Source organism: Lissotriton helveticus, chromosome 2_1 (assembly GCF_964261635.1).
Source record: "Lissotriton helveticus chromosome 2_1, aLisHel1.1, whole genome shotgun sequence".
Lineage (NCBI taxonomy): Eukaryota > Metazoa > Chordata > Amphibia > Caudata > Salamandridae > Lissotriton > Lissotriton helveticus.
In genome coordinates this window covers 1,181,843,739-1,182,132,096 of record NC_136059.1, presented here as the reverse complement: position 1 = coordinate 1,182,132,096, position 288,358 = coordinate 1,181,843,739, and the positions used below count along the sequence as shown (strand labels likewise).

Sequence of the window (288,358 nt, the reverse complement as noted above, 5' to 3'; positions counted from 1 at the left end):
TGCAGGAAACATGGGTTTGTACAGAATTTACATATGAGAATTACTTTGTTTCTTCCTGTGTAGCACAACTGTTTGAAAAAGGGCATGTCCGTGGAGAAAACGCTATTTTACTGAGAAAATAACTTAAATTGGAAATCTAAGGTAGTTGTTCATCCCTCAATGGGAGTGGAGAGTTGTCATCTTTTCTGCTTGTAAATGTGTATATTCCCCCTTGTAAGCCTCAGGATAAGTTAGTTAACTCTATGTTTTTATTTGTAACCCTGGACGGTGAACAACTCTCCGTTTGCAGAGCTTTCCACACTCAGCACTCGTCAACGTCAAGTTGGTGAGCGCGGGCAAGGAAAATCCACCTTCTGGTAAGATTTTTCCTCGTTCGCGTTCGCCAAGGTCTCCACTTGCGTTGATAAGCCTTCCGTTTTGCGTTTAGAAAACTGCCATTCAAGTAGAAAATCTACTCGAGCAGCAGAAAAGAAGCTGCACCCTTTCGTGCTGCAGATGGTGCCTGTTAGAACTGGGGGTCTCTAGTTGGCAGAGGTAGGTACCACTGTCCAAATAGGAATGAATGAATGAATGAATGAATGAATGAATGAATGAATACAATTTTATTTGTGGTTACTCAAAACCATTAAAATAAGACAACAAACTAAAAAAAAAATAAAAAAAAATAAATGCAGTGTTATAAAATAAAAGGAGGGTTAAAATGGATAAGAAGTAGACTTATTTAAAACCTAAAATTCATTGGACCATTTGTACTTGTCCGTCAGTCTTGCCTGGTCACACTCAGAAGGGCTGGTGAGGCTTCATGGTATGCGAGTTGGTCAATGGCCTAGCTGTAGGTGACCATCAATTTCCGCCGGGACTGTTGGATGAATTTGCTGAACATAGCCATGTCTTTCACTGTTTCCATTGTAAATAGGTGATGAACAGCCTCGTTTATTGATCTAATCCCGCATATCTGTAAGATTGGCTTTAGGTAGAGGTTACGCTCAGAGGACAGCGCCGGGCAGCAAAATAAGATGTGAGCGAAGCTCTCATGTTTGTATTTACATAGCCGACACTCCGAATGCCTTGTCCGGGATGACCTCGAGGGGTAAAGTTCTTTGAGGGGGAGAGGATGTAGTCTGAGCGCTAAGATCCTATTTAACGCTTGTTTCCCCACCGCCTGGGTAAGGTGGAGTTTGGCATTCTGTACAGTATGTGGGAGTTTTAAAGACTTGTGGAAGCCTCTTGTTTCCAATGATTCCAGATCCGAGATGCGCAAGCAGAGGCGAACCTGTTTTTTTATCGCGCTTTTAATGGCGGCGTACTTTATCGACTCAGGGTCCCAGTTTTCCACTGCGAGCTTCAGGGTTTCTTTGGCAGCAGAGATGCTGTTTGACCAGGGATTGTCTGGTTCCAGAAAGATACTTTTTATGGTACCTTTCAGGGTGTTCTCTAATGCCGCAGTGACAAGGAAAAAGTATTTGCTCATTGACGCCAGCTCTTCATATTTTTGTTGGGTCAAATCGAATTCGAGCCGCACTAAGGTGTTTCTGGTGCAAGCGGGTAGATGGAACAACTTTTTATATGCCGAGCAGTGGATTTTTTCTAGCACACTGGGTAATTTGCCAGGGAAGGCCTGCTGTGCGTAGTTCAAAGATGGTATTAGCTTCGCCCTTAGCACTCTTTGAATTGCTGTTGTTGTTGGGCTGTGTAGGGTAGCATGCAACTTGCCGAGGGCATATGTAATGCTTTTCCCTTTTGCCCGTATTTTGTCAAGGTGTACTCCTGGGCGCCCTGTCTCGCTAAGCCAGACTCCCAGATAGTTATAATATTGTGTGCAGTCCAAGGACAGCTTTCCTATCCTCCATTTTATCAGCTTTTTTTCGTGTAAGGCCCAAAAATCATTATTTTTGATTTGGATGGATTTACGATCAGTTTGTTCTTGGCATTGTAATTACCCAGGGACGTTAGTGCCTTTTGTAGGCCGATTTTGGTATGGTCTAAAAGTACCAGGTCGTCGGCATATTGCAATAGTTGGATCTTGGTGTGTCCGAGCCGAGGTGTGGCTAATGATGCTCCAGTCAGGGCTTTGCCCAGGTCTGCGGTGTATAAATTAAACAGCATCGGCGCCAAGACGCAACCTTGCTTCAATCCGCGGTTGGTGTCTATTTTCTCCGAGGCTGCCGTATTTGAAAGTGTAATTCTAACCCAGGTGCTTGTGTATAGCGATTGAATGGCTTTTAGTAAAGGGGGGTCAATATTCCAGCTTTCCAATTTCTGCCAAAGGATGGAGCGGTCAACGCCATCAAAGGCCGCCGTATAGTCAATGAAGCAGGCAAAAATTGGGAGGGTTTTTCGCGCCACTGCCTTCTGAGATAGATATGAGAGAGCTACAATATTGTCCACTGTTGAGGCTCCTGGTCTGAACCCTGTTTGGTAAAAGGGCAGCAGGTCCTCCTCGCTAACCCACTTTGTGAGTTCCATTAATAGGGTGCTCGCGTAGGCCTTACCCTCGATGTCGAGCAGAGCGATCATGCGATAATTTTGAGGGTTAGATTTTGGCCCTTTCTTGTAAATCGGATGGAGTAGCGACCCTCTCCAAGAGTCAGGAACATTCCCCAACAGTCGACATTCAGCATATAGCGTGACCAGATTGTTTGTCCAGAAGTCTATATCTTGCCGGAAGAGAAAACCTGGCAGGCCATTAAGTCCAGGCGCTCCATTTGGTCTGATTTTTTTTAAGATTGTGTTAACTGTCTTTTTTTCCGGGAGGGTCAGCTGATTCGCAGTTTTTGTTTGATTAATAAAATTGGTTAATGGAGTCACATTGTCCAGGTCTATATTTAGTGGAGGTGAGCTGTCCTCTTTGTACAAGGTTTTCACGTGAGCTGCCCAGGTATCAGAGTCAATTGTGTTCTCCCTCTGGATACCATCTTGATTTAAGGTATTAAGGTATTGCCAAAACTCTTGCGATTTGCTGGGACTCAATAGACCGAAGATCTTTAGCCATTTCTCCTCGATGTAGCCCCGTTTTGCGGCCCAAACTTTCTTAGAGTGTGATTTTGTAGTTTCATGGAGTTGACTTTTATCGTAAGCTGAGCCAGTTTTCAGGTAGGCCCTTCGTTTAGTTCTTACTTGTCTCGCACTTTCTTTAATTGCAGGAATGTGCCCGAAGTTATACCTGGGATATAAAAAAGTTTTAAGTGTTATTCCTCCTTGTAGATGTAATACTAGGTTGTGGGCCAGCTCGTCCCATTCTTCTATTATGCCCCTTTTTGTTTCATATAATGGCTCATCGGCCCATACATTTTTCCATTCTTCGAACTTGTTAACAGGCACTGCGCCCCATTTAATCCTCCTCACCAGCGTAAAAAGTTCAGCACCGTTTGATGACCCTACGTGTTTTAACGTGTGGTGATTATCTGCTGTAGAGTTTAAGTTGATTATTAATGCAGCATGGTCGCTTTCCTGACGTTGTTCAACTTTGTAGCCTTTCATTAGCTTCTGTAGATGACTGCTTACTAGGATATAATCAATAGTAGTATGATTGTTATACGTGGGCGGGCATAGGGTACCTGGATTGTCCCTTAGGAATAGGGAGTGGGCTGATGCCAGCTGATAAGAGAGCATAAGGGAATTGAAGGCCTCTGTGGCTGAAGAGTTGTTACTTACAGATGACCTAACCCCAATGTTGTGAGTATTGAAGTCGCCGAGGATTATTGATTCCATGTGAGCAAACTCTAGGAGAAGGTTTTCTATGTGGCCTATTAGCTGGGAGAGTTTGTCCTTGGCTCCCGGACCATGCGGGTTGTAATAAACGTTAATTAAAAGTATTGAAAGTTGGCCCTTGCTTGTTGCGAAGCCTTTCAGTATGCCTGCCATGTACATATTTGATGATGTTTTTATTTCACTAAATTGTATTTTGCGGGAGAGCCTGATGTATATTGAGATGCCTCCTGAAGGTCTGCCAAACATGTTTTCCTTGACGGCTGGATTATGGTAGCCCGCGAATCCCCTTATTGCAACTGGTTTGGTGGCCCACGTCTCTTGGATGCAAATTACGTCCACCCCTTCAAGAAACGGGGGTATGGCCGGATGTTGTAGTAACTTTGCGATCCCAGCTACGTTCCAGGACAAAATAGTCGTGCTGTGACTACCGATTTTCTCGATTTTTTGTTTCTGGCTGATGGCTCCTCTTGCCAATACGGTAAGCCATTCTTAGTTGCAAAAGAGCAGGAGTTAGGAGTTATGATTTAAGGCCCTCTGCACCCAAGACCAGTCTTCGCTAGACGTGTTATGTATTGAGCAGCACCGGGTACCTTTACCCGGGTTTGTGGTGACTTTAATTAAACCATCCCTTGTTAATTTCATGTTTGTGCCGCTATTACTCCCGTGAAGAATGGACAGTGTTTTTGGAAGTAGCTGAGGTAATTCCAGAGATGAGGTCCTCCTTTGTGTGTCCGGGGTCCGAGAGGGTTTTAGTTGATTCAAATGGCAATGTTGCAGGGGCATAGGGTATTTTACTGCCGGACCGCTCGTGATTTTTATGCCCCAGTCTTCCAATTGTTTCCCATTTCTTTTTAATGCACGAGCCATATCTGGATTAGAGAAAAGCAATTCTGTGATTTCATTGCTGTCACCTGGTCCTTGGGTAAGGAAGGAAACACTTTTGATGTCTGTTGTTTTTATGGTTTCCAGACCTGGGATGTTGGCGCAGAGTTTTAGTATATTGCCACGATTGAGAATGTCCCACTTGCCCTGAGAGACGTATTGTGGTTGAAGAAATAATTTCAGGTCGTCCTGGGTGAAGGGGGTCAAATTCTCATATGATGTGGCTCCATGCGAGTCTTGGCAAGTTGAGTCATTTGAACATTTCTGTGTCAAGGCTTCGGCGTTGCCCTTTGCGGGGGTTATGATGGCTGGCGTCTGCTGATCAGTCTTGTTCGATTTTGCTGGCAGGAGCAGTGTATTCCTCGTTCTGCAAGAGTCTTCGTTCACCGCTTGCGTCTGCATGAGGCACCCTAAATAGGGTGCCTGGGATCCTAGCGGGGCGTGCCTGCCGTTGCAGGGAGTTTGTTCGTGTTGGTTGTTAGAGCACCCGACGGCTTTTACCTTGCTTGTGCCCACGGGTTTGGGCCATTGTGGGGTCTCTGATGTTCAGTTTAGGAGGTGCAGTGTCCCGGTTTCTGTCTTTAGGTCTTCAATTAAAGTGGTCATTATCCCTGGGAGCTTTTCCAAGTTGCGCAGCACAGGGCTGCATCCGCAGTCCTGCGGCTTGAGCATGACTGTTGTATTTTCCTGAGCCCGTAGGATCAACGAGTTCAAGGCTTCTAATTTAGAGTCTATGCCTGAGATCAGTCCAGCGACTGTGTGAAGAAGACTTATCTGGACGTCCAGTTTGTCGGCGTGCATTATTGCAGCGTTTACCATTGATGACATGACATCGTTAATTAGCACTAGATGATGATTCAGTGTAGCCGACTGCTGTTTCGTTGCGTTTTCCACCCCCTGTCCTTGTAGGCTAAGTTTTACACTTGTGTTGTCAGGTGCAGGACTGCCTAGGTTTGAAGAGACCGTTGATGTTGTTACAAAAGGATCCGCATATGCACTAAGTGCTGGAGCACTGATTGCACTGCCCCCCCTAGCATTAGTCTGCGCCGCTACCCAAGAAACTTCATTCTCTCTGTCGGTCGGAGCGCCCATTAGCGCATCATCATGTGGCTTTTGGGTAGCTAATTCAAAAGGACTGTTCTTACAGATGTTGTGGATCTGCAAATTTGATACCGTTGTTGCATGAGCTATTGAACCACCCGGCACCTTGATTATTTTTGGCGACAGTGGAAGTGGAATGGCCGGACTCTTAAGGGAGTTAGATCCTGATGGTGTAGTCGAGACAACTGTGGTTGGACTAGTTGTACCGTTCACTTGACCTGTGCCATGGCACGCGGAATTCGGCGTGTTGAGCAAAAAGTCTCTAATGTCTCTGTTGCTGGCAATATTTGTTGATGTTCACCTGTTACTATTGGAAATTGGGCACTTGTTAAGCATTGGCACCTGTGAAAAGATAACCTGTCCTTGATGGAGGTTGGGCGCCCGAAGCAGGATTGAGGGCAGGTCTCCTGTTTGGACCACTTCCACTTCCACCTCTGCCTCCGCCTCCACCTCCACGGATCCGTCCTTGTGGCATGCCCCTATGTTTGAGGCCCCTCTACCGGAAGGGTAGAGCATTTTTTCCTTTTGGCGTCTCGCTGACTTGTGGGGCCGGGGATTCTCTTGCCGCTGTAGAAGATTCGAGTTTCTTGTTCTCATTTTGTAATTCGTCCTGGGCCTGATTTTTGAGGGTAGTACGAGCCGATCAATGCATACAGCAACCCCCTCTTGCTCCTTGGCTCGCTACTCTCTGTGCTTGGGTCCCGGCCTTTTTCCTGGCCTCTGCCTGGACCTTCCCAGCCCAGGCCTTCTCTGATCTTGCTGGCCAGCCGCCCTATTCTCTCCTCTCTGCCTCACCCCCGCCTGGGCGGTTCAGCAACCATACGCCGACCCCCGTCTGGCGACCTTATCAGAGGCGGGAGCAGGATAGGGTAGGTAGGCCAGCTGAGGTGGAAGAGCCACCTGGAAAATCTCCTGGAAATTCCTTGGCTCCAGGCAACCCAAAAGCACAAGGGAAAAGGCGAGCCCACCGCCTGCGGGCTTTCCAGGCTCTCTCCGACCTCTCACCAGCTCCAGCTGTCAGCCCCACAATGGACACCGCAACGCCGCACTGCACCCCAGTCCGTGTGTCCCAATGCGCTGTAGGGTGCTCTGGTCCGTTAGGGAGCTGCTCCCATCCCTTGCTGCAGCTGTGAGCTCAACAGAGCTCGGGGGGGGCCCCAGGTCTGGAGGCACTCTGCACTTCGGCTCTCGGGTAAACCACGCGGGCTTAGCTTAGTTTGGCGGGGTGGGTAGGGGAGAGTGGGCTTACCGGGCATGCAGAGTCTCGGCTCCACCTCGGCTCCTGCTCCTGCTCCTGCTCCTGCTCCGGGCACCAGCACCTCTGCTCTTGTGCTGCGCTGCCACCGATTTCCCGGGCACAGCCGCCCCTCCTGCTGGCTCCTCTCTCGTCCCTCTCTCCTCGCTCCCGACTGGCCGCAGCGTGTTGCTCCTCCTCCGCTCAGGTGCGCGCAGAGCGCACAGGGCAGTGTGTGAGCAGACCCCGCACCGCCGCACCGCCGCCGCCACCAGAGTCAGCACAAAGGATGGTGATGGTGCTGGTACTCGTTGGATGCCGTCCGGTAATCGGCACCTTTTGGCACCCTTCGGGGGAGGAGGGGGCAGCTCGGCTCAGCCTTACGGTTCACGGCTAGGCTCGCGGCTCTGCAGCTCCGCGGCTCCTGCTTACTCCTCGCTCTGCCTGCTCGCGTCACGTGACCGGAGCAAAAACTCAATGAAATGACAGTAAATAGAGTACCATTTGTAAATAGGGACCCTTGCTTCTAGTCAGGGTAAGGAGGATACACTCTTTAGATAACCCCTGCTCACCTCCTTTGGTAGCTTGGCTCGAGCAGTCAAGGCTTATCAAAGGCAATGTGTAAAGTATTTGTACCAACACTCACAGTAACACAGTGAAAACACCACAAACTGACTCCACAACAGTTTAGAAAAATAAAGGTATGTAATCTAAACTACACAAGACTGAAACGACAACATACACAGTTCAAGAATATGGTTTCAAAAGTGTTTTTATGGTTGCGATAAAATATTCCACAGTTGCGTGAAAAGTTTACAGTTGCATCACGTTTAGCCAACAGTACCTTTAAATGCAACAAAGTTCCAAAACAGAAACTGGTGCGGTGGAAAACAAGCGATGCGTCACTCCTGAGACCCTGGGGAGGCGATGCGACAGCCCCGCTGGATGTAGCGGGCGTGGTGCGGTGACTCCGGTCTGTATGAAGAGGGATGCGATACTTTGTATGAATTCCGGTGCGGAGGTTCCGTAGTGAAAAAGCTTGCAAAGGCATGATGCGATGATCTTTGGGGCTGTAACGATCTCTGGGGCGACGATGCGCGGACCAGCGGTGATCTTCCTCTTGCAGCTGCTTGATGCAATGGCTCTGCGACGACACTCGCAGCCACGTGATGCGGTCCGCAAGCAAGTGGTGCGACGATCTCACCCAGCGGCGACAAGCTCTGCGACGACACTCGCAGCGATGGTAATCTTCCCGCCCCGGTCTTGTGCGTCCCGCAAACGAAGGATGCAACGACGCTGCAACCATCTCGGCCTTTGTAGCAGCGGGAATTTCCTCGCACTGACGGGGATGCGCTCCGCAAGTCAGCAATGTGACAAAACTTGCATAAAGTCTTTAAAAGCTTGGTTTCCAGCTTCCCAAAACAGGTACAACTTCCAGAGGAACCACAACTGGCCCAAGCACTCTAGGAAGGACAGAGCTCTCTCAGCAGAGTTCGGGGTAGCTGGGGGTGAAGTCCTTTTGTTCCTTGGACTTCTTAACAGGGAGCCAGCTCTTATCAGGCCCTTGGAGATTCCTTCAAGCAAGGGGACACAGCACCAAAAGCAAAGTCCTTCCCCTCTCCTTGGCAGCAAAGCAACAGCAGGTCAGTCCAGCAGAGCAACAGCAGGACAGTCTTCCTTCTTCAGTTTCAGCTTTCTCCTTGGCAGAGGTTCCTTCTGGATTCCAGGATGATCTAATTTTCTGTAGTCATGTGTCCTGTACTTATACCCCTAAAAGTCTTTCTTCCCTTTGTGCAGGAGGGCTCTGAGCCCGGTCCAAACCAGTTCTGGAGCACTCTGTTTATAGGACTCCTTCTTTCCTTTCACAGTGCAAAGCAGAAACATCAGACGCCCCACAGGAGCCAGCATTGTGGAGGGAAAGCGCAGCCCTAGACCACTTTGTTGACATGATTCATTCTCTCCTTTCACAGTGCAGGGCAGAGACATCAGACGCACCACAGGGGGTGGAGCCAGCACTGTGGGGGGCAGGCACAGTCCTATTCAGGTCCCAGGTGCAACTCCTTCCTTCCATCTAGATGCAGATCCCTCTATTCACCACTGGGCAGACTCATTCTGTCTCCTGGAATCCCCCAGCCCTGTCACCCACAAACCAGGCAGTCAATTCACAAACAGGCCAAGGCAAACAGAAAGGCCAGAAAGGCCAGAAAAGAGAACAGCCACTTTCTGAAAGTGCTGTTCTCAAACACAGGATTTAAAAAACACCTTTCCTAAAAGATGTGTTATTAAATTCTGAGTTCATGGTTACCAGACTTTTATGTCCTATCTTGCTCCTATGGGAAGATATGCAGGTAACCACTGTAGCCAGCATTCCCCATGATAGCCTATGGGCAAGATAGCCTTACAATAGTGAAAAAACGAAAATGTCTGTAATTCACTACCAGCGCATGTCACCTGCACTAGTACATGCTCTACCTTTCACATACACTCTACCCTGCCCAAGGGAGTACCTTGGGCATTCCATAGGGGGGACCAATGTGAACAGAAAGGGAAGGGTTAAGCCTGGTCAGTGGGGACACTGACCCGGAGGACATGGCAGTTCGCAGACTGCACACAGGCACTGCGGTGGCAGGCCTGAGACACCATTTTAGGGCTACTCATGTGGGTGGCACAATTTGTGCTGCAGACCCAGTAGCATTTGAATCACCAGCCCTGGCACACTCAGTGCACTTTACTAGGGACTTCTTGGTGATACAAATATGCCAATCATGGATAACCAATCACAATAACAATTTATACAGAAAGCAAATGCACTTTAGCACTTCTCAGCAGTGGTAAAGTGCCCAGAGTCCTATTGCCACGGGTCAGGAAAAATAATGGAGGAAGAAGCAAAAAGTTTGGGGATAACCCTGCAAAAAGGGCCATTTCCAACAGTGCCGTTCGCGATGATTTTATAGCGCAGGACAAATACCTGGTGCTCAAAATCACAGCGAACAGCATGACCCTAACGCACTCCGCTGCTCGCAGAACTCAGTTTTTTTGTTGCTTTGCGGAACTCCACAAACCCCGCCCAGCCTTACTTATTTGTTCGCAACATCAGTCTTTTGGAGGAATGCCTTTGGTTATAATCATAGGGGTCTTTTTTTAATTTTTTTTATTGATTTTTGATTTTACATTTTTATCTCCAGCAGTTAGAGTTAGAACATTATGCTACAACATGTAGCAACAACCTCTGCCATGTTTCTTGCATTAACAATGGTTATTACTTCACTATGTAGTAGGTATGGTGGTGTGTCAGGTCTTGTATGTTACAATTGTCTGACCACACCGCATATGTCCTATTAAATTATTCATCCTACAGATTTGCCACATAGTGAGTATCACGTTAAGTCTAGTTCAGCTTAGGTAAATCTGGTATATTATACATTTAATGAGAAAAGGGGGGAATAAGGCGATGGGGTATAAAACTTGGAAGTGAGCTGGAACAACCCCATGGGTCTGCCAGTTTTTGTGCGCATGTGTGGCTTAATGCACCCCGTCCATTGCCTTGATGGTTGGTGTCTGGTGTGTGTGTGAGCGTCGGATTGCCATTGCACGGCTAGGGACAACGGGTCTAGTGGATGTTGGACGCATGCGTGGAATTACTCCACTGGGTCAGGTGTTTGCCGGGGCTGATCAGGCTGGTCCGCGCTCTGCTGTAGCGCTGCCAGGATCGCTTCCCAACCTGTGGATATAGGTATTTTCCTGAGGCCCATGGTTTCCTCACGTCGAATTGCTATACCTTCGGCTCTGACAACATGCAAGACTAGAGCGCCTCCATGCTTGTATGTGCGGGGGATCAGGTGCCTTCCACCTTTTTGTGGTTAGCCTCTTGACTGTCACCATGCTCAGGTCTAGGAACCTGGAGGTGACTTTAGTGTTTCGTGTCCTACAGAATATGTGCAGTAGATATGTTGGCCAGTCAAAAGGTATCTCTCTCTCGGAGCAGGTGCGAAGCTTGTTCGCTACCCCACCCCAATACGCGCTCAGGCTGGCGCAACCCCAGAGCATGTGCACCAAGTCTGCATCTACAGCAGCAGATCTGGGGCAGGCTGAGTCGGTGCGGTGAAAGTATCTGTTGATGTTGGCTGGCGTGAGGTATGCCCTCTGTGTGATATAGTATTGGATCTGTCTAAATTTCGCTTTCCTGGGGATCTGAACTGGACTGGCCAGCGCCGGCTCCCATTCTTTGTCTGTGAATTGTCTGTGAATTGTCGGCCCAGATCGTGTTCCCATTTGTGTTTGAGGGGGTCTAGATTTACCCCTGCATGCTGTTGCAACAAGGCTGCAAACACCTGCATCAGGTGCCTACCTCGTCGCATGACATGTATGTATTGCACAGTGAGGTGCTTTTGGGGCTCAGTGGCAAGGTCTCCCCATTTCACTGAGAGTGTAGTCACTAATGACCAATGTAGGAGGAATTGCCCTGCAGGGAGTCCCTCGTCGTCCACTAATGTAATGTAGGGAATAAGCGAGCCTTCATGATAAAGATCTCCAAGGTTTTGTATACCCGCATAGTGCCAGTGTTGCAGTTCGGGAGCTGTACGTGTTGCCTGTTTCCTAGGGGCACCCTCCAAGGGAAGCATGGGGGCATAGGGTGTTGTGCCCCAGGTTAAGTAGAGGCTTCTGCGGTAGCACCTGTAATCCACGTTCAGGAATTGGGGCTCAGGAGGCCGCACCAGTGTGCTGGGGTGGAAGAGCGCAAGCATCTGGGGGGGCATGTGGTCGCCGTGTCATCGCGCTGAAGGTCTGCCATCCATCTGGCGATCCATTGAAGTTCAGCCGCCAGGTAGTAGTGCCCGAAGCAAGGCGCTGCCAGGCCTCCCTGGTTTGTGGGTAAATATAGTTTTTTAACCGCCACCCTATGTCAATTGAGGCCCCAGATGAAGTCTCTGGTCATCTTTTCCAGCATGGTAAAGAAGGAGGTGGCAGATTGGTGAAGTAATACAGGAATCTCAGCAGGGCCACCATTTTGACCTGCGCCACTCTACCTACAACTGCAAGCAGAAGTGTACTCCAGAATTGCATCTGGGATTTCACGGCCGTCAGCGCTCTGCCTAGGTTACTGTCGAAGAGGTCTAGCGGCTGGCGATACGCATGTATGCCTAGGTAGCGGAATGTATCAGCGCTCCACTGCACCCTCACGTCATGGAGTATAAGGCCTGGGTCACTGCACTCTTCTTTAAAGGCATATAGTTTAGATTTAGCAACATTTACTTTTAACCCTGATACAGCTTGTTGAATTTCCGGAGGATTTGGGCTAGTCATTCTGGTACTTGAGTGATGTCCCTTAGGTAGATTAACAGATTGTCTGCGTATAGTGACACTTTGTGCGTGCCATCGCCTAGCGGTATGCCATCATGTAGTTGTGTTCTTAGTGGCTCCATCGCCAGTGCAAAAAGGAGAAGGGACAATGGTCAGCCTTGTCTCGTCCATCGTCGCACTGGGATCACATCCAACACATACCGTCCCACCCTCAATCTCACACAGGGTTTGTGTAAAGTAGGTGGGTCAACTGTAAGATATTGGGGCCTAATTTGTACTTTTCAAGAGTTGCAAACATGTAGTTCCATTCGAGAGAATCAACTGCTTTCTCGAGGTCAAGTATGAGGCAGCCTGCTCTCGGCCATTCGCATATGGAGTAGGTTGCGATTTGAAAAAAGCAGCGCAGATAGAGTGAGGCATTTCGGGATGGCACAAAGCAGTTTTGGTCTGCGTGCACCAGGATGGGAACTGCCTGTGCTAATCTGTCAGCTACGATTGTCGCAAATATTTTGTAGTCAGTGTTTAAGCAGTACGAGGGGTCTGTATGAACCCATGTCTGTTGAGTCTCTGTCGGGTTTGGGTAGGGAAATCAGGTGTGAGCGTAGCGAGGGAAGGAGTAGTTTCTCATCCATACCGGCTGCGTAGAGGGTGTGCAGTCGTGGCACCAATGACACTTGATACACCTTGTAATATTCTGCCGGTAGTCCATCTGGCCCCGGAGTCTTCCCTGCAGCCAGGGACATAATTGTTTCCCTAATCTCATCTGGCGAAATCTGCGCATCTAGTATCTCATTGTATGCCCGCGTTGCCTCAGGCAGTTGCACCTGATCTAGGAAAGTTGGGAGGGGGTATGGTTCATAGTGACTTTGGGATTGGTGCAGCCGTTGATAGTGTTGCATCAAGGCCATGTGGATGTCCCATTGCATGTGCACTAGAAGCCCTGCACCATCTCATAGCACGCCTATTGTGGGCATGTTCTTGGCTCATCGGCCAGGCCAGAAGTTGGCTTGCACGATTAACAGTGGCATGAGTGCGGGCCGTGTGCGCTGTGTAGTTGTGACAGCCGAGGCGTTCCATCAACTCCGCATGCTCTGTGCGCAGTGTCTCCAGGCGGTACCTGTCCCTTCCTTCCACCTCATCCGCTGTCTTATATCGCAGCAGCTCCAGTTCTATTTTGCTCAGGTTGGAGGTGAGAGTCCTCCGTATGTTTATTTTTTTATTTTATTTTGAAAGTTTTATATAGCGCGAACAAGATCTTTGCAGATAACAGAGCGCTTTACAGAGGCAGGTGTAATCATCAACAAGATCATCACGTTCCATTACATAACAAAAGTATTAAGTATAGTACAGGTATGAGGTAGCCAGGCATAGTGGGAGCGTATGATAACAAAGACGCTGTGATTATACAGAGATGGATAGAAAAAAGAATAAGAAAAAGGATCTAAGCATTTCATACTAATATAGGTCATATCATCATCATCAAGATCATCACGCTCCAGTACATAGCAAAAAATTACGTATAGTACAGGTATGAGGTAGCCAGGCATAGTGGGAGCGTATGACAACAAAAACGCCGTGATTATACAAAGATGGAGAAAAAAGGATCTAAGCATTTCAGACTAATATAGGTCACAACACACGTGCAAAGGAATATAAGGCTATATCATAATAAAATGCTGGAGTACTGTTCGCAGTGTAAGTCAAACGCATTGTTCAAGTGTATTTAGCCATAAGGATACTTTTGACTTCTTTCTTAAAAAGAAGGGAGGAGGAGATGAGCCTCGTTTCAGGAGGGAGTGCGTTCCAGATCCTGGGCGCCATTCCAGAGAAGGAGCGTTTGTAAGTTTTTTCCTTCCGTAATCTTCGCGGTTTCAGCAGAAGATTGTTTGAGCTCCTGGTAGTTCTGGACCCCCCGGAAATTGTCAACTTCTGAGTGAGGTAGCTGGGTGATTTCAGGTGTATAGCCTTGTGCGTCATGCAGGCAATTTTCAGCTGTATTCTGGCTTCAAGAGGCAGCCAGTTCAAGGATTTGAAGTCCGGGGAGATATGTGAGTGTTTTTTTGATCCAGTGATGAGTCTCGCTGCCGCATTTAGTGACGCTCTGAGGGGTGCAGTTGTCGTTAGGGGGAGGCCGCAGAGGGCCACGCTGCCGTAGTCTATGCGAGGAATGACCAGAGCTTGTACTGCTATTTGGAAGTCTTTTGCTGGAAGGAAAGGTTTCAGTTTCCTCAAGGTATTTATTTGGAAGTTCGCCCCCTTGGTAGCCTTGCTGATATGCTGCTGCATGTTGAGGTTGGTGTCAAGTGTTATGCCTAAGGATTTTGCTGAGTCCACGATGGTCGGTTGGACATTGAGTGCTGTTAGGTGTTTAAGCCATGTTTGAGCGGAAGATATTTTCGAGGGAGGTGAGATTAGGAGGAACTCAGTCTTCATAGCATTGAGTTTGAGGTGGTTGTCGGCCAGCCAGGATTGGGTGCTTCTGATCGTTGAGTTCAGACTCAGGATGTCGTTGTGGGAATGTAACTTGAGATATATTTGAGTGTCATCGGCGTACATGTGAAAGTGTACATTTGATGTTTGTAGCAGGGTGGTGAGAGGCTCCATAACTAGGTTGAACAAAGTAGGGGATAGGCAGGATCCTTGAGGGACACCTAACGACACCGGAACTGGGGAAGACATCAGGTTTTTGCTCTTGAATTTTTGAGACCGGTTGTGTAGGAAGGAAGTGAACCAGCGAAGCACAGTCCCAGAGAAGCCCATTCTTGTCTTTAGGAGATCGAGTAAGTTCTCATGTTTCACTGTGTCAAATGCTGACGAAAGATCAAGAAGGATGAGGAGGCAGGTATTGTTTTGATCTAGGATTTGGATGGCATCGTCAATTATGTGAGTCATAGCCGTTTCAGTGCTGTGCCCTGCTCGGAAGCCTGATTGGTGTGGGTTGAGGAGATCAAACTGTTCCATGTGCTTTGTCAGTTGGAATTGGACGCATTTTTCTAAGAGTTTGGCGAGAGTGGGAATGTTGGTAATCGGACGGTAGTTGTTTAGATCAGTGGGGTCGGCTGTTGGTTTCTTCAGTAAAGGTGTAACTTGTCCAACTTTGAGGGAATCCGGGATGGCTCCTTGTAGAAGTGAGCTATTGATAATTTTAGTCCAGAGTGGGAGTAGCAGAGGAGTGAAGTCTTTTACGGCGTTAGCAGGGAGGGGGTCAGTGAGGTGATTGGATGGTTTTAGGGTGCTGAGTATTCTGTCAATTTCTACTTCCGAGTAAGTGTCAAAGGATGACCAGGTCGCATTGTTTTTTAGTTTATTGGGAGTTATGCAGTTGGGGATTGAGTAAAGGCTTGCATCATTGAGGAGGTCTCTCCTTATATTGTCAGTTTTTTCGTTAAAGAAGGATGAGAAATCTTCACAGGAAGGAGTAGTGCTCATAGTGTCGATAGCTGGGGGTTGTTCTTTAGATTGAGATCGGATTAGCTCGAACAGTTTACTTGGCCGGTTTTTTGCTTGGTCTAGCTGGACTCTGAAGAACTCTGACTTTGAGCGTTTAATTTTCCTGAAGTATGCATTTCTCTTTTTCCTCAGGGTTTTAAGATGCAGTGCCGAGGGGACTGATCTCCAGGTGCGCTCTGCCATTCTCATAGCCCGTCTCTCTTCATTGAGACTCCCGTTGTACCAGGGGTTGGATGTCTTAGTGGATGCTCTTTTCAGTTGCATTGGAGCGGCCTCATTGATTATTGAGGCCATGGAGTTGAGATAGTGGTCAGTCAGGTCCTGGACGTCAGTAACGTCGGTAGGGGGGAGTAGGAGATTACAGCTGCTAGGGGGTAGAGAGTTTGCATTGAGTTTCTTCATGTCTCTTTTCCAAACTTTGGGCATGGCGCGTTGCACCGGAATGAGTTTTACTTTTTCCTTGATGAGGAATGTGATAATGTGGTGGTCTGACCAGTCACAAGGTTGGATTGAATGAAGTTGAGTGGTGCCTTCTTTGGAGATGACCAGGTCGAGGATGGAGCCTTTGTCATGTGTTGGAGTGTTGCAAATTTGCGTGAGGTTAGAAGCGATGAGGAAACTTTTGAGGCTATTAACTACAGCGTCACTGCGATCATTCCAGTGGAGATTGTAGTCACCAAGGTAAATTTGTGTGTTTTGCCGTCCAGCGTTGATAGATATTGTGTCCATGAGTTGTTGGGAGAAGAGGAGGTTGTCCCCCGGGGGGTGGTACATGATGTGTAGAGAACATACAGGTTTGTTCTCACTGATGACATCCAGGCATAAGTATTCACAGGAGGTATGAGAAGGGGCGGAGACTTTGTTAATAGAGAGGTTGCTCTTGTAGATGCATGCGATTCCGCCGCCTGTCTTGTTGGGCCTGTCAAGTCTGGTGATACAGTAGTAGGGGGGGACTAGGATATCCATGATTGGATTGGAGGATTCAGTTAACCATGTCTCAGTTAGTATGGCTAAGTCAATGTTCCTGGACAAGATGAGGTCATCGACCTCCGTCGAGTGTTTTTGAGCCGATCTACAGTTGAGAAGTGTGCATTTGAGTCTGGGGGTGCACGGGGAGGTGGAGGGGTCCATAGTGAGAGGGACTTTAGTGAGGTTGTCGGGAACAGAGCCTCTGGTGCTATGCGAGGGGTGCCTAAAAGCGTTGGAGAGAATCGTAGGGATGGACATGTGCGTGATGGCTGAGCTGTTTTGGGTTGCCGGTGCATAAGTGCTGAGTAGGGTGTGTATATCGCTGTCCGAGAGTCTTGATTGCGCGCTGGGGGCGGTTGGCGGTATTGCGAGCGGGGATGGAGGTCCAATGTACAGCGCGATTAGAATGTGACTTGATGGTGCGCTTAGGCCTGTTGGAGATATTGCGAGGGGGAATAGAGGTCCCACGTATGGGGAGCCTGGGATGTGGGGGGGAGTTGACGATTCGTTGAGACGTGGTGGAGAGGGGTGTACGCTCGGTGTGCGTGAGGAGTGACTTTGTGAGTGTGTGGAGATCTTCTTTCACTTGGAGGAGGGTGGTCATGATTGCGTCCAGCGTGCCGTTGGGTATGGGGTTAGAGTTATTGGAAGGGTAGTCAATAACAGGTGGGGTGAGGCAAATGCGAGACGTGTGGAAAATGGTCGAAGCGGGGGGGCAATTGTAGTACTGGGGAGTGAGAGTGGGGGGGGCGATGTTGAGGGGGGAGTGGGTACCAGGAGTAGAGGGGGAGATAAGGGTGGGGAGTGACCTGTTGAGGGACGAGTGGAGGCTAGGAGTGAAGGGGGTGCATGGGGTGGGAGGGGAAATGTTGGGTGTTGGGTGTTGATCTGGAGTGCGTTGAGTGCCACAGAGGGGGGGGGGTGCTGTTGGGGGGGGAGTGAAGGCTAGGAGTGGCGGGAGTGCATGGAGTGCAGAGAGTGGGGAGGGAGGTGTTGAGGGAGGAGTGGGGGCCCAGAGGGGGGAGCATGGGGTGGGGGGAGAGTGGGCACCGTTGGAGGGGGAGCTAGGTGCGGCCGGGGTGTAGGGAGTGGGGGGGTGGTAATACTGATGGACGAGTGGAGGCTAGGAGTGGCGGGAGTGCATGGAGTGGGGGGGAGGTGATGAGGGAGGGGTGTATGTCAGGAGTTGTATGAGTGCAGAGAGTGAGGGGGGAGGTATTGAGGGAGGAGTGGGGGCCCGGAGGAGGGGAGCGGGGAGTGGGGGGAGGGTGGGCACCGTTGGAAGGGGAGCCAGGTGCGGCAGGAGTGTAGGGAGTGGGGCGGGTGGTGATATTGAGGGGGCATTTGGGATGGCATAGAGTCGGGTTGTGTGGGTCAGAGGCGGTGGGTCGTTCTGCGGTGTTAGTTGGAGGTGATGAGTTCTGGTTCAGTTGAATTGGGGTATGTGTGGAGGGCCAACCATTGGGGAGGTGCTCTATGAAAGTGGGGAACACGTTGTCAAGTAGTTCCAGGTTTCTGTCTGTGGATTGAATTAGAATAACCCCGTTATTGTAGATAGTAATGGCTGTGCTGCCGGGGAAGAGTTTAGATGGTGCGATGGAGAGAGTTAGACCATGAGCGGATTTCCTGGTGGTGGAGACGTTGAGTAGGGTGAAGAACGCTTTTTTCCATTGAGCTCTGCGAGCGGTGTGGAAGATGATATCAGTGTTCAAGGACCCATTTACCGGAGAGAAGTAAGTGTCGGCAAAGGGTGTTTCAGGGTGGGACCTCAGGAAGTTGTGTTTAAAGCGTTTAGCGGCTTTTTTTGTGAGCGCGGGTGGGTAGATTATTTTATACGTGTGCTTGCCGCAGTGTTCCATGTTAGGATGGCGTCAAGGCGAGTGTGGGGGAGTGCACAGAGTAGGTATACAAGAGCACAGGTAAATGCAGACAGTAAGATACATATAAATGCTAATAATATGTCACATGGGTGTAAATAATTAGGTGTAGGTAAAAGTACACAGGACAACGGTAGAAGTATAATACTGCAATAAAGGTCTACACTAAATGCCGATGAAATGTTCCATGGGTCAACCGGGATAAATGCCCACACTATGATCCATGGATCAAGAGAGGTACTAGGGGCAAATCAACATATATGTGTTAGCACCATGCTACCAGTAGTATAATACTGCAATAAGGGCATACACTAAATGCCAATAATCTGCTACATGGGTCAAAAGGGGTAGGTGTAAACACTATATTACATGGAACACATGCACACTTCACGCATATTCTATTGCTCAGCAAACTGTTCAAGATGTCTGCCGAAATAGTGACTAAGGCAGCAGTGTTAGTCCTTTGTCTGTTATTGTCTGTGTTCAGAGAGAACAGTTTCCCTTTCTACTGAGGGCAGGTTAGTCCTATTTCTATGTACATGCTTCCTGGTTGCTGCTTGGAGGGAAGAGGGAGACTTATCTCAGTTTAGGTGACCCTTGATCTGGTTGGAATGCATCCTCACGGTCAACTCGGGGCGTTGGTGGTGCAGGAGGGGATTATTTCTACAGTTTTATGGCGTCGACCATTTTGAACAAAGGAGATGTGCACCGGATGTGTTCCCGGTCACTCCCATACAGTGTCCCCTTGTCATAACTCTGAAAGCTTCCCATTCCACTAGCTTGTCTACTGCTTTGTCTTTGTTAAGTTCAAAGAATTCAAGATGGCCGTGCCCAAGGAGGAAAGAAATGGTGGGTATTCAAGTGCGGCTGTTTGGAGTCTCCACGTGGTGGCGGGGGATGTTCAGGTTCTCAGGTGAGTTGCAGTATTTGGGGATTGTAGTCAGAGTATGTCTAGCCTAGGTACTATATTCACGGACCAGAGGGAGCAGCGCGGGGGATCCCACTATTCTATCCAGGCATACATGTAGTCTGTGTACCGCTGAGTAGTGTGAGTAGATCCGAGCATCCGGATTGATGACGCGCCATATGTCTAATAGCGCCCAGTGTGCCAGCCAGTCTGTGAGAACCTGCGCATTGGACATTGCTGCGGTATTAGACAAGGGTGGGAACAATCTGTCCAAGCCTACGTTAAGAACAGAATTAAAGTCCCCTCCCAGGAGCCAGGGGACTCCGCTCCACCTTGCTAAAATCTTTGTGAGGCCTTTTAAAAATGTGGGCTGGCTGACATTCGGGGCATAGATGGACCCAAGGAGGATCGGTTGGCCATTGAGTTGTCCGCTCACAAGCGCATATCTGCCTTCAGGGTCGACCAGCGCCTCCTCACTTGTAAACGGGACCCCTGCTCTCCCCCACAGGAGGGCGCCTCGCTCGTGGGCTGAATAGCTGGTACCGTGTATTTGGCCTCTCCATCTGTGGCGGAGACGCCCCAGTTCCACGTGAGACATGTGCATTTCTTGGAGCAACGCTATGTCAGTGGCTCTGCGCATCAGATAGGCATAGATCGAGTATCTACGTGCCAGTGTGTGTAAACCGTGCACATTCCATGTGACTACGTTGACCTGTACCATGTTTCCTTTTTACATTGACCAGGTCAGCGTAGGGGAGGAAAGGCTATGCGACTCCTGACCCGTGGGGGTGCGCTCCAGCTCTGTGCTATTAAAAACAGGGTGCATGCGTGAACTGAACTATACATAACAATTAGGGTAAGTTATGAGTGGATATTTGTCCAAACTATATTGCCCAACTTAAGGCTAAAACTGTGTCAACGTGTGGCATGGGTTTATGTGGCGCGATGAATTTGTGGAAGCACCCACGCTCCACACAGTGTAATGCAAGGCAGCGACTTGCACTGCCTTTTGTTAACTAAATTTACCAAGGACCAGGCAGTATGGCATGGCGTGACTTGATAGATCTCATTGTAAGTTTTGCGTTGTCTTGTGTGGCACAGTGCAATGCAAAACCTATAGTAAATATGTCCCTCAATGTCTCTGGCCAAATTTCCTAAAGTCAGTTTGTGGGGAGGCTGCCAACCAACAGGATTCCTCAAGCAAGCAAAGTATAGGTGCCAGGTTCAATTGCCTTTGTCTTCCTGAAATAAGGAATTCAGACTAGGCAACTGCAATATGCTTTACTCCACACTAAGCCAATCCGTAAAGTAATGCAGTGTGTTTTATAGGGTTGAGAGCCACAGGTACAGTGGCCGCCACTACCTATGTAAAGGGGTATGGCGGGGTTGGGAGGAGAAGGGTGGGAGGAGATGGGGGGTGGGGTGGGGATAATAAAATTAAAATATTATAAAAAATACCTGCCGCCCTGCTCCCGCTGCTGGCCACCTCGTAGCTCCTCGTAATTTGATGTGCCTCAAAGCACAGGCTTCCCAACCAATTCAGATGTTGCTGTCATGCTATGAGAGCAGCACCAGGATTTGTCTGAGCGGCCTAATTTGCCACTCAGACAGTGCCTGGGAATCTGTGCTGTCAGCCAGCCAAACATTCATGCGCACTTATAAGTTCACACTACTCCTCCTCCAAGCCATGCCCGCCCGTTCTGCCCTATACTTTTAACGCAGCTCAGAACAGCAATAAATAAAATGATAATACAATTGTGTTATTCTCATTTACTTATTATCTACTGGCTCTGGGCAGTGGGGTGCTGCTCCTCCATTACGGAAGAGCTGCTCCTTTCACAGGTATGTCTATTAAAATATAGGCTCCCACACCATCCTCTCCATGAGAATGCATGTATTTTCTTGAGCTCTTTTTGTGCTGCTTCCCCTACCCTGTTACCCCCATTGTTTGACTTCATCTACCCCTACAGCTGCTTCTCCATTGCTACCCTCACCTGTCATGGGCCATATAAAAATGCTTTTGTTTGAATTATTTTTGATGGCACTGCAGCTGCCATTTGATGCCAGGCAATTCCTTACAAGGAGCGATTGTGTCCCCTGTACTTCCCCTCACCCTTTCTTCCACCACCGTTATGTTATGGCCCTTTAAATTTTGTTAAATAATGTTCTTGTGAATTGTCCAAAAGTTTCCATTTGCTGCTAAGTTGCTCCACCTTGCCAAAAGCACTCAAGCACTAGCAAAATTGCAGTTTGTATTGACTAATTCAGGTGGTGTCAGCCATCTTGGATCAGTAAATAAAAAAATTGCACGCACTCCATTCTGTAGGCACACGTATGAGTGAAGTAAGCCAGAACGTGGGTGCACATATTGAAGGGTGAGGCATCACCTTTTTTTTTTTTTGCTGATGCTGCTCAGCATTGACAAAAAACATTGCCAGAGTCAGTTGGTAAACAAAGTTTGAAATATTCTCTTTGCCAATGCTTGTATATGAGAGGGTGATTACACTATACTTTAAAGAAGTGGATTCAGTTCGTGGTACTCAAGAATAGTTACTAGCTATTGAAGCTGGATTATTGGTTGAGGGGGTGGTAACCAGAGTCAATTCCCTCCTGAAATACGATAGCCGCCATCCGAGGGGACTAAGGGACAACTTACCATTTGGGCAGTTCCTGCGCTTACGCAGGAACTGCTCAATGAAGACGCACTACATGATGGAGTCTCAGGAATTGACAGACCGCCTGCTAGAACGGGGTTACCCTTCAAGGCTTATCAAGTGACTCAACCTGTGAAAGGATGATCTGTGTGACAACCTTCTCTACCAGAAGTAACGCTATCAAAAAGATCATAAATAAATATTGGACTCTTATATCAGATGACCTAGAACAAAACTCGCTTCCCCTCCACTCATATAGAAGAGCGAAGAACATCAGGGACCAGGTAGTCCACTCCTTTCTTGATCCACCTGAGCCACCCACTGTGCTATCCTTGTGGAACCTTCCCCCTATTCTAGGGCACCACAGATGTGGATCATGCAATGCTTGTACCACGACGATACAGTCCAAAGAATTTACACACAACCAGCGCAAAGTTGTCCTTAAATCATACACGAATTGCAATACCATGAACGTTATATACATGATTTAATGTCCGTGTGACCTTGTATATGTAGGTCAGATGCAACAACAAGTCAAAACAATAATAATGAAACACTGTAGTCGGATACGTTGCGAGGTACCAGGCGCTCCGCTGGTGGAACACTGCAAAAGGTTGGGCCATAACCCTGACCGTCTGAAATGGAATGTCCTGGAAAAGGTAACTCTGGGACCTAGGGGCGCCGACATGAGCATGATTTTGAACATCCGTCAATCCAAATGGATTTCGCATTTTGACTCCATCAATAATGGACTGAACTAATTGGACAGTAGCCATGCCCAATTAGCAACACTATGCAGGTAGCACCCTGACACAACATTAAATGTCCATCTCGAATTTTCAGCTAGTATCCATAACCACGTATCAAACATATATTCACCTTTGGGATTTGCATCTATATGTGAGTACATTTTCAACTCGATGCACAAGGTGGCGGATAATTTTACCCTCGTGCCTGAGAGGTACTCGTCTGACCCTATGCACCGAAAATGGAGTATTATGGTCCCGAGTTTGTTTTTTACTTTTAATATACTAGTTGTTCTTTGAATATGTGGAGCGATGGTTGCTAAATAATTTGGGACTCAGGGGACGCCTTCATCCTCGTGCTAGAGAGGTTCGCGCCCCGCTAACTCAATAACTGTATTTTGGTACTGCACAACCCAGTTTGGGAGGTCTTTCTGTATATATGACAGACATTAAGCCATCTATGAGTCTGAGGTATTCCGTCAAGTATGTTTGAACCAAGGGACGCCTTCACCCTCGTGTCAGAGAGGTGTGCGCCCTGGTTACCTATTAGTCACAACTTGTAATTACACAACTAGAATTGTGACATCATATTATAGACATTTATCAATCTATGTGCCAGATTACCTACAATGTATATGACGCCTTCACCCTCGTGCCTGAGTGGTGCGTGTCATTAATGCTTTAATTACACATGGAATGGCCATGACTTCTACACAACTTCTATGCATTGTGGCCCTCTAAGTCTTTCTACTATGGCCTCATGCGCATTACGCGTTAGAAAAACGTACACACACGCGGCGTGCGCCTTAACTAGCATCATGGCTCGCCTCTCGGGTGATTGCTGATTCATCGGCACTCTTCCAGGACCCCCTAAGGAAACGTTGGTGCCCTCGATGTAGCGCTCTAGTGCTCCGAGGGTCTCGGCTGAGCCCCGGAAGCACTAGCACACATTGTAGCACTCTCTGGCCAGGCGTGGCCAGAGAGATATAAAATAAACGGGCGGAAGTGGCTCGGCACTTTCCGTCCAGACCAGTAACGTGTCTGCATGTCCCTTATGTGTATGAGTGTCCCGCGTACATATTGCGACCCCATAGCATACGGGGTCTCCGTCCCCACACTGGCGACGAGGGTGGGATCGGCGTGAATCCCGCCAAAGAAACAGCAGACGGAGACGCCGAATCTCGAAGCGGCCTAAACTGTCGGCCCAACACCTGCGCAAGGGACCCAGCGACGAGGAAAGAAAGAAATCGCCTACCGGTAAGCAGCGTATGCCAGAAGCTGCGTGGGGACCGGTACCGGCGACGCTCTGCAGCGGAGCGGGAGCGAACGCTGGAGAGAGGCCCGACCGGCCGACTGGGAAGTGCGCGCATGCGCAAACGAGTGAGGCCGACGCAAGCCTCAAGCCAGCATCGCGGGAGCACGCGAACAGCAGCAAAGCAGCACGCCGGCCCAGCAACGCCAGGCGCTGGAAGTAAGACGCCGACTGAGCGCACATGCAGCGGTCCAAAGGGACAACAAGCCACACGAAGGAGAACTAATAGAAACTTTGCAACAAGCACAAGTCGAACCAATTACCCTCACTAGCATAACCCCAACAAGCACAAGGCAAGCCAAACCTCCGACAAGACAGCAACTAAAGCATGTCACTAACTCAAGGAGGAGCCACAGGAGGAGCCACCGGAAGTGCCCCACAGGTGGCAGTGCCCCCTGTAGCTCAGGCCCCGGCACCCTCAGCGCACGCACAGTTACAGGCATTACCACCCTTCAGCGAGCTAATTGACCCGGGGACAGCAGCGCCCCGATGGGCAGTGTGGTTGGGGCAACTCAACAATTATTTTACAGCCACCCGAGAAAAAGACAATGAGGTGAAGCGATCATTACTTCTCCACTTCGGAGGCACAGAGCTATATAAGTTGTTTAGACACCTCCCCAACACAGGTGCCGCCAATGACTTTGATGCTGCCGTCAACGCACTTAATGCACATTTCGATCCCCAGCTAAACCCCCACTACGAGAGGTTCAAATTCAGACAAGCCAAACAACGTGAAGGAGAAACAATGGACGCCTTTCACGCTCGTCTACGAGATCTGATAAGCACGTGTACCGAGGACGACGAAAAGAAGGAAGTCACGGCACAACTCATCCAGGGCTGTCGAAACAAACATCTACGAACATTAATTCTAAGACAGCCGAGAATATCCCTCGACGAAATCCTGATCCTTGCTCGGTCCCATGAGCTGTCCGACGCCCGCGCCACCGCGATGGAGGCGGCCCTTAACCCTCACCATGAAGCGGGAGCTATGATCAAAACAGAACGAGTGGATGCCGTGCGCATGTCAAACCGAGGAAGCAGAGGTCGAGGGCCGGCGCGAGCACGACGCCAAACGCCGTGCGGTTACTGCGGCAGGGACGAACACACCCAAGATGGCTGCCCAGCACGTGGCAAGACATGTTCCAAATGCGGCACTCCCAACCACTTTGCCAGCGTGTGTAGAGGAGGACCCCGAGGACGGAACCCTTCGGGGAGGCGATCAGCAGCAGGAGCAGTCAAACAACTGTCACTAGATGAGCACTCAACGTCACGCTCCACTAAGTCACCCAGATCACGGCAGCCGCAGTACGACGACTCGTCCACAGATGATGAAGACGAGTGCTACTTCGTGTCCTTTGTCAAGGAGCTAAAGAGAAGCCGACGACCACAACCCAAGTGCCAGATACAGATCCACGGATCGCCAGCAATCGGAGTCATCGACACCGGAGCAACGGTGAATGTGATGGGAGTGCAACATTACAAAGCACTCAATCCAAAACCCGCACTCGTTCCCTCCAAAGCCAGGATCTTCACCTATGGCAGTCAGGATCCCCTCCCACTGCGAGGCAAAATGATCGTACAGGTCCGAGCAGAAGACCAGGAAGTCACTACCACGTTCCACGTGATCGACAAGGAGGCCGACCTGCTGGTTGGGAGCAACACGGCGGAGGACATAGGCCTCATTGCCTTCGCAAACGCCGTGCGGGCGCTGCAAGTTGAAGACATCCTTCTAATGTTCCCCAAACTCTTCACGGGCCTTGGCACCATCAAGCATCCACCCATCAAGCTCCACATAGACCCCACGGTGCAGCCAATCGCACTCCGACACCGGAGAGTGCCATTTCACCTGCGTGACGCAGTTGAACAAGAACTAAACCTGCTTGAAACACAAGGTGTGATCGAGAAAGTCTCCGGACCAACGCCATGGGTGTCCCCCATGGTCATAGCCGAGAAACCGAAGCAACCTGGAAAAATCCGGATTTGCATTGACATGAGGATCCCTAACAAAGCCATTCGCCGTGAACGACACCTCACACCTACAGTCGACGACATCCTGACTGACTTAAACGGCGCCCAGTGGTTTTCCAAACTGGACCTCAATGCCGGATATCACCAGCTGAGGCTAGCTGAGGAAAGCCGATACATCACAACATTCTCGACACACCTTGGGTTGAGACGATACAAGAGGCTGAACTTCGGGATCTCATCTGCAGCTGAGATCTTTCAGAACACTATCAAAGAAATCCTCTCTGGGCTGCATGGAGTGCTGAATGTCAGCGACGATATCCTGATCCATGCCAAGACGAGCGAAGAACACCACCACCGGCTGAAAGCGACGCTACACCGACTGGCACAATATGGCGTAACCCTTCACAAAGACAAGTGCCAATTTTTCAAAAAGTCAATCGAATTTTTCGGCTATGTGTTCGGATCTGAGGGAGTTGCCGTCGACCCACGCAAATCTGTGGCCATCAAGAATGCACCTGCACCTGCCACTGCGTCGGAAGTGCGCAGTTTCCTGGGAATGGCGCAATACTGTGCGAGATTCATCCCCAACTTAGCCACGATTGCGGAGCCACTTAGAAACCTCACGAAAAAGGAGAGCGCATGGCGATGGACAGAGATCGAAGCTAATGCATTCGATCAAATAAAAACTGCACTGCTAGACAGCACCACGATGGCCTACTTTGACACCTCCAAACCCACCGAAATAGTGGTGGACGCCAGCCCGGTTGGCCTAGGAGCTCTAATATCTCAAGAAACCGAGCCAGGCACATGGTCGCCGCTAGCATTTGCGAGCAAAGCACTGACCTCGACTGAATCGAGGTACTCACAGGTCGAGCGAGAGGCCCTGGCAGTAAAGTGGGCATGTGCCCATTTCCACTTGTACATCTCAGGACACCCATTCCGTATGGTAACAGACCACCAGCCGTTGCTACCCTTATTCAAAGGCACCGCTCCTCATCCACCACCAAGGATAGAACGCTGGGCAATCCAGGTGCAGCAGTACCAAATGGACCTCGCTTACCGCCCAGGGGCCAAGAACCCCGCAGACTTCTTGTCCAGGCATCCCGGACCGGAGGAAGGCCGACACGCGGAGGCGGAAGGCCCCACTGAAGAGTTTGTAGATATGCTGTCAGCTGCCTCATGCCCTCAGGCCCTCACAGCAGATGCCATAGTCCCAGAGTATGGGCGCGACGTGGTCGTTCAGCGGGTGGCGGATGCCATACAGTCGGGCTCCTGGGAAAACTTCCTGCGAAATGTCGGCACTTGGAGCGAGGAAGACCGTACACGCCTGTCACAATTCTGGAGAGTAAGGCATGACCTAAGTCAAGCAAACAATGGCCTCATCCTCAGGGGCCACCGGGTGATCATCCCCAAGTCGCTTCAGGAAAGGGCGACCATCTTAGCGCATGAGGGCCACCAGGGTACCCGCCGGATGAAGGCCAGGATGAGGGAGAAGGTCTGGTTCCCGAACCTCGAAGAAGCCGTTGATACCGTGGTGCGTCAGTGCCGAGCATGCCAGATTACCAGCTCCGCGGACACTCCCGCGCCCATCATCACAGAGGAACACGCCCCTTCACCATGGTCGTGGCTCAGCTTAGACTTTGGAAGCTTCCCGGATGGGAGAGTCACAGTCGTACTAATTGATAACTACACAAAGTACCCAATTGTAGACATTGCCACCTCAACCAGTTTTGCCAACATCCGACCACTTTTGAGCAAGTCCTTTGCTATGTTCGGAATTCCTCTTGTCATCAAGACGGACAATGGGCCCCCATTCCAGGGAAGCGAGTTCCGAGAGTTCCTCCACAGCCTGGGCATCCGGCACCACCGAATCACGCCCCAATGGCCCCAGGCAAACGGGGAGGTGGAACGGTTCATGAGGACAACCAACAAAATCCTGCGAATCGCCACCGCTGAGGGCAAAGACCCAGAGGAAGCGCTTCAACTGTTTCTACGGGAGTACAGAAGCACACCCCACAGCACCACGGAACAGTCACCGTGGGCCTTGATGTTTGCCGGACCAAGAAGGGACCTTCTTCCCATGGCAGACAACTGGACACCGACACCATACTCCCCTGGGCGCACTCAGGAACGGCGAAGACGAACGAACGAAAAAGCAAGCCACAAGAGACGTGCCCAGTCTCGTAATGTAATACCAGGTGAGACTGTACTTATCCGGACCAGAAGACCAGGAGGAAAATTCAACACAATGTTTGAACCTGAGCCGTGGGTTGTCAAGGAAACGCGGGGTACCGCGGTCACAGCTCGCCGTGACGGAGAGGAAGTAACGAGGAATGTCTCCTGGTTCAAGCAAATACCGGCTGCTCGACAGTGCAACCCTGACCGAGCAGAGCCAGCAGGAGACGAGTCTGGGAGCGGGGCTGGAATGGCCACTGATGAAACCACACCCCTGAACACTACAGACCAAGGCGAAGCAAGCATCTCAACATCCAGCCCGAGAGCTGATCAGGTACCAGCCCGAGGACGATGGAGGTATGATCTGAGACCTAACCCAAAGCCGAGCCAGCGGCTAGCTGACTTCAGGTGCTGAACTATATATACTTTTGTTTTCTATCCAAGTCTTCAAAAATCCAAGTTGGGAAGGGATGTAGCGCTCTAGTGCTCCGAGGGTCTCGGCTGAGCCCCGGAAGCACTAGCACACATTGTAGCACTCTCTGGCCAGGCGTGGCCAGAGAGATATAAAATAAACGGGCGGAAGTGGCTCGGCACTTTCCGTCCAGACCAGTAACGTGTCTGCATGTCCCTTATGTGTATGAGTGTCCCGCGTACATATTGCGACCCCATAGCATACGGGGTCTCCGTCCCCACACTCGGCACCAGGTATTCAGCCCTTCTGCCCCAATACGTTTCGGCAGACACAGTGTTGTTTGGCATTTTCTTGATGTAGGATTTACCGCGCACCTAATGCTGTGTGCCCCATTTGTTTGTTTTTTCAGACTCCGCCGATCTCGACAGTGGCTTTTACATCTCCCGATTTTGCTTCTGACGACATGGCTACCCTTTTGACCCAAGTGAGTGCTTAGGGCAGCTAAGATACATCTTTTTAAGCAGATTCCCCCAGGCTAGCATTTATGTTACTTCCTCCGTGTTTTGTCTACTTTTCCCTAGTAATCACTGACCTACGTGGCAGCCGGTCTTTGTGCCATGAACTAAACGTTTAGGATCACAATTTTGCCCTGATCCATGTGAGTGTACATTAACTACCACTATCTGTTTTACATATTAGTTGCTCTGCATAAGATAGGGTTTCTTTGGAGCTTAAACCTGCCCCCTATTGCTTATAATATCTTGCAGATTTACTTTTGATTCTCCCCGGATTGGAACCGCACGGCCCAACCTTTGATATCTCTCTCACGGTAAATGCCCTCAGGCACTCCCTGCATTTTGGCCTCCCCCCTTGGCTTAGGACGAGGCCAGAGGTACAGACGGACAGAGCGGGGCCTCCATTTCCTGAGCAGTGGCCAGGAGAGGTGAGGTTTACTCCCAAGCATTTTTGGGAAAGAATCCTTTAGAAATTCAGAAACCGGAACACCGACGCAGGAAGTATTCCGCGGACGGTAGGGTATCCGGTATCACTTGTTTAACAATCTCGAACAGTGTTCTTGTTATTTCTTTGCAGTAGTGTATATAAAGGTCCTGATGAAAGCCTGGTAGGGGAGACGCCCCTGCAATGGCAGAAACATGTTGACCGCAATACCATCTAGCCCTGGCAGTCATTATTTCAGACTGTCATACACTCTTTTTTAACGTTGACACCATGATTTCTCCCCAATATAGTTCCCCTATATCATGGTAGCCAATTTTAAGTTGCACATTTGATTTCCGTTCACACACATTTTTTCACTGCAATCAACTTCCCACACCATTACACCCACGTGACAACATCTTTGGGTCGGATCCATCACTGGAGGTCTTGGAGAATTGGAGAATTACACACAATACCAACAGGTGTGTCTCCTTATCTAGACCATTACCTAAAACAATCCCAGATGACGATGCTCCGCCATATGGGTGGGCTGATGGAATTCATTTCCAGTCTCTAACACACATATTGCACCTGACACATAGTTTCTTGCTTCTGTCTTTCTGCTCAGTATTTTCCTTAATATAGACCACTACTAGTCTTTTGTTTTGTTTCTACATGTAAAATGGGGGAGAAGACTGTGTTCTGTGGTCTCTAAATATTTATTCCCCTTTGACCCTTCTCAAATCTTTCGTGTTACACTCCCTGCATTTTAACTCACCATGCTGTTTAAGACTTGGCCATTCACTGTATTCCTTTTTCTAGGTTACCCTGCCCCCCCCCCCCACACCACCACTGTCCTGATGAAGACCCTGTTTTAAGGTTTCACGGATACCTAACGCTAAATTTGGGGTCGAAATGTCGACAACCTATCCCCTACCAGCTTGCGCCACCCATATTGAGGATATCTACATAAGGCGCATTGAGCATGGTCTTGCCAAAATGTGTTTTGAACATTGGTTGTTTTTCTTTTTTTTTGCTGTTTCTATGTTGAAGCTAGAGCCGATTAATCTATAAACTTTAAGCTAATGACCAACATTATTTACTTGTCAAAATCTCGCACAAACTTTCCTCTCACATTCACATTACTCTACTCTTTCACTTCCTGGGGCACTAATGTTATTTCAATAGGAAATGTAGTAGTTGTATGATATAATGTATCCCTATACACATTGTGATTAAATAACAGTGTGCTAACTAAGTAGATACTTCTGTGTATTTGTATATATATATGGCATATGTGTTTGTCTTGTTTTGATTCAATACTATGTACTGGGACCCCTCTCTTGTTGTACCATATTGCACCCAGGTCCCAGTGACTTTAATGGGTATACCCCTTTACTGTAACCTACAAGGGAAATAGTCAAGTGCCTATTTGCTCAGTTTTGCCACTGTTGCTGACATGGGGTTGATATCCCTCACCTACAACCTCTGTGCTCAGTCTGAGATTATGAGCAGATTTCTGTCATTGTTCCATGGCCTTGGAAAACTCAAGAAAATGAAAGTAGAGCTTCATTTCGATGAAGACATTCACCCTGTTGCTGAGTGGCACCGTGAAGTTGCTTTTCATCTGCAAGAAGTTGTAGAGAAAGAGTTGGAAGCACGTTTAAAACATAACATAATTCCCCTCTCTCCAGCGCAACTTGTGGCAAGTGCAACAAACAATACAGCAATATGTAATGGGGGAAGCCAAAGAGATTTGGGAGGCATCGCAACATCGGATATACCGATGAGACAATAAGTCAAGTAAAATGCTCCACAGGCTCTGCAAGGTAGACAAATCCCCCGCCGTGGTCCCTACCATACATGATGCTGACGGGGTCTTATGCTCATCGCCAGAACGTGTGGCCCGGGAATTTGCAAGGCATTTTTCCTCACTATACGAGCATCGCGAGCAGCTCTCAGGGGCCCAAATAGTGGAATTCCTAGTAGATATCCCACCTCGAAAGCTCACAGACCACATACGAGACCAACTGGAGCTTTCTATTACAATAGAAGAGCTGAGCGGGGCCTTGCATGCTCTACGCCCAGTGGGCCCCCGGACCCAATGGATTCCCTATGGAATTCCTGAGGACGAAAATGCAAATGTTAGGCCCCACTTATTAGCAGCCATACATGATGCCCAAGAACGCAGTATATTCCCCCAAGATTGGCGGCATGCGGAGAAAGTCTTATTCCTTAAACCGGGTCGCCCTCCAGAGCACCCTTCATCATACCGCCCTATCTCTCTCATCAATTTTGAGCCTAAACTACAAGGGGAGGTCCTGGCTGATTGCCTACCGACATGTTGGTCAGACCTAATTCAACCGAACCAATCGGGCTTTATGCCTCACTGGGCTACTCCCCCCCACATAGATAAAGCATTCAATTCGCTCAGCTGGGTCTACCTATTTCAATTACTTGAGGCAGTAAATTTTGGTCCTCGCTTTATAGCATATGTCCGTTTACTACACTAACTTAACAGCATCTGTTCGTATAGCCGGACATCACTCAGGCCCCTTACCAATTCACAGGGGCACGAGACCGGGCTGCCCCCTGTCCCCACATTTTTTTGCCCTAGCAGTGGAACCTTTGGCGGCATGGGTTCGAAGCGACCCGGTGCACCGTGGATTTGAATGGTCCCAGTCGAGATAAGACCGCATCTCGCTAAATGCGAATTATGTCCTTTTCTGTATGACGGACCCGTGGTTTTCGGGGCCCTGTATCTTACAAATCCTCAGAGTGTTTGGGAAATCTACTGGTCTGCACACCAACCCTGCTAAATCTGTGCTTTTCCCAGTATGAGGTAACCAGGGGTGGGGCACTTGGGTGACACAGCTGTCGCAAATGACGGGAGGTTTTAAATATTTGGGCATATTTGTGTCGCAATGCCCTAAGATCTCATGGGCAAATAATATCAGCTCATTGATTACGAGTCTAAATAGCGAAACGACAAAATGGTCCTCCCTTCCACTATCACTATATGGACGGTATGCCATCTTTAAGAGGGTTTCTCGAGCCAGAATTCTCTACAGACTACAAAACTTCCCCTACTAAATTCCGCGATCCTGGTTCGCACAAGTAAATGCCATACATAATAAATTTCTCTGGAACGGAGGGATAATCAGGGTAGCGCTACACACCTGCGCACAGTCCACGTACTATGGGGGTATTGCAGAGGCGGATATATATGCATACTATGTAGCCTCCCATAAACTGATAATAAACGAATGGTGGTATAACTCCCCAACCGACCTGGCGTTTGCGAGAGAACACGCTGCAATGGAGGGGGCTCCCCTTCTCCAGCTCCTCTATAGCACTAGCAACCTAGATATTTTACCCCGGCGAGTAGTGTAGGGATACAGCTCTGGCGCAATACGGTCCAACAGATGGAATGGTGCGGGTCGCTAACCCAAACAACTCCTTTGTGGCAATGTACATACCTCCGTCCAATGGTGGCTCTGAGGGGATTCCATGGGCGGGACTTAGTAGGGATATCGACCCTGGGGTATGTAATGCGGGGCGCTACATTGAAATCTTTTCAACAACTACAAGTAGAATTCCAACTACACAGGAAACAATTTTACAAATATCTCCAATTCGGCCATGCTTTGAGCCCCTTGATTCATGCCTTGGAGACCCTACCGAAATTTCACACTCTTGGGCGTTGAATACTGATGGGGGATTTGGGCTTACATAAAATCAGGCAAATATATCAAACATTGATGACTCATACACGGACATTACTTAATAAAACTAGAAGAGAGTGGCCAGAAGATATTCCTTATTTGACAGAGGAGGACTGGGCTGAGGCCATTGCCAGCCTCGGGGCACTGCTTAGTCCACACAATACTGACTTATACAGTTCAAGTTTTTACACTGTGCATACTACACACGGGCCAGACTCTGGAAGATGGGTGTTATCCAGTCCCCTACATGCTTACGATGTGAGAGGGAGGATGGGACATTTTTGCATACAGTCTGAAGCTGCACTGCATTGCATCCCTTTTAGCGCAAGGTATCTTCTTGTTTAAGTAAGGAATTATCATGGGAACTCCCACTTGACCCACGGTTTTTCCTCTTGCATAGTACCAACGAAATTGGGCGAAATAAGTACAAACAACATCTGCTATTCTTAGCCCTCACTATCGCCAAGCGTGATATTGCCCAGATGTGGAAGGGGACTATCCCCCAACTATAGGCGAATGGAAGCCCGAACTAGACAGATGTATGGGTGCGGAGATTGCTGTGTTTCTGGCCCGTGGCTGCCCCCAAAAACATAAGAACATTTGGACCTGTTGGGCGACGTATCATGCGATCGATCTTCCCCCCTACCCTCTTTAGACCCCTGACAGGAATTACTACCTATGCACACATCCACTGACCAAATCGTTCCATATTATGTAACAGCCCATCATTCTATGAATGTATCATTTGTACAATTACTAGAATCTACCACAGTCTGCATTTTGTTTATGTGGTTGTTGGACCTGCGATAGGCAAGCCCAGCACAAAGGGGGGTAGCTTGGCTTGAGTGACAAGGCGGTAGAAGGCTGTTGTGTTAAGCCGGCTATGACCAAATAATAACTCCCTGCACACCACACAAAAAGAAGGACACCACACCACTGTTATAGAAAAATACGTTTCGTTTATGTAAAAGTTCTCTGGGTTTGAAGGAAGTTCACTTAGGTAATCACATTCACATTTCTTACATGGGTTTGATTAGCTGTGTACTGGTTTCTCAGGAATAAATAGTTGGTCTCTAATAAATAAATATACTGGATAAATATCAGGATTCAATACATTGGAATAAATATCAGCAATGACTGGAATAAATATCAGCAATGACTGGAATAAATATCAGCAATGACTGGAATAAATATCAGCAATGACTGGAATAAATATCAGCAATGACTGGACAGTTTCCTAGCAGGTTAGATACTGATCGTTTCACGTAAATATCACAGGGTCATTCTGGTATCGCTGCCACCAATTAATCACTTTCAGGGTAAACACATTATGTTTGTCATTCAATGCGGAATGCGTGCTCTTACAGTTTTTGAAGTGTTCACGGGTTCGGGCTCTCTGGCACAAGATACGCGTGATAATCCCTTAGTTGCACTCACAACTCATTGCGCGTATATCTGGAAGATAAAGGCATAAAATGACTACGGCAATTACACTCCGCGGCCAGCCGGTTCAATGCTACTGCTGCCGGAGGAGTCTGTGCACTTCTGTCGGCGCAGGCGGGGTTTCCGAAGGCGGCTCCAGTTCACGAGTCTTGGGACCGTCGAACGGGCTGCCGGAGGGGCCAAAACACCTGCGCGCACAGTTCAAAATGAGACCGCATCACAGTTCCACAACAACGCGGCAACTTCAGGGGTAGAGACGGCCCACCTCACTTCGGCGGCGCCAGTAAGCGCTCCAGTCAGTATGGCACTTCTCCCAAGGACGAAGGGGGGTTCCGGGGGCTCCGCGATCCTCCCTCCGAGCTCACTCACGGGGGGGTTCCCGCCCACACACCAGCTCCCAAGTCACTCGGGCAGGGCATAGACAGTAATCTCGCCCAAATGAAGGCCAGCCTTTCCCCGCCCCAGCGCAGCACCTCACCTTCTATCCACAAACAGCGCGTCGACGGCGGTGGGTTCGGAGACGTCCGAACGCCCGCCAGGAGGCACTTAAGTTGAAGGTGGCACTTTTAAGAGTTGCAGTTGCGATCTCACCACTGGGGGGCGGGGAGGCTCTAACTATGGCCAAAGTCTCTGAGGGGCAATTGGGCACTCGCTGACCAGGCGCTGAAGGCTAGAGGTCACTGCTCACGCTTCTGACTGGAACACCAGTCAGGGTCCACGCCAGCAACCTCTGCTGCTCTTCTGCCTGCGCTATCAGCTGCCTCAGGGGGTTAACAGGGCAGGTGTCAATCTGGGGTCAAGTCCTCTTCTTCTGGTGTTCTTTGATCATTCTCTTCTATGGCCGCCAGGGACTGGGCCTTTTATAGCCCGTGCCCTAGGATGCCAGCACGAGCCAGAAGGTTCTAGAACCTTCCCTGGCTATATCAATGACATGGCCCTTTCAAGGTATCTTTTTGGTCATTAGGAGCCACCGTACTGGGCTTCCTAAGGCAGCCATTTTGTGTACTGGTAACTCCTGCGGGGATTCCTGTCAGGTTTGCAGGTTACACAAAGTGCGCCAAAACCTTCAAAGGGTCAGAGGTCAGAGGGGCTCCAATGGGAGTCACTCTCATAGGGGACAATGGTGTCCACCATTTTAGGGTTGACAACCCCAGTTGGTTATGCCACTGGTTCCGTCAGGCGCCTTGTACATAGGTGCCAGGAACTTGGTGAGCAACTGGGCATCAAAGAGCATCTAGCCCCATGGGACAACACCCAAAAAGGTCCTGGTAGACAAAGAAAAAGCGACAAATTTTAGGAGGCACGGGGGAACAAAATAAATCATAGTGTGAGGGGACTCTCAGAAGCAGACAGGTCTAACACGCGTCCCCCCCAGCTGAAAGTGGGGAGAGCTACCCAACCCCTTGGGAGTTCTCAACACTAAGGCGGAAATACCTGGAGAGACCGTCTGCATTGGCGTGGTCAGCTCCGGGCCGATGTTCCACCCGAGAGTCCATTCCCTGTAGGGAGATAGACCACCTCAACAGTTTTGGGTTTTCCCCCTTCATCTGCATGAGCCAACGGAGGGGTCGGTGGTCTGTCTGAACCAGGAAGTGCGAACCAAACAGGTATGGTCGCAGCTTCTTCAGTGCCCAGACCACCGCAAAGGCTTCCCGCTCAATGGTACTCCATCTCTGTTCCCGGGGAAGTAGTCTCCGTGACAGGAAGACCACGGGTTGATCCAGACCCTCTTCATTGAGTTGCGATAGCACCGCCCCAATGCCAATGTCGGATGCGTCTGTCTGGACAATGAATTCCTTTGAGAAATCTGGAGCCTTCAAAATTGGAGCGTTGCACAATGCTTGTTTCAGGGTGTCGAAGGCTCGTTGGCAAGCCTCGGTCCAGATGACTCTCCGGGGTTGCTTCTTGGCCGTGAGTTCAGTAAGGGGAGCCACGATAGTGCCATACCCCTTCACGAACCGTCTGTAGTAACCTGTGAGGCCCAGGAAGGCTCGGACCTCAGTCTGGGTCTTGGGGGGTTCCCAGGCCACGATTGCCTCAATCTTTGCCTGAAGGGGTTGCACCGTTGCCCGGCCCACCAAGTGACCTAAGTACACCACCGACCCCTGCCCAATCTGACACTTGCTGGCCTTGATCGTCAGACCAGCTTGTTCCAGGGCCTGGAGACCGTCTTGCAGGTGCTGCAAGTGATCCTCCAACCTGCTACTGAAGACGGCAATGTCGTCCAGGTAAGCAGCAGAGAAGGATTCCTTCCCAGTGAGGATCGTGTTCACCAGTCGCTGGAAAGACCCTGTTTTAAGGTTTTACGGATAACTAACGCTAAATTTGGGGTTGAAACGTCGACAACCTATCCCCTACCAGCTTACGCCACCCATATTGAGGATATCTACATAAGGCGCATTGAGCATGGTCTTGCCAAAATGTGTTTTGAACATTGGTTGTTTTTCTTTTTTTTTGCTGGTTCTATGTTGAAGCTAGCGTCGATTAATCTATAAACTTTCAGCAAATGACCAGCATTATTTACTTGTCAAAATCTCGCACGAACTTTCCTCTCACATTCACATTACTCTACTCTTTCACTTCCTGGGGCACTAATGTTATTTCAATGGGAAATGTAGTAGTTGTATGATATAATGTATCCCTATACACATTGTGATTAAATAACAGTGTGCTAACTAAGTAGATACTTCTGTGTATTTGTATATATATATGGCATATGTGTTTGTCTTATTTTGATTCAATACTATGTACTGGGACCCCTCTCTTATTGTACCATATTGCACCCAGGTCCCAGTGACTTTAATGGGTATACCCCTTTACTGTAACCTACAAGGGAAATAGTCAAGTGCCTATTTCATCAGTTTTGCCACTGTTGCTGACATGGGGTTGATATCCCTCAACTACAACCTCTGTGCTCAGTCTGAGATTATGAGCAGATTTCTGTCATTGTTCCATGGCCTTGGAAAACTCAAGAAAATGAAAGTAGAGCTTCATTTCGATGAAGACATTCACCCTGTTGCTGAGTGGCACCGTGAAGTTGCTTTTCATCTGCAAGAAGTTGTAGAGAAAGAGTTGGAAGCACGTTTAAAACATAACATCATTCCCCTCTCTCCAGCGCAACTTGTGGCAAGTGCAACAAACAATACAGCAATATGTAATGGGGGGAAGCCAAAGAGATTTGGGAGGCATCGCAACATCGGATATACCGATGAGACAATAAGTCAAGTAAAATGCTCCACAGGCTCTGCAAGGTAGACAAATCCCCCGCCGTGGTCCCTACCATACATGATGCTGACGGGGTCTTATGCTCATCGCCAGAACGTGTGGCCCGGGGAATTTGCAAGGCATTTTTCCTCACTATACGAGCATCGCGAGCAGCTCTCAGGGGCGCAAATAGTGGAATTCCTAGTAGATATCCCACCTCGAAAGCTCACAGACCACATACGAGACCAACTGGAGCTTTCTATTACAATAGAAGAGCTGAGCGGGGCCTTGCATGCTCTACGCCCAGTGGGCCCCCGGACCCAATGGATTCCCTATGGAATTCCTGAGGACGAAAATGCAAATGTTAGGCCCCACTTATTAGCAGCCATACATGATGCCCAAGAACGCAGTATATTCCCCCAAGATTGGCGGCATGCGGAGAAAGTCTTATTCCTTAAACCGGGTCGCCCTCCGGAGCACCCTTCATCATACCGCCCTATCTCTCTCATCAATTTTGAGCCTAAACTACAAGGGGAGGTCCTGGCTGATTGCCTACCGACATGTTGGTCAGACCTAATTCAACCGAACCAATCGGGCTTTATGCCTCACTGGGCTACTCGCCCCTACATAGATAAAGCATTCAATTCGCTCAGCTGGGTCTACCTATTTCAATTACTTGAGGCAGTAAATTTTGGTCCTCGCTTTATAGCATATGTCCGTTTACTACACTAACTTAACAGCATCTGTTCGTATAGCCGGACATCACTCAGGCCCCTTACCAATTCACAGGGGCACGAGACCGGGCTGCCCCCTGTCCCCACATTTTTTTGCCCTAGCAGTGGAACCTTTGGCGGCATGGGTTCGAAGCGACCCGGTGCACCGTGGATTTGAATGGTCCCAGTCGAGATAAGACCGCATCTCGCTAAATGCGAATTATGTCCTTTTCTTTATGACGGACCCGTGGTTTTCGGGGCCCTGTATCTTACAAATCCTCAGAGTGTTTGGGAAATCTACTGGTCTGCACACCAACCCTGCTAAATCTGTGCTTTTCCCAGTATGAGGTAACCAGGGGTGGGGCACTTGGGTGGCACAGCTGTCGCAAATGACGGGAGGTTTTAAATATTTGGGCATATTTGTGTCGCAATGCCCTAAGATCTCATGGGCAAATAATATCAGCTCATTGATTACGAGTCTAAATAGCGAAACGACAAAATGGTCCTCCCTTCCACTATCACTATATGGACGGTATGCCATCTTTAAGAGGGTTTCTCTAGCCAGAATTCTCTACAGACTACAAAACTTCCCCTACTAAATTCCGCGATCCTGGTTCGCACAAGTAAATGCCATACATAATAAATTTCTCTGGATCGGAGGGATAATCAGGGTAGCGCTACACACCTGTGCACAGTCCACGTACTCTGGGGGTATTGCAGAGGCGGATATATATGCATACTATGTAGCCTCCCATAAACTGATAATAAACGAATGGTGGTATAACTCCCCAACCGACCTGGCGTTTGCGAGAGAACACGCTGCAATGGAGGGGGCTCCCCTTCTCCAGCTCCTCTATAGCGCTAGCAACCTAGATATTTTACCCCGGCGAGTAGTGTAGGGATACAGCTCTGGCGCAATACGGTCCAACAGATGGAATGGTGCGGGTCGCTAACCCAAACAACTCCTTTGTGGCAATGTACATACCTCCGTCCAATGGTGGCTCTGAGGGGATTCCATGGGCGGGACTTAGTAGGGATATCGACCCTGGGGTATTTAATGCGGGGCGCTACATTGAAATCTTTTCAACAACTACAAGTAGAATTCCAACTACACAGGAAACAATTTACAAATATCTCCAATTCGGCCATGCTTTGAGCCCCTTGATTCATGCCTTGGAGACCCTACCGAAATTTCACCCTCTTGGGCGTCGAATACTGATGGGGGATTTGGGCTTACATAAAATCAGGCAAATATATCAAACATTGATGACTCATACACGGACATTACTTAATAAAACTAGAAGAGAGTGGCCAGAAGATATTCCTTATTTGACAGAGGAGGACTGGGCTGAGGCCATTGCCAGCCTCGGGGCACTGCTTAGTCCACACAATACTGACTTATACAGTTCAAGTTTTTACACTGTGCATACTACACACGGGCCAGACTCTGGAAGATGGGTGTTATCCAGTCCCCTACATGCTTACGATGTGAGAGGGAGGATGGGACATTTTTGCATACAGTCTGAAGCTGCACTGCATTGCATCCCTTTTAGCGCAAGGTATCTTCTTGTTTAAGTAAGGAATTATCATGGGAACTCCCACTTGACCCACGGTTTTTCCTCTTGCATAGTACCAACGAAATTGGGCGAAATAAGTACAAACAACATCTGCTATTCTTAGCCCTCACTATCGCCAAGCGTGATATTGCCCAGATGTGGAAGGGGACTATCCCCCAACTATAGGCGAATGGAAGCCCGAACTAGACAGATGTATGGGTGCGGAGATTGCTGTGTTTCTGGCCCGTGGCTGCCCCCAAAAACATAAGAACATTTGGACCTGTTGGGCGACGTATCATGCGATCGATCTTCCCCCCTACCCTCTTTAGACCCCTGACAGGAATTACTACCTATGCACACATCCACTGACCAAATCGTTCCATATTATGTAACAGCCCATCATTCTATGAATGTATCATTTGTACAATTACTAGAATCTACCACAGTCTGCATTTTGTTTATGTGGTTGTTGGACCTGCGATAGGCAAGCCCAGCACAAAGGGGGGTAGCTTGGCTTGAGTGACAAGGCGGTAGAAGGCTGTTGTGTTAAGCCGGCTATGACCAAATAATAACTCCCTGCACACCACACAAAAAGAAGGACACCACACCACTGTTATAGAAAAGTACGTTTCGTTTATGTAAAAGTTCTCTGGGTTTGAAGGAAGTTCACTTAGGTAATCACATTCACATTTCTTACGTGGGTTTGATTAGCTGTGTACTGGTTTCTCAGGAATAAATAGTTGGTCTCTAATAAATAAATATACTGGATAAATATCAGGATTCAATACATTAGAATAAATATCAGCAATGACTGTAATAAATATCAGCAATGACTGGAATAAATATCAGCAATGACTGGAATAAATATCAGCAATGACTGGACAGTTTCCTAGCAGGTTAGATACTGATCGTTTCACATAAATATCACAGGGTCATTCTGGTATCGCTGCCACCAATTAATCACTTTCAGGGTAAACACATTACGTTTGTCATTCAATGCGGAATGCGTGCTCTTACAGTTTTTGAAGTGTTCACGGGTTCGGGCTCTCTGGCACAAGATACGCGTGATAATCCCTTAGTTGCACTCACAACTCATTGTGCGTATATCTGGAAGATAAAGGCATAAAATGACTACGACAATTACACTCCGCGGCCAGCCGGTTCAATGCTACTGCTGCCGGAGGAGTCTGTGCGCTTCTGTCAGCGCAGGCGGGGTTTCCGAAGGCGGCTCCAGTTCACGAGTCTTGGGACCGTCGAACGGGCTGCCGGAGGGGCCAAAACACCTGCGCGCACAGTTCAAAATGAGACCGCATCACAGTTCCACAACAACGCGGCAACTTCAGGGGTAGAGACGGCCCACCTCACTTCGGCGGCGCCAGTAAGCGCTCCAGTCAGTATGGCACTTCTCCCAAGGACGAAGGGGGGTTCCGGGGGCTCCGCGATCCTCCCTCCGAGCTCACTCACGGGGGGGTTCCCGCCCAAACACCAGCTCCCAAGTCACTCGGGCAGGGCATAGACAGTAATCTCGCCCAAATGAAGGCCAGCCTTTCCCCGCCCCAGCGCAGCACCTCACCTTCTATCCACAAACAGCGCGTCGACGGTGGTGGGTTCGGAGACGTCCGAACGCCCGCCAGGAGGCACTTAAGTTGAAGGTGGCACTTTTAAGAGTTGCAGTTGCGATCTCACCACTGGGGGGCGGGGAGGCTCTAACTATGGCCAAAGTCTCTGAGGGGCAATTGGGCACTCGCTGACCAGGCGCTGAAGGCTAGAGGTCACTGCTCACGCTTCTGACTGGAACACCAGTCAGGGTCCACGCCAGCAACCTCTGCTGCTCTTCTGCCTGCGCTATCAGCTGCCTCAGGGGGTTAACAGGGCAGGTGTCAATCTGGGGTCAAGTCCTCTTCTTCTGGTGTTCTTTGATCATTCTCTTCTATGGCCGCCAGGGACTGGGCCTTTTATAGCCCGTGCCCTAGGATGCCAGCACGAGCCAGAAGGTTCTAGAACCTTCCCTGGCTATATCAATGACATGGCCCTTTCAAGGTATCTTTTTGGTCATTAGGAGCCACCGTACTGGGCTTCCTAAGGCAGCCATTTTGTGTACTGGTAACTCCTGAGGGGATTCCTGTCAGGTTTGCAGGTTACACAAAGTGCGCCAAAACCTTCAAAGGGTCAGAGGTCAGAGGGGCTCCAATGGGAGTCACTCTCATAGGGGACAATGGTGTCCACCATTTTAGGGTTGACAACCCCAGTTGGTTATGCCACTGGTTCCGTCAGGCGCCTTGTACATAGGTGCCAGGAACTTGGTGAGCAACTGGGCATCAAAGAGCATCTAGCCCCATGGGACAACACCCAAAAAGGTCCTGGTAGACAAAGAAAAAGCGACAAATTTTAGGAGGCACGGGGGAACAAAATAAATCATAGTGTGAGGGGACTCTCAGAAGCAGACAGGTCTAACACGCGTCCCCCCCAGCTGAAAGTGGGGAGAGCTACCCAACCCCTTGGGAGTTCTCAACACTAAGGCGGAAATACCTGGAGAGACCGTCTGCATTGGCGTGGTCAGCTCCGGGCCGATGTTCCACCCGAGAGTCCATTCCCTGTAGGGAGATGGACCACCTCAACAGTTTTGGGTTTTCCCCCTTCATCTGCATGAGCCAACGGAGGGGTCGGTGGTCTGTCTGAACCAGGAAGTGCGAACCAAACAGGTATGGTCGCAGCTTCTTCAGTGCCCAGACCACCGCAAAGGCTACCCGCTCAATGGTACTCCATCTCTGTTCCCGGGGAAGTAGTCTCCGTGACAGGAAGACCACGGGTTGATCCAGACCCTCTTCATTGAGTTGCGATAGCACCGCCCCAATGCCAATGTCGGATGCGTCTGTCTGGACAATGAATTCCTTTGAGAAATCTGGAGCCTTCAAAATTGGAGCGTTGCACAATGCTTGTTTCAGGGTGTCGAAGGCTCGTTGGCAAGCCTCGGTCCAGATGACTCTCCGGGGTTGCTTCTTGGCCGTGAGTTCAGTAAGGGGAGCCACGATAGTGCCATACCCCTTCACGAACCGTCTGTAGTAACCTGTGAGGCCCAGGAAGGCTCGGACCTCAGTCTGGGTCTTGGGGGGTTCCCAGGCCACGATTGCCTCAATCTGTGCCTGAAGGGGTTGCACCGTTCCCCGGCACACCAAGTGACCTAAGTACACCACCGACCCCTGCCCAATCTGACACTTGCTGGCCTTGATCGTCAGACCAGCTTGTTCCTGGGCCTGGAGAACGTCTTGCAGGTGCTGCAAGTGATCCTCCCACCTGCTACTGAAGACGGCAATGTCGTCCAGGTAAGCAGCAGAGAAGGATTCCTTCCCAGTGAGGATCGTGTTCACCAGTCGCTGGAATGTTGCAGGAGCGTTCTTGAGCCCAAAGGGCATCACACAGAACTGGTAGTGTCCATCAGGTGTGGAGAAGGCTGACCTTTCCTTTGCTCCATCAGTCATGGGAATCTGCCAGTACCCTGCTGTGAGGTCAATGGTACTCAGATATTGGGCAGCTCCCAACCGGTCAATTAGTTCATCCGCCCGAGGGATCGGATGAGCATCGGTCTTCGTGACCGAATTGAGTCCTCGATAGTCCACGCAGAATCGCAATTCTGGCGTGGTACCAGGTGGTGCAGCTTTGGGAACTAAAACCACCGGGCTAGACCAAGGGCTATTCGAAGGTTCAATGACTCCGAGCTCCAGCATCTTAGCTACTTCGCTTCGGATGCTGGCCTTCACCTTGTCCGACAGCCGGTAAGACTTAGACTTCACAGGTGGGCTGTCACCGGTGTCCATGTCATGAACACACAGATGGGTCTTACCCGGGACAAGGGAGAACAGAGGAGAGAATGACCCCAAGACCTGGCGACATTCCTCCTGCTGCTCCAGAGTTAGGGATGGTGAGAGTGTCACTCCCCCCACTGACCCATCCTTCTCTTGAGACGCAAACAGGTCGGGGAGAGGCTCAGTGTCCTCTTCCTCCGATCCATCAGTCACCATGATTAACATGACTTCGGGCCTCTCATAGTGGGGCTTGAGGCGATTGGCATGCAGCACCCTATGGGGATGCCGTGGGGTCTTGACGTCCACCAGGTAGGTAGACTTGCCCATCTTTTCCAATACCTCATAGGGGCCTGTCCAACGGTCCTGAAGAGCGCTCAGCTCTCCCGGCTCCATCACCCACACCTTCTGTCCAGGCTCCAGCTCCACTGGGTGAGCGTTGTGGTCGTACCACGCTTTCATCACTGCCTGGCTGGCTTCCAAGTTGTCAGAAGCTTGCTTCCACAACTTAGCCATTTGGCTCCGGAAGGCCAGCATGTAGCTCACCACATCCTGGGGAACTTTCCGGGGAGACTTTTCCCAGGAGTCCCTCACCAGGCTGAGAGGTCCACGTACAGGGTGCCCGTACAAAAGCTCGAAGGGGCTGAAGCCCACTCCCTTCTGCGGCACCTCCCTGTAAGAAAAAAGTAAACAGGGTAGGAGGACGTCCCATTTCCTCCGCAGGCTTTTGGGTGGACTTCTGATCATACCCTTCAACGTCTTGTTGAATCTTTCCACAAGGTCATTGGCCTGTGGGTGATAAGGAGTGGTGAACCAGTAGGTCACTCCACACTCCTTCCACATTGCCCGCATGTATGCTGACATGAAGTTGGTCCCCCTATCCGACACAACTTCCTTGGGGAAACCCACTCGGGTAAAGATCCCCATCAGGGCCTTTGCCACCACCGGTGCAGTGATGGTTCTCAGAGGAATTGCCTCTGGATATCTTGTGGCATGATCCACCAGTACCAGGATAAACCTGTGACCGGAGGTTGTCGGTGGATCTAGGGGCCCAGCAATGTCGATGCCCACCCTTTCAAAGGGGGTGCCAACGACGGGAAGTGGTTCCAGGGGAGCTTTCAGCTTCATCCCTGTTTTCCCACTGGCTTGGCATGACACACACGACCGACAGTATGCGTCGGACGCCACCCTCATTCGAGGCCAATAAAAGTGGGGGACAAGCCTGGCAAAGGTCTTGTCCTGACCCAAGTGTCCTGCCAAGGGAATCTCATGAGCCAACTCTAACAGGAAGGCTCGGTAACACTGTGGGACTACCAGGGCCCGTGACAATCCGTGCACTGGCGCCCTGGGTTCACTGTAGAGAAGGCCATCCTCCCAGTAAACATGATAGTTCCCAGACTCGTTACCCGCTGCTTGGGCTTCAGCCTGTTGCCTAAGACCCTCGAGGGAGGGACATTCCCTTTGTCCCTTGCTCAGTTCCTCCCTGGACGGACCTCCCTCCACTCGCCAATCAGCGGGGATAGGTAAGTTCTCCAACGGAACCATGTCCTCCTCCGTGGACTCCAGGTCCACCTCCGCAGGTGACCTATCCGCCTCACGGGGCACGAACGTCGAGGCAGGCTCCTCCTGTCCTCGACATGCTCCCTCATCAGCAGCTACGGGGCGGGCCATTGTTCCAGACTCCGACCCCTGCGACTTCTCCTCTCGAGCAGTCGCCGACCTGGTACTCACACAGGCCCAATCAGGTGTACCCAGCATCTCAGAATGAGTCCGGTATTCCACCTCCTTCCAAGCATTGTGCTCCATATCATTGCCCAGCAAACAATCGACTGGCACGGCGGGGCTTACGGCGACTCGAAGTGGACCTGCAACCCCTCCCCCTCTATGGCCATTGATGGTTATCCACTGGCCATACTTGGTAGTATTCGCGGGCACCTGGATCTTTGGAACCATCTCCCGGTCACCCAGGGACACTAAGGTGACTCCCGCCCACTCCCTTCCCTTACTTAAGGACATCTCCTCCCCGAGCGCTACACTAGCGACACCCGGGGACTTTCCTCCAGTGGGAGGGGGTGGTCTCTTTGGGCATTTCGGGTCTCCTTTGTAATGTCCAATACCACCGCACTCAAAGCAATGGACAACCCTTGGCTGCTGACTCTGGCCAGGGTTAGGGTTCTTCTGCGGGTTAGCCTTAGAGTTGGAAAAGGTGTTTTTCCCCTTAAAGTTATTTTGGGGACCTTTGGAGAACTCTTTCTTATTATCTCCCCCTCTTTCCTCTGGGGAGCGCCCTGTCCGGACTTCTGAGAATCTCCTCCAGTCCCCTTCGTGGACACTCGGGTACTCGCCCAAATGTCCGCCTCCTCAGCAAGCTTACGGGGGCAAGTAAGTTTGCTGTCTACCAGGTGTTGCCTCAGCAGCTCGGGAAGACATTTCTCGAGTAGATGCTCCTTGAGGATTAAGTCATACAACCCTTGATAGTCCTCCACCTCACTACCTTGGACCCACCCTTGCAGGGCTTTTTTGGCAAAATCCAGGAAGTCAACCCAATTTTGTGAGCTCAGCTTGTGGCTGCCCCTAAACCTTTGCCGGTATTTCTCGGGGGTCAACCCAAACTTCCTGATGAGCGCCACCTTCATGGCGGGGTAATTAACCTGTTCCTCCCGGTCTAGGGCCAATAGGGCATCCCTACCTGTCGGAGGCATGTACCGGTATAATCCACCACCCCAATGCTTCTCATGGATCCCATGGGCTCTTAAGGAGACCTCATAGGCTGCCAGCCACTTGGCTATGTCGTCTCCAGCGGTATAACTGGCGACTACGTCCTTGGGTAAATGGGGCCTGGGCTCCCTGGCAAATTCCTTTGACTCGACACCCTTCGGAGTGATGTTAGAGGCCTGGAACTCGAGTTCTCGTAGCTTGAACTCGTGTTCCATCCTTTTCCTTTCCATCTCCAGCTTGGACTCATGTTCCAATCTCCTCCCCTCCCTCCGTTCTTCCAACTCCATTTTTGCTATTTCCCACCTTAACAGTCTTTCCTCTCTCCTGTCAGCTAACTCGGTTTCTGACAACCCTCTCGATGACACACTGCTGCCCTCCTGCGAGGTTGCCTTGGGGCTGATTGACATCTCACCCACCCCTGGGGGGCATTCCGCAGTCCTATCAATGACATTACCTCTGTCCGATTCCTCCTCTTCCACCGTTCCCTCCGTGTGTGCTTCCACCCATGCTCGCAGACTAGTACGGAGCTCATCTCTTTTGGCCCCTCGCCTGACAAACACTCCCCTCTCCTGACAGAAATCCTTGAGCTGGGCCAGAGTATAGGTCTCCAGCTCTGACATTTCGAATTCCATCTTGTCAGTGAAAAGTGTGGACCACCACCCCGAAGTAGGTGACCAGGATAAGAACTTTGAGGGTCACTTCCACCCACCTCCAGGAAAGAATTTGGAAAAAGCAAAACGTTGAATTTGAGGGCCGCTAGGAGAAAACTCCGGGTGTGTACCTGTGGTGCACACTGAATTATTATGTGGTTCAAAACAAGCACGGCTCGCAATCCCACCCGCTGAGCACCAATTTTATGTTGGACCTGCGATAGGCAAGCCCAGCACAAAGGGGGGTAGCTTGGCTTGAGTGACAAGGCGGTAGAAGGCTGTTGTGTTAAGCCGGCTATGACCAAATAATAACTCCCTGCACACCACACAAAAAGAAGGACACCACACCACTGTTATAGAAAAATACGTTTCGTTTATGTAAAAGTTCTCTGGGTTTGAAGGAAGTTCACTTAGGTAATCACATTCACATTTCTTACATGGGTTTGATTAGCTGTGTACTGGTTTCTCAGGAATAAATAGTTGGTCTCTAATAAATAAATATACTGGATAAATATCAGGATTCAATACATTAGAATAAATATCAGCAATGACTGGAATAAATATCAGCAATGACTGGAATAAATATCAGCAATGACTGGAATAAATATCAGCAATGACTGGACAGTTTCCTAGCAGGTTAGATACTGATCGTTTCACATAAATATCACAGGGTCATTCTGGTATCGCTGCCACCAATTAATCACTTTCAGGGTAAACACATTACGTTTGTCATTCAATGCGGAATGCGTGCTCTTACAGTTTTTGAAGTATTCACGGGTTCGGGCTCTCTGGCACAAGATACGCGTGATAATCCCTTAGTTGCACTCACAACTCATTGCGCGTATATCTGGAAGATAAAGGCATAAAATGACTACGGCAATTACACTCCGCGGCCAGCCGGTTCAATGCTACTGCTGCCGGAGGAGTCTGTGCGCTTCTGTCAGCGCAGGCGGGGTTTCCGAAGGCGGCTCCAGTTCACGAGTCTTGGGACCGTCGAACGGGCTGCCGGAGGGGCCAAAACACCTGCGCGCACAGTTCAAAATGACACCGCATCACAGTTCCACAACAACGCGGCAACTTCAGGGGTAGAGACGGCCCACCTCACTTCGGCGGCGCCGGTAAGCGCTCCAGTCAGTATGGCACTTCTCCCAAGGGCGAAGGGGGGTTCCAGGGGCTCCACGATCCTCCCTCCGAGCTCACTCACGGGGGGGGTTCCCGCCCACACACCGGCTCCCAAGTCACTCGGGCAGGGCAGAGACAGTAATCTCGCCCAAATGAAGGCCAGCCTTTCCCCGCCCCAGCGCAGCACCTCACCTTCTATCCACAAACAGCGCGTCGATGGCGGTGGGTTCGGAGACGTCCGAAGGCCCGCCAGGAGGCACTTAAGTTGAAGGTGGCACTTTTAAGAGTTGCAGTTGCGATCTCACCACTGGGGGGCGGGGAGGCTCTAACTATGGCCAAAGTCTCTGAGGGGCAATTGGGCACTCGCTGACCAGGCGCTGAAGGCTAGAGGTCACTGCTCACGCTTCTGACTGGAACGCCAGTCAGGGTCCACGCCAGCAACCTCTGCTGCTCTTCTGCCTGCGCTATCAGCTGCCTCAGGGGGTTAACAGGGCAGGTGTCAATCTGGGGTCAAGTCCTCTTCTTCTGGTGTTCTTTGATCATTCTCTTCTATGGCCGCCAGGGACTGGGCCTTTTATAGCCCGTGCCCTAGGATGCCAGCACGAGCCAGAAGGTTCTAGAACCTTCCCTGGCTATATCAATGACATGGCCCTTTCAAGGTATCTTTTTGGTCATTAGGAGCCACCGTACTGGGCTTCCTAAGGAAGCCATTTTGTGTACTGGTAACTCCTGAGGGGATTCCTGTCAGGTTTGCAGGTTACACAAAGTGCGCCAAAACCTTCAAAGGGTCAGAGGTCAGAGGGGCTCCAATGGGAGTCACTCTCATAGGGGACAATGGTGTCTACCATTTTAGGGTTGACAACCCCAGTTGGTTATGCCACTGGTTCCGTCAGGCGCCTTGTACATAGGTGCCAGGAACTTGGTGAGCAACTGGGCATCAAAGAGCATCTAGCCCCATGGGACAACACCCAAAAAGGTCCTGGTAGACAAAGAAAAAGCGACAAATTTTAGGAGGCACGGGGGAACAAAATAAATCATAGTGTGAGGGGACTCTCAGAAGCAGACAGGTCTAACAGTGGTGTAACATGCATGTTTCGCAGGCATTGCAATTGTTTAAAAACGTTAGTACTCCTGATTTATCTTTTTTCTTACAGGTACTTGTTCGGCTACTGCCCAAATCTCAAGGGAATAACCAAATAAAATATAACATCATTGAACACTCAACAGTCTCCACGCCATGGGTTTCACCCATAGTAGTAGTACCAAAAAAGGACATTAGTGGAGCAGTGCGCATTTGCGTTGATATGCGCCAGGCAAACAAACCCTGGTCCACACATAGCGGACATGATCATGCAATTGAACGGAGCCAAAATGTTTTCCCGCCTTGACCTGAATAAGGGATACCATCAACTCAAGTTGAAGGAGAACTTCAGGTACATTACTACCTTTTCGCCTCATGTTGATTTATTCAGATACAAGAGACTAGGGGCCCGATGTAGGTCGGTCGGTAACGGCCGAAAATCGGTATTTTCGGCCGTTACCGACCGGTATTTCAGAAATAGTATGTAGGGCCCTTAATTTTACAGAATCGGTAAATTTACCGATCGGTAAATTTACCGATTCTGTAAAATACCGAATCGGTATTTTTACCGATTCGGTAAATTTGAGATGTAGGTGGGACTCTTCTGAGTCCCACAAGCCTTACAAAATCGGTATTTTACCATCAAATCCAATTTGATGGTAGAATACCGATTCCGGTGTGCATGCACATGTGTGCATGCACACCTCTGCCATATGACAGGCAGACCTGCCCTTGGGGCATGTCTGCCTGCCACATGCACCCGAGCCTGTTTTGGGGGGGCCAGAGGGTGTCAAAGTGACACCCCCTGCACCCTTGAGAAATTCGGTATTTACCGATTCGGTAAATACCGAATCGGTAATGCCCATTCATTCCTATGGGCTTCAAAGCCCATAGGAATGAATGGGCATAACCGATCGGTATTTACCGAATCGGTAAATACCGAATTTCTCCGATTCGGTATTCCAGCACATCTGGAATACCTACATACCCACCCCTCAGATTTACCGGTTCTTAATTACCGAATCGGTAAAATTCGGTAATTAAGAATCGGTAAATCAATCCTACCTACATCGGGCCCTGAGTTTGTGAGTATCTTCGGCTGCTGAGATATTTCAGATGGTATCCACGCAGTAATCCAACCTGTTACACATGCTGTTAATTACACTGATGACATACTGGTTTTTGGGAGAACACAGAATGAACATGACAAAGCCCATACCCAAGCATGCCAGTTACTTGCTGGTACAGGTCTCACTCTGAACGCTGCAAAGTGTGAGTTTCACAAAACCAACATTTTTTTTAGGCAAATATCTTCTGATGGGGGAATGTCTCCAGCCATGGAGCAAGCACTGTCATCCACTTGCCCCCAACAGGATGTTACCATGCTACGAACCTTTCTAGGCTAGGCCAGTTATTGCTAAAGATACATTTGCAACTGTGCTACAGTGAGTGCCCCGTTGAAAGACATGACAAAACAAAATGTACTGATTCAGTGGTCTCTGGAATGCGACCAGAGTTTCAGAAACATTAAACATGCAACTGAAATGGCCTACTTCGACCCCAAGACAGATACTGAAATAACAGTTGATGAAAGATCGGTAGGGCTAGCGGTGATTCTTGCTCAACACAATGGCCATCCAAATGCTCGGAGGCACCTTGTGTCCTATGGCAGTCGAAGCCTGTCTGAAACAGAATGTGCTATTCTCAGCCGGAGAAGGAGAGTCTGGCTATGGTGTGGGCCTGTGAATATTTTCATACATTCCTCTACAGAAAATGATACACTGTCATCACGGATCACCAGGCGTTGCTTACAATTTTTGGACACCTTAAGGCTAAGATGCCCCTACACATCGAGCGGTGGGGTTTAAGACTGCAAGATTAATACTATGACATTGTGTATAAGCCTGGGAAGGATCATAACCCAGCTGATACTTTTCACCAGTGCCACTACATCGTCACAGTTTGACATCCAAGACAGCTGAATTATATCTCAACCTTATTTTGAGATCAAGCATACTAGCAGCTCTGTCGGTGGAAAAATCATTGCTGCCACCAATGCAGAAAAAGACATGACCATAATCAGAAACACTTATTGCCATGCAATCATAGAAGAGAAGTAACCCAGCCCATTGCCGGAGATGTTGAATTCCAAAAGTTCAGAAATGTACAGGATGAGTTAGCCAAGAAGGTGTAATACTATGAGACTCATCATACCTGGATGCCTAAGACAGAGGATCATCGAACAGGACCATGAAGGACACCATGGTATCCTAGCTACAAAAGGCCCTTAAGAGATTGAGTATGGTTCCCTCGGATAAATGAGCAAGTCAGGGGCGCAACTAGAACCAAATTTCGGGGGGGGGGGGGCTAACACTTCAAAGCTGGAGGCGGAGCCAAATTCAGAGTCAGACTAAAAATTGCTGGTGGGTCATCCTGTCATTGTAGTGGTATAATGCATAGGGGTTATTTCTTTTGCCGATACATCACAGCTCAATTGAAAGCCCGCTGGGCTCTAACATTAATGTATTCATAATAGTATTTAACAAGTTTTGCAGGAAGTTTAGGACTTTCCTTCAAGGAATTCTAGTAAAACAAATATTAAATGTTGTATTTTGGTACACATTTAATGAGTTTACCTACTCTCACATGACATTTATTTTTATAATTACAGTTTTGCCAACGATTAGTGACATATGATGCACATTATAACACCTGAGGTGAATTGTATTGGCTTCAACTATTAGCCATTCAAAATACTTTTAGAAGATATTTGGGTTCCTCCATCGCCCTACCTTCCAGAGTGGTTCCAAAAATTGTGGCAAATAGTGCAGTTTAAGCACACTTCTATAGTTACTGTTCTACTGAATTATTGAAAATAAAATGTTAATTAATCCAAGATTTTTTGCTGAGTCAACCTCGAGTGGCCGATGGGTCCAGCTCCACCACCACCACCAATTTGAAGACCATATATATTCATTGAAGGTTCCCTAAAGATGAAGCCCTCTGTGTTGTCACAATTGAGTTTTGATTTGACTTGATCCAGGAGGCAACTGTGAAAAAGCAAGATCGTAAATTCTCTTGGGCAGCCCCAGATCATTGCCGAAGAAAATTATCCTATGATATCATCTGTGTAGGACATCACAGAGAAGCTAAAGGATTATATAAATAAAGCAAACTTAATAAGCTAAATAGTTAACAATGTAGGGCTCAGAGAAAAACCCTGTGGGATTCTGCAAGTGAGGGGTCTCGAACATGACTAAAATAAGGGGATGTGGACTGTTTATGCCCTCTAAGAAAGAAAGTAAGACACTCAGGGCAGTATCTTCAGTGCTACATTGCTCCAAATAGTTGGTTTTTTAATAAACATTTTATAAAGTTTAAAACAATAATGTTATTACAGTGCATATGAATATCACCTTAACGCACATACTTTGTTATTTTAAAATGTACTCTTTATGTGACATACCCTATTCTTCCTTAAGTGCAGACAATAAGATGTATACCTCAGTAAACAATACAAAAAAAACTGTGTTGGGGTCAGCTTTAACCTGTTTTTAATGGGTGATCACAACTATGCAATACCATAGGATACTGATTTGGACCCTGAGTAAACTGGGTCTCTCACTGATCGTGAGTCTATTAAACTCAACGGTGTATCTGCTCTTCCAGTGAGTAATGTGTGTCCATCCCTTGATTATCCTCTGCCTCTTATACAGTCTATATTTAATTGTTAACCACACAACGGTATAGTGTTTTATGCAGTTGGGAGGGCCAGGCATTGAGAGTGGCCTATAATCCGAAAGCCTTTCAGTTTTACAACATTATTGTTTCGCCCTATCTGTTCCATGTATGTGTATAACGGAGTTTCTCAATGTTGCACATTCTGCCTCCACCCATTTGTTTGTCTCCATCAAACTGTTTTTTTTTGTTAAGTGCTATTGATGCTCTTCATGACACAGCTATGCTACATGTTGCTGCCACTATGGTCAAATCTGCACACCTTAATAGTATTCCTTCTTTTGGCTCTAGGCATCAAGACCATCATGCTCACCCTCCGAGTACAGTCTATTCTTTCACCCACTACTTTTGCTGTTGTCTAAGTCATGTTTCCAGTAGTCTAACAGATTCCAGCACTCCTAAAGACAGACAGATGGTGATCAAATCTATCTTTAGACCCTTGCGTCTGAAAGACTAGTCTTTGATCTCCATATCTTTCTGAGCTTCCGTGGGTGAGATAGTTTTGATGAAGAAAATTAAATTGTATTAATTTGAAAAGGGCAATGATGCCACTGCTGGTACGTGTAAAACATCTAGAAGGGCTGCCATTGAGTAGACCACTCTCTTAGAGTTCAAGGAAGTTTAACTGTCCAAAATGAAGCCATTTGATCATGAGAGCAAGGGCAACAATCTATTTGCTAGCGCCTTCCCCAGGATTTTTTACTGTATAGTCATCATAGACAGTGGTTGCTTCAAAGTCCTATCAAAACAATCACAGTAAAAGTGCAGAATCACTACTAGAATCTCTGTAATTTGCGGAAGCATGAGTAAAGTTTGAGCCTGGTCATAGACATCCAAGAGCTGAAGAGCCATCAGTCTTTTGTATGTTGAGTAAAATTTGTTTGGCAGGCTATCCAACCCTGGGTTCTGGCCATTAGTTATCACTTCTATAGCTTGGATAGTTTAGCCAGGGGTGCCTCCAGAGCAAGTCTTTGATCTTGAGATGAAATGGAAAGAGCCTGGTGTCCTTAAATCTTCAGTAAATGTGCCCTGTATCTCACATGACAGCGCATCCAAGCAGATGAAGCAATTAAGAAAGCTTGCTAACAACCAGCCTTTTCTATCACCCTCTCAGAGTTGCTTGGCTGTGAATTCCTTGAAAGCAGGTGGTGTTAAATCTATGTTTGATCATCTTGTACCTTTCCCTACATGCTAGTAATCTATCATTGCTCTTAATGTCAACCCCAGTATCCCTCAGAGAAGTATGCATGGAAGTCTCTCTCTTGCATACTTCCCTCTCTAGCAGCACTCAAGCCCCAATTCCTATGCCGATACACACTATCTGAATCATTAGCTTTAACACTTATAATTCAGTCAGCACTCTCCCTAATGTACCTCCACTTTCCCTACAATAGTCCACATTAGCATCCCTCACAGCCCCCCAAAAAGTTGCATCTCACAGCGTTGCCACCTAAAGTTCTCATGAATGAATGCTAACAGGCAATATACTCCAGGTTAACTAAGAGCAGGCAGTGGGCCTTATTATTTTGCATACGTACTGAGCTTAAGCCATGAGTCCCATATTCAGGAAAGTTTCCGGGTCATCTGTGTTGCCACTAATCACCAATGTGCTGTCTCCTAACCCACTGGTAATAATTAAGCCCAGCGATTCATGGAGTGCCTCCACTGCTGCAGCAGCCCTCTCAGCTTGTGTAGAGTAGCAGATGGTCTGTCACCCTTTTGTGTTTTTCTCCTACGTTGTGGTCTGGATTTAAATCTGTTCTGGTATGACCAATAAATAGGGCTTCCCGAGTTTGTCAGAGCTTCAGCCCATTTCCATACTGCTAATGTATCAGTATAGATGTGAGATTTCCCATTGTACAAGACTTTCAGGTCCGCTGGGAATGAAAACATGTACTTGAGGTGTAATTCAGGGATTTGTTTCTTAACTTCCAGATATGCTCTCCTCTGTTGTTACACCATTGGGGTGTAATCTGGGAAAATCAGTACTTTTTTATCATCAATTGTGTATGGTCCATCCAGACCAGACTGGAGCTTTTGTGGTGCCCTGACCCAAAGAACCTGGCTATCTATAATGCCTAAACTGTGTGACCCTGGGCAATTGCTTTCCTTCACTGTGACTCCTTTTTTAGGATCATTATATTTTAAGGCAGCTTGAAATAATTGTTCAAGAGGCAAACTGCGCAGAAACCTCTCTTGTATATTGTTTAATGCACTATAATGTTGCTCAATATATAACAATAAAGGCCTTATATAGGAGGCTCTAAACACCTGCCCAGGCATGCTTGCCTACCACAACCTGTCAACTGGAAGCCACACTTTTGTCACAGCATGGACATGGTCTGTTTCATAGCATGACGGATTACAGTTAACCCTTCATCCTGTGAAAAATGCTGCACATCATGCCGACAGTCTCAATGATAGTGCCTTGCGTGGCCTCTTCAAGGAGCAGAACCTGAAGAAAAGTGCCTGCCTGCCAACTTTTTGGCAGGGCTGGGGTCATCTCACCTAGCACACTGCAAGATTATGTCGCTTTGACTGTGGTATAACATTTAGCTCTGTTGTGGCAAGTGAAATAAAGTCAAGCAAACTCTGTAGTTGCAGCAGGTTACATTATTATAGGCCTGGCTGGCCCTTTGGATGGAAGTAGTTATAATATGGGCCTGTGCCTGTTCAACTGAGAAGAATTTTGTCAGGTAATAGGTTGTAAGTGTTGTACTTAGTAACCCTTCAAAAAAACATTCAGTGCTATAGCCCTTTGTTTGTTCGGTGAGGCCCCCTATCTGAATGTTGGTCCTCATTGCTTTTCCTTCCTCATCTTTGGCCAAGTATTCAAGGAATGAGATTTGGTCTTGTACGTTTTTAAAGTGCTTCCCGAGCACTCAGATCTCGTGTCAGTTTTGCGTTGGCTTCTGATACTAAAACTGCCAGTTTCTTCTGATCAGAATTAATCCTACATCAAGCTCTAGAGTGTCAATCGTTACTACCAGAGCTGCAGGAGTATGCTTTATAGTGAGAAATATAGCTTCAATATGTCAGCAGTGTCGGCAGTTGCAGTTCAACCCTTACCTCCATGCCCTAATCTTCAACTGTCAGCTCTCCCCTGTCTCTTACCTTCTTCCATGCATGTCTACCCTGCCTCTTTCTTGCTGAGTGTTACTTTTTCTCACTGATTAGTTCCTTCATACACTTACCTTTCCCCCTGCTCCCTCCCTCACTCCTATAGCCTGTGGGTCTGTCCCACTTTCATCCATTGTTCCCTCCATGCTGTAATTTCCCATCGGATTGAGTCTGTTACCTAAATAGCGGATATTTTTAAGTAACAGCTGGAAAAAAAACTCTTGGAACTCAACAAAAGCTCATAGTTATTCTGGTTTGAAATACGACGTCCAAGCAGTTAACACAGGTATATATATATCCAGAGCCACTTGAGGGATGCAACTGTATGGCTGTGTTTTTTTCTCGCATAGTTGAATACTTGCTGCATTTGCCACAAACTATCATCTGCCTCACAATCTGCAGATGTTAACAGAAAAAAAAAGGTTTTAGCTTAAACGTTCAAAAGTTACTAAAAATGCTGCAACATTTTGCCATGCAGTGAAATGACCTTTGCAAATGGTGACTGGTCACCTCTCTGTTGATTATTTCAGTATTTTAGTTTTAAACTGGTATTAATGAGATGCAACCAATGTTTAGACAGTGTTAAAATGTGACAAAATTACAAATTAATATAGTAATGCTATAACAAAATGTGCAGCATTATGCCACATAATTTACTCAACCTTGCTGCATAATTTGGCTCTCCCCTGCTGCATAATTTCAGGGGCCCTGCATATATCACATCAAAATTATTACCAAGCAACATACATAATTCTTAAATTATTATTAAAGCTAACAGAGTCTTACTCTTCACTGTTCAATATTTGTCTCTAAACATTTTTGATGACCTGACTTTATGACTTTGATACTCAGTTGTTAAATACAATAAGAAAACAAGTTACTTACCTGTAACTTTGGTTGCCCAGTATTGGTAACTTTCATAGATTCCCATGCTTTGTATCATTCCCCGTCGTCGGAATGGGAGTCTCGGTAACAAAAATACCATAGCTGTAGGTACAAAAGACCAGGAAAAAGGCCTAGGCCTCATTCCCCTTTTGTAGCATATCACCCTCTTTGTGTAAAAGAGACCAAACTTAGGCCTCAGCCAATCAGAAGTGCCTCACCCCTTAGAACCTTCCTGAAGGAACCTCAGAGCCTCAGATTTTCGTAGCCGTTGTGTACTTAGACACCATATCTGTTGTAGGCTGAGCTTTCCTCGGGGAGGGCGCATGGGAGTCTATGAAAGTTACCAATACTGGGGAACCAAAGTTACAGGTAAGTAACTTGTTTTCTTACCCCAGTATTGGAACTTTCATAGATTCCCATGCTTTGTATCAGAGTAGTAAGCAGTTAGTAACAAAACCACATTTTGCATCATCACAATATAGCAATAGGCAACATGACATAAAGATACAAAATGTGAAAGATGGAAGGTGGGAAAGAAAGGAAAGCTCACCAATCATTGGAAGAGGTTCCTCAGGACAGCCTGTCCTACTGCCACATCATCTTGTTGTAAGGACTCCAAGCAGTAATGCCTGGTAAAGGTGTGCATGCTGCTCCAGGTAGCAGCTCTGCAAATGTCTTTGATCTGGACCCCTGCGAAGAGGGCTGTAGTAGAAGCCACAGATCTTGTGGAATGTGCTCGAACCCTCCCAGTCAGAGGTTTGCCTGCAGCAGTGTGACAATGCAGAATGGCACTTGTGATCCATCTAGAAATGCCTTGCTTGGAAAGAGGAAGGCCCTTGCTTGGACCTCCGAAGGCAACAAATAACTGAGAGGTTCTCCGAAAACTCTTAGTACGCTCCAAGTAGAATTTCAAACACCGTTGCACATCGAGGGAATGCAATGTCCTCTCTGCTGGTGTAGCCGGTTGAGGAAAGAACACCATCAGAATGACTGGTTCATTCAAGTGGAAGTTCGAGGGGACTTTAGGCATAAACCTCGGATTAGTCCTCATGATGACCGTGTTCCTCTTAAATTGAAGGAAAGGTTCTTGGATAGTCAAGGCCTGCAATTCTCCAACACGTCTAGCCGATGTGAGAGCGAGGAGGAGAGCCAATTTCCATGAAAGGTATTTAATTTCAGAACGATGGATCGGTTCAAACGGGCCCTTCATAAGTTGAGAAAGGACTAGATTCAGATGCCATGTTGGAGGAGGTGGTCTTACTGGTGGATAAACTCTGAACAATCCTTTTAGAAATTGTTTGATCATTCTGGCGGACCACAAGGAGGGTCCAGAGCCAGTCCTCCTGAACCTCGATATTGCCGCCAAATGGACCTTAACTGATGAATGGGCTAGTCCCGACTTGGCCAAGGACAGCAGATAAGGAAGGATCTGGTGCGGCTTGGAAGCGAAAGGATCAATGCCTTCTTTCGTGCACCAGCAACAAAATCTCTTCCACTTAAGACGGTAAGTCTTGTTCGTAGAAGGAGCTCTTGCCTGAGAAAGGACCTCCTTAATCTCACTTGAAATGGGTAGATTCATAAATTCTCGCTGCTCAGGAGCCATGCAGTCAGGTGTAGTGACTGCGGATCTGGGTGCCAAACTTGTCCCTCGGACATCGTGAGGAGATCTGAAAGAACCTTCAAAGGAAGAGGAGGGGCTATCGAGAGCAGATGGAGTTCCGTGAACCAGAACTGCCTCGACCAAGCAGGGGCTATAAGGATCATCCTGCACGGCTCCACCTTGATCTTCCTGATGAGTCGTGGGATCAGAGGTATGGGAGGAAAAGCGTAGACAAATGTCCTCGACCATGCTATCGTAAGCGGACTCCCCAGAGAATCTCGATGGGGAAGCCTGCTTGCGTAAGACCGGCATTTCTTGTTGGTCGGAGTGGCAAAAAGATCGATCTCTGGTCTGCCCCACTGGCTGAAGACCTCCTCCAAGATTCTCTGATTCAATTCCCATTCGTGGCTGACTGAGGATGACCTGCTCAGTCTGTCGGCGTTTTCGTTGAGGACGCCCGGCAAGTGTTCTGCTCTCAGCGAAACCCTCTGAAGAATCGCCCATTCCCAGATCAGTTGGGCCTCTTGCGACAATGGACGAGATCTGGTTCCCCTTCCTTGTTCACATAGTGCATGGCCGTGGTGTTGTCCGTCCTGATAAGCACATGCAAACCTTTCAGGCGAGGAAGAAAAGTTTGCAGAGCTAGTCGTATTGCCCGTAACTCTAACAGGTTGATGTGTAGGTGTTTCTCCTGGGGCGGCCAATGACCGATGACATGCAGGTCTTGCATCACTGCCCCTCAACCCTCCAATGACGCGTCCGTTGTTATCACCTGCGGAGACGGGTCGCTTGCGAAGGATAGACCTTGGGACAAGTTGACCTGATTTGTCCACCATAAAGCTGCTTCCTTCATGCTTGGAGTGATCATCACTCTGTCTTCGAATGAACCGTGGACCTGCTGCCACTGGTTGTCCAGTTGCTCCTGCAGAGGGCGCATCCTTAGTCTGCAATGGGGAATTAGTGGGATACACAATGAAATCACCCCCAGCAGAGACTTGTAGCGGCGAACTGAAAGACACTTTTTTGTGCGCAAGTCCTGAGCAAGGGTTTGTAATTTGTCTCTCCTTTCCTGAGTAGGGAAGGCTCTTGAGAGGTTGGAATCCAAGATGGCGCCCAGGAAGCGAGCCTTCCTGGACGGGAGCAGGGAAGACTTCTCGTTGTTCAGAGTAAGCCCCAGATTCCGAAACAAATTGGTACAAGCTTGAACAGCCTTCAGCGCGTCCTCCTTGGACGGAGCCTTCAGTAAGCAGTCGTCCAGGTAGGGGAAGACCTGGAAATGGTTCCTCCGCAGGAAAGCTGCCACTGGCGCCAGCACCTTTGTGAAAATTCTTGGGGCTGAACGGAGTCCAAAGGGTAGGACCCTGAACTGAAAATGGCTCTTGCCTACTGTGAATCGCAGAAACCTTCTGTGTGCTGGGTGAATCGGAACGTGGAAATACGCATCTTCGAGATCGAGCGTGGCCATGAAATCCCCCGGGTTGATGAGCTTCAGGATGTCCTGGAGAGAGACCATCCGGAAGGACAGAGAGATGAGATAGGTGTTTAGCTCCCTGAGGTCTAAAATGGAGCGCCACTTTTCTTGCGTCTTCTTCACCAGGAAGAACCTGGAATAAAATCCTTGTCCCCTTTGGTTTGCAGGGACCGGCTCTATCGCTCCCTTCCGGAGCATCTGTTGGACCTCAAGCCGCAGGAGACGCTGGTGTTGCGATGGAATGGCTGCCGGGGGCTTGGGTGGAGGGACTTGCGTGAATTCCAGGGTATGCCCTTTCCGAATGATGTTGAGCACCCAACGGTCCGATGTTATTCTGGACCAGTTGTGAAGGTATTTGGTGACCCTGCCTCCAACTGATGGTCTCTTGAAGGAGGGTCCAGTAGGAAGGGCCAGGAGGCCGCTATTGGCGTTTGGACGAATCTCGTCCTCGTCCAGCCTGTTTCCCCTTATTGTAAGGCCGGGAGTAGTTGGTAGACTGGCCTTGCCGCTGTTGATAAGGCTGACGGTATTGTTGGGAACCTGAGCCCGTGGTGGAATAGCGTTGCTGTTGGTGATAGGATCCTCTGTAGTTACCACCTCTACCTCGGGATCCTTTAAACGGAGGCTTTCTGTATTGAAGGGTCCCCAAGGACCTTGCAAAATAATGCTTCCCCATCAAAGGGAAGATCCAGGACCTTGTTTTGAATTTCAGGCCTAAACCAAGTAGCTTTGAGCCACCCTTGGCGGCGAAGGACTGCCGCCCCAGCCAAAGAACGGAACGCCGTTGTCGCAATGTCCATTGCGCAGTCAATGATTTCCATCGACGTTGCTTCTCCCTCCTGTAAGATTTTCTTTGCCTCAGTCGTAGATTCCGGAGGCAGCTGGTCAAGGTATGGAGCTACATCGCACCAAAGCTGGCGGTCGTATCTACCCATGATTGCTAGGGCATTTGCCGCTCTCACCAGCAAACTTGCCATTGATGAGAATCGCTTCCCCACATTATCCAACCTCCGCCCTTCCATGTCCGGAGGAGTTGTTAATGGAGCAGAGGGGTTACGGGATTTCCTCTGCGCAGCTTGTGAGAGCACAGAGTCTGGTCTGGGATGACCCGTTAAGGCTGCCGGGCCATCAACTGGTGCTTTGTATTTCTTCTCCAGACGCGGTAGCACCGGGACCACCATCGCCGGGTTTTTCATGGCTTTCAGGCCCTCCTTCCACACATGATCCACAATAGGAATGGACCTAGCCGATTTCATAAAAGGCTCCTTGAAATCGTATAAGAAGCATTCTGTGGCAACTTTAGGCATGGCCAGTTTAAATCTCGCAGCAGCTCTCTCCATCAGCTGGTGGAAGCCCCCAATGTCTGCAGGCGGGGAATCCGCTGGCTCTGGGACTGGCGATGCTGGATCCGGAATGATATACTCATCATATTCGGTATCGGGAATAGAGCCATGATCCGATTGCTGACCCTCATCCGAGGAATCATCACGGACGTCTTGTAACCCGGAGGTCTCATGGTGGATGGGCATTCGAGGCCGAGGGGAAACTGGAGCTGGCGTGGAAGGCGCCATTAATGAGGCTGACATCTCTGTCGGAGTTACTGGCGTGGACGGCACCGGCATAGGCCTAGACGCCTTAGATTTATAGTCCTGCAGCATCTTGTGCAGATCCTGGAGAAAAGAAGATGGCACTGAAACCATTTCCTGCTCTGCATGATGCTGTGACTGGGCCGACTGATGATGGCCCACATCCTCACGTCCGTAGTCGCCCTCCGAGTCGGTGTCCTGGCATTTGACCAGAAGTTGGGAGGGACTATTAGCGTAGCTGTATGAGTCCTGGTCCTCCTCCTCAGTATCTCCCTCTTGCAGAAGCATGGATGACAGTAGAGGAGACATAGCCTTCGGAGAAGTAACCTCCGGCGTGATCCGCGTCACCGAAATGGTAATCCTCTTTTCAGAGGATAAGATCGTCGACGGCTCCGTCGTCGACGGTTGTATACGTGTCGACGAGATTGGGGTCAGTGCAGTCGTCGACGAGGAAATGGTCGACACGCCAGCCGTTGTCATTGTTAAAGTCGTCGTCATCGATGCTCTCGTCGACGAGACCGTCGTCGTCGACACCACCATCGACGTCGGCACCATAGTCGACGGTGAGATTGGAACCGCCGTCGTCGGCACCTTCGTCGTCGAGACCTTCGTCGTCGAGACCTTCGTCGTCGGCACCTTCGTTGTCGGCACCTTCGTCGTCGGCACCTTCGTCGTCGGCGACGCCCTCGTCGGCGTCTTCGTCGTCGGCGTCGTCACCGTCGACGGTGAAGAAACCGCTGTCGACGGAACCATCGTCGACGAGTCCCCTGTCGATGGGATCGTCGATGACAACGATGCAGATTTTGATTTTTTCGTCGACGTAACCTCCATCGTCGATGTCTTCGTCGTCGAGGACTTGGAACTCCTCTCAGAAGACTGGGATGAAGGTTTTTTGAAGGCTGACACAGTCTTCTCACCTTTAGAAGGTAAATCTGGTCCTTCCCTCTCCTTTACACCTCGGTGAGGAGATTTGGTGGGACCTGGGCTCTCAGACTCACTGGGGGTCTTTTTTGAGGCCTTGGAAGATCTTTCCATAGAGGGTGAAGGGGAACCCCTACCCCTTTTCACTGACCTTCTTGAAGAGGACATCGATGCCGCATCCTCACTGTCACTGGAAACAGTCTCTTTCCTGGTTTTCAGTTTATGGAGCCATGTTAAGAGTCTTCCCTCACGGTCCCGGAGGGTCTTGGCCGAAAAGGTGCGACAGATTTTACAGTCCGCAGCCTGGTGGTCAGGATAGAGGCAGTAGATGCAGTCCTTGTGCTTATCCTCCACAAAAAGCCTTTTCTTACCACAGGTGGAACAAGGCTTGAAAAGGGCTTTTTTCTTCTCCATTTCTGACATCCTGGAAGGCCACCAACAATCCTGAAGTGAAGGTGAAGATTTTGAAGTAGTAATCCTGAAGAAATCCTTTGTAAAAGTAGAATTTGAGCAGAGCTCAAAGGAGACTCCCTAAGCACAACGTGCGGTAGAAAATCTGAGGCTCTGAGGTTCCTTCAGGAAGGTTCTAAGGGGTGAGGCACTTCTGATTGGCTGAGGCCTAAGTTTGGTCTCTTTTACACAAAGAGGGTGATATGCTACAAAAGGGGAATGAGGCCTAGGCCTTTTTCCTGGTCTTTTGTACCTACAGCTATGGTATTTTTGTTACCGAGACTCCCATTCCGACGACGGGGAATGATACAAAGCATGGGAATCTATGAAAGTTCCAATACTGGGGTAATTTCAGTTTCACATTCACTATGCTCCATATGAAGTCTTCTTTTTCTCTATAATATCCGAGTGTGCATTGCGAACTCCTCAAGACTACTATACTTTCTGTAACACTCACTGTACTGTGTTCATTTTAAACCCCACTCTCATTTTAGTTTGGTGACATTATAAAACAAAATGAAATAGCCTGAGCAAAAAAAGTTAAGAATTGTCAGTGATTTTTTTTTAAAGGCTAACAGCAGATTTAGTTGCTATTCACTTACCAGCCTCGTCCCCATTTGCATCTGAAAATGTGGCAACCCTATGTCTATCATATGCCCACTTTAAAATCATCTCTCTCCTACATTCTATACAAAAGTGTAGTGATGCGGGTGTATTTCTTTTTGTTTTAGGATACTCTGTTAATCCTGGACGGGGAGGATTGACTTAATTTCACGCCTTTAAACCCTTTAACTCTGCCAGTCTCGCCGCTGTTGTCATGCAGATACAGCCATTAAGGAATGAAAGGGCCATGCAGAGGAGTCTAGTAAAAGAAAGAAATAGTTAAATAGGATAAACAAGAGTAAAGCTGTGACCGCTAGGACTTTAGGACGGATCGAGTAATACCCGCGATGAACCTTGACTACTGCCTGGCAGCCGCAGCCTCAGCCGAGCCCACAGGGGCTAAAGCCCTTTCAGCCCAATGGTTGTTGCGCGCCTGGAGTAAGTCAAGAAGAAGCAGAAGGCGTGGCACATTTGAAATTGTTTATCCCCCAAGGTGGCACAGCACGCATCAACAATGTCTGACCTTCCTCCAATGCTTGGGAGAGGGTTGCAGTTGACTTTTGTGGGCCTTTGAAAATTGAAACCATCTCATGGTCCCCATAGATGAATATTCACATTTTCTTTTGGTGGAAGACCTATCTTCGATAACCCAAGATAAAGTCATAGAACGGCTTGATGACATCTTTGCAACATGGGGTATCCCCGAAATCCTCAACTCTGATATTGGCTTGCACTTTAATAGTAACAAATTGAAAGAACAACTTCTCCGACTCAACATTGAAGACCTAAAGAGTACATCCCACTGGCCACAAGCCAATAGTGTAGCTGAACAATTCATGGGCACCCTCCAGAATGTCATTCAATGAGCATCCATGGAGGGAATCGTACTGTATGAAGCGTGTGCCAGGGCCTTGGGGCCTATCAATCAACTCCTCATTCTAAAACTGGTGATATTTGAGAGAACCATCAGAACAAAACTACCTCTATGGACCTCGGTTTGACCAATGAAGAGTGACAATGTTCGAGACACTGATGCGACTCGGAAAAAGAAAATGTAAGTGTAGGCAGATCAGTGTCGCCATGCCCAGGAGACAGTCTTTGACAAAGGAGACTGGGTACTTGTTGAGCAGAAACGAAAATGGTAAATATACACTCCTTTTGCCGCTGATCCTTTACTGGTCGTGATGTGCAAGGGATATATGATGACAGTAAATTGTCCTGGACAATCCATCACTTGGGACACACCCCATTTTAAACACATACCGAAACACTTGTCGAGTCCTGAAACCACACGTAGAGCGACCCCGCCAGCTTGAACAGCTCAAGTGCCTGAGCCTATGTCACCGTTGCCCGATCAGGATGGACCTCAATCTCCTCGGATCACCTGAGCTGGCAGAAAAGTACAAGCAGCATGCGCTGACTAATCGACAAAATGTAATTTTAGTGACAGGGCGGGCTTTAGCACTGGTGGCGCCCAGTTCGACTATTTTTATTGGTGCCACCCAATAACCTCCTTCTCCATGAAGTCCCTCACTACCACCTTTTAACCGTGGCCCTCAATCCCATAACCATTCTCTCACATGTTTTTCTTTTGTTTTATAGTGCTACTTCTCCTAGTGTGGGGCATCACAGCAGTTTACATCACACATGTTACAATAAATCATAGGTGTGCAAATCAGTGTATAGGAAATGATATATATGAAAGAGGACTACAACGTTTTGAATCACTTGTCATCCATACTGGTAGACAGGATAGTTTCAGGGTGCATGATTTGGTTGGGGGTTGTCTTTACTAATAAGAATTAATTTCTACTTAATGAAACATTTTTGTAACATTATGATAATCAAACACTGGGGGGAAAATCATAACTCTCTAGCCTATACCTTGTAGTTTCCAAGCAGCTCTTTGGTGAAAGTTAATAGCGCACTGTTCTATATTAGGATTTTAATTTATAAATTGAAAGTAACAAAAGGATCTCTCCGACAATAGTAGTAACCTACTAAACAATTTACATGATATGCACTTCTGTGATCTGTTGATTCACATGCTTTGCATCAGGTACATTAACTATCTGGGCTACTTTGTGATGAGTCAAAACTACCACTAGACAAAACTCGATCGCTACCCAGCATATCCATTAATCACCAGAGTTATATTGACATTTTTATTGTTGCCCGAAAATTGCCGGCAGCAAGGAAAGCTGCAGCAGGTGCTTTTAATTCCACTCTATATTTGACAACACAGCGCCCCCAGAAGTCAGCACCCGAGGCGGTGGCACAGATTGCACCACCCTAGAGCCAGACCTGTTTAGTGATGTCTGACACTTTTATTTAACAAAGGGGGAGATGTATTATATTGATATTATGCCCACTAGGAACCTCGGGTCCTGGGCAGACTCTGACCATGTAGTACATAATATGCGGAAAGGTGTTAGGGTGTGGTTAACGGAAAGTATGAGGTAACATGCAGTGTGTGAGTGTATGCTGAAGAATAAAGTAATGCTTGACTGCAGCTCCTGTGTGTTGTAACTCATTTGCATGCTCCTGTACTGGGGAACACACTACACCTGGTAACATTACCGTCCGCCACTGCTCAGCGGTCTAGAAATCTTCACAAATTTCTTGAATAACAATGCTAGGTAGTCTAGGGATTAGTACATGTACAAAAAATGACCCAATTGAACATTTTCAAAAACAATCAAAATAAATTAAATAGAAACGTGCTTATATGTGGCATATTCTGTTTTCATTTGGCTACTGTTTTAAAACAAGAAAGAAACTGAGGGACCTATTATGAGAGGAAAATCTTAACCATTAGGAAGTGTCGCAAAAATGTTCACCATTTAACATCCTTCAGGGGTATTAAAATAGTGCTTTTCTAGCCAATAAAGCAAACAAGACAACGAGGATAAATGGTTTAATTAAAGATAATAAAAAAGGTAGACTTAGCATCCACTAATAATTTGCAGCTGTCCTAATGTGATACTTTGTATTTGTAGGAACCTAACCATGGCGAAGATTGCGCTGATCTTCATTTTGATAATTGTGCTCCTGCAAAATGTAAGTAGAATTTAAAAAAGTATACACATGACAACATTTTTACTATTTGCATAATACAGCCAAATATCACCACAAAATAATCGCTCGTCAGCTTGGACCACCTGTGAAACAAAGTTTATCTGGGATATTTCTCAGATCTCATCAACTTATTGTATAGAGGGCTGTGCAGAGCGACAGGCGTGATGTCTGCACTTCTCCTTTGCTCACGCTTTGTCATTGGGACCCGGTTTGAGGGCTCTAGGCCACCATAACTTGACACTGATATTTAGAGAAGCTGATAGGTGAATGGTCACACCTGTTTTAGGCCAGCAACAGCCTTGTAAAAGGAGACTGGAGTGCAGCTCCTGGACATGTTAGAGAATCCACAATAATAGACAATTGGGCTGATCTTCCCTTGGAGAAGAGGTATTACAAGTGAGAGGGGAATTCTGAGCTCTCCTTGGAATCTGCTGACAGACTGGATCTCAGGAACAACACAAAGCCCTACTTTGGCTTTTGCAGAAACATCTAGTAGAAGCGGGGGAGGTGTGGAATCCAGGACCCTCACCGTCCGAGGTGCTGAGGATGATTTTAGTGGTAGAGAGAGAGATTTAAGTGACAGAGGTAGGCTTATCAAGCGAGCTCAGTTGGTGTCCCACTGACAAATGAGGGACGAGCATGACAGTGAGTTATCCAAGGTTACAGACAAATAAAAGAGAAACAAACAGGTTTTTTTTTACCCACGCAGGAATGATTTTCCTGTAGAGGAGGAGTGGAAAAGCACAGCAACAAGTAATCTAGTGAAGGGAGAGAGGAAGACACAGAGTGCCATACGCTCATTTATGAAAAAGTTGGATAAGGTAGAAAAGTCAACATCAGCTGTTGAGGTTCGTTTCAAAAAGATGGAGTCCAAGGTGGTGGGGCCTCAGGCAGTAGTGCGGTTGGTGGAGAGTGGCAAACTGTACTTAGAGGGTTGGGTCAGTGGATTCAAGAGGGAACCCAAAGAAGGATTCACATTTGCTGTGATAATGCTGGAGAAAAGAATGGGAGCTTTAGACAATTGGATGAAAGCAGCTAATGTCCTTTCTTTGGTATATCTTCTCATTGACTCTTGACCTTCAACTGCCAATGCTTTATATTGTTTCTTTCATGATCATCTAGTGCATTCCCAGAATGGCAACATGGTCATGGTGCATACAGCTTCTAAGAAAGCAGGTCCTGAGACCTCGATGGGCTGTAACATGATTGTAGTACTTGCTATTCTGACCTCCGGGACTTGATCCAAAGCAATGAGGCAGCCCTCAAAGGATTTCTACATGTGCATGTGAAAGAGTGTTGGTATCTCCTTATTACAGTAATCAAACGCATCACAAGCTATAAGCAACTCCGGGTTGTGTACCAGGGGCCCTATTACAGAGAGTGCCCTGGGATGCAACAAGCATGTGCGCTTGCTTTGTGTTCCCCGGGGCGCTTTGGTATTACAGAAGGGAATGCAGATGCTTATGCAGCCCCCTTCTGTAATACAGATAGCTCTGGTGCCATGTTGCGCAAGCAATGTTATTAGAGTGCATTCCTTCATTTCCATGGGGGCGTGGCCCCAGCAAATGAGGGAATCACTTTGCCTCTGACCCTATGGACGCAAGCGCAGAGGCAAACATGCCATTAGGAGGCACACTGAAAGTGCGTCCACAAAAAGGTGGCACACTGAAAGGGCGCCTCCTAAAGACAGCCCTCTGGAGGGGAAAAAGAGGGTCCCCTGGACCCTCCAGACATCTCCTTGCAGGTGGGTGCAGTCACTTACTGTACTTGCCTGCAAGGGGATCTCTCTCCCCTTTTGAAAGTGCACGTGGGTTTCTGCCTGCACAGTGAAACACAGAGTGGCTTTGCAGCAGTCACTCTGTCTTTCACGTGAATTTGCTGCCCCCGGGTCAGCATGAGTTTGCGGCTGCACTGGTGCCCACTCATTCACCATAATAGGGCAAACGTTCCCCGTTTCTGCTCAGCTCACATGTTTCAAGGTGTGCCGTGGCGCAAACAAGGAAAGTGCACCCTTATGGAAATACGCACCCAGTGGTTCTAAAATATAAGCACAAAAGCTTTAAGGTGGAATGCTGCAAGAGTGAAGGTGTGGCACGACTGCATGGAATATTATTTCTCAGAGGTGGTGGTAGCACAGTCTTACCTGAATACCCATCAGACTAATGGACTGTCATTTGTGGTTTTGACCTAAGTTACGGAAGGAAGGTTTGTCCATGGGAGTCTACGCCCATGTCCATCCTGATGGGCAGGGTTAGATGTGACATGGACAAATGAAAATCTCTCTATGTTAGGTTTACCTTTAGGGTGTTTTTCCAATGGTGGTTTAATTATACCATGTATTCTCCCTGCATCCCTGCCCCCTCTTCAACCCTTGTTCCACACGGGGACCTTATCTGCACTTTTTTTTCATCAGTTTTGCTCTCCATGAGCTGTGTGTATGACATTTGATCTTATTTTTAAAAAGTTGACTGAGTCGTACGTATGGCGACGTGATGGCTAATGGCTAGGCGGGTCTGCAGTTACAAGGATGGAATCTTACACTGTTTATAACTATTGTGGGATCGAATGAACTGGACCTATAGCTTTTCTATTACAAATTATTTAAACAAAAAACTTGCTAAACCTAACATAGATTGTTTGATTTACATTTAGAAGAAAAGTACAATTGGTTGGGAATTTAAGGGACAGCCAAGATTTGGAGGCAATACCAAGGACTATTCACGTTCATGATTAATCTTTCATTACTGCAAATGTTTCAGTTGTTAACATGAACATATACATTTAACAAAATAACAAGCTCAGGAGTGCCTAGAGGAGTTAATTCCATCATTCCTGCATAATAAAGATATAAGCTACATTTATAATATCCTGCTTGAGAGGATTATAAATCATTTTTCTGTCAGGATATCTTGGAGACTGCTAGTATTGCACAAGCCTTTGAGAAGGGGGTCAATTCTGACATAATGCACTATTTTCACTATTATAATGCAGTGCAAGTCCATCACCAGTGATGTTGAGCTGAGACCAAGTATCAATGGTGCTTTCTTGACCACACCATTCCGAATTGCCCCCTGCTAACAGTTCCATGGCTCTTGGAGCCCTTGTGGTTAGGTGATTATATATCTCTTCTGATTACTCGGGTGGAGTTACTGACTTAGGATTGGGTAGGTGCCAGCAAATCGCTTAGACTCCAGCTGCATGTAAATATGTCTGTTCCACATCATTGCAGGATAGGCGTTTTGAGAAATGGAAGAATAAGAGGTGTACCAAACTGGTCATATGTCTATGGAGATCAAAATAAAGACATTTGAGCAAATAAAACAACCATACAGCTTAGATAAAAGGTAAAGTTATTGTTATAGCCAAGTGTGGCAGTGGGTTTAATACCATTCTATAGAAACTAGTAGTAGCAGGGCAGATTCCTCTCCGCTGAGTTGATAGCTTACATCTTTAACTACCATTCTTTGCCTAATGGGCATACCAAAATAGTGCATCAACAGGGGTGGGAGAGGGAATTGGAAAGGGATATGACGGCAGATAGGTGGCTTTATATCTATAGTAGGGGTATGCCAAATTCATGTAGTTGCTTACACGTAAATACGTGAAAGTTTGTAAATATTATGTGAAACTAAATTGAATTGTGCTCAGTGTAAAGCAGGCATTTAGCGCTATATCGACGTGTAAAATACATTCTTGCATCTAGTTTGGATGTGAGAGCGCATTTTGCACTAAAATAAAAGCATCAAAAACAGTGACCCAAGCAATAGCTGCAAGATAATGCCTCTTTTTACATGTTCATCCCCATATTTTTGGACTGATGTTGCTGTTGTTTTTACTCTGAGAGTGCACTGAGGCCTTCTAACCAGACCTCAGTGCCGGTGTCTTAACCCTTAAAAAAAGTATGTCAAATTGGCCATACCCTAATGGCAAGTACTGACTTTCTTTTAAGTCCCTAGTATATGGTACCCAGGGCGTGTAAGGTAGAGTGTCCACACAGCGCTGCAGCACTGGTTGTGCCACCCAGAGTGTGACAAAGGTCAATATGGTTCCCAGCCTGCCTTTGCAGACTGGAAGGGCAGTGTGTGCACTGCTTGTTCACTTTTCCCATTAAAACTAATGGCAAAGCCATCACTCCCTTAACCTTATATGTAAGACTCCTCTAAGGAAGGCCCATGACGTCCTATGGCAGGGAGCTGTATATTGTTAAGTAAGACATATATATTTGTAATTGTCTTAACAGCAACACTTCAAAATGTTAGTTTTGCTGGGGAAAGGTTGGTAGTCCTCTTGGCTAATTCAGGGTTACTGGCTGACATCCAAGACTGGCTAACTTCTGAACGGGACTCCCTAACTGGGTACGGTAAGGTATCAAATTAATTGTGGCATTAAATCCAACTTAATGCCCAAGTCAAAATGTATGTCACTTTCAAAGTTAAACAACTTTTAGAAAGTTGACACCCTGTGTCCAGCTAGTTCAGTGGCCTCACAAAGGTCTTAGAACACAGTCAACAATCTGGCCGCCGGGGAGACATGTGAATGGCTCCCAAGCTATGGACCAAAGGCAGTTGCCACAGAGTGAGGTGTTACCTCCTCGCCCAGGAAGGCCACTCGGGGTGTTAGCCCAAAAGGCGAGCTTCCAAGGGGAAGCTGCTTTTGAAGAGCTGCCTGCAAAAACACTTCCGGGCAGGATGCCTTTTGTTCCTGCAGACAAGTTGAAGACAAGGACAGGGAGGGAAACCCCGTCCCCAAACTGGGTTTTCCATAGGCGTGCAGCCCACATGCATGGTCCCCTCAGGGAACTTTTCATGACTAAATATGACACCCCTGTTACCCTATTCAATAGATCTCTTTTGACTTGAAGACAGGACTGCCATGCTACCCTTCAAACTTCATAGGGAGAGGCAGCGCCGTGGGAAGAATTGCACCTGCTGCATTTTGGGCTCATAAAGTTTGGACTGGGCCTGCATCTCTTAATCCAGGGAAAAGTTGACTCACAGCTTAATCTCACATCAGTGACTTTATCCAGCTCCAGAGAAACAGTAGCTAAAAGAACACAAATCAAAACGTTGGTAGCCGCCACAGATGATTTGCAGCTACCAGCCACAAGGTGCACAAAAGGACAAATCTGAGATGGCCAAAAGTAGTTTGATGGACTTCGGGTTCCTCCAACGAAGGTTGTAAAGGTGGAGAATGAGCTGTGGCGCCAGGTAGGGACAGCTGAAAAGAAAAGGCCTCACCCCCGAACTGGCATCCCAGGATAATCACGGCTCCCTTCCTCCCATGCGGCCTGGTCCGTAGCCTCTGGTTGGGCTTAAACTACCAACCCTATTCCTCTGTGGGCTCTGCTTCTCTAGCGGCTCTCTCTTCACTGTCACCATTCTCACTATGTTGAGCGGTGTCTTCCAGTGTCTGCTTCTACTCTCCCAGGTCTCAGTGCTCCTGCAAAGAACTCAACCCCACTATACTGGTGCAGCTATCCAGTTGTGGACTCACAGCCTCACTGTCCCCTTAGCTACACTCACCTAACCCCAAAACCCTCACATCTCCCCTACAGTTGCACCCTCCCCAGCCGCCTGACCACGCAGCCCTACAGAAAACTTGAGCCCGTTGACCCTTCACCCAGCCCAGCCTGCTCTTCCCCCTATGAAGTGCTCAGAAAGTAACTCACTCGGAAAGCCCTGCCCTCAGGCTTATTAGTTGTGAATGCAGACGTCATTTTTAGTGCATCTTCCTAATGCTGGTGAAATGGAGAGGGGTCATTGCATAGACAGCCATTATCTCCAGCAACTTCTTCACTCAATGGAGAAATCTCGTAAAGGGTGCATTTGTCTGTGCGGCATACAATATGGGTTCAGGTGCCCCTTCTACACAGCTGTGGCATCAATTCAAAGGGCTGTGCTTCTGACAAGCAGCAGTTCATTTAAATGGCAACGATTCAGTAGCCCTGTTCAATATTGGAAAGCCTCCCAGCACATCATCACTGTAATAACAATGAAGTAAGGGTGAATAGATGGGAGATGAGCAGACGGAAAGAGTGTCTCCGAGCCCAGATGTATCTGAAGGTATCAGGAGAAGGGTAGGATACAGGGACATGGAGATCAATGCTCCCATCCCAAGGCTGGAGAGGCAGGGCACGCAGCTGCCCACGAATAGAGGGAAGGAGAGCCAGGAAGCGTGGTCCCAACCATGGATGGGCGAAACTACACAGACTCGCGCAGAGTTTTTCATCTCACCCCTAATCAGGACCACTCTGTTGTAGTCCATGGTGGTCATCCTGTAGGGCTTGGAGCTTGCCATGCTCTGGTGGCCAGGTAATTGCTCAAAGTATCCTCTCTGGCCCCCTAGACCTACATCTTGTTGGATTTGGTTGCCCAATCAGGACTAGAGTTGCCAAACTAACTCCTTCAAACTTTAAAAAAGTTTACAAACTTTATATTGACCAAGGCTTATTTGCGGTTGCATTTAAAAGTATCTAAAAGTTCAAAAATCTGTATATCCGGAACTCTCCAGTGGATTTTGATAATCATCTCTAAAGATTCATAAAAATACACTATTATTTGTAGAAATTATTGTCGTGTCTTTTTCTTGTTGTGTGCCTTTCTTGTTTAATTGTTGGGTGCTGTTAAATGCTTTACACTAAGTTCCTTTGTCAAGCCTTGATGCTCAAAGGCAGTCTACCCATGGTTGAGCTTAAGGTTTACAGATGAGCTTGATTGGACCCAAGACCTTGTTCGGAAGTGTATTACACAATAAGGTCGCACAGCATGTCATATAATACACTCAAATCCTCACAATAGCCACTGGCATTGTGGTCATTCTTTTTGCTCCCACACAATAATTTTGTCTTGAATGCATAATAATTGTGTGATGTGGTGTGTCGGCATAATTTGGGGAATTTCACATAAAATATGTAACACAAAATTCCGCAAATTACTTGAATTGCACATGGGTAACTATCATTTCTTAAAGTGTTTGGCACGCTTAATGAGATTTTTGACGCAATGCTACCTACACAACCCAAGGTTTTTCCATTGGGATGCTTAGTCCCCAGGTGCTTCTCATTGTGCTCCAGGCCCGATAAACAGATTACTCAACTTCTCAAAGAGGGCACACCACCACTCTGAAGAAAGGAAGGGCTTCCTTCACCAGAAGGCTTGCTACATAGACCTTGACTGATTTTAACAATGGATACAGTATTGGCATTAATGAAAGACATCAAGAGAGATTTTGAAACAGGCTGGGGACAAGTCATTTCCTTCTTTGCAATGCAGTTAGTGTAAGCTCACTTTCCCGGCAGATCCTTGATTGTCCTGAGAATTGTGCCTAAAGAATGGAGTCATCTACATCTACCTAAGGCAAAAGACAGGTTCTCTCTAAGCAGTGGCGTCCCTGTGCTTCAGGCTAGAACTCCATGGACCACTCTAATTATAAATTTGCTAAGTAAATGTTGTTGTTAGAAAGTAATACTTACAAAATGGCAAGGGAGGGAGAAGGAGACAGAGACCGGAGTAAAGATTGGGAAGTTTGGGAGAAGTTCTTCTGGTGTAATGACCTTTGTCTTTGCGGTTGTAACTTCACTGTTGGAAATTTCACTAGAGTTAAAACCAAACTGGGCTCCATATATGATTACAATTGGCACAAGAGGGGGCCAGGACATTTACAGGGTGGGCTCTGACCCCACCAGTATCCCCTCCATCCCACTGTAGTGATGCCACCAGAGATCGCTGATTCAAGAATTACCCTTTCTGGTTGGTTTGGAGCTGAAGAATTGGCTTAAGCATAAGTTCGAAGAAAAAGGATTTTGCAACCATTTAAATTCTTGTGAGGAAATAATCATTTATCCCAAATGCCAGTGCAAAATCTGCAAGAGAGTATGCTTCCCTTTCGCAGTCGGGCCTATGGCCAGTGGGGCTCTGTTTGCCACCAAATCCCAGTTGCAACCATCAAAGCCTCAGGATGAGCACCAAATGTCTTGACTATATGGCCCAAGAAGTTGGTGGAAGACAACATTTATTTTATTCAATGCATTCGATAGGTACAGCACAAATGGGTGTTTTTCATGATCAAGGAGGATTACTTCATAACGTTCCAGCAGCTGCCTGGCCAGGACTATTTAAAATCCACGCCTTACCAAAAGAAAAGGTGAAGAGAAAGGCAGTTCTACAAGGGTTGCAATCCCTAATTCAAAAAAGAGCAACAGTTCTGTACCTTAAAACTAGAGGTGGAAAGGTATTTGTTTCATTTTGTTATTTGTTTTGAAAGCAAATAGAAAATTGTGTAAAGTTTTGGACTTAAAACATCTAAACAAGTTCATTCTTATCAGATCATTCAGAATAATGTATTTGCAGATTGTTATTCCTTTAACTTCTAAAGGGGATTTTCTGGCATCCTTGGACTTGAAGAATGCCAATTTTTATGTGCAGACCCATCCACAAAGCCAAGGCTTTTGGAGATTTACTATAGAAGACAGGCACTTTTAGTTCTAGGCTACTCCCCGTCAGCTTTTCATTAAGATGCTGGAAAATATGGCTGCCAGGATGGAGCCTCAGTGAGAAGCACCTGGGTACAGGATCAACAATCATTGAATGTCCTTATCTATAACCCACGATGTGCTCTCCTTCGACGGGCCCTTGCACACCTTACGTTATGATTAACCGGAACCTTTCAATTTTGTCTACCCCACTCCATAGAGCTGCCTGCTGCCTGGTATGCATTGGGGGGCTTGTGGCAATTTGCTTCTTTGGTTTTCACTGTGGTTGCTGCTGCCGCTTCTGCTGCCAGATCACCGGCCACTGATCATCCGGGTTACTGGTAACTGAATTGTCTTCAGATCTGCGGGCCCGGGGTTGGCGCGGGCAGTGATCCATTCTCAGAAATGTTATGGTGTTCTTGCTCTGCTCCGGGCTTCCTGTAATGAAGCCTTCGCGTACATTATATGCTCTGCGGCTGGCACTGACTCCTGAGCTGAATGCACTGAAGGGCTTGATTGGCCTCGCTCCCACTTAGCATTGCCAGAGTGCACTGCGGAGCCTAGCTGGCTTTGTGTGCCCCGACTCCACTCCCGTTGGCTGACTGGGGCTTGGCTGTGGTTCATTGCTACCCCGATTGGCGTGTGATTGATGCATCTGGCGGACTGACAACCTGGCACAGGTCTGTTATGCTGACTGGCGGACTCGAGAGTGCTTCGGTTTGTGGTGCCATTCAAAGATTTTGTGCTTAGGGGGCTGAGTTCCCAGTGCTCTTCAAAGGTGAGCGGATAATGTGCGCTCCCCTGCTCCTGCTTCGCTGACACGCCCGTTCTCAATTTGCCGCCTGCACTCATGTAGGAGGTCATGATCCAGTTTTAATTTCGATTTGTATATACTGGGCACACAATCCAGGCATTTGCAGTGTTTTTGTATAGACTGAATCTGTGTCTGGTGTGTTCGATGGCTGGATGAGATACCCAACATTGTTGCACGGTCTCAGAGAAATAGGTTCTGGTAGGTTTGTCCCACAGTGCTGCACCGGAGCTGCCCCGGAGCTGCCCCTTGCCCTCAATTCAAATGTCTATGGACGCCATTTCAAGATCCCTCCTAATTATTAAAGCCCTTCGCTAAGATGGTGGTCTCAGCGAAATAGAAATTGTAAAATTACTATTTTTCTATAGTCCCATTGAAAGAGGAGTAGAACTCTTTATCTTTCTACAGCTCGAATTCAAAGTAAGGATGGATTCCAACAACTCAAGTCTGGAACCTCATTGTCACAAAAAGCGTCCATCTTGGAAGAATCCTGATGACACTGACTTTACCATACATCTACTTTTAGTGCAATTTTTATGCTTCCACATTTGACCTGATATATTATTAATATTCTAAAATAGGATCTACTCCTCTTCTGCCACAAGATCATTTTGTATTACGGCCCAGAAATCTGCCTATCATAACATCCTCACAATTGTATTTCCATTCTATTTCTTTCCCTTCCCTATGCAACCCAGTCACTACCCCTCCCCCTCTCATCTCCATGATCAGTCAGCAGTCAGATGCCTGGATAGTCTGGTTCTTCCTCATCTTATTTTACCAGATCCTCTAGGGCCACCCCTCGCCCATTCTCCTGTTATCTTTTGGCGCCACCCTGAATCATCAATTTGCGCTCCATCTTTATGTAACACATTTTTCTTAGGACACTTCACTTAAAATTAACTTAACAGTGACTCTTCATATTTCCACCTTCCTCCAGCTTCATCTAGTTCACTATGGATATTAATGTATCCAGAGCCATACTTAATCACTTGGAGCCTTCAGTCCTCAATGCTAAAAACTTTAAACATAGATTCCTTAAATCCCACCCAGAAACCTTTCTCTCAGATCCTTTCTTCTGCATAAAAAGAGGAGCTTTTAATCTGTGATCTTATCTTCTATACAAAAAGACGCGCCCAATGGAGGAATGCTCTATATTCCTTGCTCATTATCACCACATCCAAAAAATCTCTCCATGGTCTAAGAATCACGGTCGTCCACTCACCTATTTATATGTTTGAAGCTACCATCTCCCTTTACAATAATGGAACTATCCTTATCCAATCCTCTGTACACAACCTCGAAATGTTCGAAGATTTTTTCCCCACCATCAGAAACTTGGTGACCAACACGAAATCTACCCTTTCCCTAATCCATCCTAGCCCCTCGGCCAATCCCATGGTCCCTCACCCCAGTTCGATTCCCAACCAAGATGACTGTTTTGACACTTACCTCTCCACCCCCCACCTCGACGAATGATATCTGCATACTCAATACTAACCCATCACCGCCACCTAGTGGGTCCCAGCCCCTCCCCATAATTTGCCAAACCAGTCTTCTCACTCCCCACTCTCCCAGAGTAGTCAGCCCTGAGGTACACAACCTCAGTATTCAAATAATCACCCCCTTTTTACCCTTGACCTATTACAACACTATTGTTAATTCTACCAATGTGCCCAAAACCCTCCCCATAAACTAATTGTCCTCAAAGCTTGATACAGAACTTCCAACCCCGGCTAACAATCAGACCCCTCTCACTGCAGAATTCTTATGTAGCCATATATGCCCCCCCCATTGCCCGTAAAAACTCGCTCCACTCACAATCCTTCCTCGCCCTATATGGATCTCACTGGCCAACTTTACATTTACATTACATTTACAAAGCTTACCCCCTCACTTCAAATGGAAAACCTTACCCCTCCCCAATGACCCTACCGACCCATTAGACTAAATGATCCTCTGACTGACAAGCATATTCTCTCACCCCTATGACCCAACATACGCCGACAATATGCTCAAAAACTGTTAAATTGAAACAATTCAAGCGGACCCGCACAGAGAACCCATGACTAATCACAGAGCCTTAAATAAAAACAACCTCACACTAGTCACCACCTCACACAAGTCTCCTGCCAAAGCCAACTCAAAGCTTAAATTCATCCTTTTCAATTGCAGATCTGCTGTAAAACATGCAGCAGATATCGCTGCCCTCATTCTCGACCATGAGCCAGATCCCTTAATGCTGACCGAAACCAGGCAAAATGTCTCCTCTGCTCCTATCCTTGACCAACTAGTCCCTCCTAGTTATGACATTGTTAGGTTAGACAGACCTAGTGGGCCAGGGGGAGGTATTACCTGCATTTACCATAGCAATCTTGTGGTCAAACAACTTCATTCTGCTGCTCTCCCAGCGTGTAATTACCAATGCATTGAGGTTGCTTGTAATATCAGGCAAGTCTGCAAACTCCACCTGTTCTACCGTCCCCCATGAGACAATCTTTCCTTCATCGAACAGATTATGGAAATTATCTCAACTAACGCAGATCATCACAGCACTCAGATCTTCCTTGGAAAGTTCAACCTCCATTGGATTGACATGAATGACCTTTCCATGAATAGTTTGAAATCTTTCCTGAAGGACTTCGATCTAACCCAGATATGTGACAGCCCTTCGCACATCAAGGGAAAAACCTTAGACCAAATCATTGGCAATCTGAAATCCGTTAAACTTGAATTTATCTTCACTTGTGACTGGACGGACCACCACTGCATCACCTTCCTCATCTCAGAATCTGTAAGTACCGTCAAAATGCAACCCAAAAAAACCCAATCATGGCAAAGAACATTGCAAAACATTAACCTTAATGTTTCGACAACCCTCAGTGATAACATTATACCTCCCCCCCACACGAGGCTATGTCCGATGTCCACAACCTGACTGAACACTACAATCGGTCCATGACAAGCATTCTAGACACAGTTGTTCCTTTACAGTTAAAAAGAATGCCTTCCAAAATCTCCAAACCCTGGCACACCGGTAGTCTAAACGCTGAGAGAAGGAATCTGAGACAAGCTGAAAGATTCATCTCAAACATCTGAGATCACTAAGGAACATTTATAACAAATGCATTAGAATCTGCACAGCTAACTTTTTCAAAAATCAACTGAACCCTTCCTAAAAATAGACTCAAAAAACTGTTCGAAATTGTTAAGCTTCAATCAAATAGCAAACTCAATCTCCCCCAGATTGGACCATGCCCATTGTCAAATCGCAAAGATTTTCCACTTTCTTCAACGGAAAGACAACAAAGATGGAATTTGTTCTGCAGACTGCATTGGAGCTCCTGCCAATCTTACCCCTATCAGTTTCTACCCCCCCTCCCCACCCACCATCTTTGGCACCGTCACTCACTCCAGGTTTTACCCACAAGTACAACGCATCTTGGAGCTCATTTAAAATCTTGGATGATATCACCATTCTAAAAACTCCCACAGCACTGAAACCCCCCAACCACTTCAGTGACTCTCTACCATCGAATTTCTTCAAGGAGATCAAACAATCCCTACTCCCACTATGGGCCAAGATAGTCAATGCCTCACTGATTCAAGGCTCTATCCGAGACTGTCTTAAGGCTCAACAGTTTACCCTATTCTTAAAAAACCGACGGCGGATCACACCGACCTAAACAACTTCCGCCCAATCTCCAACATTTCGACCTTGGCCAAGCTAATGGAGAAATGTGTCCACGTTCAGCTTTGTAATTACATAGAACGTTTCTAACTACTTCACCAATTCCAATCTGGCTTCCGTAACGGTCATAGTACAGAATCTGCTATCACCCACAATGTTGATGATGTGCTCAAAATGCTGGATCAGAACGACTCCTGCCTTCTGATCCTCCCCGACCTATCATCAGCTTTCGATATAGTTAAACATGACTGCTTACTCGACTTAATGGAACATACATGGGGTTTTCATGGCCCATCTAAATTGGTTTGCATCTTTTTTCCACAATAGAACTCAAAGATTCAAGGTTAATCTGTCTCTTTCTAATCCCTCCTCAGTTAATCTAGGGTATCTACAAGGGTCCACACTCTCTCCATCTCTCGTCAACCTGTTCATGGAGCCTTTAACTGAAATCTTGAAACTATCCGATGTATATTATCACATGTATGCTGATGACACCCAACTGTGTCTGAATGTCTCCTCCCCAGATGTTCTCAGTTCCCTCAACACCACTCTACTGAAAGCCCAAAACTGGCTGACTTCAAATCATCTTAAACTCAATTCTCTGAAAACAGAATTGTTTCCATGATTTCTTTGGGAATAATGCTAGACAAAAGCCTGAACATGCAGAAGCATAATACCGCCCTCACCAAGGGATCGAACCTACAAATGAGCATCCTAAGGAAAATAAAACTTTTCTCCCCCCAACGACTTCAAATCTGCGGTGCAATCTCTGGTGATCTCCAAGTTGGAGATCACCAGAGATTGTCCGATGCCTTTGGTATTGTCCATATTGGGGTATTGATTGATTCTTTGAGTCTTCTGTAGTATATTTGTGGTAGTGTTCTCAATTGGTTATAATCCTATCAGGTCAACCTGACCAAACGAGGTCAATTGTAAGGGCTCTCTCTGCAAGGCATACCCTAAGGGTCCTTCCTTGGCTCCATGTTCCTTCCTTGGCTCCATGTTCCTTCCTTGGCTCCGTGTTCCTTCCTTGCCTCCATGCTCCTCAAGCTTCACTTTCAACACCTTGCAGGCTTTTATTGGGAAATGTCATGCCACCAGTATAATGACGATATTCACCTATATCTCATTGTCTCATTAGCAGGTAAAATCCCATAGTCCTTCCTCACCATGGAACTAATTGACTCCTGGATGACACATAATTGAAACTCAGCCCACAGATATATCCTTTTTATATACCCTTTCTAATGTTTTCAAAACTTCAGACCACAGTAGGTGCCAGCTGGAAGTGGAAGTTTAGCTCACTAAGCCATACAGGATCAAAGAGCTAAAGCATTGGCATAGCCAATAGGTCTCGCCTTTGGCACCTTAAAGGTGTTTCGCCATGCAACAGTTGGTGTTGTTGCACTAAGGATATTGTGCTGCATACCTAAATACTCAATAGCGAGACCTATTGGCTATGCCAGTGCTTGTTTAATAAAGCATCTTTTTTTATTCAACTCTTTTTCCTTAATGAAAAACAGAATGCGTTTAAAAAGAAAGAAAATTAAACAATTATCTTTAATTTTTTGAGTGGGCAGAGGTCGGCGGAACCGCTGCCTGTGCTCCCAAAAAATGTGTATCACCATTCACAAAGGGGAAGTTATGATTGCGGTCGGAGGAGTGTCCGACTTCCATCGTTGAGGGAACAGGACCGACAGGGGGTCGGCGTTCCCGCCTGCCAATTTATGATCCAACCACCATGGAGGCAGTCAGAAACATGTTTCTTTAGCATTGAGGCTTGTGCAGCTGCCCAGGAAGGGCTGCAGCACAAGCCTAATTGCTAAGAGGCATGTTTGTAAACATCCCTGCACCCTGTGACACTATTAAAAATTAATGGGGCGGTCCAGTATCTCACAGAACCTGCGGTACAATAACGGTATAAGATAATGATTGGTTCTGTCTCTATGCACTTGTGTAAGTGTAAACAAGTGGAAAACCATACAGACACATTTAGATACATAAGAAGACGTACTAAACAAGACATCCTGTACCAACATTTCACATAGTGATGCCTTTATGGTTTTCCGCTTGTTTACACCTATACATATAATGTAAGATACTTTATAGGACAAATAATATATCGTCCGCCTTCTGGAGTTTATTTTGTCAGTCTCAGTTTGTCCGTTTGCCTGTATGGTATCCTAACTATAAACCATTGATTGGTCTTTCCTACTGATCAGGACCAATACAAATACTAAGGAAATTCTGTCTTGCTCTACAGAACCAACCATTATCTTATACTGCACTTTGTGACAGGCACTGTGCGGTGCCTGCCACACCATGCGGGGATGTTTACGGGGCCTCTAGAGGAATAATAAACACATCCTACAAGATGGCTGCCGTAAAAACAGGTAAATGACTGTCAGGATTCACCGAGTAGCCACTGTAGCTTCCTCGAGACTGTTGGTCAGCTCCCTGTCCTGGCCCCGTTTGGCACGATCTAATGTGTGGTTTCCTTGTTCCTCTGGCAGACTGAGAGATTCCAGAGGTAATCCGAGTCATTGAACGAAAGTACTGTAAAGACTGTATATATTTCCCCTCCCTAAGATGGCCGCTCAATGTTCCATTTACTGTATTCGATAGATGCGCCCTCTAGTGGACGTCTGGAAGGCGCGCGCTCCTAACTGCGCACTTCAACGAAGATTCCGTTCGAGAAGCTTGTTCCAGTTGTTGCTCCGCGTCAACAATTCATGACGGGAGGAAAACAACAAATATCAAGGGCGTTCTAAGTATCATAGTATTAGGGTTTGCAGAGCCTTTCCCGAGAGTATCCTTGTCGTGCGCTCTCACTGCTCAGAGAGGCACCTTGGTCTGACGAAGTTCCCAGTTGCGGTCTCAGGGCTGCGACAACTGTCATCCCAATATCCTATGGTTCCTCAGGAGAAGGCGAGTGTCGAGGAGGACTAGAACAGACACGACGAAGTTGAGTATTCAGCTGAAGAGAAACTTAAACTCTACAAGTAAGGCGTTACATCTTCTCGTCAAGTCAGCAAATATCCAAACTGTATTGCTTCCACTCGCATTTCCCCGCAGGACATTCCCCTCTTGCGCATCTCCTTGCCTTTCCTCCCCCTTGTACCTTCCTTTATCCTTTTTGCGTGCTTCAGAGATTCAGTGAACTTTGTTGGCACTTCTGAACCGAGGATATCTTGCACAGAACCCCAAAGACAAAGTCTGATGAAGAACTTCACAGGTACAATTCAGGTTGATAGAGAGAGTGAGTGCAAGTGTAGAAATAATCTGGGTAGAAACACTAATGTTCGTATATGTCTTCACTGCAGGAAGTTCAGTCAGATAACATTCCTAAATATAGAAGAGAGGCAAATACCTGGGCAGAAACTGGTAGGACAAGTTTCCTTTATCATTTACGAATTGTCAGCACAGTGTAAGAAGGTTTGTGGTATATTCTCTCTATTTTCCCCTTCTGTGTACTAGGCACCTACAGAAATGGCAGCGTGAGGAATAGCAGTCACTGGAAGTAGGGTGCCAGTCGAAGTACAGGTATTCTCTTCTCTGTCCACTTCCCCTTTCCCCACTGCTGGTGGACTTGCTCTTGAAGCGAGGGTACCGGTGGAGGGGTGATCGGGACATTCGTCAGTACTGCCTCTGCGAAGCGTTGGAGCACCTGGATATCGTGACAGTTTGAAGTGCCCACGTATTTTACCTTCGCCCGGGCAGTATGGCTGAGGGGATGGACTTGAAGGAGTTAGGCGCAATCTTAGTAGGGATTCAGAGAGATTTGGGAGCCGTTCGAGATGAAAACCAAAGTTTAATGTCAGAGTTACTGGCTTCCCGTCAAGAGGCTAGGTTGTTAGCACAAAAGGTAGATGGGTTCGTTATGGGGAATCCTGTACAGAGTTCAGCGGTACCAGTCACTAGTGGTGCCGCTGTGGATCCAAAGTCTGTAGCTCAGGTAATTCATTCGGTATCCCCGTTGATCCCTTTGGCAACTCCTGAAAGGTTTTCGGGAGACCCTCAAAAGGCTCAATATTTTTTGACCCAATGTTCCCTTCATTTCATGTGCCGACCCACATTGTTCCCAGACGCCCAATCTCGAGTAGCATTTATCCTGTCATATTTAAGTGGAGATGCTGCCAATTGGGCCATGCCTTTAGTTAGTGAGGATGATCCTCTGCTTAGTGACTTCACTAAATTCAAGGCTGAGTTCCTTAGAATTTTTGATCGGAGAAGGATATCTCAGGCCACCGATAACGAATTATTGGAGCTGCGTCAAGGATCTAAAGATTTGATTACTTACCTCACACAGTTTAATAAACTGATTTTGGAGACTAGCTGGCCAGAAGAAAAGAGAGCTGCCTTTTTTTATCGTGGTTTAAGGGATGAAATCAAGGACACCCTGGCTCAGATTCCCAATCGACCCACCGAGTTGCCTGCTTTGGTAGATTTGGTTTTGGAATTGGATTTTCGGAACTCAGAACGCAAAGGTGAGAAGAAGAAAGATTGGAAGATAAATTTCCCGCGCTTTGACAGAGCGAAGAGCGAAAGAGGACCCGGAGGGAATTCAGAGTCGGAACCCATGCAAATTGGAACAGTTCGAGGCCCCTTAAGCAACGAAGAAAAAGAACAACGGAGACAAAAGAAGTTATGTTTGTATTGTGGTACTGCCGGCCATTTTGTAAAAGATTGTTTGAAGCGTCCCAAGACTCCGTTTAAGGGAAACGAGAGGAACCGCCAGTAGACGGGGTCGCACTGGTGGTAAAAGAAGATAAGACGACTCCAAAGTCCCATTTGATTTTAAATACGCTGCAGACCATGACTCCTCATGTAATCCTTCATGTAACCATGCAATTCCGTGAACATCAGATTGGTGGTGTGGCCATTATGCTCGATTCCGGTGCTACTGGAAACTTCTGTGATATCCGCTATGCTAAACAGATGGGAATTAAGGCAATCGCAAAAGATCATCCCGAACCGGTACGTGCTGTAGATGGGACCAATTTGACCTCCGGACCTATTATTAGCCATACCGAAGAATTGGAAATTACTCAGGGAGAGGGACATCGAGAAGTGTTGCAGTTCAATTTAATCGATGCCCCCCAATTTCAACTGATTCTGGGACTGCCCTGGTTAACCCTCCACAACCCGACTATAGATTGGGAAAACCGGACAGTCAGTCTGCATTCAGAGTTTTGCCAATCCCACTGTTATGGTACTAAGAATATTGAGAAGGAACCTACGCCCTCCATGTTGTTGTCGTTTGGCGGACAGTCCATTGGAGCGATAGTGACGGAAGAAATTCCTCCGGAGTACCGAGATCTTAAGACGGTGTTCAGTGAACAGGAAGCAGAAGTTTTGCCTCCCCACCGTGCTTATGATTGCACCATCGACTTGGAACCGGGAGCCGCTCTTCCCTGTAGTCGAATTTATGCGTTGACTGAAGCTGAAAAGGTGCATTTAAAGGAATACCTGGATCGTTATCTGGCGAATGGATTTATCCGGCCATCTCAGTCCCCGGTTTCCTCACCTCTGTTCTTCATACCGAAGAAGCAAGAAGGTAGTCTCAGAACTTGCATAGACTATCGTGCTTTAAATCAGGTCACCATTAAAAATAGGTACCCATTGCCGTTGATTTCTGTTCTTTTGGATCAGATTAAAGAAGCACAAATTTTCACCAAACTAGATTTACGAGGAGCGTATCACTTGGTTCGAATGAAAGAAGGGCATGGGTGGAAGACCGCCTTTCGAACCAAATTTGGTCTTTTCGAGTATTGTGTCATGCCATTCGGTCTTTGTAATGCTCCTGCAGTGTTTCAACACTTTATCAATGATATAATGAGCGATTTAATGGATAAGATCGCCATCATCTACCTGGATGATATTTTGATTTACTCGCAGAATCCTCAGGAACACACTCAACATGTACGTTTGGTCCTAGAACGATTGCAAGCAAACCAGCTATTTGTTAAATTGGAAAAGTGTGTTTTTCATGTGTCACAAGTGGAATTTTTAGGATTCGTTATTTCATCTCAAGGAGTGACCATGGACCCAGGAAAAGTACAAGCAGTGGAAGATTGGCCAGCCCCTAAGAATGTGAAGGAAATTCAAAGATTTCTGGGGTTTGCCAATTTCTATCGGCGATTTATTCAAGGATATTCGCAATTGATAACTCCCATCACAGGTCTCTTGAAGAAAGGAGTAAAGTTTGAGTGGACTGATGAGTCAAACTCCGCTTTCTTGAATCTGAAGAAACAATTCACCTCGGCCCCCATCTTACTGCATGCGGATCCAGCCGAACCGTTTTACGTGGAAGCTGATGCTTCAGATCAGGCCATCGGGGGAGTTCTCTCTCAACGCCATCCAAAGACTGGACAGTTACATCCCGTGGCGTACCGCTCCAGAAAATTGAACTCTGCTGAAATAAATTATACCATCACAGAGAAAGAGCTATTGGCAGTAAAGGATGCTTTTGAGAACTGGAGGCACTATCTGTTGGGGGCACGACACACAGTCACCGTCTATTCCGATCACAAGAATCTGCAGTTTTTGAAGACGGCTAAGACCTTGACCCCTCGTCAGTTACGCTGGTCCCTTTACTTTGCTGATTTCGACTTCGTGATTACATACCGACCTGGCCCCAAGAACGGGAAAGCAGATGCGCTGTCTCGATTACAGACCGAAGAATCTGAGCACATCGTAGAAGCGAAACCAATCATTCCAGAGACAAAGATTGTGGGGGCGCTTACGTTGGACAATTTCAAAGATGAGGTCCGTAAGAGTATAACCTCAGAAGAAATTCAACAGTGGGTGCTACTAGGAAAAGAGCGTCAGTGTCGACAGCAGTTACCATATGTCAATGAAGCCTTATACCTTCCAACCCTTGAGCTTCAGGAGAAGGCTTTGCGAAACTGTCATGACCATCCTCTAGCCGGTCACAAAGGAATAGCCAAGACTCAAGAATTGGTGCAACGTTATTTTTGGTGGCCTGGAATGTCCGATCAGATCAAAAAGTATGTTCAGTCTTGCGAGTCTTGTGCTCGGAGTAAACCTACTAGACAAGCTCCTCAAGGGTTGTTACAGCCTTTGCCCACTCCCCCTTCTCCTTGGCATACCATCTCCTTAGATCTCATTGTAGACCTACCATTGAGCAAGGGATTTGATACCATCCTGGTGGTGGTAGATACATTCACGAAGATGAGTCATTTCGTCCCTTTGTCAGGAATTCCCACGGCAGTCCAATTAGCTAGAGTATTCAGCGAAAATATTGTCAAAATTCATGGTATCCCTAAGATAGTGGTCTCTGACCGAGGTCCCCAATTTATTTCCCACTTCTGGAAGGCCTTCCTAAAGGGTATGGGAATAGAGGGGAGACTGTCCACTAGTTACCACCCCGAATCCGATGGGCAGACAGAGAGGACCAATCAAGAATTAGAACAGTACTTGAGGTTATTCCTATTGGAGCAGGGTGGGGAATGGTCCGAAAAGTTGTGGATGGCTGAGTTCGCTTGCAATAATGCGAAGAGTGCCTCTACTGGTTACTCTCCGTTTTATTTGAACCTTGGTAGACATCCTAACTTTATGGTGTTACAAGAGGAGTTAGATGTCCCCGCAGCCAAGAGAGCCCTTTTAGATTTGAGTTCTTTGCATCAATCCGCTAAAAAGAATCTAGAGAAAGCTAAGGCGTCCTATAAAAAGTTTGCAGATTCACATAGGAAAAAGCCCCCACAGTACCAAGCAGGAGATCAGGTGTGGTTGTCCACTAAAAATTTACATTTGAAGGGAAACAGAAAGTTCCAACCTAGATTTGTGGGTCCTTATACTATCGAAAAGGTGTTAGGACCAGTTACGGTAAAATTAAAACTCCCGGCCAAGATAGGTGTACATCCAGTGTTCCATGTATCCTTACTGAAAAAGGTTCAATCGCCTATACGGCTTACAAATCCTCCAGATCCACTTAATGTTCAAGGGCATCCTGAATATGAGGTTAAGGATATTTTAGATTCCAAGTATGTAAAAGGGAAATTGAAGTATTTAGTGGATTGGAAAGGGTTTGGCCCAGAAGAAAGGTCTTGGGAACCGGTCAGCAACCTTCACGCTCCACAACTGTTGAAACGTTTTCACTCCAGATTTCCACACAAACCAGGACCGATGAATCGGTCCTTGAGAGGGGGTACTGTCAGGATTCACCGAGTAGCCACTGTAGCTTCCTCGAGACTGTTGGTCAGCTCCCTGTCCTGGCCCCGTTTGGCACGATCTAATGTGTGGTTTCCTTGTTCCTCTGGCAGACTGAGAGATTCCAGAGGTAATCCGAGTCATTGAACGAAAGTACTGTAAAGACTGTATATATTTCCCCTCCCTAAGATGGCCGCTCAATGTTCCATTTACTGTATTCGATAGATGCGCCCTCTAGTGGACGTCTGGAAGGCGCGCGCTCCTAACTGCGCACTTCAACGAAGATTCCGTTCGAGAAGCTTGTTCCAGTTGTTGCTCCGCGTCAACAATTCATGACGGGAGGAAAACAACAAATATCAAGGGCGTTCTAAGTATCATAGTATTAGGGTTTGCAGAGCCTTTCCCGAGAGTATCCTTGTCGTGCGCTCTCACTGCTCAGAGAGGCACCTTGGTCTGACGAAGTTCCCAGTTGCGGTCTCAGGGCTGCGACAACTGTCATCCCAATATCCTATGGTTCCTCAGGAGAAGGCGAGTGTCGAGGAGGACTAGAACAGACACGACGAAGTTGAGTATTCAGCTGAAGAGAAACTTAAACTCTACAAGTAAGGCGTTACATCTTCTCGTCAAGTCAGCAAATATCCAAACTGTATTGCTTCCACTCGCATTTCCCCGCAGGACATTCCCCTCTTGCGCATCTCCTTGCCTTTCCTCCCCCTTGTACCTTCCTTTATCCTTTTTGCGTGCTTCAGAGATTCAGTGAACTTTGTTGGCACTTCTGAACCGAGGATATCTTGCACAGAACCCCAAAGACAAAGTCTGACGAAGAACTTCACAGGTACAATTCAGGTTGATAGAGAGAGTGAGTGCAAGTGTAGAAATAATCTGGGTAGAAACACTAATGTTCGTATATGTCTTCACTGCAGGAAGTTCAGTCAGATAACATTCCTAAATATAGAAGAGAGGCAAATACCTGGGCAGAAACTGGTAGGACAAGTTTCCTTTATCATTTACGAATTGTCAGCACAGTGTAAGAAGGTTTGTGGTATATTCTCTCTATTTTCCCCTTCTGTGTACTAGGCACCTACAGAAATGGCAGCGTGAGGAATAGCAGTCACTGGAAGTAGGGTGCCAGTCGAAGTACAGGTATTCTCTTCTCTGTCCACTTCCCCTTTCCCCACTGCTGGTGGACTTGCTCTTGAAGCGAGGGTACCGGTGGAGGGGTGATCGGGACATTCGTCAGTACTGCCTCTGCGAAGCGTTGGAGCACCTGGATATCGTGACAGTGACTATAACTTACTAAATGGACTACCCTAATGAGAGCCAATTAACTGACAATTGACAATTAGGACTATTATATATAGGAACCACAATTCTACCTAAAAACTCACTTGAAGAGCGAGACGGCAGAAGGGAGGACGTCAAAAAGGAATCTTCTTCCACCAAGTAAGTTGCAGGAGAAACTCTCAATTGAGCCAGGCAGAAACAGAACAACAGGACTATAGTTAATTAGCAATACTCATTTTTCTTATAGCTTGGATTAAATAAAACTCCAAACCAGTGGAATCCCCCAATTAAATGAAGGTAATAACAGAGAAGAAACAATAGAAACTTGTGGCTAATCTGAAGGTAAGAAGGGTGTAATTATTAATTCACATAGCAAGGAAAGGGGAAATGAGTGACTGAATATGTGACCCCTTGTAAACCATTATTTTTGCAGACTGAAAAGAGGAAGTCTATGGTTTCTAGAAGAAAACTACGTCCTCCCAATATTCTCCCAAAGGCCATTAGCTGTAAGAAAGATAGGGCACTGAGGGTGAACTTACTTAGAGAGAAAATAGAAATAAAAAAAACAGAAAATAACGATATTACGTTTTTTGATACAGGAAATAAATTGCTTCTGGGCAAAACAACCAAGAAGAGATATACTGAATTAAATTTAAGGTATCTGATATACCTCATGTACTATATATAAGATAGAGGCATACTACAGGGGTATAAGTAACTCCTAATGGCATCTCGTTTTTTCTTTAGAAATATAACATAAGAAAGTAATAGGCTATAAGAACACAATAAGTTCACCTGGAAGTAAATATTTCCAGGTAAGAGACACCAAAAGATAGGTTCTAATATCAATCATCACAATGTGAAGGGTAGAGTTAATTGAGTTTTCTTTCCCTTTCAGCAGGGCTTGACTCCCCAGCAAGCCACTAAGATCTTATCCACACAGAACATTTTATTCACACAGAACATAGGAGGTCTTTCACAGACCCAATAGGTTTGAGACATTTTACCATAATAGTTCCAAAAGAACAAGTAGAATTGTCTGAATATGTATATACACATGAGCTAGTTTTTGACGGGTTACCAAATAACAGGGTATCATTAAGGATAGGTTGATGATAAATGTTTTAAGACCAGTGATATCAGATAAAATTGTGAGAAAAAACATAATCCAGTACTATGTCTAATTGACTGGTATTATACACTTTTCTGTTTAGATGTTTTTAAATTGAACAACAATGTCCTGAAGAAGGTACAGATATTGTAGATCACCGAAACGCCGCGTCGACAATTTGTTTGTTAATAAAAATGTTATGTTTTAAGTGTATTAACTTGTGTATATAAGTTTTTTGTGAATTTTTAGCAAATATGTTTTTATAAAGAATGTGACCAAGTGTTTTTTTAATTGCATTGATTAATTCTAGTAATGTACTGGTATTTCTATAGTTAACAATAAATAATATATCTTGAATCATGAAACTGGTTTGTGTGTAACTTAACCTATGTATACAAAATGGACTTTGAAGTGTTGTAATATTTGGTAACCTGCGCAAACACTCCTTCTGCCCTATATAATAGAGTGATTCCTCTGGTTAAAAATATTTCGGAAAAGGGAATTGTTGTTTTGAATATGTTTAAGGGGCCACCATAGGTGCCCCCCAGGCCCCATATCGGAGGGCCAGGGGGAAGGGAGGCCCACTAGGGGACCCCAAAGTCACCTTCCGCCTGCGTTTTCATGGCAGAAACGGACATTGTAATCCCTAAGCCGGTGCCTGAGCTGGCACCGCCCCTATTGTAGGAATTACTCACCCTCCGATATGCTCCTTGAGCCCGTTGGAAGCGCGGCAGACAGTCCCTCGACCGAATGCCTCCGCCCGCCGCATTGTAATGCGGAAGGCGCACAGCAGGGGCCGATGTCAGTGGGTCCGTCACTGACGAGCTGTCGGACTCACCAACATCGTGATCAGGCCCAAAGTCTTGTTTCCATAAAGGAAACAAGACTTTGGCACAAGGCTGAAGTTGTGGGCAGGACCGGAAAACTCAGAACTAGGAGGCACATTTTCAACAGAATGGCGATGTGTGGCGTTAAGCAAACATTGCTAACATCACGCTTCGCCATTCTGAAAATGCAGGGATGTGCCGTATTCACAAGAAAGCACCAACGCAGGTACCCTTGCACCAAAGTGCAAGGGTGTCTGCTTTGGGGGAAATGATTGTTTATGTGCAGGAAGGGAGACCTTCCTGCACATAAATGTCTTCTCTGAGGTCTAAAACCTCTGTTAGGCTTTTTCGAGTCCAAGATCCGGCAGATCATCATACAGGCTACCATCTTGTCTAGGCTGGACTATGCAGCGTCTCCAGAGAATACAGAATGCGGCTGCACGTCTGTTGTTTGGGCTTCCCAGAACCTGCCATATTTAAGAATTTATTAATAGACTCCATTGGCTCCCTGTGGAAAAGTGTTTTCATTTTAAAACTCTGTGTATTACTCACCAGATTTTCTATTCTCAATCCCCAGAAATGCTTGCGGACCTTCTTACACCTTACACGCCATCACGTCTCTTGCGCTCTTGCAAATCAATACCTCGCGGTTATACCACGGGTCAAGAAAGCTAGAGCCGGAGGACGTTCATTTTGAGTTTTAGCTCCTAAACTTAGGAATTCCCTTCTGGTGAATATTAGAGACATTCATGATCACATAGCTTTCCGCAAAGCTATAAAAAACCTACCTGTTTCTGAATTAATGGATTGTGGGGTTGCCTGCGCTGGTCTTCCATTTGCCTGTCTGCAATTAGCGCTGGGACGCCCCTTTGCTGGGGCAGCCATGCACGCTACAAATTATATAACATAACATATAACATAACACATAAACAATCATTCATGGCATTTTGAAACTTCTATGTGTGCTGCTTAATGCAGCACACATAGAAGTTGCAAAACTTCATTTTTTTTATTATTTATGTGCGAAAGAGTCACATTACTGCACATAAACAATCATATGCAATTTGATAATTATATGTGTGCTGCACAAGGCAGCACTCATGGAATCGGCAAAAACTATTTGAAATAAAGCATTTCTCCTAATTTCACCTGTTTAAAACCAAGTTTTCTTGGTTTTTATTTTGGCACTGCCTCCTATTTACGCCACCCTTGTAAATTGGGAGCAGCATCAAAATCAATGGGTGTTGCAGTGGAACGCCCACCACAACTCACATTGCCCTCCCCTTTCACGGTAAGTACAGCATGAAAGGTTGCCTTATTTACAAGGCAGCGTTAAGCCATGTTAAGTGGCTTAACGCTGCCTTGTAAATAAGGCAAAGCCCCTATCGCCAACACAACGTCACTAAAAGTTACATTGTGGTGGCGATAGGGGCTAGTAAATATACCCCTAAATGTCAGCAAATAAAACATTAAAATAAGAACCAAGTGAAGGTTAAAATTAGAATGATATGAGCAGAAAAATAAGGAAAAATAATGGGAAAATATGTCTGCTCACTAACTAACAAGCCTCACACAATTAAAACATGAAATTCAATTCTTAGTGGTACATTCTTCAGGAACTGGAGTAGCGCAATTTAGCCTCCACCCTTACACGTCACAGAAATGCCCTTATGTACATACATGTTACACTGTATTTACTGTGTGCTATACCTTTATTAATATGTGTGAATATTTAAACACATTAAACATACATATTGACTGTAGAAACAATAGTTTTATAAATGTGTGCACAAATGTTCAGTTAAACATGAAGACATGTATCCTGTATTCACATTTTCATTTACACTTTAAGTCACCTTTGCATTTATTGAGTTACCTTTGAATGTGTAATCATATATGCGTTTACTCACGTTTGCATTTATTTCTGAGTTACAAGTGCACAACTATAACCATGTATTTTAAATGCACATTAAATGTTTAGTAAAAGTTAGACTGATTACAGACCTTAACCGAAATGTAATTTGCTTTGCCAGTTCATTACCTTTAAAGGTGTGGTCTCATGATTTCATTAGCTAGAGAAACGAATATAGTTGTCTGTATTAGTTTCTTGGTTGTAAGGCCTGAGAAGATACATCTTGGCAAGAAATAAGAAGATCTAATGAGCAGATAAAGGCTCCTATTTATCATGTATCAGGAGCGGAGAATGTTCAAGGTTGCAGTAACTCTCCAAGTTCTGTGATATGAGAAATTCGAGTGATGTTGCAAATGCATACCATGAGAAGTGAAATGTTTGGTTCCTGGTGGAAGGAGAAGAGATATGATTGTTGTTAACGTTTATTGGTTTTAATTAGTGTTCACACTGTTAGAAGTTAGAACAGATTCCCTTAGACCTTGAGGCGTACAGACCTCTCTGCTGCCTTCATTCTTGCAAGTGCAAAGCGTCATGCTAAACACATATTCCAATTCTGGAAGACGTCAACTGGAGTCTTTACTATACAGACACCGTTTTGCACTTCTGAATTTCCTTGAGACCCTATTCTATGAACCATCCTAATGCTAAACTGAGAGCCTTGATTAGATGACTTCAGTAGTTATTCCTGTTTAGGAGAGAGAATCAGAGTTTATTTAAGAAACACCTTTTCCGATTTCTCAGTTTGTAGGTCAAGCATCAGCACACATGCGCTGTCTGCAAGACCTCTTGTAGTCCGTATACTGCATGTAATCCCGCCTTCTGCATAGAATAGGCTGACTCCTGCATCAGTCTTCTTTGCTTGCTCCTGATTAAATGGTGCTCCCGATACATCACTTCCGTTGTATTGTAAGGAGCACCGACCAACTACAGTTTTGCTATGCTGGAAGTAGTCATTTGTACTCTTTAGGGACTACTTTTTTTTTTTTTTTGGTTCGTAAGATCTTTATTCACAGTTTCAATAATACAAAGTCGTACGCCTACAACCCTGAGGCCGGCTGCTTTTCCAAGAAAACATGTAATATACGTATAGGACACAGCTATTCAGCCGACAACCAGAGATCCGGCAGCAAATCAGGCCAGGTGATCATATGGAGACAATGATTCATAACGTACATTTATATAGTATCTTACTTTTATGTTTCAAAACAAAACTTAACATAACTGTTGACTCTGTAGAATGGAAGCATATACTTAATGTTATTTTTAATATGTAGGTTACTGTTAAAGACCATCGTTGGCATCCCACCTTCCCACCCTCTACCGGAGGCCCCTCTACTCTCCAATCAGTGTCCCGCTCGGTCAATAGTCTATCGGCGGGATTGCGGAGTGAGTCCCTAGCTACTAGCTTCCCCCCCACCCTTCGTCCTCGTCGGAACTTTCATCTTCGTCCTCCGATAGGGGTTCACAAAGGTCGCCCCGGTATTTGTTCCAGGGTGTCCAGATCCTATTCCATTTGCGCGGGTTGGCTCTCAATTTATATACCGCTCTTTCAGTTATCATGAGCATGTCCATATTTTTGCACCACAGGGCCAACGTCGGGGCCTCCACCGCCCCCCATTTCTGTGCTATGTCTCTCTTGGCTACCATTAGGCCTATAACGACCCATTGTTGATCACTCCGTGTCAGGTCTGTAGGGCCCCAGATATGTAGAAGGCATGTGCGGGGGTCGGGCAGTAATGTCTTTTCCAATGCTTGGGATATGGTGCGAAAGACCTGACGCCAGTATGTGGTTTCTAGAAGAAAACTACGTCCTCCCAATATTCTCCCAAAGGCCATTAGCTGTAAGAAAGATAGGGCACTGAGGGTGAACTTACTTAGAGAGAAAATAGAAATAAAAAAAACAGAAAATAACGATATTACGTTTTTTGATACAGGAAATAAATTGCTTCTGGGCAAAACAACCAAGAAGAGATATACTGAATTAAATTTAAGGTATCTGATATACCTCATGTACTATATATAAGATAGAGGCATACTACAGGGGTATAAGTAACTCCTAATGGCATCTCGTTTTTTCTTTAGAAATATAACATAAGAAAGTAATAGGCTATAAGAACACAATAAGTTCACCTGGAAGTAAATATTTCCAGGTAAGAGACACCAAAAGATAGGTTCTAATATCAATCATCACAATGTGAAGGGTAGAGTTAATTGAGTTTTCTTTCCCTTTCAGCAGGGCTTGACTCCCCAGCAAGCCACTAAGATCTTATCCACACAGAACATTTTATTCACACAGAACATAGGAGGTCTTTCACAGACCCAATAGGTTTGAGACATTTTACCATAATAGTTCCAAAAGAACAAGTAGAATTGTCTGAATATGTATATACACATGAGCTAGTTTTTGACGGGTTACCAAATAACAGGGTATCATTAAGGATAGGTTGATGATAAATGTTTTAAGACCAGTGATATCAGATAAAATTGTGAGAAAAAACATAATCCAGTACTATGTCTAATTGACTGGTATTATACACTTTTCTGTTTAGATGTTTTTAAATTGAACAACAATGTCCTGAAGAAGGTACAGATATTGTAGATCACCGAAACGCCGCGTCGACAATTTGTTTGTTAATAAAAATGTTATGTTTTAAGTGTATTAACTTGTGTATATAAGTTTTTTGTGAATTTTTAGCAAATATGTTTTTATAAAGAATGTGACCAAGTGTTTTTTTAATTGCATTGATTAATTCTAGTAATGTACTGGTATTTCTATAGTTAACAATAAATAATATATCTTGAATCATGAAACTGGTTTGTGTGTAACTTAACCTATGTATACAAAATGGACTTTGAAGTGTTGTAATATTTGGTAACCTGCGCAAACACTCCTTCTGCCCTATATAATAGAGTGATTCCTCTGGTTAAAAATATTTCGGAAAAGGGAATTGTTGTTTTGAATATGTTTAAGGGGCCACCATAGGTGCCCCCCAGGCCCCATATCGGAGGGCCAGGGGGAAGGGAGGCCCACTAGGGGACCCCAAAGTCACCTTCCGCCTGCGTTTTCATGGCAGAAACGGACATTGTAATCCCTAAGCCGGTGCCTGAGCTGGCACCGCCCCTATTGTAGGAATTACTCACCCTCCGATATGCTCCTTGAGCCCGTTGGAAGCGCGGCAGACAGTCCCTCGACCGAATGCCTCCGCCCGCCGCATTGTAATGCGGAAGGCGCACAGCAGGGGCCAATGTCAGTGGGTCCGTCACTGACGAGCTGTCGGACTCACCAACATCGTGATCAGGCCCAAAGTCTTGTTTCCATAAAGGAAACAAGACTTTGGCACAAGGCTGAAGTTGTGGGCAGGACCGGAAAACTCAGAACTAGGAGGCACATTTTCAACAGAATGGCGATGTGTGGCGTTAAGCAAACATTGCTAACATCACGCTTCGCCATTCTGAAAATGCAGGGATGTGCCGTATTCACAAGAAAGCACCAACGCAGGTACCCTTGCACCAAAGTGCAAGGGTGTCTGCTTTGGGGGAAATGATTGTTTATGTGCAGGAAGGGAGACCTTCCTGCACATAAATGTCTTCTCTGAGGTCTAAAACCTCTGTTAGGCTTTTTCGAGTCCAAGATCCGGCAGATCATCATACAGGCTACCATCTTGTCTAGGCTGGACTATGCAGCGTCTCCAGAGAATACAGAATGCGGCTGCACGTCTGTTGTTTGGGCTTCCCAGAACCTGCCATATTTAAGAATTTATTAATAGACTCCATTGGCTCCCTGTGGAAAAGTGTTTTCATTTTAAAACTCTGTGTATTACTCACCAGATTTTCTATTCTCAATCCCCAGAAATGCTTGCGGACCTTCTTACACCTTACACGCCATCACGTCTCTTGCGCTCTTGCAAATCAATACCTCGCGGTTATACCACGGGTCAAGAAAGCTAGAGCCGGAGGACGTTCATTTTGAGTTTTAGCTCCTAAACTTAGGAATTCCCTTCTGGTGAATATTAGAGACATTCATGATCACATAGCTTTCCGCAAAGCTATAAAAAACCTACCTGTTTCTGAATTAATGGATTGTGGGGTTGCCTGCGCTGGTCTTCCATTTGCCTGTCTGCAATTAGCGCTGGGACGCCCCTTTGCTGGGGCAGCCATGCACGCTACAAATTATATAACATAACATATAACATAACACATAAACAATCATTCATGGCATTTTGAAACTTCTATGTGTGCTGCTTAATGCAGCACACATAGAAGTTGCAAAACTTCATTTTTTTTATTATTTATGTGCGAAAGAGTCACATTACTGCACATAAACAATCATATGCAATTTGATAATTATATGTGTGCTGCACAAGGCAGCACTCATGGAATCGGCAAAAACTATTTGAAATAAAGCATTTCTCCTAATTTCACCTGTTTAAAACCAGGTTTTCTTGGTTTTTATTTTGGCACTGCCTCCTATTTACGCCACCCTTGTAAATTGGGAGCAGCATCAAAATCAATGGGTGTTGCAGTGGAACGCCCACCACAACTCACATTGCCCTCCCCTTTCACGGTAAGTACAGCATGAAAGGTTGCCTTATTTACAAGGCAGCGTTAAGCCATGTTAAGTGGCTTAACGCTGCCTTGTAAATAAGGCAAAGCCCCTATCGCCAACACAACGTCACTAAAAGTTACATTGTGGTGGCGATAGGGGCTAGTAAATATACCCCTAAATGTCAGCAAATAAAACATTAAAATAAGAACCAAGTGAAGGTTAAAATTAGAATGATATGAGCAGAAAAATAAGGAAAAATAATGGGAAAATATGTCTGCTCACTAACTAACAAGCCTCACACAATTAAAACATGAAATTCAATTCTTAGTGGTACATTCTTCAGGAACTGGAGTAGCGCAATTTAGCCTCCACCCTTACACGTCACAGAAATGCCCTTATGTACATACATGTTACACTGTATTTACTGTGTGCTATACCTTTATTAATATGTGTGAATATTTAAACACATTAAACATACATATTGACTGTAGAAACAATAGTTTTATAAATGTGTGCACAAATGTTCAGTTAAACATGAAGACATGTATCCTGTATTCACATTTTCATTTACACTTTAAGTCACCTTTGCATTTATTGAGTTACCTTTGAATGTGTAATCATATATGCGTTTACTCACGTTTGCATTTATTTCTGAGTTACAAGTGCACAACTATAACCATGTATTTTAAATGCACATTAAATGTTTAGTAAAAGTTAGACTGATTACAGACCTTAACCGAAATGTAATTTGCTTTGCCAGTTCATTACCTTTAAAGGTGTGGTCTCATGATTTCATTAGCTAGAGAAACGAATATAGTTGTCTGTATTAGTTTCTTGGTTGTAAGGCCTGAGAAGATACATCTTGGCAAGAAATAAGAAGATCTAATGAGCAGATAAAGGCTCCTATTTATCATGTATCAGGAGCGGAGAATGTTCAAGGTTGCAGTAACTCTCCAAGTTCTGTGATATGAGAAATTCGAGTGATGTTGCAAATGCATACCATGAGAAGTGAAATGTTTGGTTCCTGGTGGAAGGAGAAGAGATATGATTGTTGTTAACGTTTATTGGTTTTAATTAGTGTTCACACTGTTAGAAGTTAGAACAGATTCCCTTAGACCTTGAGGCGTACAGACCTCTCTGCTGCCTTCATTCTTGCAAGTGCAAAGCGTCATGCTAAACACATATTCCAATTCTGGAAGACGTCAACTGGAGTCTTTACTATACAGACACCGTTTTGCACTTCTGAATTTCCTTGAGACCCTATTCTATGAACCATCCTAATGCTAAACTGAGAGCCTTGATTAGATGACTTCAGTAGTTATTCCTGTTTAGGAGAGAGAATCAGAGTTTATTTAAGAAACACCTTTTCCGATTTCTCAGTTTGTAGGTCAAGCATCAGCACACATGCGCTGTCTGCAAGACCTCTTGTAGTCCGTATACTGCATGTAATCCCGCCTTCTGCATAGAATAGGCTGACTCCTGCATCAGTCTTCTTTGCTTGCTCCTGATTAAATGGTGCTCCCGATACATCACTTCCGTTGTATTGTAAGGAGCACCGACCAACTACAGTTTTGCTATGCTGGAAGTAGTCATTTGTACTCTTTAGGGACTACTTTTTTTTTTTTTTTGGTTCGTAAGATCTTTATTCACAGTTTCAATAATACAAAGTCGTACGCCTACAACCCTGAGGCCGGCTGCTTTTCCAAGAAAACATGTAATATACGTATAGGACACAGCTATTCAGCCGACAACCAGAGATCCGGCAGCAAATCAGGCCAGGTGATCATATGGAGACAATGATTCATAACGTACATTTATATAGTATCTTACTTTTATGTTTCAAAACAAAACTTAACATAACTGTTGACTCTGTAGAATGGAAGCATATACTTAATGTTATTTTTAATATGTAGGTTACTGTTAAAGACCATCGTTGGCATCCCACCTTCCCACCCTCTACCGGAGGCCCCTCTACTCTCCAATCAGTGTCCCGCTCGGTCAATAGTCTATCGGCGGGATTGCGGAGTGAGTCCCTAGCTACTAGCTTCCCCCCCTACCCTTCGTCCTCGTCGGAACTTTCATCTTCGTCCTCCGATAGGGGTTCACAAAGGTCGCCCCGGTATTTGTTCCAGGGTGTCCAGATCCTATTCCATTTGCGCGGGTTGGCTCTCAATTTATATACCGCTCTTTCAGTTATCATGAGCATGTCCATATTTTTGCACCACAGGGCCAACGTCGGGGCCTCCACCGCCCCCCATTTCTGTGCTATGTCTCTCTTGGCTACCATTAGGCCTATAACGACCCATTGTTGATCACTCCGTGTCAGGTCTGTAGGGCCCCAGATATGTAGAAGGCATGTGCGGGGGTCGGGCAGTAATGTCTTTTCCAATGCTTGGGATATGGTGCGAAAGACCTGACGCCAGTATGTGGTAATAATCGAGCAGTCCCAGAGTGTATGTTTAAATGAGCCTTCCTCGTTGCAGCCTCTCAGACAGAACGGGTGCGCTGCCCTGTGTAATCTATGCAATAGTGTTCTAGTAAAATATACTCTGTGTAGGACCTTAAGCTGCACCAATCTGAACCTTGAGGAAATGCCAGCCTCCCTCGGCGACGCCTGGGCCATATTCCATTCCAACTCACTCATATCCCCTAGTTCGCCCACCCAAGCCTCCCTCAGTTTATCCAGGGGGTCTGGCAAGTTATTCAGGAGTTTACGATATGTTAGGGAGGTGGCGTGTGTTTGCATAAAATCAGTGAGCAAGCGATCTTCTAGTGGAGACGACTCTGCGATTTGGGTTGAGGCTGGTATCGCCGCTTGCAGTGCATGTCTAATCTGGAGATACCTGTACGTTTCGTTAGGACTCAGGCTGTAGGTCTGCTGAAGTTGCGCGAATGGCACCACTCCGTCTTTCGACCATAGGTCTCCCACCGTGGATATGCCTATAGTGTCCCATTGGGTGAAGCCCTTGGTACGTCGTAAATGGCCCAGTGCCCTGGCATCCCACAAAGGTGTCATTTTCGTTACAACTCCCTCCCATTGAAGCCTCTTCTGTGCCCTATGCCACAGTGTCACTGTATGTTTGGTCGGACCTATTAGTTTCCCCAGCAGCCCCTTGTGATATAGTGGAGCCAGTAGACTGTGCGTGCCCAGCTGTATTCTGTCTGCCAGGTAGGCCGGGTCGTCCTGCGGGGCATGTAGCCATTGGTTAATCACTTTAAGTTGTGACGCCCAATAATACAATTGTATGTTGGGCAGCGCTATCCCCCCATCGTACCAGCTCCTGTTAAGTTTCAGATGTGCTATGCGTGCCGGGCGCTGCTCCCATAGCAAGCTATTCACCACCGCCGCAATTCTCTGCAAATAGCGCGGTGGCACCAGAATCGGTGTGTTCTCAAGCACATACAAGAGTCGGGGCAGTGCCATCATTTTATATAAAGCTGCCCTTCCCAGCAGTGTCAGAGGGAGGGTCATCCAATGACCGACATCCTTCCGTAGTCTGTATAGGGGCGGCAGTAGATTCCTGTCGTAGAAATCAGCAGCGGTACGCGTTATATGGATTCCCAGATATTTAAATGAGGAGTCTGCTATTTCCAGTTGACATTCGCTTGGGATGATCGGTGGGGGCCCCCGCAGCTCATATACCACTGATTTCGCCCAGTTGATCTTATAGCCAGACGCCCGTCCGTGCGTCTCACACAGCGTGAGAAGTTCTGGGATGCCCTTATCCGGGTCTGTCAAATAGATCAACATATCGTCGGCGTAGAGGGACACTCTGTCCTCCCAGTCGTCCCTCCATTTGATTCCCTTGAGGAGTGGGGTGGCTCTAAGGACCGCGGCTAGAGGCTCCAAGACTATTGCAAATAATAACGGCGAGAGCGGGCATCCCTGCCTCGTCCCTCTATGCAACGGGAACTCACGCGAGATATGCCCGTTCGCCGCTACCCGCGCCACCGGGGCATTATATAGAAGTCTGATCCAGGCAATGAATTTGGGACCAAATCCCATATGGGCTAGCACTGCGAAAAGATACCTCCACTCCACCATATCAAACGCCATTCTGGCATCGAGAGAGAGTACGGCCGCCGGTTCCGTAAGCAAGGGCGCCCGCGCCACCTCTCCGTGCACCCTGCGGAGGTTCAATGCCGTGCTTCTGTGTGGCATAAAGCCCGACTGGTCTGGATGAATCAGCTGAGCAAGATGAGGTTGCAACCTTATGGCCAACAGTTTCGCCAAGATTTTGGCCTCAGCGTTAATGAGCGAGATGGGGCGGTACGACCCGCAGTCAGTGGGCGGTTTGCCCTGCTTTGGGATCGCCACGATGGTCGCCTGCCGTTGTTCAAGAGGCAGGATCTCTCGGCCCAGACTATCTACATACATGGCAAGCAATGGCGGGCTTAAAGTGTCCGCCATTGACTTGTACCATTCGATAGGTATGCCGTTAGGGACCAGTGCCTTCCCGGAATGTAACATATTGATGGCCGCCTGCACCTCCTCTACCGTGAGGGCTGCGTCAAGCTCGTCAACAGCGTCTTGTGATAGAGTAGGCGTCGGCACCTCTGTGAGCGCCGCCACCGCTATCTCGCTCGTGACTTCAAAGTCAGGAGTATAAACACCCTGAAAGTGATCAGCCAACGTCTCAACTATTGCCGCTGGGTTCGTGTGCACCCGCCCTTCATCATCCACAATCTGTAGTATATTCCTATTACCACCCTCCTTCTTCGCCAACCAGGCCAAGAGTTTAGTCGCTTTGTCCCCCACATTGTATATTTTATGCGCGGTCGCTGCCATGTACTCTATCGCGCGCTGTTTCAAGTGGTCGCCATGTAGTTGTTGGCAGAGTTGAAGGGAGTGTAGCGTGGAAGTTGTAGGGTCTGCCGTGTGTGCAGCGTTTGCATCGGCTAGGTCGAGTTCCAACTGCAGGAGTTTGTATGCCGCTATCGTGGAGATAGCCTGTCCCCTAAGAACCGTTTTGTACGCTTCCCATAATACCGTGGGGGACTCCACCGAGGCCTGATTCTCTGCAAAGTAGTACTGAGTCGTCTTTTTCAACTCCTTTCTTATAGACTGTACCGCAAGATATCCTGGGCGAATCTGGTACAGCCGTTTACGGGCCCTTTCCGTACACGATAGCGTCAGTGTTAGTGGTGAGTGGTCTGATATGCCCCTGGGTTTGATTTGCACTTCGTCTATGGTAAGGAGGCCACCGCCCAAGGTGAGGAAGTAATCAATGCGGGACATACTATTGTGCGTTGCTGAGTAGTATGTGTATTGCTGCTCAGAGGGGTGTAGCTTTCGCCATATGTCAATCAACCCTTGTGCTTCCAAAAAATCGCTGAAGCGCGAGGGACCGGGGGTGTGTGTCCTAACCGGGAACCTATCCTGCGCGTTATGTGCAACCGCATTGAAGTCCCCCCCAATGATCAGGTCACCATCTGGGAGCTCCAGGAGGAACTTCCCCAAAGCAGGAAATGCTACGGCATGCAGTGCTGGTGGAATGTAAACTGAAACCACGGTCAAAGGTTTACCCTCCCATTGCCCGTGTGCTGCCGCGAATCGGCCTTGATCGTCCGTTTTGGTAGTGAGGAGTATGAAAGGGGACGACTTTCGCATCAATATACCTGTCCCACGTGACCCAGAAGTAAACTCGGAGTGCACTATCATGTGGTATCCCCTCCTGTTCAAAGCCTTACTTGCAGTGCCCACTAAATGTGTCTCTTGAAGGAGAACCATGGACGGGTTCACTCTCCTAATGCCCTGCATGACTAGTCCCCTTTTGATCTTGTCGCCTAGGCCCCGTACATTCCATGACATGAGGCATTGTGGCGCCACATGTGTCATCTGAGGTCCTCCCTGCGGGGTATCAATCGGGGCGCCTTGTGACATGGGTGGAATGTGGTAGGGTCCCTATGGGTATCATGTGGGAATGCCTGCGCCGCCAGTTCAATAGCATTGTCAGCAGAGTTTCAGCTTCCCCATCATATGTCCTTCTACAGTGAGTCAAATCGTAAACAAACAAAACCTCCTGTCTAGAGGAGCAAACTTTTGCAACTACCCCCCCCCCCCCAAACGTCCCCCCTCCCTGCCCTCTTGCTACACGGACTTACAACCGCCCGCCTCCCCAACTTAGCAGAGTGCTTAACCCTTCCCACACACAAAATACTTGCTCGTTGAGGTGAGGAACACCCCACAGTCGGCGGCCTCTCGTTACGCTCTCCGAAGGCCCTCCGCCCAGTGTCCAATGGCAGCCCCCCAGGCAGCTAGCTGAAGGAATCATTGTCCATCTACCGCCGGGTGATCATTGTTCCGAGGTATCCTCATTCTCCAGTTCATCTCCTATCAAGGACTGCTCCTTGTCCCCATGTCCCGAGGTCACTGAGCCCTCACGACTCCTTGCACGTCGACTACCTTGAGTCCTGTTCGATCGGCGCGGCTGCGTGGCCGGACGCCATCCGTCCAGCCATTTCAGGAGTGTCAAAAAACCAAGTCTTATTTTCTGCCACTACACGCAGTCTAGCCGGAAAGAGCATTGAGTATGGTAGTTCTCGTGTTCTCAACTCTTTCTTGACCTCTAAGAACGTCCGTCTGCACCTGGCGACTTCCGCTGTGTAGTCTGGGAAGAATGCCAGTGTCGCATTCTGTAGCCGAACCGGAGGAGACTTGCTCGCAGCCTGTAGGATGACATCCCTGTCACGAAAGTTGAAAAGTCACGCTATAATGGGTCTCGGGGCTACACCTTGTTTAGGCCGGCCGCCCGGCACTCTATGCGCCCTCTCAACTGAGAAGAAGGCGGAGAGGCCTTTAGGTTGCAGTTTCGTCTTGATCAAGTCCTCTACAAATAGATCCGTCGCTCCTGTGCCTTCCGATTCCGGAACCCCAAGGATCCTGATGTTGTTTCGCCTGGAGCGTCCTTCTTGGTCATCAAGTTTTTCCTTCAGCGTTTTATTCTCGGCCATCACATGTTCCATTGCCGATTGTAACTCCGAGACATCTGCCACTAATGATTTGGTGACTACATCAAGCGAGCCCACCTTCTCTGACATCTTATGGAGATCAGCCCGCAGGAGTGTGATCTCGGTGGAGATTGAGCCCACCGTAGTCTGCACCTGAGTCAGTGCTCGCATAACGTCTTCCAGTGTCGCCTTCTTCCCTCCCGCTCCGTCCGTGGATTTACCGCCGGATGGTCGCACCTCTGGCGGGGAGGATGTGCCTTTATCATAAGCAAATTTTTCCAAGCGCGCCTGTGCCGCGCCTCCTTTGTGGCCTCGGCCCGCCATCCTGGCATGCAGCGGGGTGCACCGTAATACGGGCCGGATCCCAAACAGCCACCGTATCTGATCGTTCTGAGTGTTCGAGGATCTGGACCTGGTGTCAGCGGTCCATTCGTCTAGGCCTCCAACGTGGGTACTATCGAGCGGCTCCTTATGCGGCGGCCATTATGGTATAACCGCGGGTCCAAGCCGGGCATCGGCCGATGCGGTGAAGAAGTTGCACCGGGGATGACACCCCGGTAAGTCACAAGTACCGGTACGCTGCCCGCCGAGGCCCTTCCTGTGGGTCTGGCCGGCGTCCGCTCTGCGGTGCGGCCCAGCGTAGGTGGCTCCCGCTCTGTCTCTCCCGTGCAGGGGGCTGGGACGATCTCAGTGTCACGTTTTCGGGCTGAGCCAGACACAGAAGTGTGTCCCCCGTCTGTTGCAGGCGCGTCTGGTCGCTGTGTCACCTCCTCGATGTGGCCGCGATACTATTCCTCCTCGCACGGAGACTCCGCCGTGGGCCCCTCGCGGAGCGCTGTCGCCCAAGATGGCGGTCCAGGCCTGTCGTGGTGGCTGCGTTGGTGCCCCACCGTCCGCTGTTATTCACGACCCTTCCGTCGGCATAGTTGTGTTCGATAGTTGACCCAGCTCATTCCCTGTGCAGTTGTCTCGAGCCCCGCGTCTTGCCTTTCGGAGCTCGGGCCCTTCCGGTCGGGTCCTCCCCAGGTGCTAGCACTTCCGGTCGGGCTGATCTGGAGCTTCAGTCCCCGGATTTTCCCCTCCTTGTAGGCCGCCCGATCAGTCGGCGGTAACTCGGTCACCCGGTATGGAAATGAAACCGGAACCACTGCCAGCGATGCCGCCCGGTCCCGGGCGTCGGGTCCCTCCGACAGAGGTCTGCAAAAGATCGGATGTGTGTACGGATTTGTGGAGAGGCCGCTCTAACCACGGAGCTCGTCCTCTAGGCTGCCGCCATGCTCGGCTGCTAGCCACGCCCCCCCTTAGGGACTACTTTTAAGTGTGCCACCACGGCGCCTACCATGGCGCCCGGTTTCGTGTTTTTACAATAACGTTCTCGTGTAACGTGCAGCTTTGCGCTGCATCTCCCTGTGTTGTACTCTCCCTACCTTTCACCACTGCCATCTCCTGCTTGTTGCCTGCCTCGGCTCAGATTGGTTGCGCCGACAGGGCAGAGATGAATGGTGGTCCACCCCTCATTGGTCGCTTGTACATTTCTTTTGTGTTTACTGAGTAGACTGACCTCAGTCACAATACCTTTTTAGCAGGGCTGATGATGTGTGGCAGTCACGGGGTGACCATGGGCCCGCATTGACGGGAGATGGGTTCCGCGTCGCTGCTCAGGAAGCAGATTGTGCACATCTTCTTCTTCCTGTCTATGCCCGACTGGCTTCGTGCCTCGACCGCCTGTTTGCAGTGGCAGGACTCCTCTAACCAGAGCTTTGGCCCAAACTTCAGCTCAGCTTCGCCCAGCCCTGCTGAAAGGTATTGTGACTGAGGTCAGTCTGCAAACACGAAAAATTTAATTCCTAGAGGAATGGTGGGCTGGTTTCAGTATTTTTTTTAATTATTTTTTTTAATAGCACGAACTTCACCCGAAGGTATCGGGTTTCGGAGCGCTTTACATGAGCACCAGTTGCGCTACACAAGGACACATATTCTATTTTGCCTTCCTCTTTGAAGTCTGTTTGTGTGTCTTAGCTTAACTATGTAGGATGTTGGTTCTGTGTGTTGCAGCTTCACATAGCACCACCCTAGGTTCTCACTGTGCTTGCTGGTTTTACCCGCTAGGACAGGCTGTCTATTACGAAGTATATGCACACAGGTCAGTAGCACAATGCCGGCACAAGTTAAAGTCAGGCAATGCATTGCTTTAGTTCCTTCTTAACACGTATGGTCGGCACCTATTGTAGTTTTGGTTGCCGACTTACTGGCTTCAGTTTTGGGCATGCAATAAATGCGTTGTTTTGTTGCATGCTCGTATTTCTTTTTCTGGTACCTTCATACAAAGCATTTCAATTATCTTTGCCCTGAAATCTCATTTACGTTACTGAATTGCCTGCATTGAAATTAATTCCACATAGTCTATGATGGGCGCTACTATTTCACCCAGTTCTCGAAGAGCCTCTCACTCAGTCCATCTTTTCTTTGGTTAGTCTTGTATGCGTTGGTTGGTATTACACTTGAATGTTCAGCTGTATGTTCATTTGGTAGCTTTGCTTCGTAGTGGGTTCAGACCTTGGTAGGTGATGTCCCTTAGTATCCCCAGCCAGAACATAAGTTTCCTTATAATTATATAGATTACATTTGAAATCCGATCCAAAGACCAGATTAGCTCTCTGTGTACGTGTATGGGAAGTGTGGAAAGTTGCTAAAGCGTGCCAATCACTGACATAAATGCTTGTCTTGTTTACAGTACGATGGTAAGTCAGGATTCGTGAGTTACCACCAGAAATTATCGCATTGCATATCCCACAATTCTACCACTACTATCCCATGTGAAGTAACACCCCATGTGTTAGTTGGTCAAGTTTAAAGTATTCCAACTAACCCTAAAACTGATTAAAGTACCACTTAAAAACACGACTGAGAAGCAGGTGGTGAACACTTGCATCATTAAAACCAACAGACACTGCCCACGTCACATGCAGTAACATTTTGCCAATAATGAAGTTCAGGGCAAGTGAGGCGTTACAATTGTAGTGGCCCTCCTGTGACGCTGTGTATATTCTCACAAGATTCATTATAATGTATGATGATGCACATACTGTATGTTAATGCAAGATAATGTATGCTAAAGTATGCAGTAATGCGGCTGCAGTGTTACTGCTTTTTTACCCTCACATTTTATAACGTCCCTTGCAGACCTTATAAATGCAGCAGCACCCGCCCGACTCTGCATGCTCCAGTGTTATCCCCTCGTGGGATCATTCTTTCCAGAATGATCACAGTTTCTACATGGAAGTGTCCACTGGCAACGTTATGTGTGTCATGCTTTATACAAGAAGCCTTCTGCCCATCGCCACACCTGCCCACTGTTTGCTTTCCGGGGTCTCATTTAGTCTCTTTCCAGGAACCGCATCTCAAACACATATAATTAAAGCTTTCAACACCATCCTAAATTCCCTTTTAAATATCAGAAATTGCAACAGTCGACATTTAAATACAGGTGTATATGTGAGATAGGATGCATGTAACAGCAATGCAATAAATTCTTTTTAAAGCTGTTTTTACCACGAGCCATTTTACACAGTCAGCAGCTCCCCATTGGGGCGTGGGTGTGTCGCCCCACTGCTTTCTCGCAGTGGGAGAAGACAGAAACATAAACGGTAACAAGCATTGGAAATGCAATAGGGCTCGCATTAGGAAAGTTTGAGCTATTGGTCTTATAAATGATTTTTTTTTATTTATGTGTTATTTTTTAAAATAGCTAAATTAATAGCTTTGTCATTTACAATGCCAATAGTTATAACTTTCGCAAATGTGACACCTATAGCATTTGTAATGTACACAAAGTCTCTTGAATGAAAAATAAATTCTAACCCATAAGTTGTGCATATCGTGGACGATGGAACATGAGGTCCGTGCTACTTTGAAAGCTGTGGTGTGCAATTAAGGTGCACCAACAAGCATGGTGCTCAACGACTTGGTGAAAGTGTCAAAAGGTAATAGAAACTCGTGCTAGAGCTTGGTGTCCTAAAGCTGGTATCTGGTGTGAAGAAACCGTCGGGGGAATTAACAGGGTGATGACTGAAGAACGGAGTTAGTTAGATCAAAGGAAACCGCGTAACAAGCGTTAATCACAGCTAGTGAGTTGTGTACACCGGCGTCGGGTTATCGTGGGTTACAGTGATATCAAGCGTACGAGTAAACGAAGGTGGTGAAGGGCAGTACACAGTACATTACATAAAAGGGCAAGATCTAGTCTCTTCGAAAGTGCCGTCAAAAGAGATTACTTACTGGAAGTTCCTCCGTGTGGTCAGAACCGGTCGCCGTAGTTGCGGGCAAGTGTGTTATTAGAACTCTGATTACGGGAGTATATGTTAATGCAAAATGCGTGATGAACATAGACATTGCTGTGGTGAGTTAGTTAGATCAAAGGAAACCGCGTAACAAGCATTAATCACAGCTAGTGAGTTGTGTACACAGGCGTCGGGTTATCGTGGGTTACAGTGATATCAAGCGTACGAGTAAACGAAGGTGGGGAAGTGCAGTACACAGTACATTACATAAAAGGGCAATACCTAGTCTCTTCGAAAGTGCCGTCAAAAGACATTACTTACTGGAAGTTCCTCCGTGTGGTCAGAACCGGTCGCCGTAGTTGCGGGCAAGTGTGTTATTAGAACTGTGATTACGGGAGTATATGTTGATGCAAAATGCGTGATGAACATAGACATTGCTGTGGTGAGTTAGTTAGATCAAAGGAAACCGCGTAACAAGCGTTAATCACAGCTTGTGAGTTGTGTACACCAGCGTCGGGTTATTGTGGGTTACAGTGATATCAAGCGTACGAGTAAACAAAGGTGGTGAAGTGCAGTACACAGTACATTACATAAAAGGGCAAGATCTAGTCTCTTCGAAAGTGCCGTCAAAAGAGATTACTTACTGGAAGTTCCTCCGTGCGTGATGAACATGGACATTGCTGTGGTGGGGAGGGGGGCGGGGAGAGGCAAGAAGGGAAGAATAGGGGCCGGGAGCAGCAGCCTTTGATGTGCCGGCCGGCCGTGCAGTGAATAATTAGGGGAGGAGAAATGTCGGCTGGGGGAAGCTTGAGATGCCTGAGGAGGCTGGTGGCTTTGATGTGCACGCGCTTTTTGCCAATGCGCTTGCGCATTGAGCTTGTTTTTCTCGGGCACCGCAACGAATCGCCGAGATGGTTAAGCTCTGTTTAAGCCACAATATAGCTCGCCAGCTATGCGCAAGCGCATCAGCAGGCGAGCCCTAAAAACTACCATTTATGTTTCTGCCTTCTCGCATTGCGAGAAAGCAGAAGTGCCTCTGTGCCTGGTTGGGGCGGGCAGGTGAGCGGTCCTGCCTGAGGGCAGGGGGGAGTGGCTTGCCCACTGTTGTTGGTACTGATTGTTTGGTCGGCCCTGGAGCCGACCAAACAGTTAGTACCCACAACAGTGGGTAAGCCACTCCCTCCCTGCCCTTGGGCAGGACCGCCCACTCTCCCTTTTTAGGCCGAGACTGGCTTAGGCTGCGCTTGCGAAGTATCGCGGGCGAGATTTTATGTCTTCTAGTATGGAGCTTAAACAAGCCAGCTCTTCTCCATTGGCTGGCTTCCTAAACGGCGGCCAGCCATTGGAGAAGAGCTTTGTCTGTAACTTTAAGCCCCGTCGGTTTCGGATTGAGGGGCGTGTTTTTTCCTGTTCTTTCTCTCCTCTTCCCATTGGCTGGAATGTAAACAACAACAAGTCAAAACACGCCCATTGTTTACATTCCAGCCAATGGGAAGAGGAGAGAAAGAAAACACGCCCCAGTCTGAAATTGACGGGGTGTTTCTCCGAGGTATGTTTTCTTTTAATTGTTTTACTATTCCCCACCCGCGACCCCCCCTCCCTCCCTTGAGCATGCCGGCCGCCTCTGCTATGTATTTGGGGTTGACTACTGTAGTCCGAATACTCCGCCGATGGATCTGAATAGATTGCCCGGCTTGCAGAAGCTTTTGTTCGTGTAGTGGAAGTAATTCCTTTTTAATCCCACCGCGAGTCATTTAAATGAATTCTGCCACATTCTATTATTATCCATATTAAGTAACTTTTTACACATTTGATGCCCCCTGCTAGTTTGTAGCCACAGTGTAAAGTGTTTGTGGATACACGTTTGTGCCTAAAAGAATGTTTTAAATGTGCTTTACCAATGTAAAATGGATAGAAGAGCCGGCAGTGATTTAATAAAAAGTCATAAATATGCTTCCTGCAGGCATGCATTTGTGTCTGCTATTTATTGTTCCTGCCCCTGCTCTGACTCATGCAGCACTTCAGCCGGAGCCCGTCTTGGCAAGGCAGCAGCAGCGAGAAGAAAATTGGCGTGACGCAGCAAGTTTACTGCCTACATCAGGCTCTGTGAAAAGGACTGGGCGGGAAACAATGTTCTGAATTTTAATCAAGAATTAGCGGCAGAGCATTGGTCCAGACAGTGGAAATGTGATGCGATTATATAGCGAGGGTGAGGGTCAATGCACCAGCAATCGGTTGACCAGATGAGTGACTCCAAAAAAGGCCATTCTCATGACCGAGTAATCAAATTTGCACGTGGATGTTTAACAGTGGAGTTATGTGTTAGTGTTCTAAAGTAGAGTGCTTTCAGTATTTATTTAAACAATCGAGCTTCCTTAATTATTAACTATTTTTCTTGTTACTCTGTGTTCGTATGTTTTTTTTGTGCAGTTTTTTATCTAGCACGAAATCTTGGAGCGCTTTACACGAGCACATTGCCTGCACGAACTCAAGATACATTACACAAGTCGGATGATGATGCTGTTTTTATGGGTTTTTCTTCCTAGTATGAAGATGTTGGCTTGCCTTAATTGCCGTGTGCATGATGATGAAGTACTACCTGGCTAATCACTCAGCTGTCACGAGTGGCCTGCTGGGAAGGGGAGGGGTGGGGGGCCATGACAAATGGCTTATGTTGGATGTGAAATGGCTTGCATTTTACTACTTGCGTTTGGAAGTGATCAACACACTGGTTTGTGCTGAAAGCAGCCGCTTCCAAACCCCAGCAGTAAAATTCAAGCTAGTAATCAGGGTATAAACTAAAACCAGCAAAACATACCTGGTAACAAATTCCAATCCACGGATGGCACAGCGTGTAATTGTGTTAAGCATCATCATTATACAAGGCATAAACTGAATTTCAGAGCCATGTACACCTCATACACACACACATTATACAGAGACAATGGCATACGTGTGTAAATCATTGCATAGGGAATGTTACATAAAACAAACTTGGACTACATGGTGCAGGTGTCACATGTCATCCATATTGGTAGGCAGTATAGTTTAAGACTGGTTGTTTGCTCTGGAGCAGCACAAACATATAATTTAAAACCAGTTGTAACACCATGGTTGTGTTGACTATACAAAAAAGAATTAATTTCTAGCCAAATGCACAATTTTTCGCACCATTAGGATAATGAATGACTGGAGAGAAAAAATCATAACGCTCTAACCTGTGCCTTGCAATTTTTATGCAGCTCTCTGATGACAGTTACTAGCTCTATCCACTAACTTAGGCTTGTAACTTTTAAACTGCAAGTAACAAAAGCATGACTCTAAAAAAAGCAGTAATCCACTGAACTATTTACATTATGTGACCTTTTTGTGATCTGCATGCTATATGTTCTTTGCAGTAGGTATATTATCGCTCTGCACATTACTACCATTGCCTTGGAGTCTGTTCCAGAATGGGGAAGTGCAATGTACTAACTACACTTTCACAATTGCTTTATTAACCTTCTTGCTTTCTCAAATTTGCTTGAAAATGCACCATTTGCCCAATCTTTTAAAAACAATTTCTCGGGGGAGATCCTCCCCAAACCCCCTTATGTCGCTCGGGCTTGCTCTCTGCGCTCGCTGGCTGTGGTACACTCAGGCATCACTTTTACGGCTCACCACTTTCAAATGTCACCAGCCGCCACTGATTTTACATATGAAATTCCATACATAATCCTTGACATCTTGAGGTCGTAGCTGCTGGCATTTCATATTTCGATTTGCACATTCCAGTCATTCATAGCAGCTTTCAAAATAGACTTCACAAGTAATATCAAGGTAAAGAAAATATATTTATTGCTCCTTTAGCCAAGAAGCCCTTCCTCTGCTTCCCACGTGCTGTGTTTAAACTCGATTGCTGCTTCGCAGTGACGTAACAAGGTGCACGTGAGCCCTTATGTTAGCAAGGTTCAATGGTAGCCGGGGTGTGTGTGACGCAGGCCCTTGTGGTATTAACACCATTCAGGGGGCCCATTTCAACACAAGGCCTTTAAATATACGTGACATATGAGAGGCAGGGAGTCCCCATCATTTCTTGTTACTCCACTGGCTGGTAGAGTAGTAAAACATATGCTTAATTGGGGTGCAGTGGAACCCTCACACTCCTGTCTCAGGTCTTTAGTGTACTTGGTCTGTTGAAGGCACGCACACCTTGTCCTTGCTCACAGCTCTACTCTAGCGAGCCTGCTTCATTTATAGACTATTACTGTGTCTATTGAAGGATCCTAGAAGAGACACCATCCTGCCACTTTCATTGTTTCTGCGGCCAGTGTCACTAAGTGCTTGAAAGATAAGCTATGTGAGTGCTACAAAGGAACTTTTAATGATCATGTTAATCTGAACTGCAGTGATGTGACTGGTTATAGATGCTACTAGACAGCCTGAGACATAAATCGAAAAGCATAAAGTTCATACCATGTCAGTACAAATATATATGCCCAATAAAACGTGGTATGTAGAACAAGTATGCTCAGGCTTCTTTCTACAGTGCAGGCGTCAAATTCCATATTTTTACCATAGTGCAGACTTAATAACTTGGAATATCAATACTTACTGTCTCACAGATTCATGCTGCAATCACTTTACACAGGAAACTACGGAGTCCCTACTCTTAAGGCGTATTTATTGACATTTATCTCGCAGAATGGATTTAAGTCCATGTGCTCATGTTACCAATGTTTGTTTATTAAGTGCTGTACATGATCAAACTGTATGGTAAGAGCCGTATATACAGACCTGTGCCCAGTAGTAGGCTCATTGTTACTATAATTGAGGGAGGAAAAGGGCCATCATGAAGCAGCCTTGCTGCTCTTAAAACATAGACCCTTCCCACATTCAAAAATGCTTCTTCCTCAATACTCACGACTAAACAAGCATTTGCAATGCAATAGGTCACACATTACTGAAAGTTTGAGCTATTGGCATTTTTAAATAATAATACAACGCCGAGAGCTCAAACTTTCAGCAATGCAAGACCTATTGCATTGCAAATGCTTGTTTTTATTGCTTTGGTTGTGATTATTTCATATCCTATTCTACTGAGACTAAACCTAATGCAATATTTCAGTTTGCCAGCTGTAATCCTGTATCTTTTGAACATTCTCCTGATATGCATATATACTGGACTGATTATTAATTGGCACATACACTACTTAACTTCAATTACTGATTCCTGGTCCTTGTGGGCCCAAATGGACTTCAAGAAAGTTGCATTGTTTAATTATTGCTAACTCCCTTTGCATCTCAGTCAATTTAAAAAGATTCATCAGATGAGCACTTGTAAATCACGCACATGTGTGCTCTCAGAACTAATACAAAAAACAGTGTTCTCTTCATACTTGGTGTGGGTCTCCTTCTGACGGATAATACAACGCCAACTTTTTCCATAACTGTGACTTTCACAATATCTCACAAAGGAGTATTCTCCTCCTCAGTTTCTCATCCTGCACAAGTGCTGAAAATCACTGTACAATCTAGTTAGTTGCTACTCAATGGCCTTCTAACTGTAAACTAACAAAGAATAACCTTTTTTAATGAGAACAGGATGACTCTGGTGCCTGAAACAGAAAATGTGTTATGCACCGCAAGCAAAAATACAACGTCCATTTAAAAAAATTGAGTAAGGCACCTAGGCCTACTTACAATAATGTCAAGATGCACACATGCTAACTAAAGTTAATAAAAACATGTGGTTCATTCAGTTTACTAAGCCTACATATAAAAACGTGTAGAATAATGCCTTAAATAATGTGTGCAATATTGAATAGGTCATGTGTAAATCATGCGTGCAGTGGTTATGCAGGTACAGATTAACATGTCATGACCAATAGCACTGTCATGCAAATTAGAACCAGCCACAAAAATAACACCATTTGTGTAGTTTTTTTAATCTGGCCCAATCACCACTGTCATAAATGGATGACACTATCAGAATTCACGTATGTGAATATGCTTGTTCAGACCGCATCATCACCACAATAGGTAGCACAAAAGGCAATGTCAGCACATTTGACTGCATAGCCCAGTTGTTTTTAAATCTGCATACACTGGTTTGTTCCTTCACATGGGTGCAGATTTACAAATTTTAGGAATTCACAAAGCTTTCCCCAATAGTACGCATGGACACAAACACCAGAGGCACATTTTCAGGAGAACTCGTGGAAATTGTTTTGCGAGTTCCTTCTTTTGTGCATGCAAACAGCTTTCTGCATGTACAATTGTACATAGACTACAATGGTGCAGGCAACGATGCTTTCACAAGAGTACAATTGCCCTTTTTTCTATTTTTTCCCTTTAAAATTGATAATATTTGGCCAGATGGTAACTCTTTTCCGTACACTTCCTACAGTTTGGGGAAATGTCATTGCCCATTCTCACCCTAGAAACTGATTTATCCTGCCTTGTGGTCCGGAAAACAAACATACTTGTTTGTGGGTAATCACAAACTTTCAAAGTATTACTGCCCTGAAACACCCACTCCCTGCCCTTTGGAATGGGTTTACACACACAAAAATCTACATGGGGTAAATTTTCTGGCAAATGTAAAATCATGTTTTGTGAATAATAATATAGGCTAGACTCATAAATAATAATATTAAATAATAATAATTCATTGTTAAAAATTACTTTCAGAATTGACCCTTTATTGATTGGAAACCGAATACAAAGATACTAAAGCCTACAGAAACCAGAACAAACAAAAATAGGAGTGCCATTTAGAGTTCTAGAGGTTATGCACAGTGAGAAACGTGTATACATCCTGCCTAGACACCATAGTTAAATAAGAAACAAAATGTAGTGAAAGTGATGTGTTTTCATATTGCTAATCTGTTCTTGTTGCTTTCTATACACAGGGAGTATCATCACTTCCTCTGGGATATGGATCCCAGTATGGATTAATGGTGAGTGGCCACTGGCTGTAAACGTTTTTTACGTCTATTAATTTATGATGCTGCATTTGGTGGCTAAGTCATTCTCTATTGATCAGCATATTCCTTTGCTTTGTGCTGGTGGTCTTGTGCCCCTCTGAAACCTTATACTTAATATGGCGTATGCACGTAATGGTGAATATATTGGTATTTACAATGCAATCAGAGATGAGAATCGAGACCTCATATATTTACCTATTTATTTGTTAATTTTGTATTTTTTGTAAAGGTTAGCTATACCAGACAGGTGTCAATGCACTGTGCAAAGTGACAAGAATAGAAATGCAAAACACCCTTGAAAGGAACCAGCACATGAAATATCAAGTAAAAACAAAAAGAAAACTCTGGTTAGATAGCATCATCCTCAAAAATAAGCGCTATTAGTATATGTTTCAGGATTCACCTGGAGTAAATTGACTGCAGCAGCCCAGGAGGGACAGTATTAACAAAATAAGGAATAACATACAGAGTAGCTGAACTGAGAGAACTAGGGCGTTCTAGGGAGTAAAGTTAAAGGTAGAGTCGGTTAGAGGGTGAGGAGGTGCAAAGCAAACAATGTGGGATGGGTGAGATGCGAGAACAGCAACAATTCAAGAGAAAAGGGAGGTAGATTCGGTGAGATTAGAAAATGAGGTAAACCTCAGGTATGTAGGCCCTTGTTCACTGTAAGAGGTCCCAGGAAGAGAGAGTCAAGGAATGCATGGCTTGGATGCTGTAACTGGACCAGGTAGGGTTTAAATAGATAGCAGAACGTTTTCAGGGCACCTGGTAGGAGCAAGGGCGAATCACTCTTAACACGTTGTGTGCTATAAAAGCATCAGTTCATCAAATCTGGTGTAACTATATTATACTTGAAAATGGAATGTTCTGGTGACATTCTTATATTTCTGTAAAATACTTTATATAAACCTTGTAAGCAGTAATTTGTGTAAGATTCCTAATAAAACATTGACAACGCGGTCAGTGAGATGTGTACTCAGAAGCACTAATGACATTCAGGGAGAAAAAGTAGGGATTCCTGCTGTTATTGGTCAAATTACTGACCGTTAATACTCCCCACTCCAACCCAGTCATTCTCTTCACAGTCTTTACACTGTGAAGTGAGTTGTCACCCTCAAAACATCAATAAAGTTTTCTCTGGTTCCTAAAAACAATATTGATAGTTGTAACTTCTTTCAGGTTACTCCAAATCTCAGATGGTACTTGTTTAATACATTTGCTTTACTGCAACATCTCTTCTGGTTATCTGCATTCCTTTCTTCCGGCACTCATCTGGCATGTACCAGAGTTAGATCTCACAGGGAGGGAAAGCAGGGCTGTGTTGAGAAAGGCTAGCCTCAGAGAAATTAAACATACCAGAACCAATTTGAAGGCTACCGCCATGTCCATCTTTCTTGATTCATTTCTTACGAGCTGAAGATCTGCAGATGATTGACATCACAACATATATATTCCAAAAACACTGGGACAAAAATTTTAAGGGACAGTTTGCTAATGAGAGATAATCGGGAATAAGTCTTAAACATTTGAATGGGATCTACATGCTGTCAAAATGCCTTTAAGAAAGACAGACTTCTGTCTGGGTTTGGTCTTGATCACAGCTAGTTTGGAAAAAGTTTTGTAGTGAGATAATATCAACTGATAAGATCTATGTGTGCATGTCCCTGAACACTCAACAGTGGCTAGAAATATGCAAGTCCCTTTAAAAAACATAGATGCGGTTACAGAATCGTACACACCGATTCCATTTAACAGCATATCTCTGGGTAACTATGGGAATTAAATATAGAAAACCATTGCAAAGATTCCTACTATTCACCTGATCTACAGGGAACATACAGGTATGTTTACGGTAAAGGCAGCATATATGTAATTTGTGGAAAATGTCCTAATTCACTTACAGAACCCTAATCGGCAGGATTAAATTGGGTTGTAAGATCAGATAAATATTTGAAGGACTCCCCTTCCAAAGCTGACCCATGGTCATAATGCCATGCTGTTGCATCATAAACTGACCTAAGGCAATAATGCCATGCTGTCACCTCAGTCACCTCATTCAGCCTTAAATGTTTTTAGAAGATTAACATTAGATCCAGTCAGTGTCTTTTAATGTATTTTAGAAAAGGCACACCTCCACATAATGTCTGACCAAAAATGCTCAAGATGTCCATATACAACAATTTAGTATTCTTAAACATATAAACTATTGAACATTAAGACCATCAAGCAAAAGCAGATCAATTAAATGTGCCGGCCAATTGCTTTTCACCAGACCAGCCTGTCTATATACCCTGTATATCACTTAATTAAATTGTAGCTCTGGAAGGGACCAACCCTTATTACTTCTTTTACTTTAGATGGGTGTGCCCATTTCCATGCTCCTTTAATGTGCTTCTACCTCTATATTAAATCAGAATAAATGCAGATTGGAAGAGATCTAAAGGGCTACGGGTTAGCTATGGGCATTAGGCTCAGATTACTACGCCAGGATACAGACAAACATATTTTACATGAGTTGGCACTTCCTCCAAAAGAGCCTCATAATTCAATCGAAGATTGAGTTAATAATCTGAAAATGCCCGATGGTTGTTTGTCAGAATATCAAGCACTAACTAATGGCTACAAAAATATCATAGCCATAATTCTGACTACCAAAATACCTTCAAGCTAAGTATATAGGTAAGTATACATTTATTTATATATTCCCCACAACACAGTCAAGACCAATAAACTCCCCACCCAAGCTAGAGCAGAGACCCACAAGTGTTCCAAAAATATCTCAGAGCCATACACAAGTTCAACAATTCTTGGTATCCATCTTTAATGGGATTACCAGGGGCTCCAGTAATCAGTTTCTGGAACTACCCATCAAGGCTTTGCCCCACAGAAGTGTCCCAAAGGGTTACCACATTTTCCTGTAAGGTACCCATGGCTGATCTTTGGATAACATGCTTGAGCAGCAAGGCCTCACTTTTGGAAAAGTGGAAGTTGTATGGGTTTCACAATTTAAACAAATTTACAATCAAAATATAGAAAAGCCCAAACCAAGTTTAGTTAAAGAGTGATACCCTATATTATTCAGAAGCAAAGGCAATCCAAATTGTATAAGAGGCCCAGAGTGCTTATTCAGCAAAATCTGTCTGAATGAAATAAACTGTGTGGCAAGTCATGTGTTTGAAACACATACAAGATTAATCGATAGTAAGAGTCACCTTAAATTGTTGAACCTGTGTTCAAATAGGTAGTGGCACTCAGCAGGCAGCAGACACAATGTATCATGTTGAATCTTTTGCAGAAGCCATGAATCTGGACATGACTGGATTGAAATGTGTACGTTCATGGGAATTCGAATCAGGGTGTAAAAGGCAAACTATTTTCGGTAGCCAGTGCAAGGGCTCAACCTTCTGATGTGTTTTCAGGTCTTCTGGGTGCTGAAGATGTTTCGAACTTGATGGAATATTCCAAAGTATTTTAAATTGTCTGCCTCACTGGTACTGGCCAATATTCCTAACAGTAGCCAAGGCCATACCACATTGTGGGGACTGGTAGGCTCTTTCCAACACCCTGAGCTCAGCCCGCTTGTAGCTGAAAGCCTCCAAGGGCTTTTGTGCTTCTAAAGTCCAACTTTGTAGGGAAAAGTCCCTTTGGGTGAGAGCTTCTTCCAGGTCTCAAGAACCCTCTCTCTCTTTAATATTCCCAGGTACCTGATACAGGTAACACCTACAACTCAGTGCCATCACTCCTGCACTGCAGGTGAATATACGTGGTCTCAACTCTCTTCTCACACACAGCGATCTAGAGGAAGATCCATTTAATAACAAACGCCCAGCCCCACACTACAGATGTTAGAAATTGCACTTATCATTGCTTTCTTTAGGAGTCCTGGCAATTCACTAATAGGCTCATTTAATGGAGTAACACTCTTAGTAGGTCCCAGTTTCATCATATCAACCGGTGTCATGTAGTTCCTACAAATCTATATAGCATCTGCACATTTAGACACCATAAACTAAGGGATTGGTGTCCAGACTGATTCCAGACACCCCCAAAGGAAATGTTAGTCTATAGACCAGCTAGCTCACAGTGCCACTATAAGCCCTCAACCTAACCAAGGAGTAATTAGTTTCTGGCAACTATCGAACATGACAACCCTGACCCCTCAGAGATCGTGGAAACAGTACAGTACTTTTCGCTCAGCCACTCATGCTCACTTTGTCTCAGAGAAATACACAGAATAAACGGTGGGGATGTTTTCAATAAGTATTTATTGAACCAGCATCATTCTAGTATAAAATATGTGTGCTGCAATAATCATTAGACAAAAACAGATATATACGATTACAAGCACCAACAGAGTAAATAGTAGATAGAATCCTGCCATGGTGCTAAAACAGTGAATATATGCAAGCATATAGATACATGGCAGTAATCATGAATACGATGCAAACCCTAACTAGATGTACCTAAGTGCAACGATCATGTATGAAGGTGTATAGCCAAGAATCTCCCTAGGATAGAGCCAACCCCATTACCGTAAGTGAGAGAACAAACAACCCCGTCTTGGTCTCAATTTGGACACCCCACAAGGGATGTCAGACCACTGCTTGCTGGAGTGGTTCTGTTCAGGGACTTTAGCATCTCGTCTCAGTGTGTCAGCATGAAAGCTTCCCTCTGGTTTGCCCAGCGGAGAGGTGATACTTATATACCCAAAACCCTTAGGGGTTCTACCTCGATGTGTCATTGCTCTGTGGGCATGTCGGCCAAGGATGATGATACTGGTGACCCTTGTACAGAGGTATTATGCAGATGATGGTAATCCTGCTGTGTTACTAAGAATCCTCATGCATAATAAATAAGGCTAGTGTTCATAGAAAACCACATGACATTTATTCGGCACCTAACTAGGTTAAAGGTCAGCGCCAGAACCGTTATGTGGAGCAAGGTATGACAAATGTGGATAAAAGGTTGGATTAGTCATGAGAGTCCAATGGTTCTATTGTCAGCACATTCAAGTGGAGCAAACACTACATTATCAGAATACTTGTAGAAATGCATAAACCTGTGTTGCACTGGGCCCGGTGTGAGTGCCCCTAAGATACAGAGAAGGGACACTCCAGGATTTCTACCCTTGCAGTCCTCAAATGTATCTCTGGAGTTCCTTGGTCTCTGATGCTGCAATTATATGAAAACCCTTGCCTGTTTGACTGCAAACTCCTTTTGGCTCCTTGGTGACTCCGGTACTACTTGAGGCATCCTGCAGATAGGCTTAAACTACTTTGACCTTGCTCATTGTGCCCTTTGCCTGGGGTCTTCTCCTCACCATCACTGGACAAATTGTACTCCCCTTCTTCCAAGTCAAGACACCCTAGCACAGCTTCTTCCAGAGTCTGAGACTTGTTAGTAGACCAAGTACCTGGTCAAGCATATCTTTGTGAAGGTGGAGACTGGGCCTACTCCTCAAAATCCACCTAAACACAAGTTACTGGCTGAAGCTCACTAGTATTAATCATACATTAGGGAAACTGTGGGAAGTTATAGGCAGCCAAAGAATCTCTCATATCTAGATCTCTGACTAGCGAAGATATAGTCTAGCAGTTCTGGCTGGACTATTCCTCCTCTGAGGATACCAAAACCGATTTGCATACTGTTGGTCCTTGTCAGTAGTGGCACAGACGAGATAATACAATGGGACTGTGTGTGCCCATTGTAACTACTAGTCTTCAAACTATTTTTAAGGATTTCCTTTTATCGCTTTTTTGCTGTCGGAATATCCTTAAGTGGGTCTTGTAGGCCAAGGTGTGTGTCCTTAACTTGCTGTACCTACGACTCAAGCTGCAACCCACCGATTAGGCCAAGAAGGTCTGAGGTTACTTGAGTTCCTAGTCAGAGGGGATATGTCATGGAAGTGCAGACTGGACTTTCCCTCTTGGGGCAAGGATAAGACGGATTCGCATGTGGTGTTTGATCCCTGTCTGCAGCCATTGCTGTTGCATTCTGCAGATTCTGATTTGTATCTCCTACAGAAATAAATAGGTAACAAGAAAACTGAGTGCTTAATTAGTGTTGTAAAAATTCATGCTTCATTTCCACTTAGCATTTAGCCCCTCTGAAGTGGAAATCGTATTAAAGATGGATAAAGCAATTTGGCGTCAATGCCTATTCAATCCATAGTTGCTTCTTGGCGAGAGTACTTCTACTGTGTGATGGAAATCTTCAGCCTTCACACCCATTCAATGCATGCTTTCCTTGTATGGCCATTCCAAAATTGACCTCCCACAGTAATGAAATATAAATACCATTGTACTTTATCACATTTCTCTAGGCCTAAGACAAGGCACATGTATACGGTTCCAAATCACTCCATGTACACTGAACACCATATATTTAGTCCTGGAGTTTCTTTTTATAAATCTTCTTTAGGGGTCGCCTGCAACAATGCATGCACTGCATGTACTTACTGCATGCACACACACTTGCGAGAGATTTTGTATACAGGGGGCTTATAGTGAAGGACTGGACTTTTAACAGTACCAGCGGTGCCAGGGAACAACACCTATAACCTTCATGGGATACCTGTTTCGGCGCACAAATTACAGAGACACGGGATACTTCCTTCGGCGTCAAAGATCAGCGTTTATTACTGCAGGGAGGCAAAAGTCACAAGAAGTACAACAGTGTGTAGGTTCTGAGAGTCTGCTTCAAATTCCTTATGTAGGTCGCTCTCTTTTATACAGAATGTTGCCATTGCATAACATGTGGACAAAAGATTACAATCCGGTTCCCACAGTAGACTTCAAAAAGGGTCGCTTTCATGTGTTCAGAATCCCGGAACATCTTTATAAATAGGCATGCCCGTTCCCAACTGTAAAAGTACATCTTCCCACCATTAGGCACACCCATTAGTGTTGTAAATGACCAAGAAGGAGAGACAAGAGCAGCTGCAAGGAAGTCAGACACGTGTAGAGAAAAGAGTGTGGGGGTAATATCGGAAGCATGATCGCGAGATCAAAAGAGTTGGATCCATTGCCTGTAAGGCTGTCACAATAGACCGGTACAATCAGATTACCCTCAAGCTGTGCCATCTGCCTTTGCTGTGTCATTCCTCCGGCCATAAAGACGCATGAAAGGAATATGCGTCTTCCGCAAGGCTTGGGAACTAGAGGGTCAAGGGGCGAACAGTTACCTGCTCGCTGACTACATGAGGGCAAGAAACAAAATGGATGCCGTATCTAAAATGGAACCCGAGGGTTCAGATGAAGAACACGTAATATTAGACGAACCCTGGCAGGTAGTGTAGCGAAAATTCGCACACTTGCCGAACTCGTCTTTTGCGGTTCGTAGATACCAAACTCGTCTATATTCGGTAATGCCCAGAACATCGTAATAATTTTTACGGAACCTCAGACGGTCCTTTTGCCCTCATGTAGGCAAGCACTAGTCGGAATCATAATCGATTTCGATACTCATCAGATCATCCAGATGTTGTTGATACATTATTCTATCCTTCAATGCCTCCTTGGTGACAATGGGCTGTCTTATACACGTCGTAGCGCAAAGGCCACATAAGGCAGGACCACATTGCACACAAAGACAACATGAGAACAGAAATGTCACAACAATCCCTATGATCATCAGAATCTTCCAACCCCAAGTCGATATCAGACCCCAAAACCATCCCAGAAGCGTCCAATTTCCTTCGTCCACGTGTATGGACTCCGAAATTTTGTGCAACTTAGAGATGGCTTGATAAACCGTTGGAGCGTTATCAGGTATGAATATGCAGCAGCTCGAATGGATGACTTTACAAACCCCACCTCTATCTGCTAGAACGATATCTAGAACCATACGGTTCTGCAACGTCATCAGTCTATCCGCTTGGAGCTCGGCTGTCAAATTACCAAGGGCATTTGCAGTTATGTTGGCAGTTGATTCTACTACACGAGTTAACTGTCTCAGGTTCCTGCTATTAACCATCGGTCCCCAGAACGGTAGGAAACCCTTAAAGAAGTCTCCCGCCTCTTGTCCGGAAGTATCTTCTTTACTAATCACACCTCTTACAATTCTATTTCTGTGATAATCAGAGGCCACAGTGAAAGTGGGAGGCAATAGATTCGCAATATAGCAGGTACCCGAAAAGTCATGAGGTAACCACGTATAGGCTCGATCATAACATACAAAGTAGGTACCCTTGGCAGGCAGGAAAACAGGGGAAGAGAGCGTCGGTAAGACATACGTCTCGGTACAAGCACTCTCCCCAAACTGAGCTCTCGGATTTCGACCAAGACCTTTCAAGCAGAAATTACCAAGGTGAGGTACAATCCATATCGGTGGCGAGCTTTTAAGCTGCCTCTCACCTACTGATAAGCTGTACTCAGCTTCACTTAGTTCCTTATATGCTCGCACCTCTTCCTCTGGGATGAGCGATGCGTCAAAAATATCTCTATCTAAGTCTGCAATAGCTCTCGCCAGAGTCTTGTGGTACGGGCCAGGACCAGAGTTTGCTGAGCGTGGTTCTCGATGGGGGTAGGAATCTAGTGCGCTACGGAACATGGTTTGTAATGCTCGAGCTGACCCTTGTGCACTATAAGGCAGAACTAAGTACGGAATACCCTTATCCATGGTATGTGGCATTAATCCACACACCCAACAGTTGGTAGTGTTTACCACTAACTGATGCTGATGCAGGAGTTGAATAAAAGAGTTGTTTCTGAATTCTGCACGTCTGATTTGTTCGTGTTGAGGCAGAGGATAAAAGGAATGTGGAGAAACAGTAGAAACGACATATTGATCATGAGATGGAAGAGTAGGTGTAGCAGAAGACAATAAGAACTGAGACCCATAATATATTCCTCCTACCAATAGCATAGATATGGTGAGAAACAGTATGATTACTTGTGAGAAAAACCATTTTGTATGACATATTTTCTGCAATGTAGATCTTTGCGCCAACATTTCTTCTCTTTTCGACAGCTCAGACAATGATGATTCCATCCCCTAACGACCGTCCGCGACGTTCTTGACGCACTTAGTTCTGAGTAGCGGTTATCAATTCCCAGGAGTTCCCAGAAATTGATAATAGAAACCAACCTTGTGTCGATAGCTGCTAAACAGAAGGAAGTACCCGCACGGCCTTACGGTCAACCTGGATGGTAGGTTCTAGCTAGATAATGTTCTTGGCTGTACGAAAAAGAAAAAAGATACACAATATATATAATGTCCACTGTTTTCAGAGTAACGTAGAACCTATAAACAAAAAAATCTTTTTATTTATGGCTTGTTCGTGGTTGAAGAAAATATCGGCTACTTCCAGGGTGAGTCTGATCTTCAAACAATGGATTGGACGGCACAGGAGTGTTCAATTGTTCAGGCAATTGTTCGACAGTCAAATTTTCCAAGGTTGACGTGGAGGAAATTGTTTGAGAGGAGTCAGCAACGGTGTCAGATACAAGCCGAGCTTCGCTGAATGGAACAAAACGTGGTGGAGTGTCGGTCTCAGATGAAGAAAGACCTCTTCTCATCCAGGTGTCCGACGGCAGAGGAAGCGGGACTCTTTTGGTGTGGGTAGCGTGTACCCAGTTCCGGCGTCCGTGTAGTCGAACCGCCGTCCTCGTAGCCAGCTGTACCTGAAACGGGCCCACAAATCTTGGTTCAAGGTTTCGTTTTCGTCCGTAGTTTCTGACGAGGATCCAGTCTCCTGGTTGGAGCCGATGACCAGGACCCTCTGTTTGTGATGGCAGAGCCTCAAAGACCTGTTGGTGAATCAAACTCAATTTAGCAGTCAGATCATAGAGATAATCGATCAACATAGGGTATTCAATTCTATCAAACTCCTTAGGTCTTGGGACTCCCCATACATTAGCAGGACGGCCGAACACAATCTCATATGGGCTGAGCCCTACTCAAGAGTGTACAGTTGCCCTGGTCGACAGGAGAGCCAGAGGCAAAGCGTCGGGAAAAGATAAACCAGTTGTTGCCTGAATTTTAGCCAATTTCAGTTTTAGAGTGCCATTATATCCCTCCACCAAGCCTGCTGATTGTGGATGGTTTGCACTATGAAATTATTGTACTATCCCTAAACCGCGACACACACTCTTCATCACACTCCCAACAAACTCACTTCCGTTGTCCGACCATACGACCCGAGGCATTCCGTAGCGGGGAAAATACTCTTTGAGCAAAAATTTTTGCCGTGGATAAAGCCGTATTATCCTTAAGGGGGTAGGCCTCAATCCACCTTGAGAATGCACACACCACAACCAACACATACTTCAAGTTATTACATCGGTCCATGTGGATAAAGTCCAACTGGATAACTTCGAAAGGGTACGTAGGAGGGGCAAAATGGCCAGGTGGAGTGGGGGTGCCCTTACCAGGATTGTGCATCAAACACACCATACAATTTTTAACCACTCTCTCAGCACACTTAGTAATCCCATCATTCTTCCATACATGAGACAACAACTTGCATATACCTTTCGTGTTGATGTGCGCCATACCATGAGCCATTGTAACAACAGCGAGCACATACGCATCCGGTAACATCCATCTCTGTTTCTCTGATAGATCAACCCAACATCCATTCTCATCTAATCTTCCCGTGCTCTCTCTCCATTTAGTCCTTTCCATCTCAGTGGCTTCATTCTGTATTCCTTTCACGCTTTCAAATGTGTCTTTACACATACCAGTCTCTGTTGGCCATCTCACTGAGCTCGTAACATACATTCTGTTTGTCAAATCTTTAGCCGTCTCTTTAGCCGTTTCATCCGCAAACGCATTACCACGACCCACATCGTCCGTTACTTTCTGATGTGCGCTACATTTGACTATGGCCACTTGTTTAGGCAATGTGAGTGCATCTAAAAGATCATTTACAAGCTGACCATGTTGAATCTTCGTGCCATGCGACGTAAGGAATCCTCTCTCTCTCCATAATCGTCCAAAACTATGTGCCACACCAAACGCGTACTGGCTATCTGTAAACACATTCACCCGCTTATCTTTAGACAACACACACGCTCTCGTCAAAGCGATTAGTTCGGCAGCCTGAGCCGAATTCTGACTTAGTCTTTCGCTTTCCACAGTCGTTCTCAATGTAACTACAGCATACGCAGTCGTCACATCACCGTTCGGCAACTTGAAACAAGAACCATCCACATACAAAGTACCATCGGGATCTGTCAATGGAGTATCTTTTAGGTCAATACGACCCTTAGTTTCCTCCTCAGTTCTGAGATAGCAGTCATGTACTGCTTCACCATTTGATTCTGTGTCAATCGGCAGCAATGTTGCTGGATTCAACACATTACATCGTTTTATCCGTATGTGACTGGCCAGCAACGTCAACTCATATCCAGACAATCTTGCGCTCGTCAGATGTTGAGTTTTCGTTTGATTCAATAGAGTGTCAACTGCATGCGGAACCATTACCGTGAGCATATTATTCATGACTAAACCTGCGGACTGTCGAATGGACGCCGCAGCTGCCGCTGTTGCTCTTAAACAACTTGGCAAGGCTCTTGCTACTGGGTCTAAAGTCGAAGAAAAATAGGCACATGGGCGTTGCTTACCACCAAAAGGTTGTGTCAGGACACTCAACGCACAACCATCCCTCTCGTGAACGTATAGTGTAAATGGCTTACTGTAGTCAGGAGTGCCCAACACAGGAGCCGAACACAACGCATCACGTAATTCAGAAAAACTTTTCTGACACTCTTCAGTCCAAGGCAATGGGGATGAAACATCCTTGCACGTAAGGGCTATCAATGGTTTCGCCAACAGTGAAAAATTTGGAATCCATTGTCTGCAATAGGACGTAATACCTAAAAAGGCACGAACATCTCTCTGGGTTTTTGGCACAGTCATTCGGGTAATCGCTGCAATTCTCTCTGGGGTCAACCTTCTCCCTTCTCTTGACAATAAGTGACCTAGATAGGTAACTTCTTGACAACAATACTGTAGCTTTGAAGGCGATACCTTGTGGTGTAAGTTATGTAGAAAATGTAACAATGATACTGTAGCCGTTTTGCAAATAGCTTCTGTATCAGCTGCCACTAAAAGATCATCAACGTATTGAATCAAAGCTGCACCTTTAGGTAATACAAAGGCATCAAGTTGACCTTTAAGTGCTTGGCTGTAGATTGACGGACTCTCACAGTAGCCCTGTGGAGCGCGTTTTAACCTAAAACTGCGACCACCTAATGAGAATCCGAATAGGTCTCTGCTTTCCTCTGCAATTGGGATGCTAAAGAAAGCATTCTTTAGATCGATCACTGTGAACCAGGAGGCAGATGCCGGAATCATTGTTAGTAAAGCCGTAATGTCAGGAACTACAGGAAATTGTGGAACCACTATTTTGTTCACCTCTCTTAAGTCTATTACAAAACGATACACAGGAGGTTTAGTTGGGTCAGTTCGTTTTAGAATTGGCAATACAGGGCTATTACACACATTTCCACGAGTTTCTTCAACAACACCTTTTCCAATGAGATCATGAACGATTGCTAACAGCGCTCGTTCGCCCTCAAGAGAAATACGATATTGAGGTAAGCGCGGTAATCGCGCATTTGGTTTTAATTGAATCACATAGGGTGGAATGTCTAACAGGCCCACATCATTGGGACCTGTGGCCCATAAGGACGCAGGGAGGGAACTCAATTCCGGTGGGAATTTATCGACCGATAAATACATTGGAGAGATCACTCTCCGTCCCAATGTAAGCTCCACTCCTTCGGGGGAACAATACAATGTTGCATATAATCGTTTCAACAAATCCAGGCCCAAAAGATTTTCACCACAACCTGTAGATAGAATCAGTGGAGCCGTTAGCTCACGAGGACCAATCATAAGAGGCAAAGGACTAGAGACTGGGTTGCTAACAGGGGCGCCAGAGAATCCAACGGAAACGTTCGTTAAGCCAGACAAAGGTGCGCCAGGGAGTTTCGAATGCATGATGGAACTTTTCGTCGCACCAGTGTCTAACAGAAAAGGCTCAACTACACCCAATGTAGCCACTGCAACGTAAGGCCCACTCTGATCGACCGGAACTGACACTACTCCCTCTCTTTGTCGTTGGCTGTCCTAGTAATGGTCATTTACAACAGTCTCATGCTCTACGTAATAATCGTCCACATTATACTGTGCAGATCGGACTGACCCTGCATTTCGCTGGTCAAAACAATTATTTGCATCTGATTGATTTTGATAACGATCACTCTGATTGTGGGATGAACCACGACCTCTACCTCGTGATGCCTGTTGGGGACCACTACCACGATTTCCTCGTGCTGACACACCATTTAGGCGGTCCCGTAAGGCAAGACAATCATATTTTAGGTGTCCCTCTTTCTTACAATATGCGCACTGATTATACCCAAGGGAAGATCTATAATCAAAGTTGTCAGAACGCGGCTGTGTCCTATCGGGCTGTGCTCGTGGTCGATACTGCTGTTGTGAATCAGTTTGGTTTGATCGTGGAGGGTATGCTTGCTGTAACAAAACCTTCGTTTTTAGCTCCTTCGTTTTCTTCTCTACACGATCACTTTCTTCTTTTTCCCTATTCTCATAATACTGGGCCGTTGCTAGTATTTGTGCAGGGGTTGAAACTGCCCACGCACTCTCTGAATTTTTCAGTTTGTTGCTTAATTCAGGCAACAAATTCGACACAAATTTGTCAACAAATAACCGCTGGCCTCCCTCAGCGCCCATGTCCTGGCCGCTGTGGTCGACAAACGCTTCCTCAAACCTTGTAAAGAAATCCGAGACACTCTCGTCTTTCTTTTGCTTACAAGCTGATAACTTATCCCAGTTCACCTTCATCGCTGGCATGATAGTTTTCATGAGCGTAATGATTTTCTGCGGCAAGTCTAAGATTAGCTGGTCGGGCTTAGCCCCACCAACTTGTAATGCATCAGCCGCTAGCAGTGCAGCCCAATCACCCCCTAATTCAACTGCGTGATTGGCTTGACGAATTTTAGCCCAAACTGGTTGCGGTACAACATTGCCAAACAACATGTCGATGTCGGCAAGGTTCATAATAGAAGCTTCCACCAGTTGTGATAACTCCTTATAATAACCAGCCGGATTTTTACGCGGATCGGGTAAGGATTGCTTCACTTGCAAAACTTCCGATCGTTTCCATGGAAGATGTATCCATACCCTTCGAAAATGCGGTAGAACCACAGGGTTTGCATTAGGATCACCAGGCACCCACAGTGGCGGAACCTCTCTCATGGGATATTGACCAGGAACCGCTTTCCAATTCTCGGTGGTATCATCTGAGGACACCCGAGAATGTGCTGTGGATCTAAACGCTAATAAGCGTTCCACGGCACGTCGTACATCGTCTCCTATAATCATACCGTTCGAAAAGTGACTCTGAAGTTCAATTATGTCGGATGGTACATTATCTACATCATCATTATACCATTCTTCCCTCAAAAAGTTACACATCTCCTCAAACACGAATCTCTGCGTAGGCTCATTAAACTGAGAAAATGTATCAAAGACCACACGAGGAGTGTAATTAGCAGGATGTCTTATCCACCTATGTGCCATGGTTATTAATGTCTCTTTCTCCCTACCACTAGGGATCTGACTCCGTCTCTGAGGAGTTTCAGATGAATCAGACGAAAATAACGGACCAGAAAGAGGTGAATAAAGGGTAGCAACAGAGTTAGGAACACGCTTACGAACAGAAGGGGAAAGAAAAACAGGGGCAACAACACTGGAGGTGAAGGAAGGCATAGTAGGAACTGACAAGATAGTCGGAGTAGCAGAAACAACAGTCTGCGAAGGTACAGGTACAGGAGCAGTAGGAACAAGGACAGGAGGTGGAACAAACGTAGTGTTAACAACGGGCTGACCCGCAGCCGCTGGAGCAACAAGGGGAACTACAGGAGGAATAACAGGAGCAGCTACAGGAGCAGTAGCACCCTGCACATAAGGAGGTGGTGATTTCATCAAATATGATAACAAGGAATCCTCCTTTAAATCTTCTTCTTTTTTTTCTAGATTATTCGGTAAAACCGGGTAACATTTATCTATTTTCATATGATACAATCTAGTAGAGATTTCCATTTCCTTTTCTTCTTTGTCCTGTTTACATTCTCGTATAGTTTGCATTATCGGAACGAACCCTTGCTTTTGATCCTTTTTAAGTTGTTTGATTTCTTTCTGCTTGGCCTCTTTACGCCATATCCGAAAGGAATCAAACATAGCTGGCCTAGCTTTCTTTAAAAATAATTTAGCCTCAAGATTGTCTAAAATCGAAAGTTCAAAAGTTCCATGTGGTGGCCATCTAAGGTCACCGTCTTTCTTTGTATAGCGGACCCAGTGATCATTATATATTATAGGACCCACCCCATGTCGACTATAAAGATCATGTATCGGAGTTCCAATTGGAGGTATCGGACACGAATCCTCCAACCGGGAATCCATTGCGCAACATTGGAAAATATGAAACAAACCACTATGGCTAGGCATCGTGCACACTAACCTAGTATCAAACTTCGAGGATTACCGAAGTAATTAAACCTCGTGTAAGTCAAAACCCTCGGTTTTTGGCAATTGCAACTGTCAAATAATACTAAGGACCAATACTAAGAACCACAAATGCAATGGAACCATGCAATACAACAAAACCTTAAGGCTACCACAAAGCTCGGAGAGCTAACCACAAAGCCTGAGGAGGCTATTACAAAGCTCGGTGAGCTATTACAACAAAACCTTAAAGGCTAACAACAAAGCTTTCAAGAAGCTAGAACAACCACTAAGGACTGGGAGCGACCCACAAATACTTAACTCAGAACTTCAATGGCGTCACCAGGAAGGCCCGTCTATCGTCTCGCTTGTACATAAAGTCTGCGCCGGGCGTCGAAGACAGGTCGACAGTCAGGGCATCGGTCCGTCGCAGCCGTCCGGAGGCGGGAATCTTCGCAAGGAAAAACTTCGGGCCACTTATTTCGACAACAGGATCGATGAAGCGGGGTGCACCTTCCCTTGGAGATTTCACACGAAGTTCCTCACGATCATCAGGCTTTGGACCGGTACCGCTGAAGTCGCCCCACGTTGGGCGCCAACTGAAGGACTGGACTTTTAACAGTACCAGCGGTGCCAGGGAACAACACCTATAACCTTCATGGGATACCTGTTTCGGCGCACAAATTACAGAGACACGGGATACTTCCTTCGGCGTCAAAGATCAGCGTTTATTACTGCAGGGAGGCAAAAGTCACAAGAAGTACAACAGTGTGTAGGTTCTGAGAGTCTGCTTCAAATTCCTTATGTAGGTCGCTCTCTTTTATACAGAATGTTGCCATTGCATAACATGTGGACAAAAGATTACAATCCGGTTCCCACAGTAGACTTCAAAAAGGGTCGCTTTCATGTGTTCAGAATCCCGGAACATCTTTATAAATAGGCATGCCCGTTCCCAACTGTAAAAGTACATCTTCCCACCATTAGGCACACCCATTAGTGTTGTAAATGACCAAGAAGGAGAGACAAGAGCAGCTGCAAGGAAGTCAGACACGTGTAGAGAAAAGAGTGTGGGGGTAATATCGGAAGCATGATCGCGAGATCAAAAGAGTTGGATCCATTGCCTGTAAGGCTGTCACAATAGACCGGTACAATCAGATTACCCTCAAGCTGTGCCATCTGCCTTTGCTGTGTCATTCCTCCGGCCATAAAGACGCATGAAAGGAATATGCGTCTTCCGCAAGGCTTGGGAACTAGAGGGTCAAGGGGCGAACAGTTACCTGCTCGCTGACTACATGAGGGCAAGAAACAAAATGGATGCCGTATCTAAAATGGAACCCGAGGGTTCAGATGAAGAACACGTAATATTAGACGAACCCTGGCAGGTAGTGTAGCGAAAATTCGCACACTTGCCGAACTCGTCTTTTGCGGTTCGTAGATACCAAACTCGTCTATATTCGGTAATGCCCAGAACATCGTAATAATTTTTACGGAACCTCAATAGCCCGCCCATTGCTTACCATTCATTGGCTTTATTGTCATTTTTATTTGCTGCCTTTTAATTGGTCAGTGTGTGCTGGCTTCACTTCCGCTTCTTTTGGCTGGACCATGGACCAAGTACTGATTGCTGTCCTTCCACTGATCGTGCTTTGATTGTGGTACTACTTTTATTTTTTCTTTCTCCCTCTCTGCCCTGTTGAACCTCTTGCCATTTATAATTATGTTTTACTATGCCACGCCAACTTCAAAGCTGCCTTGTCTCCTTTGTAATGGATGTTTTTGTGACAAAAGATGTTATCTGCTTTTATTGTGACAAAAATGTTATCTGCTTACAAATGTATTTTCACTAAGACATGGGCAGGGGCACAGTTGCTTTCTTTATGTGCAAGGATTTTTTGACAAGTGTCACTTTTTCAGGCATGGGGAGATTAATTGACTTGCTCAGGATCACAAGGGTGTTGTGTTGAGCCCTAAAAAGCATTGGCAAAGCCAATAGTTCTCGTAGTTGAGACTATTTGCTCTGCCATTGCCTTTTATTCATGCTGTACAGCACGGGCATTGCCCACTTTGTCAATGATTTGTTGCCTTGCTGTATGGCAACATGGCTGCTGTGCAGCATGGCTAAAAATAATAAAAAAGGATTATAATGCATTCAGCGCTAATGTACTTAAAACATGTGAATAAAAAAAGGACGTTAGACTTGGCAGCATCATAGCACTTTTTAAAATTAGTTTAGCAAGCGGTACAATCTTACTACAAAACATTACCAAAGCCAATAGCTCTCATAAGTGAGACCTAATGGCTTTGTCAATGCTTGTTAGAGTATGTTAATGCAATAGTGTATAGGTCTTAATCACATATTTTGTAATTAATGAATGTTGAATGCTAGTTCACACAACTCTAGTTGTGTCATGGCATATGATACAGTCTCTGTGTACATATTTCATACTTTCTGAGTGGATGTATGACATTACAACGCATGCTTTTACCACGCATGCTTTTACATCGCAGTTTTTACAATGCATAGCGCTTTGGGGTGCTGGATAGTGAATAGTTTAATTTACTATTCCAACTCCAGTCCCCGTGGATAGTAGGAAAGGTGTTGGATAGTAAATTAAATCTATTCCCTATCCTCGAGCTCCCCCCAGCGCAATGCGTTGTAATGGTTTGCGTTGTAAAAGTTGCGATGTAAAAGCACTGCGTGGTAAAAGTTGGGTTGTAAAGGATGTTTCCCTTTCTGAGTGCAATGTATTTTATAGCTAGCTGCATTTCCCTCACATTTCAATAATATTGTGTTTGTGCTTGATTCCTTAGGAAATTCCTCCACATCACCCCTGCGTAAGTAACTACTTAGTTAGCTGTAATTGTGGTCTTATTTTGTTCACTAAACTCATAACTTCTTAGATGTGAATATGATTTGAATGCCCCAATTGCATACTGGTAATCCTGATATCACTTTAGTTCCACTCTTCCTCGTCACAGCCTTTACTATGAAATGGCAACCCGCCCATCAACTTCTGTGCTTAAGAGTAGCGCCGTGAGGAGAACGATCCAAGTGCCTTCAAACGATAACTCATTCACAGCTGAAGACAGGTAGAGATATGGGTGGTTTAGTGGTGATTTATTTAGTTACATAGTACTTTTCACCACCGCTCAGTTCTTTATTCAGACCAGGTGGGTGACAAGAACATGCCTTCTTTGTCAGTCATCAGGCCCCTGTCAGCAGGGTCCTTCACCTAGTATTGGGATGTGGTCTTGGTGTCGTGGGTGGAAAGAACGTTTCTCTGCAATCTCAACGCTCTCTCACTTGCTGAAAGGAAAGGACAAGACAGGGAGTGTGTTCCAGTTACTCTTCTCTGCTATCTTCCCTTTTTTTCAAAGTCCCCTTAACTTGGAGCTTCAAACGTCTTCCTTTGAAAGTTTCTTTGTCTAGATCCTCCATTGCCTCCTTTCCTGAGGCCAACCTAATTTCTTCTCTAGATTACTAAAGTCCTCCTGCAGGTGCATTTTGCCTGCATCTTAACTTTGTGATGGATAGATGTCAAAAGTCCATCCTCCGTCTTGGTTTCTGATTGTTTTCTACCTCTTTCCTTGGGTGCTCTCCTGTATTAAAAGAACTTAACGGTGCCATGACTTGCAGAGCCTCACAAACGAGGTATCAGAACAGATGGCAGATCAAAGCCAGGTGCAGCGCTAAGTATGTGGTTTGTGTCTCAGGTCCCTGACACTAGCAAATGAGCTTTTTGGACAGCTGGAGTGAGAGAAACATGGTTGAACTAGTGACTGCAGTGATCTTAGGAGCTACCACAGATATGGGCGAGGTAAATGGAGGTAGGGATGCACCGGTGACCTGACTGTAGCAAGCTCAGAATCAATGAGCGGTACATGGACACTGCCGGTTCTCGGGAAGGGTACGGTTTTGGTGCTTCCCTAGGTTTATCTGATTTTGTAAATGTGGTGCAGCTTCAAAATTCATGGGTGTTGAATGGGAACACCCACCGCAATGCCCATCGAATGCCTCTTTAACACAGAGTAAGACATGCAGCGCTTTGAACTGCCATATATTACTCCATATCTAAGAGGCTATGCAAAGCCACATACGGTGGCTTTGCGTCACCTCATAGATATGATTGATAGTCCTGAACCACTGGAACATCTAGAAAAGTACCGCTACAGTGGTGCAGGCCTCTTGTAAATAATCCCCTATGTTTACTGTCTCACTTTGACTCATTCAGTCTCACTCTGTCTCACTAATTCACACAGAACTCACTCATTCTACTCTGATCCACCCTGTATCACTCATTCTGAATGACTCAGTCTTACTGTGTCTCATACACAGTAACACTCACTGTCATTTTCCCTCACTCACTCACATTCATTCTCACATATACTCATACTTACTGTCACTCATTCTCACTCACTCTGACTTACTCCTTCACCGACTCTCTCTCATTTTAACTCACACACATAGTCTCACAGATGTGCTCAAAGTGCTGGAATGGCACAGGCACCTTCACGCACCTGTGTCAGCAATCAAACAATGTCACAACTGCCTCAGTTTGTTGCTGGACCTGAAGCGGGTCTGCATTTTATTGTTATTGCAGCGAGTGAATTATTACTCACTCTCGATACAATACAAATGGACCACAAAACAAGGGGGTTGTAGTGTAGCTGTGGAGCCCATAAAGGAGAGCTTCTACTAGTCCAAGGACACCTATCCATCAAACCAATCCATCCACTCAATCATCCACCCTTTTACGTGCCCACCCCCTTTCAATCATCCATCTATCCATACTTTTGCTTATTTATCTACCCTTTCGCTCCATCTATCCATCCTTTTACTTCATCCATCCAGCTCCCTTTGGCTCATCCATCTATCCACCCTTTCATTCAGCCACCCATCCTTACACCAATCCATCCACCCTTCATCCCATCCATCCACTCATATATCCCTCCATGTACCCTTTCACCCAGCCATCCATCCTTTGAGTCATGCATCTATCTATTCATCATCTCTTTCACTCATTTATCCTTCCTTTCATCCCGACATCCATCTACCATGCCTTTCACTCATCCATCCATTGTTTTACTCATCCATCTTTACATCCATCCTTTCACTCTTCCATCCATATTTTCATGTAATCCATTCACCAACTCATCTATCCTTTTACACTTCAATTCATCCATGTGGACTCACCTTCCCTAAGCACGTGCAAAGGCTAAATGCCATATGTCATAAATGACAGAAATATTCAAACAGTAGCTGCTGAATGTCGTCTGAGAAATACCACAACAAACAACGGGGGGGGGGGGGATGAGGGCATTTTGATTGCCATTTTGTCCCTCTTTTGTGTATAAATTGTAAAAGCTGTTCCAAACAGCTGAAGCTAGCTTTAGCCAGCCCTAAAACACCATTTTTTCTGAACATTGTTCATACAGATTCTGATAATATTAAACAAGCAAAGAAAGGACTAAGTAAAAATAAATATCTAAGTCTTTCTAAATCGAAATTGTCCAATCCTTTCTTCAGTGATGTTCTTTCCATAACAGGTTACAAGAGCAGAGTATACGTCAAAATGGTGACCTCATTACTATGGTACAGATAAAAGAATATGCCATTTTGATTGAGAATTATATATTAGAAAAAGAAGCACTTTAAGTATATTAACAATAGGGTGTCCGGTTTTAGGTTTAAACCTATAATAACTGATAAAACCCTACCGGAAGAGAAATAGCCCTCACCAGTGTAAATATATAAACACTGTAAAAACATGGACTGTAGTGTCACTTGGAATGCTGCTGCAAAAAGTTCTTACCAAGTTCAATAAAGATTGGAGTGATATTGTTTGTATTTGCAGTGATTCAGCTACGTATATGAAAAAGATGTTTGATGACCTGTCAAAATCGATACCTGAGCTGAAGTGCTTCCCTGTAATAGATCCTTGCCACTTGTTAGATGGCAATCTGAAAGCATCTTTACAATCTGCAGAGTTAATAAAGAATGGTATTGACTTTTTAGTCCATTCTGGTGCACTGTTTTGTTATGCGTAGAAACTAAAACACAAATATTTCTCATTTTGTGCTTTGTGTGACATCAAAGAAAGAGTCTCCCAACGGTGTCACTTAGCTGGTGGTTCTCAGTCCTAGAGGCCATGAATGCTTTATTATCCATTTGGCAATCTTTACAGAACGTTTGCTGAGCGATGATGGAAACGGCAAGAAATGTGAGGATCTTTGGTCACATATTGATAGTGATTTTAAAAAGAGTGCACTCAACTTCATTCTTTTTTTTTACACCATTTTTATTTGCATTTTTTTCATAACTAAACATTACAGTCATGTCAGTAGTAAAGCCCACATTTTTTCCCCCTACTCTGGCCTCCCCCCGTGTCATTATCCAATTTGATGCAGATAGTTTCCGAATGAAAAATACCACAAGGTTAACACTCCTCCATGACATCAACAGTCTAATTGTCATACCATCCCTCTGTAGCCCCCTGTGCGCCTCCCGCCTTGCCGCATTACATCCCCACATCCAGGCCGTGGTAATTTCTCCATTTCCCCCGGACTTTGCGGAACTTCCTAGGGAATCCCCGTGCTTTATATGTGACTCTCTCGGCCGCCATATATAAGTCTAGTCCTCTCCTCCACTCTTCTAGCGCCGGTATCTCCGGCGCCCCCCAGTGTTTTGCTATGTCCCTCTTGGCCACTACCAAAGCCAGCACCAGAAAGGCCAACAAAGGACGTGTCAAATCTACGTCGTTCGTCATTCCTAGTAGGGCTAGCTTAGGGTCAATTTGAATTTGGCTCTCCAAGACCGCGGCTAGTTCCGTAAAAATGTCTGACCAGTATCCCTGTATTTTAATGCATGACCACAGAACATGGAAGAAGTCCCCCCTGGGGTCCTGGCATCTTAAGCACCTTGCGTCATCTACCCTCCCCATTTTCTGGAGCCGCACCCTATCAGAATAAGTTCTATGCAGAACATTAAATTGGATGAGGCAGAGTCGGGATTTAACGGCCACCTCTCTAGGATGTGTTAACACTAGTTCCCAGTCAAAGTCCTCAATGCCACTCACGTCCGCCTCCCACTGTTGCCTAAGCTTGGCCAGATCACCCAACATGTTATTCGTGAGAGTTTTATACGTTAGGGAGACCGCCTTCTGCTGAATGTGCTCCTACAGGAGCCTGCCTTCGAGTGGGGCAAAGTGCACCAGCTCTGCAGTGTTGATATTTTGGGCCCCCCAGGCATGTTTGAGTCTGGTGTACTTGTATCTCTGTGTGGGGTGTAGTCCGAATTCTGAGGTCAGTGCCGCGAACAACTTCAGTTGCCCTTTGGCAACTATATCTCCTAGGGTAGAAATTCCTCTGTCATCCCATCGTCTATATCCTGTTAGTTTGTGTAGGTCCGCCAGCCACGTGCAGTGCCAGATTGGCGTCTGTCTCGAGGGCTTTCTATCCCATCCCGTGCGTTTCACTGCAGCGTTCCAAGCATGTAAGGTTATTTCGGTGGCCGGTAGGAGACGTCTCCGGCCAGTCCCCCCATACAGGTAAGAAAGTATGTGTCTGGGTGCCAACTTGTGGCGCTCCAACGCATATGAGGGATGGTCGGCCTGTGCATGCAACCAGTCATTGATCGGTGCCAAGTGTTCCGCCCAGTAATAAGCCTCTAAGTTCGGGAGCGAGATCCCCCCTCTGTATTGGTGTCTTTGTAGCATGGCCAGTGCCACTCTAGGCTGTTTGCCCAGCCATATGAAGGCCCGTAGGTCCGCATGTATCTTGGAAAAGACTTTTGGGGGGAGCGGATAGTACTCATTTTGTAAGGCGTACAAGTACTTGGGGAGGATAATCATCTTGTACATTGCCGCGCTGCCCAAAAGAGTGAGCGGGAGCAGTCGCCAGCGGTCCATATCTACTATGGAGTTCACCATGATGCGTTCTATGTTTCTTTGATACGCAATGTTTCTATCGAGTGTGAGATAAACCCCGAGGTATTGAAAGCCCTCTGTTGTCGTCAATAACCTTCTTGGAAGGTCCGGCCATGCTTCCCGCCCTGAGGGGTCGTACAGAACCGACTTGTCCAGCAGAACCACCGTATTGCTCCAGTTCATGGAACAGCTCCGGGATCGACGTCTCCGGCGATGTGACATACAGAAGGACGTCATCCGCGTAAAGCGAAATTTTTTCCTCGTCATCATGTCTCCCTCACTCATTTTAAATCCCCTAATGCCTGTGTTTTGGTGAATCCTAGTCGCCAGGATCTCAATAGTCAGGGCAAACAAAAGTGGGGATAGCGGGCATCTTTGCCTGGTCCCTCTTCGCACCCGGAACTCGCGTGACAGGACACAATTCACCCTCACTCTGGCACTCGGCTCGGTGTACAGCAGCCGCACCCACTGCTGGAACTTCGGTCCGAAACCGAATTTCTGTAGGACTCCTTCAAGGAACGGCCAATGAACTGCATCAAAGGCTTTTTCCGCATCGAGGGACAGGAACCAGTGTGGGTCCTCTCTATCCCGGACCTCTTGCAGCCAGTTGTGCGTGCGCCGGAGGTTCATTCTGGTGGCCCTGTCCAGTATGAATCCCGTCTGGTCGAGATGTATCAGCTGCGATATCACCGAGCGGAGCCGCATCGCCAGGATAGTGGCCAGTAGTTTTGTTTACGTATTCAATAACGAGATGGGACGGTAGGACGCACAGTCCTCCTGTGGTTTACCCTCCTTATGGATTGGGATAATGGTCGCCAGGGCCAGGTCAGGGGGGAGCCACCCCTCCTGTAGGGCGCCCTCATACAGCCCCTTCAGGTGTTTCGCCAATAGGTCCGCTGTACGTTTAAAGAAATCCGCTGGGAAGCCGTTGGGTCCCGGCGTTTTTCCCGGTCGTAGTCTGGCCAGGGCCTCAGAGATGTCATCTAGGGTAATATCAGAGTCCATAGTTTTAGCGTCATCAGCAGACAGGGTCGGGAGTTCGGTTTGGTCCATATAGCGTATGGCCTCTTCACATGTCCCTAAATTCCTAGCTTCATAAAAACTTTCATAGTGGTCTGCAAACGCCTCTGCGATGCGTGTATCCGATCTGATAACCGCTCCCTGAGGGTCCCTAATCTGTTCCACCCACCTCTCCGCACGCTCCTTTTTGCTAAGCCATGCCAATAGCTTACCTGATTTGTCCCCTACATCATACAGGCGATGTAGGGTGGCTAAGGCTTTGGTTTTCGCCTCTCCGGTCACTAGTTCCCGATACTGCGACTGCCTATCCGCGAGTCTCCTAAGTGCTACTGGGTCTCTCGAGGTCTGGTATTCCCTTTCCAAGGTTAGTATGTCCTGCTCTATTAGTTCAGCGTTGGAGTGGAGCTTTCTTCGTTCCTCCGCCAGTCAACTTTTCGCCCTATCTCTCATAACTGCCTTTAGTGCCTCCCAAAATATCACTTTCGAGGCCACCGAGTCCTCGTTTTCTGCAATATAGACTTTTACATCCGCTCTCAGGCCCCGCAGGACGTTTGGGTTCTGCAGATCCCAGGCCGACAGTCGCAACAGTCGTGTTTCACCTTGGCGTTTCACCCCCTGTCTGATCAGCAATGGTGAGTGGTCCGATACGCCTCTCGCTTTATATTCTGCTACGTCCTGTACTGTCAGGTGTTGTCTGGACATAAAAATATAATCCAGTCTCGAGAAGACCTTATGGGCGCCCGAGAAGTACGAATAAGCCCGCGTTTCCGGATGTAGCCACCTCCAGACGTCAGTAAGACCTAGGTTGACCGACCACTGGGACAAGGGGGTCTGGGTCCCCTCTCTCTGTGGCGTGCCTGTTCTGTCCTGTGCTACATTCAAGACGTCATTAAAGTGTCCCCCAACAATCTGTATGGTGTCAGCCGTTTCTAGCAGTATATCCGCTAACTTTTTCAATGTGAGTGCTTGGAGTTTCGGGGGTATATTGACAACAACAAGGGACCCCAATTCAGTCAGCAGGGGACCTCGGGGAACATACTTTGTTTAAGCAACAGTGGTCCCATGCATTCAAGAATTACGTATAGCAATAAATATAGACAGAATCGATCTATATTAGGAGCGACATGTCCAGCCGGACAGAGGTCTTTCAAGTTTACTCAATAAACAATTCATCCATACGAAGCGAATACCTTCCACAATCCACCTAGTGTGGTACACAAGCCTGTGCCCAACACTAACAGATCCAGTACAGAAGGTAGATTTAGAAAGCAAAGAAGGGCTTTTTAAGGCAAACAAACGTTTTCTGTTTGAATTCTGTTGTACAGAAATGTCAAAACAACACCATTACATTACATAGAAATCAAGTTTTGTATTAGGTGCTATACAAGTCGACGGCTATTCGGACCCCCTATTTGATTGTGGGGGCCATCATCAGGACATTCAGTTAATGCCTTAACGTTAATTAGCCTCTAATTGCCAGGGTAATCCACTGGAGCTTGGCCGAAAGGATTTTAACCAAAAATTCGGTAGAGCAGCCCAGGATCGAGCGCCAGTTTCCGCGTTACAATATCGTAATCTGATGGAGCCTAGGGAAAACCGGGTTAGTCGGCGTTTCAGTGTTCTCCCTGACGCCAGGGAGCACACTGAAACGCCGACTAACCCGGTTTTCCCTAGGCTCCGTCGGATTACGATATTGTAACGCGGAAACTGGCGCTCGATCCTGGGCTGCTCTACTGAATTTTGGTTAAAATCCTTTCGGCCAAGCTCCAGTGGATTACCCTGGCAATTAGAGGCTAATTAACGTTAAGGCATTAACTCAATGTCCTGATGATGGTCCCCACGATCAAATAGGGGGTCCGAAACGCCGTCGACTTGTATAGCACCTAATACAAAACTTGATTTCTATGTAATGTAATGGTGTTGTTTTGACATTTCTGTACAACTGAATTCAAACAGAAAACGTTTGTTTGCCTTAAAAAGCCCTTCTTTGCTTTCTAAATCTACCTTCTGTACTGGATCTGTTAGTGTTGGGCACAGGCTTGTGTACCACACTAGGTGGATTGTGGAAGGTATTCGCTTTGTATGGATTAATTGTTTATTGAGTAAACTTGAAAGACCTCTGTCCGGCTGGACATGTCGCTCCTAATATAGATCGATTCTGTCTATATTTATTGCTGTACGTAATTCTTGGAGTTTCGGGGGAGCATAGACCGAAATTATGGTGTAGGCATGTCTTTTCCACATCCCCTTGATACCCACGTATGTTCCCTGGGGGTCCGTCCACGTCTGGGTTATATTAAATGGAGTGGTCTTTTTTAGAATGATGGCAACTCCTCTAGAGTCTGTTGTGTATCCCGCATGCGCTAGGAGCTTAAAGTGGCCTCTGGCAAGGAAGGCGCAATTGGTACCTTTAAGATGAGTTTCTTGTAACAATGTGATGTCCGGGCCCACACTTTTCAGGTATGTGTTGACCAGCCCTCTCTTAATTTTGCTACCCAGGCCATTGACATTCCAGGACAGGACGCTGAGCCCTCTCCTGCCTTCCCCATGTGTCTCGAGGTCACCTAACATGTTTTGGGTCTTGTGCAGTCAGGTAGGCAGTCCCCAGGTGGGAGGCAGCCCATGGAGCCATGGATTATGTACTGCTGCATTCTTGGGCACATCTAGATTTATGAGGATGATTTCCAGTGCGAAGCTGTTGCAGGGAGCACCGAACGACATGACTGCATTCAACCAACTTTTCCACCTTCCCCCCCAACCAAAATCCCCCCCCAACAAAACTGTTTCAACATTCCCCTCTCCTCCCTCCCCCTCCCCACCTTCCCCCCGTCCATCCCATCTGTGCAACCATTGACCAATAGGACTTTCAGGTGGCAAAGGTCTGTCGCCCACCCACTGAATCCCAAATTAAACTACTTCCAGGGTTCAAACGTGAGCCCCTGCAGATTTGATCCTTTGGTGAGGGCCCTGTATACTGTGGCCCTTCGTGCCGGTGTCGTGGAGGGCAGTAGGATCACCAACAAAACCCCATTAACAGTAATATGAGTCAGTACAAAAAGAAAAGTGTTCGTAACTTGCACGTCTCCAGCAGCGGTGTGGCGCTGTCATGGATGGCAGTTCCAATCTTCCTCATACTCTACTTCATTCTTAGATTTTTACAGGAAAGCATGACTGTTGTAGTGGACATAATAAAAAAACTAGAGTCTGAAAACATCCTTGTCTGCCAAGTGTTCAGCATAATTAGTGTAGAAGTGAAACATCTCCTTGAGAGTAAGCTAGGTGAAACTTTTAGTGACTTTGGCACCGCAACATGTTCTATGTGAGAGTGCTTGCCTCTTGGTAAACAAAGAAATGTTGAGGAGTGTATGAAAGTGGGATTCTGTTGTGTGAGAAAGTGGCTCTGTATATACTGTTCACAAATAGGTACAGTGTGCACAGAGTCCACAGACCCCAGAGATTTGGCAGAGGCTAAAGTTAGATATAACCTTACTCTCTAAAGTGGTAGCTTGGTCGAGCTGTAAGGCAGTATCAGAGGACAGTGTAAAACATTTTTTGTACACCCTCAGTCAGCAAATGGTCTCACACACTCAAGAACTGAACTCAAGGCCAATGGTTTTATATCAAAAGATATAGTTGTTTTATTTTAGAACCAACAAGGTATCAAAATATACTTTCTCAGAATGAGTTACTTTAGTTAAATACTTTGCAAATAATCAATAGACTTTTGGAATGCAATAGTTACAGTTTGTTGCAATAGGCAACACAATTTCAAACCCAATAGCACATTGAGCTTAATGGGAATTTCTAAAAGGAGGCAATAGATTACTTCCAGGATTACTTTTCTAACTGCAGGACTGGATCCTAGATTCAGTCCTGAGACAGGTACTTTAAACAGTTGAGCAAAATCGGTAAAGTCACAGTAGTGATTTTTAAGTAATATTTTGGTATTTTAAAAGTTGACAGAAGAAATTTCACAGAAAAACAGTCAATGATTTCCTATGGAAGGAAATTCAGATTGCAGGTAAAGTATGTTTGCGGTACTTTTGTAATCCAGTGCTGGGCTCCTAGGTCCAGCACTGGGACATATATCTTAAACAGGTAAGTAATTACGTTTTTGTAGTTTGGACAATTTTTAAGGAATATTTGTACTTTGCAAAAATCGACAGAAGAAATTTCACAGAAAAAACAGTCAATGGTTTCCTATGGAAGAACATTGAGTTTGCAGTAAGTACAGTTGTAATTACTTTTCAGGGCCAGTGCTGGGCACCAAGATCCAGCACTGGGGTCTCTTCTGATAGCAGGTGAGTAAGTTGGAATTCGTTGTTCGGCTGATTTTAGACGAATATTTTAAAGGTTCAAAACTCCACACTAAGAAGAATTTTCAAGTGAAACCAGTCCATGTTACCCTATGGAAGAAAAGTGAGTTATCGGCTGTTGGGTAAGTACTCGACTGGTAGAGTTAAGATTCTGGGCATAGACTCAGGGGTTTCCCAGGGTCAGGTAAGTACAGTTGTTACTCCCTCAGTGGCACTGGGGCAGCCGGGTGCAGAGGTAGTTAGGCCCAATGTTATCCTATGGAAGGCAGGGGGCCCTTGGTTGGTGACTGCTGGCTAGTAGGTCACACGGCTGTGGGAGCTGGGCTCCTGGTCACTTACTCAGGGCAAGTGGGGAAGTAAGATAGGATAAAGGTTGCACTCCCAGGGGCCCTTGGGCCACTGGGTGCAGGGTGCTTTTGAGCTGTCGAGCGCTCAATGTTATTCAATGGAGATCCTGCAAAGTGAACAAAGGCTGCAGGCTCGGGGACGGAGATTCTTCAGGTGCACCCACCACTTTGAGACGTAAGTTGGGAAGCTGGAGGAGGGGTGGACACCCAGGAGTTGGGCACAGGAGACCGTGGGGCGCCAGGTGCAGGGGTGTCTTTTGGCGTCAGGAAATCTTACCCTCAGCTGGTCGCGGTAGGGGGGTCCCTGGTTCTGAGGCTGCAGCCATAGTCTGGTTCATCGAGGGGGGTCGTTGGGCACTGGACTTTGGGTCCCAGTCGCCAGGGGGACGTCCTCGTGGTCTTGATGCACTCTGGCACAGGCCAGGCTTGGTGGGTGCAGAGTGTGCAGGGTTTGCAGTTCCAGGCTGATGCCAGGGCTTGTTACTTGCTGCGAGCAGTACCACTGCTCGGGGGAGACCCAGGTAGTCAGAGTCACAAGGCAGTCAGGTCCTCTGGGGTTTTTGAGGTTGCTGACCACTGGAGTCGCCGGGGTTTAGCAGGAGCAGGTTTGAGGGACGACAGGCCGGTAGGGCTGGGGCCAAATCAGTTGGTGTCTTCCTCTTTTTAGCAGCTGCACGGCAGGTTTTCTTATTGCTTGTTCTTCTTTCTTGTTTCAGAATCTGGATCTCCGGAAGGAAGATTCAGGGTGCCCCTAAATACTAAATTTAGGGGCATTACAGGTAGGGTGAGGGCAGGGACCAATAGGTCCCAGTCCTAGGGTGGGTACATCCCTGAACCTGCTCCTCTCCTGTGGGAGGGGGGCAGGAGCCTAGCTGTGACTGGGTAGGGATCCCCATCCTCAAGATGGTGGTAGCCCGGAGGCGTGCTTCACCTCGCCTCTCCCACCTGAAGGGTGGAGTTGGCACAGGCTGGCACACCCCCTTTCCTGATGTAGGTTTTCCCGCCAGTCTTCCCGCCAGAGTGGGGGGTCAGAACTGGTGGGGGCCAGTTGCTGAGTACAACAAGTGGTCTGGAGAAGCTCACAAAGGCGGAATGTCTTTGAAACTTCCCCTGCCCATCCTAGGGGAGGAGGTTTGTCACCTCGTCCCAGGATGTGCATTGTTGCAGGCCCAGGAGAGCGGAGGCTCTCCACCCAGGGGTCCAACAACATGTCTGCTGTGTGGCAGCCTAGGCAGCCTCTCAGACAAGACGTGGATTGTAGGTTAGGTTTCAGGGGGCATCTCTAAGATGCCCTCTGTAGTGCATTTTACATTAAATTCCACACTGGCATCAGTGTGGATTTAATGTGCTGAGAAGTTTGATATCAAACTTGTCAGTCTTCAGTGTAGCCATTATGGTGCTGTGGAGTTCGTAATGCCTACCTTCCAGCATCATATACTCTTAAGGGTATCACTGCACTTACAGTGACCAGGAATGGCCCTGGGTGCTGTAGGGGCACAGGGCGCATGCACCTGTGCCCACACCTCTGGCTTAGGGCACCCGGCTAGAGGGGTGGCTGATGTATGCCAGAGCAGTGGGTTAGTGGGCATGACACACAGGGATGTGTGCCATGTCGACTCTTAGTTTAGTTCTGCACCAGGACACTCAGCCTGGAAAGGCAGTGTTTGTGTGTCAGGGTACAGGGCCCCTAAGGGTGGCACAATAAGTGCTGCAGCCCTTAGGGGTCTTCTCTGGTCACAATGCCCTGGGTACCTAGGGTACCATTTACCAGGGGCTGACATGTGGCCAGAGATGCCAATTGGGTTTAGGCTTTACTACAGTTTTTAGGGAAGGAGCACAGGCCCTCGGTTCCTGATTGGCAGGGACCCAGGGCAAACCAAGGAAAAGTGCATCAGGTATCAGGCAAAAAGTGGGGGGGGGGGTTACTGCAACAGAAACCCACTTCCTTACATGCTGTCAGTAACCCCCCCCCCACATTTTGCCAGACTACTGATGCCCTTTTCCTTGGTGTGCCCTGGGTTCCTGCCAATCAGGTTCCCAGGGCCTGCGTTCTTCCCCAAAACTAACCCAATTGGCATCTCTGGCCACATGTCAGCCCCTGGTAAATGGTACCACAGGTACCCAGGGCACTGTGACAAGGGAAGACCTTTAAGGGCTGCAGCACTTATTGTGCCACCCTTAGAGGCCCTGTACCCTGACACTGCCTTGGCAGGCTGCGTGTCTTGGTGCAAAACAAAGTGAAGAGTCGACATGGCACACATCCCTGTGTGCCATGCCCACAAAACACTGCCCTGGCATACATAAGTCACCCCTTTAGCTGGGTGCCCTATGCCAGTGATGAGGGTACAGGTGCATGAGCCCTGTACCCGTACAGTACCCAGGTCCATTCCTGGACACTGTAAGTGTAGTGCTGCCATTAAGAGTATATGATGCTGGGAGTTTGTCATTAAGAACTCCACAGCACCATGATGGCTGCACTAAAGAATGGGAAGTTTGGTATCAAACTTCTCAGCACATTAAACCCACACTGATGCCAGTGTGGAATTTAATGTAAAATGCACTACAGAGGGCATATTAGAGATGCCCCCTGAAACTCGACCAACTCCTAGTTACCTGACTGAGTGGCTGCCTAGGCTGCCACCACCAGACATGTTTCTGGACCCCTGGGTCGAGAGCTTGCTGCTCTCGGGGGCCTGAAACATTGCGCATCTTGGTACGAGGTGCCAAGCCCCCTCCCCCAGGATGGGCAAGGTTCACGAAGGGGAAGCTTTAAAGGCATGCCACCTTTGTGAGCCTCTCCAGACCATTTGTTGCTTTCAGCAACTGGCCCCCACTAGTTCTACCCCCTACTTCGGGCAGGAGAACCGGCGGGAAGCACTAGAGAGGAAGAGAGGTGTGCCCACCTCTGCCAACTCCACCCCTACTGTGGGGTAGGTGAGGTGAAGCACAACTTGGGGATGGGGGACCCAGCCAACCCGGGACAGGCTCTTGCCCCCTCCCACTGGAGAGTGGCAGAATAGGGGGTGTCCCTGACCTTTACCTACCTGTAACTCCCCTAAATTTAGTTTTAAGGGGCACTCTGAACCTTCCTTCCTTACATCCAGCAACAACAAGAAAAGAAGAATGACTAGAAACCGTGCAGAGCTAACAAGAGGATGACGCCCACTGACTTGGCCCCAGCCCTACAGGCCTGTCTCCCTTCGAACCTGCTCCTGCGACATCCCGGGCCCAACACAGCGGTGCCTAACTATCCCTCAACATCCCAACTTACCCCTCGAAGTAGTGGTCACTCCTGGAAGATCCTTATCCCCGAGCCTGCAGTGTTTCTTTGTCCCGGAGAAATACCATTGAAATCAACAGGGCACCCAACCTCAAAACTGTACCCTGCACCCGGCTGCCCGAGCGCCGCTGAGGGTGTCCCTTTGGTGCTAACTGGGTCCCCAACGTGCCCTGAGCTTAACCCTAGGAGCTTTGCTCCCACAACCCTGTGGCCTGCCTGCCAGCCGCCACTAACCGGAGTCCCCCTATCCCCCATTGGATAACATTGGACCTCAACACTCTACACCCCGCCGCCCGAGTGCCACGGAGGATGCAACAACAGTGCATCACTGACCCTGGAAAACCCCTGAGTCTAACCCCAGAACCCTAACTCAAAAGATGGATTACTTACCTTCAAACCAATAACACATTTTTCCTCACAGGATAACATTGACACTTTTTCTCCCAAAAAGTTTCCAAGTGTCGACTTTTGAAAACTGAAAATATTCCTTAAAAATCGCCTGTATAACAAAAACGATTTCCTTCAATTGTGTTCAGGAAATGTCCCAGTTCTGAATCTAGGTATCCAGCACTGAATAAGAAAAGTAACGATAAAGTACTTTACCTGCAAATTGAATTTCTTTCCACAGGATAACATTGGTGATTTTATCTGAAAAAGTTTCTAAGTGTCAACTTTTGAAATACAAGAATATTCTTTAAAAATCGTACAAACTACAAAAACGTAATTACGTTAATACAGACAGTGGGGGGGATCATGAAAATGCATAGAACAGCTACGTTCAAGCCAGCTGCCCCTGTTATTGAAATATATAAAGTTCAGGCCAGGGGGGCTACCTTATATGGGGCTGAACTGTGGGGGCACTGTACGCCTTCTAACCTCATGAAAATAGAACTTAATGGCTTAACCACATAAGGGATCTCTGTACTAAGATAGGCAGGACCTTTGGAAAACGCCTGAGTTAGTGTGCCCACTAATAGCCAGGCTAGATCTTGCGCGGCTTTATAGGCACCAGAATCTAATAACCCTCCAAGAAAGGGCCACCGGTGGCCGACTGACACTAGAGTTTCTTCAAGTAAAGGCCGAATACAGAAAAGAACAGTGCCTGGATGTGATCTACCCCCCTCTGGCTAGGAAACTCTACATCCAATTTAGAATGAGGACCCTTCCACTAATGACGCTCACCAGTAAATGGGACATAGAAAACAAGGAAGAATGCCCGGCGTGTAAATATAGGGTAGAGTCTGAAATTCATGTGTTTTTTCTCTGCCCTGCATATTCTGTATCATGCAAACGATGGTTAGCCCCAATATGCAGAAACCTAGGGTTCAGGCACTGTCAAGAGGCCTATAGGATATTAAAATACGACACCCATCCCCCCTATTGTTTTGCTGTTTCGCACTTCCTGAATGGTATGTGGCATAAGAACAGGGGCTTTTTGAAGTGACAGTGTGGAGAGTTTTATCTATGCCCCTTTTTAACAAATTCATCTAGGTTTACTTAATGGGGACATTTGCACTACTTCTCAACTTTACTATTCATCTTATCCCATATTTACCTGCCCTAAATTAATTTTACAATCCTTTTTATTTGATTTTAGGACAATGGTCAGCCATTATTTTTATACTGTAACAAATGTAGATATATGATTGTACTGTCTACCGTTATTTATTTTTTTACTCTTTCTCTTTGTTGTTTGATGATTGTAATATTGCACTTTTATGGTCCGAGTTGGCCGAAAAAAAGTTATTAACTGACTGACTGTAATTACTTACCTGTTTTAAGTAGATGTCCCAGTGCTGAACATAGGATTCCAGCACTGGATTACAAAAGTAACGCAAAAGTAACTTACATGCTGAGTGAATTTCTTCCCATAGGGTAACATTGGTGTTTCTATGTGAAAAAGTTTGTGAATTTCTTCCCATAGGGTAACATTGGTGATTCTATGTGAAAAAGTTTCTAAGTGTCAACGTTTGAAATACAATAATATTCCTTAAAAATCGTACCTTTAACCAAAACGCTTTTACTCACCGGTTTTCAGGAAATGTCGCAGGACTGAATCCAGGATCCAGTCCTGTGGTAGCAAAAGTAATCTGAAAAGTAATTAACTGCATTTTACTTAAAAAGCCCATTTAATTGAATGTACTATACCTGCAATGTGTTGCAAACTGCTTTCTTTAAACTGTAATCAAAACCATTACAAGTTACACTGCTATTTTGAACTGTGTTTATACAAGTAATTTACTACTGAAAAGTATTTTTATGCTTACCTGTATCAGGCTTGCTTGGTTCTAGAAATAAAACAACAGTATATTATTTTATGCAAAACAATTGGCCTAGAGTTCAGTTCTTGAACGTTTGAGACTGATATGGCGTGAGAGTTTAGCGCAAACAGACAGTAACACGAAACATCAGTGCAAGCTTCACCATGTGAGAACACAGGCAACCATCTTAAAAGCCAGTGCGCAAGCGCAAAGATTCCCACCAGAATTGCAAGTACGTCACGTCACGTGAGTGTGACTAACGCATGCGCAGAAGAAAACCCCGCCAAGCAGCGGCCATTTTTAGTTACGAGCGTTATTGAATTAGTAAACACATATGCAAGCGTCACTAGGACACCCCAATGTCAGAATAAACGGAAATTAGTAAGACAAACAGGTTGGATTACGTTATTACATGTTATTCGAGGTTCATGAATCCAAGCAAGTTGCGTAATATGCGAATCCTTGCTCCATCAATCCCCTCTTTGATGATATTTACTATCATCACAAAACCAATGGAATCAGATGCCAACTTTCAGACTTTTCCCAATTCAATCTCTTCCAGCATTCTATTCAGCTTTTCTTTCATCTCTTTATTAGGGTGAGAATTTTTCACCCTTTTATAAATCCGATTATTCAGTTCTTCTAATTCAAGCTCATCCACATTCCGTTTCACACCTCTCTTATTCACAGTGTACCTCTTTTGGTGTTTGCGACATTTGCAACAGACAAATATGAGGAATATGATAGAACCTATTACTGCAATTGGCATCAGTACCTTTAACAAAAATCCTTTACCTAAATTAGAAAACCAATGACCTACAGCGGAGAGACCATCAGTGAGTCTCTTCCAGGCACTATCAACCTCCAGTGGTTTGAGTTTCTTTTCCAAATTTGTAATGTTCCACATACCTTTTGATTTGTACACTTTTGTCCGGTATGTAAGTGCAACAATGTTGCGCTTTCAACATCCGGCAGACTCCGCCCTCTTTTGCTAATAAGGTGTCTAGAGCAAGTCTGTTCTGTAAAACCATAGATCTGATCGCAACCATTTTGGTATTGACCAACAGAAATCAACTAGCAGTGTCAGTGGACAACCGATCAACTATTGTTGACAATTTGCAAATTCTGTGTGTATTCAGAACCACTCCCACTGCAGGTATCAATGCACTAAAAATACTACCTACTATTTCACCTATGCTTTCTCTTTTACTACGCACTAAGCCATTAGTGTTTTCACTGCTTTCAGCAATTTCATTCACATGGTATATTTTCGGGAAGACAATTCCAAAATAGCAGCTTCCATACCAGTGATCCGGCAATTTGAAATAAGCCTTGTTTCCACATATATAATAAATTCCGGGAAACACAGGTTCTGACCCATTTTTGAAACACCATCGTCCAATTACCTTGTAATTGTGCTCACATTGACTGGAACCAATGAAAATGTTATTATAATAACTAGTCTTTTCTCTGTGAAGACAGAGTTTCCCCTTCCTCTCGAAATCCAGCAACAAAGCAGGACCAGCCCCACCATTTGAGGCGCTTTCCATGTTTTCAGCCCATTTAGGAGTTTTCTGTCTTTTATCATTTGCCTTTCTTTGGAAACGTTCCCTTCTTTTCTCTGCCATGTTTAGAAACATTTTCTCTTGTTCATGCAATGAACAGGTCAAGTTATCTCTGTGTGCTTCACCTAAATCTATAGTACCTATAGTCAGAAAGTATTCTCCCATATAACGTGTAACGTCACTTTTAGTATGTACAGGATTCAGATTTCCACGTATAGGAAGTTCAGAAAATATCACGTCTGAGTTAGAGTAGTAGTACTGTAACGGTCCTCTTTTGTAATATAAGCTAGCTAAAATGCTACAGGAAATTCCATATGTTAGTGGCAAATGATGGTATGTCACTCCCTCGGCTACAGAAGTAGGTAGCTTCATGCACACGTAACAATCTTCTATTTCCATGGTTTCTACATAATGCACTAAAAGGTTTGCGAATCCATTTAAATGAGTCTGGTTCTTGATTCCGTGATAATGTAGTCCTTCCTCATCTGGTGCTTCTGAGTCTGTTTTTGTTTGTCTTATGCTAAGTGCTTTCTCACGTCTTTCTACACTTCGTGTTGTCAGTTCTTCAGTGTCTTTTGTCACAGTCTGTGTAGGGTCAATATTAGTACTTTTGCTCATCATATAAGGAATAGTAATGGTTAGTTCTATCCATAATATTAACACTAAGGCTACACTACATATACATACTTTACAGCATGTTTTACAGCAATTACGTCTAGGTCTTCCATTCACTTTTGAATCCGACATTTTCGCTTAAAAGAAGTCTTCAACCCCTCTTCTTAACTTTGCACAGGTAGCTTACTCTGGGCAATTTCAGGTTGGTTCTTCTTCTTCAGCAGACTGGTCAGCTGTCTGATCTTCGTCACTTTCGTCAGTTATATCAAGATCCTCAAATTCTTCCAATACCAAATAAGTCCATTCAGGATCTTGATATTTTTCGTTCAGTCTTTTTATTCGATCACTTCTTCGTTTGGAGTTCTCTCCAGTTTGCTCTGCTATACGGGAACTTTGCCTTCTTTGTTCAAGTTTTTCTTCTACTGTTTTTAGTCTCAGTCTCAGTCTTTTAATGAATCTTGGTTCTTTATTTTTCTTCTTGAGTCTTTTGGCTGGCACTGTATTTTGGCTTTCTTCTAATGCTCTTTTATTCTCGTTTGACTGTGGCACTTCTGCCTCTGCTTCTTCCCTTCCTGTCTGACTAGTCCCAGGTCTTATATCTATTTCTTCTGCCTGGTTACTAAGCTGGCCTTGTTCAGGTGTATGCTTAATTAGTCTTTTGGGTGTTTCAATTTCTGTGTCCTGAACACGTTCGTCTAATTCTATCTGATCCTGTTCAAGCACTTCGAACCCTTGATTTTCTTCCGCTTGAACTTTCGCACTAGTTCCTGTCTGTCCCTTTTCAATCTCAGGAGTTTTTGGAGGTGTGTCGATCACTTGTCCTGTCCCTATCTGATCTTCTTCTCCTTCAGATTTTACATGGATTTCGATAATCTGATTGTCTCCTCCTATTCCTGTCTCTTCCTCACTATTCCACTCTCTGTCTGCGTAGGTTTGACTTCTTGTTCTGATTGGGTCATCAGTCAGGTCGATTATGGGTATCCACTCATCTTGACTGGTGCTCGGTTGTTCGTCATCAGCTACTTCAGGACCAACGTCTGGAGACACCTCAGCTGGACAACCTTCAGCGTCAGTTTCCTCGTCCTTGGTCACCTTCTTAGTATGGCTGTCATGGATCCACTATGGAACGCCGGCACACTTCACCGCTGTCGTGGTCACCAGTATCACTTGGCGTTGTTTTCCCCACTTCGGTGCAAGGCAATTTGAACGAGTGTGCTTCCTGAGTACAACCCAATCGCCTGGAACCAATTTATGGACTGGAGTTGTTGGACTGGCGACGACGTCTTCCCCAATCTGGCGAGAGATAGAACGCACTTGGTCACCCAGTTGCTTGCAGTACTCAAGTACCAAATCATCAGAAATGCTTATCAGTTTGTATCCTGGTACCCATGCTTGTCTCATCACTCTTCCCATTAGGATCTCATGGGGACTCAGGCCTGTATTTCGGTCTGGGATACTTCGGATTCCCATCAGAACAAGAGGTAAAGCCTCTATCCAGTTCATGCCAGTAGATTCACACATCTTCCCTAATCTCGACTTGATAGTGCCATTTACTTGTTCCACTACTCCAGAAGCCTCTGGACGGTATGCACAGTGCAGCTTTTGTGTAATCTTGAATGCTTTACAGAGCTGATCAATTACTTCATTCTGGAAATGCCCACCTCTATCTGATTCAATTGTGACTGGAACCCCGTGCCTAGGTATTAGTTCTCGCAGTAACAACTTGGCTACAATGATGGCGTCATTCTTTTTGGCTGGGTAAGCTTCCACCCATTTGGAAAACAGGCAGACAATGACAAGGATGTATCTCATTCCTTTACAAAGGGGCAACTGAATGAAGTCTATCTGTAATCTTACAAAGGGACCCCCTGACTTCCCAATTTTTCCCATTTCAACTACCGTTCTCTTTCCAGCGTTGAACTGCTGACATGTCAAGCACCTCTGGCAGAGTGACTCTGCTACTTTCCTGAACTTCGGGTTGTACCATGTTTGTTGAAAAACACGGATCATGTCATCCCTACCAACGTGTGTATCTCCATGTATCAGTCTGGCCATAAAAGCAAGCAGGCGTCTAGGCAACACAGGCATACCATCAGGGCCCACAATGATACCATCCTCACTTCTCTGTCGACAACCAAGCTTCCTCCATTTTTCTTTTTCCTTTGGTGTCGCAGCATGCTGCCAATCTCTCAATTCCTCACATCCTCAAACACCATAAGTTGGCAGCTGTTTCCATATCCCCCCAATTTGATATTTACAGACATTCGATGTCTGGCACAATGTTGGGCCACTTCGTCAGCATATCGATTTCCTACTGTCACATGATCAGTACCCGATTTGTGAGCAGCACACTTGACCACTGCCAATTCTTTTGGTAACTGGATTGCGTCCAGTAATTCTTGTACAACTTTTCCATTTCTGATAGGAGTACCTGAAGAAGTCAGAAACTCTCTCTGCAGCCACAATTGGCCGAAGTCATGCACAACCCCATAACAGTACTTTACCGTTATTCTTTTATTTTTCCCAATTTTACAAGCTCTTGTCAATGCAACCAATTCGGCTACTTGTGCAGACTTTACTCCAAATAGACAGGATGCTTCTATAGTGCGTGATACCGTGACTACAGCATAAGCAGCACTTAGGCCTACAAGTTCATGTCTCAGACATGAGCCATCCACAAACAGCTCGCTATCTTCTACAGGCAGGGGCATTTCCTTGATATCTGGACGTGGTTTAGTACTGAACTCCGTTAGGTCAATGCAATCATGCTCGACCTCTCCCTGCACTTCTGCAATTAATGAGTCTGGTAATAGGGTAGCTGGATTTAATATGTTACATCGAGTAATGACTACATTTGCAGCACCCACAAGAATCCTCTCATATTTAGTCAGCCGACTAGGTGTGAGATACTGGGTCTTAGTTCTGGTTAGTAAGATTACGACTGCATGTGGAACATACACAGTTACAGGATGTCCCATAACAATGGATTCACTCTGTTCTAGACTCGTGCACGTTGCAGCTACTGCTTTTAGACATCCGGGCAATCCAGCAGCCACTGGATCCAAGGTAGCAGAAAAATATGCTACTGGACGTCTAGTCAAACCATGCTCCTGAGTTAGGACTGACAGTGCACAATTGTCTCGTGTGTTACAAAACAGTGCAAATTCTTTAGAATAATCAGGCATTCCCAAAGCAGGGGCTGTGCACAGACATTCTCGTAATTTCGTGAATGCTGTCAAGCTTTCCTCATCCCATTCCACTGGGTCCTTTGCTCCTTTCTTTGTCATTTTGATCAAAGGTTTTGCTAGGACTGCAAATCCCACAATCCACTGCCTGCAGTAACCTACAACTCCAAGGAACATTCTGACTTCTTTCTGGGTATTAGGTAACTGCATGTTTCGAATTATTCTGATTCTTTCTGAAGTAACCTTTCTGATACCTTTCTCTATCTGGTGCCCCAGATATTTTACTGACTTGGTACAGAATTGCAGTTTGTCAGGTGATACTTTGTGTCCTCCTTCACCTAAGTGGTTCAGTAGTGCAATGGTGTCAACAACACAGTCTTTCTGACTTTTAGACACCACCAAGAGGTCGTCTATATAGTGCACCAAAACTGAGTTTCCAGGTAAGACTAAGGATTCAAGGCACTTTTTCAGAATCTGATTAAAGATCGAGGGGCTTTCTGTGTACCCCTGAGGGACGCGATTCCAAACGAACACGTGACTGTCGAATGCAAATGAGAAAAGAAATTTGCTGTCTGGATGCAATGGGATCGAAAAGAATGCATGACATAGGTCAATCACGGTGAACCACTCAGCATCCCAGGGAATCTGATACAGGATCACTTCTGGGTTTGGAACAATAGGACAACATGGTACCCTGTACTTGCCACTAGGTTTCTTGATTCCAATTATGGGTGAGTTACATGGTCTACTCATCACTTCTTGTATGATGTTGGCTTCTAGCAATCTTTTTATTTCAATGGCAACTCCTGCTCTCACTTTTGCACTCATTTTGTATGGCTTGGTATTGGGGTAAACTGCATTTTCTTTCATGGCTATTTTGATTGGGTCTACATTTGCCATCAAGTCTAGATCCTTTCCAATAAAGTCACATACTTCTGGTTTCACTGTCTGTTGGAGTTCTTCGGGTAAGTCTTGTATAGTCAGTTGTTTAATTTCTGAGTCAGGTCTGATTAACATCAATTTGTATATGCCATCTTCGTCTGGGGTTTGAATTTCGACGCCCTTTGGTGTGCAAAAGATGGTACAGTTCCTTTTGCACAACAAGTCACGTCCCAGTAAGTTTACTGGACTGGAATCACAAACTACAAATCTATGCATTTCTGCTCAGTAACTGGGGTACTAATCAATTGATTAGATACACCCACTACTTGGATTGCTTCTCCTCAGAGGGGTAGGTTTGGAACGTCTGCTGTTCTCACAGTAGAACGGGTAGCACCAGTGTCCAATAGAAAGGTGACATCATTGCCTTCAACCTTTCCTTCAATGTATGGCCCTGACTGGTCTACCGGCAAGGAGGCACCAAGTACGCACTCCTCGTCCCCCCCCTCTCAGGCACCGTCAGTATTGATCGTCACAAAGGAAAGAGGAAAGTATCACTCAACAAAAATTGCGAAGTTGCTGCATTTCTATCCTCCTGTCCTCCCCAGATTTCTATGTCTTCACCCTGCGGTGTTTTTCCCCTATAATTCGGTTTAGGTGCATGGGGCAACTGACTCGCCTTTACCTGTTGCTGGGTCTTTCTTGGCTTTTCATTCTGCGTCTGTGGATTTAAATCATGGATTTGAGGGTTATTATGTTGTGCGTATGGACACTCGTCTCTCCAGCCCTATTTCTCCGCACTGGTGACAAGGGAATTTCTTTTTGGCTTCCTATCGACTCATTTTCACTCTGGGCTTCCCTCCTCCCCCAGAACCTTGATTTTGGAAGTTCTTATTCAGTTTACCCAATTGCTTTTCCTGCTGTTCTTGTAGTTTTACTTGTGCCCACGTGACCTTTTCTTTCAGTGCCTTTCGCTTATCAGCCATCTCGTCTTCACAGTACTTTGCGTACCGTAAGACCTCATAAATCTTCTTTGACTGCCAACAGATTTTATTGTCTTTGATCCACTGGCAAATTTCTGGTCTTAAACCGTTTACAAACCTGTAAATGAAGTGGGTCATATCCTTCATCTCGATGTTATCTATACCACTGTACGTTTTAAACACCTGTAACAGTCTTTCATAAAAGGAGTGCACAGTCTCATCCCTTTCCTGCGTGGTTCTATCTATCTTGGTCCAATCAGTTTCTTTTGCAGGCACCTTTTTCTTCAGGTGTAACATTACCTGATCGTATTTACTCATTACCTCTTCAGAGGGAGCACCTGTAGCAGGGTCCCTTGTATATTCTTTATTTGGCCAATCAACGGCAATCTTACACTCAGTCCATAAATCTACAGGAACCACTATGTCGAAAAACCCATCCAGGTCTTTCCATAGGCATTTTTGCACTTTTACAAACCTTTCTACCTGTCTGTACCACGCCACTGGTTTTTCTGGTAATTTTGGAAAGTCATTGGTAAAGGACACAATATCCTGTCTGGACCATGGAACGTGCACATATTTTCCACCTGGCACTTCGCGCATAGGATATAACTGCTCTGGCTTGTCAGCTTCTTTTAGAACGAACTCAGAAGACGTCTGTTTGGATCTAACCTCATCCTTTTTCTTTGCCCACCTGGCTTTCCATTTTTCTAAATCTCCCCATTTCTGCAACACGTTCAACAATTCTTTGATCTGTACTTTTTTCCCAGACACATTCATATTTTCTAGATCTTTGTCTGAGAATTCTGCTCTGTAGGGTTTTTGTAGGGGCTTGGATTATCCAATATCTATTCCCATACTAGCTGCAGTGTCTGTTAATTTCTCATGGAACACTCTGGTATTACGGGTAAGACTTTTACAGCTAAATAGAAGCTCTTCCTCGGAATAGGTATTTAATCTGTCTAACCCCACGTTTCCTGCCATCAATTCTTCTATTTCTATTCTCAGCTTGTAGATGTCTAAAGGTTTTGACTGAGGAGTTTGTCTCTCTAATTCTCGACTCCATCTCTCAATTTCTTCAGGAGTCACTAATGTGACACTCTTGGTACCTGAAGTCGATTCCATTTGAATCTCTCCCGTATTGAAAGGATTATGTCTCTTCTGCAAACTCCCCCCTGCACCCCTGATCGGCAAATCCATTAACGAAACCTCAGATTCACATTCACTCGTCTGATCGTCTACAATTAAGGGCTCTTTTCTTGGCTGTACTACAGTTGGGGTAATGATCAGAGTCTTTGGACTCCCTTGGTTATTCCCATACAAAGGAACAACTGGTCCAATAGTTACTGGGATTGTCAACGCTTCAGGGCTTGTATTTAACTGAGAGATTTTCTGAATGATTTCGTTTCTCTGTTTTGCTAGAGCTTCTCGCTCCCTGTCTTGCAACATTCTTTCCATACTTATTTCAGGTACTATTTGCGGAGTCAAAGTTGGGGCAGTTGGATGCGTCATACTTGGTCCTTCACCATAATTAGGTTTCGGGAACAAGCTTCCTGTATTTAAGGGTCTTGATTCTTCTTCATACAGAGGTCTCGGACAGAAGTCCCTCTCCCCTGCATATCTTGATTCTCCACAAAACGGTGGTCTTGGACAGGTATCCCTAGCACCTATGGGTCATAGTCCCTCGTTATAGGAAGGTACCTGACAGCCGTCTCCTACATTTACAGATCTAGTCCCTTCCTGATGAGGAGGTCTTCGGGAAGCATCCCCTACACTAGAGGATCTTGGTCCTTCGTTATAAGGAGGTGGATTCTTCATGAACAGATCCTCCAAATAATCATCATCCGATTCCCCACTAGTTACCCAGTGTTTGGTCTTTTCTGCCTTTTTCTCCCCCACAGAACCACCCATTGACATTTTTGGATATAGTCCCTCGACTATCATATTCTGTCTCCATTGTTTCATCTTTTTATCTCTGGTTTCTTGTTTCAGTTTCGGATACCATTTGGTTAACCCTTTGTATAATCGGGGCTTGTCTCTTTCAAAGGCTTCGATTTCCCATTCCTCTAATGCTTCGTACTGCGTTAATCTAGGTCTGGGATGTAAATCATTCATTCGGGTTCTTAAATTAAACAGAATCCTGCCATTAAATGTACCTTCTAACGGGAAAGCCAAAATTCCGTCATCTTTCGTGTATTCCACCCAATTTTCCAACCATACACACAAGTGGTATCCTTTATCAAACATCATGAAAGATGCGGGGGTATTAGGTGGCGGTATGACAACACCTTCTCTGGTTTTGATAGGTTTGTCCTTTTTGAAATAATTCTTCACTTTATTTACAAGGGACAATTTTCTCTTATTTCCGTACATAATGCTAGTGTTATGCCCTTTCCACTGATCGTTTTCAAACCCTAAATGTCGTGGATCAGGTCTAGTCACTGGTCTATACGTGTGCCACATACGATTTCTGCGAGCGACTTTGTTTACAAATCACTCCCAATCCAAATGCGTCTTTTAATTTCGCGCAACCAATAAGATGCACGATTTTAAATAACCTCGTCCAATGGGTGCGCGGCCTTTTCGCGAGACAGGTTCTCACGCTTCGGCACTCACCCCTCCTTTACAATTCCAGCTCCGCTACACACCCGCTGTTTCGACCAATACCAGCGCGGCACAGAGTGACGTCAGAGCAGCTTCGCAACTGACTCCCTCCTTTACAAGGTAACGGAAACTTGATTTCTCTTTTAAAGTGCAAGTGCCTTAGTTATTTAACAACATAACATATTCGCCACTGTACTCGAGTGTCTAGAAAAGAAAGATACGTTTTACTGCAAGTAAACTTCTTTTGTCTACTTTTAATGCGCTACGGATAGATCTCTTCCGCCTACCCTTCACTCAAGCATTAGGGAACCTGCTACTTCTTTTGACTTATCCACTTCTTTTCTTGATATATACTAAGTCTAAAGTTTCACCAGCGAACCCCTTTGCTGTCACCAAAGCTCAGATGAACCCGCTACTCCTCCCGTGTGACCCTTACTAGATTATGCCACAGTAGAAGTTTTGCCAGCGAACTCTTTGCCATCATTTATTCAAGCATACGTTCAGAAATCCCTAATCAGTGCTTCCAGTTCTGCCTAACCTGCACCAATTTTCCTAGAGTCAGTGACCTCACTGCAGTGTGGATTCTCCTCACCACCCGCTATTCAATTCCCCGGGGATTCCAGACAAACATTAAACAATTACTAATGAGTGGGTTAATACATTTATCAATATAATAGTAAGAAAAACAATTTAAAACATTTCATAATTTTCAAAGTAAAAGCATTTCATGTGATCGATCAAATTTTCAGCAATATAATATTTACAGTTTTAGCAGCGAAATCTTTATAGCAGCATCCGACCTGCCTACCTATCTTAACTAGTCCTACCTAACTTTAACTAGTCCCTAACCATAGCTCTGCTACCAGAAAATTACTGATAGAGCGCGCAGGTCACCCAACCAACAATATTTACCATACACGTATCAGGCCCATAAACTTCAATTTATCATATACATTAATCAGGTGACCTTACACTCTACTACCAGTAACCCAGTTATTTCCTATAATTTTCTGTTGTACCCGACTTACCATTCCCCCGTTACGGGTACCTAATGACAACGATGAATCAGGGAGCTAGCTGTGAAGAAAAGGCAAACAACACAATACCAACTTTATACTCTTTTATAATTTCGTAAAGACCACAGACACCGGGGAGGTTTTAAGGATTTTATCTAGATTTCAGATTCAGATAACATGAGATTTATTACACATAGGCAATCAATAACCAAGATAATGAAGAGCACATATCCATAAAGGACATAAATCAAGCTAACCATTTGTGAGCAAGAAACATGCTAGTCAGTAAGTTCAGAGTTTGGACTTAAATGAAGTGACTAAATTACGGGGAATTTTAAGGACACTCTAGAAAATCGCTATGGGAAAAATACCCCTGATGTACGGGCAGGGAGAAGAACTTTAGGTTTATATTGCGAGATTCTGGAATACTATACACCTATAGGGAAGGTAAAAATGGAACACGCTATAATTCTAGAAACATCAATTCGGCTAGCAAAAGGAGAATTTATAAACACATCTATATTTCATAAACAAGTCTGGAGAAATGTGCTTAAAGGAAGGGTAACATAGGAACATGCTAGAAAACAGCAATAACGTATGAGCTTTTCATTCAGTAACTTTGCGAAAAAGCATGGAAAATCAACTATGCGCAAAGGTATGTCTTTATTAAAGCAAAAGACAGAAAAATAGAAGGTGCAGTATAGAGTTTAAGCACTATATTTACCTAGAATGGTGTGAAGACCAACCCTGGCCACGGGTCAGTTAAGGACAGGAAAAACCCCAAGGAAGGACAGTCATCGACCGGACAGCAGGTGCAGAATGGACACCCCAGGACAGGACAGGAAACCCAGATTAGGATCAGGACAGGACCACCAAGGAACGACCAGCACCCGCAGTTTGGAAGCAACGCCTGCGCTCCACCCTCTCTGCAGCTATCAGCCAGAACCCCGATTGGGTTAGGGAATTCCCCCGCAAAGTGCTCCGCCAGCACTTAGGGTTTCTTTAGCAAAACCCCGTGAGTCTATGGAAAGTTCGGACAGGATGCTCCGCAGCTCTCTGTATCAATCACCTATTGAGTGCATTGGGTCAGTGACAGGTCAGCTATTCGGACAAGTCGGACAATTTCTCTAGCTAAACCTAAGCTAGTTATACTGTTTTCGGGTCAGTGTACCACCCCCCAAATGTTGCAAGTGTCAGAATCCCCAATTTCGATTGGTCCCCAAGTAGGATAGGTCAACACACCAATCACATTTAATGTCTACAAGCCTATATTTGCATATTCTGGGACCGCCTATTGATTTTGGGGTTCCCATGACCTATTCTACAGAATACAATGGAAAGTAATACATTTGTTGCTAATGCAGAACATTTTAGCTTCTTCGGCTGGGTGAAGGTGCATCTTCCCAGGCACATTTTTGCCGCGACCTCTGTTTGGCAGCCATTCAATGCCACCGGCAGAAGACTGTCATGCGCAGAAAAGCGTCTCAATATGGCTTCTCGAGTGTCGCTCAGACCCTCAATATCGCGGTACATGAAAAGTAAGCGAAAACAAATTAAAACATAGAAATAAATGAATACACTGTATACCATGAATAGCTACTCTATACCCCTTTACTTAAAATATACTATGGCGTGAGAGTTTAGTGCAAACAGACAGTAACACGAAACATCAGTGCAAGCTTCACCATGTGAGAACACAGGCAACCATCTTAAAAGCCAGTGCGCAAGCGCAAAGATTCCCACCAGAATTGCAAGTACGTCACGTCACGTGAGTGTGACTAACGCATGCGCAGAAGAAAACCCCGCCAAGCAGCGGCCATTTTTAGTTACGAGCGTTATTGAATTAGTAAACACATATGCAAGCGTCACTAGGACACCCCAATGTCAGAATAAAGGGAAATTAGTAAGACAAACAGGTTGGATTACGTTATTACATGTTATTCAAGGTTCATGAATCCAAGCAAGTCGCGTAATATGCGAATCCTTGCTCCATCAAGACCATTTGCTGACTGAGTGTGTACAGCAAATGCTTTACACTGTCCTCTGATACTGCCTTACTGCTCGACCAAGCTACCACTTTAGAGAGTAAGATTATATCTAACTTTAACCTCTGCCAAACCTCTGGGGACTGTGGACTCTGTGCACACTGTACCTTACTTTGGTCCAGTATATACAGAGCCACTTTCTTACAAAGAGCAATTCAGGATATTTTATTTTACAATGTATGAGAAATAGCCCTTCAACAATCATGGCATTTGAAGTCAATGAAGCCTAACTGTGGTACTCTGAATAAGTTATAGATACCTTCCATAAAGGGAAATTTGATCTGGAGTTTCAAAAGTGCATATGCACCCAGTTCAAATAATATGTTGCAGAACCTGTCGCAGAGAATCACAATTGTCAGGTGCACCAGTATTTGCATGGAAAGCTATGCCAGTGGCCAGAGTTAGCACATTGTGCAACTGGCTAGTTTGGCGTTACCTGTCTCAAGTGCCAATGTTGAGAGGGCCTTTTCACAGATAAAAGTTTAGATGAGAAGGAAAGAGCGACCTTGCATGACCAAGATTCCCTGAAGAAGTATTGTATGGTGTACTACGATAAGTTTGATTTGTAAAAATGTATTTGGACCTTATTTATACTGCACGTACACTATCTATATACCATGAACTATCAGTGCAGAAAGCAAGCAATAATAAAAGCAAAAAGTTCCATAAACACCTGAAAAACACTGTTTCTCTTGTTCTTAATGGCGTGAAAATGTGTAACCACTGGTAACCAGTTTTTTAAGTTATTGAAATCACTTGAAAACACTGAAAAAAAACCACCACAATTTACCAAAAATAGAAACTGAAAACAGGAAAGCCTAACTACAGTGAATGTGGTATGTTGAGCTTGAGCTTATGTTTCATAGCTGTGACCAGGGAAAGTCGTACGTGCTTTCTTGTGTGCTCGGAAGTAGTCTGAACAAAAATGGTCTCTTGAAAAATTAGATTAAGCTTAAGTAAATTTTGGATTGAACAGTAATAAACATGAATGTAATATTGTCTAGGTTTGTGACCTTTCAAACAAGATTGTGAACTTTCAAACAAAGAGAACTGATATCTAATCCCTGCTTCAAAACAGGATCTCCGTTTACCTGAGTTAGCTTATTTGCCTATATTTGGAGTAATTAGAAGTAGGGTAACTCCTAGTACCAAATACTAGATCAACAAGCATTGCCAATGCAAATAGGTCTGGCATTGGCGACCACCGTTTTGGTAATTGTCACGTTTTGTTATGGTTTTTGCAAAACATTAATATTCAAGAAGCTGCAGGGCTTTTATCCACCTAAAAGAAAAAAAAATGTCTCAGGACAAATATGTTTGGGAAAGCAGAGACCGGAGAGGTGCAGCTGGGAGGAGGGAGGGAGTCCGTGCAATTTGGAACACTTAACGTAGCCCTCCGTTGAACCGACCACCCTTCCCTCACAAACCTAAATCACTCAGTGCGAGATAGTGTTCTCTTTGGTGATCCCTCACTCCCACTTCCTAATAAGAAATCCTATAGTTAAAGCGCTTACCTTCCCATTCTTCTCTGTCCTCCAAGAGTAAAATCGAGAAAAGACCCAAGGAACCCAGAAGAGAAGAAAAAGGATAAGACATATTATCCCTACGAACAAAAGCATGATCTAAAAGAAAAAAAGGAGAATAAAACCAAGAGAAATAACAACCCCTTTGCCGAGACACTTCTGGAATCACCCTGGTGAGACTCTGAGTCCCAGGGTGCAATGCCCTTACCAGCCACAGCTGCCTTGGGGGGAGGTGTGACCAATGTGCTTTAGAGCGCAGCCTCAATCCCCGCGGCACGGGACGTGCGCGGGACACGCCTGTTAGAGCCTGGGCCAAGGGTGGGCCCGTCCGCGCCCTTCAGAGCCCGTAGGAGGCTGGGCTGGGTCCACTCTCTTGGCTTTTATATTTGACGTGAGTTTGGACCTTGTTCCTGATGGAGCTAACACCGACTCCTGTTTTTACTTGTTCCCCCTGATGTCAACACCAGTTAAAAAGTTGAATGGACATAGGAGCTGTGAGAAGGTATTGTGCTGGAATTTACAAGAAAGTGCGGGAAGCCAAAACGCTAGGGTTGGCTGGCTGGGACAATTACAAAGGTCAACAATTACATATCGTATTTCACTTTCCCTTTTCTGTTTCCTCTCCCTTCTTTTCGCCTGTGTTTTTAAGCAAGTGTACTCCCCTTGGTTGAACACCTTACAAACAAAATAGAACAAATCCTTATACACAAGGTAGTAATACCTTTATAAAGCATGGGGAAATGTAAGGCAACAGAGGCACCCATGGGGAAGGGCAAAACACCTAAACTAAAAAGAAAAGGCGTGGGTGGGAATTGTACAATATGTTATATTATCTAGATTTGTATAGCCCGCAGCTGCCCCAGCAAAGAGGCGTCCCGGCGCTGCCAGCATCAAAATAATGGACTTAGGAGTCAGAACAGTAAGACGCCAGAGGCAGTTAAGAAGACCGAAAAAGACTAGACTGAAGGAAAGAGGAAGGTTTTGATAGCTGTCCTAAAGTCCAGCAGACATTCCAACCTGCGGATCTGAAGAGGCAAGGAATTCCATAAGTAGGCTGCAAAGCAGAAAAAGGAGCGACCCTCAGCCCGAAGGCATTTCACACGGGAACACTAACCAGGTATTGCCCCAAGGAGCGCAGCTGGTGCTTAGGAACATACGGAGTGAGCAGGTTAGTTAGCAGGCTAGGCGAGGCAAACTTCAAGATCTTAAAAGGTAGACACAGCGTTTTAAATTGAATGCGCTTAGCCATAGGTAGCCAATGCAGTCTCTGGATAGCGCCAGCAGAGGGGCAGGTCCGCGGGAGTCCCAGCAAGGCTGTGGCAGCAGCGTTCAGAACACGCTGGAACTGCAGAACTTCAGCCTGGTTGGCCCCCAGCAAGAGAGAACTGGCATAGTCTTGTCTAGATAGAATAGCTGACTGAACAATCAGCTGGCGCGTGGACAGATCAAAGAACTTCAAAAGGGGCTTAAGACCCCGAAGGAAGCCAAAGCAAGTGTCGACAGGTTTTTTTAGTATGATCTTGAAAACCAAGAGAAGAATCCATCCATACCCCCAGGTTCTTAACCACTGACTAAGTGTTCACTCACAAGCTTGAGTTCTTCCCCACTAACAGAACCTCTGTTTTGCGAGCGATCAGCTGCAGGTAATTTATTGTCATCCATTCTGCAATGGCAGCCAGGCCACTTCTAAACCTAGAGGCATCCGATGTGGAACCATCTGCCAGGGCCACCACCAGCTGCGTATCGTCTGCATACGAGACCATGGTGAGGCCCCAGTGCCTAGCGACTGCTGCAAGAGGCTGAACATACAAGTTAAACAGTAAGGGGCTTAGAGCAGAGCCCTGAAGCACCCCCTGATTGATGGAATGATGGAATATCTGACTAGACACCCTTATATAAGAGTTCCAGACAATGCTAGAGGGAGCGACAAGGAAACAGAAGGTACCCTCTAAAGAAAAATGACTTCCTTTTATACAAGGCTGGCAGTATATCACCAACTGGCACCAGTGCATGGAAGATATGTCATAGTGCATGCAGCACAGACAGCAAGCCAACAGAGCACTCTAACGCAACTGGTGGCATTGACTAAATTACAAAAAACACCTAATGACTCCACACATGGATTGGAGCTAGGAAATAGCCCGGGCAGAGAACCTATAGATCATACTAGAAAGATCACAGGCATAGGGGGAAACACAGGAATAATCCAAGCAAATGGACCTGCTCCCCTAGACGAGGAAAATCCTGACGTGCTACCTCTGATGGTGCAAGGAGCCCTTCCAGCTGCACACACAAAGTGCCGGTAGTGGTCAAAGAGACAACACAGCTCACTAACGGATGCAAATGCACTGACAAAATTGGGGAGATACAGACATTAGCTGAGAAGTACATACCATAGTAAACAGTAGAGAATCTAAAAACCTTAGTAAATTCCCTGAAGATGCAACTGGCAGCCACCATTGCAGTGCACGCAACTAATCCATATGTAGGACACACGGAACCATCAATACAATCGGTTAAACTGCCAATTGAACACAAAGTAGTAGCTAACCCAATACCTAACAGATCGCAAAATAACCCTTAACATAATAAGACTTCTGAGAGATCTAGAGGGGAGGAACTGGCCCAATGGTACAGGGAGATGGAGAATAGGCCAGGTAACACAGGCAATAGCATGAATAGGGTAAGATATCCAGAAAGAGCACATATATCCGGCCAACACAGTCCTATGAATGGCCACACCTAATCTAGAGAGGTGCCCCGAGAATGCCCCATGACAACCAAGCACGCCTGCCTGCATGAGAATGCAATACGAGGGTGATAACAAACCCAAATTAGTTCAGAGCGATGGAGCACAAAAGAGGGAAATAGGCCAGAGAATATACTTAACTAAGGTACCCAAGATTCCCACAGGAGCTAGGGAGGACGAAGACTCACTTGAAAATAAAAGGATCCATTGGATTAGACACAAGCAACAATGCTTGTCACTTCAGATATAAGAAGGGCGGAGCTCTTGGAGGGTGGAAATGAAAGTCTAGATACAATTCAGCTAATTGCCGCCAACAGAGAAATAGTACAGGGATTAATTGCGATGGATCTGAGAACAAGCACGACAAGCGGGGTGACCCTGCACTCTAAACTGCACAGTCCACTCAACACCTCAGCACAACGAATAAGGCGCAAACCATGTTCTGCTAATGAAGAATCACATGGCCAGATAACGTCTGACCTTGAATTAGTAGATTGGTTGAGTATGGTAGAACAGGCAAACTTGAGAATAGATAAGCAATCATATCAGGAAGGGAAACACAGGGGCAGCACAAAATCTCGAATGAGGAAGAGGCATGTGGACATTTAACACAGAGCTTAGTAAATGATGAAACAAAAGGAACCAGAGATGTAGAACCAAACCCAGAAGGATCTACTAAAACCCATAAAGTACTGATAAAAGGACACACGCGTTTAGACTTAGTTTCATGGAATGTTGCAGGTTTAAAACAAAAATTAGAGGATCCAGACTGGCATAACTACATTGAGAAATTTGATCTCTGCCTCTTCCAGGAGAAATGGCTATTGACACCCCCGTTCAACTTAGGATACAAAACATACTACAAAAACACTATCCCATCACATAGAGGCAGAGCCTCAGGGGGGCTCGTAATTTGGGTCAAAATAACCGTGGGAATAGAAACTATCATTTATACTCTAGACTCACCTGATATACTTGCTGTACATCTAGACACAAACATTAACAATAAAACAACTATGTACCTATTTAATGTCTACAATAGACCCACTAGGCACAACTTAAACTCCCAGAATATTGATTTATAGGTAACGCCCTGGACTGTGTAAATCCACCTGACACAGCAATCATATGCAGTGATTTCAGTTGCACATACAAACCATTAAATTGCTTAGAAATGCTAACAGAGGAAGAGGATTTGGTCAAGGGCCTGCCCAAGACAGAAGCTGGACTGTCAAAACCGTGTACTAATGCTGCTCTACAGATAATGCAGTTCACTATCGAACACAACTTAAGGGCATGCAATGGAAGGGTGTCCAATAATGGGAGACAAAATTGCACCTCAAATACATTCAAACGGGGTAGTTCATAACCCAGAATAAACTACATGATGCACAGCTTTCACAGCTGGAGCAGGATCTTTATCTTTAAGATAGACTCAAGAGATGACAGTGACCATAGTCCCCTTTGCCTAGAAGTAACAGGCTACGAAACAGGGAAGCAGCTATCTAAAATAAGCATGTGAAAAGCCCAGCCTATAATAGGAAACAACCGTAGAGTGGATAAATGGCCCAGTATTACAGATAACATAGAGACTATGACCAATATCTATAAGGTATTCACTGAGATAGTAGGCCCCTACGCAAAAACAAGTGGAACCTCAGCAACTGCAATTGCAATGCACCAACTGTTGGTCATAAAGCTAGAACTCGTTCTCACCGGAGTTGCAAGAGAGAAGCATAAGCAAAACCATAAGACGATATCAAAAGACAATCCCTGGAATACCTTTGCTTGCAGGAAAGACAAAAAATCCTTACTTGAGAATCCAAAACAAGGAAATGTCCAATCAATAAGGAGAGCTAGGGATTGCCATAGGAAAATACTGGCCATCTCAAAAAATTATTGGGAGCATGCCAGTTGGATGGATCTCCCCCAGGCTGCAAAAACCAACAACAAGCAGAATTTTTAAACAGTTGCGCTTAGTGGCAAGGACCAATTAGCGCATACTAAGCACCACTTGGATCCTGCAGCCTGGACTGAACATTTCCCCAACCTATATTCAGGTTATCAGTCTACCACCATTGAATACCATGGACCCGAAAACGGCAAGGGATATGGGATTCACTTTACCCTAGAAGAATCTGCTCATGCGATAGATACCATCAAGCTGGGAAAAGCCCCAGGATTAGATAGACTTCCTGGAGATTTGTTTAAACATGACAAAAAGGTATGGGTCGCATATGTTAATTTGGTCTGTAGTGCTACAGCTTCAGGTGCTCCAATACCGGCCACATGGAGAGGGGCTGAAATTGTCCCTATTCCTAAAAAAGGCAGCAAACAAAAACCAGAAAACTACAGGCCAATAAGCCTAATAGATGTACTACAAAAAATATATGCAAGACAACTTTTAAATAGGCTAAATGAATGGATAGATGACGACAACATATTATCCCCATATCAAGCAAGATTTAGAGCCCGTACAAGTACGATAGACCAAGTCTTTAGGCTCCTGTTCATCTTCTGGAAATACACCAAGATAAAGGGAGGCCATATTAATATAGCATTTGTAGATTTAAGGGCAGCAATCGATCTAGTACCCAGAGGTCTACTGTGGGACTCACTGCAAAAACAAAAAGTACCTGCAGTCCAGCTAGACCAGATGGCAAGGCTACATCATGATAATTATGCAGGAGTTCAATGGGGTATGAATGGCGAGCTTACTTAACCAATCCCTATAGCCAGAGGAGTGAGACAGGGATGCGTGCTCACGCACAGCCTGTTCTCTATCTGTATTAATGACGTGGTGATTATTTAAAAACATCTAAAAATCATTCCCCAAAGCTCAGTGGGAACATGGTCCCAGCACTGTTATTTGCAGACAACACTATCCTGATTTCGCAGATGCCGAAGGGCTTTCAAACTTTATTGGATGACTTTAACATGTACTGCAGTCTAAAAGGCCTAGAAATAAATATTGGGAAAACAAAGAATATGGCCATAAACCCCCAAAAGGACTACAGAACCAATCTTAGGGTGAATAATTGGAAACTGGAGAATGTCCCAAAGTTCACCTATTTGAGTATACTACTCGATTCAAAGTTGGCATGGAAATCCTAGATAAATCACTCTGCACTGGCGCTCGCACAGAGGTCCAGGGCTATTCTTAAGAAGTATAGCCTATCTTCAAGTAATCAAACAACACCAGCTCTACATATTAAGCAAATAACAAATGGGGAGAATAAGTTTGTGAGGAGAATCTTGGAGTTACCCCTGGCAACACTACTTACCCTAATGTTTCAGGATTTACCTCTTAAAAACGGATAGGGCAAATTGCACCTCTACGCACGCTGCTTTACTGGATTAGGCTATGGAGAACGCCAGAACCAGCGGCCTATAGAGAAGGCATCAAAGAACCCCTAGCTATCGATAGATGCCTAACTTTTTCCTGGCTTAGATTTGTTAAGAAATAGTTGACAGAACTTGGTTGCTGCTCATAATGGACAGAGCCACACAAGTTAGCACAAAGTTGTAAGAACATGCTGAATAAACATACTGGGCGCATGACCTAAAAACCCTTCATCGAGACCCTAATTTGGGCAGATTAACGATGCAGTTTCTTAATGTTAAACCTAAACCATGTTTTGAAGAGTTCCTTGACAATATTCAGCCACATCTGGCAAGAATCTTTTACTTGAAATTAAGGTTCGATGTTCTCCAGATCAAAAGCTATACCACAACTTAGGGAACTCAGGGAGAACAAACTTGCACTTTAGGCCTTACTGAAAACACTGCGCATTTCCCCTTCTTTTGCCCAGCATACGCTAGGGCAAGAACGAAATGGATCCGTCCTTTGTGCAATAGGCCGGGATTTAGGAAGCATCAAGAGGCCTTAAAGGTTTTGAAATATTACACAGCACCGTATGTAATATTTGCTACATCTAAATTCCTGCTTACAGTAGGGTTTATATGAAGAAAGAAGGGGCTAAAGCTGTGATGTTACAGTAAACAATGCATTCCCTTGTTTGGAATTTGCACTATGAAGGATGTTACTTTTATTGTAAATACTCTATTGTTTTTTATTGTTTTTAACAATCTTACATACGAGAGCAGGATGGTGTCTAGATTGTAACATTGTAATGAATAGCGCACACTCCTCACGATGGACTTTGTACTGAGACCAAAGACAGTTTTATCGTGATACTGTATATATGGTTCAACTGATCTTAGATACTTATGATTTTAAATTGTCCACTTTTACTGACCGGAAATTATGGCTTTCTAAAGACTTATTGATAAATTAAATGACTGGCATATCCTCGGCTAAAACCTAAATAATATTTCCACTTATGTTTATAATATAGTTGATTGTGGACTATTTGAAAATATTGTTTTATTGTGAAACTTTTATGACTTATAGCCAAAATAAAGTATTTAAAAAGAACAAGGAAGGTAGAAAAGAAGAAGGAAGAGAAATAAGAACAAAAAGAAAGAAAGAAAGAGTAAAGGCAATAAGAAAAAAAGGAAAGCAAAAATAGAAAAAGAAAGAAGGCAAGAAATAAAGAGGGGAAAAAGGAAAGAAAAAAGAAGGAAGGGAAAAAGAAGAAAGAATGAAGGGATGATAAAAGAAAGAAGGAAGGGAGAAGAAAGAAAACTGAAAAGAAAGAAGAAAGAAAGTAGGATAAAGGAAGAACGAAGAAAGAAGGAAGAAAAAAGCAAGAAAATGGAGCAGGGAAGAAAGAAGGAAAGAAAGAAATAAAACGGGGAAAGAAAGGAGGAAGAAAAAAATGGGGAAGAAAGAAGGCAAGAAAGAGGAAAAGAGAGACAGCAGGAAAGAAAAAGATAGAAAAAGAAAGAAAGAAAGAAAGAAACAAACAAAGATAGAAAACAGGCAGGGCTGGAAAGATAGAGCGAACTCATGAGCTTTTATTCAGAGTTTGTGTGAGCTGCTTCTTTTTTAGGACGCGCATCAGAGCGCATGCCTGCCTTCAAAACCTGCTGTAATGACCCTATGGAGTGTAATCCTGCCTGCTGCTTGCAATTGGTTCACTCCTGCGCCGCTTTTATCTCCTGGCTCCTTATTGGTTAGCGCTCTGATACATCATTACCGGTTTTATGTGAGGAGCACTGGCCTAATACAATTTCCTTACGTAAGTGTTATGTGTTCTTTGGGGACTACTTGTTTATTTAATTTCATACTAGTCTGTGGCACGGAGCACTTTCATTTTCGTATAGCTGCAGCCCGCTTTGGTTTGTAAATGCATGGCGCACTTTCAGTTTGGGTATGGCTGCCGGCAGCTTTTGTTTCCATCTCCACGGCACGTTTTCACATTAGGTGTTGTTTCTGGATGCATTTTTTTGTTTATGAATTTCAGGGTGGCAAGGTGCACATTCACTTTAGTATGGCTGCCGCCTGCTTTTGTTTCCTTCTCCACGGCGCGCGGGTGCTGCTGGCTCTGCCTGTAAACTGGAGGCTGTTCTGCCTGGTGTATTGCCCCTCACAGCGTCTGCTCCACCGCCGAGACCAACGACTCGAGCAGTTTCTGGTTTGCAACTTTAATGACAGCTAGAGTATGTGTTTTAAGTTTCTCGCTATTTCTTCTCTCAAGCCTGTGAGGCACAAATATCAGATCCTGGGCTGCTGATCTGCACAATCCATGGTAAAACATTTTTTTTGTCAAACTCCTACCTTATCCTAGAGCGAGGCGTGTATAATATTTTAAATGTCTTTTCTGAGAGTAACTGTTTTTTGAGTTTCAATTTATAATTTTCTTGATTTTCATCTGAAAATTTCGAGTCACAGTTTCGGAAAATATGCTTTCATATGTCAAGACACCATTTGGCATGCTGACGAGAGCACCATTCCCCCATCCTACCCAAGCTAGGCCTCTGTGGCAGTTGCCATCTTAGATCACAGACCACAGGTAGAGCGTACTGGGAAACCTCGAGCGGCACGTGCACACCGAACATTGCATTGCAGCGGTGCTCCCAAGAAGCCAGCATTTAGAAAGGGGGATCTCTATAACACAGCCTCTAAAACACCTCCTTAGTGATATTAATATTGAGGAATGTGAACAGCTGCAGTGCAGAGGCCCCAGACAAATAGGAAATTAGCCATAAACCCTTTGCTTAATTCAGCTCATCTGGTGATGGGAAGATTAAGTTAATGGAAAGTGGGTCTTTGCCCCCATGTTTACTGTGGCTTGGGTCCCAGACCTAAACTGCGTACATGCCATGCATGTGCTTTCTGATCGAGGCTTTTGGTTGGTGGGCTTGCTCTTTTGGTGTTCCGTCTCCTGTAGGTCACTATTCTGCCTGCCTCTGGGCTGTTTGTCGCTTCTGCTTCACCTGCAACTCGGTTAGATTAAACCCTTACAGATTCCTGTTGGTTAGCAGAATGTGTTGGTGAGGAAGAATGAGAGAGTTAGGAAAGGGCATGTGGTGGAAAGTTGTGATGTATATTATGTGTATTTGGAAAGTGCGGCAAGCTCAGTAAATCTGTGTTGGTAGGTGGTGAATGCCACACTTCTCAGCAGTTGTGTCCTTTCATTATCACACTGCATAAGATGATAGTCATCCTGTCTCTGAGTATAATAATACTTTGAAAAAGTGTTCAACAGAGTGCAATGGAACGTTCTTTTTGCAATTCCGAACAAATTTGCGATCCCAGTTGAATTCTGCCAGGTGGTGAGAAACCTGTACCACTATGCTAAAGCTTCTATAATGATCAATAGGAACACGGCTGACCTAATATCCATTAGCCGGGGGATGCGTCAAGGCTGTCCCTTATCTCCCGTGCTATTTTCCCTATTCATCGAGCCTCTGGCATGTGCCATTGCTGCCCCTGTTCTTGGATCCACTAAACTCAAACTATTTGCAGACGATATGGCCCTCTATCCAGCAGCAGATAGAGATGATATAGCGAGAGCCTCTGCCAAAATAAGGGATTTTTCAGATATCGGGGGATATAAAATAAATCATTCTGAATCTGAGGTGCTAATTTTTAATTGCTCCTTAGATATTCTGCCCTGCAATGCAGAAACACTGTTCAACAACTAAGTCGATAAGGTACCTTGGGGATTTTTGTGACCACCCTACTTGAGGACTTTTATCTGCTATATTTTATTCCCACATTAAATAAAACATGTCATTTGTTTAAACAATGGAAAAATCTCCCTATAACTATTATGGGACAAGTTGCTCTCATTAAGATGAATATTCTCCCGTTATTTTTATTTCTGTTTTCCAATATAATGATTAAGGTTTCCAAATCCTTCTTCAACTCTGTTTATTCAGAATTTAGGCAATTCGTTTGGCATGCAAAACAACCAAGAATGACAATACAAGTTCCACAATTAGAAGTGAAAGATGGAGGCTGTGCCCTACCGGATCTACAGCTATACTATCAAGCCTCGCTTATTAATTGGTTGAACTATAATAATTCAGTGGACTTGCTTGATTCCAATTTCTTTCTTAACCAAATGCTCAAGGAATCCGAGATTGGTCTTGCTCCTTTCCCAAACATACCTAAACTTCCTAAAACGTCACACTATAAGATCCCTAGAGTTATCACTTTCAATTTTAAAAAAATCAGAATGGGATCCTGTGGCTCTATCCTTAGATGAAACTAGAGGAATGTGTTCCTCTGGAGCTCCAATGTTCTCCTCAGATCTGCGACCAGTGGGCAAAGCTGGGGTCTCATGTATTACAACACTTCTATAAAAACGATAAGTTTTTATCCTGGCAGGAAGTTTTAAATATTAAGAGTAATATTATGATTAGTAATGCAAGGATTAAGCAGTTTTGCTTAGGTTTAATCAGCACAGAAGACAGTGATGTCACACTCCTTGGAAAGGCACATTTTGTATCAAGAATTAAAGTGGTAGGCAATTGGTAATGATTATTTAAATCTGTGGAGAATAAACAGGTGGTTTCAGAACATCTGGAGAGAGTGGGCTCTGCTACGGGCTGTAGCTTTAATCTTCAGCAATGGCAGAATTACAACAAAATGAGCTGCAAGACCGTAAGAGCTGCTAATTTAAGAAGGATGGCATGGTTCAGTAAATGGATGATCTACTATACCCCTGATAGACTCCATAAAATGTTTCCCACAGTCCATTCTAGAAGCTTTAGATGTGGACTAGCAACCAGGGGTTGGCTACATGTAGTGTTTACATGCAGCCACTTAACGGACTTCTGGCAAGATGACTTTTCAGAAATTAGTACAAAAATTGCGATTAACCTGCTCCCTGGTCCTTTAGCCGATTCATTTTCATTGAACATTAGTAGCAAGATCACTTATTCTAGTTAATTGGAAATCCAAGGTGATCCCCACCATTTCCCAGTGGTTTACTAAAATGCAAAGAGTTTTCAAGCGGGAAACCATCTGTGCAAAAAGGGTAGACTCTGTTGCCAAACTTAACAGAATGTGCCTGAACTGGAAGTGAACTATTTTAGCAATTGGCACACTATAAGGTATGAATCGTCCTGGTTTAATGTAGGTACTTGCTCTTAGAAGAAAAAGATGATAATTCTATCCTAAGCACTGTACTATTAGATATGTATGCATGCATGCTTGGGTACCACGATTTCGGCCTTATAATTTCCGATTTTTTCATGCAAGTTAGTGAAAACCCATCCTTTGCTCTTCTTTTTCAGAAGAAATAACGTAAAATCTATCTCAGCACTTTATTATTGAGAATCAGATATGCAAATATGTTTTATTTGTAGAAATGAAATATATCAGGTTATATGTACCTTTTTCTATGCTGAACTAAATAGAATATGGCAGAACTGGAAATGTACTAGTTTAGCAATTGGCATATGATAATGTATACTTCAGCCAGGTTTAACTTGGGTATTTTCGTGATTTCAAAGAATACCTTTCGTAATGCTAATATCTAATTATCTATTCTTATTATGAGCTTGGCATTATACTGGAGGTGAACTATTTTGGCAATTGGCATATGATAACGTGAGGTTTAATTTAGGTATTTTACCAACTGCAATGAATTCTGTTAGTACTGCTAATATCTAATTTTATTATGAACTTGGCACTTTATTGATGATACTACTTAAATGCTTAATGAAAATGTAGTTCTTTACGTGACGTAAGAATCCCTCGAAGACAGGGCAAGGTATGCTTTTAGAAGACTAAGATGATAATTCTATCATATGCATTTGAACTATTTGTTCACTTTAGGGAACATCTATGTGTTGTAAATGAATGCTGCGTAGTCCATGTAGTTTCTTGATGCTCCTTTATTCATGTTAGTTGATAAGTCAAGTATATAAAGGAGGAACCCCACCAGGAGTGGCCTCCTGCCACTCAGCCCACATTCAACTGCCAGACATCCACACTGAACATTCTAGCAGGCTCTTGCATCACACATTCTAAGCTGGGCAGCAGGGACAAGTATAACACATCTCCCTTCTTTGATCTGATGAACGAGAGAGACGAATAGAAATTGCGGAGAGTAAATGAGATAGCAAGTCACATCACGCAATTTCCACATAAATGTAAAACAAGATAAGATTAGCAATGTACATCTTCACAAACCAATCACGCAACTAATAAATAACATTCACACCACCTTCTCTCTTCCTTAAACAAACATTACTGAAACAACGAAATAACCAACACACTATCACGCCCACGCATCACATGCTTAACCCAAAAACCAAACAAACCGACTGGCCAGGTCAGTAAGAGGCAAAAAGGTCCCAACTTACGGCGTAACAGTACAGTGGAACTCCAAGCTCCCTCAAAACTCCATGAGAGTATTAAAAAATGGAACTTCAAGCTCCATCAAACTCCATGAATATCTAAAAGTGGAACTCCAAGTTCCCTCAAACTCCACAAAATTATTTGAAAGTGGAACTCCAAGTTCCCTCAAACACCATAAAAATATTACAAGGGGAACTCCAAGCTCCCTCAAACTACATAAAAACATTTGAAAGCGGAACTCTAAGTTTCCTCAAATTCCATGAAAACATTTAAAAGTGGAACTCCAAGTTCCCTCAAGTTGCATAAAAACATTTAAAAGTGGAACTTCAAGTTCCCTCAAATTCCATAAGAGTATCTAAAAAGTGGAACTCCAAGTTCCCAGAAACTGAATAATAATGTTTAAAGGCGGAACTCTAAGCTCCCAGAAACTCCATGTAAATTTTAGAAAATTAGAACTCCAAGCTCCAATAAACTTTAAATAAGTATTTAAACTTATCACCCCACAACCCAAAAGCGACAGAGAACATAATGCCCTGTGACATTTCAACACATAACACCCATAACCTTAAAGAATGAGACCATCCTATGAACAAAATTATATGGCACTTAGCTCCTATCTCAACCCCCACCAGCACCTTCACATAACGATTTTGTAAAAAGTAAATTAAGCACATAGGCAATATATAATGACAAGAAAATTAGGCAAACAGGAATTAATTAGCTCCGGTGAGCGATGTCTCACCCGAGGTCCTCATAGGGGTAGAGATGTCTGTCCTTAATCTGTCGGTATCTGTAAACTCCTTGCAATGTCCAGTCGGTATCTGAGCACCAGCACGAACAAACTCCAAAGTTCGCGACATCTCCCAAAAAAACAGCTTGCATGTTTATAAAGGTTTGATTTCTGCCAGTCCTTTGTGCTGCAATGTTCAAAGCATATCCCAAAAGCCTTGTATCTGCCGCGAAAGAATATTCCCATGGTGATGATTAGAACAGACTGTAAAGACAAATGTGATGCAATGCGACGTCGGTACCAATATGGTGGCACGCATACCACGTCGCATCGGGTGGCTCTCGGCACGCATGTGCCTGACAAAATGTGAAAAAGCGCTATTGACATCGCCAGCCTCCCACAATGTCAGAACGAAGACAAAAGGTAGATTCCAAGCGCATTATATTGCTCGCGCTGTGTTTAAAAATAGGATGACAGTTGAAGTGCGAAGTACTGCGCACCTTAAAATAAAAGTATCAACCTCTGTTTCATAAACCAATGTTTGTTTAGAACTTAATTCCAGCGCTGGTTGTCCACATATTCAATTGTGTGCCGCTTCCCACAAACTTCCGCAAACTCGATTTTAAATGAAAATAAATCCTGAGTTGCGTGTAACAAATAACAGAGGCTATTTCTGCCCGATTTCCAAAGAAGTTAGGTATCCGGTTTCAAGTTTATAAACCCACAACATGCAGATAAGTTCTGACACGCAGGGTGAAAATTCTTTAAAACATTTGGGCAACTCATTTGTTCTCCGTGACTCAGATAAACGTTGATGAAAGCACACATGCTGGCAGCAGGCTCTCACCTCACACAGTTGTTCGTTCTTCTTTAAACAATGTCAGAAATGTTTATGTCCTCTCTGCCACATCGCACTTTTATCTGCTGCTCTCATTAACCTCTTTGGCGCTCTATTCCTCAGCACAGCTCCAGTTCAAACACGAGCAGGCAGCAGAAATTGACACACTTCTCTAATTATAACGCCAATAAATATGACTTCACCTTAAACATGTATGCTTAATTTGGCACTCTTATTTCTTAGGGCGACCGATTACAGGGTCACTGGTGGGGTTTAGTAGTGCCAAATAGAGTAAAAACGGTCGCGTTTTACCTTGTCTTGTAAGTCCTCTGTTTCTGTTCTGTTATTTTGATTTTTCTTTTCATTAGGTTGAAATTCTTCTCTACTAGTAGGTTTCTTATTTCTCTTGTAGATAGGCTCTTTTCTGCACGCTGTAGATTCTCCAAAATGTCGCCAAAATGTTGTAAATGAATGCTGCGTAGTCCATGTAGTTTCTTGATGCTCCTTTATTCATGTTAGTTGATAAGTCAAGTATATAAAGGAGGAACCCCACCAGGAGTGGCCTCCTGCCACTCAGCCCACATTCAACTGCCAGACATCCACACTGAACATTCTAGCAGGCTCTTGCATCACACATTCTAAGCTGGGCAGCAGGGACAAGTATAACACTATGCCTTGCTCTTTTTTTTGAGAATGGGAAACTTATCTCAAGCACTCTAATATTGGGAATCAGATATGCAATTATGTTTTATCAGCAGAAATGTAATATACTACGTTTTATGTCCTTCTTCAATGTACTTTTAATTCTCTACGCACTGATTATTTTTTTACTAGATTGACGATGAATTTTGGATTCTGTACTATTACAATTGTATTATACTGGTTTCTTTTTTTATTTTCTATATTTATGTCTGTATGGCTACATACATTAAATACAATTAAAAAAAAAAAGAAAAAAGCCTAACCATGTTATCTCTAATAATCTGCTGCTTATTCTACAGACTGTGGTTGCAGTTTCCTCAAGTGAAAGTGGAGAAGCCAGCAGGTTGAGAAACATTCTGTGCCTGATTCACATGTTGGTAAGTAACATGTGGTGCTCTTGTGATTTGGGTGTGACAACAATTTAACAGATACTTGAAGTAAAGGTTATGGGGTTATGTAATAGAAAGCCATAAATATGCTTTAAGACATATAAAGACATATAAAGCAGCATTTGATTGTGTTATAAAAAGAAAAAGAAAATAGGGCTTCCTTTTTGGGGGTTTTCCTAAGCAGCTGTAGTCATCATTCCTTGGAGGAGGATAGTGAGAGCTAACAGACCTATCAAGTTGCATGGCCCCAGCTTTAGTCACACAATATTGGCTTTCTTCACACGGTCACATGGTGAAGAGACAATTTCACACAGTGTCAGGAATGACAAGCTGGAAACCCTTCCACTGAGGGAGTTTCCATCTCATCTTTGGTGGCTCTATGTACCAATGTCCATTAAAGAGTGTGAAAAAAATGCAGCGATATCAGTTGCAGCCTGAGAAGCTTTTGATTTGGTGGGGGGGGGGGCTTGGAGGGGCTGTAGGACCAGGGGGCAGAAGTGCCACTCAGGCAGTTTTTTGTGTGATGTCTAGCCCATTCAAGACCAACCTCCTCAGACACTGAGAAAAATATTAAGTTGGCATGTCTGTGATCATGTGGTAATGTTCCATGGGTAGTGTGGTAGTACAGCACAATTTCCTTCTGCACTGCAAAACATGGAATATTGCATTTTTTCCTTAACAAAAATGTTACTGGTTGAAATTTGTGATGGGGAAAAAGGCCAGGTACAGACAAAATTTGGGCATTACTTAAAATCCTGAAGGACACAAAACCCTGTTTGCACCCAAGTTGGTATTTCTATGTTACTCATATGAAGAAAAACCTTCAAACCAGTTACCGCCTTCCTGCGAGAAAATGGCGTTCCTTATTCGTGGGGCCACCCCTTTCGAATAATCTTCAAATGGAATGGGACCTTACAACAGCTCCGATCCTTGCACGATACATGCACACTCCTGGGAATCGATCTCGACGAGTCCTCAGAGGGTGTTGATCAAACGGGGCAACCCTCACCCAGGTACTCCCCCCGGACCTCAGTCGTTGGCTGGCAGCGTGTCAAGCGCCGGAATGGACCCAAGAGATCCCTGAAGCCGAACCCTCAACTGATGGCGCAGGAGAACGCTGCAGCCATCCAAGAAGTATCCAGGGACACAGCGACGTCGGAGTGATCTCACGGGACCCGCGCAATGTCATGAGGAAACGGTATTGGCTGAAGCTGTGTAAGGGGGTCTATCAGCTTCAGGATTAGCAGGTCAGGGGGAGACGGGGGGGCGACGGGTGCTCCACTGCCACACACTCCTCCACGAGAAGACTCTGTGGGCCTGAACTGTGTCTGGATAGGCCCAGGACTATGGTGAAGTTGGGGTACCAGTTGTTGTTATGGGGGGGGCAAGGGAGGAGGCGGAGGGTAATGGGAGGGGGACCACAGTTGGGGTGGAGGGCAGGTTCTGGACGGGGATGTTCGGGGGGGGATGGCGGGAGGGACCCAGTGTGCCAGGGGGTTCCGCGGGACTGACAAGCTCTCCAAGTTGTTACCGGCCCCACCACAGGGGTTGTACTTTCATAGCCTGCGACACGCTGGATTTCCTGTCATGGAGTCTAGTTTGAAGGTACTCACTCTTAATGTTAAGGGCTTGAACAACCCGATTAAGGGGAGGGCTGTGATCTCCTATCTGGAGAACTCCGGGGCCGATATATGTTTATTGCAAGAAACCCATCTTTTACCTAAAGACTGGCATAGAATGCGCTCGCGCGCTTTCCCCAACAGTTCTTTTCCTCGCTCCCAACAAAGAAGGCGGGAGTGGCTATTTTAGTTTCCAATCGCTTCCGCGGCTGCGTAGGGGACAAGGTGGGGGAAATTAAAGGTAGGCTGTTAGCACACACCTTCCTCCTGGGGGGACAACGCTTTACAATTGTTTCACTATACGCCCCGAACTCAGGACAGGTAACTTTTCTAAAAAATGCCATTTCTGAGTCCCTTCACCCTCCTGCCTCTCTTCTGCTGATCGGGGGGGACCTCAACCTAGTGATGGACACGAACATGAATAGATCCGGTCATCGTTACGGGGACACCGGCGCCATAACCACCACCGGTAAGGACTGGTTACACGACAGGGGCCTAGTGGACCTCTGGAGATCTGCTCATCCCAACACATCACATTTTACGTTCAACTCCCATGTCCACCGCACATACGCCAGGCTAGACCACTTCTTAGGTTCCTCTGACCTGCTCGCCATTCTCAAAGACGTAAGCATCACCCCAGGGGCACTGTCTGACCACGATGCAGTGGAACTAACACTACAGGTCCCTAGATCCGCCTGCCCTCCCGGGGCATGGCGGTTGTGCGAGACCCTCTTACAGAGGCCGGACGTTACCAAACAACTACACACTTGCCTCACTGATTACCTGGCTATCAATGACATCCCCGGGACATCGGTGTCCGCCCTCTGGGGGGCCTTGAAAGCGGTAGCCCGAGGCGAGCTCATTGCAATTGCAGCGGCAGAAGCCAAGGACCGCAAAGTGAAGAGGGATGACCTCACAGCTCGGGTCTCTGAACTCGAGAGGGTCCATAGTCGTACCGGGGCTCCGCGGGTCTGGAGACAACTGAAAGCCGCCAGGGCTCAACAGGCCAGCCTGGACACGGACCGAGCGAATTTGCCGCTTTACGCCTCCGTCATTCTTACTATGTCGGGGGGAATAAAACGGGCCGCTTACTTGCTAGCGCCCTGCGGGCGAAGACCCAACACTCCAAGATCACTAGCCTGACGGCTGACTCTGGTCTTGAAATCTCTGGCGAGACCCAGATTGCAGAGGCATTCAGGGCGTTTTACGCCACACTATATAAAGCCGACTCTGTCTCGTCGGAGGCGGTTCATAACTACCTCGAATCGGCAAACGTTACGGAATTGTCTCAGGACAACGTGGATTCCCTAGACGCCCCTATCCGCCTGGACGAAGTCCTGGCTGCTATCTCTCGCCTTCGCCCTCGTAAATCTCCGGGACCCGACGGCTTCTCCGCCGGGTTTTATAAGACTTTTGGCCAGCTGTTAGCCCCGGTCCTCACCCGGCTCTTCAACTCCTTTGAAGGCCCAAGTTCCATCCCCCCAGATATGTTGGCGGCTGAGATCATAGTGCTACCCAAACCAGGCAAAAAGCCCACGTGCTGTTCCGCGTTCCGGCCCATATCTTTACTTAACTTGGATTTGAAAATCTTCACGGGAGTCCTGGCTGGGCGTCTTGGCCCGTGTTTGCCCGGGATCCTAGAGCCGGATCAGTCCGGCTTCGTCCCGAATCGCCAATGCAGCGATAACACTAAACGTATATTGCATTTGATTGACAAAACCCACTTCCAGAACTCGGATTCTGCGCTGCTGGCAATTGACGTGGAGAAAGCGTTTGACCGAGTAGACTGGACCTACCTCCAACAAGTCCTACAGCGCTTTCGGATAGGAGATCGGTTTCAGGCCTGGATAGCGAGTTGCTACCACCGTCCTCATGCTCGGGTCCACATGGGTGGTCTGCGCTCAGACCCTTTTGAGATTCAACGGGGCACGAGGCAGGGCAGCCCTCTCTCGCCCCTTCTATTTGCCCTTTACGTAGAGCCTCTTGCGCAAAAGATTTGTGACAACCCCGCCATCCACGGCATGACCTTTGGTCGGGAGCCCCATGTGATCGGCCTCTACGCCGACGATATCATCGCTGCTCTGGATCACCCAGACCGCTCAATCCCCGCCTTTCTGGCGGAACTGGAATCCTTTGGAGCCATCTCCGGCTTCAAAATCAACAAAGGGAAATCCCTCATACTACCCTTGGACATGAATGCCCAAACACAGGCGCCTACACCTGCTTACGGGGGAGGAGTCTCCTCGGCCGCGCACCTCCCGTACTTGGGTGTTACACTTACCGCTTCCACGGACTCTACGCTGACCCTCAACTATTCAGCCCTGACTTCCCAAATCCGGTCCGATCTGGCACGATGGGCCAAACAGCCTCTCTCCCTACTGGGACGCGTCGCGGCGGTCAAGATGTCGGCTCTGCCTAAAATTCAAACGGGCGCGCCTACATAAACGCCTAACCTATCGAAACACAGACAAGGGGGGTCTTGGTGTCCCCAACCGCCTACAGTACTTCCAGGCTGCGCAACTCCGATATCTGGTAGAGTGGTTCAGGCCGGAATCCGAAAAGCGCTGGTTATTCCAAGACAGGGCAATGGCGGGTACATCCCTTTGGAAAATTCCGTTCCTCCCTCGACAGCACCAACTGCGCTACCTTCTGAAATCCCCTATCACACGCACTGTCATGCAGGTCTGGAATGCAGTCGCGGTCAAGAAAGGGCTTACCACCTTCCCCTCCCCACTTACACCTGTCCTAGACAACCCAGAGTTCCCCCCGGGCAACGTTCTTGGGGCCTTCCCACAATGGCGCGGAATTAGTTGCTTCTCCGCCGGCCACCTCTTTGACCTGCAAGGTTTCCTCCCCCTTAAGGACATAATACAAGGATACGACGTTGTCTCCCCTCATTTATTTCAATACTTCCAACCTAGACACTGGCTTACGCATCCAGACATTGTCCCCTTGGTTGGTAGGCCCATGATGTCCTTTGAGAAATGGCTAGTGACGAGGGACACAGACAGGCATCTTATCACGGACATCTACAAAATGCTTACACCCCCTGCCCTTTCAGGTAAGACAGCAGGCCAAAAGCGTTGGGAGGCAGAACTGGGGAGGGCCTTATCACCCAAGGAATGGGGTTATGTTTATTAGAGAGCCGCCCACACCACTCACAACACCACATCCAGGGAGGCAGCGACGAAACTTGCCATATACTGGCATCTCACCCCGGTCCGGCTCAATAAGGGTAACCCCACACGTAGCGCGCTATGCTGGAGGGGCTGCGGGGAAAGGGGCACCCTGACTCACCTTCTCTGGGACTGTCGTGAAATCCAGGACTATTGGAAGACGGTCCTAGACAACATCGATTCCACATTTGATACCGAAATCCCAGATTTCCGGCATACACCATTTTAGGCCTACCCAATGCACTCACCTTCCCCTTGAAATCTTCTAGAGGACGCCAGATGGGGATTGCCCTGCAGGCTGCAACACAACATATTCTGTCCCTTTGGGGCTCCACCACCAGACCCACCCACACGGGTTGGTTACCTAAAATATGGTTCACCCTGGGACTGGAACGAATTCATACCACGCTCACACACTCCACGGCTGCCTATCAGAAAGTGTGGCTCCCGCTGCTTTCCCTATTGTCCAAGGAATTTCATGAGATCACATGCCCCAAGTACTTGCGGATTCTACGACTCACTGCGAATGCGCATGACTCCTTCTGCCCATCTGAGTGATTGTATCATCCTCTACACGACTATGGCTATGTTTGTTCCACATGTTCGGCACACTGGGTGGGGTGGGAACAAGGAGGGGGGACAGGAGGACGGGGCGGGATTTCAGTTGGGGGTTTTCTTCCTACGCATTCATTGCTTCATTGCAAGGGACATTGGCAATCATAACACTCAACCTTTGTTATGCCAATTGACAATGCTCATCCATACGCCTATTGAACACTGTATATCTCTCTGCCTTGATTGTACTTCATGCCTCACATGCCATCCTTGCAATGTACTGTTCACTACTGCTTTTGAAACCAATAAAACAAATTTAAACAAAAAAAAAAGCTATAAACAAGTCATTAAGGTAATTGAGAATATGTCCGGGGGATAAGGACTTATACCAACAGCTCCGCAAGAGTAAGGCCGAACTTAGGAAACTTAAATGGGAAATTTTAAAGATCCAATTAAAACGAATTTCGGCCCAAACTCCATCATGATTCTAGGGGAAGTAACAGTGCCCGATTTTGGGCAACGATAAATACATTCTTACAACCGGCACATGGTGGCTTAATAACACATAGAACAGAAAACCCTCGGACATCCTTTTTAAAACTTCATTTCAATCAACAGGTATCTGGATTAAATACTAACAAGGACGACGAACCTGCACCTAAATCTCAAATTGCGATGACTGAGGAAGTCGAGGAAATTGAAATCGATGTCATCATGATCAGGGAACAAATATCCAAACGGAGGAAAGAAGGAGCAGCCGGGCCAAATGGGATTCCACAAGCTCTTTTTAAAGAAGATCCTGAATACTGGTCAGAAACCCTAGCTCCTCTCTTCAGCTCTGTTAGACAGACTGGGTGTTTGCCCACATCATGGAAGGACTCCATTATCTCACCAATTTATAAAGCGGGAGATAAAACCCTACTAAAAAAACTACAGTTTGATCGCATTACTGGATGTAGAGGCAAAATACTTTGCTGGGAATTTATTGACTGAGCTACATGAAAGGGCTACAGAGCAACATATTATTCCCTCTATCCAAACGGGGTTCTATAGAGAGATTGGAACAACAACCAAACTTTTAGCAATATCATATTTTTGCTTTGTGGATTTTAAAGAGCCATTCGACAATGTCAACCGAGCTAACCTCTGGATGAAATTGGCTCTCTGGAGGGTTCCTCCCTCCCTTTTGAATCTCCTAATAGAATTACACTCCAACACGTGGATACAGGTGAAGCTTGGCAATGGCTTCCACCTTCAATCAATCAATCAATCAACCAATCATTTGTAAAGCGCACTACATACCCGCGAGGGTCTCAAGGCGCACACCAACAACTAAAGGCCTCAAGCAGGGGTGCGTCCTAGCACCAATTCTTTTTATCCTTTACACAGCAGACTTGACATCAGCCCTCACTGCTTGCAATGCGCATGCCCCTTGAATAGGAGGAAAAACCATTTCCAGCATGTCTTATGCAGACGATGTTGTTTTAACTAGCCACACCCAAGTAGGTCTACAACGGCTACTTAACACACTGCATGGGTACGTAGCCGAGAACTGTCTGGAAGTTAACATTGACAAAACTAAAACTCTGACAATTAATGGAAAAAAAGGTCTAATTTTTGGTCTTTTGGAAAAAATTCAATTGCGAACTGCGCTGAGTATAAATACTTAGGTGTCATGATTGATAAGGGGTCCAATTCTCGAACCAGCTTAAGGCCATCAAGAGGAAAGGAATGACGACCGCGACAAAGCTAAGGCAACTTAAAACAAAACTGACAGGACCAACATTTGCACCATTTCTCCGTGTTGCACAAGCAAAAATTCCATTGTTAGTTACTTATGGCAGTGAAGTACTGAGAGGCAGGGACGCTACACTGCTGGATACCACCTTGGCCAAAGCATATAGAGTAATGCTAAACCTCCCGCCATACACCTCGCCAGCACAGATTCGGCTCGAGTTTGGACTGACGACGCAACTCCTCGCAAGGTGAGGCTCGTACATCAAGTGCTGGAACAAAATCAAGAACTCGGCCAAGAATACACTGAATCCCCAGCTCTGGTAGGAACTGTGCAGCACATCCACCTCACAGGCTAAAGCATACCTTTTGAGGAATCACTGGCCATCATTGGACTAGCCGACCTATGGGAAATCCCAACAGTGCACCTGCACTTTAAGCACATCGTAAGCAAGGTTATTAAGAAACTTTCTCTCACAGAAGATAAAGTCGCCTTTGCACACAGGAGCCATGCATGGATGACTCTGTGCAGTTGGGTCACAGGCATAGTTTGAACTAGGGTACTCCAGGAAGTCAAAAGAAGCTTTTCTAAAATACAGGTTAGGAATCCTTCTAGCCATACCTCATCTTCCACCATGGCGGAGAAAGAATTGTGGGAATTAATGCCAGCTATGCGGAGTTGGAAATGAGGACATTGAACATATAATATGCTCCTGCATTAAGCTAAAAGAGTAAAGGGTAGGCATCCTAAAAACTAATTTTAATGAACGAGGCATACGTACCCGGAGACAAGCAGTACTTGCATGCTTTAACCCAAGGGACCCACAACTAAATGGGAAGCTTGTTAAGTTCCTGCTTCTAGTAGCATCTAAGCAAGGGAGCACAGATACAACAACTACCTTAAATCTCCACAAACTGTAACCTGTGTACAGACTCCAGAGGCACTGAGCAAAATGAATCATGGGCACTTTGCACTTTATAATCACTCCTGCTTGTTTTAAAACATAAGAGTTTTAATAGAGTACTGACCGAAAAGTTAATTAACCAAAATGTTTTATCAGAATGTATTTTTGTAATGGTTTTAATTAATCAAAAACAATCAATTTGACCTTCCTTACCATAATGTCATGGACAAGAACCTTTGAGCACTCATATCCCAGCTAGATCCACACATTCCATAATTACACTGAGACATTAATGTGAATGCAATATGCATTCCTCACAATTTCTTACCCATTGTTTTCACCACATATCCCTTATCAAAGATTTGAGACTCATCCAGTTCCTTCTCTACACCAAATAATTGATGAGGAAGAGACTGTGTGGGATAGGTGTTCAGGAGATTGCTCTCAAATAGTTAAACACCTTCTTGGACGATAGATTCCAAACAATCACTCTCTGCCCTATACCTCCCACAAGTTTTGCTTGGACAAGGAGGTAGCACAGGGCTCATGCTTGAACCCCACTATGTTCGACATATATACGGCACGATGCCAAGATCATTGAGCCTTTTGGCTTTGGAATAATATCTTATGCTGAAGATACCCAGCTGACTTCTGATCTAGATTTAACCAAATAATGTTTTGCAAAGGGAATGCTAGCCATCTCGTGTTGGATGACTGACAATTACCTACAATTGAACACAGATAGGACAGAGATTATGCTGTTTGGCAAAACTATCCCTCTGTGGTCAAGCGAATGGTGACCCTCTCAATTAGGATCCATCCCATCTCTCAAACTATCTGTGAAGAACCTTGGCAAACAAATTGACTAGACTCTCTCTATGAAAGATCATATTTTGACTACCCTGGGGCGTGCTGTAACAATATGCGGCTCCTACGCAGGATATTACCCTACCTTCCGATGTCTGCTAGAAGAACATTATTCGAAAGCCCTGGCAGTGAGCAGACTAGACTATGGAAATGCTCTACTAGCTGCAGTTAATGAGACACCTGTTGCTAAACTACGACAGCCAGACTTATCCTTAATCTTCCGTCGGGCATCCCGTCGGCCCCTTCATTGAAAGCTCTGCATTGGCTGCCAGAAAGAAAAAGGAGCATTTTCAAGATATGCTGTCTCACCTCTAGGGCCTTAAAAGGGAAATGGTTCCAGGTATCTTCAACATAGAGTTAAAGCAAATGCTCCCTTCAGAAGTTTAAGATCTAAGGATAAAGCCCTTTTGTGTGTCCCCCAAAGCCGGTTGGTTAGATGTTGGGGAAGATTCATTTCTTATCTAGCTCCCGCATATTGGAACAGGCTCCCTGTGCATATCCATATCTGTTCGAACTGTTGCTGATTTATGAAATTACTGAAAGCCTCCCTCTTCCAGTAGTGACCCCTTCTGGTAGATGCTGCCTGTTACTGACTTGCAGCAGCAAGATGCCTATGGGTGATTTGAGCACTATGTCAAATGTAATTAACATTGCATATTTGCCCCCCCTCACTCTCATCCACAGTATCTAATCTTGTGTAAGATAATGTGTCTATCCCAGCGTATCCATTCTCAGACTCTCATTCTTCTATCCCTTCTGTCACTTTGACTACTGCTTTTCTCTGCAACTAAGACCCCTTCTATATAGGCAAATTCTGAGAATTCTAAAATTCCTCTTCTTACGGCAATCCACAAAGTCATCTTTCTAAAAAGATAGGTGGAACCTAAAACTCTCAATGAGATGCATTTGAGCTTCTTCTTCTTTAAAGAGTAGATAACCACCTCCACACTGAGCAACCTACGTCTCAGCTGTAGGGTGGTAGGCAAACATTGAACTGAGTTGTCAAACTTGAGTGTTGTTCTTGATTTGAACTGTACGTTTTTGCCTGAAACCTGATTTAATGGAACATCTCACCCAATTTATCCAGCCAGTGCAAAAGTAGGGAAAGAGCTGCATTGCGGAGGAGTACAATTTACTATCCCCACTCCGCTCAGTGCAAAAGTAGAGAAAGTGTTGGATTGAGGAGAGGTAAAAATTACTATTCCCACTGCAGTCGGTGCCAAAGTAGGGAAAGTGCTGGATTGCGGAGGGTTACAATGCAACTGTAGAGAAAGTGTTCGATTTTAAAATGTAAAAAAATATATTATTCCCACTACAGTTAGTACTACATTACAAACCAAAAAAGTCAACAACTAGTGTTAAAAACAAAATAAAAATATTAATAAATATTTAAAATGTAATACATTAAATGTAAACAGACAATGAAAATTGAAACATTTCTGAAAATTAAAACCTCATAATAATATTACAAACAATATAAAACATTAAATGCTCTATTATTATTTCACACATGCAAATGAACACAAATGTCAGCCAAACGCGTTTCGGGCGTGAAGCGCCCTTGATCACTGGCAAGGTAACAACAGCAGAGCAGTCTTGTAAGCACTAAATCAAGGGTTTGGCTGACATTTGTGTTCATTTGCCTGGCTTGTGCAATCCTTGAAATAAACGGAGTTTACACGCTGGGAGTGGCTTCATCTTTGGAGGCAACTTGTTGGTTTGATGTTTAGCGGTCTGCCCGGCCGCGATGAAGCCCCACTGCGCAAACATGCAGGACCTCCGTGCAGGATACCAAGAAGCACGTGAGTGACAGCGTGTCCACTTCAAGGAGGGTGACATTCCATGCAAGCTGGGCTGTAGTGCACATACCCACTTGGGGAAGATTAACATTTTGGGGAATAACGGCGCCCATTTATGGTTTTATTTAAAGAGCGGACTTCAAGAACCACAATTCTCTCAGGCACACGCCCACATGGGCGGGATATTTAGTGCTCACAAGACTGCTCTGCTGTTGTTACCTTGCCAGTGATCAAGGGCGCTTCACGCCCGAAACGCGTTTGGCTGACATTTGTGTTCATTTGCCTGGCTTGTGCAATCCTTGAAATAAACGGAGTTTACACGCTGGGAGTGGCTTCATCTTTGGAGGCAACTTGTTGGTTTGATGTTTAGCGGTCTGCCCGGCCGCGATGAAGCCCCACTGCGCAAACATGCAGGACCTCCGTGCAGGATACCAAGAAGCACGTGAGTGACAGCGTGTCCACTTCAAGGAGGGTGACATTCCATGCAAGCTGGGCTGTAGTGCACATACCCACTTGGGGAAGATTAACATTTTGGGGAATAACGGCGCCCATTTATGGTTTTATTTAAAGAGCGGACTTCAAGAACCACAATTCTCTCAGGCCCACGCCCACATGGGCGGGATATTTAGTGCTCACAAGACTGCTCTGCTGTTGTTACCTTGCCTGTGATCAAGGGCGCTTCACGCCCGAAACGCGTTTGGCTGACATTTGTGTTCATTTGCCTGGCTTATGCAACCCTTGAAATAAACGGAGTTTACACGCTGGGAGTGGCTTCATCTTTGGAGGCAACTTGTTGGTTTGATATATATATATATATACATATATATACATATATATATATATTTAATTAAAAATGATTAAATATGCAATTACATTGATTCAACTTTCCACACCATACCGCCACAAAATATACACCAAACTCTTAAAATGTAATAATAAATTTAATATGCAATTAACACATTAAGGGCCAGATGTACATCCCTTTTTTGTGCTCGCAAACAGGAGATCGGCCCGTTTGCGACTGTAAAAAAGGGTAATGGCATGTACAGACGCTATTTTGTGAGTCGCTGACTCGCTAAATAGAGTTTGCGACTCTCGCTATTAGGAAGGGGCGTCCCTTCCTAACAGCGAGACTCACTGCCATGTACTATTGTTTTGCAACCACATTTGTTGGTGGTAAACCACTCGCAAACGGGAGGAGGTCCCCAGGGGAACCCTTCCCCTTTGTGAGTGTGTGAGAAAACAGGGACCACTGCCTGTCCTTAAAAAATGAAACTCAAAAGTTTCATTTTTCTTTTTTAAATGCATCCCATTTTCCTTTCAGGAAAACAGGCGCTTTCAAAAAATAAAAAGAACTGCTTTATTTAAAAAGCAGTCCCAAACATGGTGGTCTGAGGACCACAGCAGGCCACCATCCCTGGGAATGCTAGCCGTTCCCAATGGGGTCGCAAATTGTGCTTGCCTCATGAATATTGATGAGGCATGCAATTTGCGCCCCCATTGGGAATCACTAAAATTGTTGTGACACTGTTGTACATTGCCTTTTGCATGCCGCAAAGCGAGGCAATTTGCAAGTCACAAAATGTAAGGGTCGTACATCGATTAACTTAATTAATGTTTAATTAAAAAAATCATATTAATAAAAAACAATTATTTACAATTAAATAACTGCCAACCCTGTACACACATAAATCTCAAAATCCACTTATAAAAAAATAAAATAATTAACTAACACTATTACCGTAATTAATAATCAATTAAATAAATAACATTAACAATTAATTTAAATTAAATTAAATTACTTCTCGCCCTCTACCCAATTACTCTCACACCTCATATATAAAAATAAATTGAAAAAACATTCTTTTCAATACTAACATAATTAATTACCAATGAAGTAATTAATATAAATTAACAATTTAAAAAAATGATTACACACTGAACAAAATTAATTATTCATTAAATAAATAAATAATATTTTACAATAAGTAAACATTAGGGGCCTCACTATGATGGCGGTTGGACATCCTGGCAGGAACCGGACCGCCCAACTAGCTGTCGGCGGTCTCACCATCGGTATTAGGATGCGACCCCACCTTCAAGCCAATGGCAGTGTGTATCTTTTGTATTACGACGTGTGCTGCGGGCTTCAGCACATGCGCAAGACAAAAAAACACATTTCAAACATCCCTGCACTATGTGGTAGGCACCATGAGGTGCCTGCCACATGGTGCAGGGGTGTTTAAGGGAGCACCATAGGTGCCCCGCAGGGCCCATGGCAAAGGCCCAGGGAGAAAGAAGGGCCCGCTATGGGCCCCCAAGTCACTTTCCGCCTGCCTTTTCATGGCGGGTTAACACCATGAAACGCCCAGCGGAGTGACATTGTAATCCCTAATGCGTTGCCTGAACAGGCACTGCCACCATTGTAGTTATTACAGTCAGTCTGACGAGCTCCTTGAGCCTGTCGGATTAGTGTCAGACGGTCTCTCCACCCGCCGACCATCCTCTCGCTATCCTAATGTGGTGGACGGTGTTGCATGGTCCAATGGTGCTGGGATCGTCACCGACGACTTGACTGTGTGGTTCCACCGCCATTGTAATGAGACACTAATATATTATAATCAAATTACTCCCCGCCATATACCCCTATAAACCCACAACCTGCTATCACAAATACATAAAAAAGATTTTACATTATTGATAAAAAAATAAACAACATCATATACATATAACATATATAACTAAATACATAACAAATAATACAAATCGATATTACTTACCTTAAACTCAGTATTCTTGAAAACGATATTCTTGCACTCAATATTTCCATTCCACAAGTGGTTTGACTCGATAATACTGGCACTCCATATTTTTGACTCAATATTCAGTTTCACTCCCCTATAAATTGTATCCAAAAATGCAGGAATCAGAGCCTGGTTACAGTATTTACGCAGCACCCTGTACCAGTTACTGCCTCCTGTCAAACTCATTTTTACAAAGAGCTGTTTAACACATGTATGCCTCATCACTTATTTCCAGGTAACTTAACTTTTAAAAAGCTGGTATTTGATTAACGCTATACAATAACCAGCAACTCTCTGTCCCTAAATGCATGCTTATTTACTCCCATGACATTTAATTTTGGGCTATAATGAAATTGCCCATCCTATCAAACCCCTTACTCTTCCAGGATTCCAAAATGGATCTCGACCGTGAGTCCTAAATATATGCAATCTTGCATTGACGTGAATGCATGGCATACTGGAATCTGCCCTGAATAGAAAAAAAGCCTCAATATGACTTTCAAATGCATGGAGCACTTTATACCTGGTATTTTTCTGAAGCTGTGCTGTTTTTTTAAAAAAGCTGGTAAATCAATTGTAGGCTCTTCCGCTAAATGTGCTAATAAAAAATTATTAAAAACTCTGGTGTCCCAAAAAAGTCCAATCACATTATCCAATAGCGCAACTTGATAACCCGTCTGAAAATGAGAAAGCACCAATCCTCCCGCAACCGTATCCAACTACAAAACTGAAAGTTTTACACAGGAGTGTTAATTATTCCAGATGAATTTCATTATCTTTGAATCTAGCTCTCTAGAATTTCATTCATCACCTTTTGGGTATTACTCCTATCATCTTTTAGATACAAAATAATATAATCAGCAAAAAGTTACATTTTTTACATCCCTTCCAATTGTGGAAAAATGGCATCTTGGTTGCATATTTTTACTGCCAATGGCTCAATAAAAAGTGTAAAGCAAATTGGGGAGATTAGGCATCTCAGACAGGTGCCTCTATTAATTCGAACTGAGCCTACATCATTTGAATTCATAATAATTCTAGGTTTAAGCGTGATGAAAAGGTTTTTAAGCATTTTTCAAAAATTGGTCAGGAAATCCAAATGTACTCAAAATAAAGACTTGGGGCCATATGTAGGTAAGTTTGAAATACTGATTCCTAATTACCGAATTTTACAGAATCGGTATTAAAAAATTGGTATTTGCCATGTATGTAATAATTTGGTAAATATTACCGATTCGGTAAAAATCAGTAAACATTTACCGAATCCACAATACCGATCGGTTTTTCCGAATAGATAAATATTACCGAATCGGTAAATACCGAATCGGTAATTTAGAATTCGGTAATGATGAATCGGTATTTATAGATTCATAATTACAGAATCCCTATTTTTGGCCTCCTCCATCTCAATTGCCTAAATACCGGTCGGTAACGGGAAATGTAACGAACTTGGGCCATTACCGACCGGTATTTAGCTACCTACATATGGCCCTTAGTCCCCCCAGTTTAGTAAATTAACTAAATCACAAGCCTTTTCAGTGTCCATCATATGTATAGCAGTTTTCTCTTGATTAGTATATAAATAATCAATGACGTGGAGGATCAATGAATTTGTATTCACAGTCATTGACCTATTTGGCAAAAAGACATTCTGATCCCCATACTTTGAGCAGTAGGGATCATTCGGAAAGCATGCATTTTTGTAAAAAATGTATAATGTGAGTTTAAAATTCTCATTGGTCTACAATAATTCACATTCGTGGGTGACATACTTTTTGAGGAAGCTAACTATGATCGACTCTTTAAAAGATTTAGTAATGAATCGACTCCCTCCCTAAAATGATTAAATAACTCAGTTACAAATGTACAAAGCTCCTTTGCAAACATTTTATATACCTCAATAGGGATGCCATCGTTCCCCGAGGCCTTTGCAATAGCCATATTTTTGAGGGACATTGCTACTTTATTAAGCTCTATTTTATCTAACAACATATCACTTAGTAGCCTTGACATATGGGGCAGAGAAAGAGAAATACAATTTTATTAAACCTGGATGTGGGAACTAAGATAGCTTGCTCGTACAGATCAACAAAATGATGCAGAAGAACATCAATTTACTCATTCTCAACTGTTCATCTTTGGGTATCTGGTTCTGAGTCTCCCTGATCTGTTTCTTTTTTTTCAACCTAGTTTGCTGACTTACTTCATGCACTTTCATCTGAAATGCTCTGTGATTACTAATTTAGTCCCAAAAAAATCTCTAAGATCCTGAACCATTTTAGCAAGCTGTTCCTTTTTATGCTCTCTAGAAAGCTGACTAGGCCTATCATGCAGAGCTACATGGTCGCTTGTAACGAGCTCAACTGCTAATAGCAACCTTGAAGGCCTCCCATACTATAAAGTCAGATGTAAAGCCACAATTCATTTAAAAGGATTCGTTTATAAAAAATATTGTTTCCTGTAAGCCTGGTCTGATAGTAAACATTTATAAAATTACCACCTGGGTATTTCTGTTGCGGGATATCTATTTGAAATTACAGTGTGACTATCGAGTGGTCAGAAGATGTTTTTGCTGAGATAGAGACTGTTGCCAACTTGATCGCACTTGATAATAACAAAATATCTAACTGAGAAGCAGTACGGAATTGACGAGAAAAGCATGTAGCATCGGGAAGATCTTGTTGGTCCATACGCCAAGATGGGTTTTAGATGCTTTTTACCATTATTTGGCAGATCTAGTTTAATTTCCTGGATGAAATTTAAGTACCCCCAAAAATAAAAAAATCTTCTGTATCCATAGCAATATTGTGAAGCTGATTCATCGTAGCTGTCTCATTGGGAATCGGACCATCGTAGTTCACCAAATTCAAAATAGGATCCCAAACTGAGACCTTAACCGAAATCCATCTCCTTTTTTCATCCCCCACATTCCAGTCAATAGAATTGGCCAGATAAATTGCCACACCTCTCATTGCAGCTCCTGTAGATGCAAATTATGCTCTTTTTTTTATATTTTATTCGCAACTCTGTACATAAAAGATAAAAGAAGACAAAAAAAATACATATTTGATAGTACATAATACATGAGAAACAGGGAAGAAAAATAACAACATGGCAGAGTGAAACAGTAAAATCATTTTACAAAGCCAAAAAAAAAAACAAATAACATTGCAGGAAAGTGAATTCATCGAAATAAATACCACTTATTTTTCACATAATAAATGAACCCCAGATTTTTTCACATTTCATTAAGGAGCGAGTACCTCTTATTTTAGCCAGGGCTATTTCCATAGAGTATATATCATTAATCAGTGTCCACCATTCTATAATATGTGGAGGTTTAGAAGAGATCCAAGCGAGTGCAATCGTAAGCTTGGCACATGATAATACAATGGTGACTATTGACTGCTGCGATACAGCTGTTGCATGAATATCAAGTAATATAGAAGGGGCTATAAGAGAAGGAGGGGAGCTGAGTTTCAATTTCAGGATTTTATCCAGCGCAGACCAAAACTCAGATAAAACAGGACAGGAAAACAGCATGTGCTCCAAATCAGCGGCTACAAGGCCACATTTTGGGCATTTAGTTCGGTCACTAAATAATATATTATTAGCCCATTTAGATATCCTCTCAGGTGTATGATAAAGCATACAGGTAGTTTTAAATTGTCGTAATCTTAGGCTAGAGGACTGAACTAAGCGATTGATATTATGGAGCGAAGAGGATATCATGGTGGAAGTGATATTAAACCCTAACTTACCACTCCACTTTTCTGCCAGTTTTGAGCAATCGTTGATTTTATACGTGATGAGACACCTGTAAGTTTTGCTAATTGAAGGCTTGTTCTTTAATGAATAAAAACAGTCCCAAATACCATTGTCAAATATTTCACGCATTCTCATCTTACGAAGAAAAAAATGATAAATTTGCACGTATTTAAATCTCATTGTTTCTGTAATTTTATATACAAATTGAAGTGTCTCGAAGCTCAAGAAACCATGAATGCCAAATAGGTCCCAAAGTATATTAATACAATGCGTACGCCAGATATTCGTCATGTTATCACTGAATATCCCCGGGAGTCCGGGATTGCCCCATAGTACCAATCTGGGGTGAAAAAAAGAAGCTTTGCAAAACGTCAGTATATTGAACCATATCTTAACAGAATCCCTGGCGGTCTTAAATTTGACTCTTTTGAATTAGTTGGGGTTGTTAACTCTTAATAAAAACATACTAGAATCCGACTTTAACATAAAAATGTGGAAATAGAATTGATTATCAGCATGAAGTAAGCTTCGTAGACGACCAATAAATGCTGACCAAAAATATAATTTAAAGTCCGGGAAGTTAAGTCTCCCATTCTCTTGGGGAGATTTGAGTAATAACCTGGATCGGCGGGCTTTACGGTATCCCCAAATAAAACTGCTAAATATTCCATCGAGTTTTTTGAAAAAAAAATTACTAAGAGAAAGAGGGATTGATCGGAATAAATAAAGAAATTTAGGAAGTATTTTCATTTTAATTAAATTAATCCGGCCAATAATATTTAGTGGAAGTTTATGCCATTTTTTTAGTTGTATAATAGTAGATTTAACTAAAGTATCATAATTAATTGTAAGAATTTCATTAATTCTAGCTGATAATTTAATTCCTAAATAAGTAGCCGTATGACAGATACCCAATACTGTAGTTGTTGGTTTGTAATTAGAGATAACCTGTGTTTTATTTAGGTTTAGTTTGTAACCCGAGACATCGCCGAATCTGCAAGCTTCCATAATTATTCCGTCTATAGCTTTCACAATGTCGGTGGAATAAACGGCAATGTCGTCGGCATATGCCGTAATTTTTAGTGTGTGAGGGCCAAAACTAAAAGGTATTATGCAAGATTGTAGTTGCAGGGCTTGGAGAAAAGGTTCCATCGAGAGGGCAAAAAGTAAAGGTGACAAGGGACACCCTTGACGGGTGCCCCGAGATATAGAAAAAGTATTTGATGTCAGACCTGCATAACTAATACTCGCAGTAGGATTGTCATATAAGGATCGCATCCATGCTACAAAATGCCCACTAAAGCCCATAGTTTTTATTACTAGCCAGATATAATCCCACCCCACTCGGTCGAAAGCTTTCTCTGCATCCAGAAGAATCATACCGAGTGGGGAGGGATTAGTTCCTGCTATATCAAAAGCGGTAATAGCCATGTTAATGTGGGCTGTAGTATCTCTTCCTATTACAAATCCATGTTGCTGTGGGTTGACAATCTTAGGTATCAGCGGGGCCAGCCGCATGGCCAGTACTTTTGCAAAAACCTTTGCATCTGTATTTATAAGTGAAATAGGGCGATATGACCCACATTCATTCGCCGGCTTATCCTTTTTCAAAAAAAAGATCAGTTTAGCAATATTCCAATAATATAACTAATAATGTGCTGGAGAAGAGGTGCTAGCTCATCAATGCAAATCTTATATACCTCTAAAGGTAAGGTGTCTACCCCAGCTGCCTTTCCTGATGGTAGAGAAAAAACAGCTTGGCGTATCTCTAATAAGCTAACAGGTTCAGATAATAGATCAAGCCCTAAATGGTCAAATTTTCCGGGGATATGATGATCCAAATAAGCCTGAATATTAGTCAATGTAGGAAAATTGTCTGGTGTATAAAGTTGCTTATAGAATTCCGCAAACTGTTCTAATATCTGTAGGGGTTGGTCAAGTGTAACATTGCTAGGGCCTTTTAAACTTTTAATCCGAGTGTTGGCTCTCTCATCAGCTACTTTATAGGCCAGGAGTTTTCCTACTTTATCTCCACTTTCATATTGGGCGATATGGGATTTATGTAGTTTTACACTGCTTTTTTCCCAAAGTATTGATTTTAAGGTTGCTTTTAGCCGTCCAAGTTTAAGACCAATTTCCAGTACATTGTGAGAGCCGGTACGTAGGGCGTTGGCTAATAAGAGTTCAGCTGAAAGAATATTATCGGTTAGAGTTTTGTTAGTTTTAGGGCGCTAGGAGTTCTGTCTAAAGAGAAATTGTTGGGTGAACCCACGAATGCTAACTTTACATGCATCCCATACAATAATACAGGAGGTGGAGTCGAGATTGTTTTGGATGAAATCTATAATATGAGCCTTCAATTGGGAGATAAACTCTGTGTTTGTAAATAAATGTCTGGGGAAGGAAAACATCCTGAGGCTAGTGTAAAATTGTGGAATATTAAACATAAGTAAAATGGGATTATGATCTGAAGTGACTCGGGGGCATAATGCGATAGAGCTAGTATTCAATACATTATCAGATGCCCAAACCATATCTATACGAGAACAAAGTTTGTGGGGAGCAGAATAATAAGTGTAGCCGGCCACATTGGGGTATATACTGCGCCAAACAACTTTAATATTATGAACACGGCCCAATTCTAATATGGAAGCACGAGACCTACACATACGTTGAAATGCACCATGCCTAGTAGTGTCTAATTGATTGTTCATAATGCAATTAAAATCACCCAGAACAATAAGTTCTCCCTCCCAACCCAAAAGTTCAATATTCAGTTGATCAAACATATTTGAATCATCAATATTGGGGCCGTAAACCACACAAAATACAATTTTACATCTTTCTATTGATAATTGCGCTATTGCCCATCCACCGCTTTTGTCACAAACAGTTTTATGAATTTCTAATCTAAAGCGTCGATCCTTAAGAATAGCCACCCCCCTAATTGAGGCATTAAGAGTAGAACAAATAATTGTTTCGTAGCCCAGTTGTCCTAGTAGCTTTCTATCGTTGTGGGCAATATGAGTTTCAGATAGAAAAACTAAATGTGGGTCATACAATACTAACTCTTCACAAATTAGACGTCTTTTATTTTTATTATTAAGACCTTCAACGTTCCAAGCCAAACATTTTAATCATAGCATTCAAATAAATTCAAGTGTCTCGTTTCATTCTGCAAGCGTAAAACAAAAAAACCTCTCCCTGATGCATCCATCAAAACGCCTGCCCGAGTTGCTTTTTTTAAACCAAAAATCCCCCCACCCGCACTGCCCTTGAAGAGCCCACCCCCCTCCTCTACCTCTCCCACCTCCTTCAGGAGGGAACCCCCCTCAGCGATCTGCTGCAGTTGATTGGGCAGCTCCTCTAGTGAGCAGCAGGGGGCTCAACCCGATACCCCACCCGGAAATATATAGTCAGAGAGAGTAAGCATTACATTTTGTAAGAAAGCCAAATTCTCATTCTCTCTGACTTAGGCAAATGTGGAGAGCGCGCTCTCAGCCTTCTTCTCATCGGTAAAATAATAGGTGCGGCCTCCCTTAATAACTTTTAGGCAGGCAGGTTCTTGCAGGAACACTTGCCCGCCAAGGGACTTAAACGGATCAATAAGTTTGCGCAACTTCCAGCGCCTATCCATGGTGGCTTTGCTAAGATCAGACCGTACAAAAAAAGATAACGATTCAATTATAACAGGAGAGTTGGGCCTTGCTTTTAGTGAAACGGTCTGTCTCAGCAAAAAATTGCCAAAATAAATAAGAAAAGGGCGAGGAAATTTACTTTCTTTGTTCCGTAAAACAAGTGGCAATCTATGGACTCTCTGTAACTGGGAGTCCCAATCCCAATCAGCTAATTCCGGGAATGCTTTCTGGAACAAGTTAACTACGAACGCGCTGGGATCAGATCCCTCTTCCCCCTCCAGAACACCAAATAATCGTAAGTTTGATCGCCTTTGGCGGTTTTCCAGATCTTCGATTTTTAATTGTAAAGACACGATCTGGGCCTCATGTTGATCTACGGTAGCCTCAGTACGAGAGGTCCCCTCCTCAATGCTAACCACCCTACATTGTAGATCCTCTATATCTTGTGATATCCCCCCCATTTTATGTGTAATCTCTTGCAAAGGGTTCTGTAACTTATTGTTATCATCTCGCAGTTGTAGAAAATGTTCTTGTGCCTCTTGTCGATGATTAATTAAAGTCTGCAAGATAGTATCAAGAGGAGAGCTGACAGTTGCTTGTGCTCCTGGTATAGTTGAAGTAATTGAGTTAGTGGGGGGATCAGTATCATTCAGGGTTGCCTGATCTAGAGATATAATCTCCATTGGAGTGTTCAGAAGAGTTATAGCATCGTCAGGAGGTGCCATTGAAGATAAAACATTAGTGATTAGTGTAGGTGGTATTTTGCAAGTAGAGGAGGTGTCGTCTGGTGAAGTAGAAAAATCTCTGGCGGAATCGTGATCTGATAAGCTTGTGCCAGAAAGTCTCAGTGTCATATTTTTCACCAACCCCTTTGCCTGTATCCATTTCCTGAGAGGGCTTTTCTCTGCTGGAAGGAATTTCCTTGTAAGTGGGGCAGTAATTAAAGAAGGTGCATTTGCTAAGCCGAGTGATTTCCCATTTTTACTCTTGGATTTTGATTTAAGTTTGGCTTTATCCCTTCTATCAATCAGATATTTAGCAATATCGGGTGTAGGGCCAGTATCTGCTAAATCCTCATATTCCTCGTTGGAGGTATCTTCTCCTATAGTCAATGGACAGTCAGAAGAATCTGCGAGTGTATCCGGCATATCAGCAAGTATGTCAGTAGGTGTATCCGTTAGGTCAATTACCCCAGGTTCCTCAGCTGTCTCAGAGACTACGGGAATTTGAGGTTTTTCTGAGGCACAAGGTAAAGGAGCCGTAATTTCCGTTAACTGTGGGGCGTTGATGTTGTTAACCAAGCCTGAGACCAGTATCAAGGCTTCTGTCTCTGCCTCTGTCTCTGCCTCACCCTCACCCTTACCCTCAACCTCCACCTCAACCTCAACCTCTGCATCAGCCTCTGCCCCTGTATTAATTCTGTCAGCAATCTGCACTTCATCTCTTTTTTCTTGGATTTATTAATTTCGCCCTTAAGTATATTAGAGGTTCCTGATACAACAAGCATCGGTGGTCGGAGCATCTTCTTACCAGATGGGGTTAAAGTTCCTCCTGCAGATGTCTGCTCCCCTCCTACAGGCGTTGAGTGAGAAGAGACGGCAGATGCTGGACTTATAGAGCTCATTGAATTGGAAGCAGTCATCGTCGTCACCGCCAAAGCCACAGTTGGTGCCGCTGCATCCACCACAGGGTTCTTATTTGCACGAGTAGATCTAGGCACGTTTTTAGGAGCCATTGATACGTATAGCCCCCGAAGCTCCTGCACTGTATCCCTTGCTGTGTCCTTTGCAGTCAATGGTGCGAGCAAGACCACCCGGCACCAGAGACCAGACCAGCAGAGTGCCGAGCCACCAACCAGCCGCAGAGTAGCCCGCCGGACAGCCGGCAAGTAAATCCGGAACAGCCGCTGCATCCGCGGTAACAATCACGTACGTTAGAACAGGCTCCCGCAGTTCCCTTTTTCCCACGAGCAAAACGGCGTTTAAGCTTTTGCCTCTGCTAAGCGCCACCGCATAGCAGACAGCGTGAAGCAGGGAGGACCGGAACAGCCGCGGCAGCAGCCAGGTGAGTTAGTGCAGGCTCCTACAGGTTTTTTTCCCCACGAGTAAAACGGCGCTTAAGCTAGCCTTTTCTAAGCGTCGTTGTGTAGGAAGCAATGTGAAAAGATCCCAGAAGCGTTTAGAGTCCAGCGCACAATCCATAAAGTTTTCACTAGGTCGCCGAAGAGAGGGAGGCAGAGGCAGAGAGCATTACAGCGGTCTCCGGGTAGGGTAAACGAAGAGCCACCAACTAGCTACTGCTCCGTGGCGTCTTCAGTCCACCATCTTTCCTTGCACCGCATGTTATGCTTGCAAAAAATTCCCTGTGATAGTGATCTTAGGGCTATTAGTCTTAAGATGCGTTTCCTGAAAGAAAATCACTTTGGGCTTGAACGAAGACAGCCAATTCATCATAGCTCTATATTTCAATTTGTTTAACAAGCCAACATTATTGCATGTAATTATCTTTATATTGTGAGCCATTAAACTGTATTTGGAAAGTTTGTCACACTAAAACAGTAATCACCACCACTCTACCCAGCACCATTCCCCCAATTCATTCTCTGCCTTTTTTTCTGACACGTCTTCCTAACATTCTCCTCTAATCCTCTTGTTTTTCTGATGTATGCAAACCCCTACCAAACGTATACCAGCTAGTCCCTAAGGTGCCATCTGATACCCCAAGCAAAAGGGTAACTGCCTGTATTTGCCTTTTCCTTCTGTAGCTACAGAAGGATCCCTCCTACTCCACACCTTTAATATTCACTGGTTTACACCATTATTCACCCATAGCATATCACAAAACAGTTAAATAGCTGAAATATAGTAAAACAGGGTTAAGAGTAACACTGCCCCTCTGCATGTCTGCAGCAAATATGCCTCAGCAAACAATCCCATGCCTCCCCTAGTTTAGAGATTATATGAAACTGGCATTCATACAAGACCTAGAGTTTTGACTTTGGATCAGGGAGGCCTGTAGACCACCGGACTTAAACTGTCCCGGAAGACCCACAAACTCTTCGTTGCCGGGCTTCTGTTATCGTCATATCAGAATAGATGCAAAATTGCGACCCATCATATATGTTAAATGACTTGCGTTTTATTGCTGTAGCCAGTATCTGTTCCTCGATCCAATAGTCGGCAAAAATAATGAGAACGGTACATGGATAGTTCATTTTGGGCAAACGTTGGGCCGGGATTCTATGTGCACTTGAGATCGTCAAATCCTTGTTGCACCTAGGCAATGTGTATTTTAATCCGTTTTTCAAATAGATGAGCTGGGTTGGTAGATCCAGACAGATTTTCGTCACCTTCTGGCAATCCCACAAAGCGTACATTATATAGTCTGCCATAATTCCCTAGGTTTCTATCTTGCTAGATAGTAGCTGAATCTCCTTCGGGGCGTCGCCAGCTCTTTATTTTGGTTGCCCATACTGTCTTCCAAGTCTGAAATTCTCTTTTTGGCCTCCTGAAGTTTAATAGGTAGATGTGTCAAGTTTTGATCTATCTTGGCCAATCGCTAATGAAGCATAGCAGTCTCCTCTTTTTAAGACTGTTTTCAAGGACGACTTCCAGTAGATGCACTAATTCCTTAGAATGTTCCTGTGGGTTAATCTGTATTTAGTCTTCACCTTGATTTTATCCCTCTGTGGGCCTCCTGACCCCTTCTCAGCCACAATTGCTGTCACCAAGGTCCTGATTATGATGGCAGTGGGACCATCACCATTAGCCCGTTGGTGGCAGTCTCACCGCCATTAGACTGTGGAGGTCCGCCCACCACATTACAATGGTGGGCAAATGGTTGGCAGGTGGAGAGACTGACCGCCATGCACCCAATAGGCTCAAGCTCAGGCACTGCCGTAGGGAATACAATGTCCCTTTCCGCCGGCCATTTCATGGTAGTTAACCTGCCATGAAAAGGCAGGCGGAAAGGACTTTGGGGGGCCCCTAGTGGGCCCCCCTCTCCACCCTTGCTCACAGCCTTGGGTTTTGTGCCCCCACTACATATTCTTGCACCATTTGTCAAGCACTGCATTGTACCTGCCACATAGTGCTGGCATATGCAAAATGTGTATATTTTGTACTGCGGCGTGTGCTTGCAGCAAGCAGCACATGCCGCAATTCAAAACATATACATTGTGACCGCCTTGAAGGTGGTCGCATAGTAATCCCTATAGCGGGACCGCTGACAGTAGTCAGGTGGTCCTATTCCCAATAGGATGGCGGTCGGACGAAAGTCACCATCATAATCAGGCCATAAGCTACCAGATCTTACAGAAACAGAATCTGTAATCAATTTTGGAAGCTGCTGTATCAGATAGTGATCAGAACACAAGGATGCAAGTCCTTCTGCCAATGCAAGCGAAGAAGCTTCAGTTGAGACTCCGTCATTCGCAACCTGATTAGATACCGAAATAGATTCACAGCGACTGCTAAGGACCCCTCTGTCTTGTCACAGCTTTTGGAAAAAGAGGGTATTCCTTCAAAATACCCTACTTTTTTTATTTCCCCTTGACAAGGTTGTCTGATTCAATCGATCAATTGAAGAATTGGTGTATTTTCTCCAGCAAAGCAGGCCTCATATCCTGATTACTAACTCTCTCCTGGAGATGGCCTTCACTTGATGCAGGGACCAGTTCAGTAGGAATGGGTGGACCACTAACTCATCCAAAGAGGAATCCACTTCAGTGCTGACAGGGCTATCCACGCTGTCTTGCTCCTTACCCAAGTCTGTTCTAATGAGAGCAATCATATGTTTTGCAGCTTTAGCAAGGGGACATGTCTCGAGTTTTTCCTGTACCAGATTTCCCTGGATTCCACATTTATTTTTTCTCTCTCTGTGAAGAGGTGGCCTTTTTTATAATACTTAGATCTTAGCCTCAGTGTCAGATAGCCATCTATTTAATGAAGGGGGTCCCGGACTATGCCCTCTATACTTAATTGACTGCGTAAATCGCGTCTCGAAGTAAAATTATGCTTCCTTAGCCCTTAGTATATTGAAGATTGTTCGTCTTGGGGTGTGGGTTACCCTTTTTTTTCAGTCTACAGTCAGCTTTAGTGTCAGCTCAACAGTCAAACCAATCAAGCGGGAATACTTTATAGATGGCCGGTATCCCTCCCCCCACCCATTGAAATCCTCTCTGCTCTCACTTAAAAGGCTATCCTGTATAGATCTCAAGAGGCTGGTCAAAGAGAAGAAAATAAGAGCAGTCCACAGTCCTGCCGTGAGAGGGGGGTTAGGAGTGCAGCAGAGCATTTGAGATCGGGTGAAAAACAAACAATGTACTCACTAGCATTGCGTCCCCCGCTGAGACGGAAATGCATTCTCCAGCACTAATTGCCGCCCTCCATACTGCCTGAAATGTTGTCAGAAGCTGATAGCTCCTACTATGGTGCTGGCACAAACCAACGGTCCGAAAGCTGTCTCCTCGATGCCAAACAGTGGGGCGGCCTTATCTGAATCAGGGAGCTCGCAATCTGGCTTGTGATTAAGGTTCCCTATTTTCCGTTATTACTGATTTTTACAGATGAATACAGAAAACATTTATTTTTCTTGTCTGTATTTATTTTTAAATGCGGATAAAAACGGAAATTGGATTGCTTTTTGAGTAATTCTAAATACTGTCTACCATGACTGCCAGGCCAATTGCTGTGTGGATTGATGGGTAAGGGGGCTAAAAAAGACAGGAATTTTAGGAAAGAGGCTTTAACAGCAGTAGATCTGCAAAAGGTTGATACTGAATTTTTCATATTTTCTTATAAGCGCATTGCTTTATCCTCTGTGGGTGTTTACAGCACTGACATCTGGTAGGCATTCACGAATGAGTGCATATTTACCAGTTAAAAATAAATGTGGTAATATACTAATTTCATCTTCATTTTTCCAGAAAACAGAAAATAAATATGGATAAATACAGATAAAATTAGCAAAAAATTAATATGGATAAATACAAATGGAAATGTCAAAAAAATAAATACCATAAAACCGGGAGCCCTACGTGTGATTCACAATGTCTCTGCCGTCCAGCTTGTTGCACACCATCTGTGAGCCCACTCATAGCATGGAGTGCTGAGTTGGAGGGAGGGAGGGAGGAGCAACGTAAAGGCTACACATTCGGGCTCCGCCTGACCGTCCTCCGACACCTAAGATACAACATTCAAATTCATTAGCAGTAGGGAACCAAAACTTATTTTCATCTCAATGTTTTAATCACACATCATGAACATTTTTTAATTTGAGTTTTCTTAAGTCTTAGTTCTGCATCACAATCCTACATATTAAACATTCTAGCATTCTTTCCAATATATAAAAACATCTTCAATCCTACAAGACTGAATTGATGCATAAAACATTTCAAATTTATTCAAGTCCCAAAGATTAGTTTTTGAAGAACAGAAACAGCCACATCCAGCACGTATTTCATGGTAAACTGACTGCTTCTTCGGGGTCAAATAAAAAAAGACATAGTTATGGGGTATCATTTATATGTAATCAGATGCCTTGATAAGGTAATCTTATGTTTTGAAGCCACTAATCCTTCAGTATATTACTGTACTTACAGCTTCACTTCCAATTGATGACCCAAAATGTAATTACTGTTAATTCCAATAAGTTTGAATGTCAGCATGTTCGGCTTTTTTTCATTCAGTCCATGTCATAACTTTCAGTGCTCAACAGATCCGCTCACATCGTCCCTCATGAACTCCAGTCATTCTTTCCAACCCTCCTCTCCCAGGAATAGTGGCATTGATGTATACTTTAAAGTGTCCATTATACAGGATGTGCTGTTTCCTTTCTCTCGTTTATATAAATAATGAAGGGGAGAGGAAACACAAGTGAACAGGGGAGGGGGGGGTCTTTATTGCTTAATCACTTACAAGCTCTGCTCGCCTGCTGTTTCCCGGGGAGCTTACCTCCGGGACACAGCAGTTTCCCTGCCCGCCCTGGAGCAGGCATAGAAACTTGTGTTTGCTTCGACCTGGCGCAAGCATTTTTAAAAGTCATGCCAAACGGGTGCAAACACAAAGTCTGCTCTCAGCAGGCAGGAGCTTCAAAAATACTTCAGCTGGCTTGGAGCAGACTTGAGATCTTTTTGCCTGTCTGCGCTGATGCGGCCAGAGAAATAGATCAACAGCACATAGATGCTCCCTGTGCTGGGGAGCAATGCCGACTCCTGCAACATGTGGGGTTCTGGCTGGGGTCGCGAGTGACCCCAGGGCTCCCCAACAGGCCCAATACGTGCTTGGTGTGTGCCCAGGGTGGGCAATAACCTATTTTAAAGGTAGACTCCGGGGGATCGGGTCCCTGGACCATATGTTTGGGGTGGGGAGCTGTTACAAGCCATTTTCCAGGCTGATAGACAGTGGGTTTTCTCTACAATTGTACATTCAAAAACAATCTGAAATATATGCTGAAGGTGAATACATCACTGATTTATTGGAGCGCAATCCCGTCTGCAGTGACCAGGGCCGGACTGACAACCGGGCGTTTTGGAATGCTGCCGAGCTGGGGGCTGATGTCACTGTGGTGGGGGCTGATTTCGTTGATGGACCTGCATGTGCTTCGAAATAAACAAGGCAAAACGAATTTTGTTTAGCACACACAGGTCCCCATCAACGAAATCAGCCCCCAGCTCAGCAGCATTCCAAAACGCCCGGTAGCCAGTCTGGCCCTGGCAGTGACTGTCAAAGACAAGTGAGTTCTTTCTTGTCATCTCCTGTCTGAAGGCAGAGTCTACGGTTCTCCCTCTTAATTGCTGCTGAGTATGCAAAGATGCCAGATCACCTACAAGCTCTGCCCATTTGGCCCACCCCTTCAACGTTAGTAGTATGCGATGGCATTCCAACAAGCATGTAATTGGTTGACTTTTGACTTTCTTTAAATTGTACTGAACTCGTCCCCAATGGCTTACCATGGAAAGACAAAACTGGAAACGACTTAAAAGTGAGACACAAACAAAGAGATTATTGAATATTGTAAATTCAGGTATTGGAATCGCGCATGCGCACTGGTAATGACTTCAGCTTGATTGAGGTGCTTTGTTCATCAATATTTTAAAGTTTAAGTGCGTAATGTTAGACAGACAAATTTTAAAGTACATTTTGAGAGACTAATTGTTTCATGTTCATTTGTTTTCACCAATAGTCGAACCAAGGAACAAATAGGAATCCAGTTATTCCCAACAACAAATTTCCTGAAATACTAGCTATGAACTCTCCAAACATCATTGGGTTCCCAAGCCCTCCAAACCCAGCGACCATCTTCAGAGGCCCTACCCTGATGTCGGTACCCGCAATGGCCACACCAACAGTAGTGAGAGTTCCTGTGCTACTGCCAACAATGCCTCGCCTGCCAGTGGCCCCTTGGAGGAATATTGATGGTCCCATGGCAGTGCTTACCACATCTGTGGCCATCCCAATGGCTCCCACAACACCTGCACCTGCTCAAGCAGTGTTCACGTTACCAAACACTTCTCCCACCATCAGCGCAACAAAAGAACTGCGAGGTGATGTGTAACCTACACCCGGCCTGCGCTGAAGAAGACCTTCCCCGGAATTACACACAGGCCCATCCTCAAAGGTCACCACGCGTCGGCGCAAACACGAATAGGGCCAAAAGCGACCATAAATTGACGCATTGTGTGCACAATAGTAGTGCACTCCCACAGATGGAATCTGGGATCCTATCCCAGTATAGACTTGTGCTCTGATCCCAACCATTATAGGGCCTAGTAGTAGTGTTTTTCACTACACAAAGAGTGTTGTCCCTTATCATGATGTTCACAAATGTATAGTATGTTTTCTTTAAAAAAAAAAAAAGCATAAAGAACAAATTGACTAAATCATGAAAAAATTCAATGATTCATTTTAGAATAATGATGTAAAATGTACACATACAGGCATGATTTATAGGAGTTGGATGAAAGACTGAAATAATAGTAGGTCAAATCTTTGACAGCAGAAGGAACAATGTTTTGGTTTCTTCTACGTTAAGTAGAACTTGATTAATGGTCTGGTAGGCAACCTTCCAATTATGACTAATTAAAAATGCTAAATTTTATATGAAAATGTCATGGCAAAAACAGCACTTACAAGCTCACAAACTTACAGCATAAAGCAGAGTTTACAGGGAGAGCTTACACACCATTACAAAAATAACATATTTGTAGAATGGGCCTGAAATGCGACTAATAAAGATCACAAATAAGAAAACACTGGAACAAAATTTTTAAAGTGAATGGGTTGGCCCTTACCTGCAACAGTCTTGCCAATCAGAAGGGCATATGTCAAATAATGAGCCATTATATTCCTTGTTTTTAGAACTGTTCAACCACAACAAATAAAACAGATTTGCAGGCAATCTGCCAGGGATAGTCATTCCTTCACAGAAAGGTGACATCGTATCCTGGAGAGCAAAGCAGGCAGTGTATCCCAACAAGGTCCCAGCACTGACCAAGGTGGTGGTCAACCTCACTGGTGGGTGGAAAATGGATATGCGGGAATTAATTCAGCTGTATGTGAATCACAGCAGCAGCCTTCCCATTTACACTGCTGCCTCTAGAGCCACTATTGGTCCCAAGTCATAGCTACAACAACAACCGAGCAAACTTTCCCAGCTCCTGCCAGCCCTGGAGCAGAAGAGCCAGCAGTCGCAGAGGAACAAATGCTGCAGTGTGACTAGTAAACAAAGAAAGAGTTCCAGAACCGTGGCTGGGATCCCAGTTGAGAGCAGCAGGTGTCGGCCAATGGGGTGGCAGTGACTCTTCCATCCAGAGTTTCCGTGTACCCCCCAAAAAAGTGAGACTCTATGGCAGTGTTCCCCAAACTGGGGTCCGCTGACCCCCAGGAGTCCGTGACACATTCCCAGGGGGTCCGTAAGCAGCAGTTTTGAAAGCACAGCAAAGGTCCTTGTACAATTAGCAGCTTTAGGGCAACAATAAAAGTGTCAAGATAATGCCAGTGATTAATGTACCTGCTGGAGAGAGATGAGAGTTTTGTCCAGTGGCAGCTTTGATTTAACTAATGTAGCACAGAGGGTTAATGTGCCTACTGCAAAGAACAAGTAACATGTATTTTAAAAAGCAGTATTTTATGTGCATAGGTCCGTGGGTTACTGCTTTTGTAACAGAGATTCTTTTGTTACTGTGAACTACATACGTGACAATCGTAATCTAGCTGAGGGACCTACAAACTGTCATCAAAGAGCTGCTTAAAAACTGCATGGTACCAGTTAGTAACTTAAATTTTTTCACAGTCATTCATTATCCTGATGCTGCTAAAAAGGTTTATTTGGGTGGAAATAAATTTTTAATGTTGAAGTCAGTCCTAGCCACTGTGTTATGTTCTGAATCCTGAGTTTGTGCTTTTCCAGACCAAGCACTTTTAAAAAATGCCTACCAGTATAAATGACATGTGAATACTACACCTTGTAGTCCCCTTTACCTTATGTAACATTTTCTATACACTGATTTACATGTATGATTTATTGTCTCTATATGTGTGTGATGTAAAGTGCTCTGACACCCTACACTGGTATGAGAGATGCTATAAAACAAATGAAATACATGTGACTGAGGGGCTATGGAGCGATGAGACGCACTGTTGGAGGGTGAAAATAAGGGAATCATTGAAGAACCCCTTCAAAGATTGTCGCATCCTGGTGCATAGTAAGGTTTTCATTTACTATTCTTTAAAAGCTAATACACATCAATATATAATAAAAAATGTGTTGTAGAATGCACCATTGTTTCCTAAATATTTTGAGGGGGAGAGCCTCCCAAAGCCCCATTTGTAGTGGTCAGGCTCACTCCCTGCACTTGGGTGCACCATGTGGGGACTGGTCTGAAAACATTTGCCAGGGCTGCTTTGGGTTTCCAGTTTGGCCCTGGCAGGAGCCTCGTACTGTGAATTAAAACCAACAATTTAAAAGTTAGTCACGGAGATGCAGCACCAACCTTTCCATTCATTTTTTTCCTTTTTTGCAAATTCCTTCAATATAAAATACAGAGGGCCAGATGTACGACCCGTTTTTATATGAGCAAGTGGGTTAGCAAACCCATTTGCGCATGCTAATCACCTATTGGGCCATGTACATAGTCTGTTTCGCGAGACGCAATTTCTTTGAGACTCGCTAAATAGGTTTTGCAACTCGCTATTTGGAAGGGGCATTCCCTTCCAAATAGCGAGTCTCAAAACCATGTAGAAATGTTTTGCGACCGCAATTGTGGTCGCAAAACACTTGCAATTACCACCTACTTCAAGTAGATGGTAATGTATTCCCAAATGGGAAGGGATCCCAAGGGGCGCCTTCCCCTTTGCAAATGAATAAAAAATTATTTTTTAAGGGCAAGCAGTGTTCCCAGGGACCACTGCCTGGCCTTAAAAAATGAAATGAAAACGTTTCATATTCTTTTTTTTTTTTTTTTAAATGCATGGAAAACAGGCTACATTTTGTTAAAAAAAACTGCTTTATTTAAAAGCAGTCCCAGACATGGTGATCTGCTGGGAGGGCTGGCATTTCCAATGGGCTCGCAAATTGCTAGAGGGTCATTAATAATATTGAGCCTCGTAATTTGCGACCCCATTGGGAATCGCAAACCGTGTTAAACACACTGTTGTACATTTCATTTAGTGACTTGCAATTTTATACTCGCAATGTGCCGCCAATTGAGAGGCACTAAATAAAATGGTCATACATCTGGCCCCAAAATCGTTAGTAATTTGAGTATTTGTTTTGTGTGCACACGTGTGTTTTTTAAAAATGTATTACTGTTTTAATATTTTAAATTTAAATCATACAAATTGCTTGGTGGTCCACGGCTTCCAGGGGTGACTCAATGGGGGTCCTCAGGAGTCAAAAGTTTGGGAACCACTGCTCTATGGCCATTACTCAGGTGCCTGTCATGTTCTTTCTATAGCCCTTGCTGCTTAGACTATAGCCTTCAAAACAAGTAGCAATGGGGTACAGAGGGACGGGATAAGCAGCATGTGGGGGGAGTTGTGATGGGCAAGTAGTGACCTTTGAGGGGTGGGGGGGGATGCACTGTGGTGGAAGGAGTTGGGGTGCGGCATGGGGAGATTAAGTGATGGGCACTGAAGCTGAAACACCGAAGACAGGAAAACAATGACACGAGCAGGAATCAAAGAAAACAATTGTGACCCAAATGAACACAAACACAGAATCATAATGTTAACAGTAACTGGGCAGTGATGCATGGGAGGAAACCAAACACAGAAAGGCGGGGCAGCGAGGAAAGATTAACCACTAGCAAGCAAGCATTTTGGAACGACAACCGAAGGGATAGATAAAATGGCAATGGGCAGGCTGTAAACCAATAGAGTGAATACAGCATGTCTTGAATAGACAGTGCATGCGCTGCCTAGACTCGACCTAAAAAAGGACTACCTCACTGTAAACACAATCAAAATAGATTGTAAGCAGTTACATCAAGATTTTCAATGAAAGATGGGAATCGATCAAATGTTTTTTTAATTATGTGTATCACATCTATAACTGGCACTATCTAATCAAACTGCATTTAAGAGGACACAGAGGAAAAACACAGATTTAATTATAGATTAAGCTACCAGCCAAACACAGCTGTCCCATAGCCCTTAGACGGGGTGGGGATCTTGCCAAGAGAGTCAAATGGCTATCCCCTACACACAACTGACAGACATGTTCCCCGTCAATGTGGCCTGCCCCATAACACTTAGGAAGGGCAGGTCTTGGCAAGAGAGCTCAGCGTAACTTCAACCTACCCAGAACTCACAGACATCTTATCAGTTACTGTGACCTTTCAAAAAGTCGAAACAAATCTCTGTAAAGTGGCTTCAGACAACATGCTAAACAAAGGAACAAAGGATAGTTAATTGTATTGCCACCAACTCTTACATGTATCACAGATCCTCCAAGACTCCCAAGCATGTAATCACTCCTCACTCCACACTATCAACTACACCTATTCCTTTACCAACTACTTATGACACCAAAACCTCAAACATTACTACATCAGCCACAAAACATTCAAATACACATATTCTGCAAATATGGTATGCTCAGAATCAAACAATTAACAGAGCCAATGTTGGGAAACGGCGAGATCAGTCAACCTATTAGCATCTAGACCACTTTCTATTTTAAGTAGCAGCTTTCTGGACAATAGAAACACCAAGAGATTGCCCAATAGGTTAGGTGCATTTGAAAGGCTGCTATACCTTGGACAGTGCAACCCAGTGCTATTGGAACACCCAAATAATCTAGTGGGTTTTCATACAATGGATTACCTGTATACTCAGTACCCACAATACCTGCAAGACATAGTCAGTCCTGAATACTTAGCCAAAAGCCTGTTTCATTCTAGCCTTTTAGGCATTGTAAGTATGGGTTAAAAGAGTGTTGTTCAATGGAAAAAAATTCCAGGACTTGCTAGATGAGTCACACACAATATGGGAAACATCTATTTAGCTACAGTACAGTCTCTAGATCACTTGCGGTCTCACACTCGAAAGCATCACAGTATAGGGTAGTTGTTAAACCTGACCATCTCACTTACAGAGGACATCTCACACCACAGAATCTCATTACTTCAGGAGGTCTCATAGCACGAAGCATCAGAACAGAGTAGAGTACTCATATGTCCCCGGACTCCCCCCTCATTGAAAAGGATCTCATGTCCGGGTTCTTCACTATGCTGGAGGTGTCCCCATCTCTGAGCTTCACAACTGCCATGGGTCTCACACTCCACTGCTTCACTTACACAAATTTGTGCTCACAAGCGAAGGTCTCAATACTACTAGGGCTGCATAAATCAGAGGCTAGCTACAATGACGGATGTTCCCACAAAGCATCTCACTACTCACACTTTACTGTTCCACTTTGTATGTGGGAGTTCACACTCACAATACAACTTGAGCTTCAGGCGTTGCAGCATCAATGCACTGGGGATAAATCTAACCCAGTCTTACTACACAGGAGAGGGCCCACATTCTCCAATATCTCTCTAAACCAAAGAGGTAAGAGTAATGCTTCAGAATCTTACTACACCAAGAGGGAAAAGTAGAATGTCACACACGGTGGTACCTAGGCAATACCAACATACAGAGGGCTTCTCACGCAGGAGCATCACTATACAAGAAGAGGGTCAAGTCCTAAGGCCTTTCCAGATCAGCAGCACGGCACCTCACAGGCTCCTCATCTTCCCTGGGACCAGTGTAGGAGCTGCATTCTGAAACCTGGTTGAGGGTTGGGCCCCTGTCATGGGAACAAGCAAGTGCTGCTCTCCAAGGGGGGCAAGTAGAGGGGGCAGGTTGGCTCTGCTGTTTCAAGTATAAGACCATGCCAGCGGCACAGTGAGAAGTGCTAGACATGCTGGCGCAAGCCAACCTCCAACCTGAGAACCGCACACCACTACAAAAGCCAACCAGCGGCACACGCTCTGCACCTTCGCCTGCTCAGGAAGTCAGTCAGCCTCCAACTTGCCAGTGGTAATGGCACCGCCCCCTTTGGTCAGCAGGCGCTGAGTTGGAAGCAAGCATGTCATCTGTGTGTATCTTAGTACAGACAGCTTTCTTACAGCATTGGTCTGATCATTCATAAACATGAAACAAGTAACATGGCAGGAGCGGTGAGGGATGGGAATGAAAGCACCAGGCACAAGGGGGAGGGGCTGCAATGCCAAATGCGCTCCACAGAAACCTGGCAGCACAGCATTGGAAACAATTGTTTTTTTAAAACAGCGACGCGTGGGGTGGTGGGGCAGCCATGAAGCAACATGGGAGGAGGTGGGAGGGACGAATGCTACATTAAAATGCAAGAAGCTACGGGAGTCAAAGTTGAACACAGGCAAAAGTAACACGAGCAGGAAATCAAGAAAAAAATTGGACCCCAAACAAACATTTGTCCCTGCCACATGGTAGGAAACAGAAGCCAACAAGCATTTACAATGCAATGGGTCTCGCATTTACGCACGTTTGAGCTATTGACATTGCAAATAACCATGCCTTTTATTTTTGTTTTCGTTTTAAAAACATAAATAAAAGGCATTGTCCTTTCTAATGCCAATAGCTTAAACTTGTGTAACTGCGAGACCTATTGCATTGCAAATGCTTGTTATAAAATGTCAGGGGCCATAACGTCAACAGACAACATGGACCAGGACCAAAACATCAGGATAGAAAGGGGCGATTGCATAACCAATGGACTGTTGGAGATGGGGACATGGGAGGAGCCAGACTACCAATAGGCCAGACCAGAGGGTTAAAACTAACAGGCCAATGTGGAAATGGCTAAACAGGTCAATAGGGGAGAGGAATGATTAGCAATCCATTATCAGGAGTGGATTACAAGGATCTGGACACCAAATATGTTGAGAAGAAGGCCAAAACTAGTCTGGTCCCTTCCCCCCCAAATACAACCCCCGAAGATAGCAGCTGTGACGCCTGAGTCGGGTGCTTACCTGCATGCTGCTGTCTGTCCGGGGGGTGCTTGGCTTTCTCCCCCTCCACTGTGCTTAGGTCGACTCAGAGAATGCCTATGTCCTGCAACATTGTGTCAATATTGGTCTGCACTGCGATGCTGCAGGTTGCTATGGCCACGAGAATTTGCATGCCACTGGAAGAGGCACGTCCACTTCTGTTGTCCGTGTACGTCTCACTTAGTGTTTCTGTCTTTGCTGCTCATCCTGTCGCCTTGTATTGATCCATCTTTTTGTTTGCTGTGCCTCCCTCGGTGGCCAGTCTTTCCCCATGTCTGTGTTGTGCCTGTGGTGGGGCGTCAAGGCTCAGAGTTTGAGGGGCGTGGTACTATATTTTGCAGTGCCTTTCAGGGTGCTCACCAGTGTGCTTGAATGAGGGCCACTGTCATGTCCGCGTACATGCTCTGCCCGGCGGTGACTACCCCCGCAGGGAGGGACTCAATCAGGAGACCTTACCACACAACCACACACACACAACCAACCACACACACTCACCCACAACCACACACACTCACCCACACACACTCAACCACACCCACGCACACACTGAACTACACACACACACTCAACCATTCCCCTCTCCGGTTACTGCCAAATTGCTCACCAGTGCAGCGCCGGGAAACAGCGCCAGGAAGGCCGGGTGAGCCGCACCACAAGGGCCGCTTGGTGCACCAGTGTCGAGTTCTCTCTCTTTCACCCCGGTCCACAATTGCTTTAGGAATAGTAGTCAGTGACTGAGAGCTCGCACAGCACCCATCATTGTCAATTGGCGGGGGCCTTGTTTTCGTCTCCATGCAACTGGGTGGAAGGAGTATTAAACTGATTTTAAGCAGGTACTTGGAGGGATTAAATGGTCAATAAAGGAGAGAGCGGGAGGGGGGGTTGCGCGGGGTAGCCGGCGGGCGGGGTTTTGCTGGGGCCGGAGTTCAGAAGGTCCGGCACAAGGAGGGTGGGGGTTGTCTTGCTTGAGATCAAGTAATTGCTTGGAATAAGTAGATGGATGGGACTCGTGCAGAGTGGAGAAGCTAGGGGCATGGACACAGCAAATGGTAAAGAGTCGGTGGGGGGGGGAGCATTCACCACAAGCGCAGGATGGCATACTAAGGCAAAATACCATTAAGGAAACCCCCCTCCCTGCGCAGCTCCCAGCAGACAAACTCAGGCGTGGGAGCGCTCCAAGGCCGCAGCAGCAGAGAGGGCGGGGGCCCCTGGGGTGAAAGTGCCGGACTCCGCACTACAAAGTGTGCAAGCAGGCTTCACTAGTAAAGTGTGGCTGTGGCCTCCATGCACCGCAGTGGGTGCGAACTTGGTGCAGGGTGCTGGGTGGGCAGGTGGTGAGAAGGTGATCGGTGTGCCCTTTGCACGAACTTGGCATGCAACAATGTGCACAAAAGCGTGGACTGAGTCGTTTGTTAAAAGTGCTGGATGGGCTCTTTGTACAAGGTGTGACACCTGTGTGTAAAAGTGCTGGATGTGGTTGTGCTGTCTTTGTGCAATATGTTGGAGGTGATCATTGTTCAGGCACAGTTTTCGTGCCCTTGGCCTTTCGTCCAACTGAGGCCAAGGGGATCAGGGGCAGTGTGGTGTCGGATGCGGTGCCTGCGGCCGCCCAGGGTGCACAGAATAGGGCGCGTTGGGGTGTTGGGGGGGTCTGTGCAGGTCGGGCATGGCAAAGAGCGAGTGCTGGGAGATGGCGGTTTGGGTGCTACGGATAGAGGATTGGCATTGCTCCTAGGGCTGCTGCGAGTCGGAAGGGATGGAGGGGCGCTGGCCTAGTGGTTGGTGGATTTTGGGAGTGAGCCGTGGGACGGTGGGTGCTTGCAGCAGGGGGTTGCGCCCCCCCCCTCGGTGGGGGATGTATGGGTTTGGACCGGCAAAAGGCTGAGCAGACCAGGTGTATCCCAACTTGACAGAAAAGAAAGCGAACCCCAGTCTGCGTTCACGCCCAAAGCCATAGAACGAAAGAGAGCGGGAGGGTTTAAGGGGCTTTACAGGAGACGCCGGAAAGTTGCAGCAGCCGCCGAGGTTGCCTTAAGGCTGCGGCTGCCCTTGAATCTAAGTTATTCAAATGCTCCTACACCATCCTGTTGTCCTTATGCTCTCACCATGCCAGTCAGCCCAAATCCCACCAGTCATCTGCTCCACCATTTCTTCATCATGCTTTCACTTCTCCATAACCCCTACGTCAAGTGTCACACTTCACTGTAATCAGGCAGTTTTTCCTCGTGGTGAAACTACTAATATTAGGGAAAGCACTGCATCGGGTGTAGTTTTTAGCTGCTACTGTGCTCTAGGGAGACTCTGGCAATGCGTGTGACAGCAGCGTCCCTGGCTTGGCGATGTCTCTCTTCGCCCTCAGAGGTGGACGTGCTGTGATGGCCAGTCCCGGGAGAGCTCAGATTCCTGCCTGTTCCACAGATTCCTCCTGTACTGTGCGAGGGGAGTGGGGAGCAGCGCTTTAATCCGCAGGACTTGGGTGGTGCCTACACCACACGAGCCGGCCTGTGTGCCGCAGGGAGACCAGCTGGGGGAGTGGGTGGGTACCCCCCTGAACAGCCGAGCAGGCACTTTCTGCTGTGAGGATGGGGGTCGGTTTTGCACACACAGTCTGTGCTGCGCTTTGTGTATGGATATGTTGTGATTTGTTTCTGTCTAGTGTGGTGCTGCGGGGGCTCCCACGCGCAGTGGGATTGTCAGAAGTTCCCGGCAGGGACCTGCGGAGAAGGGGGCCACCTTTGGCTGTCACAGTGTTTCTTTTTTTGTTGGGATGTGTCTGGGTTTCATGTGGAGCGCGGTGTTTCCGACATCTCTTCTCTTTTGCGCACGGGAAGGCGATTTCTGTAGCAAGTGTTGTTGCATCTTGATTCTTGTATGTGGTTGGTGAGGTACGTCAGAGCTGTTGGTTGTCCTGCGCCAGATCGGCACGAGTGGTGTGTGCGCGCCCATATGCTTTCAATTATCGCGCCCATGTCTGGGCACGATAATTGAAAGCATATGGCAGGAAATGCACGTAATAGACACCAATAGGCCAGGGGCGGAGCTATGCGCCCACTTCTGGCCTATTGGTGTCTATTTTACAAAACAACACGCAGGGAAAGGCCAATAGCAGGTGCATTTTCCAGGTCCATTTTCAAAACCCGGACAAAAGGACTCTCACTGCGCAGTGTATCGCTAGGCGCAAGACCTAAAAAGGAGAGACAAAGAGGAAGGATTCACCACCAGCAAGCAAGAATTTTGGAAGGACAATTTAAGTAACAAATTAAAAGCAATGGGGCCACAAAGTGTATACAACAGGTCTTGTATTCTCGACCAAATAATGGAGGAAAAATGTACATTTCTTTAATTTTAAAAGCCTACAAATAAATCTATATTTAAAATCTGTTTAAAAAATCTGTATATGCACTTTTAACTCCTTTTATAGTCCAATCATGCACCTTATCGTTCCCCTATGTTTACTGAGAGTTTACTTGTAAGTAAGAGGATGGAAAAACTAAAAGTTACACTAACTTCATAATCTCAGTTATAGGACAGCTTAGTTTCCCCTGAGGTTAGACATACAACATTGGCTCAGATACCATAGCTGCCTCTCATACTACAGGGATCATATAGGTTCAGAGAGCAGACATATCCATATGTCAACAGCAATTTTAAAGGCTTTGTTCTCAAACAGGCGTAATGATGATATTGTAAAAAGAAGCTCTATCAATATGGCTGATTAAACGTCGCCACATGGCATTGCAACACATGACCCCCGTGAGAAAGATGGGTATGAAGTTCTTCTAAGTCAAGGTGAACAGAAAAGGCGAGATACAATTGGTAGGATCAAAAAGGGGCAACATTGTCCCACGGTTTTAAGGACAAGGGGGAATTCCTCCCTTCGGAACTAGGGCTCTCACACACCTAGCGAGATAGGTGTTGTGCTTCATCATATGAGCCTGCCCCTCGTCAGGTCGGCGCTGCAATACCCGACAGGCACCCAGTACGGGCTCTTTAGTGGGGATCTTTTGTTCCTGCCATTACGTGCAGTGTGGGTAAGGGCCCTAGTGTGTGTAGATGTGAAAAAAGGTGAATTTAAACAGGTCAATAAGTCCTAGAAGTTATTTTATTCAAGAAGGTAAACTGCCTGATTAAAAATGGAGAGTGGCGAGGAACTAGAGGGTATATATCCAGCTAAGTACACCCTACTGTAAGTCGGTCAACAAGCTTCGTGCCATGGGTGTCAGGAGGATCAAGGCACTTCTTCGGGACCAGAACAAACGCTATCTACACAACGTGGTAAGGGGAAATCTACCTACCACATGTTCAGGTATTAACCACAACTGTTATCTAAAGTTTACTTCAACAGTGTCCGGCAGTCGTAAAGGACACCGATTTGTGTCCAACACTCCTCTCGTGACCTACCCTGCCGCCGGAACCGGCGGCAGGGTATAGCGCAGGGCATGCAGTACATTGGACTATTCGCCGTGGGGGGTTATGTAAGTCTTATAGTAATGGGCCAATATTTTTAGTTGGTCAAAAGGGCATGTGAGCACATGACCTGTAGTCGCTGCACTTATACATAGTTGCGCATACACTGATCCCAAGCAGCCTCAGAGCAAGTGCAAATATGTCCATACTATTCAGTGTTGGAAGGGGCACTATCCTTTAAAAACACCCATATTGATTCACCCAGTGGTATGTTCGAGATAATACTCAGTATACTCAAGGGTTTCCGCTTGGCCATACGCAGACTCAATCAGAGTTCTGTTTTTGATAATACCTAGACTCAAGTATTTAGTTATTTTATATTTGATACCCAGACACTTGTGCCCTTCCTTTCTAGCCAGTCACCTCACAACTAAACATCTGGGGGCAGATTTACAAGGAAAGTGACTCAGTGCGGCGCAGCCAAATGGCTTGTGGCATGCACTGAGTCACTTTCAAAGCACATGGATGCAGCATATTTACAACATGTCGCAACTCTGTGCTATCCCCTGCGGTGGCGCACAAAGTGCTGCCATGCGCTGGCATAGGCATCCTTGCATCATTGTGCAAGGATGCCTGCATTGTGGGGAGATTGTTTATGTGCAGGAAGGGTTCCCTGCTGCATTAGCACGCATAGAACTTGCTAAACAACATTGTTTTACTGATTGTGTACGTGCAGAAAGCGACACCTTCCTGTACATAAACAATCACCAGAGGTGATTTCCTCTTTCTATCCGTGCTGCATTCTGCAGCATGCATAGGAAAGGAAAAAAAGGTAGAGAAATTAATACATTTCTCCTCGTTCGCCTCACCTGGGGAGACGTAGCATTCAGAAGCATTTCCAGATTTACGATTTCTCGTAAATCTGGAAATGTGTCTGTTTCCATGGGTGTTGCGTGGGGACATCCACAGCAACACCCGTGGAACGCCCCTTTCACGTAAAGTGCTGCATGCAAAGTGGCCATATTTACAAGAACAGGAAAAGTCACGCAGGGTGGCTTTTCCTGTCCTTGTAAATATGGGGCACTAAAATGCGCCGCTGATGCGTCACAAAGAGTGAAGCACCGGTGGCTCAAGGGGCTTGCAAATCTGCCCCATGGTGCATATGATAAATTTATGCCAAATTAGTTTTAATTACAAATATTTAACTGTAATAACATTGATTAATTAATCATGTAATATTGTGTGACTGAACCTCGATTTGAAGATCCCTTGTTTGTTAGTAGCATCAACAAACCGCCATGGGGATAAATGTGCACTCTACAAATACAGCTGCCATTAAGATTAGAATTTTTAAAATAGCTGCCCAAGTTATTTCTAACTAAATATTACATAGGAGAGAACTTTTTTTTTTTGCAGTTCCGTAAAGTGAGTGGAAATTGAACCCTGTACAACAGAGTACTCTGGCTGTCTAAATCAGGAATAGAAGAACCAGTGGGATTCTTCTAACCAGCAAATAAGTGGGTGCCAATTCACATTTGTAATGCTGTTTTACTGTATTGTGTTTATCAACTTGCTGTACATAGTCGACAATATACCAGACAGAAGAAAAACACCAACATCTCAGATAAAACATAAAACAGTATACCATGTAACTAGGATGCATTCCATTAATCCATTGGACCTGATATGGCATACAACTCACTGATTTATTTATTGTTGTATCAACTACCACCGAAAAAAAAGAAACATTTAAAATAGAACAATATAAAATGAGAGTGGTTTTTACCTTGATGTGTTACGTGCGGCACTGGCAGCGTGGCCTAGTGATTGCGCTATAAACCTGGCAATGACCACAGGACTCTTACTTTTGGTTTAACTGACGCAGAGGTCACACCTCCGAGCCTATTTACGTCCCTACGTCACGGTTGTGTCCATCGGGACCTCACAGGGAGGAGTAACTTTGAGGATATCCCTTCTCCGGGTTGACACAGTGGGTTAACCCATCAACGCAAATGTAACACTCCTCTTTTACCTCAAACAAAAACAATAGGAGAGTGAGAGAGAAAAGATATGCAATGAGCACAGCGTCAAAACGCCACACAGGAGAACAAGCAGAAAAACAGGATCAACATTCAGTACAACAGAAAGTCCTTCAAATGAGAAGATCTTGTCGGGTGGGGTCAAAGATCATTTCTCTCCATTCCTTGCAGACTGGCATTCCCCTTGCGTCATCTGGAACGAAAGGTAGTAGTCACGTACCAAGAGAAGATTGCACACCGGAGGCGGAGCACAATTCTGGGAGACAGTGTCTGTCTGCTTCAGGGAATGAGGGCACCGCCCCTGGGGACTCGAGTGGTGCTGGATAATCAAATCTCGGCAGCGCTTTACTAGTTTGTAGCCACTTCCCACGATGCATCCTGATCCATCACAGATCTGTTCACAGGGGCTTAATAGCATTTGAAGACAGGACATTCCTTGTGATAGTCTCTCCAGCTCTCTCCACAGTAATCATGGGTCCTTTCATTGTTTGCCCCTTCCACGGGTCAGGCTCAAAAGGTACCATGAATTTTCCTCGAAAGTGCCTATTCTTTACCAGCACCATATCACCCACTTTGTTGAAACTGTGTTTTGCTCTGCGAGTTGGGGACATGAGTTTATTTCACCTCAGGCGACTCAGTAGATTCTCCGCAGCTCGTTGTTGTACAGCTGTTGGCCTCTTCATGAAAGGAATGACATCTCCCACAGTGGGGTTCATGCAGAGAGAGCTTGGCCTGACATGAGTAGTGGATTGAGGAGTCAACCGATATTCTCTCAGAAAACCATACAGGGCACAATCCTTGTTCTGGCCTTTGGCTAACGCAATCCCCAGAACTTTATTGAGAGTGTGAATGAAGTGCTCTGCTTCTCCATTTGCTTGTGGTGACCTGGGTGTCATTTTCCTCTGTTAAATACCTCTGGATTGCAAATATTCAACAAATTCCTGACTCAAGAATGGGCCATTGTCAGTACGCAGTTCCTTAAGGAGTCCATGAGTGGGCATGATTTTCTCCAGATAAGGTATGGTATAAATAGCAGTGGTAGAATCCATGACTTCAACTTCGAAATACTTTGAGAAATCATTGATGACCGCTATCGCTGCCGACCATCCGGGAGACTGGCAAAATCGGGGCTGGCCATTTGCCAGGGGAAGGACAGGATTATTTCAGTAATGATGGGTGCTAGTAAGTCTGCAGGCCTGCAGTTTGGCACAGGGGGCACCATCGAACAGTCTGCTCCACCAGGGTGTCCAAACTGGGAAACCAGACCTTGCATCTCAGTCAAGACTTCATCTTGACGACCCCTTGATCGGCCAGATGGGTGAGGTCAACAACTCGTTGTTGTAAGGCAGTGGTTCCCAAACTGTGCGCCGTGGCGCCCTGGTGCGCCGTTATCTGGAGCGCCGCGCACGATGTGGGAAAGGAAGTGTAAAAGTCGCACTAAGCATGTGTCACTTTCTTTCGCCCCCCTGCCTCCGCGATGAATAGGCTGCCCTGCCCCTAATTAAGCACTTTGAGTCGGGGCGTTCACCCATCACTGCAGGTGTGAGTATCGTTCAGCGCCTAGGCTCCGGGGGTCACACCATCACTATGCTCCTGGGACACTACAGGCAGCAGTTCTGGGACATTAGCAAGCTCTTTACATCTCAGAGCCCTCCGATGAGAGTCAGCAGCACGGGCGCCTCGTGCAGGAGGCTTTGCGCCGTTTTTAAGGTGGCGTTGATTAGTGTGAGGGGTCAGAAGTGAGTTACCCGCACATATGGGTTGAGAAAGCCCTAGATGCATGTAAAACATATCTCTTCCTTCTCGGTTTGCCCAGTGGCCCACTTTCCATCACAGCGCATCTCCATTGCTACCCTCTCATGAGCACCCCCCCCTTCTGTCGGTGCCTCATTCTTATCCGTACGATTCATGTCGTGGCGGTCCCACAGACATCTGCCAAGCCACCCACTCACCGACATAACCGTCCATCTACCACCCCCTTCCAAAAGATCCATGAATCCACGTGTCAACTCAGTCTCTCCATCCGCCCACTAACACTCCTTCTCTCTTGCTGTCTCGACTTTTTCACTCCTGTGCCACTTCACCTGCTGCACGATTGACAACTGCAGTTTAGGGTGATTAATCCTGTCATAGCTACCCCCGCCCCCCCCCCAAACCTCATGAAAAGGCAGCCACTGCTCCTGTTATCTTAATACCCCACGACCGAGGGGCGGAAATTCTACAGACCTCTACGAAGTGCCCAGCACGTGGAGAGGCACTAAAGAGGAAATACCCCTGGATCAGGGGCCAGATGTGCGGGTTTAAGGCAGGTTCCAGCACTCGCTGTATCACATGTATACTTAATAAACGTGAACTTTCAAAACAAAATTGTATTACGATTTATTAATATTCACTAACATGTAACATTAACAGATCTAACAAAAACATTTACTATATTTAACTACACTATACTGCTAACAACTCCTTTTGCACTACCACCAATATCAAACACCAACAATCATCTAACAAAACACCTACAGCACCAACACACAAACACCACCAACTGAACAAACGCTGCGCACAGGCTTAATTTGTAACAAGTGAAGACCCATTTTCTTTCTTTCTTTTCCCACCCGCCCACCGGTAAAAAAAATGGTGGGGAGCCACGGCCAACTGCCAATTAGGTCAAGGGAGCCAAGGGTTAAAAAAGTTTGGGAACCACTGTTGTAAGGTTCCAGGAACCACTAGGTGGGACCCTCTCATAAGGCAGCCTTCAGGGCACATAACCAGTTCCTCACGAACATTGTGTAAGGAGGGTAACGTCAGCCTTGCATCGTCCGTGCGATACATGGTTTTATCAAGCAAGATGCACCATCTTCCGGACTACACAACCAATATGCCCAACTGGATACACTCGTTGGCAGCAGTGGCTTTGGTGATCTCCTCCAGTGAAATAGGGAGTGGTCAGGAACGTTCCACCCCAAGTCGAACATATTCTTCCACTTCTTACCCATATCGCTCTTTGCTTTCAGTGGCAGGTCTAGCATGCCTAAACAGGTTGACCGCTGGATTTTGAGCACCAGGAATAAAAATAACTGTGAAATTATAGTTCTGCAACTGCATAATCCATTTTTCAAATCGGGGTGGGGGTTTGGAGGATGACCCCATGGACAAAGGGATAAGTGGTTTATGATCAGTATGGACCACTGTTGGAAATGGCCCTTTTTGCAGGGTTATCCCCAAACTTTTTGCTTCTTCCTCCCTTGTTTTTCCTGACCTGTGGTTGTTGGCAATAGGACTCTGGGCACTTTACCACTGCTGATCAGTGCTAAAGTACATACACTCTCTGTATAAATTGTTATTGTGATTGGTTATCCATGATTGGCATATTTATTTTATCTGTAGGTCCCGCTTAAAGTGCACTGAGTGTGCCAGGGCTGGTGATTCAAATGCTACTAGTGGGCCTGCAGCACTGATTGTGCCACCCACTGGACTAGCCCTAAATGGTGTCTCAGGCCTGCCACCGCAGTGCCTGTGTGCAATTGCTAACTGCCATGCTGACCTGACCAGTGTCCACAATGGCCAGGCCTATCCACTCCCTTTCCGTACACATTGGACACCCCTATGGAAGCCCAAAGGGACCCTTCTGGGCAGGGTGCAGTGTATATGAAAGGTAGAGCATGTACTAGTGTGGGTGACATGCTCTGGTAGTAAATTACAGCCATTTTCGATGTTCACTATTGAAAGGCTATCTTGCCCATAGGCTATAATGGGGAATGCTGTGTATAATGTTTACCTGCATATCTTCCCATAGGAGCAAAATAGAAAATTGAAGTCTGGTATCCCTGAACTCAGAATTTAATAACACATCTTTTAGGAAGGATGGTTTTTAAATCCTGTGTTTGAGAGCGGCACTTTTAGAAAGTGGCTGCTTTCTTGTCTAACCTTTCTGTGTGCCTTTGGCTGTTTGTGAATTGACTGTCTGGTTAGTGAGTGCCAGTGCTGGGGGATTCCAGGAGACAGAATGAGTCCGCCCAGTGGTGAATAGAGAGATCTGCCTCTAGATGGGAGGGAGGAGTTGCACCAGGGACCTGAATAGGACTGTGCCTGCCCCCCACAGTGCTGGCTCCACCCCCTGTGGTGAGTCTGATGTCTCTGCCCTGCACTGTGAAAGGAGAGAAGGAATCATGTCAACAAAGTGCTCCAGGGCTGTGCTTTCTCTCCACAATGCTGGCTCCACCTCCTGTGGGCCGTCTGATATTTCTGCTCTGCACTGTGAAAAGGAAGAAGGAGTCATGTAAACAAAGTGCTCCAGAACTGGTTTGGACCGGGCTCGGAGCCCTCCTGCACAAAGGGAACAAACACTTTTTGGGGTATAAGTACAGGACCCCAGACCACTAAACTTTAGATCATCCTGAAATCAAGAAGGAATCTCTGCCAAGGAGAAAGCTGGAAGACTGAAGAAGGACGACGGTCCTGTTGTTGCTTTGCTGGACTGACCTGCAGTTGCTTTGCTGCCAAGGAGAGGGGAAGGACTTTGCTTTGTGCTGTGTCCCCTTGCTTGAAGGAATCTCCAAGGGCCTGAAGAAGAGCTGGCTCCCTGTTAAGAAGTCCCAGGAACAAGAGGACTTCATCCCCAACTTCCCTGAACTCTGCTGAGAGAGTTCTGTCATTCCTAGAGTGCTTGGGCCAGTTGTGGTGCCTCTGGAAGTTGTACCTGTGTTGGGAAGCTGGAAATCAAGATTTTAAGAACTGTCTGCAAAGTTTATCGCATCGCTCGCTTGCGGAGCGCATCCCCGTCAGTGCAAGGAAATTCCCGCCGCTACGAAGGCCGAGATTGTCGCAGCGCCTGTTGCCACTGCCAGAGTCGTCGCATCCTTCATTTGCGGGACGCACCAGCCCGGTGCGTGAAGATTATCGTCGCAGAACCTGTCATCACCGGGTGAGATCATCGCACCGCTTGCTTGCGGACCGCATCACGTCGCTGCGAGAGTCGTCACAGAGCCATCGCATCGATGGGCTGCGAGAGGAGAAGATCAGCGTTGAGCCGCGCATCGTCGCCGCACCAGTGATCGTCACCGCCCCGAAGATCGTCGCATCGTACCTTTTGCGAGTCGCTTCCACCGAAACCTGTGCACCGGAATCCACGCAAGGTATCGCATCCCTCCCCATACAGTCTGGAGTCATCGCAACACGCGGGGTTGTCGCATTGCCTCCCCAGGGTCTCAGGAGTGAAGCATTGCTTGCTTTTCACCGCTACAGCTTTCACTTGGAACTTTTGTTGCATCTAAAGGTACTGTTGGCTAAAACGTGACGCAACTGTGGATTATTTTAACTCACCCTTAAGGACTCATTTGAAACCATATTCTTGAACTGTGTATGTTGGATTTTTGTCATTTTGGTCTTGTGTAGTTTAGATTAAATACCTTTATTTTTCTAAACTGTTGTGGAGTCAGTTTGTGCTGTTTTCACTGTGTTACTGTGAGTGTTTGTACAAATACTTAGCACATTGCCTTTGATAAGCCGGATTGCTTGTGCCAAGCTACCAAGGGAGTGAGCAGGGGTTATCTAAAGAGTGTATCTTTCTTACCCTGACTAGAAGCAAGGGCCCCTATTTGAACAGTGGTACCCACCTCTGCCAACTAGAGACCCCCAGTTCCAACATTGTTGGTCAGTGGGGGGATTTTTGAACTTGTATTTGTACTAGACCCACAGTGACTGGTGTACATCACTAGTGAGTGCAGACCACTACGCCACTGCATACTACGGTTCCGTTTTTTGTTGGTTCTATTTTTGATCGTAACCCTGAAAGAATCCAAGCATCATGTCTCTGAATGGTAAACCAGCAAGTGAGGTTGCAGAACTGGAGTTTGATATTGAAATGTTAAGTGATTGCAAAGTAGGTCAACTCAAGCAGTTCTCCAGGAGCTTTGGATGCCCCATGAAGCGCCGCTCCAAGAAGGAGGAGCTACAGAAGGCCTTAAGGGCCTGTTGGGAGACCAAAGAGGCTGGGGAGACAGATGGTGCAGAAGTGGAGGAGGATACAGAAAAAGAAGTTTCAGGTCCCAGGATCTGCCTGTGTCCAGAGCAGCCTCCAGGGCTGGCAGCAAACATTCAGCTGAAAGTTTTTCACCAGAGGAGTTGGAGGAAAACCAAAGGGCGAGATATCATAAGTTAGAAATGTTGAGGCTTGAATTGAAACTGAAGCAAATGGACAGAGAAGGGGCGGCGGAGGAGAGCAAAAATGCCCGTGCCCTGGAGGAATTGAAATTGACCTTGGCCCATGAATTGAGAATGAGGGAGCTTGAGTTGGAGCTCGAGAGGATTGAGGCCACGAGTGTCTCAGCTGAAGAAGAAACATGGGTAGCTCAAGAGGTGAGCTTTGCTGAGTTGGAGGTGGAGTCCAGCTCAGATGGTGGCAGCAAGATTATAGTTTCCAGTGGTGAGAGAAAGGTGCAAACACCCAGAGATGTGGCGCCTGACGTGAGGGAGGGGGTCGACATACACCAGGGGGTTCAGGTTTATGATGTAGTTCCAGTGGCGTGCAGTGTCCCTGAAGTAGATTGGGGGACTGACACAAGGGACCATATTCCTAGTGGTGGGAGGGACACTCTACTGACTCTAGATGAGAGGTGCAGGGAGAGGGGTTCCCCCATGGTAGAAACATTGGTGTGTGAGTGTGAAGACCAACCAGAAGAGTGTGGGTTGTGTGACAGAGACAGTAGTACACTGTCTTGCCAATCTCAGGAGAGTGGTTTGGGGTACTTGTGTGAGGCACTGGAGGGTGAGGCAAAGGGTAGCTTGGTTAATAACTGTGGGGGCTGTGTGATTCATTTGTTGGAGAACATATTTTAAGTCCCTGTTTTCCAGAGCTATGTCAACACCCGGTAGAGTGTGAATTCTCTGATCCCAGAGAGCTTACGTTGGAGGCAGACCTCTTGGTGGATTACAGAGAGTCTGAGGAGGCATTGGGGAGTGATCCCAAAAGATGTGGCACAGATATCTTCCAGACCTGTGAGGTAGAAGAGGTTCAGTGTAGCCCAGTTAGGTCCTAGTGTAGTGGCAGGGGTGTAGGGGCTCATGTCCGGTCTCAATGGAGAAGGAATGAGTGTGGGACGGTAGATCTCATGGTGCCCGAAACCCAGTCTCAGGGCCTGGAGGGTTCCTTAGGGGAACACCAGGTTGGGGGCCTAGAAGGTGCCAGTAGGCCATTTGAGGAGGATCTCCTTGTGTCAGGAGAACCTGGAGCCTCTGTAAACAGAGCTCCGGTGGTTCTGATGCCTGGAGGTGCCGCTCCATTTGGGAGGGTGCAGAAGTCCAGACTGAGGGGTGAGAGGGGGAAGGAGTCCCCAGTGGGAGAACCAGTGGGTCTGGGGCCAGCCAGAAGGGCTGAGTCTCCCAGGAGTGACCTTGGTGACACCACTTCTGTCGTGGGGGATCTTCACACACTGTCAGGTGGACAGGAGTCGGGAGATCTGCGCCAGGCAGCCTGTCACTGGACACATGAGTAATGTGTCACCCTCAGGGGCTACTGTGTGAGTCCCCAGAAGCCCTGGCGTGCCAGGCAAGTGCACAACCGCAGGTATTGGTCCCTGGGATTGGAGACCAGGTTCAGGTTCTGCCTGACCTGGAAGGAAGGACATCTGTAACCAGTGTCCTGACCAGTTTTGCTTCCAAGGGTACCCCTACAGTAGGGAGGGAGCAGTGCTCTAGAAGGGGGTACAGAGGGAGGGAGTCCTCGCCTCTGACCCCGGTGCAACCTGAGGGTTTAGACCCTAGGTTGGGAGACCAGTTGCTGGAGAGAGGTCCTGAACTGGTAGGAGAATTGTGTTCTGAGGGCTCCTCTCCTGGGAGGAGAGTGCGGGAACCCAGAAGGCTGTGTATGGAGAAGAGAGCCTCACCCGTGACCCCTAGTCAGCCTGAGGGTACAGACCCTGGGCTGGTGGGACAGTGTCAGAATGCCCTACTTGACTTGGCAAGAGGGAGGGTGCAGGAAAGGTGCCAGGTACCTGGGGCTACTGCCCCCCACTCTCTGATGCCACAGAGGCTAGAGAGGCCTGACAGACAGGAGGCCTGGCTCTCATCACTGACAGCTGTCAGTGGCCCCTGTGGCTGGTTGTCCTGGTGGACAGGGTTGCCCCTGGAAGGGGGGCAGGAGTCTCACCCTGGGGATGGAATGGGCCACACCGTTGTGTTGGACAGGTGGGTACTGTCTACCAGTATGGGCACATCTGTGAGTGAAGTCCGGGTGCGCCGGGCAAGTGTTCCACCGCAGGGTTTGGTCCCTGGGTGGGGAAGCCAGGTTCAGATGTTGCCTGACCTGGAGGCTTTGGAGCCTAGGTTAAAGGGGCAGGTCCGGGGTGTCCCCCCTGACCTGGAATACCAGTTGCAGGATAGAACCCCTGAACTGGTGTATGAATGGTGCAGGTCATCTGCCACAGGGGCCCTGACTATTCTAGAAGGGGGTACCGCTCTAGGTGGGATGGTACAGATCCCCAAGGAAGAGGAGGACCGGGTGTGGGGGAAGCCCGCTGCAGCCTCCTGTCCAGCCGCTGGATACAGGTCCGGGACTCGTGGGTCAGTGCCAGGATATAAAACTTGACCCAACAGGAGTGCAAGTGGATAAAGGGTGCCGAGCACCTGGGGCTACTGCCCCCATCCGCTGACGCCACAAGGGTTTGAGAGCCCTGAGAGGCATAAGGCCTGGGTCTCATCCCTGACCACTGTTAGTGGCCACTATGGCTTGCTGTCTGTCTGTTGGGACACACCTGTGAGTAAGTTAAGGTTAGGTGCTGCACAGGTGGTGTCCACCGGTGAGGAGAAGGGTTCCACATGGATTGGCGTGGTGAATCCTGAGAGTATGGATGGAGTGATCCAACTGGGTTCAGGACGGCGTAGGCCAGTTTCCGTGTTCTATCGCCTTAAGCAGGGAATCCCATCGAGGTATAGTTTGGTCTACACTGGCTTTAGGCTGGAAGGGGGTTGTGTTGGAAATGGCCCTTTTTGCAGAGTTATCCCCAAACTTTGTGCTTCTCCCTCCCTTGTTTTTCCTGACCTGTGGTTGTTGGCAATATGACTCTGGGCACTTTACCACTGTTGATCAGTGCTAAAGTGCATACGCTCCCTGTATAAATTGTTATTGTGATTGGTTATCTATGATTGGCATATTTGTTTTACCAGTAGTTCCCTAGTAAAGTGCACTGAGTGTGCCAGGGCTGGTGATTCAAATGCTACTAGTGGGCCTGCAGCACTGATTGTGCCACCCACATGAGTAGCCCTAAAATGGTGTCTCCGGCCTGCCACCGCAGTGCCTGTGTGCAGTGGCTAACTGCCATGCTGAACTGACCAGTGTCCACACTGGCCACGCCTATCCCTTCCCTTTCTGTACACATTGGACCCCCTATGGAAGGCCCAAGGTACCCCCTTGGGCAGGGTGCAGTGTATGTGAAAGGTAGAGCATGTACTAATGTGGGTGACATGCTCTGGTAGTGAATTACAACCATTTTCGTTTTTCACTAGTGAAAGGCTACCTTACACATAGGCTATAATGGGGAATGCTGTGTATAATGTTTACCTGCATATCTTCCCATAGGAGCAAGATGGAAAATTGAAGTTTGGTATCCCTGAACTCAGAATTTAATAACACATCTTTTAGGAAGGATGATTTTTAAATCCTGTGTTTGAAAGCGGCACTTTTAGAAAGTGGCTGCTTTCTTGTCTGAACTTTCTGTGTGCCTTTGGCTGTTTATGAATTGACTGTCTGGTTTGTGAGTGACAGGGCTGGGGGATTCCAGGAGACAGAATGAGTCCGCCCAGTGGTGAATAGAGAGATCTGCATCTAGATGGGAGGGAGGAGTTGCACCTGGGACCTGAATAGGACTGTGCCTGCCCCCCACAGTGCTGGCTCCACCCCTGTGGTGCGTCTGATGTCTTTGCCCTGCACTGTGAAAGGAGAGAAGGAATCATGTCAACAAAGTGCTCCAGGGCTGTGCTTTCCCTCCACAATGCTGGTTCCACCTCCTGTAGGGCATCTGATGTTTCTGCTCTGCACTGTGAAAGGAAAGAAGGAGTCATGTAAACAGAGTGCTCCAGAACTGGTTTCGACCAGGCTCAGAGCCCTCTTGCACAAAGGGAACAAACACTTTTTGGGGTATAAGTACAGGACCCCAGACCACTGAACTTTAGATCATCCTGGAATCAAGAGGAACCTCTGCCATGGAGAAAGCTGGAAGACTGAAGAAGGAATACTGTCCTGCTGTTGCTTTACTGCCAAGGAGAGGGGAAGGACTTCGCTTTGTGCTGTGTCCCCTTGCTTGAAGGAATCTCCAAGGGCCTGAAAAAGAGCTGGCTCCCTGTTAAGAAGTCCCAGGAACAAAAGGACTTCATCCCCCGCTTCCCTGGACTCTGCTGAGAGATTTCTGTCCTTCCTAGAGTGCTTGGGCCACTTGTGGTGCCTCTGGAAGTTGTACCTGTGTTGGGAAGCTGGAAACCAAGATTTTAAGAACTTTCTGCAAAGTTTATCGCATCGCTCCCCGCTACGAATGCCGAGATAGTCGCAGTGCCTGTTGCGCTGCCAGAGTTGTCGCATCCTTCGTTTGAGGGATGCACTAGACCGGTGCAGGAAGATTACCATCGCTGCGAGTATCGTCGTAGAATCTGTCGTCACTGGGTGAGATCATCGCACCGCTTGCTTGCGGACCGCATCACGTCGCTGCGAGAATCGTCACAGAGCCATCGCATCGAGGGGCCGCGAGAGGAGAAGATCGACGCTGAGCCATGCATCGTCGCCGCACCGGAGATCGTCGCCGCCCCAAAGATTGTCGCATCGTACCTTTTACGAGCCGCTTGCACCGAAACCTGTGCACCGGTATCCACGCAAGGTATCGCATCCCTCCCCATACAGACTGGAGTCATCGAAACACGCCCGCTGCGTCCAGCGGGGATGTTGCATCGCCTCCCCAGGGTCCCAGGAGTGACGCATCGCTTGCTTTTTACCGCTACAGCTTTCACTTGGAAATTTTGTCGCATCTAAAAGTACTGTTGGCTAAAACGTGACGCAACTGTGGATTATTTAACGCAACCTTAAGGACTCATTTGAAACCATATTCTTGAACTGTGTATGTTGGATTTTTGTTGTTTTGGTCTTATGTAGTTTAGATTAAAGACCTTTTTTTTCTAAACTGTTGTGGAGTCAGTTTGTGGTGTTTTCACTGTGTTACTGTGAGTGTTGGTACAAATACTTAGCACATTGCCTTTGATAAGCCTGACTGCTCGTGCCAAGCTACCAAGGGGGTGAGCAGGGGTTATCAAAAGAGTGCATCCTTCTTACCCTGACTAGAAGCAAGGGTCCCTATTTGGACATTGGTACCTACCTCTGTCAACTAGAGACCCCCAGTTCTAACAATCACAAAGTGCTGGGTATAGAGATACAGATGGAAATGACGACATCTCCTGTGGACAGCAATGGCTTCCTTTTCTATGTGGGAATATCATTGCTCCATCTCCGTCAGTGCCCGGCTCGCATAGGCTACTGGAGCGGATTCCCCGTTGCTTTGCTTCTGTGACAACACGGCTCCAAGGCCAGTGGGGCTGGCATCAATGGATAGTTCAGACTCCTTGGCCGGGTCGAAGCAAACCAAAGTTGTGTCAGTGGACAATGCCTATTTTGGGGCCTGAAATGTTTTCTCCTTATCAGGCCCCCATTTCCAGGTTGTATTGGTCTTGGTCAGCTCCCGCAACAGGGCAGTAAGGTCGGTGAGGTTGCAGATGAATCGGCCACAGTAAGTGACTATGCCAAGGAAGCTTCTCACACCAGTCATTGTGGTGGGTGCTGGGGCTGCCTGGATGTCCAGTACTTTGACGGGATCAGGTAACACCCCATCCTGTGAAAAACGATACCCAAAGAACGATATATCCTTTTGGACAAAAGTACACTTTTCTCCGCAAAGTGTTCCCTGGTTAGACAGTCAGTGAAATAGCTTAGTGAGTTAATACGGCTCCTGCACAAGTATTTCCACGTGTCCTCGATACTATTTTTAGGTCTCACCTAGCGTTGCAGGGCTTGCGCTGCTCGCTGGCGAGAGATATTGTAAATGAGGACTTTCAGAAGGGGGCTTGAAGCTCCGCCCCTCATTTCCATTGGCTGGCATCACCGTTTACGCTAAACGATGGCCTGCCATTGGAAATTAGGGACCGATCTCTTTGAGACATTGAAATGTGGCTGTCAAACAATTGAGGTGTTCTTCGAGCATAGGGACATGGATCAAAATGTCATCACTAACGTTGAGTACTCGCTCCAAGTCGGAAAGTACACTTCTGATGGTGTCCTGGAAGACCTTAGCAATTCCAAAGCAAAGACACTTGTCTCTTAAGTCAATCTTCGGGAACCATTTTGTCCCACTCACTTTGAACAGGATGTCATCAATAGTGGGCGTCAGATGTCACTCTTGTTTGATAGCCAGATTAGGTAAATGCATGTCCACACATATCCTAATTTCACCGGGCTGTTTAGGTTTTCAGGCTACAACAATTGGGACACCCACGGAGTTGGGCCATCGACCTTCTCAATGATATCTGCCTGTTCCAGCTTGAGTAATTGCTCTTCCACCTTTGGCCTGAGGTGGAAGGCCACACGTTGATGCTTCAGAGCAACCAGCTGGATCGAGTTGTCTATATGTAGGCATATCAAACTGTCCTTTAGGCACTAAATGCCCTCAAACAACGATGTGAAATGAGTCAAAAGATCATCCAAATGTTCTTGGTGTGTACTGAAAATAAAAGCGACGAGTGGTGACGTATACCTTTTTGGGAATCAAGCAATACTCATGGGCAATCTCGGTTGTGAATACTCCTGCTAGAGGAAGTGGAGCAGTAGATCCATATACACACACTTTCATTGTGGTGGTTCTCAATTTAGGTGGTACAAGAAGCATAAGCATCATCGACTGGGCCATGATGTTAATGGATGCTCTAGTATGGACCAGTGCCTGTACTTGATGACTGCCCAGAAGCACATGGCACTTCGGGATGTGAATTTGGGTTGTCTGTCCAGTTACATAGCATGTATCACATAGACTGACCCTTCAATATGGATATATGACGTTACCACGCGGTCTTTTACCACGCAGACCATTACCACGCATTTTTTACAACACAGGATCCTTTACCACGCAGACCATTACAACGCTGGTATTTACAACGCAGGTACTATTACAACGCATACCATTACAACGTAATTATAGGTAAGTAAATAATATGGTAAAATAATTTAATTATTAATAATATTTTTTTTAATTAATAAATTATTATTTTAATATTTAATATTTTAATTATTTATATTAATATTTATTTATTAATTTTTAAATATATATGTTAAAAATACCCCTGTACCCCAAAACCCAAACCCAGCCCTAAAACCTAAAAATACCCCTGAACCCCAAAACCCAAACCCAGCCCTGAACCCTAAAAATACCCCTGTACCCCAAAAACTGAAAACTGACCCTGAACCCTAAAAATACCCCTGCACCCCAAAAACTGAAAACTGACCCTGAACCCTAAAAATACCCCTGTACCCCAAAAACTGAAAACTGACCCTGAACCCTAAAAATACCCCTGCACCCCAAAAACTGAAAACTGACCCTGAACCCTAAAAATACCCCTGTACCCCAAAAACTGAAAACTGACCCTGAACCCTAAAAATACCCCTTTACCCAAAAACTGAAAACTGACCCTAAACCCTAAAAATACCCATTTACCCAAAAACTGAAAACTGACCCTGATCCCTAAAAATACCCATTTACCCAAAACCCAAACCTAAAATATTTTAAATAAAATTATATACTTACCAATACTTACGTTGTAATGGTATGCGTTGTAAAGGTACCTGCGTTGTAAATACCAGCGTTGTAATGGTATGCGTGGTAAAGGGTCCTGCGTTGTAAAAGTTGCGTGGTAAAGGTAGGTCGTGGTAAAAGTTGCGTGGTAAAGGTTGTATACCCTTCAATATCATCATTGCCCATGTCCCCTTCATCCTCTGGAACATCTGATGTGTGCAGGGCATTGACAGGTTTAGACTCCTGACCGCTGGGGGTTGCTGAAGAACGACAGACTTTGGCAAAATGATTCAGTTTGTTACATGCCGCACACCGTTTTCCTTGAGCCGGGCAGGGCCCTAGGCGTGGGTAGGGACCTCAGCATCCATAGAAGGTCTTAGGCATTAAAGTCATTTTGGTATGCGTCTTCCTCTTATCAGGGTTCTTGACAGCGACAGCATTGACAGGTTGTGTTTTGACTTGATGGTGTAGCGCAGCCTCCATGTGAGCGCTAGTACTTTGCACAGTTCTTTAGACCTACCCATGTTTTTTTTTTAATAATACTTTTTATTTGGGATAAGGAGCATACACCGTGGTCAATTTTGAATTTACATATTGTACTAGCACGAGCTTTGCTATACATCTGAAGTCCCTTAATCATTACAAACCATTTACATTGGTGCCGCAACATCCGGCCTTCCGAAAGCAGCACCCCGCCCATGCTCCGGGTGATCACATATCCCTCCCCTGTAATCATTCCACTTTCCCCAAATCTGTGTCCATTTAGTGGGGCATCCCCTGGATTCGATTCATATACAGCTTTCTCTGTTACCATACACCAGTCCATATCTTTTCGCCAGTCAACCAGCACTGGTGGTTCCTTCGCCCTCCACTGTATAGCGATATTTCTCTTGGCAGTTGCCATCCCAAGTGTCACCCATGTCCTTACTTACATACTTAGGAGACATAGTTTAATGTTACAGTCGATTGTGTAGCCCATTACGCATTCCATCCATTTCTTCAAGGACGACCAGTATCTCTGAATTAGTGTGCATTCCCAGAGTGTGTGTATAAAAATACCCTCTTGTCCACATCCCCTCATGCATCCTGCCTCCTCACTATAACCCATCTTTACTAACATGGGTCCTGCTAGGTATATTCAATGGAGTACTTTCAGCTTCACGAGTCGGTGCCTGGAGGATATAGCAATTTCTTTAGGAGAGACCAAGGCCTCAAGCCATTGGTCATTCTCCAGGGCGGCGACATCGTAGTCCCATCTGGTCCTTAGTCGGACAAGAGGGTCTGTTATGTTATTGATGAGTTATATATATTAACTATATGGCTTTTTACGGAAGATTCCCATCCAGGACCCGATCTTCTAGTGGGGTGGAGTCTGGCCGCACTCTCCCTGTGATATCACCATGAGTAGTGCATGTCGGACTTGCAGGTACCTAAAGTACTCAGTATTGGCCAATTCATACTCTACTTGTAATTGGAAAAAGGAATATTTTTTCCTGCCTTCTATAGATCCCCAACCCTAGAGATTCCTTTTAAGTCCCAACGGGCGAATTCCCCGGGTGTGCCGCAGGCTGCCAAGTAGGTCGGTGTCCCAGAGTGGGGTGGCCAGTGTGATCTTACCGTCCCACACCAGACTCCTTGTAGCCGCCCGCCACATGTGTATTGCTTGTCCAGTGGGCCCGACAATTTCTTTCTGGCTGGATTAGTGTAAAATGCCCCTGCAAAGCTTCCTCCCGGGAGTAGCCACATGTCAATGTTAAATCCGGGGTCTACCTGTGGTCTGTACTTGCACTGATTTATAGCGGCTAGTTGCACCGCCCAGTAATATTTCTTAATGTCTGGGAGAACAATTCTCCCATCATACCACCTCAGTGAAAGCTTTTGTATGGCAATTCTAGTTGGTTTACCATCCCACAGGAGTTCCTGTAGGGTATCATATATGGTTCAAAAGTAATCAGCCCCCACAGGGTGCGGCGTGTTCTGTGAGACATGTAAAAAACGCGGACGGGATATTATTTTAAATAAGGCTGCATGCCCCAGCAGGGTCATTGGGAGCAACCACCAGTGCTGGACGTCACTTTTGAGTCACTGCAACGGGGGTAGAAGATTATGATCATAGAAGTAAGTCAGGTCTTTAGAGACTCCGATCCTCAGATATTTAAACCCCATCTCTGCTTCAGTTATGTGGAACCCTCTGGGCAGGGAAGACATCTCTCCACTAAGGACATAGATAACCGATTTGGACCAATTATTAGTGTAGCCCGCAAATCGTTCAAATACCATGAAAATGTGAAGTACTCTATTTAGGGAGGCCGAGGGGGATGTCAAATACAATAGGATGTCGTTGGCATATAATGTAATATGGTCTTCCCAGCCCTCTGTCCATTTTAGCCCCCTAATGACGGGATCCTTCCGTATCCACATTGCCAGTGGTTTGAGCACCAAAGCGAAGAGCAGTGGGGAGAGGGGACAACCCTGCCTGGTACCCCTACCAAGTTTGAACACAGGAGACTTCCTATTATTGACCATCACTTGGGCAAGCGGTGTAGAACAAAGGAGGCAGACCCACCCAAAGTAGCCCGGGCCCAACCCCAGTTTTTTAATACTGCTAACATGTAAGACAATTCTATCTTGTCATATGCCATGGCCGCATCCAGGGACACCACCACTGCATCTTCGGATATCGTGTTGGCTCGGTCCAATACTCCCTGTAGTCTCCTCAAGTTAAGAGAAGTGTTCCTAGCTGGCATAAAGCCCGATTGGTCTGGTGTACCAGTTGCATCAGGACGAGCAGCAAAAGATGGCTAGGACTTTTGCCAGTATCTTGGCTTCTGTGTTGAGCAGCCTTATCGGCCTGTAAAACGAGCTTATATTCTTAGATTTGCCACTCTTATGAATTACCATGATCATCGGCAACCTCTGATCGACAGGAAGCAGTCCCGCCTCCCCACTCTCTCAAAACATTTCGGTAAGATAGGGTACGATCTTACACGAGGCCAACTTGTACAGTTCAATGGGTAAACCATTTGGGCCCAGCGCCTTTCCCACCCTTAAGTTGTGTATGGCTTTCTTGACCTCTGTGGTATTCAGCTCCTGGTCAAGGTCTGACCTCTCCTCCTCAGAGAGAGCAGGCAGGGTTATATCCCCCAAAAAGGAGTGGATGTCTTCCTCGACGTATGGCATCTGAGATGTATATATACCACGATAGTAGATGCCGAAGGCCTCCGCGATCTCCTGCGGCCCAGTGAGTCTCTCCCCGGACTCCGGTACGAGCTCCGCCACCACTCTACTTGCCTGTTCCCTATGGTCCAACCAGCCAGCAATTTCCAGAGTTTGTCCTAGACGTCATAGATCTTGCTGAGCTTCGCCCTGTGCAATGTCTTTGCCGCATCAGTGACCATTGCAGAATATTCCTTCGTCTTTAACGCTAAGGCATGTCTCGTCTCGTCTAGGTGCGCCTCTTAGAGCTTCCCTTCCAGTGCCAGAATTTCTGTTTCTAAACTCACTAATTCTTCCTGTTTATGTTTTTTAACCCCAGATATTTGAGAGATAGCAGCTCCTCGAATTACAACCTTATAGGCTTCCCATAATGTCTGAGCCGAGTTCACCAAACGTTCGTTTTCCTGAAAGTACAAGTCTGGGTCTTGTACAATTTTTACCTTTATTTGAGGGTTCTTGAAATACCATGGATTAATAGGTGCTACTCTGCCAATTCTGGGTGCTCCCACCTCGATTTGGCCCCATACGGGTGAGTAGTCTGATATACCCCTTGGCAAGGTGGCTCACTTCTTTGACGTTTTCTAACTGGTCCACTAGCGTTATGATGTAGTCGATTCTGAACATACTGCGGTGTGCCCCGTAATAATATGTGTACTGCTGTTCCCCGGGGTGGAGTGTCCTCCAGGCGTCTCCTAGGCCCATAGCTTCCATAAAATTGTGAATTTGTGTTCGAGCGGGAGGTAGTGTTTTCGGGAGCCACCTATCTAAAGAATCCAAGACTATTGAATTAAAGTTTCCCCCAATTAGGAGTCTACCCTCTGGTAAAGTAAGCAGGCGATCACCAATGTCTCTAAATGCTGGGGTCTGAAGGCCCGGCGGTAGGTATACAGATACCAAGTTTAACATTCTTCCCTCCCACGTACCAGAGACTGACACAAATCGACCCAAGTTATCTGTCCATGTGCGCTCAGTCGTCATCTGGAATGTCTTACAAGTCATTATTCCCACCCCCCGGGAACCGGAGGTGAACGCTGAATGCGCTACTAGGTTGAATCCCCATCTCGTCAGTGCTTTACATGCATTGCCCAGTAGAAGGGTCTCCTGGAGTAGAATCAAGTCAGGGGAATTACATTTTATATATTGTAGCACAACTCCTCTTTTAATCTTATCCCCTAACCCATTCACATTCCAGGACAACAATTTAAGCCCCTGTTTTAATACTGTAACCATATGTGTGTGAGTTGTTAATCTGTGTTGGCGCGGGAAGACCTCCACCTGCCTCCAGACTTTGCGGGGGGCTTTTTGTCCCTCTCAGCCTGCCCATTGTCAGTGCTAACTTTCCCAATGCATGGATTGTACTATCTGCAGATTTTGGTGTAATGCCTACCTTGTCCAAACTATCTAATGTTCTAAATAACCATTCCCCAACCCGCTCCTTTTCACCGATGAGGTTTGACTGATCATTTGGGCGTGCAACGTAGTGCTCGCCAGAGATTTTCAGTGCTTGGAAACCCACCCCCCCTTTGGTTAAAACTTACCCCCCCTACTCTGCCTCCCTGCATGGTGGTATCAGAACCTCCCGTTACCCCAAACTTACAGAGTGCCTATTGTCAGCCCCGTTCACTTGTGGTGGGTGTGTCAACCCCACATCTGTTCCAATTACATTATAGGAACACTGGTGCAGTGTCTTAACTTCTTCATTTGCCCCATCTTACTACAAGTTGCATCTTCTCCTGCCCCTCGTAGCCGGCAGCCCAGTTCATCTCACCTTCCTCATGAAAGCATACAAGCCGGGGAATCAAGTTTGTGCAGGGCTCTCCACTGGGTCACTGTAAGTCTATGAAAGAAGTAAAGAATCTTGACTAGTTTTTTTTATCGCCGTCAATCGTTACGCTTACCTCTGTGGAGGATCATGCTCTCTGTTCCACTCATGGTTTCCCTGGTCTGTCTCGTTGGCTTTGGTGACCCTTCTTTCCCGCTGTGCACCAGCCATTGAGCCAGCCCCATGCCTCCTCCGGAGTAGCGAAAAACCAGGCCTTTCCCTCTGATTCCACTCGTAGCTTGCCCAGGAAGAGCATTGCGTATTTAATGTCTTTATCAGGCAAGGCTTTTTTAATTTCTAGAAAGCTGTGTCGCTGCTGCTGTACCTTTAGCGTGAAGTCTGGGAATAAGGACACCTTACTGTTGTCGAGTTCAATTGGAAGTGATGTGTGAGCAGTTTCTAATATAACGTCTCTATCCCTATAATTGAAGACTCTTGCTACTATGGGTCGCGACGGCACCGGGTTTCGGTCTACCCCCAGGCACTCTATGCACCCATTTGATCGTAAAGAACTTTGACAACCTTGATGGCTTTAGATAGTTTGTAACAAGTTCTTCCACAAATTAGTCTGTTGCCTGTCCTTCCATTTTTTCAGGGACACTAGGAACACACACATTGTTAAGTCATGAACGCCCGTTATACTCGTCCAGCTGAGCTTCCATCCTGTCGTTGTGTGATTTTAGGTTGCTCACTGCCTCTAGGAGGGTGGATGTGTCTTTAACCAGGGAGCTTGTAGTTGATTCAACTTCCTTGAGTATAGTGGTCATTGACCTCATGTAGGCTATTATCAATGAGCTTTCTGCAGAGACATTATCAATTCTGGACTCAAGTGACGTCCTAACCGTCATAATGGCTGACATTATGTCGTGAAGGATTAGTTTGGCTGTTCAGGCGATTCCTGCTTCTTCTCAGGCCCATTGTCGAGTTCTTTTTCTTTAGGGCCCGCGCCCTTTGCTCCAGGCGTATTTGTCTAATTTGGCCTGCATGGTGAACTTGGCGTTGCGGCCTCCCGCTATAAAGGGGTGTATGCGCTGTCAGGTGAACCCCCCATTTTCATCCGAGGAGCCCCTCTGCGTCACTTGTTGAGGTTCACAAAGTTTTCTTCACCCCTCATGTGGATTCTGACAGCCCACTTCTTCATCACTACTGTTGTTGTTCACTGCCGCTTGTCACTACTCACCATGTCGGTGCCCACACCCCAGTTCCGATTTTGTCCTGCCCAAGCCGAACGACTACCCAATCGCCTCTCGGCTTCTGCGTGCTGGGTGTGTCTGAGAGTAAGACAGGCCACTTTGAGGGAGGCAGCAACACGTGTACATAGTGTCCCATCAGATCCCCCACCCAGTAATGCAGCTGATGGTCACCCTGTGGCCGGATCCCCTAAGTTGTGCACTCTCTGCGTGCTTTGTACTTTAGTATTTCCAACGTGGGAGCTGTGTATGCTGGCACTGCCCTCAAGCTTCCCCCAACACGTAGTTCCATCAAGTTTATTCCGGTGTGACAACCGGTCCAAAGCTGGGTGGAAGCAATGGAGCCCACCGGACTCACTCATGGTGTCATTCGCAGGCCGCCTCCGCAAACCCGGGCCGAGACTAGTTCTTGTGTAGTGCCCAATCGGACATCCGCTCTGCCCCAGCCTTGATTGGGAGCGTTTATGGCCTCACGGCAGCAAAGCTCATTTCAGCACATCTCGTATGCCGGAAAGGATGGTCGAGCCCATGTCACTCCCGAAATCTTATGCCACAGGGACTCGCCCGCACTCCTATGGCTTGCGCATTCGATCCTCTCCGCTCCCGCCCAACCCACGGACTAAGCGAACCCAGTCAGTATAGTCACTTCAGGGCCACAGGAACCCCCCGCCCCCACATAACAAACATCCCGCAAATAACACACAAACACAAGTGTTAAGATTGGGAAAAATTGCTGCAGGTTTATTGTTACATACAACATTATGTAATCACGTTGGGTTATCTTATGGGCAATCCAAGGGCAGGCCGCATTCTCGCCACCTGCCCGCCTGATGAGCCAATCAGCACAGTGGCGAACCACCCAGCTGCTGATCATTATGGTAATACACTACTCACGCCCCTTGCGGGGCGTATCTAGGCAAACCCCCGATTGCACAGGCCCACAACCGCCCGAAGGACTACTGGGGTGCCGACTCGGATTCCTAGACCTCCCATGAGGTTCTAGGTTAGGCTCTGGCACCCCTATGTGCCCGCTGAAGTACTGTGTTGCACCTCTCTGTTTCCGGATTGCCCTGTAACTCCGCCTGCAACGAAAAAGGGAACACATTAAAACTCCCTCAGGAGCCCCCCCAACTGACACTCAGGGTTAGAGGTAGGGAGGGAAAGAGTGTCCCGACGTGTCCGACGCAACGTCCGGAGCGACAAAGAGGCCGCAAAATGGCCAGAGGGTGAGATATATCCTCTCCCAGCCAGTGCCCCGGACGTGCGTCAGAGGACCGCCCACCTCCACCGGGCAAGCCTGCCCATAGGAGGGGTGGCCAACATACCCGCTGGGGGGGGCGGGGGCAGCCCTACGTGACTAAGGGCCCGCCCTCCTGATGGCCACCGGGTGGCCTCGGGCAGGCGCATAGTCACTTCAGGGCCACAGGAACCCCCCGCCCCCACATAACAAACATCCCGCAAATAACACACAAACACAAGTGTTAAGATTGGGAAAAATTGCTGCAGGTTTATTGTTACATACAACATTATGTAATCACGTTGGGTTATCTTACGGGCAATCCAAGGGCAGGCCGCATTCTCGCCACCTGCCCGCCTGATGAGCCAATCAGCACAGTGGCGAACCACCCAGCTGCTGATCATTATGGTAATACACTACTCACGCCCCTTGCGGGGCGTATCTAGGCAAACCCCCGGTTGCACAGGCCCACAACCGCCCGAAGGACTACTGGGGTGCCGACTCGGATTCCTAGACCTCCCATGAGGTTCTAGGTTAGGCTCTGGCACCCCTATGTGCCCGCTGAAGTACTGTGTTGCACCTCTCTGTTTCCGGATTGCCCTGTAACTCCGCCACAGCCCGTGCGATGGTCCCCACGCCGCACGGGCCCCCCACCAACGCTACTACCTTTACCTGCCACATTTGCTCAGAAGAGCCTCTTTTAAATCGAGGAGGAATAGGTCAACGCCCACAGGCGTGAGATGAACCCCATCCGCCTCAAAGTAGCCTTAGACTTTGTCCTGAATCGTTTCATGTTTGAAGAAACCCAGCCCCTCCGTTGGGAAAATTTCTTCATGGCGCTGTGCTTTAATTCCTAAACCTACAATTGCTTGGCACAACTTAGCGCCCCACCGGAGACCTGATCCTGACATGACAACATGCCTGAAGAAACCCAGGCCCTTCTGCCACTAATCTGCAGATACCCCGGGTCTTACTCCTTTACAACATTAGTGTAACCATCCCCGGGTCGTGTAGTCATACTACCAGGTAAGTGACAAAGTGAAGAGGAGTGGCGCCTACTGCTGAAGGCGCTTCGTATAAATTAATAGGCGTTCCAGCACAAGCCAAGAAACTCAAACACCCTTCACAACAAGCGCCAGCAGGCTACACCCGGCTAAGTTACAACCTGCTGTAACGCCGCTCTCCGCATAACAGGAAGGCGGTGTGCTCATGATAACGCTCGTGCTGCTATACTCAGGGCACCGAGGCATAGAAGTATTAACATATCATACTATATAACTAGGACGATGTCCATGCATGTGCCAATACAGATTTGAAAGGAATTAACAGCAGGCATCACCTGCCCTCTCGGGTTTAGTCTGGAACAGCTTAGGCCATGCTACCTCTAAGATAGCTTGTCTGTAAGATAGACTTACGATCACCACACAGGGATTGCAGGGACTGAAACCAAGTGCCCCCTTAAGATCCCGACCTGCATACATGACATGCCTGCTGACCAAAAGCCCCTCTGACACTATTGAGCATATACCCCCGGGACAAACCCTCTACAGCAATAGTGTAGACTATCCCAGGTTCGAGGGATCATACCCCTGGAAAGAGCCCCGAGATGAGAGGGCCTCTCCTGCTGATATCGCTCCCTGATCTAACTGTAGGCGAACCAGCGCATACCACTAAAAACCCCACCACACACCTTCACACAAAGCATCAGCAGACTACACCCAGTAATGTATAACTTCTGCCGAAGCGCAGTTCTCCAATTCAACTGTAACTGTGCTTGTGAATGCTTATGCAACTATACTCAAGCAAAGTACAGAGGGGTATTTCAGTGCGCTAAGCGAAATTTGGTATAACTTGCGAGGTGGATTTACATTTTATATACAGGATGGCAAAGGTAAACGGCTGGTATCACATGCCCCAAGACCTGAAGGAAGCTCAACCATGCTACCTCATGACTAGCTTGTCTATAAAGTTGACTTACGACCCCCGCCAAGGGGTTTCAGATCCAAGGTGCTCACAATATTGGCAATATCAACACAAGGAAACCAACATATACTCAGAGTCATCACAAGGCTGTTTGGACGCAAGCCAGGGGAGCCAACCATGCTAACCCTGAGCGAGAAACCGTGAGTCCAATTCCTGCTATGAACCCATCGTGCAAGCCACCACCCATACTAGTGAAACGAACAACAGGGGGCTGGAATACCAGATAGACATTCTGAGTCTTCATCCAGCTGTTACCTTAATTCCTGAGCAATTCTATATTGAGAGACTTCTGGGGGCCCACTTCTATCAGTAATATTTGCAGTCCAGGCTCAGGCAGTGGTTGAAGTAGCTCCACTAGTACGTGAACTGAGTGAACACTGCAGGCTGTAGACCCTACATACTACTGGGAGGCAGCAGGAGCTCCCGAGCTGATGGCTCAGCGGGTAGGCTGCCTTCCAGATGCAGGCCTCGACCGCGAGAGTTGCGGACAAAATTGCACTACCGTACCACACGTACGCAGTCACAAATTAAACAGCCTCGCACCTACACTTCCAGATGAAGGAAGCTACCCAACCTGACATGTACTCATAAGAAGCAGAAGGGAGGAATAAAACAAGCCCCTACTAGACCTCACCTTAAACCAATGTAGCGGCGTGAGCCTACTGCGGCGTAAACTGACCGCCCTGCGCAAGACAACTGTTTGGGATCCAAATATGCGCACAAAACGTTGGCACAACACCAAATAATCGGAATGCATTCTTGACTATCCAAGACTGTTAGAGCTTCCGTTTGCGCAGCTCATGAACTCAATCCCTGCTGGCCTACGTGTATATTACAAACAAAACTAACGGCTTGGGAAAAACAGACATGCACGAGCATTTACTTCAACACCGGTTATCCTCCCGCTCGGCCACTTCTGCTCATCTAGACTCCAAGTCAAAAGTGAAAAACAGTTTGGGATACACTCTGGCGTAGGAACCTAAACCCAACATCGTTGGGCCACCCTTTGTCATAAAAACCTCTTATAACTCCTCCTGACATAACTTCCAGCCCGAAGCAGATGTAACCCAATGGGCCAATAGGGCCGGCGACAAAGTACATGGGTCTGTGAAAAAGCACAACGTTCAAACTAGAGCAAATAATGGCCCTGCTTATGCTAGCCAAAACATTCGCACAACCGCTTCAATGTCTCTAAGTGTGCGCCGATTTAAGGGATTGATTTAAGGGATCTGACTGGCAAAGCCTGACTAGTGTTGTCAGAACACGGATATGCTGGCAATTATATATTCCCACGATTACACATGTATAATTGTCAGTAGTGATATCCCAGCCTTCCCCCAGACCAGCAACACCACAAAGTACCATCCATGAACCGACCACACATGGTGTTCATAGAATGGCCCAGACAGCGCCTCCACCATAAAATGTGCGTACAGCCCACACTCAAGACACATCATGCCCTAGTGCACAACGTGAGAGACTTCACATGTAAGGCATGCTCGGCGGCCAACATTGGGTTTGTGCGGGGGAAGCAAGGGAGTAACAGCACAGAGTAGCATCTAAGGACAGTCACAATAGAATAGCTTACACGACCAGGTGTCAGGTTGTTAAAATTCTATCGTTTGTACAGGGTGTGAACTTAAACTTCCCAACAAGCTTGCCGGCAGCTACCAGTCCTAGCGCCGCGTGGAAAAAGGTGCAGGATCCCACGTCATGTTCTGCGGAGACCCGTAGGCACATCTGCCCTACCCAACTAATGCCCCGCCTTATTGACCTAAAAGCTAGAGGACGACCGCGTGTGTACAGTTGTAACACCCTCTGCACAAGGAATTCGTGCCTATCTGAGTTGCCCAGTGCCACACAAGATGTAACTAATCTGTGCGCTAGATTAACTCCGTACTTCTTGCCCATGTCAAGTTTGCAGGATGCACATCGGGTGAAGCAGCAGATCACACCGAGTATTAGGCCTGCCGGAGGCCTACAAAGGCTAACAAAGGGCGTCTACCGGCACAAGCCAGCCCGTGCTGTACTGCTCACCAGCTTCTTGGTCAAGTTAATTAAGTAGGCTCACATGCCCCGCAAGTCCGGCTGTCCCAGCTGGGGTTGGCCCGCCCCAGGCCGCTGGCGCTCGAAGCTTCCCCAGGAAGCCGATGTGAAATATGATAGGGAGACCCCGATATAGGTTTGGCCCAGGAACTGGGCTGCCCCTGAGTGCACGCCAGAATAATCATATGTCCGTTCGAGGCCTGCTACAAGCTCCCGATGCTCTAATAGCCTACACTAAAGATGACAATGGACTGATTCCTGCTAGTGGCTATGAATAGGCAGAATTGATAAGGCTAGAACTGGAGAGCTGAGCGAGGGGTCTTGCTCCCTTGGTTGAAATGATCCGTCCTTTGGAATGCCATGATGCTACCTCTTTAAATGACGGGCAACATTGAGCATTTCTTTTTCTTAGCGCAACACACATAACTTGCACTGAATTCAGGCCTGGGCAACAACGAAGCTGCCCGGTCGAGATGCCGCACATCGGGGGATGTACTAACTACAGCAGCTGCAGGATGCCGGCAGAAGATGGGCAAACCCAGGGGGATGCTCACCCAACGGGTAACACTCGCACTGGCCGGGTGAACGGGCCCGAACGCTCACCAACATCCTGCCCATGGCCCTCTGCTACAGACGGGCACCCAAATGGCCACTGCGGGCCAGCATTACGCCCGGAGCTATCTCCCGAAAGAAATGGGCGACCCGCAGGGCGGAGACTTGCGGAATGAGTACCCCCCCTCAGCTCAGCTGGTCTACCGCTGCGCCCGCGACGCCTGGTCCCCAACTAAGGCCCGGAGGCGCACGTAAGCGACGAATTCCCTGCGAACTTCTGTTTTACGTACGCTAGGGGCACTAATGGCTGACACAGAACATCAGCCCCCAACATGGAACCTGCCTCGCTCCAGCACGGGCCGAGCGTAGTGGCCACTGGCAACTTGCTGACGGCTGGTGCCTCCCCTACACGTGCTGGCCTAGCCACTATCGTCTAGAATATCGGTGTTTACCTACACCAACGTGGTCTCGTGATTAAGAGTGTCACAAGCATATGCCCCATGCTTGCTGACCGAGGGCCACAGGCACGTTTGAATAACGTGTAATGCCCTCATATCCGTGTTTGTAATCGAGTAGGATTCCCCCCCCCCCCCATCGTAAGGTTTTTACCCGGGGAGAACAGATGGAGTCCCATGGATAGACGTATACCACTAGCCAGTACTCTATGCTACTGGCCAGTTATGCAAGAAGGGATAAGAGAAGCTTGTGTTGCTGCAGAGAATGGCCCTGCACGCAATGGCAGTTATTAAATGTATGGCTGCATTCCACAAGCTGCATACACGCTGTGCCTTCTCAGCGCCGGCCAGATAGCACGGCATCTGATCCGGGCGCTCCCCGAAAATTGTGCGCCAGAAAACCGCTCGTGTCACGTCACTCACTAAAAGTGCCCCATTCCACTACTATTGAACTGGAGCCACGTGGCAGCTCAAGGGGATGAGGGGCGAAGCTGAGGGGCACAGCTGCTGGGACGCGCCACTAAGGCCATGGCTTGCTAGTCCTGCACAGAAGCCACGGTCCGGTATCAAGACTGTTGAGCGTGTGTACACCGTAGTAGCACAGCCGCCCCAGACATATGCCAATCCATGGAGTGTACCACACTAGGACCATAGGGATTGAAGCCTTTTGATGCACCGTAATTACATTACACATTTTGCACGGGGAGAATATGATGATGTTTGCCAGGAGGCGAGACCGAGACTCGAACCCCGGTCTCAGCACCAAAGTCGGCAATCTAGCCGACTACCACATCCTATCCCTCATAACTAAACGTGGCAAAATTCAAAAAGGCTCCCAGCAAGGCTCAGCCAGCGCCGACACTGAAACGGGTATGTGCGGCAACTGCTAGGAATGCAGAATATTAGCATTGTCCCGCGCCACTGTATTCCCTATGGGTGGCCTATACCGACAACAGCGGATCGCAGGCGGGGGCAGAGGCAGAACTGGCCGACGGGGTAGGGCGCGTGCCAGTCCTGTCCGTGCCTGAAAACATGTTCGTGTCCGTGATCTGACCACCACGTGGTGCCTACGTTTACTAGGCAAAACATGAACAAAATGCACTCCAAAACATGTCTAAACCTCACAGGAGTACCGCCCCACATTTGAAGACAGCACGGGGGAAGCGTTGGCCTCGTTGTGATACACGAAACATTACATGCCCGATATAGCATACAATCGTGTGTAGCCCACGCCTGAAACACCAACCCCCCCCACATGCTGGCAGAACATGAGCGGTCGCCTGTATGCATGGTGCATTGCTGAATTAGCTGATATCATGCAAGCCGAGTGCGGGTAAGCGACATTCTAAATGGTAACTGAAACATTGAGCTTATAAGTGATTTATTGAGCATGCGATGGCTAAATTCTAAAAACAGCGAAACAGAATTGCCCGAGGCTAATGCCAGGAGGGGGACCCGACCCACACACGGGCTCGCAGAAGAATAGATTGTGGGACGGACAGGCAAGCGGACGCAATCTCACCGCCCCTGCCCAAGTGACTGAATACGACAAATAGTCCGCTCGGGGGCCGGGCCGAGACAGTATGAACTCTGGCCATACGGTGTGAAGCAATCCCCCCTCGTTCACACCACTCGTCGGGGACCCACACAGCCAGCACACCAGCTCACCCTTCCCACTGAGGCCCGAAGATTCGTGTCCGTGATCTGACCACCGCGTGGTGCCTACGTTTACTAGGCAAAACATGAACAAAATGCACTCCAAAACATGTCTAAACCTCACAGGAGTACCGCCCCACATTAGAAGACAGCACGGGGGAAGCGTTGGCCTCGTTGTGATACACGAAACATTACATGCCCGATATAGCATACAATCGTGTGTAGCCCACGCCTGAAACACCAACCCCCCCCACATGCTGGCAGAACATGAGCGGTCGCCTGTATGCATGGTGCATTGCTGAATTAGCCGATATCATGCAAGCCGAGTGCGGGTAAGCGACATTCTAAATGGTAACTGAAACATTGAGCTTATAAGTGATTTATTGAGCATGCGATGGCTAAATTCTAAAAACAGCGAAACAGAATTGCCCGAGGCTAATGCCAGAAGGGGGACCCGACCCACACATGGGCTCGCAGAAGAATAGATTGTGGGACGGACAGGCAAGCGGACGCAATCTCACCGCCCCTGCCCAAGTGACTGAATACGACAAATAGTCCGCTCGGGGGCCGGGCCGAGACAGTATGAACTCTGGCCATACGGTGTGAAGCAATCCCCCCTCGTTCACACCACTCGTCGGGGACCCACACAGCCAGCACACCAGCTCACCCTTCCCACTGAGGCCCGAAGATTGGCCACTCGCGTCAGCCAGCTCCGAGGAGATGAGGGCTCGGGGATGAAGGAACACATAAAACGCCCGGGCAACACCAGCGACCTGTGGGCTAACGTTATCGCCCGCACCCGAGACAGCGCGGGGCGGGGCGGGAATAACTCTTTGCCGTTTTGCGGCCGAAAAGGACACGAAACCCCTGTGCAGCTCCATCGGCCACGTGGGCAAACACCATGGCCCGCACCCCGAAGCAAGGGGCGGGACGGGGGCGAATGTTTTGCCGCATTGCGACCCCCGCCTCCACAGCGGCCCGACGCTAAGCGGGCCGCCTAGCCATGACTCACACCTCCACTGCGAGGGAGTAGGCGGAGGGGGTAAGGCCCGTAGGCCTCACTCACCGTTAGAGTGTCCTCGGCAAAAGAGTGTCCCGACGTGTCCGACGCAACGTCCGGAGCGACAAAGAGGCCGCAAAATGGCCAGAGGGTGAGATATATCCTCTCCCAGCCAGTGCCCCGGACGTGCGTCAGAGGACCGCCCACCTCCACCGGGCAAGCCTGCCCATAGGAGGGGTGGCCAACATACCCGCTGGGGGGGGCGGGGCAGCCCTACGTGACTAAGGGCCCGCCCTCCTGATGGCCACCGGGTGGCCTCGGGCAGGCGCATTCTCATCTGTGCTCTCAAAATGAACGCGGATCTTGGCTGACGAAATTGCCTGACGCCGTTTATCCTCACCTTGTACCCGTTCAGCCCAGGCCTTTTCAAGGCACGTTGCCAACAAGCAGCTCACAACAATTTCCCCACTGATGAGCCCGCCGAGGTTCAGGCTCCCACCGGAGCGTTGTGCACTCACTTTATTAAAGGCTTCCGAGGTCGCCAGGTGTTCCATTCTTCGTCGGCCTCATCGCTGTTCACCGCTTTGTGGCCGGGCGCAGAGGACTCCTCCTCCTGAGCTCGCGCTGCCCCACCGGAGTCCACGCGCAGGCAAGCTGTTCTCCACCACCTTTCATTGGAAGTGGCTGTTTCTTGCGCGGAACGTCCACTGCAGGCTGCGGAACATGATGGAGCAGTTTCGGCACCAGTGTTCCCGGATCCTTGGGCGAATTTACTTTCGAACGGGTGTGCTTGGACGGAGCGACCTACCCATGGTAGCATGTCCGCCATGGACATTCCTGGAGGTTATAGGATGTTTTCCTGTAGCTTTGTTGAAGAACAACAGAACAACCCTGAATACACTGAGCTTGGATTTCATCGTTGTCATCCAGTAGTGTACAAATGCAAAGCTAATTCCCTCAGGCAGACATAAAAACTGTCAATAGATTCATCAGGTTGTTTTCTGGCCTGACGTGCAGAAAACGTTCATAGTCGGGGTTTGCTAGTGGTTTGAAATGGGCAGTTAATGCTCTCTTCAATGTTCTGTACTAAAAAAGTGGTCCAGCTCTTGCGACTTACTTTCCTAACTGATGTATAGCTGGTCCTCTTAAGTGTAGGATCACGAGGCGTCGCCTGTCAGTGTCTAGGTCCACAGCCTCAAAGTAGGTCTCTAGCCTCTCTACCCATTCTGTCCACTTCTCTGCAAAAGGAGGCCCATCAATCAAAAAGGGCTCCACTGGGGGTATGGCTGTCACGGCGGCTTTCCAGGGTAACAACAGTGATATTATGGAGATACAACGCCACCTTCACTCCTCCCCATGCACAAACAGTGTCAGTCCACACACAGCACTCACCAGATGAAAGGAGAGTGGTGATGCGCACCCAGAACACCAGTATCACTTATGCAGCCATATTCAATTCATGTATAGCACAACAAGCTGATCCTCCAGTTGCCAGGGGCTGCAGAAAAGTTGTGTGACAGTAGATGAAAAGGAGGCTTGATGCAGGGTGCCTTCCTGGATACTGGATTTCCAGCATGTGCCTAACATGGCAAGGGAGTGCAAGGAACAGACCTCCCCAGCGACACAGGATGTGCAGGAGACACACCAGACCTCACTGCATGCAGAACGGGCCAGAACACTGCAGCAGGAACATACTGATCGGTGCCAGGTCCAGAGCAGGATGGCCGGCCAAGAAGAACGCCCAGAAGTGCAGGGCCACACACAGGAGAGTGTGTGCGTAATGAAGATTGCAGGCTGGAGAGGAGAGAAGCAGCCAATGCACCCTTCGTGTGATCACGTCAGAGGAGCATCTCGCCGGCTGGGAGTCAAAAGAAGGCTGAGTGTGCCGTTACCGTCGGGTGCGGGAGGCAAACATCACACCTGAGCATAAGGGGTGAGGCAGCAGGTTCAGACTTCCTTGACTCCAGTTGTTATGTGTGGCACTGGCAGCGTGGCCTAATGAGGCGTTGTGAATTGCGCTACAAACCTGGCAATGACCAAAGGACTCGTACTGGTGGTTTACAGGCCCGGCTCCAGGAATTTTTATTTGGGTGGGCCAAGGGTGCATTTAGGTGGGCCGTCGCATATATGTCTAGGCAGGCCTGCTTCAGGGCTCTCCTTTATCTCTTCTAAGTCTAACAAGGCTCAGTAAAACACACACTTTTCCGAATCTCTTTCTAAATATTATCACTCTCAAAAAGTGTTTTTCCATGTAATGATTCTCTGATGGGAAGAGGAGGTTTTCGAGGTGGGAGTATCAGGCAAGTGACACTTCTCGGGCTCCCTCTGTGCAAGCCTTCAGGGAGAATCCCTCTTCATTACTACCTCCACCTGAGTTTGGACTCTGCAATGCACTCCCGTACAGGCTTGATTATCCCCTACTCCTCTCCAGTGCACCTTATCTCACAGCTGACCTTGGGTCCCAACCCCATTTCAGGCACCATCAGGCTCCACTTTCATTTTTCCCGGTAAAAGCATTAGTAAAATCACCCTCAAACTTAAACATGCATTTACAATGCAACGGTTTCGCCTTTGGAGAAGTTAGAGCTATTGGCATTGTAAATGACAAAATTTGTATTTATGTGTTGGTTTTGAAAACACATAAAGAAATGGCATTGTCATTACATTGCCAATAGCTTAATCTCTCGCAAAGATTAGGTGTTCATCCAATCCTTGACCTCTCTGCAAAGGCACTGAGCAAAGGTCACGTATACAGGCTGCAGTTGTTCAATGCAAACGCGTGGTTAGAGTGGCTATCTACGCAAACGTTTGTGTGCATGTTTAAGTCATATCCTTAATTAAATAGGCCCCGTTCCTTTCATGCTTCTCACTTTTTCCATCCCACTTAAATCCCTGCACACCGTAATGAATGATCGAGATGAACTACAGCAAAGGTCCTAGACAGCAGCCTGCTCTCCTGCGGAGAATGTCGTGCGAGGCGAACACTCGTCTGCAGAGAGATGCTGCCACCAGGTAAAGACCCCTTCCCACTCATTATGGTCAAAACCCACCCAACGGTGCGCAACGGCACATAAACTGATAGTTTATGAGCAAATCGATAGTAATAGTTGTGTTAATCGACAAATTTGGCGAAAATCACTTAGGTGCCTAAGTTGGAAGAGGCAGTCAAGTGATTAGCTCCGTATTTCAATAAGCATAGGAGCCGCGCTGGGAGGTGAGAATGCCTAACCAATGCAGAGCTGTGATCCAAAATGGTTTCAGTGCGAGTGCACACTTAGCAACTAATGTTAATTTTGAAGCCAAAGGGTTTGTCTGTGCATACAAGGACACTGGCCTGTGTTGCCTACTGTGTCGCAGCACAATCCAGGGTTAATGGAAGCCCAACTGCTACTGCAACCACTGGACAACTCCGATTTACAGGATAACCACTGAGAATGTAGATAATTCATGCAAATGTCTAAAATCCGGATACCCTGAAAAGCAGCAATGACTTCAGCCTTCCTGGACCAATGCTGGACACCAATTACTTTGCCAAGATCATCTTTCCATAACTCAAATAGCTGTCCCCCTGTAATCCTAAAGCTGTAATAGACTCCACCCTAGCCCTATCGCCTTGAGTATTATTCAAAATAGCCCTAAAGCATCAGCTCCATCAACCTAAAGAATGTACCTTACCTAGTATCATCTTCACAACCCACTGAAAGCAACCAAACATCTTGTAACGAAATGTAAAGTTTCAATGTTACCACCATAATAGCGACAGATAGCAGCATGCACCACCATCACTGCCAAATAACTCTCTCTTAATGCCCATCCGTGAATTGAAACCTACCAATGTAAACTCCAAAGCATTTCAGCGTATTATACACAGGCACACAATTGTGTTAAATAATACAATTAATGTGTAGTTATATAGTGCTCCCTACTGCACTTATGCAGCTCACTGCTGTAAATAACATAGATAAACATTACCAGACTTAATGGTAATCAGTTCGAAAGGATGGAAAGCAGGACCAGTTTATCTTATTTAAACACAAAACCTGCTGATCACCACATATCTTAGTGGTGAGTATTTAACTCACTGAGCCATTTGAATGCCTTTAATAAATACCTAGACAGTTCCCTTAACATGGGTATTTCTCATCAAACGTACAGAACACAATGTCATGATTTGGTACTGACCTGTGATATGTGGTGCGTGTGAGTACGTGTGAACAAGGATATGTAGGCGTATATGTGTGTTTGTGTACACATGTGGTGGAATCTGAAAGATCGGTTCGTAGAGTGAGCTGAGGGTGGCGAGAGGACACTAAAACCTGCTTCTAATTACTTCCCTGCAGTGTTCGTAGGTGATGAGGACACCGCAGGTCAGTAACAGCGCATTAGGCCAGGCGCCCTTCCCATGAGAAAGGAATCTGGCAAAAGTCCATTGAAGCAAAAATGCAGCGTAGTACTGGAGCTCAGACAGGCGTGATAGCTCAGTGAGTCAAGTAGATTAGAATCCTGGATTGCTTTGTTCTCCGGTCACTGCCAGCTATGGTGTGATAGAACTCCCGTGAATTTTAGGTACTGGGTACGGTGCTGTACGTGCGCAATGATAAATGTTAGAAGAAATGCCGTAGTTATTTATTTATTATGCATCTTGTACCGCGCAAACTAAACCCGAAGGTGTCAAGGCGCCTACCAGAAAGGATCAGAAAGCAAGGCGCAACTACTCATACGCTTGTACAAAGAGGCGTGTTTTGAGGGCAGCTCTAAAGGTCTGAAGGGAGGGAAGGGACCTTAGCTCCAATGGAAGATCGTTCCACCATTTTGGAGCCAAATAAGAAAAAGCCCTGCCGCCCCATCTGGTTTTCCGAATGCGAGGAATGCGGAGAAGAAGATGGTTGGAGGAGCGGAGGTTCCTACCAGGATTGTAGTAAGACAGGATGGATCCAATGCCTGTAGGGCTACTTTTCGCCAGAGCCTTATAGACCATACACATGGACTTAAAGACTACCCGCTCCTTTATCGGAAGCCAGTGGAGCTGCTTCCTGGCCAGCGTGGCCGAAGAGCGTCGGGGAAGATCGAGGACAAATCTGGCTGCCGCATTCTGGACTACCTGCAAGCGCTGCAGCTGACTCTTATTCAGTCCAGCATACAGCGCATTGCAGTAGTCCAGACGAGAACCCAAAAGGGCGACAGCAAGTTGTTTTCTTGCCTGCAAAGAAAGGTAGTTCCTAATCTTCCTGAGGATGTGGATTATACCCCAGCAGGTAGATACCGTCCTGTTGACCTGTTGACACATACCAAGAATGGGGTCGATCATCACACCAAGATTTTTAGCCGAGGAGGTAGGTTTAGGGCAGGCACCCAACGAGTCAGGCCACCACTCCATAGACCAAATGTCTTCCTTTCCGCCGAACACCATCACCTCGGTCTTCTCCCCATTCAATTTCAGTGAGTTGTAAATCATCCACTGGCTGACAGCCTCCATACAAGATCTAAACCTGGAGGCTGTCAGTTCAACCGACTGGGAGAGTGACACGAGGATCTGGGTGTCATCAGCGTAGGAAACTACCTCCATCTAACTACCGTAATCTCACGGACAGTCTGTATCTGAGTCAGGGAGCCATTACTAGAAAAATAAAAACATTCCCAGAGTGTACGTTGTATACGTCACCCACGTGCAATAACGCGCACATAGATGCAAACATGTAATCATACAAATGCACGCTGACACACATTCACACACAATACACACATGCGCATAAACACACATATAAACAGTCATTCGCGCACACATGATTTGTGTATGCACAGATACACATACAATGATGTACAGACACAAAGCAAATGTCACTTTACATACACACAAAAATACACACAAGCAAATACGCACACACAGCCACATATACATACACAGATTATACACACACACATGGAAGCACGCATGTATAAAGGACAAGATACACACTTAACAGTCATTGTGAAATAACTTAGTACATGTTGTGTTATCCGCAATACATTTCTGACAATGGTAAACCCGGAAAAAAACTCAGCTGCTTGTGTATACCGAAACTGTGACGTCAGGTAAAACAAACATAGGTTTGGTTCAGCCCCTTTGTTTCCCTTCAGCCTGATATTAAACTTAGAAAAGCAGGAAAGTCGACCAAAACTAAGGCCTAACGTGTGGTAACTTCAGCAAGTAATAACAGTTTTCTTTTAAAAATAACAATCAACAGCGCGGTGGGAGTTGGAGGGTTCTACAAGAAACATACAAGCTGTAGCCGGGGACACGACGTGCTGCCAGACACTGCAATTCTAACAAAACATAAAGTTTAGGCTAATTGTTTTACTTTCGTGCTGTTTTAGAAATTATGTAGCCTGTGAAATAGGAATCTGTAAACCATTTGTGCTGGCCCAAGGTTCAGGTGTTTTTAGAACCCGGGCGCCTGGCCTAAGACCACTGGCTCCAAACATGAACAAGAGCAGAGTGGCCTGAAACGAGGACCGGTGGTAGGTTGATAAAAGGGCCATAGGATCGGCCAGAGGTCGCACATCAAACAACCCGGACCGGACAGAGGCCACCAACCGAGCAACCCGGACAGAGGTTGGACAGAGGTCGCAAACCAGGTGCGTATACAGGTGAGACCCCAATCGCAGAACGGAAATCGGAGATTGCAACAGTCCATGTACACTGTGGAGGGAGCTGCATAAACTGCGCACCGCGATGGTGGATCATCGAAGGCCACTCACGGGCAGACACCGAGCTCTTATCCCACGGGTCTGGGGCCCAGACTCCAGAGCAGAAGCAGGGTTACAACCGAAAAAAACTCTGTCCTTGTGCTGTGAAGAGAGGGGTGATTGATTGTGTGAGAACTCGTTCCTCATTTGTAGCACGCTAAACATCTCTGCCTTTTAACACCGAGCTAACCCTTTCTCCACAAAGAACATATTTTAGAATGAAAATACTGTGCTTCCATTGAAACGCAATAAAGTGAGAGTACAAGAAGACGAATTTAAGAGTGTAAATACTGCTTATCAGGGTGGATGGGGGGAATACAGCGCCTCGATGGTCTTGTCTGAATGCAGTGCCTGCCATATCAACAGCCAGAACTCTGTGTCCTGACCCTGCCTTGCACACACCTGCACCCAAACGCAGTTAAACTACCACCGCACCTGCTCTCAACAAATTGGCAAGAAACTAAATAAATACACCGAAGGTGATCACAGGACACCACTGCAAGACACGAAGACAGGACGCTAGTTCTAAGACGATCAATTTGTTAGATCCAACTATCGTGAATACAGAAAATAATAATCGCAGAGTAATTATTTTCAAAGCCAAAACGTCACCTATAAAAGGACAGGCTGATAGAATACATATTCTAGATATGGGTTCACAGATGTAGTTTTTGAATAGTCTTTGATGAGGGCACTGTTTTTATCCCGTGCATTCAGTACATAGCGCGAGTGCAGAGTTGCGGCCGGCATGACGGGTGGGGGTGGGGGGAGGGAGAGTAGCGTAGATTCCGGGGGGAGCGGCCCGGTAATAAAATAAAATAAAACTTATCTGTAACTTTGCACTCCGTGTTTTTTGTAGAACGTTCTCTATGTGTAGAGCGTCAATTTAAAAAAAATCGGACTATCTTAGCTGACATAAAAATACAAACAGTGCCACATACATCCCAGTGTGTTCCAAAAACTGTAAAGATTGCCAAAGTATGTCTAAAAACAGATCAAGTTAGCAGCTGGAGCAAGGGAACACCATTTGTAACTAGTTATTTATGTGTGAAATTCTGAACAAAAAGTGGCATCTGGTAGTTCGGGTAATTATCCGCATCTATGACTCCAAGAATGAAACGAGCAACAAACCGAGGTCCTACATTCGGTAAAAAAGCAAACCCTACCAGGTTTGACCCTGTGGTGGTGTGCACAAGTCCACTGGGTGCTAGGGTGTACTACAGTGAAACGCACTGCACTATTTCATGTACAATGCAATGCGGCTGGCGCTTGCTCAAATGCAAAACTGACTTTAAAGCGCTTTAAAGCTGTTTGCCCACCGTAGTAAATTTGGCACTGGCAAACTTTGAACAGGAAATGCCTGCGGGATTGTTTTTCTTACTGTAAGCAGTTTACCTCCGAGCACCCGCTCTTGTGCACTTCGTTCCCCCAGTCGCTGGTCACGGGTAGGTGAGGCACGGGGGTGGGGGAGGACACGCAGGGTCGCAGCCGTGGGGGGGGGTAAAATTGAAGTTTATATTAAAAAAAACGTACATTTACCTGACCTCTGCTGTCTGCTCCTGAGCCGGGGTCCGGTGCGTTGGCGCCTTTAACGTCTTCCGCCTCTCAGCCAATCCAGACACTGCTCCAGCAGCGCCAGGATTGCTGAGGGCAGGGATACTTCCTTCCTGATGGCAGTCTTCGCTAGTTGCTGCTCGTCAGTGTGTGAGTTCTCGGGAGTTGTGAACACGCGCGAGGTCGCTCTATGCATTGATGTGCAAAACCTGGATCTGTAGTAGCAGACAGTCAAATATGTGCACGTACAAACACATTAAAATGTTTTTAAGCACAGCAAGGCAGTCCTGTGTGGACATGTGAGCCGAGAGGGAACTCACTGTGGGGATCCCTCGTGTGCGCGCACAGGGTGACAGTACGGCAATGACTGCACTCATACAACAAGTCAGGTCCCGGGCCGGCCAGCCAGTCACAGCGCGGCCCGGGAATGACGTCACGGGGGTGTCCCGGGCCGGCAGCCAATCACAGCGCGGCCCGGGACAAAGGGGCGGGGCTTAAAAAAAGCCCGAGAAACGCCCCCGAATCGCGTTTTCCCCGAGAAAGCGTGATTGACAGCCTCTGTCTCCCAATGGCTAGCCTCCATTTATGGAGCTAGCCAATGAGAGACAGAGGCGGGTCATCTATCACATATACAACTCAATAGGTTTTTTAGCGCATGCGCACTACGTGCGCACTTGCAGGCAAAACCTAAAAACTGAATATAGCAGTAAATATAATTAGCACACACTTTAAAGTATGTTCCACAGTAGCCCTTATGACCCTATTGCTAATTAAATAAACAAAAACAGAAAGGCCATGACAGGGCCGGCTTTAGCGCTGATATGAAAGTCTTTTTTGGCGTGACACCAATAACCTCTTTCTCCATAAATACCTTTACTACCACCTTCCAACAGTACCCCTCATCCCCCCTGTTGACCTCCTTCTCGAATTCCCTCACTGCCACACGCCACAAGTGCCCCTCATCTCTCTGTAGGTAGCCCCTCCCCCTCATGACCTCCTCCTCAGACTCCCTCACTACCACCCTCCACCAGTGCCCCTCCTCTCTCCCTAGCTCCCCCTCCACCTCATGACCTCTTCCTCAGATTCCCTCACTGCCACCCTCCAACAGTGTCCCTCATCGCTCCATAGCCCTTCTCCCTATTGACCTCCTCCTCGGATTCCCTCACTGCCACCCTTTAACAGTGTCCCTCATCTTTACGTAGCCCCTCTCTCATATGCATTTCATTTGTTGTATAGCGGTACTCATATCAGTGTAGTGTGTGTCAGTACTTCACACCACGCTCATATTATACAGAGACAATGAATCATACAAGTATGTAAATCAGTCTACAGGGAATGTCACATAAGCCAATGAGGATTACAAGGTGTAGGAATCACGCCATCCATACTGGTGGGCAGTATATGTTAAGAGGGTTTGGTCTGGGGAACCACAACCTCAGTATTCCATGGGGGGCAGCTTTACTGATAAAAATGCATATCTGCCCAAACATACTCACTTTAGCAACATTAGAATGATGAAAGACTAAGGAAGTTCTAACTAGATCACAAAACAGAAAAGTGAAGTTCTAACTATACCATTCACGTTTGTATGCAGCTCTTTGGTGACAGTTCATTGGTCACTGTCCTATCTTAGGACTGTATTCTGAACTGCAAGTAACACAAGGATCTTTGTGACAAAGGCAGTAACCCGCAGAGCTTCCACATAAAATACAGTTCATCTTCATTTAAAAACTACTAAAAGACAAATGATTGCTCTTCAGCAGGATCAATAATCACCAGCGTTATCTGGGCATTTTGTATTATCTTATTATTGTCCTGCATCGGCCACGATGATAAAAACTGTTTAAATGAAGCACACATGAAGTATGTGTCCTGCTGGGCCTGTGCAGATTTTAAAAAGAAAAACAAATAATAACACATTCTCTTACCTACTTCATTAGTCAAACTTTGTGTCACAGCCTGATGTGATAAGCAGCTGCAGGGGTCAGGAAAGGTGAATAGGAATAAACAAACTTCTTTTCTCCTGCTCTGCATAAAAAAAGAAATATCCACGCAGCAGAATAGTAGGCAAAGGTGACTGTTGTCAAAGAAAGGATTTGTTGCCTTTCGCCATGAGTAGATGAAGGGGTGAAAAAAACCACAAAGCCTTGTTAACATGTAAATGGTCTTTTAAAGGCCTGTAAAGTACTCGGGTGCGGCTGCGACAATCTCAAAAACTGTCTCTGTGTGTGCGCCCGGGAAGCTGTCTCAGCCCGGGCTGATACACACGAGGGAGGTTGAGGGGGGGGGGGGGGAGTTGAAGCACTTTGAGCCGAATGGTGTTGCCTGCCTTCAAGCCCTCACTGCGAGAGCCAAGGCTCCTGTTTGGGTGGGCCAGACTCATGTTTAGGTGGGCCTGGCCCACCCGCTAGACCCGTGACCTAGAGGTCGTGCCTCCAAGCCTATTTATTCCTTTTTGTGACCATCGGGAGATTCGGGACTTCACAGGGAGGGGTAGCTTTGAGGACACAGTGGGCTAACCCACCAACAAACACGTAACGGCATGCAGCACGCAGAATATACCAATATTGCTTTGTTTTGATGATTCTAAAAAATGTTCTTTCCACGACACTTACGCATTCAGTAACACCATCTTTGTTCCACTTTTAGTTCCAATGTTATATATACAATGTTTGCAAGAAAGATTACATTTTAGATCTACCTGGTTGAATGAAACGTTAACATAACTTTCTCCTACTGTGTCCAAGTGTTATTCTGTTCAAGTTATAAAAGTCACACATTTTGCCACAAGAGATCTCCAAAAAACATAATATTTGCATGGTCAAAACAAGTAGCTGTAATTTGTTAATCAAATGTGGTTGATGTTTATGGTTTAAGTACACCGCCTAATTGATTGTGCTGGTAAAGCCTTTGAAAAGAATTGCAAAAGAATTGCAAAAGGCAGTGTTACATCTTGTTCTCCTTTTCATCTACGAGGGGTGCATCCCTGCTTCAGGCACAATGCCATCATTTCCTGGTTTATGGGAGGCTTTGAGGCCTGTTTTGTTGCATCTATAAACATCCCTTTGACTTCGACTAAGGCTCTCTCTCCACGTGTCGCTTTAAGAAGGTCAGAATCTGTGAAAAATGATGTGCTACTGGAACACCTAATTAGTGGGAGGACCTTTGAAGACATGAGTGGGCCATGAAGGTGCATGGGGAGGGATATCAAATTGCAGTGTTTCAATAGGACTCCTTTTTAGGTTGAGCCTACAGCATGCACTGTTGCTCAACTTTTAGTAAGGGGCTTTTTAAAGTTTCCCTCAGCCTCAAACAATTAGATTATAAGGCCCTGGTTACTGATGCTGCGAAGGTCATGAGCAGGGAACAGCAGGGCAGATTGTATGATGTTGGGGATAAGGCGGGCAAATTGATTGCGTGGCTGGACAAGAAAGAAAGGGCAAGTCATGTAGTTCCTGTGATTGAGAACCTTGATGGAGTGTGTGTCTCTGATCCGGCTGCGATTGTTCAATGCTTTGCGGAACACTTCAGAACGTGTATGCTCCTGTCTCTGACAGACCGGAGGCTGACTCTCATTTGTTGCTTCGCGATATTACTTTGCCCTGCCTGTCTGCGGCTGACAGAGATTTGATGGACGCGGTGCTGTCGGCTGATGAGGTGGCTACTGCTATTCGTTCAATCCGCTCTGGCAAGGCCATGGGCCCTAATGGTATGCCCATTGAACTGTATAAATTGTGCCCAGACAAACTGGCTCCATATCTTCGTGATATGTTTCTAGAGTCCCACGACTCTGGCTCCCTCACACGTGACCAGCATCTCGCTACTATCGTAGTGATCCACAAGGAAGGGAAGCCACGGGACCGCTTTTCATCTTATAGACCGTTCTCGCTTCTAAACGCTGAACCGAAAATTCTGGCTAAGGTATTAGCTAACCGCCTGACGAACGTTATCAGCGACCTGGTCCATCCGGATCAGTCCGGTTTTATCCCGCATCGTAACACGGCACTTAACCTGCGGTGCTTGCACGGTGTTCTCGCGAGGGTAGAGTCACTTCATGAACCGGCCATCTTGACTTCCTTGGATGCTACGATGGCCTTCGATACTCTTGAGTGGCCTTATCTCTGGGCCGCTCTTGTGAAATTCGGGTTCGGCCCCGGGTTCATCGGCTGGGTGAAACTTTTGTATGCGGAGCCGCTGGCGCAGGTGGTTGTGAATGGTTGGGCTCAGCGTCTTTTGTTCTCAGGAGGGGCACGAGACAGGGCTGCCCGTTGTCACCACTGCTTTTCGCACTTGCCCTTGAGCCGCTGGCTGCCTGGTTGCGCTGGGAGCCCTCGCTTAAGGGTATCCGGTTGTCCCCGGGCTTTGAGGATCGCGTCTCGCTCTACGCGGATGATATTTTATTGTACCTTACGTCCCCTCGAAAATCTCTTAATGTTTTGTTCGATGTGCTCACTTCGTTTGGGAAAAATTCGGGCCTTGTAATCAACTGGGCTAAATCCTGTGTATACGTGCTCTTGGGCGGTCCCCCTCCCTTGCCTCGCAGATGCCCCATTCGAGTCTCTCCGACGGGCTTTAAGTACCTGGGGATCTTTATATCTTTAGACCCTGCGGCTCGCTACGCACATAATCTGCTCCCCCCCTTCAAAGGTTGAGACTTGACGTTGAGCGGTGGCGCGGGTTGCCGCTATCGCCGCTCGGGCGCGCAGCCCTTTTTAAAATGATAGCCCTACCGAGGTTTTTGTACGCGCTTCAGAATTCGTTCGATATTATTCCGGCAAGCTACTTTAGGGAGGTTGAGAGCCTACAGAGACGGTTAATTTGGGATGGACATTCGCGTATTTCCCTCGCTAAACTCACTCTTCCCTGGTATGATGGGGGTATAGCGTTGCCAGATATTAGGCGTTACTATTGGGCCTCGCAACTGAGACTGAGCGCGATCAATCATGCGACATATGCGCCTGCTCCTAACCCGGCGTTCGAGATGGATAAGTATTTGCTACCGGGCGGGGACTACAGGAGGGTGCTCTACTCCAAGGCGGCAGGCAAGGATCTATCTGGACCTACCATGATTGCTGTACGAGTGTGGCATGCTGCGAATGCGTCTGTGGGTTGGGAAGATCGATTGACTCGTGCGACCCCCTTGTATGCTTCTGAACGGTTGGGATGTCTCTGTAAAACGAAAGGGTTTGAAAAATGGGATATGATTGGTATTAGCTGCCTGGGCGATCTTTGGGTTAAGGGCAAAATCAAGACCTTTGCGGCACTAAAGACAGAATATGAGTTGAGTGACAGGGAATTCTTCCGATACACACAGATTCACCATGCCTTGAGTTCGGTTCTCCCTGCAGGTACTGTCGTCCCCGAGTCCTCCCCCTTGAAGATAGGCTCCTTGACGGCCTCGTCCCCGACAGTACCATCTCCCTGATATATAAGAAGTTGATCAACACCAGAGTGGATCTGTTGGTGCGTCTTAGGGAGGTCTGGACCGGCGATGGTTTGGAGCTGGACGACGAGGATTGGCAAGCTGCATTATCCTCGCCTAAGGAAGTCGCGATTCCTGCCCGTCTCTGTTTCGTTCAGCTCAAAATCTTACATCGTGTATATATCACTGGTCCGCACTTGATTCGCATGGGTTATTCCTCGGACGGGTTATGTAAGCGTGGTGGTGGGATGCTTGGTACTTTCCTCCATATACTTTGGGAGTGTCCGGAGGTGGTGCAGTTCTGGAATAATGTACATGCAGTGATGGGTCGAGTCACGGGGGTGGTGCTGCAGCCCGATGCCAGGCGGTGCCTGTTGAATGTGTGGGAGCCGAATGATTATAGTGTGGCCCAGACGCAGTGGGCGACCCTGGGGAATATGATTGCTAAAAGAGATGTAGCGCAGTTATGGGGTTCCCAGCGCCCGCCCACGGTATCGGTGTGGAAGGAGAATATGGATTGGTGTATGTTCAGAGAGAAGACTGTGTATGTGGCGCGGGGAAAACCTAGAAAATGGAATAGTATCTGGAGCCAATGGAACTCGTACCGTGGAAATCTATGTGCGCCTCCGTTCGTGGACAACCCCGATGACCCTCTGTCCCCCTGATCCGGCATTCCATGTCCGGTGTACTTTTTGTTATCCTCAAATCTGTTTCTCCACTGGCCCCCTCCCCACAATATGTACTATTGCTCTGTTGTATAATATCGTGCCTAGGTGTCCTCCTATGTGAACACATGTCCATGTATACTGTCTCTTTTTGCCTTGTATTTTTTTTTTCTTCTTTCAATAAAAAATTTTACAAAAAAAATATAGAAAGGAAGTAAAAACCTGGTTGTTTTCTGCACAGCTCTAGACACCATTCTCGAGAGTCAAGGGTCTGTCATAGCGGCAGGATGCCTTCGGGCATTCACGCGCTTTACAAGTTGACAAATCAAATCAAATCAAATCTCCCCCTCATTCCTGTTTCCCTTCCCCCTCATTCCTGTTCCCTTACCCCTCATTCCTGTTCCCCTTCCCATCATTTCTGTTCCCCTCCCCCTCATTCCTGTTCCCCTCATTCCTGTTCCCCTCTCCCTCATTCCTGTTCCCCACTCCCTCTCATTCCTGTTTCACTCCCTCATTCCTGTTTCCCTCCCCATTCCTATTACCTTCCTCCTCATTCCTGTTCCCCTCCCCATTCCTGTTTCCCTCCCCATTCCTGTTTCCCTCCCCATTCCTGTTTCCCCTCTCATTCCTGCTCCCCTTCCCCTTATTCCTGCTCCCCTTCCCCTCATTCCTGTTCCCCTTCCCCCTCATTCCTGTTCCCCTTCCCCCTCATTCATGTTCCCTTCCCCCTCATCCCTGTTCCCCTCCCCCTCATTCCTGTTCCCCTTCCTCCTCATTCCTGTTCCCCTTCCTCCTCATTCCTGTGCCCCTTCCCCCTCATTCCTGTTCCCCTTCCCCCTCATTCCTGTTGCCCTCCCTCTCATTCCTGTTCCCCTTCCCCCTCATTCATTTTCCCTTTCCCCCATTCCTGTTCCCCTCCCCCTCATTCCTGTTTCCCTCCCCTCATTCCGTTTCCCTTCCCCCTCATTCCTGTTCCCCTTCCCCCTCATTCTTGTTCCCCTTCCCCCTCATTCCTGTTGCCCTCCCTTCATTTTTCTCCCCTTCCCACTGACCCTGTCGTAATGTAGGATGGCCATTCTGAAGTTTTGTAGTCACATAGGGTCCACCAAACACCAGTGCACTGCAGTCTCCCCGAGTGTGAACAGCGACTCAGTGCCTGGCCTCATTTGCTGGTTCCAGTTTTAACTCATCGTGCATCTTTATCTTGGGTCTTTTTTAATTTTTTAATTTGAACCAGACACCCTCTCATAAAGGAGCAAATATTGCAAACAAATTGTTTAATTACAAAATACGAGCAACATGTAAATCCTTCAGGGGCTACCTTCTTTATAGGGCCCCCCCCCCCCCCGGCACTAGGGCACCATTTTTTAGGCTCAGTGGGAAACATCTTAGAGGAAGCCCTGTGCGCAAAGTCCTTCACAGTTTTAGGAGATTTTTTTTTGGGATTTTTTTTTTTTAAACCTTTATTCAATTTACACACGATACACAGACGTCTGCCTACAACCCAGAGGGCCGGCCGCTATGACATCCAACTTTGCATGTATCACAAATTACCAGTCTTCACGGCAGTCTGTGAGGTAGAAACATTAAGCATAATTTCTTGTGCGTGGTCGAGGATGGAGAGGACTAGCATTGAAGGTTTAGTTTTAAAATTTTTGATGATACAAAACGAACAACAGAAAACACAATCACATGGCAATGGTCAATTACTGGGAGCCAGAGGGAAGGGCGGTAGGTTCTAGGTAGCATACAATGATAACCTGCAATTCGAAAGGGGGGGAGGGTAGCGAGGAAAGTAATGTTATACAAAATTGTCAGCATAGACCCGAAACGTCAACTAGGGGGACAATAGGTTGTCGATAGTGTGTTCATGTGGGGGAGTGCACAGGTTGCCACGATACGAGTTCCATTGAGACCATATTCTACCCCATTTCCTAGGTCGACCCCTAGCCACATAGACCGTTTTCTCTCTGATCATACACCAGTCCATGTTCTCCTTCCAAGCCGCTATGGTAGGTGTTCTGTGGGAACCCCAGAGTTGCGCAATGTCCCTCTTGGCCACCATGTTACCAAGAGTTGCCCAAAGAGTTTGAGCCGTGTTATAGTCTGTGGGTTCCCAGACATTGAGAAGACACCTTCTGACCTCGGGCAAGAGGGATACCCCAGTGACCCTTTCCATGATAGCATGCAATCTGGACCAGAAAGCAGCAACAGCAGGACACTCCCAAATAATATGCAAAAAAGTTCCACTCATACCACAGCCGCGCTTACATAGTCCATCAAGAGAGTAACCCATTGGCACCAGACGCGACCCGTTACATACACACGGTGGAGAATCTTCAGCTGGACAAATCGGAGATGAGCGGGTATGGCCACCTCCTTAGGGGAGGAGACGACCATTTGCCAATCCTCGTCATCCAGTTCAAGGCCATCTGCGGTCCACGAGGTTCTGAGACGCCCAAGCAAGTCAGCCCTGTTATTGATGAGCTTCTTGTACAGCAGCGATATGGTACTGTCAGGCAAATAGCCATCAAGGATGCGGTCCTCTAAAGGCGAGGATTCAGGAATCTCAGTCCCCGGGGGGAAAACCGAAGCAATGCGTGTCTCACTTGAATATACCTGAAGTATTCCTTATCATCAAGCTTGTATTCCAGCTTAAGCGCCTCAAAAGTCTTAACGTGCCCTTTGGACCAGAGATCCTCCACTCCGCTGATACCGATCATCTCCCATTTATCGAATCCTTTCGTTCTCCACAAATCGCCCAATCGCCCAGAATCATACAGCGGGGTCATACGAGTCACTCTATCACTCCATCCCGTAGCAGCAGTAGCATCTCGCCACCCTCGCACAGCAATTTTTTCGTAGGGCCAGTCAGGGCTCCCAGTGGCTTCGTGGAATACAACGCCCTGCTAAAATTCCCACCAGGCAAGAGATGCTTGTCCATTGAAAAGGCGGGAGTATAGCCAGGGGCGTAAGTCACATGATTGACGGCGCTAAGCTGTGAGGCCCAGTAATAGCGTCTGATATCAGAGAGGGCGATGCCACCGTCATACCACGGCAAGGTGAGCTTGGGTAAGGAAATACGAGCACGCCCATCCCAGATCAGCCGCCTCTGAAGGCCTTCAACTGCACGGAAATACGCCGAAGGTATAGGATCATAGTAATTCTGGAGTGCATAAAGAAATCTGGGAAGCGACCATCTTAAACAGAGCCGCTCGACCCAATGGGGAAAGGGGAAGTCGTCGCCATCGTAGAACATCAAGTTTAAGTCTCTGGAGAGGGGCCAGAAGATTACGTTCATAACGGACATCGGAGTTTAGCGAGACATAAATCTCCAAATACCGAAAACCAGACTCAGCCACCTGTATTGGAAATCTACGGGGCAGCGGGGGGAGATCTCCATCCAAAACGTAGACGCATGACTTGGACCAGTTGATGACAAGCCCCGAGTTCTTACCGAAAGAGGTAAGAACATCGAAAAGCCCATTCAGAGACTTTCGGGGAGAGGTGAGGTACAGAAGAATGTCGTCAGCGTATAGCGAGACACGATCTTCAAAGTCCGGGGACCACCGGATGCCCCTTATGGAGGGCTCCCAGCGAAGCCACGCAGCCAACGGCTCCAAGGCAAGGGCGAATAGTAACGGCGACAGTGGACAGCCCTGGCGGGTGCCACGTCCGAGTGCGAAAGTACCAGAGACCCTGCCATTCACTACCACCTGGGCTAGTGGTCGTTCATAAAGAAGCCGCACCCAGGTGTTGAATTGAGAGCCAAACCCGAACTTAGCGAGAGCCGCCCAGAGATACGGCCATTCTATCGTGTCAAAGGCCATAGTAACGTCGAGGGAGGCCAAAATGGCCGGCTCCGTGAGAGTCCCAGCTCTCGCGAGAACTCCATGGAGTCTCCTGAGATTAAGGGCGGTATTCCGGTGCGGGATGAAACCGGATTGATCAGGTCTCCAACTACCTTAACCAGTCGATTAGCAAGCAATTTAGCTAGAATCTTGGGTTCGGCATTGAGCAGCGAAATGGGCCGGTATGAGGCACATCGATTGCGCGGCTTACCTTCCTTGTGAATGACAACGATGGTGGCCAGACGCTGATCAGCAGGAAGGACACCATTATCAAGAGCCTCGACAAACATATCCCTCAAATAAGGCGCCATTGTGTCCGGCCGTAGCTTGTACAGCTCAATGGGTAATCCATTGGGCCCCATGGCCTTGCCCGACCGAAGCGCGTGGATGGCACCAGCGATCTCATCCACTGTAATGGGAGCGTCCATCAAGGATCTATCCTCATCAGAGAGGCAGGGTAAAGCGATATCACGTAACAGTAGGTGGGAATCACATTCATCCCTGTCGCTCACAGAGGCATAGACCGTCTTGAAGTGGTCCACGAAACAGTCCACAATACCAGTAGGATCAGACACACAATTCCCAGACGGCGTCTCAATCAACGGCATCACTCGATTTGCTCTCTCTTTCTTGTCCAGCCACGCAATGAGTTTTCCCGCCTTATCACCCACGTCATAGAGTCTACCCTGCTGCTCACTGCACATAACCCTAGCAGCATCGGTAACCAGGGCCCTATAATCAGCCTGTTTCAGAGCCAGGGAGTGAAGAGTGGCAGGGGTATCATTCCCACCCAGGGCACCCTCGAGCACACCTATTTCATCTTCAAGGCGCGTCAGCTCCCCATTTCTGGCCTTTTTAGCAGTTCCAATCAATGACAGTGAACAACCCCGAATTACAGTCTTGAAAGCTTCCCACAGTGAGACAGAGGAGGAAACAGACCCCACAATACCCCACATTCACATCAAAGTAGCAATCAATAGCCTTGACCAGCTCGGAACGTGTCTTGGGATTTCTTAAATGCCAGGGATTAATAGGAGCAACTCTCCCTGCACTACCCGCCCCAATAGCAACACTTAGCCACAAGGGAGAGTGATCAGAAATACCCCTCGGGAGATGACGAACTTCTCGCACTAATGAAGATTGGGCCGACGGCAATAAGAAGTAGTCAAGTCTGGAAAGACTACCGTGGGCCCCAGAGTGAAAAGTGTATTGTAATTGCACGGGATGTAGCATCCTCCAACTATCCACCAACCCAAAAGTGTCCAGGAGCTCGGAGAGCCACCTCTGGGAGTTCGGTAAGGCCCTGGGTGGGAAGCGATCAGAATCGCCCGAGACCACAGAATTAAAATCCCCTCCAAGAAGAAGGAGACCATCAGGAAGCTCCAGCAAAAGCCGCCCGAGGTCAGCATAGGTAGTGGCTTGTAGACCCGGGGGGACATACAGGTTAACTATAGAGAGCCTTTTGCCCTCCCAGCTCCCCGAGACTGCAACATATCGACCCCTGTCGTCGAGCGCTACATCGTCTATTTTGGCCAGGGAGGATCGGATCAGAATGCCCACCCCTCTAGAGCCAGCAGTGAAACCAGCATGTGCCACCAACTTGTAGCCACGCCTATTCATTGCCTGGCAAGCATTCCCTATCAAATGGGTCTCCTGCAGCAATACAACATCGGGGGAGTGGCGTCTAAGGAATTGAGAGACAACACCATGTTTTATCTTACCCCTAACCTGTTAACGTTCCAGGACAGCAACCTCAACTCACCACCCCCCATCCTGGAAATGGACCAGTGCCCTCCCCCCCCTCGACACCCAGCGACAGTAGGATAAAAGCAACGTGTACAATGCCATGTGAAAATAACAAACACAAAAACGAAAACAACATCACTCCCCCCACCCCTCCCCCCAACCACCCCCGGTTCCAACACCCCCCACCCTGCACCCCTGCTTACAACTCGAAAGCCACCCCAACATGCAGTGTGCCTGTCGCCCCTTCATAACTACACTACAAAAAGAACCCAGGAGGAGAAAGAAGAGTCCCCGTACATCCGAACCACCCTCGGGCTCAACACAAATGACAATGTGACAAATGGCATAACTCAGCTGATAAGCAAGTAAATGGAACCGGACATCAGGAACCACAATGTCACTCCCGAACTGAGGTGCCCCCCTCTGCTCCACCGGGGCGCCCGTTCAGATCGTCTCGTTTAGGCAGCGAATCAAGCCAGTCACTGGCGCAGTCTGGTCGATCGAAGAAAAAGGTCCGCTCCTTATGTTCGATGCGCAGGCGAGCCGGAAACAACATAGCGTACTTAAATCTAAGATCTCGTAGTCGCCTCTTGACCCCCTGAAACCCCATCCTTTGTCGCTGGACCTGCGGGGTAAAGTCTGGATAGATGTTGACCGTGCAATTGTCAATATTCAAGGGGCCCCGACCTCGGGAGGCTTGCAGGATAGCGTCTCTATCACGAAAGTGAAAAAGCCTAGCGATGATGGGCCTTGGGGGGGGCCCCCTGTTGAATTTTCCCGCCCGGGAATTGGTATGCACGCTCAACAGCGAAGAATTTGCTGAGTCCAGCGGGGGGCAGATGGTTGAGGATCAGATCTTCGACAAGCAGGTCAACAGTGGTGCTATCGGGTTTTTCCGGCACTCTCACCAAGCGTATTTTGTTGCGTCGGGCCCTATTTTCATGCTCGTCCAGTCTTCGAGCCATCGAGTCGTACGACACTTTCAGGTTGCCAATCTCCGAATGCGCGTCCGCCACATCTGTGATAAGACTTGAGGTCATCAAATCCAAGGCCTTGACCCTCTCATTAGTTTTGACGAGGTCCGCTCTGATGAGTGTAACGTCGACCGCCACAGTATCAATCTTGGAGGCCAGGGCTTCATATTGTTGTCCCATATCTGCTTTCATCCCCGTGATGGCACTCATCAAGTCCTGGAGAGAGACCTCGGAAGGCTCGACAGAGTCTGTCTTGGGGTCAGCGAAAGCGCGTCTGGGACCGCCGGGGGAACCCTTCGGTTGTGTATACCAATCCATGACATTAGTCTGAGTGAGTCCCCCGCGGACCGGCGTCTTGGTCTTGCGCTTCTCGGTCTCAGGTTTGGTGGGCATATTGGGATCAGCGCCCCGAAGGGGCCTTCTTGACCTGGTGAAAATGGCCGACGCCCGCAGGATACCAAGTCCAAATTTTAGGGCCAAAACTGGAAAATGCAGCTTGAGCAGTAGGCCGAGGAAGTGGGCACTGCTGGGGTAAAGTTGCACCGCCGTGGGAGACGATCCGCCTGTAGAGCAAGCACTCGAGGGTCCGGGGAGAAAACGAAACTGAAAGTGACAATCAGGCCGACTAGGGAGATGTCCCTCCGGCCGCAGTTGAATTACTCCCCGGCCCAAGTTACGCTCGGGGTGGGCCCAGATGACTGAAGTCGGCGTAGAATCGACTCCCGACGTCCAAATTCGATTTCTGAAAGGATATCAGGATCAGCAAGAGTAGATCTTCAAAAGCCCATCAATAGAACCAGGATATTATAAGGATATTTGCGAGAGGGCGGCGCGGGTCCCGGGAGCTCTCTGCTCACGCGACCATCTAGGACGCCCGCGTAGCTCCTCCCCCAGTTTTAGGAGATTTTAATTTTTATTTAGAGAGTAGTCTAGACTTTGGCATAACAGCCCTAACTGAGGTGATGCATGGGGTGGGATTAACACAAGTGGTCACAGGTTCCACTCATACGGCTGGCGCACCCTGGACGGAATTTTCACAAACCACCCTAACCTGAAGTTTTTAAAAGCTGATCCCGTCGCTTGGTCTGATCATGCCCAGTGCTGTTTATCTCCACCTCATCACCTTATAGGGCGAGACAGGCTGGAAAAACAGCAAGGATTTGTAGAGCTTGGAACAAGATAGGGGGAACCTCTCTTGAGGACATTTTGGTGTCATCCATGGGCACACTGCCGGCAGATGTGGACAAAGCGGCTGCCACCTATTCCAACTGGGTTGACCACGCCTGTACCATTTTAGGCCCACCCAAAAGCTGTCGCCCCCCTCGTACCTCTCCGTCGGCCCCCTGGTTCTCCAACGAGCTCAGAGAGTTTAAGTTAGTGTGCAAAAAGTTGGAACGGGTCTGGAGTTAAAACTACAATGAGGCAGACAAAAGAAAACTCAAACCAAGTCAGGTGATCTACAAAGATATGATTGGGAAGGCAAAACAAATGTACTTCACCAACCGTATCAACGGGGCTAAGAGCTCACCCAAGGAACTGTTCTATACGGTCTCGAGCCTGGCCACTCCTAAGCCAGTGATTACGCCCCCTAGCTTGGAACTGTGCGAGAACTTAGCTCAGTTCTTTTTAAGCAAGGTCGAGAACATCTTTACATCCCTTGAAGTTCAAGTCAGGCAGAGCCTGCTAGAGTCCACACCTAGGACTCCTACAGCCAATTCTCAGGAGGCCAAACTCCTAACATTCACCCCGGTGAGCTCGGAAGAGATTAAGAAACAGCTGCATGGCATAAAATCTGGGTCACCCCATGACCCCTGCCCGGCGACCGTGGCGAAGCTGGCGGCAGCCCTTATAGCCGCCACCTTGGCCAAGTTATTTAATCAGCGGTTTGAAGCTGGGGACTTTCCATTGAGCTGGAAACGGGCCTCAATTATCCCTCTGCTAAAAAAACCTAACTTGGATATCGCCGATGCCAATAATTATCGGCCCATTGCCAGACTACCACTACCGGCTAAACTCATAGCAAAAACTATGAATACTCAGCTCAGCGTATGTATTCCTAGGAGCCACACAAGGCCTTGACATATCGCAACATGGGTTTAGAGAAGACCATAGCACCGAATCTGCCCTGATCAAATCGACGGAGGAGATTAGGAGAGTGATGGATGCAGGGGGCCGAGCGGCCTTGGTCCTGTTGGATCTGTCCGCGGCCTTCGATACGGTCCACCATAGAATTTTGATGGATCGTTTGGAAGACTGCGGGATACAGAGGAGGGCCCTAGGAATCCTGAAAGCCTTCCTCACCATTAGGGTTCAGGTGGTGGCATTGGGGGAATTTGAGTTGAAACCATTCGTACTACCCCGTGGGGTTCCCCAGGGGTCCTCCTTAAGCCCCACCCTTTTTAATATCTACGTCTCCTCTCTCGCCCTGGTTATTCGGGCATATGGGTTTGAACTAACATCCTACGCAGACGACACACAGATTGTGGTGTCACTGCTTCCGGCGAGAGAGGATGGCACGGCCTGCAAATTCCAGGAATGTATGACAGCAATTGGCACCTGGATGGCCAGGAACTGCTTAAAATTGAACTCCGCTAAAACCGAAGTTCTACTTTTTGGCTCCACTGTCAATTTTTGGAGTCCGAAATGGTGGCCTGAAGAGATGGGGACCCCCCCACTCCTGTTACGAAGGTCAAGAATCTAGGGGTCCTGATCGATAACAAGCTCTCTTTCAGACCCCAAGTAAATGCACTGACCTCATCCATCCACTGGTCACTGAAAATTATCCGGAAGATCCTCCCTTTTCTACCGGAGGAGTGCAAGAAAACGGTAGTGACGGCCCTCATGCTATCGCGCCTCTACTATTGTAATAGTCTATTCCTCGAGGCCAAACAGGGGCTGCTGAACAAACTTTAGGTTCTGCAAAATGCAGCAGCCCGACTTATTACAGGCCTGCCAAAGTTCGCTTCCGTCTCCCAGGAACTGTCGAAGCTACACTGGCTTCCAGTGCGGAAACGGATATCCTTCAAAACCCTGTGTATAGTCTTCAAGGCGGTCCATGGATTTGGCCCGCCGTTCCTAAAACAGCATTTCCAGTAGTATAGACCGGGTAGGCATCTCAGGTCAGCCAGTCTGGGGCTGATTAGGACCCCACGCATAAGGAAAGTGCGCTGGGGTGGTAGAAGCTTCATCCGAGGGGCAGCAATAGCCTGGAATGCTTTACCTGTGGCACTGAGAAAGATTACGGACTTGATGACCTTCCGTAAAAGTCTGAAAACGTGTCTATTCACGAACTAAACAGGAGGTTTAGGCTAGGGGAGCTATCATTATAGCGCCAGGACACCGCTCTGTAACAGCGCGCTCTACAAATGTAATAAATAAATAAATAAATAAATTTGCTGCTATTTAGCTTGGTATGAAGTTAAACCTGTGTCTATCTGGCACAAAACCGGGATATTGTGGCAGTCAATCTGAAAGAAATAATCTTTGTTTCTAGTACTGTTGTGCAGTTTTGTAAATGAAAAAAGATCAAATGTTATCTGTCATAGCAATTTGGGATCAGCTAGTTCTGTGCCTCGGACCTGAGACCCTGGCCCCAGGCGAAAAGGGATTTTTTTTCATGCTTCTCTAACATTTCCATAAGCATTTTACCCCAGTTGCAATTAAGACTGGCTGGTGAAGGAGATATTTGTGTACTACCATAAAAGTACAATTATATACCAGCCCACAAGAGCATTTTCCATCTGTCTCGTTATGCATTTAATAACGTGATTGTAAATGTGTCCTATAATACTACACAGTAACCATAAACAACTGGGAAAAGGGGTAATGAGGCAAGCACAAGAAGAGAACAAACAACCGAATGCATCAGAGGGAGCACTGTCAGAAAACTATATTTAAGTGCAGATTTCCTCATTTGGTTGACAAATGTACACAACGTTTAATTCCAATTGAATTAAGTTTGATTACAATGCCTGCAGGAATAGTGTTCTTGATATGAATACAGTAGATTTCTGACATAGATGGGGCCGGATTGCATTTTGGCTGGTAGTGCAATTATCTATTATTGTGCTAGTTTGCATGTGATACCCAGCATAATTTTACATATTGGTAACTGTGCTCCATTTACTTTAGTGGTAGTCGGTGCTGCTTTGTGGCGCACAAAATGGGACTACTGAGTTCACGTTGAACTAAAACATCAGTGACTGACACAAAACAAAAGGGATCAAAATAGCACATCTTTACAAGTATGTGCTAAATGGATTTAATGGCAGGATAGATAGGAATGGTATTTGCACCGCACTAACTTGGTGCAGACTTAGAGACCTTTACTTGAACACTGCAATGATAGCAGATTCCGCCCCACAATAATGACAGTGAGCAATGAGGGCCATATGTACAGAATTGAAGTACTGAGAGTTGCTAAGTGTGATTCTTTGCAAATCACCATTAGGACATAGCAATTCCTAATGTGCAAAAAGTACAAGTTAGTAACAGCGATTCCTAATGGGGTCGCAATGGACCGATCTCATCAATAATAATGAGGTATGTTGCAGTGTGCAACCCATTAGGTATTGCAGCCATCACAGGGATGGTGGCCTACTGGGGTCAGCAGACCACTCTGTCTTTGATTGTTTTTTAATAAAGCAATCTTTTTTTATGCAGCTCTTTTTCCTTAAAGAAAAACAGAATACGTTTAAAAAGAAAAAAAATGAAAAGATTATGTTTCATTTTTTAAGAGTAGGCAGAGGTCTGTGGGACCACTGCCTGCGCTCACAACTATTTTTATCACCATTCACAAAGGGGAAGGGGTCCATTGGGGACTCCTTTCAGAGTAGGCAGAGGTCTGTGGGACTACTGCCTGCGCTCACAACTATTTTTATCACCATTCACAAAGGGGAAGGGGTCCATTGGGGACTCCTTTCCATTTGCAAATGGTTACCACTGCCCTTGAGGTGTTGGTTAAAAAATAAATTTTTTGTGATCGTAATTTGGATGGAAAACATTCACACAAACCACTGCGAATCGGTATTAGGAATGCATGCCCTAAACACGCCCCTTTCAAATACCGATTTGTAAAACCCAAATTGCACTTCAGAACAGGTTACCAATTTGCAATTTGGCTTTTGTACATTTAAAAAACTTTTTGTTGTCGCAAACAGTCCATATCTGCAGATCAGGCAGCTTGCGACCTCCAAAAAGGTTTTGTACTTATGGCCCTAAGTTTGCAAACCATAATGGTTTATTAACAAATAAGCAAAGTTACTATCTCCATTCAAATCAACTTGACATGCATCAAAATTCACCTAAAATTCAATTTATTAACGTGAATTAAAGATAACATATCAAAACAATGGGGTTGTATATGATGGCGGTCGGACTTCCATCGTTGCGGGAACAGGGGGTCGGCGGTCCCACCCGCAAAATTACAACCTGACCGCCATGGAGGCTTTTGGAAGCATGTTTCTTAGGATTGAGGCTTATGCAGCGGCTCAGGAAGGGCTGCAGCACAAGCCTCATTGCTAAGAGTCATTTTTTTATTTCATTTTTTTTTTGTCCTCATTTGCCGAACCCTTATGTGTGCTTGAAGAAACCACCGACCACCATATTGTGCTAACTTGTCCTGCCCACCAGAAAAAAGCTATAGTGTGCATCAGACAGTTGCACAAAGAGAAACAGATCTTAGATTGGCGGAAGAAGGAAAAAACCACACACAGAGAGGGGGACCTTTACAAAACCCCATCTAGGCATATTTCGGCCTGTTGGACCAGAGATTCGGAGAAAGACCCTTGTTGTAGGTCCATGGAGCAGGGAAGCCGGCATAATCATAGGACCCGGGAAAAAAAAAAAAAAAAAACGGAAACCTACTTCCACTGTATCAAGTATTCCCAAAAAGCAACTTTTTTCCTGCTGCAGGATCTGGCCAGGTCTACTTTAGAAACTTCATATAGGGACGATAACCATCCTGTATATGTTGGAGGGGCTGTATCCGCCCAAAACCTACAGATCTGTCTCCTTGCCATTAAAATTGCAAAAAACAGGAAGGATCTGGCATGCCCTAAGATGTTTTCATTAATCCCGAAGATGATCAGAGGGAGAGTACTACTCAAAGTGATATTTAGAATAGAAGAAAGGGCATCCATCACCTCTTCCCAAAAACGGCTAATGGCTGGGCACTCTTTAAACATGTGCACATCTGAAGCTTCTGCAAGATCACATTTGTTACACTTTTTACCTGGATGGAATTTGGCTAATTTTTGGGGAGACAGATATGCCCGATGTAAAGTAAATAGGTGGTTTCGTCTCAGCCAAGCTGGCTTCACAATTTTATACAGTAAACTAAAAGAGTTCCGCCACAAATGCTGGCACTGTTCCCCCACCTTGCTACCCCATAGCGCCTCCGGGAGGTTGATGTCATCATCTCCTCCAGGATCGCCCAGTACCAAAATGCAACCTCCTTTCCCCCCCCCCGGTCTTGTCAGCAATAGATTTTCTAAGTTACTGTAATTTCCCAGGGGGGCTCCCTTCCTTATCAATGCCTGAGCCCAACTGGTCATTTGTATGTATTTAAAGTTGGTTAACCTTGGCCCGACTCTCTCCCGCAAAGCCTCCCAAGGTAACAATGAACCTCCTGCTATCAGCTCTCCCCAGTTAAGAATTCCGGCTTTCTTTATTGAGCATGCCAGCCTGTCTTTAAGACACAAAGGAGTGCCTGGCGAATCCCAGATGGGGGCTAAGTTGGAAAAATAGCTCAACCCTGTTCGTCTCCTAATTATGGACCAACTACTGGCCAATGAATGAAGAGTTTTTAATTTTATTTTTTTAAAGAATTTCTGGTCCCCAAACTTAAAAAGAAAACCGCCAGATGAAAGTTCTGACCCCTCCAACATAGCTCGAAACATCCTCCCCCTAGGGTTATCCACTGGTGTTTTTAGAAGCATTCTTGAAAAAGATAATTGGAAAGCCCAAGCATAATATTGGATATCTGGAGACGTTAACCCTCCTTTTTCTCTCCTTCTCCTCAGTTTTTTCCAAGCCAATCTCGTGGCTCTATTCCTCCAAATGAAAGAGTTTATTTCTTGTTGACATTTAGATATTTGTTTGACATCGAAAGCCATAGGGATAGAGTTAAACAAAAAGGTATATTTAGGCAGGATGGACATTTTTATAAGATTTGTCCTCCCATAGATAGATAACGGGAGATGGTTCCATGCCTTTAATTGTTTTTGATATTCCTTATGTACTCGCTCAAGATTGTAAGTGGCGATTTTACTTATATCTTGGGTTATTCTGATGCCAAGATAACGCATAGAGGGCACTACATCCACCTGAGTATTTGGGATATTCCAAACCATAATTTCAGTTTTTTCGGAATTTATGTTGTATCCGGAGATTTTACCGAACTCCTCAGCCCTCCTGATAACGGAAGGAAGGGCCAGATCTAAGTTTGATGTCATTATGAGGATGTCATCGGCATATAGAGCTATCCGCTTTTCCCACCCTCCAAAGCCACCCTCCAAAGCTGAATGGTGGTATATTAGCCTCCTCTCAAAGAATCTGTGCGAAAGGTTCAATATATAGGTTAAAAACGAGGGGAGAAAGCGGGCAACCCTGCCGTGTGCCTCTTGAAATTTCAAAGGGCTCTGTTAGGGAGTTATTTACATAAGGCTTTGCCGTCGGGGTCTTATATACGAGTGAAATCATACGGCAGAAATTTCCGGGAAGATTGAATTTCTCCATGACTGCAGCCAAATAGGACCAGTTGACCCTATCAAAGGCCTTAGTCGCGTCCAGCGTAAAGACAGCCAAAGGCAGCGAAAAAGTGGTAGTGATGTCAATCACCCCAACCAGATCTTGCGTGAGGTCAGCTAAGTATCTTCCCTTAATAAAGCCCTTTTGGTCTTCATGAATTAAAGAGCTCGCCACCCTCCCCAGCCTGCTTGCCATAATGGCTGCAAAGATCTTGTAATCGCTGTTGAGGAGCGAGATCGGGCGATATGACCCACATTCTTTCGGATCTTTCCCTGGTTTAGGTATTAAGACAACCGTGGCATCGCTCCAAGACTTTGGAGGGTCCCTCCCCTCCAAAAGGATGTTATTGAAAACAGAAGCCATTATTGGGGCAATCTCCTCCTTAAGGGCCCTATACAATTCCCCTGGCAGCCCGTCGGGGCCCGCTGCCTTCCCCCGCTTTCCTTGCCCCAAAACCTTCTTAATTTCTTCAACAGAAATCTCTTCTTCCAACGACCTACTCTGCTCTGGTGATAGCTTTGGAATAGAAAGTTGGTCTAGCCAGGCCTCCCTCCCTGCCTTATCTTCCCGGGTGTCTTCCTTATAAATATTTTGGAAAAAGTCCCGGAAAGCACCTCCAATTTCATCCTTAGTGATCTGGGGGGCAGCATCTCCCTCCACCCTAATCTCCCTGATGTAATTTCGAGCTTGGTCGGTTTTAGTTTTCCAAGCGAGAATTTTTCCCGCCGCCTCGCCAAACTCAAAATGAGAGATTTTACTCACCTCCCACCTTTTAGAGACCCTAGCTTGTAATATATTTTCTAATTGTGACTTTAACTCTCCATGTCTTTCAAAGTCTGCACCTGATCTAACTTTGGCACCCAAGGTGCTTTCAATAGATTTCATTTCCCCCTCCAGAGTTTCAATATTTTCCCTGTATTTCTTCCTTCTGTAGGAAGCTCTGCTCTTAATACTCCCCTTCCGGAAGGCTTTTAATGCATCCCACATGACGTGGATTTCCGTAGAGTCTATATTTACCTCCAAGAAATACGGGGTCTCTGATCGAAAAAATTTGACCTCCTCATTTTCTAAAAGAATGGTGCGGTCGAATGACCAAGAAGAATGACTATGTTTGTGTCCAGGTTTCAATATAAATGAGATGGCCGAATGATGTGAGGGAAGGTAGGAAATATCTATTAATAGGTCTTTCAGACAATAACTAAACAAAGCATAGTCTATCCTAGACACATGTTTATATTTAAAGTTTCGGAAAGAGACTTCTAACGTATCCCCTGCCCTTTCCCTCCAAACATCTGCAAGACCCAGTTGTGACATTGCTATTAAGAGGTCTTGTCTAGATTTGGAGAGGGCGCAGGCTCTAGATTTAGCAGACTTATCTAATTTTGGGTCTAGGACGATGTTAAAGTCACCCATCCAAATAACTGGGACATGAAGATCCAGTAGGTTGTCTCGTATGATATTCAAATAGGTGGGGTCGTCCTGGTTAGGGCCGTAATATCCGATCAGGGTGAAAGGAAGGCCATCTAACATAACCCTTACAATAAGCCACCTACCACTCCTATCCTCCCTATATTCCATAATTTGTGCTTTTGCTTGTTTTTTGAAAATAAAGAGCACCCCCCTAATGTTTGCTGATTGGTCTGAGCAAATAAAATTGTCAACCCATTTTTTTCCTTTTTTAGAAGCTCTGTTGTTTCCGCCTTGAGGAGGTGTGACTCCTGAATGGCTATGACCTGTGCCGGGGAATCTTTCAAATATTGAAAAATGTTTGCTCTCCTCCCCCTAGTGCGCAGGCCATTGACATTCCAGGATAAAAAATGTAACTGAATCATCTCCTCAAACAGTCACCACTCCCCCCTGCCTCCTCTAAATTCCCTGCCACCTTGTTGTCATGTCTTACTCTGATTTTTATGGGGCATGAGACAAAAAATATTCGTTGATAGGTTAGGCTATTTGCATACAAGTACCCTTCGGGCTCAGACATTTGAGGATTTATTTTTTTATTTTTACCCCTGCCACCCTGTGCAACACCCTCCCCCCTGGAAAACCCTACCCCACCTAAACTGGACAGATGTATTGCCAGTTTGCGCCCTCTACCCCCTCTCCCCTCCTCCACTCCCTTCACTCACAAGCTACGTAATAGGTAGTGCAAAGGGCGCCATGTTTTCCGAAAAAGCACCCGAGCACTCCCTCATTGCTAAGAGTCATGTTTGTAAACATCCCTGCGCCCTGTGACACTATTAAAAATGTTTGGGGCAGCCCAGTATCTCACAGAACCTGTGGTACCATAACAGTATAAGATAAGGATTGGTTCTGTCTGTATCCACAAGTGTAAGTGTAAACAAGTGGAAAACCATACAGAAACATTTAGATTCATAAGCAGACCTACTGAACAAGACATCCCGTACCAACATTTCACATAGTGATGCCTTTATGGTTTTCCACTTCTTTCCACTTGTACATATAATGTGAGATACGGTATTTGACAAATAATACATTATCCACTTTCTGGAGTTTATTTTGTCAGTTTCAATTCGTCTGTTTGCCTGTATGGTGTGGTAACTATATACCATTGATTGGTCTTTCCTACTGATCAGGACCAATACAAATACTAAAGAAATTCCGTCTTGCTCGACAGAACCAACCATTATCGTATACTGCCCCCAGTGACATGCACCGTGCAATGCCTGCCACACCATGCAGGGATGTTTAGGGGGCAGCATAAGTGTCCCCCAGGCCCGGAGGGATGGGGGGATGGGAGGCTCGCAGGGGGCCCCAAAGTCACTTTCCGCCTGCCTTTTCATGGCAGAAAGGGACATTGTAATCCCTAAAACGGTGCCTGAGCTGGCAACGCCCCTATTGTAGGAATTACTGACCCTCCAATATGCTCCTTTAACCCGTCGGACGCGCTGCGGAAGGTCCCTCAACCGAATGCTTCTGCCCGCTGCATCGTAATACGGAGGGCGGACCACAGAGGCCAATGTCGGTGGGTCTGCCACTGACAAAATGTCGAACTCACCAACGTCATGATCAGGCCCAAACTCGTGTTTCCATAAAGGAAACTCCCTTATGCTAGGCTGAGGTTGTGTGCAGGTCTGGAAAATTCAGAAGAACTAGGGGCCATATTAACAACAGAATGAAGAAGCATGGCATTAAGCAAACATTGCTAACGCCACACTTCTCCATTCTGAAAATGCAGGGATGTACCACATTCACAAGAATGCAGCGCAAGGGTGTCTGCATTGAGGAAAATTATTGTTTATGTGCAGGAAGGGACACCTTCCTGCACATAAACAATCATTCATGGTATTTTGAAACTTCTAGGTGTGCAGCACACATAGAAGTTGCAAAACATAATTTTTGGGGTGATTGTTTATGTACAATAAAGGTTACCTTCCTGCACATAAACAATCATACAAAATTTGATGTTTCAATGTGTGCTGCACAAGGCAGCACACAATGAATCAGCAAAACGGGTTGAAATAAAGCACTTCTCCTTGTTTTGCCTGTTTAAGACCAGTTTTTCCCTGATCCTAATTTTGGCACTGCCTCCTATTTACACCACCCTTGTAAATACGGGGCAGCATCAACATCAGTAGGTGTTGCAGTGGAACGCTCAACACAACACCCATTGCCCTCCCCTTTCACGCTAAGTACAGCGTGAAAGGTTGCCTTATTTACAAGGCCGCATTAAGCCACGTTAAATGACTTAACGCTGCCTTGTAAATAAGGCGAAGCCCCTATCGCCAACACAACGTCACTAAAAGTGATGTTGTGGTGGTGATTTGGGCTAGTAAATATACCCCTAGGTGTCAGCAAATATAACAATAAAAGAAGAACTTAGTGAAGGTTACAATTAGAATGATACGGAGTCGGTTTGCTCTTGAGAGTAACTCTGTGAGCAGAAAAAAAGGAGCAAGAAAGGGAAAAGATGTCCGCCTCGAATGGTGGACAGGGTTATGTGAGCTCACTAACTAACAAGCTTCACACAATTAAAACTTGATATTCAATTCCAAGTGGTACATTCTTCTGGTTCCCACTGAGTAGGAACTGGAGTAGTGCAATTTAGACTCCACCCTTACACATCACAGAAATGCCCTTATGTACCTACATGTTACACTATATTTAAGGTGTGCTATACCTTTATTAATATGTGTAAATAGTTAAACACATTAAAGATACATATTCATTGTAGAAACAACAGTTTTATAGACCTGTGTGCATATGTTCAGGTAAACATGAAGACATGTATTCTGTATTCACGTTTGCATTTACATTTTAAGTCACCTTTGCATTTATTGAGTTACCTTTGAATGTGTAATTATATATGCTTTTACTCACGTTTGTATGTATTTCTGAGTGCATAAGTATAACCATGTATTTGAAATGCACATTAAATGTTTAGTTAAAGTTAGACTGACTACAGACCTTAACTGAAATGTATTTTGCTTTGCCAGTTAATTTCATTTGAAGGTGTGCTCTCATGATTACATTAGCTATAGAAAGGAGTATTGTTGTCTGTATTAGTTTCTTGGTAGTAGGGCCTGAGAAGAGACATATTGTCAAGAAACAATAAGACCTAATGAGCAGATACAGCCTTCTATTCATTGTGTATCAGGAGCAGAGTATGTTCAAGGTTGCAGTAACTCTCCAGGCTTTGTGGGATGAGAAACTCAAGTGATGTTGCAAATGCATACCACGAGAAGTGAAATGTTTGGTTACTGGTGGAGCGGGAAAATATATGATTGTTGTTAACGTTTTATTGGTTTTAATTAGTGTTCACACTGTTAGAAGTTAGAGCAGATTCCCTCAGACTTTGTGGGGTGCAGACCTTTCTGCTTCCTTTATTCTTTCAAGTGCAAAGCATCATGCTAAACACTTATTCCAAATCTGGAAGATGTCTACTGGAGTCTTTACTATACGGACACCTTTCTGCACTTCTGATTTTCCTTGACGTTAGTACTTATTCATGTTTAAGAGAGAGAATCAAAGTTTATTTAAGAAACACCTATTTCGATTTCTTAGTATTTTTATGTGATTATTTCATATCTTATTCTACTGAAACTAAACCTTTTGTAATATTTCAGTTTGCCAACTGTAATCCTTTATCTTTTTATTATTCTCTTGATATGCATAAATACTGGACTAAATATATTAATTGGCACGCAAGCTACTTAATTTCAATTACTGAATCCTGGTGCTTATTGTGGGGCCAAATGGGCTTCAAGAAAGGTGCATTGATTTATTGTTGATAACGACCTTTGCATCTCAGTCAATTTAAAAAGATCCATCAGATGAGAGCTTGTAAATCACGCACCTTTGTGCTCTCTGAACCAATAAAAAACAGGGTTCTCTTCATTCTTGTTGTGGGCCTCCTTCTCACGGATAATACAACGCCAACTATTTCCTTAACTGTGACTTTGACGATATCTCACATAGGAGTATTCTCCTCCTTCAGTTTCTCATCCTGTACAAGTGCTAAAAATCCCTGTTTAATCTAGTTCATTACTACTCTACTGTCTTCAAACTGTAAACTAACAAAGAATAACATTTGTAAATGAGAACAGGATGACTCTGGTGCCTGAAACAGAAAATATGTAATGCACCGCAAGCAAAAATACGTCTATTAAAAAAATTAAGTAAGGGCACCTAGGCCGGACACAATAATGTCAAGCTGCACAGATGCTAACTCAAGTTAATCAAAAACATGTGGTTCATTCAGTGTATTAAGCCTAAACATGCAACCACTTGTAGAATAATGCCTTAAATAATGTGTGCAATATTGAATAAGTCATGTGTAAAACATGCGTGCAGTGGTTATGCAGGTTACAGACTAACATGTCATTAAGCACAAATAAGTGATGGTAACCGTCACCAATAGCACTGTCATGCAAACTAGCACCGACCACAAAAATAACACCATTTGTTTAGTTTTTTTAATCTGGCCCAATCACCACTGTCATAAAAGGATGACACTAATGAATGTACTCATGTGAATATGCGTGTTCCGACCGCATCATCACCACAATAGGTAGCACAAAAGGGAAGGCAGTATCAGCACATTTGACTGCATAGCCCATTTAAAAAAAAATCTGCATCCACAAGGTTGCTCCTTCACATGGGTGCAGATTTACAAATTTCAGTCATTCAAAAGGCTTTCCCCAATAGTACGCCTAGAGACATACAACAAAGGCAGGTTTCCAGGAGAACTTGTGGCGATTGTTTTGCGAGTTCTTTTTTATGTTCATGCCAACAGCTTTCTGTATGTACAATTGTACATAGACTACAATGGTGCGGGCAACAATGCTTTTGTATGAGTACAATTGCACTTTTCTTCTAATTTTTTACTGCTCAAAATTGATAATATTTGTCCTGATAGCAAAACCACTTTCCATACACTCCCTACAGTTTGGGGGAATTTCACTGCCCATTCTCAGCCTAGAAAAATATTTATCTTCCCTTGTGGCTGGTATCATGGGGAGAATGGGTCCAGGAAACAAACATACTTTATTATTATTTAAAAAAAAAATATTTTAAGACCTTTATTATTCAACATGTATGCTACACAGCATTCAGCTTACAACCCAACTGGGCCAGCCGCGTATAATTTGTACTGCATCATGCGTATCGAATGAACACAGCCTCAAGGCCGACAACCCTGGGGTTCGGCGGCGCATAACAATCTGTTACAGTACTGCACAATCATACAAACATTCGGTAATGCAAAGGTATGGGTCTGTGGGGTTTTCTCTTTTTGTATGCGAACCCGTAGTTACAGAGCTATGCTAGCACTCATCAACGTCTTCAGGTGAATTAAGGCCCACTGTGACACGTGTGGGTCGCAAGGAAGAGTGTCGGTTGAGTTCGCCCTCCAAGAGGGCGTGGGGCAGCACTATTGAGGGATGAGGCTGCTCAGCATCTCAAGTGTGTCAGTGAGCGAGTATCTATGTAGCTTATCTATCCTGATGAGAGTGTCTGATGTTTGTATTGGCGTTCAGGTAGGATCACCTCGGCCATGGCTACTATTTCCTAAGGCCCCATGGTGTAGTGCTTACAATAGTCAACTTTAAAGGGCTTGGTCCAAAGGGAGGTGGGACCAGTATGTCAATAAACTTCAAAACAATAACATGGGAAATACAAGGTAAAGGTAGGGGGAATGGGGGTAGAGATAGCCATGTGTTCAGGGAGGGAAGTGCGGTGCCAATGTATTGGTAGCGGTCCAGTGGGCGGGTAGGCAGGAGATTATAGTGGGCGGCTCGCCTGTGAGTCAACTGTACAAGGGGGGATTACCACCATAAGGGCGCGTCGGTTGCAGTAATATAGTGCTGTTCAGGAGGCAGCCAGTGGCAGGACCCCCTGCAATAGTGGTATGTGCGGGGATGTAGGCGCGGGAGGGGCAATACACCCGCCATTGCGGAGCAGCCAGTTATGTAGCACGTGTTGAGCAAGACATGGGAGTCGTGTAGGCAGCGATCGGTGTAGCATATATGATGGTGCAATGATGCGTGGGTGTTGGGGAGGGGGGAGAAGGAAAAATATATATGAGTAGGGAAGTCTGCTGGGTGCGAATGTGCCTCGTAGTGTTC

The 288,358-nt window shown here is 46.1% G+C and overlaps 1 protein-coding gene across 1 annotated transcript; it reads left to right on the top strand.

The window, feature by feature from the left end:
• The first annotated feature begins 67,026 nt into the window (after window positions 1–67,026).
• On the top strand, window positions 67,027–210,434 carry LOC144819658 (uncharacterized). Its single transcript, XM_078677466.1, has 5 exons — window positions 67,027–67,084; window positions 116,051–116,098; window positions 134,414–134,437; window positions 180,203–180,280; window positions 209,342–210,434. The coding sequence occupies exons 1-5, from the start codon at window positions 67,034–67,036 to the stop codon at window positions 209,711–209,713; spliced, it is 573 nt and encodes a 190-aa protein (XP_078533592.1). The 5' UTR covers window positions 67,027–67,033; the 3' UTR covers window positions 209,714–210,434.
• Window positions 210,435–288,358: the final 77,924 nt, after the last annotated feature.

Coding starts and splice junctions, on each gene's coding strand:
- LOC144819658 (XM_078677466.1), top strand. CDS start 67,034: ATGGCGAAGATTGCGCTGATCTTCATTTTGATAATTGTGCTCCTGCAA. Junction 116,099..134,413: donor GATCCCAGTATGGATTAATG/GTGAGTGGCCAC, acceptor TTGATTCCTTAG/GAAATTCCTCCACATCACCC. Junction 180,281..209,341: donor TGTGCCTGATTCACATGTTG/GTAAGTAACATG, acceptor TTTCACCAATAG/TCGAACCAAGGAACAAATAG.